General features: G+C 40.1%; 7 protein-coding genes across 14 annotated transcripts in view; 6 read left to right on the plus strand and 1 right to left on the minus strand.

Annotated features, from left to right (window-relative positions):
* The first annotated feature begins 971 nt into the window (after positions 1–971).
* Positions 972–42275, plus strand: rsf1b.1 (remodeling and spacing factor 1b, tandem duplicate 1). Its single transcript, XM_061962758.2, has 16 exons — positions 972–1145; positions 4554–4645; positions 6504–6596; positions 6677–6882; positions 14184–14281; positions 19956–21916; positions 22003–22284; positions 22392–22496; positions 25552–25631; positions 25704–25755; positions 25822–25937; positions 26013–26080; positions 31095–31308; positions 31945–32159; positions 34159–34338; positions 40412–42275. The coding sequence occupies exons 1-16, from the start codon at positions 992–994 to the stop codon at positions 40894–40896; spliced, it is 4401 nt and encodes a 1466-aa protein (XP_061818742.2). The 5' UTR covers positions 972–991; the 3' UTR covers positions 40897–42275.
* Positions 42276–46766: 4491 nt separating this feature from the next.
* On the plus strand, positions 46767–94665 carry rabep1 (rabaptin, RAB GTPase binding effector protein 1). The gene is made up of 18 exons (XM_061962757.2): positions 46767–46936; positions 55506–55634; positions 58215–58418; positions 58483–58643; positions 58731–58850; positions 60198–60333; positions 67780–67958; positions 69442–69552; positions 72643–73104; positions 74811–74915; positions 74990–75106; positions 76301–76399; positions 76695–76835; positions 79896–80085; positions 80512–80567; positions 83976–84074; positions 94147–94263; positions 94334–94665. The coding sequence occupies exons 1-18, from the start codon at positions 46891–46893 to the stop codon at positions 94433–94435; spliced, it is 2574 nt and encodes an 857-aa protein (XP_061818741.1). The 5' UTR covers positions 46767–46890; the 3' UTR covers positions 94436–94665.
* Positions 94666–101609: 6944 nt separating this feature from the next.
* mpzl1l (myelin protein zero-like 1 like) lies at positions 101610–136748 on the plus strand. Of its 2 annotated transcripts, none has more exons than XM_061962753.2 (6): positions 101610–101785; positions 112713–112894; positions 121872–122082; positions 124848–124977; positions 134271–134403; positions 134533–136748. In XM_061962753.2, exons 1-6 carry the CDS (start codon positions 101713–101715, stop codon positions 134626–134628), a joined length of 825 nt encoding a protein of 274 aa, XP_061818737.1. In that variant the 5' UTR covers positions 101610–101712; the 3' UTR covers positions 134629–136748. The 2 variants fall into 2 exon arrangements, with proteins under 2 accessions (XP_061818737.1, XP_061818738.1); XM_061962754.2 differs by having other exon boundaries at positions 134271–134376.
* A 10466-nt stretch (positions 136749–147214) lies between these two features.
* Positions 147215–170970, plus strand: lrrc32 (leucine rich repeat containing 32). 2 transcript variants are annotated; one of them, XM_061962736.2, is made up of 3 exons: positions 147215–149714; positions 157717–157810; positions 166610–170970. In XM_061962736.2, exons 2-3 carry the CDS (start codon positions 157721–157723, stop codon positions 168473–168475), a joined length of 1956 nt encoding a protein of 651 aa, XP_061818720.2. In that variant the 5' UTR covers positions 147215–149714; positions 157717–157720; the 3' UTR covers positions 168476–170970. The 2 variants fall into 2 exon arrangements, with proteins under 2 accessions (XP_061818720.2, XP_061818721.2); XM_061962737.2 differs by lacking the exon at positions 157717–157810.
* A 41080-nt stretch (positions 170971–212050) lies between these two features.
* On the minus strand, positions 212051–239257 carry emsy (EMSY transcriptional repressor, BRCA2 interacting). Of its 2 annotated transcripts, none has more exons than XM_061962742.2 (20): positions 239006–239257; positions 238483–238591; positions 238293–238392; positions 238146–238220; positions 237893–238068; positions 230283–230438; positions 229927–230186; positions 229636–229852; positions 229335–229547; positions 229119–229268; positions 228869–229042; positions 220913–221049; positions 216253–216423; positions 215969–216173; positions 215714–215881; positions 215436–215594; positions 215166–215359; positions 214618–215079; positions 214134–214532; positions 212051–213006 (listed from the first exon to the last, which is right to left on the minus strand). In XM_061962742.2, the coding sequence occupies exons 2-20, from the start codon at positions 238586–238588 to the stop codon at positions 212824–212826; spliced, it is 3705 nt and encodes a 1234-aa protein (XP_061818726.2). In that variant the 5' UTR covers positions 238589–238591; positions 239006–239257; the 3' UTR covers positions 212051–212823. The 2 variants fall into 2 exon arrangements, with proteins under 2 accessions (XP_061818726.2, XP_061818725.2); XM_061962741.2 differs by having other exon boundaries at positions 212052–213006; positions 214134–214535; positions 239006–239255.
* arhgef12b (Rho guanine nucleotide exchange factor (GEF) 12b) overlaps positions 212789–288358 on the plus strand; it is a 124815-nt gene continuing 49245 nt past the window's right edge. The window contains exons 1-3 of one of the 4 annotated variants that reach the window (XM_072913771.1): positions 212789–213017; positions 234526–234675; positions 237914–238147. Coding sequence is in view for 2 of the 4 variants with exons in the window: in XM_061962739.2 (XP_061818723.2) it covers positions 256028–256059 (32 nt within the window). In the remaining 2 variants the exon portion in view is untranslated. Of the gene's footprint in view, positions 213018–234525; positions 234676–237906; positions 238148–255361; positions 256060–288358 lie in introns of those variants that run through there. The other 3 variants (XM_072913772.1, XM_061962739.2, XM_061962740.2) reach the window with 3 other exon arrangements.
* Positions 233794–288358, plus strand: part of rcc1l (RCC1 like) — a 192218-nt gene continuing 137653 nt past the window's right edge. Inside the window, exon 1 of one of the 2 annotated variants that reach the window (XM_072913777.1) lies at positions 233794–233941. In XM_072913777.1, the coding sequence (XP_072769878.1) occupies positions 233826–233941 (116 nt within the window). In that variant the 5' untranslated portion in view covers positions 233794–233825. The remainder of the gene's footprint in view (positions 233942–288358) is intronic. The other variant, XM_072913776.1, reaches the window with a different exon arrangement.

Consider the following 288358-nt stretch of genomic DNA (forward strand, 5'->3'; position numbering starts at 1 on the left):
TTTAAACACCTTTAACTTATTAACAATATTAACTATATGTGTTAAACATGCTTGTATTATCTTTAAACACCTTTAACTTATTAACAATATTAACTATATGTGTTAAACATGCTTGTATTATCTTTAACCACCTTTAACTTATTAACAATATTAACTATATGTATCCCTTGTGGAAGGGGAGACACACAGATCCGGTGGCCATGGATGGGGTGCTGGCTGTCCGGGGTCGGGACCCGGGGTGGACCGCTCGCCTGTATATCGGTTGGGAACATCTCTGCGCTGCTGACCCGTCTCCGCTCGGGATGGTTTCCTGCTGACCCCACTGTGGACTGGACTCTTACTGTTATGCTGGATCCACTATGGACTGGACTCTCACAATATTATGTCAGACCCACTCGACATCCATTGCATTCGGTCTCCCTAGAGGGGGGGGGGGTTACCCACATATGCGGTCCTCTCCAAGGTTTCTCATAGTCATTCACATCGACGTCCCACTGGGGTGAGTTTTTCCTTGCCCGTATGTGGGCTTTGTACCGAGGATGTCGTTGTGGCTTGTGCAGCCCTTTGAGACACTTGTGATTTAGGGCTATATAAATAAAGATCGATTGATTGATTGATTGATATTTATTAAACATACTTGTATTATCATTAAACACCTTTATTTTTTTTAACAATATTAACTATATGTGTTAAACATGCTTGCATAATCATTAAACACCTTTACCTTGTTAACAAAAACATATATTTCATAAATAAGTAAATATAAATTATATTTATGAATGAGGTAGATCCCCACGACTTGATCAATTGAAAAGTAGCTCGCCTGCAGAAAAAGTGTGAGCACCCCTGTACTAAATAAAACAATAGTGAAGGTGGCAGCCACGCTAACTGTTTCACTTCCTGTGGCTCTACTGAGTTTTATTTTGGAAACACCGGAAGTCTGAACGAGCCACTAAACCCGCGCGCTTCACCAGTGGTGTTGGGAAAAAAAATGGCTGCTTCGGCGGCAACGGCGAGTTCTCCGCCAGGTTTGTGTCCGAATTACGCCGTTATCTGCTCCTTTCTGGAACGCTACGGAGCACTGCTGGACTTGCCGGAGCTCACTTTCCCGCAGTTGGAGCGGTACTTGCAGGACACATCCTCAGGTAGGGCCGGCAAAAGGGTTAAACGCCACCGGGCTGGAGGAGAGACTTAATGATAATGGTACCGAGCTAGCTGGCTAGCATGCTAGGCTAGCAAGTGCTGTGTTATTGTGTGCCTCACACACCTCCTCGCTCACTCGCTTTAACGCCCATTGTGCGCCGAGAAGTCCGAACACTATATAGGTGCAATGTGGTGATTGTTCATGCGTCAGCTTCGCCGATTCATAATTCCCTTGTCTCACTTTTAAGCTTTTGCTTCAATTTTTTTTTTCCTCCCTTGAAGCGAGCAGCCTTTTATCTGCCGCTGTAACAACACCAACAAAACATGCACGTATAATTGCTATTTCCCCGCCAGCAATCGTGATGCTAGTGCACGCAACGCATCCGTATGGTTTAAAGTGTGTCTTTGTGTGTTCAATTGCAAGAATAGGGCGTCAAAATGTGCACTTTATTCTCAGTTAAAACACTAATTAGCCAAGTGTTTCGCTTAGCTTTGCTTCCCTGAAGGCTCTTCCGGGTTTCAAAATAAAACACGTTTTTTTTTTTCAAGCCTACGTTTAAATATACATAATAAATATTAACATTCATACATTATGAGACAATCTACATTCACTCAATGAGTACTGGTTGAACTCTCTGCCCCTCCCTTTTTTTTAGCTGTGCTTTGATAGCTGTAATTGAAACACAATAAAGTACTTCCGGTTGTTTCGTTCATTGTGGGTCATGTAAGTACTTTGTTGTGCGCATGCGCGGTTGGAAGTCAAATCAAATCAACTTTATTTATAGAGCACATTTAAAATTTACCACAGGGGTAGCCAATGTGCTGTACAATGAGCAGGTTAAAAGATAAAACGAGTACCGAGCAAACACAACACAAACAGAACACGATAAAAATAAATAATTAAAATAGAATTAATAAAAACATAAAAACAGGATCACAGCAGGTGTATTATGGGGCGCCATTGCAGGATGGATATCACTCAGTGTTAAAAGCCATGGAATAAAAGTATGTTTTTAAGAGAGATTTAAAAACAGGAAGAGAGGAGGCTTGTCTAACACTCAGGGGTAGGTCGTTCCAGAGCTTGGGAGCAGCAACGGCGAAAGCTCTGTCACCTCTAAGCTTCAGCCTTGTGTCGGGGACCCCGTCAACAGCAGCTGATCGGCTGATCTTAAGGATCGGGTGGGGCAGTAAGGCTGAAGGAGGTCGGAGAGATAGGTTGGCGCGAGGTTGTTTAGACATTTAAAAACAAATAAAAGGAGTTTAAAATGTATTCGGTAACGCACAGGGAGCCAGTGAAGGGACGCTAAAATAGGGGTGATGTGCTCACGTCTGCGGGTCTGTGTTAGCAGACGAGCAGCAGAGTTCTGCACGAGCTGCAGGCAGTGTCAATAATTGGTTTAATTCAGTGGTTCTTAACCTTGTTGGAGGTACCGAACCCCACCAGTTTCATATGCGCATTCACCGAACCCTTCTTTAGTGAAAAATAAAATGTTTTGTTTTTTTTCAAATTCAAGAAAAAGTCATGTTTTTTTACTGGTGCACAAAATGAACTGTGCATGAACATCAATCACCTTGTTCAAAGAACAAAACCAACACAGTGCATGAACTCACAACAAATTACAGACATTACCATGAATTGATTAACGTGGACCCCGACTTAAACAAGTTGAAAAACTTATTCGGGTGTTACCATTTAGTGGTCAATGGGCGAGGGCGGACCTACGTCACTTCCGCCCTCCAATCCCCTAGCAACGCGGTCGCCATATTGAATTCGTTGAAAACAAACCAGCTCACAGCGAACACAGCATTGACAGAAAAGGCATTTAACGAGGTTTCACGGCATTTTAAACTGTTCTAAATGGCGTATGATTATGTAAATAGTATTTCCAGTGAGGCTAGGTTAAGATACGAGTGAAAATGTTCTGTAGTTGGATTAAACGACTGCCCTTACCGCCTTCCAGCAGATGCGTGGACTGATAATCCTACACAATGGCCGGACATGGAATTTGGAAATCTTTATGTCTACCTCACAAGCGCACCAGGTCGGTTGTTAGCTTCGGTTGTTATATAACAAATAAATCACATAAAAATTGTTAAATCACCCAAGGTATGTTGATAAATGATAATAAGGATGACACGGTGGCTACCAGTATCTGTATATTTATTATATCTGTAGAGAGCTCATTCAAATTCAGTTCAGTATTATGATTTATTATTTGCTGAATTACTGGAAATAGCCTTTATACCGTATGTTATTGTTGTGCAACAACAACAACTTCAGCTGTCGAACGTTATTCAGTAAAAATTCAACGGGTTCAACATTAGCATGGACGGTATAGCCAAGTTGTGGTTAAGAAGGTGGATTTTTGTTCCTTATATTTACCAGAAACGAAGTGATCCGAACACACGACCCGGGATTTTGGGGGACTCCAGTGAGAACCGTCCTCGTTTTCCCGGTGTAAAGCTGCGAGCCATTTGTCTCGTCTCTGTGGGCTTTTAGCACGCTTTGGCAGAACAAAATACGACCTTTGTTTTCCCTGTTTCCAGTTGTGGTTTGCACAACCAAAAACAACACGTTTTTTTGGCATTTTGGAGGCAGAATGACGGGTTTAATCAGCGCAGGTCGACAGCTTAAAGAGTAATGGCGACGGTTTGTTTTCAACGCCAGTCAGGTTGCTATGGCTCGAAGAACCCGTATGTAGCTCAGTTGCCCGGATGTCGGCCCTGCCCCATTGTACGGAATATGTACAGTACTGTGTAAACTGTACTGTTTCATATATGGGGACGGCGTGGCGCAGTTGGGAGAGTGGCTGTGCCAGCAACCTGAGGGTTACTGGTTCAAACCCCACCTTCTACCATCCTAGTCACGTCCGTTGTGTCCTTGAGCAAGACACTTCACCCTTGCTCCTGATGGGTCGTGGTTAGCGCCTTGCATGGCAGCTCCCGCCATCAGTGTGTGAGTCTGTGTGTGAATGGGTGAATGTGGAAATAGTGTAAAAAAAAAAGCGCTTTGAGTTCCTTAAAAAGGTAGAAAAGCGCTATACAAGTATAACCCATTTACCATTTACCATTATTCTCTTCCTTTGCAATCTGCTAGTAAAAGTTTCAATCGATCAATCAAACAACCTGCAAATCAGATGGAAAATTAGAGGGAACATTGTTTGGGGGTATCCATAATGCGCAGACAGGGAGAAGTTTTTATTTACATGATAAGTCGGATGTGTCTTTACCTCCGTGGTGGAGGCTCCGCCGAACCCCAGAGGCCGACTCACCGAACCCCTAGGGTTCGATCGAACCCAGGTGAAGAAACACTGGTTTAATTTCACTTGCTGCAAGTGTGTTTTGCTCAGGTTTTTCAAAAAAATGAAACATATATTTATATGAAAAACATGTTTTATTAATTTTTTTAGTTCCAAAGCTTCTGGTTGATCTTCACGTCAAGTTGCTGAGGAAGATCGGAAAGTCTGTGTCAGCGGACAGATGGGAGAAGTATTTAGTCAAGGTAAAACATGTTTTCTCTCATTAATTTAACTAAGACGGCAATAGTTTTGCATGTTGGCTTGTCCAAACGTGCTTATTTTTGGTACACAGTTGTCTATTTACACATCAGTTAAAATTAGGGCTGCAACAACTAATCGATTAAAATCGATTATAAAAATAGTTGGTGATTAATTAAGTCATCGATTCGTTGGATCTATGCTATGTGCAGAAGCTACTTTTTCATTTATTTAAAACATTTTTTTTTTAAACCTTTATAAACTGCAACATTTACAAACAGCTGAGAAACAATAATCAAAATAAGTATGGTGCCAGTATGCTGTTTTTTTTCCCAATAAAATACTAGAAAGGATAGAAATGTAGTTTGTCTCTTTTATCCGATTATTAATCAAAGTAATACTCGACAGATTAATCGATTATCGAACTAGTTGTTAGTTGCAGCCCGAGTTAAAATATACATTCTGCCTCTTTGAAGATTGGATTGGATAGACCTTATTTATCCCACAATGGAGACATTATTAGTGCCTCAGACTGGAAGTCTCTGCAGAGAGTGGTGAGGACGGCGGAAAAGACCATCAGGACTCCTCTTCCTCCTATCCAGGAGATCGCAAAAAGCCGCTGCCTGACCAGGGCTCAGAAAATCTGCAGAGACTCCTCCCACGCCCACTGCTGGACTCTAGAAAGAGGTTCCGCAGCCTCCGTAGCAGAACCTCCAGGTTCTGTAACAGCTTCTTCCCTCAGGCTGTAAGACTCTTGAACGCATTAAAATAATCCCCTCAATTCCCCCATAAACGTGAATGCATATGCAAAAGTGCAATATATTTATCTGTACAGTAATCTATTTATTTACATCTGCACCTTATTGCTTTTTATCCTGCACTACCATGAGCTAATGCAACAAAATTTCGTTCTTATCTGTAAAGTTCAAATTTGAATGACAATAAAAAGGAAGTCTAAGTCTATTACATGATTGCAGTGCAGATACAAGAAGTCCACAACAAAAAAACAGGAAAACAAGATGAAAGGAAACATCAAAGGACATAAAAAAAAGACATTAAAAGAGCACAGAGTTGAAACAACCAGCTGCCACTTCAGCGGCGCCATTTCTACATACAACTACAATAGTAACACACAACGAAAAACCAAAACATTTGCTATAAATTATGTTGCGCACTTACAATTGCACCATGCAGAGGCAAACAACAAAACAAAACCAAAACAGGATTTCAACACCTTTCACCGCGGTGGCCTATGAAGTGCTCCACGCCATTGTCTGCTGGGGTCAGAGGGGACAGCACGACCAGAAACAGGAACAGACCCAACAAAGCAACCAAGAGAGCCAACGCCATCCTAGGTCACCCACTAACTCTCGGCCAATGTCCAGAATCAGCACGGATGAGCGAGGATACGTCCAGGGAGACTTAAGTGTCCCATTCATGCTCATTCAGCCAAGGCTCCGTGAAGCTTGTTCGCCTTGACGCTCCGCAGCCCCGTCTCTTCCTCCGCATGTCCTACAGTCTCTACACACAGATCCGGTGTGGCAAAGAGCCAGCAGCTGGTCTTCGGTGAAAACTTGGCCATGGCTCCTTTTGAGGCAGATCCAAAAGTTCACAAAAAAGCAGCGTAGAAGTCATAAAAGTGACACCCCTTGTGCAGTTCTCAAGCGGCCTGAACGAAAAGGCAAAAAACACATGAAAACTAGAGGGAAACATCAAGAACACAAGTGCACAGAGCACCTGCAACCAGCAGCCACTACATCTTGGGGAGAAGAAAAAAAGATTATCCACTCTGATTATTATCTATTTGTTTAAAATTGTGCACATTGCGGATGTTGTAAATAAAAATGTGTTTGTTTCGTGCAGGTGTGCCAGGATTTCAACACAACATGGGCTTGGGAGCTGGAGGAAAAAGGATACAAGGACATGACGCCGAAGAGCAAGACGGCGATCCTTAAGGTGAACGCGCAATTCCCCCCCGTCTTCGGGGCACATCGCGGAACCAAGATTTTGATGGTTTTCATCCTCAACACATACAGTATCTGTGCGAGTGTCAGTTTGACGACAACCTCAAGTTCAAAAATGCCATCAACGAGGAGGACCCGGACAAAATGCGGCTGCAGCCCATCGGTCGCGACAAGGACGGCCAGATGTACTGGTTCCAGCTGGACCAGGACAACAACGTCCGCCTGTACGTGGAGGAGCAGGACGACCTGGACGGCTCGTCGTGGAAGTGCATCGTCAGGTAACGCAGGGGGAGCAGTGACCCTCTAGTTTGTTGACCTGTGTGAAGTTGGCCACCATTATCAATGCAAATATTCAAATAACACTCATTCGTTTGTGCCGTGAACATTTTCAATTGTGCCATTACGGTTTGTTAAAGGGGAACATTATCACAATTTCAGAAGGGTTAAAACCATTAAAAGTCAGTTCCCAGTGGCTTATTTTATTTTTCGAAGTTTTTTTCAAAATGTTACCCATCACGCAATATCCCTAAAAAAAGCTTCAAAGTGCCTGATTTTAACCATCGTTATATACACCCGCCCATTTTCCTGTGACGTCACAGTGATGCCAATACAAACAAACATGGCGAACAGCAAGATATAGCGACATTAGCACGGATTCAGACTCGGATTTCAGCGGCTTAAGCGATTCAACGGATTACGCATGTATTGAAACGGATGGTTGTAGTGTGGAGGCAGGTAGCGAAAACGAAATTGAAAAAGAAACTGAAGCTATTGAGCCATATCAGTTTGAACCGTATGCAAGCGAAACCGACGAAAACGACACGACAGCCAGCGACACGGGAGAAAGCGAGGACAAATTCGGCGATCGCCTTCTAACCAACGATTGGTATGTGTTTGTTTGGCATTAAAGGAAACTAACAACTATGAACTAGGTTTACAGCATATGAAATACATTTGGCAACAACATGCACTTTGAGAGTGCAGACAGCCCAGTTTTCATCAATTAATATATTCTGTAGACATACCCTCACCCGCTCTCTTTTCCTGAAAGCTGATCTGTCCAGTCCGGTTGGAAATGCATCTGCTGTGAGTGTCGCAGGATATCCACACATTCTTGCAATCTCTGTCGTAGCATAGCTTTCGTCGGTAAAGTGTGCGGAACAAACGTCCAATTTCTTGCCACTTTCGCATCTTTGGGCCATGGTGCAACTTGAATCCGTCCATGTTCATGTTGTTGCACCCTCCGACAACACACCGACGAGGCATGATGTCTCCAAGGTACGGAAAACAGTCGAAAAAACGGAAAATAACAGAGCTGATTTGACTCGGTGTTTGAGAAAATGGCAGATTGCTTCCCGATGTGACGTCACGTTGTGACATCATCGCTCCGAGAGCGAATAATAGAAAGGCGTTTAATTCGCCAAAATTCACCCATTTAGAGTTCGGAAATCGGTTAAAAAAATAGATGGTCTTTTTTCTGCAACATCAAGGTATATATTGACGCTTACATAGGTCTGGTGATAATGTTCCCCTTTAAGTTATTCTAAAATACATACGGTTGTGCTGGTTCCATCCATCCATCCATCCATCCATCTTCTTCCGCTTATCCGAGGTCGGGTCGCGGGGGCAGCAGCTTAAGCAGGGAAGCCCAGACTTCCCTCTCCCCAGCCACTTCGTCCAGCTCCTCCCGGGGGATCCCGAGGCGTTCCCAGGCCAGCCGGGAGAGATAGTCTTCCCAGCGTGTCCTGGGTCTTCCCCGTGGCCTCCTACCGGTCGGACGTGCCCGAAACACCTTCCTAGGGAGGCGTTCGGGTGGCATCCTGACCAGATGCCCGAACCACCTCATCTGGCTCCTCTCGATGTGGAGGAGCAGCGGCTTTACTTTGAGCTCCCCCCGAATGACAGAGCTTCTCACCCTATCTCTAAGGGAGAGCCCCGCCACTCGGCGGAGGAAACTCATTTCGGCCGCTTGTACCCGTGATCTTGTCCTTTCGGTCATGACCCAAAGCTCATGACCATAGGTGAGGATGGGAACGTAGATGGATCGGTAAATCGAGAGCTTTGCCTTCCGGCTCAGCTCCTTCTTCACCACAACGGATCGATACAGCGTCCGCATTACTGAAGACGCCGCACCGATCCGCCTGTCGATCTCACGATCCACTCTTCCCCTACTCGTGAACAAGACTCCGAGGTACTTGAACTCCTCCACTTGGGGCAAGATCTCCTCCCCAACCCGGAGATGGCACTCCACCCTTTTCCGGGAGAGAACCATGGACTCGGACTTGGAGGTGCTGATTCCCATCCCAGTCGCTTCACACTTGGCTGCGAACCGATCCAGTGAGAGCTGAAGATCTTGGCCGGAGGAAGCCATCAGGACCACATCATCTGCAAATAGCAGTGACCTAATCCTGCAGCCACCAAACCAGATCCCCTCAACGCCCTGACTGTGCCTAGAAATTCTGTCCATAAAGGTTATGAACAGAATCGGTGACAAAGGGCAGCCTTGGCGGAGTCCAACCCTCACTGGAAACGTGTCCGACTTACTGCCGGCAATGCGGACCAAGCTCTGTGCTGGTTTGTGCTGCAAAAAAAATAATTTGTTTTTATGTTATTATTCATAACCAGACCATAACATAAAAACTAAAATAGTTAGACAAAAAAGATTTTGCAGCACAAACAAATAGGACAAGTTTGGGTAGATTTTGACAAGATTAGGGGGAGGCTGGTTGTGAATGATGGCATGTTAATAACATAACTATAATAGTTAATAACACAAAAACTGTAATACACAAAAAAAAATTTCAGTACAAAGGTTTGGGACAAGTTCAGGAAGATTATGACGAGGTGAAGGGGCTGGTTATAAATATTAAAAGGTTGATAGCTATTTTAAGTTTGATACAAAAAAATGCAGCATAAACGAATGGTACAAGTTTAGGCGGACTGTGACAAGGTGGGGGGGTTATATATATATATATATACATATATATATATATATTAGGGTTGTCCCGATACCAATATTTTGGTACCGGTACCAAAATGTATTTCGATGCATTTCTAAAAATAAAAATAAAAAAGGGGGGTGGGGGGACCAAAAAAAAATTGCATTGTTGGCTTTATTTTGACAAAAAAAATTTAGGGTACATTAGACATATGTTTCTTATTGCAAACAAAGAACAATTTTGGCCTTAAATAAAATAGTGAACATACAAGACAACTTTTCTTTTAGTAGTAAGTAAGCAAACAAAGGCTCCTAATTAGTCTGCTGATGAATGCAGTAACATATTGTCATTTCTTATTCTATTATTTTGTCCAAATTATAAAGGACTAGCTGTAAACAATTATTATTAATCCACTTGTTTATTTACTGTTAATATCTGCTTATTTTCCGTTTCAACATGTTCTATCTACACTTCTGTTCAAATGTAATAACCACTTATTTGTCTGTTGTTTGGTACTTTACATTAGTTTTGGATGATATCACAAATTTAGGTATTGATCCGATACCAAGTAGTTGCAGGATAATACATTGGTCATATTCAAAGTCCTCATGTGTCCAGGGACGTATTTACTGAGTTTATAAACATAATATGAATTTTTAAAAAACAAAAAAGATTTTGTGACGATAAAAATTATTGATGTAATTATAGTAGTATCGACTAGATACGCTATTGTACTTGGTATCGTTACATTGGATGTCAGGTGTAGATCCACCCATGGCATTTGTTTACATTCAGACACGCTAGCTTTTGTTAGCGGTGACGCCGGTGAGCTGTTGTATCCTCCTACGGTGTGTAGTGAAGCATGTTTAGCTAGTCCTCCTCCTGCAGGGATGATACTTGTAAGAAACATACTTGGATTGGTGATTTAGGAGTACCGGTAGATAAAACACTGCTGACTATGGATGGATGTTCACTGCGAGTTAGCTAGCTAGCCATGTCTTAAAGCACCTCTTCCTGAGGGCGTTTCAGTGTTATGGCTTCACCTTTATCGTCAGTTTTTAGACCAAAATGCGTCCGTTCTCCCTTTTCTGTCTACACATCTTGTCTGCTTGTAAGTACTCCGTGATAGTGCGCTGCCGAACATGCTCCTCTGCTTGTAAACCCGTCATGACGTGACGGCGCGCCGTCATGCCCTTTAAAAAAGTAAATAAATAAATGAATTGGAAACCAGTACTTTTCAAACAGAGTATAGTACCGTTTTGGGATACTATACCATATAACCCTAAAATACTGTATATATATATCCATCCATCCATTTTCTACCGCTTATCCCTTTTGGGGTATATAAATATACTGTATATAAAATCTCATAATATATATATATATATATATATATATATTTTAGGAGTGTGGGAAAAAATCGATTCAAATTCGAATCGCGATTCTCACGTTGTGCGATTCAGAATCGATTCTAATTTTTAAAACATTTATATTTTTTTTTATTTTTATTTTTATTTTTATTTTTTAATTAATCAATCCAACAAAACAATACACAGCAATACCATAACAATGCAATCCAACTCCAAAACCAGACCCGACCCAGCAACACTCAGAACTGCAATAAACAGAGCAATTGAGAGGAGACACAAACAGGACACAGAACAATCCAAAAGTAGTGAAACAAAAATTAATATTATCAACAACAGTGTCAATTTTAGTTACAATTTCAACATAGCAGTGATTAAAAATCCCTCATTGACATGATCATTAGACATTTATAAAAATTTAAAAAAATTAACAATAGTGTCACAGTGGCTTACACTTGCATCACATCTCATAAGCTTGACAACACACTGTGTCCAATATTTTCACAAAGATAAAATAAGTCATATTTTTGGTTCATTTAATAGTTAAAACAAATTTACATTATTGCAATCATTTGATAAAACATTGTCCTTTACAATTATAAAAGCTTTTTACAAAAATCTACTACTCTGCTTGCATGTCAGCAGACTGGGGTAGATCCTGCTGAAATCCTATGTATTGAATGAATAGAGAATCGTTTTGAATCGGGGAAAAATCGTTTTTGAATCGAGAATCGTGTTGAATTGGAAATCGAATCGTGACCCCAAGAATCGATATTGAATCGAATCGTGGGACACCCAAAGATTCACAGCCCTAATATATATATATATATATATATATATATATATATATATATATATATATATATATCTCAGCAGTACATACTTTTATTATTTTGTCGTGTGGAATGTCAGAAAAGTTTGATCTAATAAAATTAGTCAAACCGAGAACAATGAACAATGGTAATTATGAGAAACCGAAACCTTTTGACATATGTATGCCTTTGAAGTGGGGGGTGAGTTTGGGTTTTGGCGATGCGTAGTGATTATAATGGTTCATTAAATTAAGGTCATGATGCAGCAAGTTGAATGATGCAGACACGTTTGTTACTGGATGCTTTCTAATAACCTTCTGCCTTGGAGACTCCGTATGCATAAGTAATATGCAACTATACTTATTTAACACTTGTTTATATTGACACATGTTTTAGACTGCAATATTGTTCAATTAAGGCAGTGGTTCTCAAACTTTTTTTGTCATCCCCCACTTTGGACAAGGGGGAGTTTTCAAGCCCCACCTGCCCCCATCGCCCCAACAGAGCGCTAATGCCAAGCTTTAACATTTTCAAATTTATTGAACATCAAGTTGTATACATTCAAACTCAATAACATAAAATAACATTAAGTTCAATAATAAATAAAATAACTGTGCAGCTGTGGTATAACTTGCATCAAGTTCAATAATAAATAAAAAAAAGTGTTATAACTTGCATCACGTTCAATAATAAATAAAAAAAAGTGTTATAACTTGCATCAAGTTCAATAATAAATCAAAAAAAGTGTTATAACTTGCATCACGTTCAATAATAAATCAAAAAAAGTGTTATAACTTGCATCAAGTTCAATAATAAATCAAATAAGTGTAATAACATGCATCAAGTTCAATAATAAATCAAAAAAAGTGTTATAACTTGCATCAAGTTCAATAATAAATCAAAAAGTGTTATAACTTGCATCAAGTTCAATAATAAATCAAAAAGTGTTATAACTTGCATCACGTTCAATAATAAATCAAAAAAAGTGTTATAACTTGCATCAAGTTCAATAATAAATAAAACAAAAGTGTTATAACTTGCATCAAGTTCAATAATAAAAAAAAAAGTGTTATAACTTGCATCAAGTTCAATAATAAATCAAATAAAAGTGTTATAACTTGCATCAAGTTCAATAATAAATCAAATAACTTGCATCAAGTTCAATAATAAATCAAAAAAAGTGTTATAACTTGCATCAAGTTCAATAATAAATAAAACAAAAGTGTTATAACTTGCATCAAGTTCAATAATAAATCAAAAAAAGTGTTATAACTTGCATCAAGTTCAATAATAAATCAAAAAAAGTGTTATAACTTGCATCAAGTTCAATAATAAATCAAAAAAAGTGTTATAACTTGCATCAAGTTCAATAATAAATCAAATAACTTGCATCAAGTTCAATAATAAATACAATAAAAGTGCCACTTTGCAATCTTTGCAAAAAAAAAAAGGAGGAGCTATGCATTTGGCAAGACAGGGCAAGTGACAGCACTTTCCCCCAGGAGAGCCACCTTGCTTCACTGTGAAACAGCACGGCTGTATGATCAGCTCCCATTTCCTCACACAGTGCAGAGAACAGTCGCGCTTTCAGTGGTCGTGTTTTGATCAAATTTACCGCGCTCACAACATCTGTTAAAACCTCGTTGAGTTCGGGGCTGAGCTGCCTTGACGCTAGTGCTTCCCGGTGAATGACACAGTGTGTGCCCGTCAGATTTTTGTTTCTCTGCAGGCGCTGGCTCTGGCTCGACGACCTTTGAGGTGCGAGTCACAAATGTATATATTTGTGTAATTGTGATCCACACATTAGCCTGCTACCCATCCGCGCGAAAGTTTGTTCCGCTTAGCCCCGCCCCCATTAGTTACTGTTGCTATGTCTGTCAAACTTTCGCTTGTACCGAGAAATATAAAGCCTACAGTAAAAATAAGTACCGGTAATTTCCATTTATTTATATAGCGGATTTCACAGACAGAATCACAAAGTGATTTACAGTGTGTATAGAAAATGAAAGCATAGTAAACAAAATAATCTAAGAATATAATAATTAAAAAAAAAAATTTTAAGTGAAATTTCCTCCCGTTCCTCGCGCCCCACCTGTCATGTCTCTATTCCCCACCAGTGGGGCGCGCCCCACACTTTGAGAAACGCTGAATTAAGGACACTTATTAGCTTGTTTGCTTCACTGTTGTCTCATCTGCTAGCTCCTGGTAGCCTTTAGCTTACCATGTTTACCCTAACCAAAATATAGATCAACCTTGTGTGCTCTTTAGAGGACATTTAGATGTTAACTGGCTATGCAGCTTTGCACGAAAAGACAGGCTGAAAGACTGCTCGCATCAGGGATTTTTAATGAGAACCAAGCTCATTCAATACTTGTTTTCCTGCTAATGTCGTACCGATACCAATATCGTATCGGGTCGCTCCTAAATATTTCTCACAGTTTGGGTTATTTTTCTCTTATAGAGATCGTAACGACTTAGCGCAGGTCCTGGCACTGCTAAAGACGCACATTGATCCCGAGCTCCTGAAGAATGATGCCAAAAGTGAAGAGGAGAAAGCAGGTATGTACTTTATTTAAATTGAAAAAGGTGCAATATAATGGACAGTATGGCTTCCGTAGACATTAATAGTGGCTACTGACCAATCAAAAAAAGTTTTGATGTGATTGCTATACTGCTCTGAGCCACTAGGGGCCCAGGTTGGATAATGTATTAATCAGTGTTTAAGTCCTCCATACATTCCTTTTTTTGCAATTTTTTTTCAGGACCATTCATGTCAAGTTTCGTCTGTCTTTTACTTAAAGCGCTATCCACAGCTCACGGGGCACATTGACCGTCAAAATGTTGAATTGAAATGTATTCTTTGTCCGCATTAAATGGCTGCAAAATACTAATACGGGGGTCAGTTAAGGATTAACTCGATTTGACAATACCTCGGGATGGGTACAGATTTTTTTGGCACCAACCGAATCCTGCCGGTCCTATCGGGCACCGATTCACGTAAAATTCAACAATGTCATGTTTCGGTACCTTGGTTGCTGTGTGACGTCCCGCCCTATTGCCGACACCAGCAGCAGTGAGGGCGGGCTCAGCCAAAGTACCTCTAGTTAATGTTGCAATATTCAATGCCAACAAAGAATTTACCCCGAAAAATGCTCCACTTTTGCGCTAGCCTGATGCTAGTATACGTTGGCTTTGCTGTTGAAATTGTACTGATTAGCATTAATGATTTTACATGGCGATTTCCATTCCTTCAAATTTGTTAATGAAAACTACAACTAAGATGCACAATACAATCAAATAGCTGGTGGGTATAAGTACAATACTTACAGTATTAAAACTTTTTGGGTGTAAAAAAAGGCTGAACTGACTAGCCAACACACCATACGGTGGTAGTGTATGGTGTTTTGGCTAGTTAGTGAAGTATTAAAACTTAATACTTCACTGACTAGCCAACACACCATAAACTACCGTATGGTGTGTTGACTAGTCAGTGAAGTATTAAAACTTTTTGGGTAGAGAAAGAGAATTCACAATATTCCTCAGTAAATTCACCAAGGCGTCAACATGGAGTTATAGAGACAGAACTGACTAGCCAACACACCATAAACTACCGTATGGTGTGTTGACTAGTCAGTGAAGTATTAAAACTTTTTGGGTAGAGAAAGAGAATTCACAATATTCCTCAGTAAATTCACCAGGGCGTCAACATGGAGTTATAGAGACAGAACTGACTAGCCAACACACCATAAACTACCGTATGGTGTGTTGACTAGTCAGTGAAGTATTGAAACTTTTTGGGTAGAGACAGAACTGACTAGCCAACACACCATAAACTACCGTATGGTGTGTTGACTTGTCAGTGAAGTATTAAAACTTTTTGGGTAGAGAAAGAGAATTCACAATATTCCTCAGTAAATTCACCAAGGCGTCAACATGGAGTTATAGAGACAGAACTGACTAGCCAACACACCATAAACTACCGTATGGTGTGTTGACTAGTCAGTGAAGTATTGAAACTTTTTGGGTAGAGACAGAACTGACTAGCCAACACACCATAAACTACCGTATGGTGTGTTGACTAGTCAGTGAAGTATTAAAACTTTTTGGGTAGAGACAGAACTGACTAGTCAACACACCATAAACTACCATATGGTTCTGTCAAAAAGTTTTAATACTTCACTGACTAGCCAACACACCATAAACTACCGTATGGTGTGTTGGCTAGCCTGATGCTAGTATACGTTGGCTTTGCTGTTGAAATTTTACTGATTAGCATTAATGATTTTACATGGCGATTTCCATTCCTTCAAATTTGTTAATGACAACTACAACTAAGATGCACAATACAATCAAATAGCTGGTGGGTATAAGTACAATACTTATACTTAAAACTTTTTGGGTAGAGACAGAACTGACTAGCCAACACACCATAAACTACCGTATGGTGTGTTGGCTAGTCAGTTCTGTCTCTACCCAAAAAGTTTTAATACTTCACTGACTAGTCAACACACCATACGGTAGTTTATGGTGTGTTGGCTAGTCAACACACCATACGGTAGTTTATGGTGTGTTGGCTAGTCAACACACCATACGGTAGTTTATGGTGTATTGGCTAGTCAGTGAAGTATTAAAACTTTTTGACAGAACTGACTAGTCAACACACCATAAACTACCGTATGGTGTGTTGGCTAGTCAGTTCTGTCCCTACCCAAAAAGTTTTAATACTTCACTGACTAGCCAACACACCATAAACTACCGTATGGTGTGTTGACTAGCCAACACACCATAAACTACCGTATGGTGTGTTGACTAGCCAACACACCATAAACTACCGTATGGTGTGTTGACTAGTCAGTGAAGTATTAAAACGTTTTGGGTAGAGACAGAACTGACTAGCCAACACACCATACGGTAGTTTATGGTGTGTTGACTAGTCAGTTATGTCTTGGTGAATTTACTGAGGAATATTGTGAATTCTCTTTCTCTACCCAAAAAGTTTTAGTGCTTCACTGACTAGCCAACACACCATACGGTAGTTTATGGTGTGTTGGCTAGTCAGTGAAGTATTAAAACTTTTTGGGTAGAGAAAGAGAATTCACAATATTCCTCAGTAAATTCACCAAGGCATCAACATGGAGTTATACAGGTAAAAGCCAGTAAATTAGAATATTTTGAAAAACTTGATTTATTTCAGTAATTGCATTCAAAAGGTGTAACTTGTACATTATATTTATTCATTGCACACAGACTGATGCATTCAAATGTTTATTTCATTTAATTTTGATGATTTGAAATGGCAACAAATGAAAATCCAAAATTCTGTGTGTCACAAAATTAGAATATTACTTAAGGCTAATACAAAAGAGGGATTTTTAGAAATGTTGGCCAACTGAAAAGTATGAAAATGAAAAATATGAGCATGTACAATACTCAATACTTGGTTGGAGCTCCTTTTGCCTCAATTACTGCGTTAATGCGGCGTGGCATGGAGTCGAAGAGTTTCTGGCACTGCTCAGGTGTTATGAGAGCCCAGGTTGCTCTGATAGTGGCCTTCAACTCTTCTGCGTTTTTGGGTCTGGCATTCTGCATCTTCCTTTTCACAATACCCCACAGATTTTCTATGGGGCTAAGGTCAGGGGAGTTGGCGGGCCAATTTAGAACAGAAATACCATTGTCCGTAAACCAGGCACGGGTAGATTCTGCGCTGTGTGCAGGCGCCAAGTCCTGTTGGAACTTGAAATCTCCATCTCCATAGAGCAGGTCAGCAGCAGGAAGCATGAAGTGCTCTAAAACTTGCTGGCAGACGGCTGCGTTGACCCTGGATCTCAGGAAACAGAGTGGACCGACACCAGCAGATGACATGGCACCCCAAACCATCACCCAACCATGCAAATTTTGCATTTCCTTTGGAAATCGAGGTCCCAGAGTCTGGAGGAAGACAGGAGAGGCACAGGATCCACGTTGCCTGAAGTCTAGTGTAAAGTTTCCACCATCAGTGATGGTTTGGGGTGCCATGTCATCTGCTGGTGTCGGTCCACTCTGTTTCCTGAGATCCAGGGTCAACGCAGCCGTCTACCAGCAAGTTTTAGAGCACTTCATGCTTCCTGCTGCTGACCTGCTCTATGGAGATGGAGATTTCAAGTTCCAACAGGACTTGGCGCCTGCACACAGCGCAAAATCTACCCGTGCCTGGTTTACGGACCATGGTATTTCTGTTCTAAATTGGCCCGCCAACTCCCCTGACCTTAGCCCCATAGAAAATCTGTGGGGTATTGTGAAAAGGAAGATGCAGAATGCCAGACCCAAAAACGCAGAAGAGTTGAAGGCCACTATCAGAGCAACCTGGGCTCTCATAACACCTGAGCAGTGCCAGAAACTCATCGACTCCATGCCACGCCGCATTAACGCAGTAATTGAGGCAAAAGGAGCTCCAACCAAGTATTGAGTATTGTACATGCTCATATTTTTCATTTTCATACTTTTCAGTTGGCCAACATTTCTAAAAATCCCTTTTTTGTATTAGCCTTAAGTAATATTCTAATTTTGTGACACACGGAATTTTGGATTTTCATTTGTTGCCACTTCAAATCATCAAAATTAAATGAAATAAACATCTGAATGCATCAGTCTGTGTGCAATGAATAAATATAATGTACAAGTTACACCTTTTGAATGCAATTACTGAAATAAATCAAGTTTTTCAAAATATTCTAATTTACTGGCTTTTACCTGTAGAGACAGAACTGACTAGCCAACACACCATATGGTAGTTTATGGTGTGTAAACTACCGTATGGTATGTTGGCTAGTCAGTTTTGTCTGTATAACTCCATGTTGACGCCTTGGTGAATTTACTGAGGAATATTGTGAATTTTAAACAATACAAATTTCATTTTAAGTAAATGGGAAATGGGTTGTACTTGTATAGCGCTTTTCTACCTTTTTTTTAAGGAACTCAAAGCACTTTGACACTATTTCCACATTCATCCAATCACACACACATTCACACAATGAAGGCGGGAGCTGCCATGCAAGGCGCTAACCAGGACCCATCAGGTGCAAGGGTGAAGTGTCTTGCTCAAGGACACAACGGACGTGACTAAGATGGTAGAAGGTGGGGATTGAACCAGTAACCCTCAGATTGCTGGCACGGCCACTCTCCCAACTCCGCCACGCCGTCCCAATCAATCAATCAAAGTTTACTTATATAGCCCTAAATCACGAGTGTCTCAAAGGCCTGCACAAGCCACAACGACATCCTCGGTCAGGTCAATAATGCTAACACAGACACTCGTGAACGCAGCATATTCGCTATTGCTGACGACGCTAGCGTCATTACATTACAATAGCACGTACAAATAAGCATGAAAACACTCCTACAGACATTACACATGGGATGGTTTAGTAAATATAAACAGTTTTAATTATACTGTAAAAATTACACACGTTGCTTGAAATGATGAATGCAGAATCCATACAAATAGAAACGCTATGGACGGCTAGAAGACTGAATATCACTGCGGTTTAAAAAAAAAAAAAAAACTACCGGTAAATGGAGGGACACTGCAGCCCCTATAGTGAGCGAACTCATCCAAAAGATTGCGCCATAGCACAAACAAAACACCTTCTCATTGTATTTGCTTGTTGTTGTTTTTTGGGGGGGTTGGGGGCTTTTTATTGGGGCCGCCAGTGAAGAAAAATCCATAAATTAGCCGCACCGTCTTACAAGCCGCAGGGTTCAAAGTGTTGGAATAAATAGTTGATTATAGTCTGGATATACACACTAACTGTAATTGAGATGCAACAACTAGACAGCAGTTACAAAAATCTGCTATTTTAATGTTGCAAGAACAAATGAGATTTTATTATCAAAAACAATTACGGTAATATTTATTAAGAACCGCAAATTGGTACCAAGTAGTACCGGTATCGATTCCCAGGTCTCGGGAATAGGTACCGTACTAGTAATAAATTATTTTTTACCCAGCCCTATTTATACCCCTATGGACCCTGCCTACAGTACACCAATTTGAAAAAAACTTTTAAAAAAAAGTCCTTTAATTTACGTATTTGATTCTGTTTTAATATTTTAATGTTTTTTTGTTGCCATGCACCAATAGTGTGTTCTTCATCAAGTTTCTGGTTGATTGTTTTTTTTAAGGCGTACCCAAAAATCTTCTAAAAAAAAGTTCACACACATCTCGGGACATTGTAACGTTTTATTTCTACGACAGGTGCAGTGAAAAAAGATGGGACCTCATCTGACGAGAGCAGCAAAGCGGCCTTACCTGCGCCACTAAAGACTGAGAGCAACGGTAAAGTTGAACAGCAAGATGATGTAAAATCGGAAGCCTGCGAAGTCAAATCGACGTTGAGCGACATCGCCGAGGTCGCAACGGAAAAGCCAGTCGATGAAAGCGTAGATGCTAAAGTGAAGAGCATCAAAGAAGAGCCTACGGATGACGTCAAGTCGGCAGCCGGGGACCCGACTCCCCTAAAGTCCGAGCCTGAGTGCGCGAAGTCCAACGTAAGCGAGGAAGCCAAGAGGAACAACGCGGACGAAATCCAGCAGATCAAGAATGAGCAGCAGGCCAAGATCCCTTTGAAGAAAAGAGGGATGAAGTTCAGCGAAGACTATGACAAAAGCTTTGTACATATTCTGCCCGTTCCCAAACCCGACGCCTCTTCCAAGCGAGGGAACGACCATGTCAACGGTGAAATTCAGCCGACGCCGGAGACGCGACTCCAGCCACCTTTGAGTGACGAATTGAGCGAAAAACAGGAACTTGCATCCACAAAAGATGTGGGGAAAGATACTGTGAAGGATCTTCGCTGTCCTGCGAAGGTCTCGCCGCTGCCGTCGGACCAGAAAGATTCAAACGTGCTGGTTGGAACTGAAAAGACTGCAGCAGCAGATGAGGGGGGGAAAAAGTTGTCCATTCAAGAAGAACTTGAAACTGAAGCCAAATCGTTCACAGAGAACAAGATGCACTCTTCAAAAAAACATAATTCAGATCATAAAGTCATCAACAAAGAGTTGGAAAAACCAGAACGCGGGAATATGACGGCTGCTAAAGAAGCGAAGGAACCCGAGATGGTGGAAATTAGAGCAGATGTCAAGCCAACGGAAACGAACGTAATGGGAAAAGACGCCAGGGAGAGTGACGCAGGGACACAGGATAACTCCATCAAGAAAATGTCTCCTGAAGGAGAAGAACCTGACGAGAAAGCACATCCGAAGTCTGCCGCCAAGAAAAAGGACGACACGACGAGCCGAGAAGTAGCACAGAGCTCCAGTGTCATCAAAAAGATAGACACATCGGAAAAATCATCATCTGAGGCGTCCGTTATTAAAAAGGCGGACGCGGTAGAATCGCGTCAATCGGCCAAGAAAGACATGGTCGCGAAAACTCCAGAACAGCCTCAAGTCAGTGAGGACAAAAAGGATTTGTCAGAAAAAGTAGAAAAAGCCTTAGGTCCTGACACGGACAAACCACAGCAGGATGACGAAGCCAAAAGGACAGAGGAGGCTTCTGATTGTCAAGAAAAAACGTCCAGCAATGCTGACAAAACCGCCGCAGAACCTGATGCAAATCAGGAAAAGGCGCTGAAGGATCAGCCTGAAAAATTGGAGGCAAAGCCGCTCGCATTGAAAGTCACCAAGGATGAAAGACAGAGGGACTCTAAAAGCGATCGAGAGAAAGACCCACCTGAGAAATTGAAATCCGGTGATCAACCGGCTGAAACCGAGCAGTCGGAGGACACAAACGAGAGCAAAGAAACCAGTGAGCCGACAGAGGAGGCTGCCAAAAGCGAAGAAGACGAGTCCAAGAAAGAGGTGACGGAAAACGGCGACGAAGCTCGGTCGAACGCGAAAGAGAAGGTTGTCCGTCGGAAAGGCAGAACTGTAGCCCACCGCCGTAAGGCCAAACTCCAACTGGAGGAGAGACGGGGCGACTCGGGGTCCGACACTAATGCGGGCGGGAGGTCGCTGAGACGATCACCCAGGATTTCCAGATCCACGCTTAAGGCGGAGGAGATCCAGGACACAAGGCCGGAGAAGTCTCAGGCCGAGACAGAGAAAGAGGATGAAGAAGAAGAAGAGGAGGAGGAGGAGGAGGAGGAGGAGGAGCAGGTCGTTGAAAAGAAGCCCAGAGAGAAAAAGGTGTCTCAGGAGGGTCAATCCAAACCAAAGGTGTGTTTACCTCACAAGATCTCACCTACATGTTTCACTCATTAAATTCCATCTGTCGTTTTTTTATTTTCCCCTTTCATCTTTAGGTGCGCAAACGACGGAAGACGCGCTGGTCCAACGTGCGCAGCCGACACAAAAGGAAAGGCTCGGGAGACGAGGATGACGAAGATGGCGACAGCGACGAGGAGTCCAGCGAGTATGTGGAAAGCGAAGAGGACGACAGCGACGAGGACTACAAGGTGGAGCGGAGCCGGCGGGGACGCCGACGCCGCTGCGAACGACGAAAGTCAGACTCCTCCTCGGACGACGACCTTCCGCCCAACGAAGACCCGTGCAAACACTGCGGTCTTCCCAATCACCCCGAGCTGGTGAGTAGATGTTTTATCACATGTCTTCGTGGGCAAAATAAAGTGCACTACTTGGTTGCAAACAACAGAGGCGCTGTTGATGTAAGTCTGTCATTTGTCTTTCCCAGATCTTACTGTGCGATTCGTGCGACAGCGGCTACCACACGGCCTGCCTGAGGCCGCCACTCATGATCATCCCCGACGGCGAATGGTTCTGCTCGCCCTGCCAGCATGTACGTGCCGATTGTTCCTCAACGTGTGTGTCTCCAGAGAGCCGCCATCTTGTGCTAAAGCAGGGGCGTCCAAAGTTTAATATTGAAAAGTCAAAGTATGCAGAGGCCATTTAAAAAATGAAAATAAAGAAGCTAAAATTAGATATTATATATTTATAAAGACAAAACTTGACGTCAGTTTTGTGTTAAAGGTGACGAGATGGACTATTATTAGTTATTACAGCGGTGTCCGGAGTGCGGCCTGCAGCTCGATTTTTGATGGCCTGCAACACTTTTTCACAACCGTAAAAATGTAAGGAAAAACAGGCACGTAAACAAATGAGAATGTAAATGTACAAACTCACATTCACGTCATCATCCTTTTGCTCTTTTCACCACTGCACTATTGTTTTATTATCCATCCATCCATTTTCTACCGCTTATTCCCTTCGGGGTCGCGGGGGGCGCTGGAGCCTATCTCAGCTACAATCGGGCGGAAGGCGGGGTACACCCTGGATAAGTCGCCACCTCATTGCAGGGCCAACACAGATAGACAGACAACATTCACACTCACATTCACACACTAGGGCCAATTTTAGTGTTGCCAATCAACCTATCCCCAGGTGCATGTCTTTGGAGGTGGGAGGAAGCCGGAGTACCCGGAGGGAACCCACGCAGTCACGGGGAGAACATGCAAACTCCACACAGAAAGATCCCGAGGCCGGGATTGAACTCACAACTACTCAGGACCTTCGTATTGTGAGGCAGACGCACTAACCCTTCTTCCACCGTGTTGTTTTATTAGCCTTGCACATATAGTTATTTAAGTTTATATTTTTAGTTCATGATTATTGTTTACATTGTATAAAGAGAGCACAGTCTACCAAGTCATATTCATTGTGTGTGAAACATACTTGGCCGATAAAGCTGATTCCTAGAAAAAAACTGATATTTTGATACTAATAACACAATTTCTCAATTTGAATACAAAGCTGACCCTAAGTTTTGATGTACAAAGTCTGTTTATGGCAATTCTTTTTTTTTTGACCCCAAAAAATTGGCCCCCGCATACTTTGACTTTTAATAGTTTGGACACCCCTGAGTAATTAGTATTATATTTTGCTCATTACATTTTGTCTTTTTTTCTTAAATTTTACTGTGTTTTTTTCCTGGCAAATATGTTGCGTGCCATCGTATTTTTCGGAGTATATGTCGCTCCGGAGCATAAGTCGCACCGGCCGAAAATGCCTAAGAAAGAAGGAAAAAACATATATAAATCGCACTGGAGTATAAGTCGCTTTTTTGGGGGAAATGTACCGTATTTTCCGCACTATAAGGCGCACCGGATTATTAGCCGCACCTTCAATGAATTACATATTTCATAACTTTGTCCACCAATAAGCCGCCCCGGACTATAAGCCGCGCCTACGCTGCGCTAAAGGGAATGTCAAAAAAACAGTCAGATAGTTCAGTCAAACTTTAATAATATATTGAAAACCAGCGTTCTAACAACTCTGTCCCAAAATGTACGCAAATGTGCAATCACAAACATAGTAAAATTCAAAATGGTGTAGAGCAATAGCAACATAATGTTGCTCGAACGTTAATGTCACAACACACAAAATAAACATAGCGCTCACCTTCTGAAGTTATTCTTCATTCGTAAATCCTTCGAATTCTTCGTCTTCGGTGTCCGAATTGAAAAGTTGCGCAAGCGTGGGATCCAAAATGGCCGGTTCCGTCTCGTCGAAGTCATCGGAGTCAGTGTCGCTGTTGTTGTCCAGTAGTTCTGTGAATCCTGCCTTCCGGAAAGCTCGGACCACAGTTGTGACCGAAATATCTGCCCGGGCATTTACGATCCACTGGCAAATGTTGGCGTATGTCGTCCGGCGCTGTCTGCCCGTCTTAGTGAAGGTGTGTTCGCCTTCGGAGCTGTGTGAAAAAAGCCACCCGGCCTCTTCGCGTAAACTTCCCTTAACCACTCGCTCATCTTTTCTTCATCCATCCATCCCTTCGAGTTAGCTTTTATGATGACGCCGGCTGGAAAGGTCTCTTTTGGCAAGGTCTTCCTTTTGAATATCACCATGGGTGGAAGTTAGCATGGCAAGCTAGAACCACAGTGAAGGATGACTTCTCATTCCCTGTGGTGCGAATATTCACCGTACGTGCTCCCGTTCCACAGTGCGGTTCACAGGAATATCAGTTGCTGTGAAATACGGTAGTAATCCGTGTGCGGATGGAGAGATTGCGTCTTTTTATGAACCGGATCCTTGTCGCTTAGTAGGAGCCATTTTGTGGTCTTTACAGATGTAAACAGGAAATGAAACGTACGGTGATATCCGCGCGTTTTTTCTTCTTCTTCCGGGGGCGGGTGGTTGCTTACAGTAGAAGAAGAAGCGCTTCCTGTTCTATGGGGGCGGGTGCTTTCCTTGGCGGTTGCTTGCGTAGAAGAAGAAGCGCTTCCTGTTCTACCGGGAAAAAAGATGGCGGCTGTTTACCGAAGTTGCGAGATCGAAACTTTATGAAAATGAATCGTAATAAAGCGCACCGGGTTATAAGGCGCACTGTCAGCTTTTGAGAAAATTTGTGGTTTTTAGGTGCGCCTTATAGTGCGGAAAATACGGTATTTGATAAAACCCAACACCAAGAATAGACATTTGAAAGGCAATTTAAAATAAATAAAGAATAGTGAACAGGCTGAATAAGTGTACGTTAAATGAGGCATAAATAACCAACTGAGAAGGTGCCTGGTATGTTAACGTAACATATTATGGTAAGAGTCATTCAAATAACTATAACATATAGAACATGCTATACGTTTACCAAACAATCTGTCACTCCTAATCGCTAAATCCCATGAAATTTTATACGTCTAGTCTCTTACGTGAATGAGCTAAATAATATTATTTGATATTTTACTGTAATGTGTTAATAATTCACACATAAGCCGCTCCTGAGTATAAGTCGCACCCCCGGCTAAACTATGAAAAAAACTGCGACTTATAGTCCGAAAAATACGGTATGTTGCGTGCCACACTTTGGACACCCCTTGAACACCGTGCTTTTCTCTCTGTAGAAAAAGCTCTGTGACCAACTAGAAGAGCAGCTGCTCAACCTTGACGCTGCCTTGAAGAAAAAAGAGCGGGCGGACCGAAGGTGAGGCTTTCTTTTGCGGGCTGCCATATTGGATTGTCACTGACGTCGTAGACGCCTTGTGTTTTTCCCCAGGAAAGAGCGTCTCATTTATGTCGGAATCAGTCTGGAAAACATCATCACACCTGTGAGTATGCATAGGCAGCGCGCAGTTTTTTTAAAACGCTTTTCTAATTTTATCTCTTGCCGTCAGGCGGAGAAGGAGGACGAGAAGCCAGAGATGATCGTCAAAGAGAAGAAGAGAGACTCGAAGCGAAGCAAGAGCTGGGGTCGAAGGTCAACCAGGGCCAAGAAATCCATCAGCTACAGGTAAGAGCGCTCACTCCCTCGCTGACCGGTAACCCATTAGCGCATGACTGCTAATCCCGCGTGCTCACTTGACAGATTCGACGAGTTTGACGAGGCCATCGAGGAGGCCATCGAAGAAGACATCAAAGAAGCAGAAGGAGGAGGTGAGCTCTCCCTCTGACAAAAATAAATCCAAGCAAAAGTTAACTTTCAAAGCAGAACGCAAAGCTGGTTGCCAAACATCTCTGCCATACACTATTTTTACTAAAATTACAAGATTTTAAATCAACCTAATCTATAAAAAATATGGGCGTGATTTCTAACTCTGAGCTGACTTTCATCTCACACGTTGAAAATATTACAAAATACCGTATTTTTCGGATTATAAATCGCAGTTTTTTTCATTGTTTGACCGGGGGTGCGATTTATACTCTGGAGCGATTTATGTGTGAAATTATTAACACATTACCGTAAAATGTCAAATAATATTATTCAGAAGCGACACCGAGGAAGAAGATTTCATGGGATTTAGCAATTAGCAGTGACAGATTGTTTGGTAAAACGTATAGCATGTTCTATATGTTCTAGTTATTTGAATGACTCTTACCATAATATGTTACGTTAACATACCAGGCACGTTCTCAGTTGGTTATTTATGCCTCATATAACGTGCACTTATTCAGCCTGTTGTTCACTATTCTGTATTTATCTTAAATTGCCTTTCAAATGTCTATTCTTGGTGTTGGAATTTATCAAATAAATTTCCCCAAAAAATGCGACTTATACTCTAGTGCGACTTAGATATGTTTTTTTCCTTCTTTATTATGCATTTTCGGCCGGTGCGATTTATAATCTGAAAAATACGGTAAGATTTTTATCATCTTAAGCACATAGCCAGAGCCTGCCCGTTTAAAAGTTAAAGTTCCAATGATTGTCACACACACTACGTGTGGTGAAATGTGTCCTCTGCATTTGACCCATCCTCATGTTCACCCCCTGGGAGGTGAGGGGAGCAGTAAGCAGCAGCGTGTGCCACGCTCGGGAATCATTTGGTGATTCAACCCCCAATTCCAACCCTTGATGCTGAGTGCCAAGCAGGGGGGCAATGGGTTTGAACTCACAACCTCCCAGTCTCAGGGTGGACACTTCTCATTCAGGCCAACATGGAGGTGCTAATGCATGCTTATTCCCTGTTGTTTAGACTATTCTAAAGCCCGGCTCTCCGGTCTTCCCAAAAAGAATATCAGAAGTCTACAATTATTATAAAACTTAGCTACACACGTGCTGACGAGAACCAGAGGGCGGGAGCACATTACACAAGTTTTAAAAAATTGCTGGATATGCTCCTCGTCAGCTTCAGGGTCGATTTTAAATTTCTATTAATTGTTTTTAAATGTCTTAATGGACCTGACCTGCTTTTACCGTATCAACTAGAGGTGAGAATCTTATGATTACGATTCAGGAGCTACAATATGATTAAAAATCGATTAGACATAGATTTCCTTTTTATTGTCATTTAAATTTGAACTTTACAGCACAGTTAAGAACGAAATTTCGTTACATAAGCTCATGATAGTGCAGGATAAAAAAGCAATAAGGTGCATGTATAAATAAATAAATATATATAAATAATATATAAATATATATACAAAATAAATAAAAATATATAAATAAATAAATAGATTACTGTACGGATAAATATATTGCACTTTTTCACATGCGTCCACGTTTATGGATGTATGTTGTCTTTTTTATTCCAGCGAGTTAATCCATTTTGGGGGGAGTTGAGGGGATAATTTAATTATGATGCGTTCAAGAGTCTTTGATTATTGATCCATCTTTAATTTATGTATATTAATCCAGTTTTACATTTATTTTCGTTTGACTAAATAAGCGTTTATCAACAGCAACTTCTAAAAACAGTGCATTTGTAATAGGAAACAGTTAAATTAGTTCCTACCACATTTATTACATTAATGGAAATGTGTGCATAACTGGAACATATGTGCCCTAAAATAAAGCAGCTGCTCTGATCTTTTGGTGAGGTGGCTCACTGCAGTCAGCCAAATTTGACAACTGTCTGCATTACTTTATTTACAATAAATATATTGATTATTGATGCTTATATAAGTTTTTAAAATCGTCCTTGTTCGAATTACGATGCATCTAAATACAGATTATTTCCTCCACCTCTAATATCAACCCTCGCGGATCCTGAGATCCTCTTGCACTGGCCTTTATCTTTACCAAATACCAGAACAAAGACCTATGGTGAGGCGGCATTTAGCCACCATTGCCCCCACCTATGGAACAACCTGCCAGAGAGCCTCAGGACTGCAGAGATCGTTGAAATAAATAAAAAAAAATGGCTAAAGACACACCTTTTTAATAAGACTTTTTGTTAATCATGTTAAACTCTTCTTAGGTTTTTAATTAGTTGTACTTTTATTGCGTTATGTTCTATTGTATTTATTGCTGTATTACTACTATTATTTTTTCAGTCTATGGTTTTTAATAAAGCGGCACTAAGTAACTTTTCAACCTTCATAAAATATTTTCATAACTTTGACTTACAACTTGTTGAATGACACCTGAGGAGGTCTTTGAAGAGGGTGACAGGAACCCTGCCACACAAAAAACTACAAATGTGCAGACTGCTTTACGGCATACTTCACTCCCCCTTTCCCCATTCGTTAAAAAAACAGAAGTCGACGACTACGCCTACGTGCAATTATTGCTATCATGGCTGAAGCTACAAAGCAACAAAAAAAACCGAGAATTTCTGTCTGAGGACACACAAAAAAAGATAAAGGGAGGCTACCCGGATAAAAAGACAGTCAAGGATCAAAATGTGCCCGGCTTTCACTCGCTGGCGTGAGCTCAAAGACGAGGAGGGATTTCAAACCAATGCTGCCTTGACTCTGTTCCTTCTGGACTAGTAATTTTCGATGCTCAAATCAAAATGAATGCTAATGTTAGCTATCGGAAATGTGTGTGGTAGCAATAAAAAGCCACCAGCCTGATAGTTCGCAGTTCCACACTGACACGACGAGCCACGCAACAAGCTCAAAGGTGCTGTATGAAGAAAAAATAATGCGATGACTGCAAAATATGTAGTTACTTATATGTATGTAGTGAACAGCCAGCACTTTTGTGGCAGACACAAAGTGCTGCACACAAATTAAAAAAGAAAGAAGAGACGAAAACATACACACACAGCACTATTGACAGTAACAAAACAAAACATGGCACTGAGGATTTGAGGAAAAACACCAACTTAGAGGTGTCCACACTGGAGAATAACTAAAATTAACGCCATCTAAAAAAAGTGTGAAATGTATGAGAAAACAAAATATAATGTAAATAATACATTAATAAGTTAATTAAAAAAATACAGTGGTAGTGATATAAATAAATAAAACTACAAAATAACAATAAATTCATCATACTTTCCTATTGCCACCATTAGCCCTTTCTACTGTAATATATTGTTATTATATCAACATACCGTATTTTCCGCACCATAAGCCGCCCTGGGTTATAAGCCGCGCCTTCAATGAACGGCATATTTCAAAACTTTGTCCACCTATAAGCCGCCCCGTGTTATAAGCCGCATCTAACTGCGCTAAAGGAATGTCAAAAAAACAGTCAGATAGGTCAGTCAAACTTTAATAATATATTAAAAACCAGCGTGATGTGGGCGCGCATGGAGTCGTATATCAACATGGACGGAGCTGCGTGAAAAAAGCCACCCGGCCTCTTCGCGTAAACTTACCTTAACCACTCGCTCATCTTTTCTTCATCCATCCATCCCTTCGAGTTAGCTTTTATGATGACGCCGGCTGGAAAGGTCTCTTTTGGCAAGGTCTTCCTTTTGAATATCACCATGGGTGGAAGTTTCTGGCCATTAGCATGGCAAGCTAGAACCACAGTGAAGGATGACTTCTCATTCCCTGTGGTGCGAATATTCACCGTACGTGCTCCCGTTGTATCCACAGTGCGGTTCACAGGAATATCAAAAGTCAGTGGAACCTCGTCCATGTTGATAATGTTCTCTGGCCGGATCTTTTTTTCAGCTATCTTGTTTTTACAATATGCACGGAAAGTAGCCAGCTTTTCTTGAAAGTCTTTAGGCAGTTGCTGTGAAATAGTAGTCCGTGTGCGGATGGAGAGATTGCGTCTTTTCATGAACCGGAAACCTGTCGCTTAGTAGGAGCCATTTTGTGGTCTTTACAGATGTAAACACACAAAGGAAATGAAACGTAATATCCGCGCGCTTCTTCTTCTTCTACGGGGGCGGGTGGTTGCTTACAGTAGAAGAAGAAGCGCTTCCTCTTCTATGGGGGCGGGTGCTTACCTTGGCGGTTGCTTGCGTAGAAGAAGAAGCACTTCCTCTTCTACGGGGAAAAAAGATGGCGGCTGTTTACCGTAGTTGCGAGACCGAAACTTTATGAAAATGAATCTTAATATTAATCCATATATAAAGCGCACCGGGTTATAAGCCACACTGTCAGCTTTTGAGTAAATTTGTGGTTTTTAGGTGCGGCTAATAGTGCGGAAAATACGGTACACATAAAATATATGCATGTACCGGTATATATGTGTATGTGTGTGTGTATATATGTGTATGTATGTATGTGTATATATGTATGTGTATATGTATATATATATGCATATGTATGGATATATGCATGTGTGTGGATATATATATATATATATATATATATATATATATATATATACCGGTGTGTGTATATATATATATATATATATATATATATATATATCTTTTTTTTAAAATCTTTTTTACTATTTATATTACTATATTACCGTATTTTTCGGACTATAAGTCGCAGTTTTTTTCATAGTTTGGCCGGGCTCCAGTGCGACTTATATATGTTTTTTTCCTTCTTTATTATGCATTTTTGACAGGTGTGATTTATACTCCGGTGCGACTTATACTTCGAAAAATACGGTATTGTGTATGCACCTAAGGGGATCTGCTCCAATTTCGTTGTTCTTTGAACCTGTTCACTGTAATAATGACAATAAAACTCTATTCCATTCTAAAAATGAAAGATCAAGTTGGTAAAAGCAATCATAGACCCATTCACATCCGACCTTTTGCAAATGAGGAAATGACCAAGTGTCCTTCTCTCGCTAACTAACGCTTGACAGGAGCCGGCCGTGGTAAAGACATGGCCAACATCACGGGGAACCGAGGCAAGGACATGGCCACCATCATCCAGTCGGAAGAGGCCAAGGAAAATGGCGAACCGCCGTGCCCCAGCGCCGGGCAGCGCAAGAAAAAGCGGAGGCGTCTCAACGACCTGGACAGCGACAGCACGGTGGACGAGGAGGAGAGCGAAGACGAGTTTTGCCTCAGCGAAAGGTAGCCGAGAGACTGTCAGGTTCAAACACTGATGACATCTGTTAAACAAGACAAGAAGCAAGGAATTAAACCGAGACAGAATTCAATTTAGCTCAATTGAGGAGAAACGCCTAGACATTGTACCCTTTACAGTGTCGTCCCACACTCTGACGAAAGATTGTACGCCTCCTCTTTTATTTGGACTTTCCCTGATTACATGGCAACAGCTGTTTCTAAGGGAGGGGGGTCGTAAACAGCCGCTGCCTCGTAAACAGCCGCTGCCTTGTTCACAAAACAGTTCAAAGAACAGGTCGGTTCAAAGAAAAGGTCGTAAAACAGTTCAAAGAAAAGGTCCCTGGAGCATGCGTCAGGTCCTGCTTCCTCTCCGCTTTGTAGCTCTCAGGTCAAGACAAAATCTTCCTGTGGATTACAATAGAAGAAAGAAACCCACATCCTCATGTCGCTCCCCATCCTACACGGTGGAGTTTTACAAGCCTTTTGCTTGGTAGGATCAAAGACAGCTTTTGTCCTCTCGCAGGGCGAGCTGAACTCAATGTAACAAAGTTTTGTGATAACTTAGATACATTTATTCTGACAGATACCTACCAGGGCGCCTGAAGACTCAGCTCTTAACACGTTTTTCTGGTGTGTCGGTAGCTCCGAGGAGGAGTTTGTGGTGACCGACAACGAGGCGGAAGCCGAGACGGACGCGGACTCCAACGCTAGCAGCAGCGGCAAACGTCGCGCGACTAACTCCCGCAGCAGGAACACGCTGAAGCGACGACGAAGCTCCCGAAAGCGGCGGCGACCCAAAGGATACTCTGACGACGAGGAAGTGGAAACAGACGAGGACGTCGACGAAGAGGAAATAGGTGTGTTGCTTTACGGCCCTTTTGAAAGTGTTCACTTTCCTAAAGGTGCCATATTGTAGTTTTTTTTAATGTAGTAAAATATAATATCTCAATCTAGTATTTTGGCAAGTCTCTGAGGTTCACAATAGCCTATTGGAACGGAAGTGTGTGGTCCAAAATCTAATGGAAAATTACAAATTTTAACTGGGCACACACATATTTGTGTGTGTAGGTTTGATGTTAATAAGCTTTGCTGGTCTTTGACAGAGTCTGTCTCTCCAAGAAGCACTATTGTGTACCTACTCCACTATGTAACTTAGGACTTGTCCCAACGTGTCATATATCACAGACAACTATGTAACATGAAGGAATGGGACAGGAGGACACAAACTTTAGCAACACTGGCATAGCTATGTGAGCTACATGCTAACACTACACACACCATAGACATCTTATAAGTAGACGCAGTATTGGCTGCTGTGACGCGAGAAATTCGGCCGCCATCTTGAAGTGGTGATGAGGAGCAGCCTAAACTGACAGTTGACAGGTAGAAAACAAAGATGGTGTTCAGCGTTTTCCTGCTCAAATAAGCGGACTGTTGAAAAAAGGAATCAGGAGTAAGATTTAACATTAACGTACTATTGGTTGTATATTGTGAAAAGAATATTACCACAGAGTTGAGAAGGAGCAAAGATCTTCAATAGTACTGAAATTGTAGCCGTGAGCAAACAAGAGTATGACCATAATATAATTGCTTGTCAATTAAATTAATTAAATTTAAAAATGTCATACTTGAATAACATAAAGTTGAAATAAATGATGAAGATAAAGATTGTAAAAGCCAACAGGGGTAAAAGTTAGGACCACAATCCAGATTGTGTAGGGGGGGGAGAAAATATATGTTAGCTAACTAGACAATCAGATGGACAGTGGCTATACAGTATTATACAAGTCTAAATTTAGTCTAGCTTTCCAACCCAATTTTTATGTAGGATATACGCATGTATACGCGTGACAATGAATTTCCCCAAGGGGACCAATAAATCTAATCTAATCTAATCTAATCTAATGTAACCTAATCGTATTGTTTCTTGAATTTAAAAATAGCTGACCGTTTTTTTCCCCCCTTCTCCGGGATTATATTCCCAGTTTTGATCTCGGACGTCTGGTCACTTATAGTATATAAGAATATTCTATTACTGTTAAGCAAACTATGAATAATAACACACGCCAAAGCATGTGTCCTTTATCATAGCTACACGTATGACAAAAAAACGTGTGAAAATCATTGGTATTCAGTGAGGTAAGAGTAATTAAATGAGCTGACAGTTCATTGCTCCTGCCAAATGAATTGCACTGAGTGGTGCGGATCACCACTCCAAGATGGCGGCCCCGCGTCACGTCAGCGCCAGTAGGCAGTAGCGCTTGATGCTGCGTCTACTTATATGATGTCTGTGACACACACAGCAACATCACGCTAGGTTAGCATAGAGCAGTGGTTCTCAAACTTTTTTCCCCAAGTACCACCTCAGAAAACACTTGGCTCTCCAAGTACCGCCATAATGACAAACATTAAAATACAGTAGTGTAGTAGGCCTAAGTATTCATTAATAATAAGGCAGAGGTATTATTTAACAAATATATTTAATATTTTTTGGCCACTGTAACATTACACACAGTTCGAACAGTAACACTGTGTTTGAATATAGGAAAATAAAACACTGTACTTTAATCACTTGATTATACAGTACATTACCACAGTTTGAGAATCACTGACAGTATATGCTGAAGAACGAAAACAAAATTATTAAACTTACATCTCTCATTTATGTAGCTAACAGAAGGATAGCTGGAAATCTTAATTTAAGATGTGTAGCGAAGCCTGAACTTAGTGGAGTTAGGTAGATTTTTCTTGTGTTCGGTGTTCGTAACAGGCTCTCAGGACACAGTGCTGTTACATAGTTTTTTGTTTTTTTTAAGGGTCGATTTTGCTTATCATCTTTTAACTTTGTGCCTTTAGCGACCGAAGGCTCCAGCGAGTATAGCGACAGCGATCTGGACATGAGTCGGCGGCGGTCGCGGCGGAGTCGACAGGCACAGGTGAATTACGCAGAAACGTCCGAGTCCGAAGGCTCTCAGGCCGAAACCAACCGGGACAAAACGAAACCGAGACGCCGCCTGGACAGCTCGGACAGCGAAGGTAAGAGTCATCCAGAAACCACACAACTATTCTGGACATGTCTTAAAGAGCAACTGCACTTTTTGGGGATTTTTGCCCATCATTCATAGTCTTTTTTCTAATTCGTAAAATATGGCAAGTACGAGGTGGCTGACAAAGCAACTACCGTATTTTTCGGACTATAAGTCGCAGTTTTTTTCATAGTTTGGCTGGGGGTGCGACTTGTACTCAGGAGCGACTTATGTGTGAAATTATTAACACATTACCGTAAAATATCAAATAATATTATTTAGCTCATTCATGTAAGAGACTAGACGTATAAGATTTCATCGGATTTAGTGATTAGAAGTGACAGATTGTTTAGTAAACGTATAGCATGTTCTATATGTTATACAAACCCTGTTTCCATATGAGTTGGGAAATTGTGTTAGATGTAAATATAAACGGAATACAATGATTTGCAAATCCTTTTCAACCCATATTTAATTGAATGCGCTACAAAGACAACATATTTGATGTTCAAACTTATAAACTATATATTTTTTTGCAAATAATAATTAACTTAGAATTTCATGGCTGCAACACGTGCCAAAGTAGTTGGGAAAGGGCATGTTCACCACTGTGTTACATGGCCTTTCCTTTTAACAACACTCAGTAAACGTTTGGGAACTGAGGAGACACATTTTTTAAGCTTCTCAGGTGGAATTCTTTGCCATTCTTGCTTGATGTACAGCTTAAGTTGTTCAACAGTCCGGGGGTCTCCGTTGTGGTATTTTAGGCTTCATAATGCGCCACACATTTTCAATGGGAGACAGGTCTGGACTACAGGCAGGCCAGTCTAGTACCCGCACTCTTTTACTATGAAGCCACGTTGATGTAACACGTGGCTTGGCATTGTCTTGCTGAAATAAGCAGGGGCGTCCATGGTAACGTTGCTTGGATGGCAACATATGTTGCTCCAAAACCTGTATGTACCTTTCAGCATTAATGGCGCCTTCACAGATGTGTAAGTTACCCATGTCTTGGGCACTAATACACCCCCATACCATCACAGATGCTGGCTTTTCAACTTTGCGCCTATAACAATCGGGATGGTTCTTTTCCTCTTTGGTCCGGAGGACACGACGTCCACAGTTTCCAAAAAACAATTTGAAATGGGGACTCGTCAGACTACAGAACACTTTTCCACTTTGTATCAGTCCATCTTAGATGAGCTCAGGCCCAGCGAAGCCGACGGCGTTTCTGGGTGTTGTTAATAAACGGTTTTCGCCTCGCATAGGAGAGTTTTAACTTGCACTTACAGATGTAGCGACCAACTGTTGTTACTGACAGTGGGTTTCTGAAGTGTTCCTGAGCCCATGTGGTGATATCCTTTACACACTGATGTCGCTTGTTGATGCAGTACAGCCTGAGGGATCAAAGATCACGGGCTTAGCTGCTTACGTGCAGTGATTTCTCCAGATTCTCTGAACCCTTTGATGATATTACGGACCGTAGATGGTGAAATCCCTAAATTCCTTGCAATAGCTGGTTGAGAAAGGTTTTTCTTAAACTGTTCAACAATTTGCTCACGCATTTGTTGACAAAGTGGTGACCCTCGCCCCATCCTTGTTTGTGAATGACTGAGCATTTCATGGAATCTACTTTTATACCCAATCACGGCACCCACCTGTTCCCAATTAGCCTGCTCACCTGTGGGATGTTCCAAATAAGTGTTTGATGAGCATTCCTCAACTTTATCAGTATTTATTGCCACCTTTCCCAACTTCTTTGTCACGTGTTGCAGACATCAAATTCTAAAATTAATGATTATTTGCAAAAAAAAAAAATGTTTATGAGTTTGAACATCAAATATGTTGTCTTTGTAGCATATTCTACTGAATATGGGTTGAAAATGATTTGCAAATCATTGCATTCCGTTTATATTTACATCTAACACAATTTCCCAACTCATATGGAAACGGGGTTTGTAGTTATTTGAATGACTCTTACCATAATATGTTACGTTAACATACCAGGCACGTTCTCAGTTGGTTATTTATGCCTCATATAACGTACACTTATTCAGCATGTTGTTCACTATTCTTTATTTATTTTGAATTGCCTTTCAAATGTCTATTCTTGGTGTTGGGTTTTATCAAATAAATTTCCCCAAAAAACGCGACTTATACTCCAGTGCGACTTATATACAGTTAGGTCCATAAATATTTGGACATTGACACAATTTTCAGTATTCCAGCTCTGTACAACACCACAATGGATTTGAAATGAAACAATCAAGATCTGCTTTAAGTGCAGACTTTGAGCTTTAATTTGAGGGTATTTACATCCAAATCAGGTGAACGGTGTAGGAATTACAACACATTTTATAAGTGCCTTCCACTTTTTAAGGGACCAAAAGTAATTGGACAATTGGCTACTTAGCTGTTCCATGGCCACAGTTGTGTTATTCCCTTGTTTTTTTTTCATTTATTTCATTTACAAAGAGCAGATAAAAGGCCTAGATGGCATTTCAAGTGTGGTATATTCATTTGGAATCTGGGGAGGTCATCTCTTAATATGATGTCCAAAGAGTGAAGCAAGCCATCATTAGGCTGAAAAATCAAAACAAAGCCATCAGATAGATAGCAAAAACATTAGGTGTGGCCAAATCAACTGTTTGGTACATTCTTAAAAAGAGAGAACACACTGCTGAGCTCAGCAACACCAAAAGACCTGGAAGACCACGGAAAACAAGTGTGGTGGATGACAGAAAAATCCTTTCCCTTGTCAAGAAAAAGCCCTTCACAACAGTTGGCCAGATGAAGACAAGTCTCCAGGAGGTAGGTGTATCTGTGTCCAAGTCAACAATTAAGAGACGACTTCTCCAGAGGAAATACAGATGGTTCATCACAAGGTGTAAACCATCGGTGAGCCTCAAAAACAGGAAGGCCAGATTAGAGTTTGCCAAGAAACATGTAAAAGAGCCTGTGCAGTTCTGAACAACATCTTATGGACAGATGAGACCAAGATCAACTTGTAGCAGAATGATGGAAAGAGAAGAGTATGGAGAAGGGAAGGAACTGCTCAAGATCCAAAGCATACCACCTCATCAGTGAAGCATGGTGGTGGTAGTGGCATGCATGGCTGCCAGTGGAACTGGATCTCTTATATTTATTGATGATCTGACAGTAGCAGCAGAATGAATTCTGAAGTGTTTGGGGCAATATTATCTGCTCATATTCAGCCAAATGCTTCAAAACTCATTGGACGGCGCTTCACAATGCAGATGGACAATGACCCCAAGCATACTGCGAAAGCAACCAAATAGTTTTTTAAGGCAAAGAAGTAGAATATCCTGCAATGGCCAAGTCAATCACCTGACCTGAATCCGATTGAGCATGAATTTCACTTGCTGAAGACAAAACTGAAGGGAAAATGCCCAAAGAACAAGCAGGAAGTGAAGACAGCTGCAGCAGAGACCCGGCAAAGCATCACCAGGGACCAAACCCAGCGTCTGCTGATGTCTATGGCTTCCACACTTCAGGCTGTCATTGACTGCAAAGGATTTGCAACAAAGTATTAAAAAAATGTCAATTTTATTTATGATGATATTAGTTTGTCCAATTACTTTTGGTCCCTTAAAAAGTGGAAGGCACTTATAAAATGTGTTGTAATTCCTACACCGTTCACCTGATTTGGATGTAAATACCCTCAAATTAAAGCTCAAAGTCTGCACTTAAAGAAGATCAATCAATCAATCAATCAATCTTTATTTATATAGCCCTAAATCACAAGTGTCTCAAAGGGCTGCACAAGCCACAACGACATCCTCGGTACAAAGCCCACATACGGACGGGCAAGGAAAAACTCACCCCAGTGGGACGTCGATGTGAATGACTATGAGAAACCTTGGAGAGGACCGCATATGTGGGTAACCCCCCCCCCTCTAGGGGAGACCGAAAGCAATGGATGTCGAGTGGGTCTGACATAATATTGTGAGAGTCCAGTCCATAGTGGATCCAACATAATAGTAAGAGTCCAGTCCATAGTGGGGCCAGCAGGACACCATCCCGAGCGGAGACGGGTCAGCAGCGTAGAGATGTTCCCAGCCGATGCACAGGCGAGCGGTCCACCCCGGGTCCCGACTCTGGACAGCCAGCACTTCATCCATGGCCACCGGACCTGTGCCCCCCCCCCCCTCAAGGAAAAGGGGAGCAGAGGAGAAAAGAAAAGAAACGGCAGATCAACTGGTCTAACAGGGGGGCTATTTAAAGGCTAGAGTATACAAATGAGTTTTAAGATGGGACTTAAATGCTTCTACTGAGGTAGCATCTCTAATTGTTACCGGGAGGGCATTCCATAGTACTGGAGCCCGAATAGAAAACGCTCTATAGCCCGCAGACCTTTTTTGGGCTCTGGGAATCACTAATAAGCCGGAGTTCTTTGAACGCAGATTTCTTGCCGGGACATATGGTACAATGCAATCGACAAGATAGGACGGAGCTAGACCGTGTAGTATTTTATACGTAAGTAGTAAAACCTTAAAGTCACTTCTTAAGTGCACAGGAAGCCAGTGCAGGTGAGCCAGTATAGGCGTAATATGATCAAACTTTCTTGTTCTTGTCAAAAGTCTAGCAGCCGCATTTTGTACCAACTGTAATTTTTTAATGCTAGACATAGGGAGACCCGAAAATAATACGTTACAGTAGTCGAGACGAGACGTAACGAACGCATGAATAATGATCTCAGCGTCGCTAGTGGATAAAATAGAACGAATTTTAGCGATATTACGGAGATGAAAGAAGGCCGTTTTAGTAACACTCTTAATGTGTGACTCAAAGGAGAGAGTTGGGTGGAAGATAATACCCAGATTCTTTACTGATTCGCCTTGTGTAATTGTTTAGTTGTCAAATGTTAAGGTGGTATTATTAAATAAATGTCGGTGTTTAGCAGGACCGATAATCAGCATTTCCGTTTTCTTGGCGTTGAGTTGCAAGAAGTTAGCGGACATCCATTGTTTAATTTCATTAAGACACGCCTCCAGCTGACTACAATCCGGCGTGTTGGTCAGCTTTAGGGGCATGTAGAGTTGGGTGTCATCAGCATAACAATGAAAGCTAACACCGTATTTGCGTATGATGTCGCCTAGCGGCAGCATGTAAATACTAAAGAGTGCAGGGCCAAGAACCGAACCCTGAGGAACTCCGCACGTTACCTTAACATAGTCCGAGGTCACATTATTATGGGAGACGCATTGCATCCTGTCAGTAAGATAAGAGTTAAACCACGACAAAGCTAAGTCTGACATACCAATACGTGTTTTGATACGCTCTAATAAAATATTATGATCGACGGTATCGAAAGCAGCGCTAAGATCAAGAAGCAGCAACATAGATGACGCATCAGAATCCATCGTTAGCAGTAGATCATTAGTCATTTTTGCGAGGGCTGTCTCCGTAGAGTGATTTGCCCTGAAACCGGATTGAAAAGGTTCACAGAGATTGTTAGACACTAAGTGTTCATTTAGCTGCTGTGCGACAATTTTTTCGAGGATTTTCGAAATAAAGGGAAGGTGGGACACCGGTCGGTAGTTTACCATGAGGTCAGGATCAAGGTTAGGTCTTTTGAGCAGAGGATGAATAACCGCTTTCTTGAATGCTAGGGGAACAGTGCCAGAGGAAAGTGATGATTGTTTCATTTCAAATCCATTGTGGTGTTGTACAGAGCTGGAATACTGAAAATTGTGTCAATGTCCAAATATTTATGGACCTAACTGTATGTTTTTTTCCTTCTTTATTATGCATTTTCGACCGGTGAGACTTATACTCCGGAGCGACTTATACTCAGAAAAATACGGTAATTGGAAAAATCTATTGCGCCCATAAATCCCACTAAAAATACGGTATATGTTTTCCGTTAGTCGTGTATCTACGTTATTGACAAGGAACTTTTTTATTTGAGTGTTTCTACTGCAGCTTGCTTGAGGCTTGAATTATTAGCACCGCCTGCTGGTTGGTGCTAAGAACTGACATCCGTGAAGAGTCCATAGCAGTCAGACATGTCCTTAGAACTGTTACATGATTTGAAAGATCTGTTTGGTTGTGTGTTCCAGCGAGCTTCTCCCAAGACTCTGAAGAGGGTTCCAAGGATCAGTTATTGAAGAAGAAAGACGACTCCTCGGAAGAAGAGTCCCGGCAGCGGCGCCGGCGCCTTGCCCTCAAGCGCAGGAGAGCCTCGGAGGAGGAGGACTCTGACAACACCTCGGACGACTCGTCCGAGGAGGACCGGCCCGTCCGTAAGCGGGTAAACCGCATCGATTCGGACGACGACGACGAAGAGGAGGAAGCTGAGAAACCAAAGGAGAAGAAAGCCGCCGAGGAGGGCGCTGGCGTCACGGCGAAGGGAACAAACACATCGGACTCCAACGCGGCCGAGCCGACGCCAACACCTCCGCCGCCCGCCAACGGACAGACCAAGAGCGTGGAGGGCGTGATCAGCCGGAACGGCCAGGAGGGGGCGGCACAGGAAGAGGACGAAGACGACCTCTTGGGCGTCACGGACCTGGTGGACTATGTCTGCAATAACGAAGACTTGTAAAAAAAAAAAAGATGGTGTAATATTTCTTTACATTTTTGTGCTATTGTATTTTTATATTCATTAACTTTATTGTTTTATAAATGTTTCTCTGCAACACTTCCTGTTTGGACATTAGAGAAACGTCTCTCTTCATGCAGAGATCCCAGACAATGGCATTAGGCCGCCTTAATACGCAGCAGCCAGCAATGCAGGATTATTGCTGTTAGAAATAAACCCCGTCCCTTTCACACAGGCAGCCTTTATGTCACGGCGCCGACACGCCTTTAAAAGGCTGAGCGCTGCTCCCCGAGTTCACACAGGAAGATGAAAAATGGCGGTTAGTGAGGTACCGTACTTCATTCCAGCCTGGGTGAGGCGTAATAAAAACACTTCCCATATGTTCTACGCCTAGTCTAGAAGTTAGTCCGTGCGTCCTCAAGGGGTGTAAGTAAATCTTTGGGCACCCAATGATCTGAATCCCTTCTCAATTGTGGCAATGTATTAATTGGTATAATTCTAATGAAACATTGTCAAAACAGGTTAGAAAAGCTCTGGTTGCAAAATAGGTTCAATCATTTTTTTAAATTTAGACTCTATTCAGAATCGGGATGTGAATTGATCTTGTTTTGTTATGCCATTTTTTTCATATTGTACACATTTTAACTGCCATTTGTGTTTCTACGTTTTGGGGGAAAGGGAGCAAAGACAAACCCTTATAACAGTATCTAGTCGGGACTTTTATACATACAGTATATATATAATGTATTTTTTTGTATATCTAAATGTTGATTGGTTGTGGTGTCGCTAAGCAACTGTAAAGAGTGTTATTTTCTTTGTACGTTTTTATGAACTTGTCTTCCCGTACACAATAGATACTTCTTTTTTTTTTTAAGTCGAGATTGTAAAAATGTGTGTGTAGTTATTTGTAATATATCTATAGAGGCATTTTTAATTCAAATACCACAAGGCAGTTCTTCCTATTGGATTGCATGTGTTTTTATCCTAAGGTATTATGAATTTTCCAACAAAAGACAACAAATGTTAGCATGTGACCTGTTTTTTATTGTTAGACAATAAAACAGGAAGGGGAGGGGCTTGGCATACAGTAAGACCACTGAAGCTTGTTTCTATTTACCATGTAAGGCTGGCCAAAAACATACAAAAAAAAACAACAATGTTCAGAGCTGCATGGTCTGGTGCCAGTGAACGATATATTAAGTTTTTCTCTCGTTACCTCATGAATTTAGGAGGAACAGCGCCCCTAAATCTTTCCTTCTCTTTTCCCATCCCCTGTGTACAGAGCTTAGTCGCCCGCTCATGACTCCGTTATTTGTTTACTGTTATTTCTTATGATCTTGTACATTTGTCATAATAAAAGTGCTTTTAAGCCTCAAACATAATTGAGGTTTTTATTTTACACTGGCTTCGTCTCTCCCACACCCAACAGTTACGTTGTGTAAATGGCAGAGGTGGGACCAAGTCATTGTTTTGCAAGTCACAAGTAAGTCTCAAGTCTTTGCCCTCAAGTCCGAGTCAAGTCCCGAGTCAAGACAGGCAAGCCCCGAGTCAAGTCCAAAGTCAAGACTGGAAAGTCTCAAGTCAAGTCCTAAGTCCTGCATTTTGAGTCCTTTCAAGTCCTTTTAACCACAGACTAATATATTAACACAGATTGTGTATGCTTTTCAAACGCTGTATTTATTTATTAAAACAAGTGCATTTTAAATTGCAGGAAAGAAAATTGTGCTGACATTGCACTTTATAATAGCACTATTAACCAGTCATTTTAAACATTAACTAATTCCTTTACAGAACAAACACATTGAAAAATAAAGTGCAAATGTACTTATTTGTACAAAAGTGTTAACATTGAAAAAACATGACATATACGTGAACATAACAAAAAAGTTGTACTTTTTATATGTCAGGGCCCTATGCTGCATTGCATTTGCAAAAGACCAAATTAGCCAAGAGTCTGTCAGTCATTTGTGCACGATGGGGGCGTAGTATGATGCCACCATGGCTGAAAACTCGCTCCACTGGAGCACTGGAGGCAGGCACTGCCAAGACTCTCATGGCCACTCGGAACAGTGAAGGAAGAGTCTTCATGTTCAATGCCCAGAACAAAAGGGGGGAGAGAGTTGTTTTGGGTTGGTGCACTACTTGTAAGTGTATCTTGTGTTTTTTATGTTGATTTAATTAAAAAAAGAGAAAAAAAAAATAAAAATTCTTGTGTGGCCCAATACCAATCGATCCACGGACCAGTACCGGGCCGCGTCCCGGTGGTTGGGGACCACTGAGGTAAACAACCAACAGTATGTCAGAAAGCTAGCTAAAACGGTACACATATTCATAATATAGTATACATTTTAACTGACCTTTATTTTACTATTTTTGTCTTTTTTTAGGTGGCTAAAATACGCGGTGCTGCTGACCGCCGTCTAACGTTACGTGTGATATATTGACTAACGTAACCCTGCTTAAAAAAAATCACTGAACAAAAAGTATGAATAAGGTAGTGAACTGCAACAGATTCCCATGTTTGCAATAACGTTATAACGTTAGCAGTGAGTTTACAGCCTCACTGATTTAACTACACAGCAAATAAAAGTCACGTTACTTAGCCAATAAACGTTATCTTACATTCAAAACTTACAATTCTTTGTGCAACTTCAAATGCCGGACGAAGTTGGAAGTTGTTGCCTCTCCATCAGTAATTTTCGAACCGCATGTGTTGCATACTGCAAACCGTTTTGTGTTGACCACCTCGTAATTTTTATACCCAAACAAAATTATTTTAGGTATCATTTTTTGTTCACTGGCGTGTGGTTTGGACATGTCTTCTTCGTTGGTTGTCCTGCAATTTGATTGGATGAATGCTGTGTGATGAAAACAAAGTAGATCTAATTTGATTGGCTGTTGTACTGAGAGCACACCAGCTGACACACGCAACGCTGATAGACAAGTACACAATGAAAAATACGGAGCGCTCCCGAATAACTTTTTCATCTTTGGGTTTTGGGGAAAGTAGCAAGTCATGTCAAGTCATGTCAATTCAAAAGGCTCAAGTCCAAGTGAAGTCACAAGTCATTGATGTTAAAGTCTAAGTCGAGTTGCAAGTCTTTTTACATTTTGTCAAGTCGAGTCTAAAGTCATCAAATTCATGACTCGAGTCTGACTCGAGTCCAAGTCATGTGACTCGAGTCCACACCTCTGGTAAATGGTAAATAAAAAAGAGAATACAATGATTTGCGAATCCTTTTCAACTTATATTCAATTGAATAGACTGCAGAGACAAGATATTTAATGTTTGAACTCAGAAACGTACCTTTTATTTTTGCAAATAACTTAGAATTTAAAGGCAGCAACGCATTGCAAAAAAGTTGGCACAGGGGCATTTTTACCACTGTGTTACATGGCCTTTCCTTTTAACAACACTCAGTAAACGTTTGGGAACTAAGGAGACCAATTTTTAAAGCTTTTCAGGTGGAATTATTCCCCATTCTTGCTTGATGTACAGCTTAAGTTGTTCAACAGTCCGGGGCTCTCCGTTGTGGTATTTTAGGCTTCATATTGCGCCACACATTTTCAATGGGAGACAGGTCTGGACTACAGGCAGGCCAGTCTAGTACTCGCACTCTTACTATGGAGCCACACTGTTGTAACACGTGGCTTGGCATTGTCTTGCTGAAATAAGCAGGGGCGTCTAACGTTGCTTGGATGGCAGCATATGTTGCTCCAAAACCTGTATGTACCTTTCAGCATTAATGGCGCCTTCACAGATGTGTAAGTTACCCATGCCTTGGGCACCAATGCACCCCCATACCATCACATATGCTGGCTTTTGAACTTGGCGCCTATAACAGTCCGGGTGGTTCTTTTCCTCTTTAGTCCGGAGGATACAGTTTCCAAAAACAATTTAAAAATGTGGACAGAACACTTTTCCACTTTGCATCAGTCCACCTTAGGTGGGTGTTTCTGGGTGTTGTTGATAAATGACTTTCGCTTTGCACAGTAGAGTTTTAACTGGCACTTACAGATGTAGCGACAAACTGTAGAATAGAATAGAATAGAAAGTACTTTATTGATCCCTGGGGGGAAATTCAGCAAGTTACTGACAGTGGTTTTCTCAAGTGTTCCTAAGCGCATGTGGTGATATCCTTTACACACCGATGTCGCTTTTTGATGCAGTACCGCCTGAGGGATCGAAGGTCACGGGCATTCAATGTTGGTTTTCAGTCTTGCCGCTTACGTGCAGTGATTTCTCTAGATTCTCTGAACCTTTTGATGATATTACGGACCGTAGATGGTGAAATCCCTAAATTCCTTGCAATAGCTCATTGAGAAATGTTGTTCTTAAACTGTCGGACAATTTGCTCACGCATTTGTTCACAAAGTGGTGACCCTCGCCCCATCCTTGTTTGTGAATGACTGAGCATTTCATGGAAGCTGCTTTTCATACCCAATCATGGCAACCACATGTTCTCAATTAGCCTGTTCACCTGTTGGATGTTCCATATAAGTGTTTGATGAGCATTCCTCAACTTTCTCAGTCGTTTTTGCCACTTGTGCCAGCTTTTTTGAAACATGCTGCAGGCATCGAATTCCAAATGAGCTAATATTTGCAAAAAAAATAGCAAAGTTTTCCAGTTCGAACGTCAAGTATCTTGTCTTTGCAGTCTATTCAATTGAATATACGTTGAACAGGATTTGCAAATCATTGTATTCTGTTTTTATTTATGATTTACACAACGTGCCAACTTCACTGGGTTTGTAATCATTATCCATCCAATTCGATATAAATTAATTAGTTGAAAAATAATTTATTTAGTTTTATAAAAAATATCAAAACATCCATTCTTTTTTATGAAACATTACAAAATTACGCTCAAGCAGGTCATCTAGTACGGAATAAAGCTTGTCTCGTACCGAAAATAGCCAAGCCAGCAAGAAGAGGTTACTGAACGAAGTAATGTTGCTATACAGTTGTATACATCTATAATTAGTACATTTTATTTTGTAATTTAATTCAATCGTACACTATGTTGTTAAAGGTCGATACATTTTAGTTTGGTACCGGAAATAGTCTTTATCGTATCGGAAATAGTCTATTTAACAAGGATGGACTCAGTGAACAAATCAAATCAAATCAAATCAACTTTATTTATAAACAAAGTTATAATATTGCTATAGTTTTACACATCAATAATTTATTAATTTAATGAGTTTTTTCATTCAATGGTGCACTATATTGTTAAATAATCGTCAATACATTTCATTTTACTTTATGGGCTTAACCCGAAGCACTGAAGCGCGTTAAAATTAAGTTGGCTGCATTGGAAATAGCGTGTTTATTACTTTGTTGTTGTTTTAATATGTTTGAAAACATTTACGAAAATAATTTGCATGCACTTATTTTGAAAATACATAACATATGATTGTTAAAATATCTTTACTATAATGTTATTATCCGACCGGAAATAGTCTCTCTCGTACCGGAAATAGTCTATTGAGCACATAAGAAGGAATTAGTGAACGATGTTATAATGTTGCGATACAGTTTTTATACGTTTCGCAAATATATATGTGTACTATCATTCAATCGTGCATTTATATTGTTAAACGTCGATACATTTACTTTAAGGTCTATTTGGAAGCGCTGAAGCTCGTTGGAATTAAGTCGAGCTGCTTGTTTTAATACCGGAAGTAGTCTGGGTCGTTCCAGAAATAGTACATTTAGCAAACAAGAATAATTTAGTGAACGAAGTAATGTTGCGATGTATTAGTATGCATCTCTAATAAATACATTAATCTTGTAATTTCACTCAATCGTACAATATATTGTTAAACAAACGTCGTGAAGTTCGATCTTACTTTGAAGGCTCATCCGGAAGTGGTGCTCTTTCCCCTCCCGTAGGTTTTACTGTAGTTGACATGTTAGCCTGTTTCTCTGTTGGACACTCCTAGCGTGGATCTCATTGCTCTGCTGGTTACTTCAAGTCCCCTCAGAAGGAAACCATGGCCGAACAGGCCGCGGGATCCCCGCCCTCGTCCCGGCATGACGGTAACACCAGCTCTTTTATGGGTTATGTCGGGAGAACAGTGGTGGTTAACCACCTCCGGAGACGGCATTTGGCGGCCTCTGCATCTTTTTGACAGCGTTAGCTTGTTAGCATCCCCGGAGCTACGTGTCACACACGGGCTGTCATCAGCTTATAAACTCACGTTGCGGGTGTTTAAATGTGCTTAAATTGTCTATGTGCCATTATCGAGATGAAATAATGTGTGTTATTTCGCTAGAATAGTCTAGAAACGTGTTATAACACAGTGGTTGCAGCTGCTATACCTGTCAAGCATGAGCAAGAAGCTGCAAATGAGCTCAATATCATGTTCCATACCTTTTAAGTGTGCAGGAGGTACTTGATGAGCCTTTATAGGTGATTGTTATGGGACCTGCACCTACCAGGAGCTAAGTCCACCCCAGCCAGGTGGCCCAAGCAACGGTGTTGGGGCCATGTTTGGGTCCTGCAGCAGCCTTTTCTTGACAGCTTGTAAACAATCCGTTTTCCACCCATTGTTTGGCTATTTGAGTTTGAGTTTATTTCGAACATGCAAGCATACAACATGATACATCACAATTTCCAGTTTCAAATTTTCAACATGTTTGAAAAGGAGTAGGAAGAAGCAGAGCTTATTTAATCCTACCCCTTTTCTTCTACATAACAGTTGCTAAAACTTTTCAATCAATCAATCAATCAATCTTTATTTATATAGCCCTAAATCACAAGTGTCTCAAAGGGCTGCACAAGCCACAACGACATCCTCGGTACAAAGCCCACATACGGGCAAGGAAAAACTCACCCCAGTGGGACGTCGATGTGAATGACTATGAGAAACCTTGGAGAGGACCGCATATGTGGGTAACCCCCCCCCCCTCTAGGGGAGACCGAAAGCAATGGATGTCGAGTGGGTCTGACATAATATTGTGAGAGTCCAGTCCATAGTGGATCCAACATAATAGTAAGAGTCCAGTCCATAGTGGGGCCAGCAGGACACCATCCCGAGCGGAGACGGGTCAGCAGCGCAGAGATGTTCCCAGCTGATGCACAGGCGAGCGGTCCACCCCGGGTCCCGACTCTGGACAGCCAGCACTTCATCCATGGCCACCGGACCTGTGCCCCCCCCCCCCTCAAGGAAAAGGGGAGCAGAGGAGAAAAGAAAAGAAACGGCAGATCAACTGGTCTAACAGGGGGGCTATTTAAAGGCTAGAGTATACAAATGAGTTTTAAGATGGGACTTAAATGTTTCTACTTTTGTTCACTTCCTGTTCTCAATTTATTCACAATATACTCCATAAGTAATCACAATAAAAAATAAACAAATAAATAATAATTGGTGAAGTAAGTCATATTACATATAATGAGATAAGTAAGATTATTTTGAGAATGAAAGAATGGATGGAGGAAATAAATCCAGAATGTTTATCATGGTTCTTCTTTTTGAGGAAACTAATTGTTGGAGCTTCGAAAGTGGAATTATTTCCCATTCTTGTTCTATGTAGAGCTTCAGTCGTTCAACAGTCCGGGGTCTCCGCTGTCGTATTTTACGCTTCATAATGCTCTACACATTTTCTTTTATGAGACAGGTCTGGACTGCAGGCGGGCCAGGAAAGTACCTGCACTCTTTTTTTCTACGAAGCCACGCTGTTGTAACACGTGTTGAATGTGGCTTGGCATTGTCTTGCTGAAATAAGCAGGGGCGTCCATGAAAAAGACGGCGCTTAGATGGCAGCTTCCAAAACCTGTTTGTACCTTTCAGCATTAATGGTGCCTTCACAGATGTATAAGTTACCCATGCCTTGGGCACTAATACACCGCCATACCATCACAGATGCTGGCTTTTGAACTTTGCGTCGATAACAGTCTGGATGGTTCGCTTCCCCTTTGGTCCGGATGACACGATGTCGAATATTTCCAAAAACAATTTGAAATGTGGACTCGTCAGACCACAGAACACTTTTCCACTTTGCATGAGTCCATCTTAGATGATCTCGGGCCCAGAGAAGCCGGCGGCGTTTCTGGATGTTGTTGATAAATGGCTTTCGCTTTGCATAGTAGAGCTTTAACTTTGCACTTACAGATGTAGCGACCAACTGTATTAAGTGACAGTGGTTTTCTGAAGTGTTCCTGAGCCCATGTGGTGATATCCTTTAGAGATTGATGTTGGTTTTTGATACAGTGCCATCTGAGGGATCGAAGGTCACGGTCTTCTTGAAGTGGATCATATTAGTACATTGTTTGATTGCTTTGCTTAGTCCATTCCATAATTTAATTCCACATACAGATATACTGAAGGTCTTAAGTGTTGTACGTGCATACAGATGTTTTAAATTACATTTTTCTCTGAGATTATATTTCTCCTCTTTTTTTTGAGAAGAACTGTTGTATATTCATGGGTAGCAGGTTATAGTTTGCTTTATGTATAATTTTAGCTGTTTGCAAATTGACTATGTCGTGGAATTTCAGTATTTTTGATTAAATAAATAAAGGATTTGTATGTTCTCTATATCCAACATTATGTATTATTCTAACTGATCTTTTTTGTAACACCGTTAATGAATGAAGTGTACTTTTGTAGTTATTTCCCCATATTTCTACACATGTTTGTGTAGAAATATGGTTGTTGATGTTGTATGATGTTTGCTGTTTGTGCAAATCTCAAAAACAAAATGTTACAATTGCCAAAGACACACAAAACCCCAACTTTTTTGATTGATTGAAACTTTTATTAGTAAATTGCACAGTACAGTGCATATTCCGTATAATTGACCACTAAATGGTAACACCCGAATAAGTTTTTCAACTTGTTTAAGTCGGTCGGGGTCCACGTTAATCAATTCATGGTAACGTCTGTCTATCTGTGTTGGCCCTGCGATGAGGTGGCGACTTGTCCAGGGTGTACCCCGCCTTCCGCCCGAATGCAGCTGAGATAGGCTCCAGCACCCCCCGCGACCCCGAAAGGGACAAGCGGTAGAAAATGGATGGATGGGATGTATGAGAGAAACGCTGCAAGTTTCCAGAACAAAGCAAAAGTTAGCCTGCCTGAGAGATATCCACCTCTAAAGACTCTGGAGGGTAATATTTGACGTTGTGATGCAACGACGGCCAAGTGTTTAATAAAGACATAAAGTCAAATGTAACTTCTCGTCTGGGCATCCTGCTCATGTCTTTAAAAGTGAACTGCACTTTTTTTTGGGAAATATGCCTATCATTCACAATTAGAGATCTCCGATAATGGCTTTTTTGCCGATATTCCGATATTGCCCAACTCTTAATTACAGATTCCGATATCAACCGATACCGATATATACAGTCGTGGAATTAACACATTATTATGCCTAATTTTGTTGTGATGCCCCGCTGGATGCATTAAACAATGTAACAAGGTTTTCCAAAATAAATCAACTCAAGTTATGGGAAAAAATGCCAACATGGCACTGCCATATTTATTATTGAAGTCACAAAGTGCATTCTTTTTTTTAACATGCCTCAAAACAGCAGCTTGGAATTTGGGACATGCTCTCCCCGAGAGAGCATGAGGAGGTTGAGGTGGGCGGGGTTGAGGTGGGGTAGGGGGTGGCTGGGGGTGTATATTGTAGCGTCCCGGAAGAGTTAGTGCTGCAAGGGGTTCTGGGTATTTGTTCTGTTGTGTTTATGTTGTGTTACCGTGCGGATGTTCTCCCGAAATGTGTTTGTCATTCTTGTTTGGTGTGGGTTCACAGTGTGGCACATATTTGTAACAGTGTTAAAGTTGTTTATACGGCCACCCTCAGTGTGACCTGTATGGTTGTTGATCAAGTATGCCTTGCACACACTTGTGTGTGTGAAAAGCCGTAGATATTATGTGACTGGCCCGGCACGCAAAGGCAGTGCCTTTAAGGTAGAGAGCAGATATTGTACAGTAAGTGATTGTTTTATTACGTTCATAGTTTGTATTTGTTGTTTAGGACTTAGCAATGCTGCTACATAATGCTTTGTGTTTCACTACAGCAAGCTCTACTGTATATTCAGGTTAAAAAATATAAATTTCTAGATCATCATTTTCCCCAAGAAATATTTGTGGTCTTCCACAAAGTTTGCTATAAAGTTAAAGTTAAAGTACCAATGATTGTCACACACACACACTAGGTGTGGCGAGATTATTCTCTGCATTTGACCCATCACCCTTGATCACCCCCTGGGAGGTGAGGGGAGCAGTGGGCAGCAGCGGTGGCCGCACCCGGGAATCATTTTTGGTGATTTAACCCCCAATTCCAACCCTTGATGCTGAGTGCCAAGCAGGGAGGTAATGGGTCCCATTTTTTTATAGTCTTTGGTATGACTCGGCCGGGATTTGAACTCACAACCTACCGATCTCAGGGCGGACACTCTAACCACTAGGCCACTGAGTAGGTATGATTAGTAGTGTTGTCCTTGTTGAAGGGAAAAGCGACCATAAGGCGTCTGTGAAATTATTAAGCCGCCGTATGCTTAAAATGAACCAAATAGGTAAATATGACATGTTATTAGTAATGTGCCTGTTACTACATTACACATTTACTTAAAGCAAAAACGACAATTTGGGTTTTTGGATGTTTTTTATCGCACTTTATTGGCGGAATAGATCGGAATAGATACCATTACCTCCATTACTAGCTGACTTTTGCTAGAGTTCATTTACGAGTTAGAATGCATGAAAAAAGAAAAACTTATGTGTTCTTGTCTTGCATAAGGATTGTGACTGAAAGCAAAAAAGTGCAGTTCCCCTTCAAAGATGTACATCTCTAAGGTCTGGGCCGTCTGGCTGACTTACTTCCTTCTTTTTAGATCAAAATAGAAACATTTGCACACAATTTAGGATAGCATGGTTTTCATTTTGACAATAAAACATCACTAAAATATATGAGTTTTTCTTTGGAAGGCAAGGTTAAAGAAATATTAGCAAAATATATATATACAGGAGGCTAAACCAACGATGATACATTTCAGTTGATAGCAACAATAAAATTGAATGAAAATTGAGTTATGTGATTTTTTTTTTTACCAAACATGATTAAAATGAATCACCTTGGTTTTGTATCAAAACGGTATAAAAACAAATCCTCCAAATTTCCCAAAAATGATAATCAAAAGGGAAGGCAAGTATTTTCATACCAAAGACTATAAAAATGCTGCTTGGCACTCAGCATCAAGGGTTGGAATTGGGGGTTAAATCACCAAAAAAGTATTCCCCAGCGCGGTCACTGCTGCTGCTCACTGCTCCCCTCACCTCTCAGGGGGTGGAACAAGGGGATGGGTCAAATGCAGAGGGTAATGTGTGTGTGACTATCAGTGGTACTTTAACTTTAACTTTTCTGCCCCCTACATAATCATAAAAAAATGAGTAGATATTTACTCTTGTAACAATCCCCCCACCCAAAAAAAATATATATTAATGTGAATAAAATATGGAAAAACATGCGTTTGATTGGAGATCAAGGAGTGGAACTAAAACAACTGAATACCTGTTTTGCTTCATAGAAACATACATGTTTTTATACAGCGCAAAGAAGAATATTCTTTCTTGAATTCTATTTTTAAAGTCAGATAACTTGATTAAAATAGTCCAACATTTAGATTTTTGTGAAAAACTAAAGAAAATAGAAATAAAGATTCTCACAAAATTTGTCGATGCATGGATTTGTATGAGACCGTGGTATTTTACTCTACATGGCCTATACCAGGGGTCGGCAACCCACAATGTTGAAAAAGCCATATTGGAAAACGAATACCAAAATAAAAATCGGTCTGGAGCCGCAAAAAATTAAAAGCCTTATTTAAGTGTTATAATGAAGACAACACATGATGTAAGCGTCCATATTAGCTATATTAGCCTACTTTTAAAATGACTATGTGTCGCAGGCTGTCGCAAATCTTCGTTGACAGAAATGTTGAAATATTTATTCTACACATTTTTACAACATTAGTAAACCACAGGCTTTTCAGAGTGTGAGATAACTCCTGGAGATTACTGGCTTCGAATGGCCAAAGGTATAGATGTGTGTGTCCAAGTTAAAGGAAACGGCAGGCTATCTTCTTCTAGTAAATTTCTTTGCAAGCTGGTTAATGTTTGCTGTGGTCTATAACGGCAACATATGTTGCTCCAAAACCTGTATGTACCTTTCAGCATAAATGGTGCCTTCACACCATTTATGGGCACTAATACACCCCCATACCATCACAGATGCTGGCTTTTGAACTTTGCGCCTATAACAATCCGGATGGTTCTTTTTCTCTTTGTCCTGGAGGACACAATGTCCACAATTTCCAAAAAGGTTCGTCAGACCACAGAATACTTTTCCACTTTGCATCAGGCCATCTTAGATGAGCTCGGGCCCAGCGAAGCCGGCGGCGTTTCTGGGTGTTGTTGATAAATGGCTTTCGCTTTGCATAGTAGTTTTAACATGCACTCACAGATGTAGTGACAAACTGTAGTTACTGACAGTGGTTTTCTGAAGTGTTCTTGAGCCCATGTGGTGATATCCTTTACACACTGATGTCAGTTTTTGATGCAGTACCGCCCGAGGGATCAACGGTCCGTAATATCATCGCTTACGTGCAGTGATTTCTCCAGATTCTCTGAACCTTTTGATGATATTACGGACCGTAGATGGTGAAATCCCTAAATTCCTTGCAATGGCTGGTTGAGAAATGTTGTTCTTAAACAATTTGCTCAGGCATTTGTTCACAAAGTGGTGACCCTCGCCCCATCCTTGTTTGTGAATGACTGGAAGCTGCTTTTATACCCAATCATGGTACCCACCTGTTCCCAATTAACCTGTTCGCCTGTGGGATTTTCCAAATTACGGTAGTGTTGGATGAGCATTCCTCAACTTTCTCAGTCTTTTTTGCCACTTGTGCCAGCTTTTTTCTAAACATGTTGCAGGCATCAAATTCCAAATGAGCTAATATTTGCAAAAAATAAAAAAAGTTTTCCATTTCGAACGTTAAATGTCTTGTCTTTGCAGTCTATTCAATTGGATATAGGTTGAAAAGGATTTGCAAATCATTGTATTCTCTTTTTACTTTACGATTAAAAACGTGCCCACTTCACTGGTTTTGGGTTTTGTATATGTGTATATATGTATACATATATGTATGTTTATGTAAAAATCTGCTGTACAATATGTGTGCGGGTGTCCTTTTTTCAGGAACACTTATACAAAAACTCACAATAGTAGAGATAGAGTGCTAAAAACGTTATGACAGACCACCTAAAAAACGGAGTAGAATTAAAAAAAAAATGTTAGTGAATGAGAGACCCACAATGTACATGAGAATAAAGAATGTAGGGTTTACAATATTAACTATGAACGATAAAACACAGAATATCAACATATGAACATCCTTGCCAGCCTGAGCTGCTGGAGTTGCTGTGGTGGAGATTACTGTAATAACTCTTATATCAGTCAGAATCGCATATTGTAACTGTTGAAATACTTTCTATATTTCAAGACTTACGGTAATTTGAAAACAGCACTGCACATCATAATTGTGGCTACAGTTTTGATGTTAAAAGTCTAGAAATCATGGATTTTTAGGCCATGCCGGATCGAAAATCTTAACAAGCCATATTTTGTCCAGGTGTGACCTTTGGTATTTACAGTCAAACCAAAGGCTAGTATCTCTACTTGCTTATATTTTCTGGTCAGCCCATTGATTAATTCAAGCCCTGCTGCCACCTAGCTGGAAGTTTGTGTATTGTTCAAACATTTATAAAGACGCTAATACTGTAAGGCCCCCTAATGCGAGACGAGACTATCTAGCTACTGGCCTTGCCTCCTTAGTACTTGGTAGATGGGTTTCACTTCTCACATTACTTATTCAGTTCATGCTGCAGCGTGCACTAAAGTCCTGTACAATTCTGACCTGACTGTGTAGGATGTAGAATAACTGCCATGTGCAAAAGTCCAATCTTTTAATGTGTTAATTAAGATGAAGTTGTGATGGAACAATTCAGGCCAGCATGGAATGCTCCACGATCAATGGACGAAGGGTTATGAAATACATATGCATCTCTGTGCTAAACGTCTGACCGTACACCGTCTAAGAAGCCTGCATTATTAATAACTAGTGATCCTGTTTGACAGTCTGGCCTGCTTTAGGATTCAGGATGCTTTATTATTGTCCATTCTTTAACATGTACAAGACATATAAGAGCTGAAATGACATTTTCGGCACAGCCCCACTAAGAGCAGACATACGTTACAGGGAGACAAGACGGGACCGCCAACGGATCAGCCACTTACGGCGCTCCTTAAAAAAGGTGTGAAAAAGGTGATATTGGGAAAGGGGTGAAGAGTAAAAAATATCAGTCAAAAGCTGAACCCTCGAGAGGGGGTCCAGACTGAGTCCAAGGGAAAAAACCTCATTTGCCATAGCACACATAAACATGTTACATATAATCACAACAACTTGCAACAGAGGGGGGGATTTGGGGCCCTGGAGGCCGGCCGGCTGCTATAAAGCACTACTCAGCCGTCCATAACCCCTTAGGGGAATTAAGCGGTGGTTAACGCTCCAATGTTTCTTTCTGCTTCCGTTCGTTGGTCCCAGACGAGCTCCAGCAGCGAGAGGAGGCCCTGGAGCGGCAGAGGGCCGAGTTCGGCAAACTCAAGCAGCAGCTCGAGGCCGAGTTCAACCAGAAGCGAGCCATATTTAAAGACCTCTACATGACCAAAGAAGGTGTGCACGCCGTCAAGACAAATATCTGAATTGTTGTTTGTAATGATGCATACTGTTGATACGAGAGGTATTAACAGCGGAAAGGCCCTTTTCCGTCCACTTTTTCATGCACTCCTGATAATTATTCAGGTTGAAAAAATAAATAGATATAAATATCAAATATGTATAATATATATATATATATATATATATATATATATATATATATATATATATATATATATATATATATATATATATATATATATTTATATATATATATATATATATATATATATATATATTTATATATATATATATATATATATATATATATATATATATATATATATATATATATATATATATATACAGTGTTTCCCACAGGGCAGGCATCTATTTGTGGTGGTGTGGTCGGGGGGCGGGGGGTGGCGGCGGCAGCGGCGATGACCAAGAAGAACGCGGAGTTGGAATATAATTACAACACTTTATGTACATATTTATATACAGATTTGAACAATTAGTTATTCACTGAAATATATTTATTAATTGTGGTTCTTACAAAAAATATATCTTATAAAATATAAAAGCTAAAATGTCTCTTAAAGCTCTGCCCCTTTAATTAGTGCATACTAAATAATTTAACTTTAGCCTACTACTACAACCATATTATTTACCAGCAACATAAAGTGAAACCGAGGCAGAGGTGTATGTTTTGTCGTGGTCCTCTCTATAAGGCACATAAGAATATAAATTAGGACCCTTTTCATGAGAAAAGTGCATTTCTGATCTGACCCTGCTTTATTTTTCAGTGTTTGCTGAGTCTCACCTGTTCCCTCCGCCCTAATTTTTCTACTTGCCCGACTTCTCAGATCTACTTGCCCCAATATTTTTACTTGTCCTGCCTAGGTTTTTTTCTGGCTGTGTAGTGCTCATGGCTTATATCTTACTAAAATCCTTCCCGTTGACTATTTACAACACTACACAGTATTTATTATTATTATTATTATTATCTATAATTACATTTAAATGGCATTGCATACATGTACAATTAAATGCTATTTCACATTATTTGACCAGTAGCAGTTACACCCATCTGAACAGGTCAGCCACCTGTTTAAAGCCCGATCACAGTTGAAATCTTGAAATGAAGGGCCTTTAATGGCCAAAACATTAACCTGGACAACATTTTAACAGCTGGTTGGCTCAGATTTTATTCTTTTCATTGCATTCACATGCTGCAGTGGACAGTGGACATTTTAGCTTGAGTATTAATGTAGTATCTGAAGCACCGTCTCCACGTGTGTTTATTGACAACAGGGTTATAACCTGGACACGTTAGCTCGTCGGTATGAAAACACGTGACTGTTACTACGTGCGTCTTCCCCGGACCCCGGGTCAAACAGCGGCGGTGTTAATGAAGCAGCGTCAGGCTGCTCACCGTCAGTGAAACGCTGTCACGGCCCAGACGCACACCAGTGCGCAATCATCTGGGAGCCGCGCTGAGCGCACCTCCACGCGCACTCGCGCCACTCAAACTGCTGCAGGCAGCTGCGTTCTATCTTGTTTTAACATCCTGTGGCACTCTTCTGGGATCACGGCGGACGAAACTGCTCATGCTCAGGGTGTTTGTGGAGGTTCGGGGTTTTGCACAAATGTGATGCACCATGTTAGATGTCCCGGTTTTGTGACTGTCGTAGACATAAACAGCGCCGCAGCTCTTGCAAATCACGTAGCCAGCATTACTATCATCCTGATTTACAACCTCATAAAAACGAGTCCACGCTGAACTTTTCTGGCCTTTTTTTCCCCTGGTCTTTAGTATTCCCTTTTTTAGTTTGTCGCGTACCACGTTTGCTGCCGGCGTTGCCATCTCTTTTTTTTTTCTTCTTCTGTTGTGGCATGCTGCAGGTGCCTGCTCGTTTTTTGTATGTGGTTAACAACATTTAACTATGTATATATATTTCCGAATTGGTTTAACTGCCACCCGCCTGAATCTATTTAAAATCTAAGTTTTTTTTATTTCAACCGCCCGACTCGACCCGCGGATAAAATCTAATTTTTTTTTTTTTTTCAACCCCCGACCCCCGGATAATCCGCGGACTCCGCGGTTGTGTCCGCAAACCGCGCATCTCTAGTACATATATATTTTTTTAACTTTAATAATTTTTTGGAGTGCATGTAAAAGTGGAAAGAAAAGTGTCGTTAATGAACACAAACAGAAACAGAACACATGTAAACGCGGCAAGGCTCAAACTGCTCAGTCAGCATTAATAGCGCTGATAAGTTGATCGTAAACAACAGTACAGGAAAGCTAAGTATCAACCTTTTAAAGTGCACGCAGGGGTTTGAAATTATGAATGGTATTTTGGTCGGCTGTTTGTCATCAGAACATTTGTCAACTTCTAGGAGCGGCCAAACATTTATTTATTGTACTTAAACAATGGTACGACGTGCATGTGAAAGTGGAAAGACAAACCCTGCATGAGCTTGGATAGTGGAGTTTTAAAGCGCATGCAGAGGAAGATAAAGCTATAGGACACTGTGGTGTTCGCCTTCCTCTCTCATCCGTCATCCTCTCCTTTTTTTTTCCGTCTCCAGTGGAGCTAAAGAGGCAAACGACGGCCCTGGAGGCCGCCCAGGCTGAGCTGAGCGCCATCCAGGCCGAGCTGTCTCAGGCCCAGGGCGAGATGGAGACCATCAAAGCGGTGGCCACCGTGTCGGAGAACACCAAGCAGGAGGCCATCGACCAGGTCCGCAGCCAGTGGCAGGAGGAGGTGGCCTCGCTGCAGGCCATCATGAAAGGTAGAAGAAAACAAAAACACAGTCACTATTTGTTTTTGTTTGTAATGCTCTTAACCTTATTCAGACACCGTCTGCGAGTACGAGGTCCAGTTCCACCAGCGTCTGGAGCAGGAGCGAGCCCAGTGGGGCCAGTACCGGGAGGCCATGGAGAGGGAGGTGGGCGACCTGAGACGCCGGCTCACTGAGGGCCAGGAGGAGCAGAATCTGGAGAACGATATGAAAAAAGTAGACTCTCTATTTGACTCATATTGGGATTGAACCATTTCAACGGTACAATTTAGATGTTTATGGGGCTATAAAATGTTCTTCAAGGCTCAGGAGGATGCAGAGAAGCTTCGCTCGGTGGTGATGCCCATGGAGCAGGAGATCGCCGCACTCAAAGCCAAGCTGACAACAGCCGAGGACAGAGTCAAGGAACTGGAGGCGTCTAAGGTTTGTCTACGTTGCACACACTGTAATTAACCAATTTGTGCTCAACTCTACTGTAATTACACAGCTCTGCTATAATTGTGTTTATTCCTGACACAATCCAGCGACTTTGCACTGGGATTTTTGGTCATCTACAGCAGGGGTGCTCACACTTTTTCTGCAGGCGAGCTACTTTTCAATTGATCAAGTCGTGGGGATCTACCTCATTCATGTATATAATTTATATTTACTTATTTATGAAATATATGTTTTTGTTAACAAGTTAAAGGTGTTTAATGATAATGCAAGCATGTTTAACACATATAGTTAATATTGTTAATACATTAAAGGTGTTTAATGATAATACAAGTATGTTTAATACATATTGTTAATATTGTTAACAAGTTAAAGGTGTTTAAAGATAATGCAAGCATGTTCAACACATATAGTTAATATTGTTAACAAGTTAAAGGTGGTTAAAAATAATACAAGCATGTTTAACACAAATAGTTAATATTGTTAACAACTTAAAGGTGGTTAAAGATAAAACAAGCATGTTTAACACATATAGTTAATATTGTTAACAACTTAAAGGTGGTTAAAGATAATACAAGCATGTTTAACACATGTAGTTAATATTGTTAACAACTTAAAGGTGGTTAAAGATAATACAAGCATGTTTAACACATATAGATTCCTTTCTTTCATGAAGACAATAATATAAGTTGGTGTATTACCTGATTCTGATGACTTGCATTGATTGGAATCAGACAGTGGTGATGAAAACGTCCGCATTTTCGAATGGAGGAGAAAAAAAGTCCTCCTTTCTGTCCAATACCACATGAAAGTGGTTGGTTTTTGGCATCTTATTTGTCCAGCTTCCGTACTCCTTTGTATACACTTTACAAGAAATACATTGTCGGCAAACTCCGTAGCTTGCTAGCTTGTGCACGCCAGCTTTCTGAGACTCTTATTTTGGTAGCGCAGGCAGGATGAAGCAGAGCTTTTATTGTGCAACTGTGCAGTCGGTCTTTGGAGTTTTGACTACAGGTACGGCGCCAGAGTCTGTTGAAATAAAGTGTTTCTCGCCTTCCAGTCGGTAATTTTAATGAGCTGGCAGAAGCCAGCGTCATCTCAGAAGACCCTCGGGTGCCGTGAATGTCAATCAAGTGACGAAATTGACGTCATAGTGAAGATTTATGATCGCTCATTTTTAGGACTATTTTTTTAATGCCTGGCTGGTGATCGACTGACACACCCTCCGAGATCGACCGGTAGATCGCGATCGACGTAATAAGCACCCCTGATCTACAGCCTTGTTTTGTTCTTCTTTTTTCGAATTTCCAATTATTAATGTTTTTGTTCTGGCAGGTCAAGGAGCTCAATCACGTTCTGGAGGCCGAGAAGTCTTGCCGCACGGACCTGGAGATGTACGTGGCGGTGCTCAACACGCAGAAGTCGGTACTGCAGGAGGATGCAGAGAAACTGCGCAAAGAGCTACATGAAGGTAGTGGATTACTGACCCTGAATACAAGACGGGAAGAAAGGTTTTCTTTGGGGAGTTTTTGTTTCTGTGCTACATGTTGGTTTATGCATATTTCTTAAGACACATGAATATAATACAAAAAAGAATAAGAAAAGCTAGGACACGCTTTGGAGAGTTTTAGTTTTGTCACAGCGGATGGAGTAATCTATAGATTAATTTGTTTGTTTAATCGAGTAATGGAATAAAGCACCCTTTCTAGACTCAATGCATATTTTAAGGAAAATTGTTGAATTACGTGTCACATTGAAATTGTGCTTTGACCACAGGAGCATCGTTCTGTATTACTTATACAAACCCCGTTTCCATATGAGTTGGGAAATTGTGTTAGATGTAAATATAAACGGAATACAATGATTTGCAAATCCTTTTCAACTTATATTCAATTGAATGCACTACAAAGACAAGATATTTGATGTTCAAACTCATAAACTTTTTTTTTGGCAAATAATAATTAACTTAGAATATAATGGCTGCAACACGTGCCAAAGTAGTTGGGAAAGGGCATGTTCACCACTGTGTTACATGGCCTTTCCTTTTAACAACACTCTGTAAACGTTTGGGAACTGAGAAGACACATTTTTTAAGCTTCTCAGGTCGAATTCTTTCCCATTCTTGCTTGATGTACAGCTTAAGTTGTTCAACAGTCCGGGGGTCTCCGTTGTGGTATTTCAGTCTTCATAATGCGCCACACATTTTCAATGGGAGACATGTCTGGACTACAGGCAGGCCAGTCTAGTACCCACACTCTTTTACTATGAAGCCACGTTGATGTAACACGTGGCTTGGCATTGTCTTGTTGAAATAAGCAGGGGCGTCCATGGTAACGTTGCTTGGATGGCAACATATGTTGCTCCAAAACCTGTATGTACCTTTCAGCATTAATGGTGCCTTCACAGATGTGTAAGTTACCCATGTCTTGGGCACTAATACACCCCCATACCATCACAGATGCTGGCTTTTCAACTTTGCGCCTATAACAATTCGGATGGTTATTTTCCTCTTTGGTCCAGAGGACACAACGTCCACAGTTTCCAAAAACAATTTGAAATGTGGACTCGTCAGACCACAGAACACTTTTCCACTTTGTATCAGTCCATTTTAGATGAGCTCAGGCCCAGCGAAGCCGACAGCGTTTCTGGGTGTTGTTGATAAACAGTTTTCGCCTTGCAGAGGAGAGTTTTAACTTGCACTTACAGATGTAGCGACCAACTGTAGTTACTGACAGTGGGTTTCTGAAGTGTTCCTGAGCCCATGTGGTGATATCCTTTACACACTGATGTCGCTTGTTGATGCAGTACAGCCTGAGGGATCGAAGGTCATGGGCTTAGCTGCTTACGTGCAGTGATTTCTCCAGATTCTCTGAACCCTTTGATGATATTACGGAGCGTAGATGGTGAAATCCCTAAATTCCTTGCAATAGCTGGTTGAGAAAGGTTTTTCTTAAACTGTTCAACAATTTGCTCACGCATTTGTTGACAAAGTGGTGACCCTTGCCCCATCCTTGTTTGTGAATCTACTTTTATACCCAATCATGGCACCCACCTGTGCCCAATTTGCCTGTTCACCTGTGGGATGTTCCAAATAAATGTTTGATGAGCTTTCCTCAACTTTATCAGTATTTATTGCCACCTTTCCCAACTTTTTTGTCACGTGTTGCTAGCATCAAATTCTAAAGTTAATGATTATTTGCAAAAAAAAAATGTTTATCAGTTTGAACATCAAATATGTTGTCTTTGTAGCATATTCAACTGAATATGGGTTGAAAATGATTTGCAAATCATTGTATTCCGTTTATATTTACATCTAACACAGTTTCCCAACTCATATGGAAACGGGGTTTGTATATAGGGACGTATATTGTTAGGATTTTATTGATACCGAATCCAATATCGATATTTTTTTTTATCAGTATTTATCGGTACTCTTATCGGTAATATATGTAATTGGTGTAAAAAAAGATGTGAAAAACTATTTTTTTATTACCATTTTTAATAGCACAAGTGGTTGTACACCACCAACATCATGTAACATCTATCAGCAAAGGAGTGTTTTTTCAACACCTGCTTTTTAAGTCCTAAACAAGTCAACTATGTTTGCAGTATAAATTGCAATACAGTCGTTATGTCATAATCTTGTAAAGACACAGATCCATCACTGTGTTTTTAATAATTACATTTACACTCGACTGGAAATAATATTTTTGCATGGCATTCATGTGCAGAGCACAGACCTCTTACATTATATATCATATAAAATATATATTATAAATCAATAAAAATCAATCATCATGTTAGGTTGGTGTGTATTTTGTAACAATATGAATAGTTTTTTGTATTTATGTTGCATGCAGACTTATTTAAGTGACAATATTGAGGGTTGACAGCTACCGATGTATTATGTCTGTGTAGACATGTCCACTATTACTATCTAAATAAAAAGACCCAGTAATTACTTCAATTTAAAAAAAATTTGAGTGGATTAATTCTGGCCTGTGGATTATTGGGTCGCTACGAATACGGTGACTGAAGCGCTGTATGTAGGCGGCCGGAAGTAAAGCATGTTCGCTTGAAACTGACTCTTGCTTTATGAGCGTGCGTGACTTTGAAGGACTTTTGAGGAAATATTTCTGCGTTACAAACTTTTGTGTGGTGTTGCTTCCTTATTTGTGTATATTCCAAGCTAATTATATCTACCTGTGTCTTTTTTATGCATGGCACAGGCACTTGAAGGGAATGTAACAGCGTGGATAAAAAAATACCGATAGCAACGAGGTGATATAAAACTAATACAGTAAAGAATCTTTGAAGTCTTAAAAGAACCAAATTAAACAAAATACTCTGTGATAAAGTGTATTAAGTGACACATACATGTTTTAAAAGTCATTAATTGGTGGAGGGGTGTTGGATTTTTGGACCAACAACTTGATACAAGAGGCTTTATTGGTCATCGAAGTAATGCTATTGGGAAATGCCAGTTCCGTTTAAAAATGCGAACATTTCACCACAATATCTGTCTTTCACTTTCACTCAAAACCTTTGACAGCTTCCTGTTCAATTTGTCTTCTTTTTTTTTTCTTCTTTTTTTTAAAGCTATCTCTCTTTATCATCACTCTGCTGTAACCGCCCCTTTCCCCAGACACTGAAACAGGCCACGTTGCAGCGCGAGCTTCTCCCCTCTCATGTTTGCCCTATGGGAGGAGTCTTTCACTCAAAAAACGAATCATCAAAGCAACAAAATACAAATTGATGCTTTTTTTCTAATCCAATTAATCGGTTCATTTACTCGATGAATCGTTGCATATGCTGGTTGATGTATGATACAACTGAAAATAACAGGAAGAAAAGCTCAGACTCTCTTTGGGAAGTTTTAGTTGTGGCACCACATGTTGGTTTATGTACAGTATGATTGTCAAATACCCCAAATGTAAGACAGGAGTGACAGGAAGAAAAGCTTAGACTCACTTTAAGAAGTTGTATTTTCTGTACCGCATGTTAAATTATGTGTAATTCTCAAGACCTTTGAAAATAAGACAGGAATGACGGGAAGAAAAGCTTAGATTCGCTTTGGGGAGTTTTAGTCTTGGTGCCGTATGTTAGTTTATGTACAGTATAATACTCTCATGTTGGTTTATGTACAATACTCAAGACCACTTAATATAAAACAGAAGTGACTAGAAGAAAAGCTTGGGTTTGCTTTAAGGAGTTTGTGTTTCTGCACCATATATTGATTTATTCTCAAGACCCCTGAACATAAGACAGGAGTGACAGGAAGAAAGGCTTCGAGTACCTTTCAGAAGATTTTGTTTCTGCACCAAATGTTTGTTTATGTAAAATGATCAAGAACCATAAATGTGAGACTGGAGTGACAGGGAGAAAACCTTGAACTCGCTTAGGTAAATTTTAGTTTTGGCACCACACATTGGTTTATGTATAATCAAGAACACCGATTATAAGACAGAAGTGACAGGAAAAAGCTTGGATTTGCTTTGGGAGGTTTTAGTTTTGGCATCACATGTTGGTTTATGTATAATTATCAAGAATCCCAAATGTAAGAAATGAGTGACAGGAAGAAAAGCTTGTACTCGCTTTGAGGAGTTTTTGTTTCTGCACTGCATGTTGTTTTATGTGTAATTCTCAACACCTTTGCATACAAGACAGGTGTGACAGGGAGAAAAGCTCTGACTCGCTTGGTTGAGTTTTTCTTTTAGCGACATATGTTAGTTTATGTATAATACCAGGACCACTGAATAAATAAAATAATTAAGTGACAGGAAGAAAAGCTCAGATTTGCTTTGATGAGTTTTAGTTTTGGCACCTCATGTTGGTTTATGTACAATTGTCAATACCCCTAAACAGGAGTGACAGGAAGAAAGGCTCAAACTTTCTTGGGGAGTTTTAGTTTTAGCACCTCCATGTTGGTTAATGTACAAAACTCAGGACCACTGAATATAAGAAAGAGGTGGCCGGAAGAAAAAGCTCGGATTTTTGCTTTGAGCTGTTTTTATTTTCTGCACAACGTGTTGGTTTATATATAATACTCAAGAGTCAAGACTACCGAATGTAAGACAGGAGTAACAGGAAGAAAAGCTCAAACTTGTTTTGGGGAGTTTTACTTTTGGCACCCTCATGTAGGTTTATGTATAATTGCCAATACCCCTAAATATTTGAGACAGGAGTGACAGGGAGATAAGCTTAGACTCCTTCTGGGGAGAAGTTGTTTTGCCGCCACCTGTCAGTGTATTTGTATAAATCTCAAAACATGTAATTTCACACTTTTTTCCTCTACAAAGAAATATCATCCTCTATCAACTAAGAGTGAAAAGTTTACCTTTATTTATTGTTTATTGTTAGCAAAAAGGAACAAGGACTCAAAAAGAATATGGAACTGTCATGATCCGTGGTCGGATCATGTTTTGTTTAGTTATGTTTGGTTGGTTTTGGACTCCTTTAGTTATTGCTTGTGCACCTGTGAGTTTGTTTCGTCACCATGGTTACTTATTATTTTCACCTGCCGCTTGTGTTCCCGACGCGCACCTGTTTTCCGTCACTGACACTATTTAAGCCTGCCTTTCTGTTCACTCGTCCTGTGCTCCTTGTTTGCGTAAGCTACATCACGTTGGTTTGTTTTCATGTTCCTGAGTCCTGTGCTAAGTTTAGCCTTAGCTTCCCGTGCGTTCGGCACGCTTTTCTTTTGCTTGTTTTCTGTTTATTGTGTAAATAAATCACCTCATACCTTCACGTTTTTGTCCGGAGTGTCCGTGTTGCACTGAAGGAACGATCCCGCACCAATATGCGACCCCCTCGTGACAGGAACAAAAAGTAACAACAAGTAGCAACAACAACAAAAAAAACTTTCAGCAGCGAGCAAGCACGAACAGCGAGCACCAGACTGACTGTTGTCAAGGTAGAAGGCACTCCTTCCAAACCAGACTTTCTAATCTGGATTGTTTTCCCTGGCTGCTAGCGACGTGACAAGGTCGTTTTTTTCGAGACTCTCCCAGAGGACAGTGCAATGAAGTGAAAAGTTAAAGTCCCAACGATAGTCACACACACACTAGGAGTGGTGAAGTTATCTTCTGCATTTGACCCATCCCCATGTTTACCCCCTGGGAGGTTGGAGGAGCAGTGAGCAGCAGCGGTGATGGCGCTCGGGAATCATTTTGGTGATTTAACCCCCAATTCCAACCCTTGATGCTGAGTGCCAAGCAGGGAGACAATGGGTCCCATTTTTATAGTCTTTGGTATGACTCAGCCGGGGTTTGAACTCACGACCTTCCAGTCTCAGGGCGGACACTCTAACCACAAGGCCACTGAGCAGGTCAAAAACGCAGCAAACTCCTTCCCTGTCTCTCATGGATACACACCTGTTGTTGTTGACTTTTGTTGGACTGACTGGCTGTGCTATCGCGTTTGCGAGCACCAAGGTTGCGGAACAGAGACACGCTGCAGGCTTACACACACATATGCATCCACAAAAAATACACTCACACAGGTACCCCACCCCATCCCACGCCTTTGACACTTCACCCCACGTGGTGTGATGGGACACGACACAGCGCCCCTAGTGGCTGGCAGCTTCGGGCCGGATGCCCGCCCCCTCACCCCTCGTTACAAGTCTTGGGTTGTATGTCGTAATATGTATATGTGCTTTGCCATGTGTTTTTATTTCTCACTCCAGACTGGGCCCCCCTTTCAATAGGAGCCCGGTTTGGAATCAACTTTTTTTTACTCATCCTCCCCCAGCATATACCTTTTTCCCCACCTTTTACAGTGTGACCTTAGTGGCGACCCTTCACCATTCCTGTTCTGTTCCCTGTACAATGTTTGTTTGTCTAATCTTGAATGGGTTTGTGGTGAAAATTACATTTCGTTGTACTCGTGCAAGGACAATAAAGACCATACCATACCATATCAATAGTGTACAGTGTTTTAGTAATAATAATAATAATAATAATAATAATTGGGATTTATATAGCACTTTTCTAAGTACCCAAAGTCGCTTTACATGTAGAACCCATCCATCATTCACACCTGGTGGTGGTAAGCTACTTTCATAGCCACAGCGGCCCTGGGGTAGACTGACGGAAGCGTGGCTGCAATTTGCGCCAACGGCCCCTCCGACCACCACCTATCATTCATCATTCAATTCACTGGTGTGAGTGGCACCGGGGGCAAAGGGTGAAATGTCCCGACCAAGGACACAACGGCAGCGATTTTTTTGGATGGTAAGAGGCGGGGAGCGAACCTGCAACCCTCAGGTTTCTGGCACGGTTGCTCTACCCACTACGCCATGCCGCCCCAGTTTTAGGACTGTACTTAATCGCTAATTAAGATTTCTTTAAGGCTTTAATGGTTTGCTGTTGCCGTCTTTTTCGATGTATCTGTGTGCATAATTTAGCGGCACTGGTGTACTTTGTATTCTTCTACTAAATAATAATAGTATTTTTTCCTTTGGAAAAACACAGGTCGTCTTATATTCGGACATGTATACATGTCTGCTAACAGGTGGCGGCGCCTGGCGACTTCTCTCAGCCGAAGCAAGTCCTATCTTTTCTTCCTGTCACTCACACATTCACACATATCGTTAACGGCCAAGACCTGACCAATAATTGTGTCTTTAGAAAATAGATTTATGGTCGTCCCGTATTGGGTTCATTATACAGTTGGAAGTGAAGTCCAGGTCAACTTGACTCTGAAAGCATGCATGCCCGGTGCACGCGTGATGTGTTCAAGGACGAGCGGAACGTTGACTATCCAGATTTTGATGGGGCAAAATTGCAGTTATTAGAAATTACATTAGATTTTTCCACTTGTTTGTCCGGATAGTTCCTGCAAGTAAGAGAATGTTTCTTCCGTCGAGTTTTTCCCTCAACTTTTGTCGTTTTTTTTCCTGCTTGTTTCTGTTAAGTGTGCCACAAACTGGAGCTGGAGCGTCAGCAGCACAACCAGCTCAAGCACACGTGGCAGAGAGCCAACGACCAGTTCCTGGAGTCCCAGCGCCTCCTCATGAGGGACATGCAGAGGATCGAGAGCGTGCTCTCGTCAGAGCAGCTCCGGCAGGTGGAGGAGATGAAGAAGAAAGACCAGGTGAAGCTTTCGGAGGCCTTTTTGTTTCCTATTTTCATCCCCAGCTGCATTTGTGGTTAAGATCGATGAATTGAGCGAGCAGACTCCAGACTGAGCTATTGACTGAAAGAGGAGCGTCCATTACAATCTCATTGCTACATAAAAAGAATGTGTCTCCTAACTGATGCGGTATAAGATTGTGCTTTTTTATTATTATAACACAATGGCCAGACGTTCACGTGTGATGTTCCTACCGTATTTTTCGGACTATAAGGCGCACTTAAAATTCTTTAATTTTCTCAAAACTCGACAGTGCGCCTTATAACCCGGTGCGCCTAATGTACGGAATAATTTTGGTTGTGCTTACTGACCTCGAAGCTATTTTATTTGGTACATGGTGGTGATAAGTGTGACAAGTAGATGGCAGTCACACATAGGAGATACGTGTAGACTGCAATATGACTCAAGTAAACAATACCAACATTTTATATGTTCCATTGAAAATATAGAACATTACACACAGCGCTCAAAAATCGATCAAAATGTTTTAGTACGACTTTGGTAAGCTATGAAACCGCACCACTTGATGGATTGTACTGGGCTTCAACATACAAGTATTATTATGGTGTGTGTATAAGGTAAGACATATTATCTGCCGTTTTGTTTCGCAATATTATGGAAAGGGACTTTTCTTACCTTCTGATCTGTATTTGGGATTTGCAAACAACCTGAAAATTTGCGCGTGTCCGCCTTTGTAGTCCGTGCCGACGGCGTAGTTGATAAGCTTCTTCTTTTTCTCTATCTTATTGTTATGGGACATTCATCCTCCGCTGTTGCCGTTTCTAATATAAAGTAGTGTAAAGTTCTTACTTATATCCGTCAGTAAACTCGCTATGAAAGCGCTAAAACATACCGGTATAGTGAGTTTCATTATTCACCCAAGTTATTAGAGCGTTCCGGTCGTACGGTTTTTCACGGGACACATTTCCGGCGTTGTTATTGCACTAGTTATTCACGGATGAGCAGATGCTGCTCCGTTATTGATTTAAGTAAAGTCTGAATGTCATTAGCTCCATCTTTTGACACTTCTTCCACTCCCGTCCTTGCACGCTACACCGCTACAACAAAGATGATGGAGAAAAGACGCTGCCGAAGGTGAGCCACGTAAATAAGAGCGCCCACAAAACGGCGCATCCTTTCCTGTCAGAAAGCGGTTTAAAGATGATCTGTAGAACATAATCTATGCAACATTTTGACCAAAGAACCACCATTACATGTTATGTAGACCACAAGGAAGTGTTTTCCATTTAGAAAAAATTTAATGAAATATGACCCTTTCAATGCGCCCTATAATCCGGTGTGCCTTTTCTTTTGTATGAAAATAAACCTGACTCGACCTGCTCTTCGGCAGTGTGCCTCGTAATCCGGTGCGCCCTATGGTCCGGAAAATACGGTAATCTATTGTCTGCCGAATGTACTTTTACATTTTATTTTTCTGTTCCAGGAGGAGGATGAGAAAGAAAGGCTGAGCCAAGTGAAGGATCTCCACGAGGAAGATGGCGGAGACAACACGGAGCCCCTGGAGGATTTATTCCTCGGTCTCAGCGTCGAGGAGGTAATCGGATACGGGCCCATTATCGTCTGATATCGCGCTACATTCCCTTTGAGTATTGTAACGGTATCTTCACTGTTGTCTTTGTGCGTGTTATAGTTCTTGCATTCATGACACTAGGAAATAGGATCTCTTTATAATGTCAATGCATTCCTAGGAATGAATGGAAATATAATTAATTTGTCTCAGGGTTAAACTGTTGCCATCATAAAGCCTTTAATAAGTATACTGGCACGAAAGTAACATTTTATTTAAATTACTGATCATATAAGTGTGAAAATAAGGGAAATATAATTATATTAATATTTTACATTTGTACTCAAAATTTAAAAATAAACTACCACCGTCAAACATAAAAAGAAAAAAACACTGTCGAAACTTAAATACATGGGTATATATTATATATCATTGTTGCTTAACCATAGGGCCGGGCCCCATTATGGGGCAGCGAGCAACCCCAAAAAGGCGGCCAAAAAATATTCTCAACTGTGGTTGCAGCTGTACTCAGTTGCAATACACTTTTCCACCACTTGTGGCAGTAATGACAAGGGATGTACAGAGTCGTGTAGAAGGAGTATGGCCAACTCGGTTTCAGGCGATCTCCTCAGTGATTGGTCAAAAGGCACTCACGTGACTACAGGGCGCCATGACTGCTACTTACTTTGCGCTGATGCAATGTGTTTGCGCCACTTCCTCGTTAGTTTTTCAAACAAGTAAAAATGTCCCTGTTGTGCAGCATGGGGCTGCTCCACCCGCAAGAATTGCGGAAAGCTTTTACATCGCTTTCCCCACAACCCAGAAAGAAGACAAGTATGCTAAGTGAAGGTTCGCCATCAACACACGAGAGCCACCAAATACAGCGTCTTGTACCAGGTAAACACGACACAACATCTGTGTTTTGTTCAGGAGAGAACACACAGAAGCTAATACAAATAACAGAAATATGAACAAATTAAAGAGATGATTTGACAAAAACAGACTATCCTTGAATCTCAGTAAAACTAAAATAATGCAATTCGGTAGCAGCAGAAGAGAAAGTCAAACATAATACAAATAGACGGACATTGAATGAGTAAAGGAACCCACATTTTGGGTTTAATAATAGATGAGAAAATGAACTGAAAATCTCATAAAAAATGTACAACATAAAGTAGCAAGAAATACGTCAATAACGAATAAAGCAAAATATGTTCAAAAATCACTCCATATTCTCTACTGCTCACCATTGTTACCATGTCTGAATTATTGTGCAGAAATATGGCTAAATAAGTCCAAAAGTACACCTATTCACTTGGTGTGTTACAAAAAAGAAAGATCAGTTAAAATAATAATAATGAGGTAACACTTTAGTATGGGGAAAATATTCACCATTAATTAGTTGCTTATTAAAGTAACAAAGACTTAATTTAGAGTTATTTGGACACTAGGGGAACATATAAGGGTTAGGGTTACTAATAAGCAATAATTCTGAGGTTATTGAGGGAAGACTCTTAGTTAATGGTTTACTGGTTGTATAATAAGGCCATGCAGAATAAGGCATGAAAAAGTACTTAATAATGACTAATTAAGAGCCAATATGTTACTATTTTGCATGCTAATAAGCAACTATTAATGGTGAATATGTGTTTCCCATACTAAAGTGTTACCACGAGGGGTACCACTGGCTTATACCGCGTCGAATGGGTGCTACAAATACTTTTTATAAGATATGTACTAATTGCTGATGCGGGTTAATTGATTTTTAAATGCGCCAGAAAATAACCCGTTTTGTACACTGTTGAGGTGATTCAATGATAAGTAGGGCGTAAATGTGTTTCTCCAGCAATGGTCATGTGGTGACATAAATTATGGTATTTTGAGAGGTAATCATTGAACTCGGACATCACTGAAGGCCTAGGTGGGAAACGCACAGCCCGCCACTGGTAATGAGTGATACATACAGTGATTACAAATACAAGTTTCTCTGTGATTGTTGGTGCAAAGCTAAAGAAGATTTTGGCAAAATTAAGGTAATAAGTAATTTTTTGGTCGTTTTGTGTATTTTTTACGTTTATTGCACCGTCGGGTGCGTGAAGAGTGCCTGCTGCTCACGAAGCACTGCAGGAATGTAGCAGCAGGATGGGTCAAATATGGCTAGTTATACTTACACTAAATAAAAGCATGTTTTATTGTAGGTTTATGATCCAGAGTATGTTTAGAACTATATGTAGACGCAGGGGCGCCGAAAAGGGGGGGTAAACGAGACGGATTCTAGGGGCCCATGATGGAGGGGGGCCCAGAGAGGCCCGTAATGATGATGAAATTATAATACAGAAAAAATAATGACACTGTGTTGGGGGCCCTGTAAAGATTATTTTCATGGGGCCCAAAATCCCTAGCGGCGCCCCTGGACGTATTATTTTGGTTTATTTTGTCAGAAAAAACGATGTCAAAACGACAGCAAATGCATGCATCACAGCCACACTCGTCCTTGGTAGCAGTCATGGCACCTGTTGTTTAGTTGGCCATACTCAACAGACAATATTAGTTTATTAGTTTAGTTTATTATTCTTATTCGGTCAATGGTCAACAAAATAAACAAACAGTTGTACATTCATAGATTGAAAAATAAAATGTTGCAGACCGAAAGGGTTTAGGCTGAAGTTGAACACTTATTGCACCTAACCCTATAAACAATGTCAAGTACAAGATGAACTTCCTTTGTACAACATATTATAAATACACATTATACACAACATAAACACAGTTAAATGATATACACAGTAAAGGCATGTGAAATATCCTTGTACACGTGTTAAACCTTTGCACCAATTATATACTATATACAAACAATTATACTTCCATTATTATTTATATCTCACATTTATATATATATGTAATATCAAACAAATGGAAGAAGGCTGGAGCGAAAGTCATAGGGAAGTTTCTTAAGCACAAAAATTATGACTAAAGTGGTGAAGCTGTATTTTCATTTTATTTCAGAAATAGGGTGTAAATGTTTGTTTTTTTACCCAGAAGCATAAGACCTACATATTTTCTGCTTCATTTAGGTTTATTTTCCGATTTCATTTCTTTGCTTTATGTCCCCCTCAGACGCCGACCAACCTCAGCGCCCACGGCTCCATGCACTCCCTGGACGCTGACTTGGTGACGGGGGGCCTGGCGGACCCTTACAAGGACAACTTGCGAAGAGTCCAGTCGACAGACAGCCTCGGCTCCTCGCTATCTGCCCAACAGGGCCTGGGCGGTCAGAACCACAAGGCCAAGTCAGCCAGCCACTTGGACGAGTCGGACTTTGGGCCCTTAGTGGGGGCCGACTGCGGGGTCGGGGACAGTAGTTTTGGCGAGACCTCATCCATCAGCTCCATAAAGCTCACAGCCAGCCACTTCCTGCTGACAAAAGACCAGGAGAAGGCCATTAAAGCCATGACGCCCGAGCAGGAGGAGACGGCGTCATTGCTGTCCAGCATCTCGCAAGCCCCCGACACTGCTTATCTACCTCCTTCAGGCTACCGGCTGGTCAGCGACAGCGAATGGAACCTGCTACAACAAGAGGTACACTTCGCGGTCACTTGTTGCTAGGCAAAATTCATGTTGCAGTGTTACAGTTTTTTTTACAAAAAAAAATTGTGTGTGCTTTTATTTAAAATAAATGAACATGATACATATTATAATAATATATTCCAAGTACAATACATGCATTATAATAGTTTAACACAATATTATACACTGATATAAATTGTCTGACAGTACCATACTGTAGTTACATACTGCTCTGTGGATACCAAAAAAGTATTTCTATGCCATAATTCCAGAAATGGTGCTTTTATTTAGTCAAATGCAGAGACTGCCTGACATTTATTAGAGGTAAGGCATTGATTTATTATGTATTATTTCTCCAAATGATATATCTTTAATGCCATAACCTTCCCCCTCCAATTTATAATAATTCAAATTATATATAAATGATTACATTTCAAGCTATATATATATTTTTTTATATATATATATATATATATATATATATATATATATTTATATATACGCGGAGTGTGTGTCAGTCAATCGCCAGCCAGCCTTTAAAAAAAATAGACCTAAAAATTATCGATCCATCAATCTTCACTATGACGTCACTTTCACTTTTACATTCCCGGCACCCGAGGATCTTGTGAGCTTAGTATTAAGAAAATAACGACCGGCAGGAAGGCGAGAAACACTTTTTATTTCAACAGACGCTCGCGCCATACCTGTTTGCCGTCAATGTATTTCGAGTAAAGTGTATAAAAACGAGTATGGAAGCTGGACAAATAAGATGCCAGAAACAAACCACTTTCATGTGGTATTGGACAGAATGGAGGACTTTTTTTTTCTCCTCCACAATGTGAATTCGAAAATGTGGAACTTATCAGCAGTCCTCTGAATCCTGTCTGATTCCAATCAATGCAAGTCATCAAAATCAGGTAATACACCAACTTATATTCTTGTCTTCATGAAAGAAGGGAATCTATGTGTGTTAAACATGCTTGTATTTTTATCAAACACCTTTAACATGTTAACAAAAAACGTTTGTTTCATAAATATATATACAGTAATATATATATATATAGATAGATAGATAGATAGATAGATAGATGGATATATATATACTACCTGGATGGATGGATGGATGGATATACTGTATATACTACCGGTATGTATGGATGGATATATATACTACCGGTATGTATATGAAGATGAGGTAGATCACCTTTCAGCACATACACAATGTTGACATCTAACATGAAATGCAATGCATCAATTATCCGGGAGAGTCTTGATACCAATTTCCTTGACCCAACCACACACAAAGAAATTGGGGAGCTCCATGCTTTTCCAAGTTGTCTAGCTCACACGATAGTTTGACATGACTGGGAACTTAACAGACGGATAATACTTGAGATCACTCGACAAATCTTATTTTGGTAACGTATATGGATAGATTCCATTGCATAGTTTGAATTTTTTTGCTTGTATCTGCGTTTAGTGGTAAGATCCAGGCCCCTTGCGTACTCAGTTTGCACACTGTTTACGGCACAATAGCCATGTTGGTTTGATTCCCCGCCACTTTGTTTACTTCTGTTCAAAAGTCACGTGACTGAATCCAACCTATTGGCCGATTTCACTCATGGATGATCGGTATTGGCAACGTAAACCCCTGATCGGAACATCCCTACTGCTGTGTACTGTCGTCAAATGTGGCCCTGTTTGTTCTTTGTGTCAAGGTGAAGAACGCCGGCAGGAAGTTGGGCCGTCGTTGCGACATGTGCTCCAACTACGAGAAGCAGCTGCAGGTTCTCCAGAAACAAGAGGCCGAGACGCGAGATCAGGTCTTGTTTATTGTTACTGCCTCTCCAAATGCTCGTGTTCATCCTCAGCTAATCATTTTAACGCCGGTTTGCAGGTGAAGAAACTGCAGGCGATGCTGCGTCAGGCCAACGATCAGCTGGAAAGGACGATGACCGAGAAACAGAACCTGGAAGACTCTGTCAAGACGGGAAACGAGGAAACTTCCGCTAAGGTTTGGATACAACAAATATTAAATACAGTGGAACCTCGATTTGCAAAATTAATTGGTTCTTGAACAGGGTTCGTCAATCAAAAAGGTAGTATAGTGAAACAAATTTTTTTGTAATAAACAATATAAATATTAATAATGGGTTCTAGTCTCGACAAAACTTTATATTTAAACATATACAAATAAGGGTTGTATACTTTGAACACAATATTAAGTGCAATACAGTACTGCATATTAAACAAACATACCAAAGGTGTGAAATATCACCATTTTCTTTATTAACCAGCCAAAACAACAACAACAAGCTGCTGTCCTCTGTATGCGCTGCTCTGCTAACACGCGCCCACACACTGAAGTCCCTTTGGTGCCCTCAGAAACAATCTGAAATCCCCAAAACCCGAACTTTAACAACCATATTGCTACAATAAGAAACATTTAAAAAAAGTAACCCCGCCTTCCGCCCGATTGTAGCTGAGATAGGCTCCAGCGCCCCCCGCGACCCCAAAGGGAATAAGCGGTAGAAAATGGATGGATGGAAAATCCACTTACATTAACATCGGCAAAAGAGGAGCTGACGAAAAAGCAGTAGACAGAGAGAGGGAGAGAAGAGAGAGATCAAGTGGCAGGGGACATGTGTGTGCCTTGAAAGAGGCGCCGCTGAACGAGAGGTAAGTCTTCTCCTTCGCTGTGAAATAAGTTTGCTTTGGCATTTTTTTCCAGAGAAGTCCGGTCTCATCGCAATTAAAACTTGCTGTGGTACGATTCTTCCAATAATTTTTTTTTTTTTACTCCACGATTCTCTCCTTCTTTCCATGCTGGTCTGTTGTCTTTTTGGGACTCATATTGAGCTATCAAAATTGACAAAACTTGCGAAAAACACACCGAAAAGGCACACACGCTGAAGCGCTGAGAAGTGACTAGTAGTGTACTGCACAGCAAGTGACAAGGAGGGCTCCACCTCCCCAAATATGCTGCGCCCTGCGTTTTTGCCTGCAGGCGGCACACATAATGAATGGATAAAGTTTTCATACATGGTTCACGCACGGAGGCATATTTGGCTCGATCTAAAAGTTCCTATATCGAAATGTTTGCACATAGAGAGGTTCATAAATCGAGGTTCCACTGTAAATCATGAAGCAATCAAAGTAGAGATTGGCAGTAAAGGAAAGGCAGTTCATTTGTTTGGCTGTGTGACAGGTGGCCGCCCTCATGCAAAGAGTCCAGGAGTCGGAGACGCTGCTCGGCACGCTACAAGAGGCCTTCAGTGACGCTAAGAGGAACACACAGGAACAGATGGTAAGCAACACATTCCCATATTTCTATACAGTAGATTTACTGTCAACATGTGGATATTGTTCACGTGTGATTCATGTCTCCTCTCAAATAAACCGCAACACCCAAGTACCCGGGAGCACTCAGGCATGCTTGACTGTAGGAAACAAGCCACAAATATCTCGCAACACACTTGTGTCCAGCGATGTAGACAACAATGGCTGTGTTGATAGTAAATTTATACTGCTATTGCCTTTCTAGTAGTTCAGCATCCTACCGAGAGGCATTTCTCATGTTTCACTCGCCGTGTTTATTTTAGGCTGTGCTGGTGCAGTCGAGAGAGCAAGTGGCAGACGAGCTGAGCCGACTACAGCGGGACAACGAGAGCCTGCAGGGAAAACACCGTCTCCACACAGAGCTGCAGCAACAAGAAAGCTTCACCATGCCCAGCACTGTGCAAGTATGCGTTTTTGCATTACATCTTTTGCTATAAACCTAGCGTAGCTCTACACAGGATGACACTTTTTTTTTTAACATTTTCACACACACACACACACACACAAGCACACGCGCACACACGTGCTCCTCCCACACTTCCTGCAGTATCACATGGTAGTTGGTGCACCTTGGATACGCCAGTGACTTTTTCAACCCGTTGGCGGTTGAACAAGCTGCACTTTTTAAACATTTCACAGCCGCACTGGTGCACTATCGAGCGCCTACGAGCGCATCGCGAGATGCCTTTTAGTGCCTCTGTCTTTCCTCAGTGGGCGTCCGCATCGGAGAAGTTGCGTAAGAGCATGATGTCACATATTGAACCCAAATGGACTGCAGCAGTAAACCAAGATCATTCTACTGACAGTAAACCAAAATCGCCTATTTGAGTAATCATTTTAAATACATATCAAATATTTTCAAATGTGTGGATTCGTATAGCAAGATGCCGTAATTAATTATGTATTAATTATACAGTGGGACCTCGTTTACATTGCGACAAATAGGCCTCTGTGTGCGGACCATGTCTCGGTGTATGACCGCTTCATTCATTCATTCACTTTTCATGCTGCTTGAAACCACCGGGGACTGCCATTTTGATGACATCACTTCCTGTCCACGCGGGCACGGCCATTTTGAAGAGGCATGGCCGCGTATGTCGCATCCTGTTTACATCCTGTAGACAAAGAGCTTTGATGGTGAGCGGCACTTCTGACAAGGTTATTTCAACAATTGTCGTACCTTGAGCAGGTCGGAGCTGTGTGAGCCTGTCTTAGAGATCACTTTGAGAGAGTTTGGACACACTTAAAACGTTTCTGATCACACTGTCTTGCTGTATAGCTTTGGGTTGCTAGACAACCACTGAGCCAGCGTTATAGCTAGTTAGCCTCAGTCTTGCAGCCCTTCAGTTCAAGGATTTTATCAACGAAGGGGGCTTTGATCCGCAGCAAGTCTTTAATTGTGATGAGACCGAAAAAGATGCCACAGCAGACCTTTTGTTACAGTGAAGGAAAGGCACTACCGGGACACAAGCCGATGAAGGATCGCTTCACACTGCTCGTTTGTGCTAACACTACTGATCATGGAAATGTATAAGAAACAAACAAACAAAAAAAAAAAAGCCACTGCTTGTTTGTCACCCCAAAACTTACGGAGTGTTCAAAAAATATATTGACATTTAAGCTTGCTTTAATATTGTTTGAATAAAAAAGAGATTGTTGAGCCATCACTCTCATGTTATGTTGGCTGTTAGATACACACACATATATATATATATATATATATATATATATATATATATATATATATATATATATATATATATATATATATATATATATATATTACACTCTGTTTCTCTATATGAACTTTTCGGTTGGCGAACCATTTTGAAGAACCAAATCAAACTGAGGTTGTTTTGTATTACGCCATGTTACGTATGCTAAGCTGTGCTGTGTTATGCTATGCTATGCTACAGTGCTTATGTAATGGAGGTCAGCCAGTGCACCTGTGCCAAGTGTACGTTGGTAAACCTCACTCCCTAAAACCTTAAGAGCTTGCGCAAACATCGATTGGACAGTTTAGGCTTTTAGCCCGGTGCCTATCTCTAGGTTTTAGCCCCAAGCGGAACGGAAGCATGGGACTAACTAAGAGGGTTTTCCAGGGCCCACATTTTCAGGTAGCTAAGGACCAAGGGCGGACTTCTGTTTGCTATGCTATGCTAAACTATGCTATGCTATGCTACAGTGCTTATTCAAAAAAAACAATTTAATTCTTCTTTTGCTGTTCTTCTTATTTTGTATTTAGTGTCAAAGCAAGCAAATTAAACCACCATCAATATACAGTATTTATACTGGCCCCAATCCCTGGTTGGCGTACCGGAAGGGCTCGTAACTGGCTTGTTCAAATGTTAAATGCAATACAAATAAAACTATTATTATTATAATTATTGTACCAGGCCGCAAATAAATTTGTTTGAAATCACCAGTACATCCATTTTATTTTTTGTATTCCGGGTATCTTATTTCAAAAGAATCACAAGGGTCACAGTAGGTTAGCAAAATAAGTTGCAGGGAAACAAGGACAAGAGTCCCATTGATTCTGCATTGAGGTGACTTTATTTTGCTGTGTACTAATTGGTGAAATACAGGTAAACGTTAATAGTTTTTCCCCCTTTTATTCATATGACATTACTCTGTCATCTGCACTGATATTATATGAACAGTAGAGGTGTCCCGATACAACTTTTTCACTTCTGATTCCGACATTGCAGCCTTCGGTATTGGCTGATACCGATATTAGTTGGAAACAATGTCAGCATGAATCATAGTACATTCGATTATTATTTTGGTGTGATGAATGTTACAAAAGGTTTTGTTTAAGATAAATTAGTCAAACAGAACAATGGTAGGTATGGAAAAACACTAACCTGTTTATTATTAACCATCTGCAATGGACTTAAGCTGTCTTTGAATTGAAGTAGAATGCAAATGAGTTTTTTGGCAACACCTATTGGATTAAGTTAAGACCATGATGCAGTAAATTGAATAATGCGGACACTTTTGTTGCTGGTTACTCTGATAAGCTTCTGCTTTGGAGACTTTGTATGTGTAAGTAGCATGCAACTACAATGATTTGATACTTGTTTATACTGACAAAGGTCGGAAACTACAACATTGTTTGATTAAGACACTTATTACGTATGTCTAGCTCGGGTGCTATTGTGCGCTTAACTGTTGTGTAGCTGCTAGCTTTTAGTAGCCTGTAGTTTACTTTTTGTAAATGACTTGACTAAAATAGAAGAAAAGACAAACCTTGTGTGCTTATTGGAGGACATTTAGATGTTAACTAGTTGTCCTACTTTGCACAAATCAACACGGTGCAGGACTGCTTGTATCGGTGCTTACGTCAGAGATTTTAGATGCAAGCCAATATAATCCGATACTTGTTTTTTTGCTGATAACAGACCGATATCAATATTGGATAGGGACACCCTTAATAAACATACATTGTGGTTTGTCCTCAGGACCTCCAGTCCAAGGTGTTGCAGCTGCGGGAGGACACGGTGGGGCTGCGGACATCCGCCGACCACATGGAGGAGAAGCTGAAGGCGGAAATTCTCTTCCTTAAGGAGCAGATCCAGGCAGAGCAGTGCCTCAAGGAGAACCTGGAGGATACGCTACAGCTGGAGATCGAGAGCTGTAAGGAGGAGATCGGTGAGTGATCAGTGATGAAACTCTGGGGGGGTGTAACAGGAAATGACGTCAGAGGAGAACATTCTGCATCAACTTGGGGTAGATTCCACCGGGAATATTTGTTGTGACGTCCTCCAGATGTGTTCACGCTCTTGTCTGTTTCTGTTGTTTGTTGTTTCTCCTTTGTTGTCATTCAGACATCTTGGAAGGTATGGCAACATGTGCTTCCCACCTGCTTGTGTGTGTGTACAGTGTTAGGTGTGCTCTAATACACACTAACGCTCACATCGATGCAAAACGTGCTTAACTGAACACCTCATCTGCACTTTGGTCTACCAAACGACTAATTCGAGCTTGTGCAGCTTTGTCACATTCTCAAACCAATGTGCTGAAGCCATGAGCCGTGTTTTTGATCCTATCACATCACAATGTATCTTTTTCCCACAGCGTCGTTCTCCAGTTTGAAGACGCAGTTGGAGCAGACAAAGGCAGAGAAGGAGCAGGTATGTCAAATGTGATATGTTATACTGTATGTTTATGATATATGTTATATTTTATATGGAGCTAAACCGTTTAGCATTTTATATGTAAATAATAAAACCTTAAAGTCACATCTTATAATATATATATATATATATATATATATACATATAACCCTTTAAGGCATTTGTGATTAAAGGCTATATAAATAAACTTTGATTGATTGATGTATATGTGTGTGTATATATATATACACCGTATTTTCCGCACTATTAGCCGCACCTAAAAACCACAAATTTACTCAAAAGCTGACAGTGCGGCTTATAACCCGGTGCGCTTTATATATGGATTAATATTAAGATTCATTTTCATAAAGTTTAGGTCTCGCAACTACGGTAAACAGCCGCCATCTTTTTTCCCCGTAGAAGAGGAAGCGCTTCTTCTACGGTAAGCAACCGCCAAGGTAAGCACCCGCCCCCATAGAAGAGGAAGCGCTTCTTCTTCTACTGTAAGCAACCACCCGCCCCCGTAGAAGAAGAAGAAGCGCGCGGGTATTACGTTTCATTTCCTTTGTGTGTTTACATCTGTAAAGACCACAAAATGGCTCCTACTAAGCGACAGGTTTCCGGTTCATGAAAAGACGCAATCTCTCCATCCGCACACGGACTACTATTTCACAGCAACTGCCTAAAGACTTTCAAGAAAAGCTGGCTACTTTCCGTGCATATTGTAAAAACAAGATAGCTGAAAAAAAGATCCGGCCAGAGAACATTATCAACATGGACGAGGTTCCACTGACTTTTGATATTCCTGTGAACCGCACTGTGGATACAACGGGAGCACGTACGGTGAATATTCGCACCACAGGGAATGAGAAGTCATCCTTCACTGTGGTTCTAGCTTGCCATGCTAATGGCCAGAAACTTCCACCCATGGTGATATTCAAAAGGAAGACCTTGCCAAAAGAGACCTTTCCAGCCGGCGTCATCATAAAAGCTAACTCGAAGGGATGGATGGATGAAGAAAAGATGAGCGAGTGGTTAAGGGAAGTTTACGCGAAGAGGCCGGGTGGCTTTTTTCACGCAGCTCCGTCCATGTTGATATACGACTCCATGCGCGCCCACATCACGCTGGTTTTTAATATATTATTAAAGTTTGACTGACCTATCTGACTGTTTTTTTGACATTCCTTTAGCGCAGTTAGATGCGGCTTATAACACGGGGCGGCTTATAGGTGGACAAAGTTTTGAAATATGCCGTTCATTGAAGGCGCGGCTTATAACCCAGGGCGGCTTATGGTGCGGAAAATACGGTGTATATATATACACAGTATATATACACACATTTATGTGTGTGTGTCTATATATATATATATATATATATATATATATAATAATATATATATATATATATATATATATATATATATATATATACACACACATATCTATGTGTATATATACAGTATAATATATACATATGTGTATCTAACGATCCAAAAATATTATTAATTTAAAATAGGGACAGCACATATGAATGAACATATATATAATAATTTCTGCCTGTAGTCCCCAGACGACAATAACATTTACACAAAACAGAGAAAAGTCAGGATCACTACCACAGACTCAGTAAACTTTTACTAATTACACAAAAAAGCTATTCCTGTCAAACATTGTTCACAAATCTGTCTCAATCCGTGTTAGTGAGCATTTCGTCTTTGCCATCCCACCTCACAGGTGTGGCATATCAAGTTGCTGATTAAACAGCACGATTATTGCACAGGTGTGCCTTAGGCTGCCCACAATAAAAGGCCACTCTGAAATGTCCAGTTTCATCACACAGCACAATGTCACAGATGTTGCAAGTTTTGAGGGAGCGTGCAGTTGGCATGCTGACTGCAGGAATGTCCACCAGAGCTGTTGCCCGTGAATTGAATGTTCATTTCTCTACCATAAGATGTCTCCAAAGGTGTTTCAGAGAATGTGGCAGTACATCCAACCGGCCTCACAACCGCAGACCACAAGTTACCACACCAGCCCAGGACCTCCACATCCAGCAGGTGCACTTCCCTGATCATCTGAGACCAGCCACCCGGACAGCTGCTGCAACAATTGGTTTGCATAACCAAAGAATTTCTGCAGCAACTGTGAGAAACCGTTTTTGGGAAGCTCATCTGCATGCTTATTGTCTTCATCGGGGTCTCGACCTGACTGCAGTTTGTCGTTGTAACCGACTTGAGTAGGCAAATGCTCACACTCAGACAGTGGAGTCCCTCTTCACGGATTAATCCCAGTTTTTACTGTTCAGGGCAGATAGCAGACCGCGCGGGTGGCGTTGTGTGGGAGAGCGGTTTGCTGATGTCAATATTGTGAATTGAGTGGCCCATGGTGGGGCAGGCGTATGTTATGGACAACAAACGCAAGTGCATTTTATTGATGGCATTTTGAATGCACAGAGATACCGTGACGAGATCCTGAGGCCCATTGTTGTGCCATTCATCCAAGACCATCACCTCAAGTTGCAGCATGACAATGCACGGCCCCATGTTGCAAGGATCTGTACACAATTCTTGGAAGCTGAAAACATCCCAGTTCTTGCATGGCCAGCATACTCACCGGACATGTCACCCATTGAGCATGTTTGGGATGCTGCGGATTGGCGTATACGACAGCGTGTTCCAGTTCCTGCCAATATCCAGCAACTTGGCACAGCCGTTGAAGAGGAATGGACCAACATTCCACAGGCCACAATCAACAACCTGATCCACTCTCTGCCAAGGATATGTGTTGCACTGTTTGAGGCAAATGGTGGTCACACCAGATACTGACTGCACCCCCAATAAAGCAAAACTGCACATTTCAGAGTGGCCTTTTATCGTGGGGAGCCTAAGACACACCTGTGCAATAATCATGCTATTTAATCAGCATATTGATATACCACACCTGTGAGGTGGGATGGATTATCTTGGCGAATAAGAAATGCTCACTAACACAGATTTGTGTGCAATATTTGAGAAAAATTAGTTGTTTGTGTATATAGTAAAAGTTTTACATCTTTGAGTTCAACTTGTGCAGTTCAACTCATGTTGTGTTTATATTTTTGTTCAATACATGTACATATGTAGATATTTGTACATGTATATATACTATATGTATGTATATAAATGTAATATTATATATATATTTTGTGGTTTCTTTATATTTTTAAATATAATTTATTTGTGGATAGTTATCAAATCAATTTACTTTTGTTAAAGTACTTTTTTTTTTTTTTAAATACCTTTCCTTTTAATAAATACCATGTGTTCTCTGCAGTAAATAAATGCACCCAGCCACTATTTGAGTTGCAAACCATTTTTTTTTTCCTTCCGTTTTTGAATAAATGTATTTCTTGGTGTACCTCGCAAACCGTGTTTTATTTGTGTGTAGTTGCGGAGCAGGTTAGCGGAAAAGACAGAGACACTGGAGAACATCCAGGCCTTGAGGATGAGTCTTGAGCAGCATCTTAAAGAGCTCAGTGCAGTCAAGGTCAGTTTCCGTCTTATACAGTAGGAGCTGATATGCGCAAAAGGCTAACTATATTTTGGCGGCAGACAATGGACCTATTGTCTATCCGGTGCAGAGCAATTGCTATTAAATACAAACAACATACATTTTGGATTAAAGATCTATGTTCTGTTATCTTTCATACATAAATCCATTTATTGAAATGTCATCGTAGCATATCATGCATTATTGGGACATCACAGTGCCGCTAGATGTTGGCAAACTTGGCTCGAAATCCCAATTGTCTATTAATATTGTTATCGTCAAAGCATACCATGCACTGTCGTGGCTGATCTACAAACACCGTTTCCATATAAGTTGGGAAATTGTGTTAGATGTAAATATAAACGGAATACAATAATTAGCAAATCCTTTTCAACCCATATTCAGTTGAATATGGTACAAAGACAACATATTTGATGTTCAAACTGATAAACTTTTTTTTTGTTACAAATAATCATTAACTTTAGAATTTGATGCCAGCAACACGTGACAAAGAAGTTGGGAAAGGTGGCAATAAATACTGATAAAGTTGAGGAATGCTCATCAAACACTTATTTGGAACATCCCACAGGTGAACAGGCTAATTGGGAACAGGTGGGTGCCATGATTGGGTATAAAAGTAGATTCCATGAAATGCTCAGTCATTCACCAACAACAATGGGGCGAGGGTCACCACTTTGTCAACAAATGTGTGAGCAAATTGTTGAACAGTTTAAGAAAAACCTTTCTCAACCAGCTATTGCAAGGAATTTAGGGATTTCACCATCTACGGTCCGTAATAGCATCAAAGGGTTCAGAGAATCTGGAGAAATCACGGCACGTAAGCAGCTAAGCCCGTGACCTTCGATCCCTCAGGCTGTACTGCATCAACAAGCGACATCAGTGTGTAAAGGATATCACCACATGGGCTCAGGAACACTTCAGAAACCCACTGTGAGTAACTGCAGTTGGTCGCTACATCTGTAAGTGCAAGTTAAAACTCTCTTATGCAAGGCGAAAACCGTTTATCAACAACACCCACAAAAGCCGTCTGCTTCGCTGGGCCTGAGCTCATCTAAGATGGACTGATGCAAAGTGGAAAAGTGTTCTGTGGTCTGACGAGTCCACATTTCAAATTGTTTTTGGAAACTGTGGACGTCGTGTCCTCCGGACCAAAGAGGAAAAGAACCATCCGGATTGTTAAAGGCGCAAAGTTGAAAAGCCCGCATCTGTGATGGTATGGGGGTGTATTAGTGCCCAAGACATGGGTAACTTACACATCTGTGAAGGGACCATTAATGCTGAAAGGTACATACAGGTTTTGGAGCAACATATTTTGCCATCCAAGCAACGTTACCATGGTTATTTCAGCAAGACAATGCCAAGCCACGTGTTACATCAACGTGGCTTCATAGTAAAAGAGTGCGGGTACTAGACTGGCCTGCCTGTAGTCCAGACCTGTCTCCCACTAAAAATGTGTGGCGCATTATGAAGCCTAAAATACCACAATGGAGACCCCCGGACTGTTGAACAACTTAAGCTGTACATCAAGCAAGAATGGGAAATAATTCCACCTGAGAAGCTTAAAAAAGGTGTCTCCTCAGTTCCCAAACGTTTACAGAGTGTTGTTAAAAGGAAAGGCCATGTAACACAGTGGTGAACATGCCCTTTCCCAACTACTTTGGCACGTGTTGCAGCCATGAAATTCTAAGTTAATTATTATTTGCAAAAAAAAAAATAAAGTTTGAGTTTGAACATCAAATATCTTGTCTTTGTAGTGCATTCAATTGAATATGGGTTGAAAAGGATTTGCAAATCATTGTATTCCGTTTATATTTACATCTAACACAATTTCCCAACTCATATGGAAATGGGGTTTGTAGCACCAAACTGCAAAGGAGTAGAACAAGTTTATTTTGCACATTGTTGCACATTTTGGAGATCATGTACCATTAGATGCTGAAAATGTATGTTATTTGTTATAAATTTGAAGGCATCGCAGCATATCCTGCACTGTTGTGACTGTTCAAGCGCTGCACTACAGAGGAGAGGAAAATGTTTATTTTGCACACTGTTGCAAAGTTTAGAGATGTTGTAACACACTCCTGGATTTTGGCAAAGTTTGGCAAAAAATTACCAAAAGTGCATTATTTTTTATAATTATCATCAAACCGTGAAGGACAACAACACATATCAGGCACAAATACTGCAAACCGCCATAAGAAGAAAACTCTTATTTTGAAGTTTGTCGCACATTTTGGCGTTGGCATCATTCTGCCTCTAGATCAGGGGTGTCAAAGTCAAGGACCGCGGCCCAGATCCGACACGCGAATGAATTATTTATGGCCATAAGAAGAAAACTCTTATTTTGAAATTTGTCGCACATTTTGGCGTTGGCATCATTCTGCCTCTAGATCAGGGGTGTCAAAGTCAAGGACCGCGGGCCAGATCCGGCTACACTGATATTTGATTAGTATTAGGACCGGCTCGCAGGCCACAGCCGCCTGCTGCTGTTTTGCACGCACCAATAGTCCATCAGTGTTGGCGCTAGGAATTTCCAAAATGGGGTGCCAGGGGCCCCATCAAGTCATAAAAATGGGGCCCCACTTTTTTGTAACCGTTGTGAAAACAAATGATACATTTATGCATTATGCTGTTGTATCTCACATTCTATATTGTGTTTTGGAAAAAAGTTGTCATAAATGTTACTTGATTCATTAAAATAATACAAAAAATACAAAAAAAACAAATTTTTATGCATATGTAAATATTTTTCTTCTTTCCTTCATGGATCTAAACTTTACCGCTGCCGGTATTTTTTTCTATATTTTTATTGGAATATTTTCAGAATGTGTTTGTTCTATTTTTGGCCAAAGTAAAACAAAGAAAACAATGTGAAGTTGTCTTTTTTTTTTGTTTTATTGCCATGATTTTAATAGTCCGGCCCTTCATGCGGCCCCTGAGCTTAAATGAGTTTGACACCCGTGCTCTAGATGTTGGGCTCAAAAATGTAGGATTTTTAAAGTTAAGTTAAAGTTCAAGTCCCAACGATAGTCACACACACACGAGGTGTGGTGAAATGTGTCCTCTGCATTTGACCCATCCCCATGTTCACCCCCTTGAAAGGTGAGGTGAGCAGTGAGCAGCAGCGTGCGCCGCGCTCGGTAATTATTTGGTGATTTAACACCTAATTCCAACCCTTTATGCTGAGTGCCAAGCAGGGAGGTAATGGGTCCCATTTTTATAGTCTTTGGTATGACTCGGCCGGAGTTTGAACTCACGACCTACCGATCTCAGGGCGGACACTCTAACCACAAGCCCACTGAGCTGGTCATTTTGTTCGAGAAATGTTATAGGCGTCGCCACATATTACTCACTCACTGTCTTGAGTGTTTTAGCACCATACTCAAAAGGAGAAGGAAAAAAAGCTTATTTTGCAGATTGTATCACACATTTTGGAGATCTCAAAAATCCCTCTAGATATTTTGGCAAATTTTGTCTAAAAAACGTCTATTTGATCAAATTTAGGACATCACGGTATATCCTGCACTGCCGTGACTGCTCTAGTGCCACAATTCAGAGGGGAGGAGAAAGTTTAATTTGCACATTTTTGAAATTTTAAAGATCATTTGATACCGCATTCAAACATTTACTCGATATCACCAAAATCCATTATTTATTTTGACTTAGTGAACTATTGAACATATGAACATACAGTATATCATACACAGTCTAAACTGACTGCAAACAGCAAACAAAAACAAAAATTTGCAAATTAAGTATTTTGGAGCTCATGTGATGTCAATATTGTTGTGCCTTTAGAATTTTTGCAAAATATTAAAGGCATCACCGCTTATCATGCACCGTCATGAGTGTTCCAACACCATACTGCAAAAGAGAAGAAGAAAAGCTTATTTTGGCGATTTTACAGCACATTTTAGACATCGTATGACATCAGAGTGCCTCTAGATTTTGGCTAGAAATCCCGAAACGCCTATTTTTGTTTGAAAACATTGAAGGAAATGTTGGAGATCATGTGACACTGCATTCATGGTCCCTCTTAAAAATGGACTAAATGCCAGCAAAATGCATTATTTTTTACTATTAGCGAACTACTGAACACATATCATACACAGTCTTTACTGTACTTACTGCAAAGATTGTTGCGTCTTTTTTGAGCCCATTTGACTTCACCATCATCGTGCGTTTAGATTTTGGGCTCAAAAATACTGAATTTTTGCGAAATATTTAAGGCATCATGCATCGTCATGCACCATACTGAAAAAGAGAAGAAGAAAAGCTTATTTTGCCGATTTTATAGCACATTTTGGACAGTGTATGACAGAGTGCCTCTAGATTTTGGCAAGTTTTGGCTAGAAATCCCGAAACGCCTATTTTTGTAGAAAAATGTTGGAGATCATGTGACAATGCATTCATGGTCCCTCTTAAAAATGGACTCAATGCCAGCAAAATGCATTATTTTTTACTATTAACGAACTACTGAACACATATGATACACAGTCTTTACTGTACTTACTACAAAGCTCATTTTGCAGATTGTTGCCTATTTTGGAGCCCATTTGACTTCACTATCATCGTGCTTTTAGATTTTGGGCTCAAAAGTATAGAATTTCTGCGAAATACTAAACGCATCGCCGCATATTATGCACCGTCGTGAGGGTTCCAGCACCATACTGCAAAAGAGAAGAATAAAAGCTTATTTTATAGCACCTTTTGGACATCGTATGACATCAGAGTGCCTCTAGATCAGGGGTCCCCAAACTTTTTGACTCGGGGGCCGCATTGGGTTAAAAAAATTTGGCTGGGGGCCAGGCTGTATATATATATATATATATATGTATGTATATGTATATATGTATGTATATGTATATATATATATATATATATATATATATATATATATATATATATATATATATATATATATGTATATATATATATATATATATATATATATGTGTGTGTGTATATATATATATATATATATATATATATATATATATATATATATATATATATATATATATATGTATATATATATGTATGTGTGGGAAAAAAATCACAAGACTATTTCATCTCTACAGGCCTGTTTCATGAGGGGGGGTACCCTCAATCGTCAGGAGATTTTAATGGGAGCATTCGCATACCATGGTTTATATAGGACACAGAGTGGGTGGGTACAGGCTGGCCTAGGGGCGTGGTGATTGGCTCATGTGTTACCTAGGAGGTGTTTCCGTCTATGGCGGCATGTTGTTACAATTTCGCTGCGCTTGTTGAGGGATGACAGGTCTGGACGGTAAATAATAAACAGTTTCTCTTTCAAGCATAGGTTGCATCTTTTATTACCACTATTGTAAGGTGTGCTGGATGCAAGAATTTGCCATGTTATTGAATATTCAACATTATTGTCTTTGAGGTCCCAAATGTGTTTGCTGAGTTCTGTGGTATTTCGCAGGTTTTTGTTCCTGAAAGAAGCCTTGTGATTGTTCCATCTGGTTTTGAATTCTCCCTCGGTTAATCCTACATATGTGTCGGATGTGTTAATGTCCTTGCGTATTACCTTAGATTGGTAGACAACTGATGTTTGTAAGCACCCCCCGTTGAGAGGGCAATCAGGTTTCTTTCGACAATTACATCCTTTGTTGGGGACCTCAAAGACAATAATGTTGAATATTCAATAACATGGCAAATTCTTGCATCCAGCACACCTTACAATAGTGGTAATAAAAGATGCAACCTATGCTTGAAAGAGAAACTGTTTATTATTTACCGTCCAGACCTGTCATCCCTCAACAAGCGCAGCGAAATTGTAACAACATGCCGCCATAGACGGAAACACCTCCTAGGTAACACATGAACCAATCACCACGCCCCTAGGCCAGCCTGTACCCACCCACTCTGTGCCCTATACAAACCATGGTATGCGAATGCTCCCATTAAAATCTCCTGACGATTGAGGGTACCCCCCCTCATGAAACAGGCCTGTAGAGATGAAATAGTCTTGTGATTTTTTTCCCACACATACATATATTGCGCTCTACTACGGTATCGAGCACTATTTTTTGGATAACCTTATTAAGACATATATATATATATATATATATATATATATATATATATATATATATATATATGTGTGTGTATATGTATGTATATATATATATATATATATATATATATATATATATATATATATATATATATATATATATATATACATTGTCTTTATAATCCATTTTGTCATTTAACATCAATTAACATTGATGTTCATCAACATTTAACATTGTCACGTTATCGATGGGAAAATTCATTTTTAGACATGATTTGCCCGAGCGGCTAGGAGACACCAAGAGTAACGAGCGGTAGAAAATGGATTAGAAAGGAAAGATTTAAAAAAAAAAAACAACAATAATAATGTTTTTACTTGGGACTTCCTGTGGGTCGGATTTTGGATGCTGGGAGGCCGGATCCGGCCCGCGGGCCGTAGTTTGGGGACCCCTGCTCTAGATCATACTTGCCAACCCTCCCGATGTTTCCGGGAGACGCCCGAATTTCAGTGCCTCTCCCGAAAATCTCCCGGGACAACCATTCTCCCGAATTTCTCCCGATTTTCCAGCCGGACTTAAGGCACGCCCCCTCCAGGTCCGTGCGGACCTGAGTGAGGACAGCCTGTCGTCACGTCTGCTTGGCCAACAAAAAAGTAACCACAGAACACTATACGGTTTACGTTGTATTGCGCACCCTGACGGCAAGTGTGGGAGTCGGTTCTGAAGTATGAAGTAAAGAGACGTAACTTCGTCACCTCGCCTGGTTATTGACTCCAACCCAGAATATTACACTGCCCATACCTATGCTCCTTCAAAGGCTGTGCTACTGGCTGCAAAGCATTGCACTTTCAAATACAACAATGAATAGAGGAGTGTTATGTGTGCAATTGCAAATGAGCCGTCTGCCCCCGGACAGAGCGACTCCAAAACCAACAAAGGCTGCAACTGCCGCAAGAAACCTGATTGCCCTCTCAACGGGGGGTGCTTACAAACATCAGTCGTTTACCAATCAAAGGTAACACGCAAGGACATTAACACATCCGACACATATGTAGGATTAACCGAGGGAGAGTTTAAAACCAGATGGAACAATCACAAGGCTTCTTTCAGGAACCAAAACCTGCGGAATACTACAGAACTCAGCAAACACATTTGGGACCTCAAAGACAATAATGTTGAATATTCAATAACATGGCAAATTCTTGCATCCAGCACACCTTACAATAGTGGTAATAAAAGATGCAACCTATGCTTGAAAGAGAAACTGTTTATTATATACCGTCCAGACCTGTCATCCCTCAACAAGCGCAGCGAAATTGTATCAGCATGCCGTCACAGACGGAAACACCTCCTAGTAACACATGAGCCAATCACCACGCCCCTACGCCAGCCTGTACCTACCCACTCTGTGCCCTATATAAACCATGGTATGTGAATGCTTCTATTAAAATCTCCTGATGATTGAGGGAACCCCTCATGAAACAGGCCTGTAGAGATGAAGTAGTCTTGTGATTTTTTTCCCACACATACATACAGGTAAAAGCCAGTAAATTAGAATATTTAGAAAAACTTGATTTATTTCAGTAATTGCATTCAAAAGGTGTAACTTGTACATTATATTTATTCATTGCACACAGACTGATGCATTCAAATGTTTATTTCATTTAATTTTGATGATTTGAAGTGGCAACAAATGAAAATCCAAAATTCCGTGTGTCACAAAATTAGAATATTACTTAAGGTTAATACAAAAAAGGGATTTTTAGAAATGTTGGCCAACTGAAAAGTATGAAAAGGAAAAATATGAGCATGTACAATACTCAATACTTGGTTGGAGCTCCTTTTGCCTCAATTACTGCGTTAATGCGGCGTGGCATGGAGTCGATGAGTTTCTGGCACTGCTCAGGTGTTATGAGAGCCCAGGTTGCTCTGATAGTGGCCTTCAACTCTTCTGCGTTTTTGGGTCTGGCATTCTGCATCTTCCTTTTCACAATACCCCACAGATTTTCTATGGGGCTAAGGTCAGGGGAGTTGGCGGGCCAATTTAGAACAGAAATACCATGGTCCGTAAACCAGGCACGGGTAGATTTTGCGCTGTGTGCAGGCGCCAAGTCCTGTTGGAACTTGAAATCTCCATCTCCATAGAGCAGGTCAGCAGCAGGAAGCATGAAGTGCTCTAAAACTTGCTGGTAGACGGCTGCGTTGACCCTGGATCTCAGGAAACAGAGTGGACCGACACCAGCAGATGACATGGCACCCCAAACCATCACTGATGGTGGAAACTTTACACTAGACTTCAGGCAACATGGATCCTGTGCCTCTCCTGTCTTCCTCCAGACTCTGGGACCTCGATTTCCAAAGGAAATGCAAAATTTGCATGGTTGGGTGATGGTTTGGGGTGCCATGTCATCTGCTGGTGTTGGTCCACTCTGTTTCCTGAGATCCAGGGTCAACGCAGCCGTCTACCAGCAAGTTTTAGAGCACTTCATGCTTCCTGCTGCTGACCTGCTCTATTGAGATGGAGATTTCAAGTTCCAACAGGACTTGGCGCCTGCACACAGCGCAAAATCTACCCGTGCCTGGTTTACGGACCATGGTATTTCTGTTCTAAATTGGCCCGCCAACTCCCCTGACCTTAGCCCCATAGAAAATCTGTGGGGTATTGTGAAAAGGAAGATGCAGAATGCCAGACCCAAAAACGCAGAAGAGTTGAAGGCCACTATCAGAGCAACCTGGGCTCTCATAACACCTGAGCCGTGCCAGAAACTCATCGACTCCATGCCACGCCGCATTAACGCAGTAATTGAGGCAAAAGGAGCTCCAACCAAGTATTGAGTATTGTACATGCTCATATTTTTCATTTTCATACTTTTCAGTTGGCCAACATTTCTAAAAATCCCTTTTTTGTATTAGCCTTAAGTAATATTCTAATTTTGTGACACACGGAATTTTGGATTTTCATTTGTTGCCACTTCAAATCATCAAAATTAAATGAAATAAACATTTGAATGCATCAGTCTGTGTGCAATGAATAAATATAATGTACAAGTTACACCTTTTGAATGCAATTACTGAAATAAATCAAGTTTTTCAAAATATTCTAATTTACTGGCTTTTACCTGTATATTGCGCTCTACCACGGTATCGAGCACTATTTTTTGGATAATCTTATTAAGACATATATATATATATATATATATATATATATATATATATATATATATATATATATATATAGATAGCTAGAATTCACTGAAAGTCAAGTATTTATTTTATTCACATATATATATATATATATATATATATATATATATATATATATATATATATATATATATATATATATATATATATATAGATAGCTAGAATTAACTGAAAGTCAAGTATTTATTTTATTCATATATATATATATATATATATATATATATATATATATATATATATATATATATATATATATATAAGAAATACTTAAATTTCAGTGAATTCTAGCTATAAATATATTCCTCCCCCTTAACCCCCCCGCCCCCAAATCTCACGAATTTGGAGGTCTCAAGGTTGGCAAGTATGCTATAGATTTTGGCAAATTTTGGCTAGAAATCCCGAAACACCTATTTTTGTATAAAAACATTGAAGGAAATGTTGGAGATCATGTGACACTGCATTCAGGGTCCCTCTTAAAAATGGACTCGGTGTCAGCAAAATACATTATTTTTTACTATTAGCGAACTACTGAACACATATCATACACAGTCTTTACTGTACTTACTGCAAAGCTCATTTTGCAGATTGTTGCGTATTTTGGAGCCCATTTGACTTCACCATCATTGTGCTTTTAGAATTTTGGGCTCAAAAATCCCGAAACGCCTGTTATTGTTTGAAAACATCGAACTGTTCCAGCACCACACTGCAAAGGAGATGAAATTACTTATTTTGCCCCTACAGTTTTTTTGCCTTAACTACCCAACTAGCTAGTTCACAGTGCGCGTTTGTGTGGCCTGTAGGGCGCGCTAGAGAGTCAGGTGTTGGAAGAGAAGGACAAAGCCCAGCGCTTGCAAACGGAGCTGGATGTCAGCGAGCAGGTCCAGAAGGACTTTGTGAAGCTTTCTCAGACCCTTCAGGTAAGGAGTCATGTTTTTAACACACACAAACGCCGCCGCCGTGCATTTAAACGCTTGTCCACGCTCCCAGGTCAAGCTGGAGCGAATACGGCAGGCCGACTCGTTGGATGGAATCCGATTAATCCTCAACGACACCAACTTGACTGATATCAACCAGCTTCCGGAGACATGATAGCAGATCCGTGCACATGGACTGCCTTCAGAATCACATTCCCGCCCCTCGCCACCTCTTTCTCCATCCCAACTAACATTATTGATCTGACACTTCCAAGCCCCGCCTCCTCCATCCTCCATAACCAGTGACGGCACGAGGAGCCCACGGCCTTTTTTTTTTTTTTTTTTTTTTGTACATTCAATCACAATGGAGACTATGAAGAACACTAATAAAACATGTAAAGACTACATGTGTGTGTATGAAAGTCTCCCTGTGGATGTTCCTACTGTAGATAGAACTATTAACTAACTTTTATTTGTCCAATGAGCTCAACCAAAAAAAAAAAAAAGTTTGTCGTCATCTAAAAGTATCTCTTTTCTGTCAGATTGGTTCATCATTGTTCAACTCACCTTTTTCTGGCTATTTGTATGTGACATTTTCCCACCTGTACACAACCTTATAACACAAGGCGAAGGAAATACTTTGGCAATGTCAAAAACCTGCACATAACTCACCGTGATGAATGCAAAAAGTTGTGCGAGCTGCTGTGTTGTGCTTTTCTGAAGCTCCTTTTTTCTTTTTAAATATGCAAAAATACAGTGAAGAAACACACATTTGCCATTTGTGGTTTTATTCCTTTACTTTGACTTGTTCATTTGTTTTGGAATTTTTTTTGCAATAAGATTACATGTTAAACCTAAAATTAATTTATAATAACTGGAATAATATTGAGTATTGTTAAAAAATACCTAATTCATAGTTTCAAATACTAACTTGGTCAATAAAATATCGACTGAAGTGTGCAACTGTGCTTTTTCATTTTCTACTAACAAAACCCTGCAATAACATCAACTATTGTGGAGAAGACATTTTTAATCATTAAATAGAAAATTGATTTGCCCAAAAAATGTTTTATGGTCATCATTAATTTAACCTCATACTATTGTGGTTAAATTTAATTTGTTTTTTTTGGTAATATTGTAATTTTTAAGACACTTAAAACAACAGATTTTCCCAATGTTCTCTGCATTGAACATGACACCACTACTTCTAATATTACTTTTTCATATGAAAAAAAAAATACAAATTAATGTACAAACCCCGTTTCCATATGAGTTGGGAAATTGTGTTAGATGTAAATATAAACGGAATACAGTGATTTGCAAGTCCTTTTCAACCCATATTCAGTTGAATATGCTACAAAGACAACATATTTGATGTACAAACTGATAAACATTTTTTTTTTTTGCAAATAATCATTAACTTTAGAATTTGATGCCAGCAACACGTGACAAAGAAGTTGGGAAAGGTGGCAATAAATACTGATAAAGTTGAGGAATGCTCATCAAACACTTATTTGGAACATCCCACAGGTGTGCAGGCTAATTGGGAACAGGTGGGTGCCATGATTGGTTATAAAAACAGCTTCCCAAAAAATGCTTAGTCTTTCACAAGAAAGGATGGGGCGAGGTACACCCCTTTGGCCACAACTGCGTGAGCAAATAGTCAAACAGTTTAAGAACAACGTTTCTCAAAGTGCAATTGCAAGAAATTTAGGGATTTCAACATCTACGGTCCATAATATCATCAAAAGGTTCAGAGAATCTGGAGAAATCACTCCACGTGAGCGGCATGGCCGGAAACCAACATTGAATGACCGTGACCTTTGATCCCTCAGACGGCACTGTATCAAAAACCGACATCAATCTCTAAAGGATATCACCACATTGGCTCAGGAACACTTCAGAAAACCACTGTCACTAAATACAGTTGGTCGCTACATCTGTAAGTGCAAGTTAAAGCTCTACTATGCAAAGAGAAAGCCATTTATCAACAACATCCAGAAACGCCGCCGGCTTTTCTGGGCCCGAGATCATCTAAGATGGACTCATGCGACGTGGAAAAGTGTTCTGTGGTCTGACGAGTCCACATTTCAAATTGTTTTTGTCATCCGGACCAAAGGGGAAGCGAACCATCCAGACTGTTATCGACGCAAAGTTGAAAAGCCAGCATCTGTGATGGTATGGGGGTGCATTAGTGCCCAAGGCATGGGTAACTTACACATCTGTGAAGGCACCATTAATGCTGAAAGGTACATACAGGTTTTAGAACAACATATGCTGCCATCTAAGCGGTGTCTTTTTCATGGACGCCCCTGCTTATTTCAGCAAGACAATGCCAAGCCACATTCAGCACGTGTTACAACAGCGTGGCTTCGTAAAAAAATAGTGCGGCTACTTTCCTGCCCCGCCTGCAGTCTAGACCTGTCTCATAAAAGAAAATGTGTAGAGCATTATGAAGCGTAAAATACGACAGTGGAGACCCAAGACTGTTGAACGACTGAAGCTCTACATAAAACAAGAATGGGAAATAATTCCACTTTTTTTTTTTTTTAATAAAGAAATACAATCATGTGTGCTTACGGACTGTATCCCTGCAGACTGTATTGATATACCTTGATATATACAGGTAAAAGCCAGTAAATTAGAATATTTTGAAAAACTTGATTTATTTCAGTAATTGCATTCAAAAGGTGTAACTTGTACATTATATTTATTCATTGCACACAGACTGATGCATTCAAATGTTTATTTCATTTAATTTTTTTTTTAATTTTAATTTTGATGATTTGAAGTGGCAAATTCCGTGTGTCACAAAATTAGAATATTACTTAAGGCTAATACAAAAAAGGGATTTTTAGAAATGTTGGCCAACTGAAAAGTATGAAAATGAAAAATATGAGCATGTACAATACTCAATACTTGGTTGGAGCTCCTTTTGCCTCAATTACTGCGTTAATGCGGCGTGGCATGGAGTCGATGAGTTTCTGGCACTGCTCAGGTGTTATGAGAGCCCAGGTTGCTCTGATAGTGGCCTTCAACTCTTCTGCGTTTTTGGGTCTGGCATTCTGCATCTTCCTTTTCACAATACCCCACAGATTTTCTATGGGGCTAAGGTCAGGGGAGTTGGCGGGCCAATTTAGAACAGAAATACCATGGTCCGTAAACCAGGCACGGGTAGATTTTGCGCTGTGTGCAGGCGCCAAGTCCTGTTGGAACTTGAAATCTCCATCTCCATAGAGCAGGTCAGCAGCAGGAAGCATGAAGTGCTCTAAAACTTGCTGGTAGACGGCTGCGTTGACCCTGGATCTCAGGAAACAGAGTGGACCTACACCAGCAGATGACATGGCACCCCAAACCATCACTGATGGTGGAAACTTTACACTAGACTTCAGGCAACGTGGATCCTGTGCCTCTCCTGTCTTCCTCCAGACTCTGGGACCTCGATTTCCAAAGGAAATGCAAAATTTGCATGGTTGGGTGATAGTTTGGGGTGCCATGTCATCTGCTGGTGTCGGTCCACTCTGTTTCCTGAGATCCAGGGTCAACGCAGCCGTCTACCAGCAAGTTTTAGAGCACTTCATGCTTCCTGCTGCTGACCTGCTCTATGGAGATGGAGATTTCAAGTTCCAACAGGACTTGGCGCCTGCACACAGCGCAAAATCTACCCGTGCCTGCTTTACGTACCATGGTATTTCTGTTCTAAATTGGCCCGCCAACTCCCCTGACCTTAGCCCCATAGAAAATCTGTGGGGTATTGTGAAAAGGAAGATGCAGAATGCCAGACCCAAAAACGCAGAAGAGTTGAAGGCCACTATCAGAGCAACCTGGGCTCTCATAACACCTGAGCAGTGCCAGAAACTCATCGACTCCATGCCACGCCGCATTAACGCAGTAATTGAGGCAAAAGGAGCTCCAACCAAGTATTGAGTATTGTACATGCTCATATTTTTCATTTTCATACTTTTCAGTTGGCCAACATTTCTAAAAATCCCTTTTTTGTATTAGCCTTAAGTAATATTCTAATTTTGTGACACACGGAATTTTGGATTTTCATTTGTTGCCACTTCAAATCATCAAAATTAAATGAAATAAACATTTGAATGCATCAGTCTGTGTGCAATGAATAAATATAATGTACAAGTTACACCTTTTGAATGCAATTACTGAAATAAATCAAGTTTTTCAAAATATTCTAATTTACTGGCTTTTACCTGTAGTGTATATATTGTGTTTTTATGTTGATTTAATAAAATAAAAAAAAATAAAAAAACTTTTTTTTTTTTTTTTTTCCCTTGTGCGGCCCGGTACCAATCGGTCCCGGGCCGCAGACCAGTGGTTGGGGACCACTGGTCTAGCCTACTGGTAATAAAGGCATGTACACGTTTTTCTAAGTCTTGAGGTGACATGAGCCCTCTAAGTCTAATTGTTACATTTTTGAGGTGATAGTAGGAAGCGTTCAAGGAAGACATGAAATACCAAAAACCTCCAAATAAGTCATGGTGTGACGTGACAGGTCGTGACAGTACACCTACTTTGAGACAAGAGCTATACTGATGGATCTGAGCCGAGGATGTCTTTGTGGCTTGTGCAGCCCTTTGAGACACTCGTGATTTAGGGCTATATAAGTAAACATTGATCATACTTGCCAACACTCCCGAATTTTCTGGGAGACTCCCGAAATTCAGCGCCTCTCCCGAAAACCTCCCGGGACAAATATTCTCCCGAAAATCTCCCGATTTTCAGCCGGAGCTGGAAGCCACGCCCCCTCCAGCTCCATGCGGACCTGAGTGAGGACAGCCTTTTTTCATGACGGGAGGACAACAGGGTGACAAGAACTAAATCATCCAGACTAGAGATCAATTGTGTTATTATGTTTATCTTACCTAAAAATAAATATATTTATTAATAAAAAATAAAAATAAAAATAAATACATGTTTACTATATTTTGCTAAAAACATCAAAATTAATTGTATTTTTATTTGTATTTTTTCCTGACTCCTTATTACATCCAGCCATAGAATTATACATTAAAATAAACATATTGGAAATAATTTATTCTAAATTATCATAATAATTCATTTAAAATGACCATATTTAAATATTAAAATAATTGCTTGTTTATCAACAACTTTAGCATTTTATTCATTACATTTTGAAGCTCTCAGAAGCCAAGTTATGTTATATTCCTTAATATTTATTTATGCAAGTTTGAAGTATCAATTATCTAAACACAGTTTTGTTTGCATATTTTCAGGATGTAGATATCTATATCTATATCTATCTATATATATATATATATATATATATATATGTCTTAATAAGGTTATCCAAAAAATAGTGCTCGATACCGTAGTAGAGCGCAATATATGTATGTGTGGGGAAAAAATCACAAGACTATTTCATCTCTACAGGCCTGTTTCATGAGGGGGGGTACCCTCAATCGTCAGGAGATTTTAATGGGAGCATTCGCATACCATGGTTTATATAGGGCACAGAGTGGGTGGGTACAGGCTGGCCTAGGGGCGTGGTGATTGGTTCATGTGTTACCTAGGAGGTGTTTCCGTCTATGGCGGCATGTTGTTACAATTTCGCTGCGCTTGTTGAGGGATGACAGGTCTGGACGGTAGATAATAAACAGTTTCTCTTTCAAGCATAGGTTGCATCTTTTATTACCACTATTGTAAGGTGTGCTGGATGCAAGAATTTGCCATGTTATTGAATATTCAACATTATTGTCTTTGAGGTCCCAAATGTGTTTGCTGAGTTCTGTGGTATTTCGCAGGTTTTTGTTCCTGAAAGAAGCCTTGTGGTTGTTCCATCTGGTTTTGAATTCACCCTCGGTTAATCCTACATATGTGTCGGATGTGTTAATGTCCTTGCGTATTACCTTAGATTGGTAGACAACTGATGTTTGTAAGCATCCCCCGTTGAGAGGGCAATCAGGTTTCTTTCGACAGTTACATGCTTTGTTGGTTTTGGAGTCGTTCTGACTGGGGGTCGACGGCTCATTTGCAATTGTTTTGTTGTGGTTTGAGATGATTTGTCGTATATTGTTCATGCAGCTGTAGCTCAATTTGATGTTGTTCTTGTTGAATACTTTTCTTAGGATGTTGTCTTTGGGAAAGTGTTTGTCAATCAGGTTGAGGAATTTGTGTCCAATGTTCGTTGAGACGTTTTTGCTGTATGGGGGGTTGTACCAGATGATGCCGTTTCGTTTTCTGTTCTTTTTTGGCTGGTTTCCTGGCGTGGGTTCATAGGTGAGGGTGAAATTGTATCCGCTTTCATCAAGGGCTTTTTGGTACGGGGGGGTTGCTTGGTCAAATTCAGCTTTGCTAGATGACAGCATCGATAGCCTTTTATTGATTCCGGTAGGTATTCTTTTCGTGGTGTCGAAAGAAACCTGATTGCCCTCTCAACGGGGGATGCTTACAAACATCAGTTGTCTACCAATCTAAGGTAATACGCAAGGACATTAACACATCCGACACATATGTAGGATTAACCGAGGGTGAATTCAAAACCAGATGGAACAACCACAAGGCTTCTTTCAGGAACAAAAACCTGCGAAATACCACAGAACTCAGCAAACACATTTGGGACCTCAAAGACAATAATGTTGAATATTCAATAACATGGCAAATTCTTGCATCCAGCACACCTTACAATAGTGGTAATAAAAGATGCAACCTATGCTTGAAAGAGAAACTGTTTATTATCTACCGTCCAGACCTGTCATCCCTCAACAAGCGCAGCGAAATTGTAACAACATGCCGCCATAGACGGAAACACCTCCTAGGTAACACATGAACCAATCACCACGCCCCTAGGCCAGCCTGTACCCACCCACTCTGTGCCCTATATAAACCATGGTATGCGAATGCTCCCATTAAAATCTCCTGACGATTGAGGGTACCCCCCCTCATGAAACAGGCCTGTAGAGATGAAATAGTCTTGTGATTTTTTCCCCACACATACATATATATATATATATATGTATGAAATACTTGACTTGGTGAATTCTAGCTGTCAATATACTCCTCCCCTCTTAACCACGCCCCCAACCACGCCCCCAACCCCCACCTCCCGAAATCGGAGGTCTCAAGGTTGCCAAGTATGACATTGATTGATTGATTGGTTCGTTATGGTTTAAATTCATACCCAACAATTGCGAGAACGACTTTTTATTGTCAATGTCTACTGAGTTTCATTTTTTTTTATGTTTTCTTCTGGTGGTGTGCCTCAGGATTTTTCCAATGAAAAAAAGAAAAGGTTGAAAAACTCTAAATACAGCGCAACAGATTGCTGCAATGCACCCTAGTGGCCGACAGGGGGCGGCAAAGTACACACCTCGTGTTTGGACCTCCCTCCCGCGAAGAAGACAATGCTCCGGACGACAAGGCTGGGGGAAAAAAAAAAGCCAAGAAGAAACTAGTCTCATTTCCAACAACACAATGGAGCTAAAATGGACAAATACTCTCCCCAGGAGCCTTATATTGACCGGATTTGTGTTTTGTGTCCTGTCAGGTGAGGACATTTAAGGGCTGTTAACACGGTGTATAATGTTGCATTTGTATGGTTGTGATTTTTTTCCTTTTAGGTGTGGATATTAGGACATATCACCTTCCCTGCTAACAACACCTCCACAATATATTATGTATTATTATTATTATTTTTTTTTTTATATAAACCAATATCAACACGACGCTGGAACTAGTCTTCGAAAAAGGGAGGACGCTGTTTGAAGATAGTACTTAACGTCCACCAAAACACAAACAAGCTTTGATGGACGCTAGCGAGCTGCCGCCCTGAGCCGTTCAAGCGTCGCACGAAAATTGGCATTTGTCGTTCCCCCAAAAAGCCCCGCAATGGATGAGTCGGACACACGCCGAACGGTACGCTACCGTTTTATCGAGCACGCCCAGTAAACATACTCGAACATTCGGCGACAAGAGGTGGACGAAAAATGACGAGTTTTTGCCCGTCTACGTGTCGTCCAATAGCAATTCTCCATATAAAAGGTGTATTGCATTAGCTTAGCATTGACATCCTCCCTCTTGTCACATCTGGTCATTGAACGTAACATGTACACAATGGTGTGTTGTGTAACCAATACATCTTGCACAAAGCACAGCGATAGTCATGTAGCATTTCCTGTACATGCACAATGCAATCTGGTTTATATTTTGGGGATTAACTCAAGGTGTGCAGCCCACGTACATGAGAGATGTTAGTAATATTACCAATAATATACAGACAGTTTGCATACGCAAGCTTTCGGGTCTGCAGGTTCTGCTTTGAATCTAGAGAGAGGTGACTAATTCTCTCTTTCATATTGCGAAACTGGCCAGCTAAACCAACACACAACTTCTGTTTTCCCAGCGGCTTACACTACAACAGTACTGTACAGCAGCGATCCCCAACCACCGGTCCGTGACGGATTTGCTTCCGGGCCTTGAGAAACATTAAATAATGTATAAACGACCGCATTTTCTCGGTCTTAAATTTCACTCGTCCCGCTAAATACACAAATACCGTATTTTTCGGACTATAAGTCGCAGTTTTTTTCATAGTTTGGCCGGGGGGTGCGACTTATACTCAGGAGCGACTTATGTGTGAAATTATTAGCACATTACCGTAAAATATCAAATTATTATTTAGCTCATTCACGTAAGAGACTAGAGCAGTGGTTCTTAACCTGGGTTCGATCGAACCCTAGGGGTTCGGTGGGTCGGGCTCAGGGGTTCGGCGGAGGTCAAAACACACCCGACTCATCGTGTAAATACAAACTTGTCCCTATCGGCGTATTACGGATACGGCAACAGCTGACTGGTTTGCAGGTGTGTAATTTGTTGTGAGTTTATGCACTGTGTTGGTTTTGTTGTTTGAACAAGGAGACTTTCATGCACGGTTCATTTTATGCACCAGTAAAAAAACATGGTATCACTTTAGTATGGGGAACATATTCACCATTAATTAGTTGTTTATTAACATGCAAATTAGTAACATATTGGCTCTTAACTAGTCATTATTAAGTACTTATTAATGCCTTATTCGGCATGACCTTATTATAACCCTGACCCTAACCCTAACCAAATACCGTATTTTCCGCACTATAAGGCGCACCGGATTATTAGCCGCACCTTCAATGAATTACATATTTCATAACTTTGTCCACCAATAAGCCGCCCCGGATTATAAGCCGCGCCTACGCTGCGCTAAAGGGAATGTCAAAAAACAGTCAGATAGTTCAGTCAAACTTTAATAATATATTGAAAACCAGCGTTCTAACAACTCTGTCCCAAAATGTACGCAAATGTGCAATCACAAACATAGTAAAATTCAAAATGGTGTAGAGCAATAGCAACATAATGTTGCTCGAACGTTAATGTCACAACACACAAAATAAACATAGCGCTCACCTTCTGAAGTTATTCTTCATTCGTAAATCCTTCGAATTCTTCGTCTTCGGTGTCCGAATTGAAAAGTTGCGCAAGCGTGGGATCCAAAATGGCCGGTTCCGTCTCGTCGAAGTCATCGGAGTCAGTGTCGCTGTTGTCCAGTAGTTCTGTGAATCCTGCCTTCCGGAAAGCTCGGACCACAGTTGTGACCGAAATATCTGCCCAGGCATTTACGATCCACTGGCAAATGTTGGCGTATGTCGTCCGGCGCTGTCTGCCCGTCTTAGTGAAGGTGTGTTCGCCTTCGGAGCTGTGTGAAAAAAGCCACCCGGCCTCTTCGCGTAAACTTCCCTTAACCACTCGCTCATCTTTTCTTCATCCATCCATCCCTTCGAGTTAGCTTTTATGATGACGCCGGCTGGAAAGGTCTCTTTTGGCAAGGTCTTCCTTTTGAATATCACCATGGGTGGAAGTTAGCATGGCAAGCTAGAACCACAGTGAAGGATGACTTCTCATTCCCTGTGGTGCGAATATTCACCGTACGTGCTCCCGTTCCACAGTGCGGTTCACAGGAATATCAGTTGCTGTGAAATACGGTAGTAATCCGTGTGCGGATGGAGAGATTGCGTCTTTTTATGAACCGGATCCTTTTCGCTTAGTAGGAGCCATTTTGTGGTCTTTACAGATGTAAACAGGAAATGAAACGTACGGTGATATCCGCGCGTTTTTTCTTCTTCTTCCGGGGGCGGGCGGTAGCTTACAGTAGAAGAAGAAGCGCTTCCTGTTCTATGGGGGCGGGTGCTTACCTTGGCGGTTGCTTGCGTAGAAGAAGAAGCGCTTCCTGTTCTACCGGGAAAAAAGATGGCGGCTGTTTACCGAAGTTGCGAGATCGAAACTTTATGAAAATGAATCGTAATAAAGCGCACCGGGTTATAAGGCGCACTGTTAGCTTTTGAGAAAATTTGTGGTTTTTAGGTGCGCCTTATAGTGCGGAAAATACGGTAACTCTAAATTAAGTCTTTATTACTTAGAATATGTTCCCCTAGTGTCCAAATAACTCTAAATTAAGTCTTTGTTACTTAGAATATGTTCCACATACTAAAGTGTTACCAAAAACATATGACTTTGTCTTGAATTTGAAAAAAAATTAACATTTAATTTTTTACTAAAGAAGGGTTCGGTGAATGCGCATACGAAACTGGTGGGGTTCGGTACCTCAAACAAGGTTAAGAACCACTGGACTAGACGTATAAGATTTCATGGGATTTAGCGATTAGGAGTGACAGATTGTTTGGTAAACGTATAGCATGTCCTATATGTTATAGTTATTTGAATGACTCTTATATGTTACGTTAACATACCAGGCACGTTCTCAGTTGGTTATTTATGCGTCATATAACGTACACTTATTCAGCCTGTTGTTCACTATTCTTTATTTATTTTAAATTGCCTTTCAAATGTCTATTCTTGGTGTTGGCTTTTATCAAAGTAATTTCCCCCAAAAATGCGACTTATATGTTTTTTTCCTTCTTTATTATGCATTTTCGGCCGGTGCGACTTATACTCCGAAGCGACTTATACTCCGAAAACTACGGTAGGCCTTTTCATAGATGTACAATAAAACTCCTGATAGGAAGTCGGCATTTGTTAAAAAAGTTAAAGTACCAATGATTGTCACGCACACACTAGGTGTGACAAAATTATTCTCTGCATTTGACCCATCACCCTTGATCACCCCCTGGGAGGTGAGGGGAGCAGTGGGCAGCAGCGGTGGCTGCGCCCTGGAATAATTTTTGGTGATTTAACCCCCAATTCCAACCTTTGATGCTGAGTGCCAAGCAGGGAGGTAATGGGTCCCATTTTTATAGTCTTTGGTATGACTCGGCCAGGGTTTGAACTCACAACCTACTGATCTCAGGGCGGACACTCTAACCACTAGGCCACTGGGTAGCTTATTAGAATTGTATCAGAATCAGAAATACTTTATTAATCCCTGAGGAGACATTACAATTTTCAGCACAATCCTATTCAAGATCAGACAAATATTACAGGGAGACAGAACAGGATCGCTGACGGGTCTGCCAACTTCCGGCGCCCCTTACAAAAAAGGTGAGATACAGGTAAACAATGGGGGGGTGAGAAAAAAAAAACGGTCTAAGCCTGGGCCCCTGGAGAGGGTGTCCAGACTGAGGCCAAGGGAAAAACAACTCATAGACATTAAAGACATTAAAAGAGCAGAGCTGATGGAACCAGTCACTTCTACATACAGCTAGGAAAAAAAAGTAAAAGAAACATATACACTGTGGTGGCCTCTGCGGTGTTCCATGCCATCGTCTGCTGGGGTGGCGGGAGCATGGCCAGAGACAGGAGCAGACCCAACAAAGCAACCAAGAGAGTCTAAGGAGACTGAGGTGTCCGATACCTGCTCATTCAGCCAAGACACTGCGAAGCCTGTCATCTTTTTACATGCAACAATTAATGCACATTAATGAACATATAAAATATAAACGTGCCAGATCATAGCCAAAGGCGAATTTCCATCTGCAGTCCCCGTCAGGTTAATGATACTGTAGTGTATACCAAATTTGATGATATAAGCATAGACATCTTATAAGTAGACGCAGCATCGAGCGCTACTGCCTACTGGCGCTGACGAGACGCGGGGCCGCCATCTTGGAGTGGTGATCCGCTCCACTCAGTGCAATTCATTTGGCAGGAGCAATGAACTGTCAGCGCATTTAATTCATCTTACCTCACTGAATACCACTGATTTTCACGCAGGTTTTTGTCATACGTGTAGCTATGATAAAGGACACATGTTTTGGCGTGTTTTATTATTCATAGTTTGCTTAACAGTAATAGAATATTCTTATATGCTACAAGTGACCAGACGTCCGAGATCAAAACTGTGAATATAATCCCAGAGAAGGGGGGAAAAAACAGTCAGCTATTTTTAAGTTCAAGAAACAATATGATTAGGTTATATATACATGCTTATATCCTACATAAACAATGTATGAATACATTAGATATCTATATATCTTAGGGACCTATAGACTGTATCTCTGTTGCTGCACAAAATTGGGTTGGAAAGCTAGACTGAATTCAGACTTGTGTAATACTGTATAGCCACTGTCCATCTGATTGTCCAGTTAGCTAACGTATATCCCCCCCCCTACACACTGTGGTCCTAACTTTTACCCCTGTTGGCGTGTACAATCTTTATCGTCATCATTTATTTCAACTTTATGTTATTCAAGTATGACATTTTAAAATTTAATTAATTTAATTGACAAGCAATTCTATTATGGCTACAATTTCAGTACTATTGAAGATCTTTGCTCGTTCTCAACTCTGGTAATATTTTTTTCACAAAATACAACCAATAGTACGTTAATGTTAAATCTTACTTGTGAAAAGTAATCCCCCGATTCCTATTTTCAACAGTCCGTTCATTTGAGCAGGAAACGCTGAACACCAGCCCGGCATCTTTGTTGATCTAGTCTGTCAACTGTCAGTTGAGGCTGCTCACCGGCTCCTCATCACCACTTCAAGATGGCGGCCGAATTTCTCGCGTCACAGCAGCCAATGCTGCTTCTACTTATAAGATGTCTATGGCTATAAGTATATACCATCAACCTTCCAGGGACCATCTCATCACAAATAAACAAGCCCAGGGCTCCCACTCATTCAGAGTTCAGTGCGCGTTGTATTTTTCATGCATTTATTTTTGCTGTATTTGTCTGCCACACGTAAAAGGCTGGTCCGTAAAAAAAAAATGCCTACATTAAACCGGTCCCTGGTACAAATAAGGTTGGGGACCCCTGTTGTACAGTACAGCAGCCATACTACTTGAGGTACTGCGGCTAGCTTGTGTTGCATACACACTAACTGGATTGTTTTTGATTTGTTAATCAAATATGAGGTGAATTCTCAACAGATATTGCAAATACAGGAGAGCTAAAGGTTGTTCCGGGGCAATTTCTATCGAGGTTCAGTTTTAGGTCATCACTACATTGCAATAAGTTGCAGTTTCCTGTTTGATGGTTATCAGCATATTTTCCTCTTTGCCTTCAATGTTAGTTGTAGTATAATGATGTCACAAATGAATCAAGATTATTTTTCTTGACTCACTGTCAGATGTTATTAAAGTCTAAATATATATATATATATAGTTAATATATTACATTCCTTTGTCCCCTTTCTTTTATAATTACATGTTTCATTTAATTTGTGTATTGTTACATTTGAAATGATGGACGGGATCCATCCATCCATCCATTTTCTACCGCTTATTCCCTTTGGGGTGGCGGGGGGCGCTGGAGCCAATCTCAGCTACAAATAATATTTACCTCAATTATCAGCTACAATCTGGCGGAAGGCGGGGTACAAGCTCAGCTACAAATATTATTACCCATTAATAATGTTATCATTACTGTTAGTCCTAATATTGTTTCAATTGTAGTCTAATTGTCATTGCCAATACTGTGATACTAACTACCTGATATATGTGTATGTATATATACAGGTAAAAGCCAGTAAATTAGAATATTTTGAAAAACTTGATTTCCATCCATCCATTTTCTACCGCTTATTCCCTTTGGGGTCGCGGGGGGTGCTGGAGCCTATCTCAGCTACAATCGGGCGGAAGGCGGGGTACACCCTGGACAACTCGCCATCTCATCGCAGGGCCAACACAGATAGACGGACAACATTCACACTCACATTCACACACTAGGGCCAATTTTAGTGTTGCCAATCAACTTATCCCCAGGTGCATGTCTTTGGAAGTGGGAGGAAGCCGGAGTACCCGGAGGGAACCCACGCAGTCACGGGGAGAACATGCAAACTCCACACAGAAAGATCCCGAGCCCGGGATTGAACCCAAGACTACTCAGGACCTTCGTATTGTGAGGCAGACGCACTAACCCCTCTGCCACCGTGAAGCCCATATTTCAGTAATTGCATTCAAAAGGTGTAACTTGTACATTATATTTATTCATTGCACACAGACTGATGCATTCAAATGTTTATTTCATTTAATTTTGATGATTTGAAGTGGCAACAAATGAAAATCCAAAATTCCGTGTCACAAAATTAGAATATTACTTAAGGCTAATACAAAAAAGGGATTTTTAGAAATGTTGGCCAACTGAAAAGTATGAAAATGAAAAATATGAGCATGTACAATACTCAATACTTGGTTGGAGCTCCTTTTGCCTCAATTACTGCGTTAATGCGGCGTGGCATGGAGTCGATGAGTTTCTGGCACTGCTCAGGTGTTATGAGAGCCCAGGTTGCTCTGATAGTGGCCTTCAACTCTTCTGTGTTTTTGGGTCTGGCATTCTGCATCTTCCTTTTCACAATACCCCACAGATTTTCTATGGGGCTAAGGTCAGGGGAGTTGGCGGGCCAATTTAGAACAGAAATTCCATGGTCCGTAAACCAGGCACGGGTAGATTTTGCGCTGTGTGCAGGCGCCAAGTCCTGTTGGAACTTGAAATCTCCATCTCCATAGAGCAGGTCAGCAGCAGGAAGCATGAAGTGCTCTAAAACTTGCTGGTAGACGGCTGCGTTGACCCTGGATCTCAGGAAACAGAGTGGACCGACACCAGCAGATGACATGGCACCCCAAACCATCACCCAACCATGCAAATTTTGCATTTCCTTTGGAAATCGAGGTCCCAGAGTCTGGAGGAAGACAGGAGAGGCACAGGATCCACGTTGCCTGAAGTCTAGTGTAAAGTTTCCACCATCAGTGATGGTTTGGGGTGCCATGTCATCTGCTGGTGTCGGTCCACTCTGTTTCCTGAGATCCAGGGTCAACGCAGCCGTCTACCAGCAAGTTTTAGAGCACTTCATGCTTTCTGCTGCTGACCTGCTCTATGGAGATGGAGATTTCAAGTTCCAACAGGACTTGGCGCCTGCACACAGCGCAAAATCTACCCGTGCCTGGTTTACGGACCATGGTATTTCTGTTCTAAATTGGCCCGCCAACTCCCCTGACCTTAGCCCCATAGAAAATCTGTGGGGTATTGTGAAAAGGAAGATGCAGAATGCCAGACCCAAAAACGCAGAAGAGTTGAAGGCCACTATCAGAGCAACCTGGGCTCTCGTAACACCTGAGCAGTGCCAGAAACTCATCGACTCCATGCCACGCCGCATTAACGCAGTAATTGAGGCAAAAGGAGCTCCAACCAAGTATTGAGTATTGTACATGCTCATATTTTTCATTTTCATACTTTTCAGTTGGCCAACATTTCTAAAAATCCCTTTTTTGTATTAGCTTTAAGTAATATTCTAATTTTGTGACACACGGAATTTTGGATTTTCATTTGTTGCCACTTCAAATCATCAAAATTAAATGAAATAAACATTTGAATGCATCAGTCTGTGTGCAATGAATAAATATAATGTACAAGTTACACCTTTTGAATGCAATTACTGAAAAAAATCAAGTTTTTCAAAATATTCTAATTTACTGGCTTTTACCTGTATATATGCATACATACAGTGCAGGCCAAAAGTTTGGACACGCCTTCTCATTTCAATACGTTTTTTTTTTAGTTTCATGACTATTTACCTTGTGGATTGTCACTGAAGACCTCAAAACTGTGACACCTGTGAAGTGAAAACCATTGCAGGTGACTACCTCTCAAAGCTCATCGAGAGAATGCCAAGAGTGTGCAAAGGCAGTAATCAGAGCAAAGGGTGGCTATTTTTGAAGAAACAAGAATATAAAACATGTTTTCAGTTATTTCACTTTTTTTGGATAAGTACATAACTCCACATGTAATTCATAGTTTTGATGCCTTCAGTGACAATCTACAACAGGGGTGCTCACACTTTTTCTGCAGACGAGCTACTTTTCAATTGATCAAGTCGTGGAGATCTACCTCATTCATATATATAATTTATATTTACTTATGAAATATATGTTTTTGTTAACAAGTTAAAGGTGTTTAATGATAATGCAAGCATGTTTAATACATATAGTTAATATTGTTAACAACTTAAAGGTGTTTAAAGATAATACAAGCATGTTTAACACATATAGTTAATATTGTTAACAAGTTAAAGGTGTTTAAAGATAATACAAGCATGTTTAACACATATAGATTCCTTTCTTTCATGAAGACAAGAATATAAGTTGGTGTATTACCTGATTCTGATGACTTGCATTGATTGGACAGTGGTGCTGATACGTCCGCATTTTCGAATGGAGGAGAAAAAAAGTCCTCCTTCTGTTCAATACCACATGAAAGTGGTTGGTTTTTGGCATCTTATTTGTCCAGCTTCCGTACTCCTTTGTATACACTTTACAAGAAATATATTGTCGGCAAACTCCGTAGCTTGCTAGCTTGTGCACGCCAGCTTTCTGAGAGTCTTATTTTGTTAGCGCAACTGTGCAACTGTGCAATCGGTCTTTGGAGTTTTGACGACAGGTACGGCGCCAGAGTCTGTTGAAATAAAGTGTTTCTCGCCTTCCAGTCGGTAATTTTACTGAGCTGGTAGCAGCCAGCGTCATCTCAGAAGACCCTCGGGTGCCGTGAATGTCAATCAAGTGACGAAAGTGACGTCATAGTGAAGATTTATGATCGCTCATTTTTAGGACTATTTTTTTAATGCCTGGCTGGTGATCGACTGACACACCCTCCGAGATCGACCGGTAGCTCGCGATTGACGTAATGAGCACCCCTGATCTACAATGTAAGTAGTCATGAAAATAAAGAAAACGCATTGAAACAAGAAAGTGTGTCCAAACTGGAATTATATTTTATGTATTGTTTCTGCTGATGTGGTTATGTTATTGATGTCTCTCTGTTTGGCCACCTTTTGTCCTCACAATTTCCTCCTCCGTCTTTATTTTTTTCTTCTTTCTATCACCTCCTGTTGCGGTCCGGCTGTGCCAAAAGATAAATATATTCTAACCTTTAATGAAGTTAAATATAAATAATGCAACTTGAGAAGTACAGTGTGTTTGGAAAGTATCCACAGCACTTCTCTTTTTTCACATTTTGTTATGTTACAGCCTTATTCCAAAATGTAATAAATTCATTTTTGTCCTCAAAATTCAACACACGATACCCCATAATGAAAATGTGAATTTTCTGCTAAATACTTTGCTCAATACTTTGTTGATGCACCTTAGGCAGCAATTTCAGCCTCAAGTATTTTTAATACGATGCCACAAGTTTGGCACACTTATTTTGGGCAGTTTCGACTTTCACACAATCCTATTTAACCTACTCAATGGTTAACTGGACATCTGTATGTGCTCGACGCCTCAATCATTGGTATGTTTTCATCTACAAAACCATTCTGGGTATCACTCCATCTTATCTGTCTTGTCTCTTAACAAATAAACAAGGAAGTCACAATCTTCGTTCAATGAATGTTATGCAATTTGTCGTCCCCAAAGTAAGAACTGAACTGGGTAAGAGTGGAAGATTTTACATGTAAACAAACTGTTGCGTCACAGTCCACACTATGGTGAGTTCAAAAACCGCCGAAATTAGTAGGACAAAAGGATGTTCACCAAATACTCTCATTAGTGAAGCATACACACAAACATATTAAACAGTGGGCTTTCTAACAATTGGGAAGGTTTGTGTCATGTTTGTTCTCAAACAAAAAACATGCTAAAACAATTTTTTTTCCCATTTTCAATCCTTTTTAAATATGCTCCAGGGAGCCACTAGGGCGGCACTAAAGAGCCGTGGGTTGCTGACCCCCGGGCTATTGTGTGTAGAATTTTGAGGACAAAAATGGATGTTTTCCGTTTTGGAATAAGGCTGTAACATAATAAAATGTGGAAAAAGTGAAGCGCTGTGAATACTTTCCGGATGCACTGTATCCCACACTTCTCTTTTCTAAAGTAAATGTGTCCAGTAGATATATGGGCATCTCCATCAACATTATTATTTACCTATGTGGCTGGACAGGACAGGTTAAAAAAAACTTTAGAATATTTCTTTTTTTTATATACAACGTATAAGCTGTTTCCTGTTGTTTTGGTTACCCTAACCATTTTACGTTCTTCCTCTTTTTAGTGTCAAAACCGTCACTGGCAGTCGAGGTCTTTGCCGACTCGGAAGTCGTAGTGGAGAACGGGACCGCCGGAGTTCTCCGCTGCACCTTTAAGTCCAGCGAAGTGGTCAGCGCCAAAATTACGGTGTCATGGAGCTTCCAGTCCAATCAGCCCGACACACAGTTTTCCAAAGAGCAGCATGGGGTGAGTTCACACTGTGTCCGGTTTTTTAACAGCAACTTCCTAGAAGCGGATTAATTGGTTGTAAACAACAGTTTAACACACATTGGTTTCACCCCCAACAGAGTAGCAGCCACATTTTAAAGTGCATGCAGCGCCATAGCTAAGGAGTCGGTACAAAAACACATCAAGACATTGCCTACAGCCACAGCTGTTAATTTATTTTTTTTAAAGTTATTTTTTACAGTTATTTGCTTTTGTCAACTACAGACTCAGCACCTATAGGAGGACTATAGGAACATGGAAAATAAAATACAGTGGTACCCAGTGTTAATATATAAAAATAGAAAACTAATGAAAACAAAAGCACGTTGACTAAAACAATAACATTAATTGACAAATTAGTCAATGAATAAAAACGAGGCGGAAAGATTGACAAATACGAAATCCAATCATATTTATTTTCATCTGTAGGTGGGTGTGAGAAAATAGCCAATCACAGTTGCATGTGGGACAGGGTGGAAAAGCCCAAAGGGTACCGTATTTTCCGCACCATTAGCCGCACCTAAAAACCACAAATTTACTCAAAAGCTGACAGTGCGGCTTTTAACCCGGTGCGCTTTATATATGGATAAATATTAAGATTCATTTTCATAAAGTTTCGTTCTCGCAACTTCGGTAAACAGCCGCCATCTTTTTTCCCGGTAGAGCAGGAAGCGCTTCTTCTTCTACGCAAGCAACCGCCAAGGTAAGCACCCGCCCCCATAGAACAGGAAGCGCTTCTTCTTGTACTGTAAGCAACCACCCGCCCCCGGAAGAAGAAGAAGCGCGCGGTGCATGCTGGGATATGTGACGTTTCATTTCCATTTGTGTGTTTATGTAAAGACCCCAAAATGGCTCCTATTAAGTGTGTTGTCTGTCTAATTATAAATAATGCAGACGAGGCGTGTTAACTGAGTTCTCAACGTTTACTCACAGCGTGCTCATAACCACATTCTAACTCCCAGCATACAACAACGCTTCTCAGGGCTACCGCGCATGCTCGTAACTATCGTTGCATGCCGGGTAGTGTAGTTGTCATATTTGCTAGCTCATAACATCACTTTAAGAGACACGCTTACGCGCTTAATTCAATACTCGCCGTCATTCCGGGTGGATTGACAAAAGACCTCCAGCCGCTAGATATTGGTGTCAACAGGGCATTCGAAGCTAGACTGCTAACTGCGTGGGAACAATGGATGACAGAAGGCGAACACACATTCACTAAGACGGAGGCAGCGCCAGACGACGCCAACATCTGCCAGTGGATCGTAAATGCCTGGGCAGATATTTCGGTCACAACTGTGGTCCGAGCTTTCCGGAAGGCAGGATTCACAGAACTGCTGGATAACAGTGACACTGACTCCGATGACTTCGACGAGACGGAACCGTCCATTTTGGATCTCACATTTGCCCAACTTTTCACTTCGGACACCGAAGACGAAGGATTTACGAATGAAGAATAACTTCAGAAAGTGAGCGCTATGTTTATTTTGTGTGTTGTGACATTAACGTTCGAGCAACATTATGTTGCTATTGCTCTGCACTATTTTGAATTTTACTATGTTTGTGATTGCACATTTGCGTACATTTTGGGACAGAGTTGTTAGAACGCTGGTTTTCAATATATTATTAAAGTTTGACAGACCTATCTGACTGTTTTTTTGACATTCCCTTTAGCGCAGCGTAGGCGCGGCTTATAGTCCGGGGCGGCTTATTGGTGGACAAAGTTATGAAATATGCCATTCATTGAAGGTGCGGCTAATAATCCGGTGCGCCTTATAGTGCGGAAAATACGGTATTTAATCAAAACTAGCGTCTTTAAAATTGACTTTTTTCACTTGGAAAACAGATGCAATAAAAGACGTCAATACAAAATATATTTTACAGTGGTAAGAAAGAGAAGAGAACACATATGGGCGCACTTCACAAAACCCTGTGGCTCCGTTTTCTCCGATAAAAATACAACCCAACTTGAAGCGCCATATGCAGGCTAACCATCGGGACGTCTACGCAACAGTAAGTAGGCCGAAGCTAATATTTTGAAATAATTCATATTGTACTGAATTATTGTTACTATTAAAGATGGTAGAGCAGGAACAAGGTCGCTTACATCATATCCACTTGTCCGAAAAATACTTACTTTTGTAGTACGCCATGATGCAGTGATCTTTACCCGCAAATATAATAAGCAAGATACCTGAACAGTGCACTTTATGATGTCCTCGCCACACTGTTCAGATATTAATTGCACAATTTGACAACCCAAAATAACATATTTGTCATTTTTTCAAGCTAACACACAAAGAAAGACAGCCATGTGAGACATATGGGACGGCGTGGCGAAGTTGGTAGAGTGGCCGTGCCAGCAATCGAAGGGTTGCTGATTACTGGGGTTCAATCCCCACCTTCTACCATCCTAGTCACGTCCGTTGTGTCCTTGGGCAAGACACTTCACCCCTTGCTCCTGATGGCTGCTGGTTAGCGCCTTGCATTACAGCTCCCGCCATCAGTGTGTGAATGTGTGTGTGAATGGGTAAATGTGGAAATACTGTCAAAGCGCTTTGAGTACCTTGAATAATAGAAAAGCGCTATACAAGTATAACCCATTTATCATTTATTTATATATATATATATATATATATATATATATATATATATTACTCACTGGTTGCTATTTACGCGGGACGGTGGCCAAGAAGACACCAATTATTATGCACTCAGTGTAGTCATACACAACATAGAATACAACTAGTTTATTTCTTCATATGGACATAAACATGCACTGTACACTGGCGCTTAAAGTGTTCTTCTTTTTTTTTTTTTAACAAACTATAGATCAGTGATATTTTTTAGTTGTAATAATTGTCTAAATAAATAGTAGACCTTCATGATAAAATGTACAAATTAAATTTTACTGATGGTAAAGAAAATCGTTACAATGTAATTTTACTTAATATTAAAAATATGATTTCTCTAGGTCAGGGGTCGGCAACCCGCGGCTCCGGAGCCGCATGCGGCTCTTTGATCACTCTGATGCGCTCAGCTGCATACTTGCTGACCCTCCCGATTTTTTCTGGAGACTTCCAAATTTCAGTGCCTCTCCCGAAAATCTCCCGGGGCAACAATATTGAGGGCGTGCCTTCAGCGTCCGATTTTACACTATCTGCGTGCCGGCCCAGTCACATGTTGCATGCAGGCTCTGCCATTCACACTTAAGTGACTGCAAGGCATACTTGGTCAACAGCCATTCAGGTCACGCTGAGGGTGGCCGTATAAAACAACTTTAACACTGTTACTAATATGCACCACACTGTGAACCCACACCAAACAAGAATGACAAACACATTTCTGGAGAATATCCGCACCGTAACACAACATAAAAACAACAGAACAAATACCCAGAATCCCATGCAGCACTAACTCTTCCGGGCTACATTATACACCCCCAACCCCGCCCACCTCAACCGACGCACGGAGGGGGGGGGGGGGTTTGGTGGTAGCGGGGGTGTATAATGTAGCCCGGAAGAGTTAGTGCTGCATGGGATTCTGGGTATTTGTTATGTTGTGTTACGGTGGGGATGTTGTCCAGAAATGTGTTTGTCATTCTTGTTTGGTGTGGGTTCACAGTGTGGTGCATATTAGTAACAGTGTTAAAGTTGTTTTATACGGCCACCCTCAGTGTAGCCTGTATGGCTGTTGACTAAGTATGCATTGCAGTCACTTATATGTGTCTGCAGAAGCCGCATACAACATGTAACTGGGCTGGCACGCTGTTTATACAGCATGTAGAGGGCGCTAAAGACAGTGCCATCACGGCAGGCCCTTATTATTGTCGTTTTGGTGAAAATCAGCAGACATTCGAGAGAATACTTGCCCTAAATTTCGGGAGTCTCCTGGAAAAGTTGGGAGGGTTGGCAAGTATAACGCTGTCAAGCGCCATTCATACAGAACTCGCGAAATAACGTCTCGCGGGCCGCGTGTTTGGTTTATACATAGCACAAATTAAAAAAAAACTGTATGCAGTGTTATTTCATTTTAAATTTAAAAAGAGTTTTGTGGCTCCCATTGTTTTCTTGAATTTGTGAAACGGGTCAAAATGGCTCTTTGAGTGGTAAAGGTTGACGACCCCTGCTCTAGGTTATGCACTCCAAATTGCTAACAATTCATGTATACAACTTTGTGTATGTAAATAATGTAACACTGAATTATAGCAGCTCTCAGTACATTCTTAATTTTAAGGTTTGAGCGGCAAATACATATTTATGTTCCGTTTCCATTATTTCCTGTTAAATAAATACTATTATTTTAATACAAGTGTACGCACTGCACATAATTTCATTTTTACTTCCGCTCAAGGCGAGTGAATACGTTGTACCCCGCCATGCACCTAGCTCTACCCAGCTCGTTTGCTTAAAAAAATGGCAGAGGATCTGCTCGACAATTTTCATAAAACACTCTCTTGAATGCACGTTCGAAAAGTAACTGAAATAAATTACGAGGCTTAAATTAGTCTCTTAGTCGGAATTGATTCTGAAATAATGTGATGCACCATATTCAGATTTATTGAAATGCGTCTGCATATGCTAAGTTATGCAGAGTTTATTTAATACGTTGTACAGTCATTTTAATAACCTTAATATAAGTGGTATCAAGACAACTTCAAAGATGCATTATGTTTTATAGTTTATATTTTAGTCGACAAAATTTACTGTAAATTTAGTCGACTAAAACTAAACCAATTTAGATTACTAAAATATGACTGAAACTAAAACACATTTGTGTCAAAAGACCATGACTAAAACTAAATTAAAAACTACTGACAAAATGAACACTGGTGGTACCTCAACTTAAGAGTGTTTTGAGATAAGAGCTGCCTCTCGGCTAATTCTTGTGCTTTAAGTTGCAAGCAAAAACTTGAGTTACAAGCAACCCCGCCATTAGTCGGCAGGGCCAATGTCACAGTACGATCCACCAAAAACATCCGGTCTTACTCGCTAGAGTAACAGAGGCCGGCCATTGTGGCCGGGTCATATATTATTCGCTAAACCTCGCTCCCTAAAAACTTCAAGAGCAGTTCTGGCTATTGAATTGGTAGACTGTGCTTTTAGCTCAGTAGTTGCATGCAGACGGCCCAGATTCGAGTCCTGGACCGTGACCCGGATGAAAGTGGTGTTTCACTCCCTGACAACTTCTGGAGCAGTGATGGCTTTTAGCTCGGTAGTCAGCGCGCTAGCCTCTCATGTCGTATAGCTACAGATCAACATAGCTAATTTACAACCATGGGAAGGAAGAAAGTGCTGAGAAGAAGCTACCGGTAATTATATTCATTGAATTAACTAAATAAATCATTAAAAACATGACCGAGTGTGTAGCCAATTAGAGCAGAGCACTGCTACATACTGAAGAAGAATGAGTCGAATGTTAAAATACAGTCGACATTTATCCATGAAAATATAGAGAAGATGCTGATGGTGTTTGACGGAGAAGAGGGAACCGTAGCAGTCCTCTCTCCAAAGTGTATTCTGTACATTATTGTTACATTACTTCATAAAAAATATTGTAGTTGCAGGGTTTCCCCTAGATTGCCAAGATACCTGTGGTGGGGGCGCGTTTAGGGGCCTGGTAAATATGACGTCATCACATTTTTTGCTATGATGCATATATTGATGCATGCTCTTTACTTCTGTTGCTCAATGTGCCTGACAAAAAGCGAAAACTGCAGAGTCACACTTGCTTCCGGCTACTGGGAGCCTTGCTCTCCCGAAAAGCCGCGAGCGTCATCTTAAATTCTGGCGATCGCTGTCCGCGGGTATATATCGAATATATGAAAATGTCCTCGTGAGAACCAGCGTCCTCTGCTGTGGACATTTGTGTACCGGTAAGTGTTATTCGCTGACAAAACGAAGAAAACAAAAACAAATGTCCACTGCAGAGGACTCCGGTTTTCTTGAGGACATATTTCATGATGAGTGACTGATAGTTGTTTTACCCATGTTGCACCAAGCAGCTGGGACAGAGATATGCCGCTTTGGTTGCTACTACCCCTTCCGATGTGTTGCAATAAGTTCCATTTATTGTTCCGTGGTCGCCGTTGTACCTCATCTTTGCGTTCAACGGTACTCTTTTGTGGCGAAGTGGCAAAAAATACTTAGAAATTTCGGAGGTTTGCAGATCAGGAACAGGATGTAGGCGTCGTCTATTTGTTGTGTCACTTGCTGTCAAACATAGCACCTGCTGCTAAAGTGACAACACAAGAGCCAAGACCTACCAATGTTTGCGCAGAGCTGTCATGCCAGCATGCTGGTGGATAATGCAGATGGCGTCACCCTCTCGTGTTTCTCCTCCAGACATAGCAGGTCCAACTTTACACAGACGTTTTTAAAGAGCTTGAAATATCATTCCATAACGAAACTGCTTGTTTTTTTCCTCCTGTAAAAAGATGACTTTGTTTGAACTAGCAGTTATACCCATGCGGTGGTCAAAACTACAATACAGTAGAACTATTTCCACTTTGAGGATGCTGTAAAAGACAGAGAACATTCAGGATGATGGCATAGTATTGCTGGAATTAATTTTTTTAATATGTACTATACCTGTTTTATATCCATCCATCCATCCATCTTCTTCCGCTTATCCGAGGTCGGGTCGCGGGGGCAGCAGCCTAAGCAGGGAAGCCCAGACTTCCCTCTCCCCAGCCACTTCGTCCAGCTCCTCCCGGGGGATCCCGAGGCGTTCCCAGGCCAGCCGGGAGACATAGTCTTCCCAACGTGTCCTGGGTCTTCCTCGTGGCCTCCTACCGGTCGGACATGCCCTAAACACCTCCTTAGGGAGGCGCTCGGGTGGCATCCTGGCCAGATGCCCGAACCACCTCATCTGGCTCCTCTCGATGTGGAGGAGCAGCGGCTTTACTTTAAGCTCCCCCCGGATGACAGAGCTTCTCACCCTATCTCTAAGGGAGAGCCCCGCCACCCGGCGGAGGAAACTCATTTCGGCCGCTTGTACCCGTGATCTTGTCCTTTCGGTCATAACCCAAAGCTCATGACCATAGGTGAGGATGGGAACGTAGATCGACCGGTAAATTGAGAGCTTTGCCTTCCGGCTCAGCTCCTTCTTCACCACAACGGATCGATACAGCGTCCGCATTACTGAAGACGCCGCACCGATCCGCCTGTCGATCTCACGATCCACTCTTCCCTCACTCGTGAACAAGACTCTGTTTTATATCAAATAGCTATTTAAAGGTAATTGTAAAATAAACAATTGTGAAAATGAATCAATAAAATAAAACTTAATACATACATATTTTTGTTGTGTTAAGACAGTTGGTTATGTAATGAGTTCTTCTGGGACTTTGCAGGCTTTTTTGTGATTGTTGCCTAAAATGCCTGAATTAAACTTGGGATTTTATGAATTTGTTATTAATGTTTTAACTGGTCCTTGTCATCTTAAACTCAAAAAGTACAGAATTTTAACAAAAATTTAACAACAAATACCGTATATACTCGTTTTATACCACAAAAAACTGGACACTAAGGATAGTGTCTATTTTTGGTATTTTTAATTATTTTTATACCACACAAAAATAGACAGTAAGGATAGTGTCTATTTTTGGGATAAAACGAGTAAAGCATCAATACGGTATTTGTTGTTAAATTTTTGTTGAAATTCTGTGCTTTTTGAGGTTAAGATGACAAGGACCACTTAAAACAATAACAAATTCATAAAATTGCGATGATAGATTTTGACTGAATGATAAAGGTCTGAGTAATAATTGTGGTTTCATGATTAATATGCATTGGGTAATTTCACAACTAGCAATTTATAAAATCACATAGACTTTGCTTACAGATTTTGATGTGTTACCGTATTTATTACTGTCGGAAATATAAGCAATCAAATAATAACATAATTATATCACAGAATAATAGTTTTAAACAAAAAGTACCATTAATACTAAATAAATAAATACATTATTATTAGACTAAGATCAACTTTATTGCTCGCCTAAAGAAAATGTTACTCATGTGTAATAAACTCAAATGTTATTGTCATCAACTGTAATCCATGCCTATTTATACATTTTTAATAATCTAGTTCAGTGGTTCTTAAACTGTTTGACCTCGGTGCCCAACTTTTCCACAACAGAGGGGCCCGCGGACCATTCCGATATTAACACTGAATTAGTCGTCTTACTCTTGGTTTTAATGTGTTTCAATAATTGTACCTAACCTACTTATAGTTTACAACCTTGTCAAGTAAGATGAAACCATGTGTTAATTACCAATATTTATTTATTAATTTTCAGGCTGAAAAATAAGTACTTATCAAATAAACTTGGACAAAGTCGCGAGGCCGCATATTTCGCAGTAATTGGTTGCATTTTGCGGGAATTTATAGGTTGCAACATCAAGAATTCCTGGAAAGACTGCAATGTCGTTATAATTACCGTATTTTTCGGACTATAAGTCGCAGTTTTTTTCATAGTTTGGCCGGGCTCCAGTGCGACTTATATATGTTTTTTTTTATTTTTTATTATGCATTTTCGGCAGTTGCGACTTATACTCCGGTGCGACTTATACTCCGAAAAATACGGTAGTGATGTGTTTAGCTCATTAGTTATTATTATCAGCTATTAGTTAAGTTGTTTATCCACATTGTTTTTGGTAGGGTTTAGGTCAGCTGCGGGAAAGGGTGGGGGGAATTTAGTTTTTATCTTGGTCTTTAAGACCTTGATAATTGGGCCTTTTTAATAAGAAGTCAGACCCTTTCCAATGTGGTACTATGCGCCTTGTCTATGGTTGTTGTCACACTGAGCTGAAGTCACAAATTATTTAATGACGTCTTATGTGTGTTTTTTAAGGAGAGAAAAAACAAAAACCTTACACCGTGTATTATTGTCCAGATAAATAGCATTCAATTTTAATATATGACGAACTTGTCCCTATTCATTGTTTGGCAGTTCTTCTACTTCTCCAACAACCAAGCGGACACAGACCCGAAAGTCTTCCAAGACCGAGTGCAATTCGTTGGCGACATCAACAAGAAGGACGCCTCGATACGAATCAACCCGACCCAGTTCAGCGACAACGGCACCTTCTTCTGCGCCGTAAAGAATCCGCCGGACATCTCGGGGACGCAGGCTCGTGTTGAGCTGCGGGTGGTCTCGAGAGGTAAAGGTTGGCTTTTTTTTCTTTTTCTTATGGAGATAAGACGTATCTTTTCCTTGGTTGTCAGACGGGTGCATTCTTGTTGGCGTGTGATGGCTTGCTGTGCTTTTTCTGCATCAACATTCTTAGCAGGACCCAGAATGCACTAGCTGCAAAATAACTTAAGACTAAATAATGAATATAAATTAGAGGGATGCACAATTGTTTTTTTTCAAACAGATACTGATAACTTATTTATCTTTTATTTATTAAAATGTAAATGTAACTGTACTTTGTACACACCTGTCATAGTCTTTAACAATGGCAAAAGGCTGCTCGTCCGGCTCTTCGCATTTGGCGATCACTCCAGCAGCACTGAGAGCCAAACTACCTCGAGTTAATGTTGCAGTTTTCAATGCAAACCAAGACATTGACTCAAAAAACGCTCCAACGTAAGTAAAGTAAGGCTCCACTTTTCAAAATATGCTCTAGCTTGAAGCTAATATACATTGGCTTTGCTATTGACATGCTACTGATTAGCATTAGCAATTTTATATGGCGATTTCAACGCCTCCAAATGATTGAAAACTGCAACTAAAACGCACGTTACAATCAAACAGCCGGTGCATAATAGGTATAATAATTACAGTATTAACACTTTTTAGGGCGCATCAAAAAACTAAACACACCATAAACTATACACAACTGCCATCTAACTTTAATTGCAAATGAGACTCAGAAATGTGATAATAAAACAAGATATAACAACTGAATATCAGTTACCATAATTAGCTCTTATTTAAATTTTGCAATAAAAGATTAGATTTATTAACACACACAAAAGTACAGAAAATGTTTACTGTTGAGTACCGGTATCGATTCCCAGGTACTAGTAATTGATACCGTATTGGTTCAAATGTGAACGGTACACATGCCCAATCATAGCGGCGCTGACTTTTTCATGTGGCTATAAAGTGAGGTTTGATGTGTCGAAAGCCAGGTGGGATGTCTTCTTCAGAGGGAGCGAAGAAGTCTTGTACGATCTACGCCATGTTTATTTACGCTGTTAGCTCAGGTGAAGTTGACCACCTCCCACGAGATAGGAACTCTTGATTTGTTCACCCTAACTCACATGGTCTAAAAAAAGCAAACGAACGCCAAAGGCTCTAGTTGGTGCAGTGTGTGGTGGGGGAGACATTAAGACGTGTGGCTGTAGGCAACTTCCTGATGTAGTTTTTTGATTTAACCAATATGAATATAACATGTATGCTCCATTATATAATGATAAACTGTGATAAAACTTTACCACGGTTAGTATTACAGTTTTAAATTAAATATATTGTAAAAACCGTGATTGATTACGATTGAACAAACTTACAGATCTGCTTATTTACTAGGGAAGCAAACTAGCGCTAGTTAGCTTAAATGCTAACATGAAGACAAGAGACACTAAAGTCTTCCTCCATTAAAAAAAAATGAAATTCCCCAAACTAAACTTGTAAAAAAAACATTACAGAGCAACTAAGATATTCCATTGCGCACATTAAACGTACAGGCTGTGTGCTCTCTTAGGCAGAGAGATTTTTGAAGCAATATGACAACAGGAAGGGAATTTGCATGATGTCCCATAAAGCGGACGTCATTACAAAAACACTACAACTTGTACAAATTAAAACAGTCGATAATAAACAGGCGCAGTCAAGGCGTTGAGGGGATCTGGTTTGGTGGCTGCAGGATTAGGTCTCTGCTTTTTGCAGATGATGTGGTCCTGATGGCTTCATCTGGCCAGGATCTTCAGCTCTCACTGGTTCGGTTCGCAGCCGAGTGTGAAGCGACTGGGATGAGAATCAGCACCTCCAAGTCCGAGTCCATGGTTCTCGCCCGGAAAAGGGTGGAGTGCCATCTCCGGGTTGGGGAGGAGATCTTGCCCCAAGTGGAGGAGTTCAAGTACCTCGGAGTCTTGTTCACGAGTGAGGGAAGAGTGGATCGTGAGATCGACAGGCGGATCGGTGCGGCGTCTTCAGTAATGCGGACGCTGTATCGATCCGTTGTGGTGAAGAAGGAGCTGAGCCGAAAGGCAAAGCTCTCAATTTACCGGTCGATCTACGTTCCCATCCTCACATAAGTCATGAGCTTTGGGTTATGACCGAAAGGACAAGATCACGGGTACAAGCGGCCGAAATGAGTTTCCTCCGCCGGGTGGCGGGGCTCTCCCTTAGAGATAGGGTGAGAAGCTCTACCATCCGGGGGGAGCTCAAAGTAAAGCCGCTGCTCCTCCACATCGAGAGGAGCCAGATGAGGTGGTTCGGGCATCTGGTCAGGATGCCACCCGAACGCCTCCCTAGGGAGGTGTTTAGGGCACGTCCGACAGGTAGGAGGCCGCGGGGAAGACCCAGGACACGTTGGGAAGACTATGTCTCCCGGCTGGCCTGGGAACGCCTCGGGGTCCCACAGGAAGAGCTGGACAAAGTGGCTGGGGAGAGGGAAGTCTGGGCTTCCCTGCTTAGGCTGCTGCCCCCGCGACCCGACCTCGGATAAGCGGAAGAAGATGGATGGATGGATGGATAATAAACATTCAAACACTCAAATAAAAATAATATGGCTCCTAAGTAGCCAGAACAAAATTATTATATAGCATATTTGTTATACCAAGAAAGCATATTGTGTAGCTATTTATTTATTCTACAATATATATATATATATATATATATATATATATATATATATATATATAGTTCATTTTATCGTCCATTAATACACCCTAAAATGTGTTTTTTTTTCCTGTCCAGGATCTCTTCCTCAGAGCAACACTCCCGTTATTGTCGGAGCGGTGTGCGGCGCTCTGTTCCTGCTGGTGCTCATCCTCATCAGCATATGCGTTGTTATGAAGGTGCTTCACAATCGCCACGATTACGAAGGGTAGGTCCTCCATCTTTTTTCTCGCTCCTTTAGTCACCTGAACAAATGTGCTTTGGACTAATATCAGATTTCATATCTTCTTTGAGTTTGTCTTTTCCAATTTGGTTTGGACGGACTTGATTATGTAATATTACAACTCGTCTAACACAAGAGTGTATGTAAGCAGGCTTCTTGTCTTGAACGTAACATCGGCCAGTATGCCTCCTAACACTGCATGACTGCTGGGTTCTGTTTTTCTTGAAAATTGGATGACTTCATTAACTTTGCACCATTGGCGTTGTTAGGCCTATTTTAGGGGGGCTCAAGCCCCCCTAAAATATTCTTAAGCCCCCCTAAATAATTAGGTGTTTTTTTGTTGTTTTTTTTACAAATAAATGCCGACATATTCATTATAAAGTGGCCCAAATATGAGTTTAAATAAATAATCATATAACCTGTTATTATTCACTCAGTTTCCCCTCACTTAGTAGCGTAAGGTAGAGAGCCCCTTTAGTGCGTCGGTATCCAATCCATTCCACTTGTTCATATAGAAAATGCCCACATCACTCAAATTCCAGTCTGCATTTTCTCTGCGACCTTGCTTGCGGTCCTGCAAGTGTATGAAGCACATTATCTTCCTTTACAATGAGTTAAGCTGCACAAAACCTTGTGTGTGCAATTGTAATTAATTAATTTTTAAAATTTTGTGTTTCTTGTAGAATCTATATAAAGTAATATACATTAGCCTATTGTTAAAATAATGAAAACAACATCATTAAATATATTTGTTTTATTGTATTGTTACATTAATAGCTGTTTTATTATTATAGGATGGCTTGTTAAAACATTTCATAGGATTTTCAGAGGGAGGAAAAACCAAGACACTTAATATAAAATGTAAAATGAATAAATACATATAAAGAAAAAGAAAAAAAATGGTTAAAAGCCATCGTCCCGTGGAGCATTTCATTTCGTCCCGTGCATTTTTAAAAAATAATAATAATGACAATGAATAATTTCTAAGTCTTTGTTAGCCGTTTGTGAACTTTTGTGCTCGTGCGTAACATTCGCTCGCATCCTGTGCATCTCCTGGGGGCTAAGCCCCCCTGTCCTTAGAAGCTAGTGACGCCCCTGCTTTGCACCAATCATTAATATGAAGATGAGGTTTCCTGTTCACTTTTTTTTAAATTACATTATCTCTCTGATCAGTTGACTTTAAATTACCAGTAGAATGGAAAAACAAGTTGGCTCTAAATTGAAGCTATTATCATATATACAGTCAAACCTGTCTATAGTGACCACTCAAGGGAAACAAAGAAAGTGACACCTTTAAACAGGTGGCCACTATACGCATTTTGGCCGCCACTTTGAATACCATGCATGTTGACCTTTAAACAATTACATATACATGTGTGCATGTATACCGAATTGTAGTAAACCGTTTTTAAAATACAGTTTTGCAAGCTGTCTAAGCTTGAACAGTGCTTTTGAATTTGAGCCTGCTCACTGTTGCTCACGTGAATAGGACGCTGTTTTCATTTCACGCCAGACTTTTGGGGATTAGTCAACTGCGCAAAGCTTAGGGGAGCTTCGATGAGACTCACCGAGTCCCGGCACGGCTGCATGGTCTGGCTGCCCGCGACCCCCCGGGTTGCCTCCATCTGCGGGTATAAATGTAATGTCACAGAAGAACAACTTCTAGATTCATGGCTAAATCCTCCTATTATCCAGATAAGAGACACGATTTATAATCCACAATAACTTTTGGTGATGCAACAGCAGGACATCGGCCGGCTCAATTCTTAAGCATAAGCTACAGTTAGCTCTCTGCTATTAATGTGTCGCTAAAATAGTTTGGCTGCATTAGCGCGTATAGTAGCGATATCGCTAATATTTGGTTATCGTTCAGGTCACAATATGTCAAAAATAGAGTATTGTTGACAGGTTTTGGAAATTTTTTTTAGAGAGTTTTGTTTGACTCCATTTTTATTTATTTTGACTTAGTATGCATTAAAAAAAACAAAAAAAAACGTGTTCATGTCTCACATAGGGATTGTGAATGAGAGACAGCACATCTCTTTCTAATTTTGGCATATTTCCAGTATGACTGATCTGCTGATATGGTCAGAGTGCAGAAGCGTTCCCATCGTGACGTCACCCCACCCCGAATCTACGGAAATTAAAAGTTAAAGTTCAAGTACCAATGATTGTCACACACACACGAGGTATGGCGGAATTTGTCCTCTGCATTTGACCCATCCCCTTGTTCACCCCCTGGGAGGTGAGGGGAACAGTGGGCAGCAGCGGTGCCGCGCCCGGGAATCATTTTTGGTGATTTAACCCCCAATTCCAACCTTTGATGCTGAGTGCCAAGCAGAGAGGTAATGGGTCTCATTTTTATAGTCCTTGGTATGACTCGGCCGGGGTTTCAACTCACAACCTACCGATCTCAGGGCAAACACTCTAACCACTTGGCCACTGAGTAATTGCCGAATACATTCGGAGCGGAATTTTAAAAATAGCCGCCTGGAATTGTGGCAGTTTGTGATGTTTAGACGGTGTTTTCACATACTTTGCGGATTAGAAATACAATTGGATACGGGTTAATGGATTCAATGAAACACAATTAGGCTTATAAAGGCATCTCGTTTTTTTATTCTTCTGGTACTTTAAAACCCTGTTTCTACCACGTAGAACTGTTCAGTTGGATTTGATCACATTCGCAGGTCAAAGGGTCCTAAAGTGTCCAAACCCAACACCCCACCTTGAGAATTGTCCAACTGTGCGACAGGATTTAACAATCCGAACTGTGCCGCACTGAACCAAATTGTACTGCTTGATGGAAACGAAGCTTAAAAAACGTTTTGGTTTTTGGTTGTGGAACACTTCGCAAATCATCATTCTCATTTTGCTGTTAATTAATGTTTCAAGGATCTGAATAAATCTCAGTTCAGACTTAGAGTTCTTAGAAAAAAAAGGATGGCAGTACAGTCCGTGTACTGCAGGTTAAAGATAGAAAAAAAATGGAAAGGGTCGGCTCGAGAGCCTCCTACCCGCCCAAACAGAACAGGTGGTGGGGTTTCTGGCTGGAATCTTCCAAGAACACTCCTTGGACTAGTTGCTTCTTTCCTTAGCTCGCCATCAAAACAAGAGAAGCCTGGCCTGTGTAAGAGCCAGGAACATTCTTATAAATCCATGTGTACACAATATCTTCTTTCCTCAATATTGTACAATATAAATCAATAACATCAAAATCACAATATGCAATAAAATGCCAAAATAACTATTAACATGCTTATTACCAAAACACATTTAAAAGTACATTCAATACACAAATAGTTATCAAAGGTTTAAATCATAAACCTTGTATACGGACGATTGAGAATATGCTACAAAGACTGTTGCAATGAAAACAATCGAAGAGAGATAAATGCTAACGGTGCTATGTTCATAAATATAGACTCACCAACAGCTTAAAGAGAGAAAAAAAAACTCCGGCGCTGGTAAAGTTACAAATTAGGCATTTTAGTTTATACTTAGTTAGCACAATATTCCAGGTAAAAACGAGGATAAAAACCTACCTCGAGCATACAATCGGTCTGTCTGCTGGCCACTTCCTGCTACCGGCTTATAAGCCCAGCCAATTGGACCGCGGCGGTCACGTGACCAGGAAGCACGCACAGCGCTCAAAGAGTAACTAGTAAGCAAGAGCATACCAGTCAAATTCAAAAAGGTATGAATTTGGCACCTGCGTTACACTAGGATGCCCCAAAAATATATTCTGATCTTGAGTGGGGTTCTTTGGGGTTGCTGTTTGCACTGGTGCCTGTCACTTCTGTCCCGTTTTTGTTTTGTACCTCCATAACATCCTTGTCATTCCTCTTACGCCACGCTAACCGCTGCGCTATCAGGCTAGCTCACTAACATGTAGCATCTTTTGTCTTGATATGTTGCTTTCGCTTTAAACTAATAGAAGCCTTATAGTTGCTTCTTTTGTCGTCGTTCCTGCAGGTAAGTGTCGGATCACTGTTAGAATTGCTTTTCTCCACTGCACAGTACTTACTTGCCTCCACTCGCTTTTAGAGTACCTGGTGGCGACCAGGCCCCTTATTGGTCAAATGTATTTACTTTTACTATTGTCCATATATTTACATATGAGCAGTAGAATAGAATATAGAATAGTGTCATTGTACATTGTACAAAGAAATTGTAAGCAAAAACTAATTCAGTGCAAATTCATAATAACACATAAAAACATCCATCCATCCATCCATCTTCTTCCGCTTATCCGAGGTCGGGTCGCGGGGGCAGCAGCCTAAGCAGGGAAGCCCAGACTTCCCTCTCCCCAGCCACTTCGTCCAGCTCTTCCTGTGGGACCCCGAGGCGTTCCCAGGCCAGCCGGGAGACATAGTCTTCCCAACGTGTCCTGGGTCTTCCCCGCGGCCTCCTACCGGTCGGACGTGCCCTCAACACCTCCCTAGGGAGGCGTTCGGGTGGCATCCTGACCAGATGCCCGAACCACCTCATCTGGCTCCATTGATGTGGAGGAGCAGCGGCTTTACTTTGAGCTCCCCCCGGATGGCAGAGCTTCTCACCCTATCTCTAAGGGAGAACCCCGCCACCCGGCGGAGGAAACTCATTTCGGCCGCTTGTACCCGTGATCTTGTCCTTTCGGTCATAACCCAAAGCTCATGACCATAGGTGAGGATGGGAACGTAGATCGACCGGTAAATTGAGAGCTTTGCCTTCCGGCTCAGCTCCTTCTTCACCACAACGGATCGATACAGCGTCCGCATTACTGAAGACGCCGCACCGATCCGCCTGTCGATCTCACGATCCACTCTTCCCTCACTCGTGAACAAGACTCCGAGGTACTTGAACTCCTCCACTTGGGGCAAGATCTCCTCCCCAACCCGCAGATGGCACTCCACCCTTTTCCGGGCGAGAACCATGGACTCGGACTTGGAGGTGCTGATTCTCATCCCAGTCGCTTCACACTCAGCTGCGAAACGATCCAGTGAGAGCTGAAGATCCTGGCCAGATGAAGCCATCAGGACCACATCATCTGCAAAAAGCAGAGACCTAATCCTGCAGCCACCAAACCAGATCCCCTCAACGCCTTGACTGCGCCTAGAAATTCTGTCCATAAAAGTTATGAACAGAATCGGTGACAAAGGGCAGCCTTGGCGGAGTCCAACCCTCACCGGAAACGTGTCCGACTTACTGCCGGCAATGCGGACCAAGCTCTGACACTGATCATACAGAGAGCGGACTGCCACAATCAGACAGTCCGATACCCCATACTCTCTGAGCACTCCCCACAGGACTTCGCGAGGGACACAGTCGAATGCCTTCTCCAAGTCCACAAAACACATGTAGACTGGTTGGGCAAACTCCCATGCACCCTCAAGGACCCTGCCGAGAGTATAGAGCTGGTCCACAGTTCCACGACCAGGACAAAAACCACACTGTTCCTCCTGAATCCGAACATAGATAAATAGATAAAATTACCAAGCACACAGCTCACATGCACAGTCATTCTTGTCTTGTGTTCAGTGACACCATTGCTCTGGGGATGTAACAATAAGAAACACAAAACATGCAAAAATTGTGTGTTTTCTAACAGTGTGTCTATTAATTTCAGTTATTTAAAAAAATAATTTGGTCTTAAGATTTGTTTGTGTATTAGTACTTTTTGATCACATTCAACAATACCGCAAGAATAATGATTATTGTGATTGCGATAACCGTGATTTAAAATGTTCATATTGTTCTATCCCTATAGAGCAGTTTTCTTTGGAATCTTCCACATGAAATGAATTTGTGTGTTGTAAAGCACATATGCAATGTTTGGCATAGAAAAAACCTCACCAACAGTATTGCTCTCATGCATATCATACTCTCATATCATATCAATATACAGTACAGGCCAAACCTTTGGACACACCTTCTCATTTAATGTGTTGTCTTTATTTTCATGACTATTTACATTGTAGATTGTCACTGAAGGCATCAAAACTGTGAATGAACACATGTGGAGTTATGTACGGTACTTAACAAAAAAAGGTGAAATAACTGAAAACATTGTTTTATATTCTAGTTTCTTCAAAATAGCCACCCTTTGCTCTGAGTACTGCTTTGCACACATTCTCTCGAACAGCTTGGATGATTCCTTAAAATGTTCCAGGTCCATTCACACATTTAAAAAAACACTTTAAGACCAATGTCTTGGAAAAATATATCACTCTTGGATCAACACAGTAGTTAATACTATGATCAATGTTAATTAAAATACTAAATGTGGGATATAAATAATAATGGAAGTATAATTGTTTGTATATAGTATATAAATTGGTACAAAGGTTTAACGTATAAGGATATTTCACATGCCTTTACGGTGTATATAATTGAACAGTGTTCATATTGTGTATAATGTGTATTTATAATATGTTGTACAAAAGACATTTCATAATTTTCGGAAGTTCATCTTGTACTTGACATTGTTTATAGGGTTAGGCGCTATAAGTGTTCAACTTCAGCCTAAACCCTTTCGGTCTGCAACATTTTCATTTTCAATCTATGAATATACAACTGTTTGTTTATTTTGTTGACCATTGACCGAAGAATAATAAACTAAAAAACTAAAAAGCTTCAAGAGGTAGTCACCTGAAATGGTCTTCACTTCACAGATGTCATAGTTTTGATGCCTTCAGTGACAATATACAATGTAAATAGTCATGAAAATAAAGAAAAAAAACATTAAAATGAGAAGGTGTGTCCAAACTTTTGGCCTGTACTGTACATAGCAAAAGTGCTTTTTGGGTTTCTGCCACAATTTATTTTGATCGTGGCGGAAATAAAAATCCCCACACAATAAAAATGTTTTTGTTTTTTTTACGTTAAAATAAGTTTAAGTAATATATACACATTCTGAAAATATTACAATAAAATATAGGAAAAAAATACCGGCAGCGGTAAAGTTTAGATCCATAAAGGAAAGAAGAAAGTGAATTAATATTTATAACTGAATACATTTACAAACCGGTATGCATAAAATGTTTTCCTTTTGTATTATTTTTTTTAAATAAATGAAGTAACGTTTATGACAACCTTTTTAATGAGGATAATGCATACATTTATCATTTGTTTTCAAAACAGTTACAAAAAAGTGGGACCCCAAAAATGTACTGTGGGACCCCATTTTTATGACCCCATTGTGAAAATTCCTAGAGCCAACACTGATATTGTATAAAAACATTACCACGTCCAGTTCACTCTTGATACATCTCAACTTTGCCGTGAAAAAAGGGTGTACACCAGGTTTTTGTGTATACGCATGGTAAATACAGTTGATGAGGTCATTTTTCAAATGTCTCTGATGCACATCAATCAGTCTGAGGAGTAAAAGTTGGCTCTTTTTTTTTTGGCCTGTTACCCAGCATCCCTTATGTGTGTAGCTAAAGTGTCCACAGCCTGTAGTAATGTGCGTTAGAGATGCACGGTTTGCGGACACAACCGCGGAGTCCGCGGATTAACCGCGGATCGGGCGGATGAAATTTAAAAAAAAAAAGATTTTATCCGCTCGCGGGTCGGGTCGGGCGGATTAATTATATATATATATATTTTTTTTTTTTTTTTTTTGCGGGTGGCAGTTAAACCAATTGGGAAATATATATACATAGTTAAATGTTGTTACCCACATACGAAAAACGAGCAGGCACCTGCTGCATATGCCACAACAGAAGAAAAAAAAAGAAAAGAGATGGACACTTTTACGGAGCGGAGAAGGGACGCCTCGCCGGGGTCCGGGACCGAGGCCCCTTCCCCCGAGAGGGCCCCACCGGGAGCCGTAGCTGAGGCGATCCGCGAGAAGGGCCCGACGCACGTCCAGGGTCACTACCGCGCCCACCGCACCGACACCCCGCCTCGTCCGCTTTCGCCGCGGCCGGCGTCACGCGCAGCAGGTAAGCAGCTTACCTGCCCGCCACCCCCGTGGCCGGGGGCTCGTAACATGGGTCACTCCGCGCGCTCCGCCCGCGCAGCTTACCTGCTTGCCACCCCTGTTGCCGGGGGCGCGTAACAGGGGTCACTCCGCGCGCAGTGCGCTCATGAAAGGGGTGGGGCTCACCCTGGTTGATATAGAGAGCAGGACGGTGGCCATGGAATTTCATTTAAGGTTTGTGATAAACCATCAAACTCATTCGTTAAAAGGACTCTATAGTAATATAAAGCAAATTTTTCTGGACATTATCATGCAAGAAAAGTTTATTTTTGGGATCGCGATCACCGCGTAATGATTTTTAAAGGTTGCATTACATTATTAACTGTCCCATGTGATCAGCCAGTGCGATTGGAAGTCCATGTTCAATTATTGCCTCCGTAAATAAAACTTCGGCATTTATCACATCCAAAGAATCTGTTTGGGCGATGAAAAACGTTGAAAGTTTTCCACTTGTATCGCTAGCAACGGCATTAGACTTGTGTTTTTTTGTCCCAACGTGGTCTTTTACATCGCTAATTCCTCCGTGTCCGATCGAAAAATCTTGTCTGCACAAGGTGCAATTCGCGTAGTTTTCACCCTTTTTTTTTTTTTTAATTAATATTAGATATATAACAACGGGCGGATGGCGGGCGGGTGCAGTTCTGATCAAACGTTACATCGGGTGGATGGCGGATGGTTGACGACTTTCTGACGCGGTTGCGGATGAAATAAATTGCCTATCCGCGCATCTCTAATGTGCGTACAACGGCCACGAAGTTGCCGTGAAGCAGCACTCATTTCCACGTCAACGTCAGTTTTGTTACATCTCAATTTTGCTGTGAAAAAGGCCCCAGGTCTCTTGAAATACACATTCTCCTCATTCTCGTTTCCCATCGATCAACGCGGTACGGTTTTTGTAAACGGACAACCACCGAAGCGAGTAGAGACCCAGTCGGTACTGTGCAGTGGAAGAGCATCATTAGTCCACTCCTTTTGAGGTTTTATTTGCAGGAGGCAGACTAAGTGATCTGGGGGGGCCAAAGTTTGCTCACCCCTGGTAAAGAAAATAAAATGCAACAAAACTACCCAAATGTCTTTTGCTGCATATTCGTCATCCTCATCACGCTTCAGCTCTCCAATCACTTGCTCATCTCTCACTGTTTTATTTTTGTGTCTCGTTTTTTTTCTCTTTGTCCAAACCCCCAACCCCCCCCCCCCCTCGCTCCCTCTATCATTTGTCCTTTCTCGTCTCCCCATTTCGACCATGCAACAACAACGGTCGCTCAACACCATGGCAAACCGTAACCCCCCTGCTCCCCCCTGCACAAACTAGCTGTATAACCTTGGAAAGCACGCGCTCTCCGCCTCCGCCGCCCAAAAAGAAGGCGGAGCCAAAGCTGCAGGGCCCCAGGAGTACCAGCCCCTCGGGTCAAGTCCAGGTAGGAGCCGAGGGACCAACGCATACCGTACGTCCCACTCCGCCCTTTCACGAATTACTCTCATGGTTGTCATCAGGAACCAAAATAAAAAAGTGGATTTACTTCAGGATGCTTTGGTTTTGAAGATGGCGTGACAACTCCTTGTCTTCATCACAGGGCCCGGTGATATACGTCCAGTTGGATCACTCGGGCAGCAGAAACTCCTTCCACAAAATGGAGCCGGTGGTCTACGCTGACATTCGCAAAAACTGAAACAGACCGGGACAGCGGCGCCAAAACCCCAAAAAGAGAATAAACCCCCACAGTAAAGTATCAGACCTCTTCTATCAGCTGCTCTCGGGAAGGGTGAGCCTTTTTATCATACAGGGATGGTTTTAGTTGAATGATTTGTGTTTGTTTTTGGTCCTCTGGAAGCATGACGCCGATGTTCTTTATGTGCTTTGATGCAAAGACTCAACACTACATATCCATGTTCTCCATCCGTCTGTTAAAACAGCATTGAAATATGGAAATAGCCTGAGAAAAAAAAAGAGTTGAACCATTTCCAGCGGGCACAGAATTTTCTAGAACCTTTCGACATTTCCTCTTGCTCTAACCCGTGACTTTTAGTGCAAATAGTAGAAAAAAAAAAGACAAATTGTAGATCAAATAGGGATGGGTATGCAACAAATGTGTATCATTATTTTTGTTGCATTACACAAGGCATACAATATTGAAAACCATTTGCATGACAGTGAAAGGAAATTCTCCCCTCTTTTGTTTTTTAAATTAATTTCAAAAGATCTTTGAAAAAAAAATTCTGGTATTTAATGTTAAAGATGCATTACATCTCAATTGCTAATGCAAAGAAAGAGGGAAATGTCGCCCTCTGGTGGTCTATAAATTGATCTCAATGAGAGGAATGTGGCTCTATTTGCTGGTTTTAAAAATCCATCCATCCATCCTTTCTTTTTCTACCGCTTGTCCCTTACGGGGTCGCGGGGGGTGCTAAAAGAAAAAGATAAAACATGTTTCCAGGGCTTTTTAATTCATTTTCACAAGGCAAAACAGGGGTTCTCAAACGTTATACACCAAGTACACTCTCAAAAAAAATGTTTAACTTCAAATATGTGACTTATATACTTGCAAATAATTGGATTGAATGACGTAAGTCAAACGTTCAAAATTTCAGCAAGTCTAATTCACTTTCAGGGGATAAGTATATACATTTGTACGATTATTTCATACGTATAAGTCTAATATAATTTTAAAAAAACTAATTTGAGTACCTCAGTTTGAGAGTTGATGCAAATAAGAGCAAATGGCGCTCTTTGCTGGGTTTTTTCAGCCATTACACTAGGCAAAAAGTATGTTTAACTACTGTACTGCAAGTAAATAAAGTGTTTTTTCAAATTAATGATGTACTCTGTAAAGATAAATGTCGCCCTCTGTTGATTTTTAAAGGTAGTGTTAGGGCAGACGACTTTATTGCTTCCATTGTGGGGTTTGGCGCCCTCTACTGGTCATAGCCATGCAGTGAAACCGACTGTGACTTGCTTGTTGGTACAAAAAGAAAACTCAAACCCACATGATTAGATTAAATTAATCATGCCCATCCCTTAATTTATCTGCAAAAAAAAAAAAACGTAACTACGCAGAAAATATATTTATTTATGCCGGCGGCCGAAAAGAAAACTGTGGTGCTGCATTCAGGTACAGTTGGAAATCAAAGTAACAAATGAGTGATGTTTTGATGTCGTTTAAAAAAAAAAAAAAAAAATCCTCCACACAATAACCACCTTGTACGCATGCAGCCGTCAGGAAGCTAACGTTGTTACTGTGAACGCACGTTGTGTAACCTTCCGGCATGTTGCTGTTGTGTCTCTTTAATTCAACGTTTTCCCCTCAGCGGAGCAGTTTTTGTCCTTGCGTAGATCAAACATGTAAGTAATTATCTGTAAAATAATATTTTTGTTCTGAATGTTTTTGTGTATGTTTCACTGAGGGGAAAATCCGAAGCGAGCGTTCACTTTGAGGGGGAATAGCAAAATACTGAAACACTGTTTGCATGCAATCTACTAACTCGGTCATCCAAAAAAAAAAAAAAAAACGGGCCAAATATCTCATTCATTTTTTTTTTACGTTCCAGCTTTAAAATGCTTTTTTTTTCTTTTTTTTTTCTGTTGAAGCATTTCAAGCCAAATTCCTTTTGTTAATGTGAAATGTGTGTGTGTGTGTGTTTAAAACTGTCTTTATGTCGTCATTCCCCGCTGCAGTAAACGTCCACGCTGACAGTATTTGTACAGGAAACACTCGTAATGTAAAGTAGTGCTCTTTACTGTAACTCGCTCATTCCAACCTTTTTTGTGTCTTTTTTTGTGTCTTTTTTTTTTTCCACAACTGCGCGTACAGTCTTAATTATTATTTGCCAAGCGCTTGCAGAAAGTGACGCGCTTATACTCTTCGATACAACGTTGACATAGTGCAGTAAGGAAATGAGCCACCAGATGTCAGCAGAGAGCGTATAGTCTGGGTCTTCTTATTAATACAAACACATAAGTTAGAGTTTTTACTATATCTCAAAATTTAAACTTCTTATTTCATAATTATTACTTATTTATTGCACATTATAACAATATCTCAAAATGTTGACTTTTTATCCCAACTACGACTCATCTCAAATTTAGGACTCTTAGCTCAACATTTTGGACATTTTGTCTCAAAATTTACTTATCTCAAACTAGGTCCAAAATCAATGGAGTTAACAGCTGTGGCTGTAGGCAACCTTCCAATTAACGCCACACGATAACAGTAGCTGCATTATAATAAGCACTCCAAAATAAAATACATTGTTATTAAGAGTGAAGCTTGGTTAAAAAATGCCACCGCTATCGAAAAAATGTGCAGATGCTACAAATGAAATGGACAAGTCGACTTCCTGTCCCTCTCTGGATTTTTTTTTTGACTACATGGACGTGAAAAAACGCCAGCTCGTACAGGCCGGAATTTGATATTGGAGCATAGCTCGTTAGCTGAATAAGATGGAATGTGAACACCAGGGTCTTGTTAGTGCAGCAAGCTAGTAATTGTTCGCTGCGACATAGTTCCCGATCTTTCAATTGTTCATTGCGACATAGTTCCCGATCTTTCAATTGTTCATTGCGACATAGTTCTCGAACTTTCAATTGTTCACTGAGACATAGTTCCCGATCTTTCAATTGTTCATTGCGACTTGGTTCCCGATCTTTCAATTGTTCATTGCGACATAGTTCCCGAACTTTCAATTGTTCACTGAGACATAGTTCCCGATCTTTCAATTGTTCATTGCGACTTGGTTCCCGATCTTTCAATTGTTCATTGCGACATAGTTCCCGAACTTTCAATTGTTCACTGCGACATAGTTCCCGATCTTTCTTAAAACAAAGTGAACACTTTGTGGCGATGGAATGTGAACATCAGGGTCTTGTTAGCGCAGCATGCTAGTAATTGTTCGCTGCGACATAGTTCCCGATCTTTCAATTGTTAATTGCGACATACTTCCCGATCTTTCAATTGTTCATTGCGACATAGTTCTCGAACTTTCAATTGTTCACTGAGACATAGTTCCCGATCTTTCAATTGTTCATTGCGACTTGGTTCCCGATCTTTCAATTGTTCATTGCGACATAGTTCCCGAACTTTCAATTGTTCACTGAGACATAGTTCCCGATCTTTCAATTGTTCATTGCGACTTGGTTCCCGATCTTTCAATTGTTCATTGCGACATAGTTCCCGAACTTTCAATTGTTCACTGCGACATAGTTCCCGATCTTTCTTAAAACAAAGTGAACACTTTGTGGCGATGGAATGTGAACATCAGGGTCTTGTTAGCGCAGCATGCTAGTAATTGTTCGCTGCGACATAGTTCCCGATCTTTCAATTGTTAATTGCGACATACTTCCCGATCTTTCAATTGTTCATTGCGACATAGTTCCCGATCTTTCAATTGTTCATAGCGACATAGTTCCCGATCTTTCAATTGTCCATTGCGACATAGTTCCCGATCTTTCTTAAAACAAAGTGAACACTTTGTGGCGATGGAATGTGAACATCAGGGTCTTGTTAGCGCAGCATGCTAGTAATTGTTCGCTGCGACATAGTTCCCGATCTTTCAATTGTTAATTGCGACATACTTCCCGATCTTTCAATTGTTCATTGCGACATAGTTCCCGATCTTTCAATTGTTCATTGCGACATAGTTCCCGATCTTTCAATTGTCCATTGCGACATAGTTCCCGATCTTTCTTAAAACAAAGTGAACACTTTGTGGCGATGGAATGTGAACATCAGGGTCTTGTTAGCGCAGGATGCTAGTAATTGTTCGCTGCGACATAGTTCCCGATCTTTCAATTGTTCATTGCGACATAGTTCCCGATCTTTCTTAAAACAAAGTGAACACTTTGTGGCGATGTAACATGAACACCAGGGTCTTATTAGCTCAGCATGCTAGTAATTGTTCACTGCGACATAGTTCCCGATCTTTTATAAAACAAAGTGAACACTTTGGGGCGATGGAAGGTGAACACCAGGGTCTTGTTAGCTCAGCATGCTAGTAATTGTTCCTTACGACATAGTTCCCGATCTTTCTTAAAACAAAAGTGAAGACTTTGGGGCAATGGAACGTGAACACCAGGGTCTTGTTAGCTCAGCATGCTAGTAATTGTTCACTGCGACATAGTTCCCGATCTTTCAATTGTTCATTGCGACATAGTTCCCGATCTTTCAATTGTTCTCGATCTTTCTTAAAACAAAGTCAACACTTTGTGGCGATTGAATGTGAACACCAGGGTCTTGTTAGTGCAGCGAGCTAGTAATTGTTCGCTGCGACATAGTTCCTGATCTTTCAATTGTTCACTGCGACATAGTTCCTGATCTTTCAATTGTTCATTGCGACATAGTTCCCGATCTTTCAATTGTCCATTGCGACATAGTTCCCGATCTTTCTTAAAACAAAGTGAACACTTTGTGGCGATGGAATGTGAACATCAGGGTCTTGTTAGCGCAGGATGCTAGTAATTGTTCGCTGCGACATAGTTCCCGATCTTTCAATTGTTCATTGCGACATAGTTCCCGATCTTTCTTAAAACAAAGTGAACACTTTGTGGCGATGTAACATGAACACCAGGGTCTTATTAGCTCAGCATGCTAGTAATTGTTCACTGCGACATAGTTCCCGATCTTTTATAAAACAAAGTGAACACTTTGGGGCGATGGAAGGTGAACACCAGGGTCTTGTTAGCTCAGCATGCTAGTAATTGTTCCTTACGACATAGTTCCCGATCTTTCTTAAAACAAAAGTGAAGACTTTGGGGCAATGGAACGTGAACACCAGGGTCTTGTTAGCTCAGCATGCTAGTAATTGTTCACTGCGACATAGTTCCCGATCTTTCAATTGTTCATTGCGACATAGTTCCCGATCTTTCAATTGTTCTCGATCTTTCTTAAAACAAAGTCAACACTTTGTGGCGATTGAATGTGAACACCAGGGTCTTGTTAGTGCAGCGAGCTAGTAATTGTTCGCTGCGACATAGTTCCTGATCTTTCAATTGTTCACTGCGACATAGTTCCTGATCTTTCAATTGTTCATTGCGACATAGTTCCCGAACTTTCAATTGTTCATTGCGACATAGTTCCTGATCTTTCATAAAACAAAAGTGAACACTTTGTTTCGATGGAACGTGAAATCTAGGGTCTTGTTAGCGCAGCATGCTAGTAATTGTTCACTGCGACATAGTTCCCGATATTTCTTAAAACAAAGTGAACACTTTGTGGCGATGGAACGTGAACACCAGGGTCTTGTTAGCTCAGCATGCTAGTAATTGTTCACTGCAACATAGTTCCCGATCTTTTATAAAACAAAGTGAACACTTCGTGGCGATGGAACGTGAACATCAGGGTCTTGTTAGCGCAGCATGCTAGTAATTGTTCGCTGCGACATAGTTCCCGATCTTTCAATTGTTCACTGCGACATAGTTCCCGATCTTTCTTAAAACAAAGTGAACACTTTGTGGCGATGTAACATGAACACCAGGGTCTTATTAGCTCAGCATGCTAGTAATTGTTCACTGCGACATAGTTCCCGATCTTTCATAAAACAAAGTGAACACTTTGGGGCGATGGAAGGTGAACACCAGGGTCTTGTTAGCTCAGCATGCTAGTAATTGTTCACTGCGACATAGTTCCCGATCTTTCAATTGTTCATTGCGACATAGTTCCCGATCTTTCAATTGTTCACTGCGACATAGTTCTCGATCTTTCTTAAAACAAAGTGAACACTTTGTGGCGATGGAATGTGAACATCAGGGTCTTGTTAGCGCAGCATGCTAGTAATTGTTCGCTGCGACATAGTTCCCGATCTTTCAATTGTTCATTGCGACATAGTTCCCGATCTTTCTTAAAACAAAGTGAACACTTTGTGGCGATGGAACATGAACACCAGGGTCTTGGTAGATCAGCATGCTAGTAATTGTTCACTGCGACATAGTTCCCGATCTTTCATAAAACAAAGTGAACACTTTGGGGCGATGGAAGGTGAACACCAGGGTCTTGTTAGCTCAGCATGCTAGTAATTGTTCACTGCAACATAGTTCCCGATCTTTTATAAAACAAAGTGAACACTTTGTGGCGATGGAATGTGAACATCAGGGTCTTGTTAGCACAGCATGCTAGTAATTGTTCGCTGCGACATAGTTCCCGATCTTTCAATTGTTCACTGCGACATAGTTCTCGATCTTTCTTAAAACAAAGTGAACACTTTGTGGCGATGGAATGTGAACATCAGGGTCTTGTTAGCGCAGCATGCTAGTAATTGTTCGCTGCGACATAGTTCCCGATCTTTCAATTGTTCACTGCGACATAGTTCCCGATCTTTCTTAAAACAAAGTGAACACTTTGTGGCGATGTAACATGAACACCAGGGTCTTATTAGCTCAGCATGCTAGTAATTGTTCACTGCGACATAGTTCCCGATCTTTCATAAAACAAAGTGAACACTTTGGGGCGATGGAAGGTGAACACCAGGGTCTTGTTAGCTCAGCATGCTAGTAATTGTTCACTGCGACATAGTCCCCGATCTTTCAATTGTTCATTGCGACATAGTTCCCGATCTTTCAATTGTTCACTGCGACATAGTTCTCGATCTTTCTTAAAACAAAGTGAACACTTTGTGGCGATGGAATGTGAACATCAGGGTCTTGTTAGCGCAGCATGCTAGTAATTGTTCGCTGCGACATAGTTCCCGATCTTTCAATTGTTCATTGCGACATAGTTCCCGATCTTTCTTAAAACAAAGTGAACACTTTGTGGCGATGTAACATGAACACCAGGGTCTTATTAGCTCAGCATGCTAGTAATTGTTCACTGCGACATAGTTCCCGATCTTTCATAAAACAAAGTGAACACTTTGGGGCGATGGAAGGTGAACACCAGGGTCTTGTTAGCTCAGCATGCTAGTAATTGTTCACTGCGACATAGTTCCCGATCTTTCAATTGTTCATTGCGACATAGTTCCCGATCTTTCAATTGTTCACTGCGACATAGTTCTCGATCTTTCTTAAAACAAAGTGAACACTTTGTGGCGATGGAATGTGAACACCAGGGTCTTATTAGTGCAGCGAGCTAGTAATTGTTCGCTGCGACATAGTTCCCGATCTTTCATAAAACAAAGTGAACACTTTGGGGCGATGGAAGGTGAACACCAGGGTCTTGTTAGCTCAGCATGCTAGTAATTGTTCCTTACGACATAGTTCCCGATCTTTCTTAAAACAAAAGTGAAGACTTTGGGGCAATGGAACGTGAACACCAGGGTCTTGTTAGCTCAGCATGCTAGTAATTGTTCACTGCGACATAGTTCCCGATCTTTCAATTGTTCACTGCGACATGGTTCCCGATCTTTCTTAAAACAAAGTGAACACTTTGTGGCGATGGAACATGAACACCAGGGTCTTGGTAGATCAGCATGCTAGTAATTGTTCACTGCGACATAGTTCCCGATCTTTCATAAAACAAAGTGAAGACTTTGGGGCGATGGAAGGTGAACACCAGGGTCTTGTTAGCTCAGCATGCTAGTAATTGTTCACTGCGACATAGTTCCCGATCTTTCAATTGTTCATTGCGACATAGTTCCCGATCTTTCTTAAAACAAAGTGAACACTTTGTGGCGATGTAACATGAACACCAGGGTCTTATTAGCTCAGCATGCTAGTAATTGTTCACTGCGACATAGTTCCCGATCTTTCATAAAACAAAGTGAACACTTTGGGGCGATGGAAGGTGAACACCAGGGTCTTGTTAGCTCAGCATGCTAGTAATTGTTCCTTACGACATAGTTCCCGATCTTTCTTAAAACAAAAGTGAAGACTTTGGGGCAATGGAACGTGAACACCAGGGTCTTGTTAGCTCAGCATGCTAGTAATTGTTCACTGCCACATAGTTCCCGATCTTTCAATTGTTCACTGCGACATAGTTCCCGATCTTTCTTAAAACAAAGTGAACACTTCGTGGCTAACGGTACATTTCATGACCTTTTTAAACATAAGTCGGTCATTAACGTCATCCATGCCTTCCGAAGGCGAAACATTGACAATTTGAGGCAGGAAAAAAGCGGGAAACTATTAGCATAGCATGTTAGCCCACATTTGTTCCAACATAATTTCCGATCTTTCTTAAAAATAGCGTGAACAATTTCTTGGCCTCATTTAAAATTCCGGAACTAAACGTTTACAAATAAGATGGTTAGCGTCCGCCATGTTTTATTGAAATACCGATTCCGATACTTCCTCAGAAGGCGAAAAATAGGAAGGTGCGTGTTAGCATAGCATGTTAGCACTCGTTTGTTCCATCTTCCTGTCCGATCTTTCTTCAATAAAATAAAAACTGGGTGGTTACATTAAAATGTTGGTCGGTTAGTGTCGTCCATGTTGTATCGAAGCAGTAGCGCTACACTCTGTACTCACTCTTGTCTTCCAACTGTGTTTTTTGCATTTTTTTGTTGTTGTTGTTAGTAAGCAGGGATTTTCGCCGTCACCAAAAAAAATCACAAACAATAGCGAATTATTTTTTTGTGTGTGTGTGTCTGTTGTTATTTTTATTTCCAAACCGCTAAGTCGCCGCGCTTTTGCTTGTGCCAGGTGGTGGTGTGTAGTCGTGCTGTTGTCCCAGGTGTAGTGACGTAAACTCCAAATGACGGGGGAAATGACAAAGTCGTAAAAACCGCGCTAACTCTCTTCTCGCTGAACAGTTCTTCTATATGGCGTGTTGTTGTTTGGTTTGCGATGTTGTAGAAAAGAAAAAAAAAAGAAAGAAAATACCTGCACTACGTCTCGACTGTGGAAGACAAAAACGCCCTGTGATTTTTGTTTTGTTTTTGTTTAAAAAAAAAAAAAAAAAAGTCATCTCGGAATGATCTTGGCCTCTGTTTTCAAAAAAACTGGAATGTTGTACATTTAGTGCCTTTTACATTTCATCAGCTAACTTAAACATCCTGCTTAAAGATAGAAAAGATAAGAATCATTTATTTTCCCTTTATTGTATTGTATTTTTTTATTCACATAATATGCGTTCTGTATCCACTTGTTCAAATTTTATATAAAACTATTTCTGGCCATATTTTGTCTGCTTTTTTTTGTCTCTTCACAACAGTTGGGTTTTTTTTAGACGTCAAACGAAAGTGAAAGCAGCTCCATGGATTCCTTTAAAGTGTCATTTTTTTCCCGGCCGCCAGAGGGCAGCTAAACAAGTATGACATTACGTTTCTACATTTCAATAATGTTGATGAAATGTTTTTTTTTAAAAAAAGGTCAATATATTTCTAAAAAATTTTTTTTATAATTTTGACTTTATTCGATTACTTCAACTTTATCACCATAATTATAAATGTTTATCTCATTTATGATTGACCTCAACATTATGGGTCCATCTCAAATAGTCAATTTTTTTTGTCTCAATTATTATTTATGTTATGACTATATCTCAACATCTTGTTTACTTTTTATCTCATAGTCATATTTTGGTAGTCATATTTTTGAGATAAGTCAATTATATCAACATTTTGACTCGTTATATTCTAGTTGACTTAAAATCTTAAAATTTTGACTCAAAATGTCTGATCTCAAAATGACAACTAAATCTCAATTATGACTATCTTATTTCAAAATTATGACTAAAAGTATATCAAGATTTTGTCTTTTTTTTATCTCATAATTTACTTTTTTCAAAATGTTGGCAATCTCAAAATGTCAACTTTTTAACTCATATTTATGTCTTATCTCAAAATGTTAACTTTTTATCTCATAATTAACTTATATAAAAATGTTGACTATCTTGAAATTTGTACATTTTATTTTATAATTATGATTTATCTAAAACTTAAACACACACACACACACATATATATATATATATATATATATATATATATATGTGTATATGTGTGTGTGTGTTTAAGTTTTAGATATATATATATATATGTATACACATACACACACATACATGTGTGTGTGTGTGTGTGTGTGTGTGTATATATAGTATATATATATATATATGAATATGTATATATATATACAGTATATATATACATATACATACAATATATATATATATACAGTATATATAAATTTATATACAGTGGGGCAAAAAAGTATTTAGTCAGCCACCGATTGTACAAGTTCTCCCACTTAAAATGATGACAGAGGTCTGTAATTTTCGTCATATGTACACTTCAACTGTGAGAGACAGAATGTGGAAAAAAAATCCAGGAATTCACATTGTAGGAATTTTAAAGAATTTATTTGTAAATCATGGTGGAAAATAAGTATTTGGTCACTTCAAACAAGGAAGATCTCTGGCTCTCACAGATCTGTAATTTCTTCTTTAAGAAGCTCTTCTGTCCTCCACTTGTTACCTGTATTAATGGCACCTGTTTGAACTTGTTATCTGTATAAAAGACACCTGTCCACAGCCTCAAACAGTCAGACTCCAAACTCCACTATGGCCAAGACCAAAGAGCTGTCAAAGGACACTAGGAAAATAATTGTAGACCTGCACTAGACTGTGAAGAGTGAATCTACAATAGGCAAGCAGCTTGGTGTGAAAAAAATCAACTGTGGGAGCAATTATCAGAAAATGGAAGACATACAAGACCACTGATAATCTCCCTCGATCTGGGGCTCCACGCAAGATCTCATCCCGTGGGGTCAAAATGATCATGAGAACGGTGAGCAAAAATCCCAGAACCACACGGGGGGACCTGGTGAATGACCTGCAGAGAGCTGGGACCAAAGTAACAAAGGTTACCATCAGTAACACACTACGCCGACGGGGAATCAAATCCTGCAGTGCCAGACGTGTCCCCCTGCTTAAGCCAGTGCATGTCCAGGCCCCTCTGAAGTTTGCCAGAGAGCACATGGATGATACAGCAGAGGATTGGGAGAATGTCATGTGGTCAGATGAAACCAAAATAGAACTTTTTGGTATAAACTCAACTCGTCGTGTTTGGAGGAAGAAGAATACTGAGTTGCATCCCAAGAACACCATACCTACTGTGAAGCATGGGGGTGGAAACATCATGCTTTGGGGCTGTTTTTCTGCTAAGGGGACAGGCCGACTGATCCGTGTTAAGGAAAGAATGAATGGGGCCATGTATCGTGAGATTTTGAGCCAAAACCTCCTTCCATCAGTGAGAGCTTTGAAGATGAAACGTGGCTGGGTCTTCCAGCATGACAATGATCCCAAACACACCGCCCGGGCAACGAAGGAGTGGCTCCGTAAGAAGCATTTGAAAGTCCTGGAGTGGCCTAGCCAGTCTCCAGACCTCAACCCCATAGAAAATCTGTGGAGGGAGTTGAAAGTCCGTGTTGCTCGGCGACAGCCCCAAAACATCACTGCTCTCGAGAAGATCTGCATGGAGGAATGGGCCAAAATACCAGCTACTGTGTGTGCAAACCTGGTAAAGACCTATAGTAATCGTTTGACCTCTGTTATTGCCAACAAAGGTTATATTACAAAGTATTGAGTTGAATTTTTGTTATTGACCAAATACTTATTTTCCACCATAATTTACAAATAAATTCTTTAAAAATCCTACAATGTGAATTCCTGGATTTTTTTTTTCAAATTCTGTCTCTCACAGTTGAAGTGTACCTATGATGAAATGAATGAATGACCTCTGTCATCATTTTAAGTGGGAGAACTTGCACAATTGGTGGCTGACTAAATACTTTTTTGCCCCACTGTATATATGTATATATATATATTTATATATATATATATATATATAATTAGACTTTTTTTTTTATTATTATAGTGGACTTATCTCAAAATGTTGACAATATCTCAAAATTGTCATCTTTTTCTTTCAAAATTATGACCATCTCAAAATGTTAACTTTTTTTTCTCCTCATAATTGACTTATCTCAAATATTTAAATTATTATGACTATCTCAAAATGTTTACTTTATCTCGATTTATCTTAAAATATGACTACTAACATTTTCACTTATTTTGTAGTTGACTTATCTTAAAACTTTGACTCTCAAAATTGTACTTTTCATGCCATAATTATGACTATCCAGTACATCATTTTGTCTTTTTTTTTTTAAATCTCATAATTGACTTATCTTAAATGTTGAAATTATTATGAGTATCTCAAAATGTTTACCTTACCTCATAATTAAGATTTATCTCAAAATATGACTTAACATTTTCACTTATTTTATAGTTCACTTAACTTGAAATTTTGACGCTAAAATTTTTTTACGCCATAATTATGACTTATCTCAAAATCATGACTTATCATAATGTTTACTTTTTCTTTCATGATTAACTTATTTTAGAATTTCGACACCTTATGTCATAATTATGAAGTATCTCAAAAATATGACTCAAAATGTATACTTTTTAATCTAATAATTGACTTATCTCAAAATGATGATATCAAAATGTAGCATTTTTTTTATGTCATATTTATGATTTACCTTGGGAATATATTTTTCTTTCCGTGGCGTAAAGGGGAATCCAAAGATTTTGACTCGCTAAAGAGAAAGTAGCTGATCTTTGACTAGCGTTTTTTGTAAGTATGTCCTTAAAAACAGCAGGGTGGTCCTGTCATAAAACTTGTGTTTGTGGCAGTAGGTCCTTTTAAAAAAACAGCAAAGCGTTCCTGTCACTTTGGGATCTTTGACTAGCGTTTTTTGTAATTATGTCTTTAAAAACAGCAGGGTGGTCCTGTCATATAGAGGATTCTTCACTCAGTAGGTACTTAACAGAAAAGTATTCCTGTCAGATGGAGGATCTTTAACTAGTGCTTTTTGACAGTAGATCCTTAAAAACAGCAGTGTGGTCCTGTCACATTTGGAGGGGGATCTTTAACTGGAGTTTTTGACAGTAAATACCTAAAACAGCAGAGTCCTCCTGTCACGCCAGGTATATTTGACTAGTGTTTTTGATAGTAGGTCCTTAAAGCAGCAGGGTGGTCCTGTCATAAAACTTGTGTTTGTGGGAGTAGGTCCTTAAAAAAAACAGCAAAGTGTTCCTGTCACTTTGGGATCTTTGACTAGCGTTTTTTGTAAGTATGTCCTTAAAAACAGCAGGGTGGTCCTGTCACATTGGGAGGGGATCTTCGACTGGAGTCCTCCTGTCACGCTGGGGATATTTGACTAGTGTTTTTGATAGTAGGTTCTTAAAAACAGCAGGGTGGTCCTGTCACTTTGGGATCTTTGACTAGCGTTTTTTGTAAGTATGTCCTTAAAAACAGCAAGGTGGTCCTGTCATAAAACTTGTGTTTGTGGCAGTAGGTCCTTTTAAAAAAACAGCAAAGCGTTCCTGTCACTTTGGGATCTTTGACTAGCGTTTTTTGTAATTATGTCTTTAAAAACAGCAGGGTGGTCCTGTCACTTTGGGATCTTTGACTAGCGTTTTTTGTAATTATGTCCTTAAAAACAGCTGGGTGGTCCTGTCATATAGAGGATTCTTCACTCAGTAGGTACTTAACAGAAAAGTATTCCTGGCAGATGGAGGATCTTTAACTCGCGTTTTTTGACAGTAGATGCTTAAACACAGCAGTGTGGTCCTGTCACATTGGGAGAGGATCTTTAACTGGAATTTTTGACAGTAAATACCTAAAAACAGAAGAGTCCTCCTGTCACACTGGGGATATTCGACTATTGTTTTTGATAGTATGTCCTTAAAAACAGCATGGTGATCCTGTCATAAAACTTGTGTTTGTGGCAGTAGGTCCTTAAAAAAAACAGCAAAGCGTTCCTGTCACTTTGGGATCTTTGACTAGCGTTTGTTGTAATTATGATTAACTTATTTTAGAATTTCGACACCTTATGTCATAATTATGAAGTATCTCAAAAATATGACTCAAAATGTATACTTTTTAATCTAATAATTGACTTATCTCAAAATGATGATATCAAAATGTAGCGTTTTTTTTTATGTCATATTTATGATTTACCTTGGGAATATATTTTTCTTTCCGTGGCGTAAAGGGGAATCCAAAGATTTTGACTCGCTAAAGAGAAAGTAGCTGCTCAATGCAATGTCTTGGTCTGACCAGCAGAGGACGCTGTTTAATGTTATAGACAAGCGGTTGGGAATCCCGGGAAATTTGTAGCAAAGAGATACATGTTTTTGTCACCTGAACAGCAAACCTCAACAATAAAGGTGTCGATTGTGAAACTGAAAGTGTGCAGAGTTGCTGAGCAGGTAAGACCTATCTGGTTTATATTTTCATTTAAATGTGTTTTCTCGCTTTTTAGCAACCATTGATTGGAAAACCTTTTGACATGCACTTCCAATATTTAGTCATTGTTGTTCATTGACTGTTTGTTTCCCTTGTTTTGCTGTTTTTGCAGTCAAGACAAACATGATGACTTGACAAATAAAAAGTAAGTTTTTCTAAAAAAAAAAAAAAGGCAGATGTGACCTGTGATTCTAAAATGCCCCAAATTCCTATTGGACTTTTGTATTGTAGCAAGAAAAAGTGTGCATGGTAGTGATGAGAGGAGGGTCGGTCTTCTTGAAATGAGGGCCCCTTTTTAAGGAGGAGGAGGGAGCAGGGGGTGGTCTTGGATGGAGGGGAGGGGACCGGAGGGGTTGGCGAGGCCTGGCCCCTTTTTTCAGGATGTTCTCACAGGATGTTGATGGCTGGAAGCATCAGTCCGAGTCAGCTGAGAGAGAGACCGCAGTCTTTTGGTTCCTAGTAGTCGCTGTCATAACTATTTTTGTTTGTGTGTGTGTGTGTGTGTGTGCGCAGCTGAGGATGTGAAATCAACGTGGTCAGGAACCGCCGGGAGGACGACAACTCTGCTGGGAGTCAGGTAATTAGGGCCCGCCATGGCCCATTGCAAAAGGACTCCCACAGGGAGTCCTTATGCAATGGGACATAAGGACCTATTGTTATTGTAAGGTTTTATTATTATTCTTTCTTTATTCTTCCGCCGCCTCTTCGAGCACTAATTTGACCCACTTAACATGCTTCAAAACTCACCATATTTGACCCACCCATCAGGACCTGCGAAAATTGTCTTTTAATAAAAAAAAAAACCCCGCAAAAATCAAAATTGCGCTCTAGCGCCCCCTAGGAAAAAAAACAAAACAGAATGCCTGTAACTCCCACTAGGAAGGTCGGAGAGACATGAAACAAAAACCTCTATGTAGGTCTGACTTAGACCTAGTTCTCATAATTGTATATCCTCGGGCTAAAATCAACAGGAAGTTGGCAATTCCCCCTTCAAGACAAAAAAGTACTAAAAACAGTCACTTTTGCCTCTTTGAGCTGTAATTTCACCCTCTTAACATGCTTCAAAACTCACCAAACTGAACACACACATCAGGACTGGCTAAAACTGTAATCTAATGAAAAAACCTAACCCCAAATCTAAAAATTGTGCTCTACAGCAATTTTTTTATAAAACGAACAAAAAACTGCTACTCGGATTAAATAAAATACAAAACTGCCTGTAACTCCCACTGGGAAGGTCGGAGAGACATGAAACAAAAAACTCTCCGTAGGTCTCACTTAGACCTACATTTCATAAATTGACAACCCCCAGCAAAAATCAACAGGAAGTTTGCTATTCCCCCTTCAAAATAAAATTTTTGGAAAAACCGGTCACCTTCCTTCAAAATCTATCTCCTCTGAGCGCGTTTGTCGTTTCGCCTTCAAACTAACACAGGTGAGAGATAAAACCCTTGTGATTAAAAGTATAGATGGGATTTTTAATACCTGCTCCGGTTTTGATTTTATGACCCTTCAAAGACCCGCTGCACTGATGCTCCTGCGGTGCTGTTTTTCTAAGATGGCTGCTCAAAAGCAGGAATAACCAACGTGCCCACACAATGCAGACAAGGTAGGTACACTAGACAAAAGTCTTGGGGCACTTCAGACTAAAAGTAGACAAAAGTATTGGGACACTTAGGACTAGCACCTGCCAAATACGCGGGCCCGAACAACGCTGCTTGCAGCTTTAATTGTTTTTGTTGTCCTTAGGAAGGAAGGCGCTGTTGTTTGGGATGTGTCATCACAGCAGATGACTTAAAAATAGCAGCGTTCTTTTGTCATGGCGTTTTTTGATAGTATGTCCTTAAAAACAGCAGGGTGGTCTTGTCATAAAACTTGTGTTTGTGGCAGTAGGTCCTTAAAAAAAACAAAACAGCAAAGCGTTCCTGTCACTTTTGGGATCTTTGACTAGCGTTTTTTTCTTAGTATGTCCTCAAAAACAGCAGGGTGGTCCTGTTGTATAGAGCAGTGGTTCTCAACCTTTTTTCAGTGATGTACCCCCTAATCAGAGCAAGGCATTTTTGGTTGGAAAAAAAGGGATAAAGAAGTAAAATACAGCACTATGTCACCAGGTTCTGATTTATTCAATTGTATAACAGTGCAAAATATTGCTCATTTGTAGTGGTCTTTCTTGAAAAGATAGGTTTTTATTTATATTTATAAAGGATTTTTGAATTGTTGCTATTTTTAGAATATTTAAAAAAAAAATCTCACGTATCCCTTGGCATACCTTCAAGTACCCCCATTTGAGAACCACTGATATAGAGGATTCTTCACTCAGTAGGTACTTAACAGAAAGGTATTCCTGTCAGATGGATGATCTTTAACTAGCGTTTTTTTGACAGTAGATCCTTAAAAACAGCAGCGTGGTCTTGTCACATTGGGAGGGGATCTTCTACTGGAGTTTTTGACAGTAAATACCTAAAAACAGCAGAGTCCTCCTGTCACACTGGGGATATTTGACTAGTGTTTTTAATAGTAGGTCCTTAAAAACAGCAGGGTGGTCCTGTCACTTTGGGATCTTTGACTAGCGTTTTTTGTAAGTATGTCCTTAAAAACAGCAGGGTGGTCCTGTCATAAAACTTGTGTTTGTGGCAGTAGGTCCTTTTAAAAAACAGCAAAGCGTTCCTGTCACTTTGGGATCTTTGACTAGCGTTTTTTGTAATTATGTCTTTAAAAACAGCAGGGTGGTCCTGTCACTTTGGGATCTTTGACTAGCGTTTTTTGTAAGTATGTCCTTAAAAACAGCAGGGTGGTCCTGTCATAAAACTTGTGTTTGTGGCAGTAGGTCCTTTTAAAAAACAGCAAAGCATTCCTGTCACTTTGGGATCTTTGACTAGCGTTTTTTGTAATTATGTCTTTAAAAACAGCAGGGTGGTCCTGTCATATAGAGGATTCTTCACTCAGTAGGTACTTAACAGAAAAGTATTCCTGTCAGATGGAGGATCTTTAACTAGCGTTTTTTGACAGTAGATCCTTAAAAACAGCAGCGTGGTCTTGTCACATTGGGAGGGGATCTTCTACTGGAGTTTTTGACAGTAAATACCTAAAAACAGCAGAGTCCTCCTGTCACACTGGGGATATTTGACTAGTGTTTTTGATAGTAGGTTCTTAAAAACAGCAGGGTGGTCCTGTCACTTTGGGATCTTTGACTAGCGTTTTTTGTAAGTATGTCCTTAAAAACAGCAGGGTGGTCCTGTCATAAAACTTGTGTTTGTGGCAGTAGGTCCTTTTAAAAAAACAGCAAAGCATTCCTGTCACTTTGGGATCTTTGACTAGCGTTTTTTGTAATTATGTCTTTAAAAACAGCAGGGTGGTCCTGTCATATAGAGGATTCTTCACTCAGTAGGTACTTAACAGAAAAATATTCCTGGCAGATGGAGGATCTTTAACTCGCGTTTTTTGTAATTATGTCTTTAAAAACAGCAGGGTGGTCCTGTCACTTTGGGATCTTTGACTAGCGTTTTTTGTAATTATGTCCTTAAAAACAGCTGGGTGGTCCTGTCATATAGAGGATTCTTCACTCAGTAGGTACTTAACAGAAAAGTATTCCTGGCAGATGGAGGATCTCTAACTCGCGTTTTTTGTAATTATGTCTTTAAAAACAGCAGGGTGGTCCTGTCACTTTGGGATCTTTGACTAGCGTTTTTTGTAATTATGTCCTTAAAAACAGCTGGGTGGTCCTGTCATATAGAGGATTCTTCACTCAGTAGGTACTTAACAGAAAAGTATTCCTGTCAGATGGATGATCTTTAACTAGCGTTTTTTGACAGTAGATCCTTAAAAACAGCAGCGTGGTCTTGTCACATTGGGAGGGGATCTTCTACTGGAGTTTTTGACAGTAAATACCCAAAAACAGCAGAGTCCTCCTGTCACACTGGGGATATTTGACTAGTGTTTTTAATAGTAGGTCCTTAAAAACAGCAGGGTGGTCCTGTCACTTTGGGATCTTTGACTAGCGTTTTTTGTAAGTATGTCCTTAAAAACAGCAGGGTGGTCCTGTCATAAAACTTGTGTTTGTGGCAGTAGGTCCTTTTAAAAAACAGCAAAGCGTTCCTGTCACTTTGGGATCTTTGACTAGCGTTTTTTGTAATTATGTCTTTAAAAACAGCAGGGTGGTCCTGTCACTTTGGGATCTTTGACTAGCGTTTTTTGTAATTATGTCCTTAAAAACAGCTGGGTGGTCCTGTCATATAGAGGATTCTTCACTCAGTAGGTACTTAACAGAAACGTATTCCTGGCAGATGGAGGATCTTTAACTCGCGTTTTTTGACAGTAGATGCTTAAAAACAGCAGTGTGGTCCTGTCACATTGGGAGAGGATCTTTAACTGGAATTTTTGACAGTAAATACCTAGTCCTCCTGTCACACTGGGGATATTCGACTATTGTTTTTGATAGTATGTCCTTAAAAACAGCATGGTGATCCTGTCATAAAACTTGTGTTTGTGGCAGTAGGTCCTTAAAAAAAACAGCAAAGCGTTCCTGTCACTTTGGGATCTTTGACTAGCGTTTGTTGTAATTATGTCTTTAAAAACAGCAGAGTGGTCCTGTCATATAGAGGATTCTTCACCCAGTAGGTACTTAACAGAAAAGTATTCCTGTCAGATGGAGGGTCTTTAACTAGTGTTTTTTTGACAGTAGATCCTTAAAAACAGCACGGTGGTCCTGTCACATTGGGAGGGGATCTTCTACTGGAGTTGTTGACAGTAAATACCTAAAAACAGCAGAGTCCTCCTGTCACACTGTTGTCTAGTGTTTTTGATAGTAGGTCCTTAAAAACAGCAAAGCATTCCTGTCACATTGGGGATCTTTGACTAAGGTTTTGACAGTAGGTCTGCAAAAACAGCAGAGTGGTCCTGTCATATAGCGGATTGTTAACGTGTTTTTTGTGGCAGTAGGTACTTAACAGCAAAGTATGCCTGTCACAAAGAAGACCTTTGACTAGCATTTGTGACAGTAAATCCTTAAAAACAGCAGAGTCATGGGGGATCTTTGACTAGTGTTTTTTACAGTAGGTTCCAAAAGTGTCACATCTGATCCCCTGATCGTTGACTAGCGTTTTTGGCAGTAGATCCTTAAAAACAGCCAGGTAGTCCGGTCACATAAGGGGATCTTTGACTAGCGTTTTGACAGTAGGTCCTAAAAAAACAGCTGAGTCCTCCTGTCACATACGGGGTTTTTGACCAGCGTTTTTGGCAGTATGTCCTTAAAAACAGCCAGGTGGTCCTGTCACATAGGGGATCTTTGACCAGCGTTTTTGACGCTAGGTCCTAAAAAACAGCAGAGTCCCCATGTCACATAGGGGATCTTTGACTAGTGTTTTTTTTTTTTTTTACAGTAGATCCCAAAAGTGTCACATAGGGGATCTTTGACCAGCGTTTTTGACAGAAGGTCCTAAAAACAGCAGCGTCCCCATGTCACATAGGGGATCTTTGACTAGCGTTTTGGCAGTAGGTCCTAAAAAACAGCAGTCCTCCTGTTACATAGAGGATCTTTGACTAGCGTTTTTGACAGTAGGCCCTTAAAACAGCAGAATCCTGTCAAATAGGGGATCTTTGACCAGCGTTTTTGACAGTAGGTCCTAAAAAACAGCAGTCCTCCTGTTACATAGAGGATCTTTGACTAGCTGAGTCTTTCTGTCACATACAGAGTCTTTGACCGGCGTTTTTTGCAGTAGGTCCTTAAAAACAGCCAGGTGATCCTGTTACATAGGGGATCTTTGACTAGCGTTTTTGATAGTAGGTCCTAAAACAGCTGAGTCCATCTGTCACATATGGGGTCTTTGACCAGCATTTTTGGCAGTAGATCCTTAAAAACAGCCAGGTCCTTTCACATAGGGGATCTTTGATCAGCGTTTTTAACAGTAGGTTCAAAAAACAGCAGTCCTCCTGTTACATAGAGGATCTATGACTAGCGTTTTTGACAGTAGGTTCTAAAAAAACAGCAGTCCTCCTGTTACATAGAGGATCTTTGACTAGCGTTTTTGACAGTCGGCCCTAAAAACAGCAGTCCTCCTGTTACATAGAGGATCTTTGACTAGCGTTTTTGACAGTAGGTTTTAAAAAACAGCAATCCTCCTGTTACATAGAGGATCTTTGACTAGCGTTTTTGACAGTCAACACTAAGAACAGCAGTCCTCCTGTTACATAGAGGATCTTTGACTAGCGTTTTTGACAGTAGGTTCTAAAAACAGCAGTCCTCCTGTTACATAGAGGATCTTTAACTAGCGTTTTTGACAGTAGGTTCTTAAAAACAGCAGTCCTCCTGTTACATAGAGGATCTTTGACTAGCGTTTTTGACAGTAAGTCCTGTAACAGCTGAGTCCTTCTGTCACATACAGTGTCTTTGACTAGCGTTTTTGACTGTCGGCCCTAAAAACAGCAGTCCTCCTGTTACATAGAGGATCTTTGACTAGCGTTTTTGACAGTAAGTGCTAAAAAACCGCAGTCCTGTTACATAGAGGATCTTTGACTAGCGTTTTTGACAGTAAGTCCTGTAACAGCTGAGTTTTTCTGTCACATACGGGGTCTTTGACCAGCGTTTTTGGCAGTAAGTCCTGTAACAGCTGAGTCCTTAGGTCACATACAGTGTCTTTGACTAGCGTTTTTGACTGTCGGCCCTAAAAACCGCAGTCCTCCTGTTACATAGAGGATCTTTGACTAGCGTTTTTGACTGTCGGCCCTTAAAACCGCAGTCCTCTTGTTACATAGAGGATCTTTGACTAGCGTTTTTGACAGTAGGTTCTAAAAAACCGCAGTCCTCCTGTTACATAGAGGATCTTTGATTAGCATTTTTGACAGTAAGTCCTAAAACAGCTGAGTCCTTCTGTCACATACGGGGTCTTTGACCAGCGTTTTTGGCAGTAGATCCTTAAAAACAGCCAGGTGGTCCTGTCACATAGGGGATCTTTGACCAGCGTTTTTAACAGTAGGTTCTAAAAAACAGGAGTCCTCCTGTTACAAAGAGGATCCTTGACTAGCGCTTGTGACAGTAGGTCCTTAAAAACAGCAGAATCCTGTCAAATAGGGAATCTTTGACTAGCGTTTTTGACAGTAGGTCCTAAAAAACAGCAGTCCTCCTGTTACATCGAGGATCTTTGGCCAGCGTATTTGACAGTGGGTCCTATAAAACAGCCAGGTGATCCTGTTACATAGAGGATCTTTGACTAGCTGAGTCCTTCTGTCACATACAGAGTCTTTGACTAGCGTTTCTGACTGTCGGCCCTAAACACAGCAGTCCTCCTGTTACATAGAGGATCTTTGACTAGCGTTTTTGACAGTAGGTTCTAAAAAACCGCAGTCCTCCTGTTACATAGAGGATCTTTGACCAGCGTATTTGACAGTGGGTCCTATAAAACAGCCAGGTGATCATGTCACAAAGAGGATCTTTGACTAGCGTTTTTAACAGTAGGTCCTAAAAAACAGGAGTCCTCCTGTTACATCGAGGATCCTTGACTAGCGCTTGTGACAGTAGGCCCTTAAAAACAGCAGAATCCTGTCAAATAGGGAATCTTTGACTAGCGTTTTTGACAGTAGGTCCTAAAAAACAGCAGTCCTCCTGTTACATCGAGAATCTTTGGCCAGCGTATTTGACAGTGGGTCCTATAAAACAGCCAGGTGATCCTGTTACATAGAGGATCTTTGACTAGCTGAGTCCTTCTGTCACATACAGAGTCTTTGACTAGCGTTTCTGACTGTCGGCCCTAAACCCAGCAGTCCTCCTGTTACATAGAGGATCTTTGACTAGCGTATTTGACAGTGGGTCCTAAAAAACAGGAGTCCTCCTGTTACATAGAGGATCCTTGACTAGCGCTTGTGACAGTAGGTCCTTCAAAACAGCAGAATCCTGTCAAATAGGGAATCTTTGACTAGCGTTTTTGACAGTAGGTCCTAAAAAACAGCAGTCCTCCTGTTACATCGAGGATCTTTGACCAGCGTATTTGACAGTGGGTCCTATAAAACAGCCAGGTGATCCTGTCACATAGAAGATCTTTGACTAGCGTTTTTGACAGTAGGTTCTAAAAAACAGCAGTCCTCTTTGTTACATAGAGGATCTTTGACTAATGTTTTTGACAGTCGGCCCTAAAAACAGCAGTCTTCCTGTTACATAGAGGATCTTTGACTAGCGTTTTTTGACAGGAGGTCCTTAAAAAGAGCAGAATCCTGTCACATAGGGGATGTTTGACTAGTGGGTTGTAAAAAGACCGTTTGGAGATCATCCTGTCATTTAGAGGATCTTTGGCTTATATTGTCAAAGATGACCATGGCAGGTTGCCACTAAAATAATGAACAAAGACTCGCACACAAGAGATCCTCACAACATCAACAAGTAAACAAATGACAATGGTTTCATTTGTAAAGTCATCCCCTTTCTGCAGAACCAGTTTATAAAAGAGAAAAAGCCCCTTGTATGATGCGAGCCAGGGCATAAATAGCTCAGTCAAAAGTCAACCAGAAGCTCCACTTCCCTTTGGCTTCCTTTTTCGCGAGGCCTGTCATCCTGCTCTTGTGTCTATTCATGATTGATCCTTGTGCCGCAGCACCATGGCCACCTTCCCGCTGCTCCTCCCGCTCATCATGGCGTGCATGGCGTCCGCCGCTCGCCCGCCCCGCCACCGCCCTCCATGCCGCACGGTAAGTCCTGTTCACACATCTTCTCTTGCACATTCCTGTATTATTATTATTCTTTTAGGAAATATAAACACATAGCAAGGTTTATTTTAACGACCGCGAAGACGAAGTACCTAACAATCCGAGCGCTGCGAAAACCCAAACACTGTTGAAATACTTTGTGACCCCTCTTAAATTACCGACAGTAGTTGTTGTAATTGGGTGACGATCTGGGAACTCACTCGGCTTCCTGCGTTTCCAAGGAAATACTCACTAATGACCAGAAAGCGACTCACTGGTGGCTCATAAAGTGCGCAATAAGTCATGTTGAGTAAGAACGAACATGACAACACCCTAATAAAACGTTTTTTTTTCTCTCCTTTTTTGCTGTTTTTTGAAGCACAATAAAGTGATCCCTGGGCCAAAAAAAGCATGTGTGAAGAGATGTAATGTGCATATCAGGCCAGCAGGTGGCGATGAATACAGTGGTGCACATGTACAAATAGTCACTAATGTCCCTCTTTCAGATTATTTACATAGCATGAATTATTTAACGTGGACCCCGACTTAAACAAGTTGAAAAACTTATTGGGGTGTTACCATTTAGTGGTCAGTTGTACGGAATATGTACAGTACTGTGCAATCTACTAATAAAAGTTTCAATCAATCAATCAAAACCACCTGGCTGTTTTTAAGGATCTACTACCAAAAATGCTGGTCAAAGACCCCGTATGTGACAGAAGGACTCAGCTGGGGTTTTTTTAGGACCTACTGTCAAAAACGCTAGTCAAAGATTCCCTATGTGACAAGATTCTGCTGTTTTAAGGACCTACTGTCAAAAAACGCCGGTCAAAGACTCTGTATGTGACAGAAGGACTCAGCTAGTCAAAGATCCTGTATGTAACAGGAGGACTGTTGTTCTTTAGGACCTACTGTCAAAAGCGCTGGTCAAAGATCCCCTATTTGACAGGATTCTGCTGTTTTTAAGGGCCTACTGCAAAAAACGCCGGTCAAAGACTCTGTATGTGACAGAAGGACTCAGCTAGTCAAAGATCCTCTATGTAACAGGAGGACTGTTGTTCTTTAGGACCTACTGTCAAAAACGATGGTCAAAGATCCGCTATTTGACAGGATTCTGCTGTTTTTTAAGGGCCTACTGTTAAAAACGCTGGTCAAAGATCCTCTATGTAACAGGAGGACTGCTGTTTTTTTAGGACCTAATGCCGAAAACGCTAGTCAAAAGATCCCCTATGTGACACTTTTGGGACCTACTGTAAAAAACACTAGTGAAAGATCCCTTACATGGGGACTCTGCTGTTTTTTAGGACCTACTGTCAAAAACGCTGGTCAAAGATCCCCTATGTGACACTTTTGGGATCTACTGTAAAAAAAATCCCGTATGTGACCTGGGGACTGCTGTTTTTTAGGACCTACTGTCAAAAACGCTGGTCAAAGATCCCCTATGGGACAGGACCACCTGGCTGTTTTTAAGGACCTACTGCCAAAAACACTGGCCAAAGACCCCGTATGTGACAGAAGGACTCAGCTGTCTTTTTAGGACCCACTGTCAAAAACGCTAGTCAAAGATCCCCTCAGTGACAGGACCACCTGGCTGTTTTTAAGGACCTACTGCCAAAAACGCTGGTCAAAGACCCCGTATGTGACAGAAGGACTCAACTGTCTTTTTAGAACCTACTGTCAAAAACGCTAGTCAAAGATCCCCTCAATGACAGGACCACCTGGCTGTTTTTAAGGACCTACTGCCAAAAACGTTAGTCAAAAATCCCCTATGTGACACTTTTGGGATCTACTGTAAAAAACACTAGTCAAAGATCCCCTATGTGACATGGGGACTGCTGTTTTTTAGGACCTACTGTCAAAAACGCTGGTCAAAGATCCCCTGTGTGACACTTTTGGGATCTACTGTAAAAAAAAACACTAGTCAAAAGATCCCCTATGTGACAGGACCACCTGGCTGTTTTTAAGGACCTACTGCCAAAAACGCTGGTCAAAGACCTTGTATGTGACAGAAGGACTCAGCTGTCTTTTTAGGACCTACTTTCAAAAACGCTAGTCAAAGATCCCCTTATGTGACAGGACTACCTGGCTGTTTTTAGAGATCTACTGCCAAAAACGCTGGTCAAAGTTCCCCTAAGTGACACTTTTGGGATCTACTGTAAAAAAAACACTAGTCAAAAAATCCCCTATGTGACATGGGGACTCTGCTATTTTTTAGGACCTACTGTCAAAAACGCTGGTCAAAGATCCCCTATGTGACACTTTTGGGATCTACTGTAAAAAAAAAAAACACTAGTCAAAAGATCCCCAAAGATCCCCTATGTGACAGGACCACCTGGCTGTTTTTAAGGACCTACTGCCAAAAACGCTTGTCAAAGACCTTGTATGTGACAGAAGGACTCAGCTGTTTTTTTAGGACCTACTTTCAAAAACGCTAGTCAAAGATCCCCTTATGTGACAGGACTACCTGGCTGTTTTTAGAGATCTACTGCCAAAAACGCTGGTCAAAGTTCCCCTAAGTGACACTTTTGGGATCTACTGTAAAAAAAACACTAGTCAAAAAATCCCCTATGTGACATGGGGACTCTGCTATTTTTTAGGACCTACTGTCAAAAACGATGGTCAAAGATCCCCTATTTGACAGGATTCTGCTGTTTTTAAGGGCCTACTGCAAAAAACGCCGGTCAAAGACTCTGTATGTGACAGAAGGACTCAGCTAGTCAAAGATCCTCTATGTAACAGGAGGACTGTTGTTCTTTAGGACCTACTGTCAAAAACGATGGTCAAAGATCCGCTATTTGACAGGATTCTGCTGTTTTTTAAGGGCCTACTGTTAAAAACGCCGGTCAAAGACTCTGTATGTGACAGAAGGACTCAGCTAGTCAAAGATCCTCTATGTAACAGGAGGACTGTTGTTCTTTAGGACCTACTGTCAAAAACGATGGTCAAAGATCCGCTATTTGACAGGATTCTGCTGTTTTTTAAGGGCCTACTGTTAAAAACGCTGGTCAAAGATCCTCTATGTATCAGGAGGACTGCTGTTTTTTTAGGACCTAATGCCGAAAACGCTAGTCAAAAGATCCCCTATGTGACACTTTTGGGACCTAATGTAAAAAACACTAGTGAAAGATCCCTTACATGGGGACTCTGCTGTTTTTTAGGACCTACTGTCAAAAACGCTGGTCAAAGATCCCCTATGTGACACTTTTGGGATCTACTGTAAAAAAATCCCGTATGTGACCTGGGGACTGCTGTTTTTTAGGACCTACTGTCAAAAACGCTGGTCAAAGATCCCCTATGGGACAGGACCACCTGGCTGTTTTTAAGGACCTACTGCCAAAAACACTGGCCAAAGACCCCGTATGTGACAGAAGGACTCCGCTGTCTTTTTAGGACCCACTGTCAAAAACGCTAGTCAAAGATCCCCTCAGTGACAGGACCACCTGGCTGTTTTTAAGGACCTACTGCCAAAAACGCTGGTCAAAGACCCCGTATGTGACAGAAGGACTCAACTGTCTTTTTAGAACCTACTGTCAAAAACGCTAGTCAAAGATCCCCTCAATGACAGGACCACCTGGCTGTTTTTAAGGACCTACTGCCAAAAACGTTAGTCAAAAATCCCCTATGTGACACTTTTGGGATCTACTGTAAAAAACACTAGTCAAAGATCCCCTATGTGACATGGGGACTGCTGTTTTTTAGGACCTACTGTCAAAAACGCTGGTCAAAGATCCCCTGTGTGACACTTTTGGGATCTACTGTAAAAAAAACACTAGTCAAAAGATCCCCTATGTGACAGGACCACCTGGCTGTTTTTAAGGACCTACTGCCAAAAACGCTTGTCAAAGACCTTGTATGTGACAGAAGGACTCAGCTGTCTTTTTAGGACCTACTTTCAAAAACGCTAGTCAAAGATCCCCTAATGTGACAGGACTACCTGGCTGTTTTTAGTGATCTACTGCCAAAAACGCTGGTCAAAGTTTCCCTAAGTGACACTTTTGGGATCTACTGTAAAAAAAACACTAGTCAGAAAAATCCCCTATGTGACTTGGGGACTCTGCTGTTTTTTAGGACCTACTGTCAAAAACGCTGGTCAAAGATCCCCTATGGGACAGGACCACCTGGCTGTTTTTAAGGACCTACTGCCAAAAACACTGGTCACAGACCCCGTATGTGACAGAAGAACTCAGCTGTCTTTTTATGACCCCCTGTCAAAAACGCTAGTCAAAGATCCCCTCAATGACAGGACCACCTGGCTGTTTTTAAGGACCTACTACCAAAAACGTTAGTCAAAAATCCCCTATGTGACACTTTTGGGATCTACTGTAAAAAACACTAGTCAAAGATCCCCTATGTGACATGGGGACTGCTGTTTTTTAGGACCTACTGTCAAAAACGCTGGTCAAAGATCCCCTATGTGACACTTTTGGGATCTACTGTAAAAAAAAAAAACACTAGTCAAAAGATTCCCTATGTGACAGGACCACCTGGCTGTTTTTAAGGACCTACTGCCAAAAACGCTGGTCAAAGACCTTGTATGTGACAGAAGGACTCAGCTGTCTTTTTAGGACCTACTTTCAAAAACGCTAGTCAAAGATCCCCTAATGTGACAGGACTACCTGGCTGTTTTTAGTGATCTACTGCCAAAAACGCTGGTCAAAGTTTCCCTAAGTGACACTTTTGGGATCTACTGTAAAAAAAACACTAGTCAAAAAATCCCCTATGTGACATGGGGACTCTGCTATTTTTTAGGACCTACTGTCAAAAACGCTGGTCAAAGATCCCCTATGTGACAGGACCACCTGGCTGTTTTTAAGGACCTACTGCCAAAAACGCTGGTCAAAGACCTCGTTTGTGACAGAAGGACTCAGCTGTCTTTTTAGGACCTACTGTCAAAAACGCTAGTCAAAGATCCCCTCAATGACAGGACCACCTGGCTGTTTTTAAGGACCTACTGCCAAAAACGTTAGTCAAAAATCCCCTATGTGACACTTTTGGGATCTACTGTAAAAAACACTAGTCAAAGATCCCCTATGTGACATGGGGACTGCTGTTTTTTAGGACCTACTGTCAAAAACGCTGGTCAAAGATCCCCTGTGTGACACTTTTGGGATCTACTGTAAAAAAAAACACTAGTCAAAAGATCCCCTATGTGACAGGACCACCTGGCTGTTTTTAAGGACCTACTGCCAAAAACGCTGGTCAAAGACCTTGTATGTGACAGAAGGACTCAGCTGTTTTTTTAGGACCTACTGTCAAAAACGCTAGTCAAAGATCCCCTAATGTGACAGGACTACCTGGCTGTTTTTAGTGATCTACTGCCAAAAACGCTGGTCAAAGTTTCCCTAATTGACACTTTTGGGATCTACTGTAAAAAAAACACTTGTCAAAAAATCCCCTATGTGACATGGGGACTCTGCTATTTTTTAGGACCTACTGTCAAAAACGCTGGTCAAAGATCCCCTATGTGACAGGACCACCTGGCTGTTCTTAAGGACCTACTGCCAAAAATGCTGGTCAAAGACCTCGTATGTGACAGAAGGACTCAGCTGTCTTTTTAGGACCTACTGTCAAAAACACTAGTCAAAGATCCCCTCAGTGACAGGACCACCTGGCTGTTTTTAAGGACCTACTGCCAATAACGCTGGTCAAAGACCTTTTATGTGACAGAAGGACTCAGCTGTCTTTTTAGCAAAAACGCTAGTCAAAGATCCCCTTATGTGACAGGACTACCTGGCTGTTTTTAGAGATCTACTGCCAAAAACGCTGGTCAACGATCCCCTATGTGACACTTTTGGGATCTACTGTAAAAAACACTAGTCAAAGATCCCCTATGTGACATGGGGACTGCTGTTTTTTAGGACCTACTGTCAAAAACGCTGGTCAAAGATCCCCTATGTGACACTTTTGGGATCTACTGTAAAAAAACACTAGTCAAAAGATCCCCTATGTGACAGGACCACCTGGCTGTTTTTAAGGACCTACTGCCAAAAATGCTTGTCAAAGACCTTGTATGTGACAGAAGGACTCAGCTGTTTTTTTAGGACCTAATTTCAAAAACGCTAGTCAAAGATCCCCTATGTGACAGGACTACCTGGCTGTTTTTAGAGAATTTCTGCCAAAAACGCTGGTCAACGATCCCCTATGTGACACTTTTGGGACCTACTGTAAAAAACACTAGTCAAAGATCCCCAAAGTGACATGGGGACTCTGCTGTTTTTTAAGACCAACTGTCAAAAACGCTGGTCAAAGATCCCCTATTTGACACTTTTGGGATCTACTGTAAAAAAAACACTAGTCAGAAAAATCCCCTATGTGACTTGGGGACTCTGCTGTTTTTTAGGACCTACTGTCAAAAACGCTGGTCAAAGATCCCCTATGGGACAGGACCACCTGGCTGTTTTTAAGGACCTACTGCCAAAAACGCTGGTCAAAGACCCCGTATGTGACAGAAGGACTCAACTGTCTTTTTAGGACCTACTGTCAAAAACGCTAGTCAAAGATCCCCTCAATGACAGGACCACCTGGCTGTTTTTAAGGACCTACTGCCAAAAACGTTAGTCAAAAATCCCCTATGTGACACTTTTGGGATCTACTGTAAAAAACACTAGTCAAAGATCCCCTATGTGACATGGGGACTGCTGTTTTTTTAGGACCTACTGTCAAAAACGCTGGTCAAAGATCCCCTATGTGACACTTTTGGGATCTACTGTAAAAAAAACACTAGTCAAAAGATCCCCTATGTGACAGGGCCACCTGTCTGTTTTTAAGGACCTAATGCCAAAAACGCTTGTCAAAGACCTTGTATGTGACAGAAGGACTCAGCTGTTTTTTTAGGACCTAATTTCAAAAACGCTAGTCAAAGATCCCCTTATGTGACAGGACTACCTGGCTGTTTTTAGAGATCTACTGCCAAAAACGCTGGTCAACGATCCCCTATGTGACACTTTTGGGGCCTACTGTAAAAAACACTAGTCAAAGATCCCCTATGTGACATGGGGACTCTGCTGTTTTTTAGGACCTACTGTCAAAAACACTGGTCAAAGATCCCCTATGTGACATTTTTGGGATCTACTGTAAAAAAACACTAGTCAGAAAAATCCTCTATGTGACCTGGGGACTCTGCTGTTTTTTAGGACCTACTGTCAAAAACGCTGGTCAAAGATCCCCTATGGGACAGGACCACCTGGCTGTTTTTAAGGACCTACTGCCAAAAACACTGGTCAAAGACCCCGTATGTGACAGAAGGACTCAACTGTCTTTTTAGAACCTACTGTCAAAAACGCTAGTCAAAGATCCCCTCAATGACAGGACCACCTGGCTGTTTTTAAGGACCTACTGCCAAAAACGTTAGTCAAAAATCCCCTATGTGACACTTTTGGGATCTACTGTAAAAAACACTAGTCAAAGATCCCCTATGTGACATGGGGACTGCTGTTTTTTAGGACCTACTGTCAAAAACGCTGGTCAAAGATCCCCTGTGTGACACTTTTGGGATCTACTGTAAAAAAAACACTAGTCAAAAGATCCCCTATGTGACAGGACCACCTGGCTGTTTTTAAGGACCTACTGCCAAAAACGCTGGTCAAAGACCTTGTATGTGACAGAAGGACTCAGCTGTCTTTTTAGGACCTACTTTCAAAAACGCTAGTCAAAGATCCCCTAATGTGACAGGACTACCTGGCTGTTTTTAGTGATCTACTGCCAAAAACGCTGGTCAAAGTTTCCCTAAGTGACACTTTTGGGATCTACTGTAAAAAAAACACTCGTCAAAAAATCCCCTATGTGACATGGGGACTCTGCTATTTTTTAGGACCTACTGTCAAAAACGCTGGTCAAAGATCTCCTATGTGACAGGACCACCTGGCTGTTTTTAAGGACCTACTGCCAAAAATGCTGGTCAAAGACCTCGTATGTGACAGAAGGACTCAGCTGTCTTTTTAGGACCTACTGTCAAAAACGCTAGTCAAAGATCCCCTCAGTGACAGGACCACCTGGCTGTTTTTAAGGACCTACTGCCAAAAACGCTGGTCAAAGACCTTTTATGTGACAGAAGGACTCAGCTGTCTTTTTAGCAAAAACGCTAGTCAAAGATCCCCTTATGTGACAGGACTACCTGGCTGTTTTTAGAGATCTACTGCCAAAAACGCTGGTCAACGATCCCCTATGTGACACTTTTGGGACCTACTGTAAAAAACAGTACTCAAAGATCCCCTATGTGACATGGGGACTCTGCTGTTTTGAAGGACCTACTGTCAAAAATGCTCGTCAAAGGTCCCCAATGTGACAGGAATGCTTCGCTGTTTTTACTGCTACGGTATTGTTAGGGGTCTTTAAGAAATGCTCATGTAAACAAAGGATCAATACAAGGGAGTTGTTTTTGTTAAAACCTGTAGAAGTTAGTTCTTGTATTTCCGAGGTTTGATTAAAATTCATAGACGCTAAATGTTACCCTCTGCAGGTATTGTGTAAGCGGTGAGCACTTTTCATCAAACCACAAATATGCCAAGAAAAGCTTTCACGGCCTTAGTGAGAAATCAGAGATGGAGACAGTTTTATGGGCTGTTTTTGGACTAGGAGACATTAAGGGGGGGGCTCTCTAGCCATGTGGTTTTAATTCTAAACTCAATAAGTATAATAAATATTTCAATGTGCCAGGGGGGAGAACATGGCAGAGAAAAGGGGTGTCTCCACACTAAAAGGTATTCCATCTTGGCTGTTGTGTTTCTAAATTGGAGAATTGAGATTTTTATTGGACCAATGTAATAAACGCTCTGACATACCATACGGTCTTTTTGTTGGCAGGTCCAGATGAGTGTGGCTGTCTGCAGTGATCTTAGCCTTACCAGCGCCCCCATCAACCTCCCCCCGGGCGTTCAAACGCTGGACCTCTCGCACAACCAGGTGCAGAACCTCACCCTGGAAACCCTGGCGTATCGAACGGACCTCCGTCACCTCAACCTCAACTCAAACAAGATCCTCTTCATCCAGCCCGGACTCTTTGAAAACATGACTGATCTTAAAGTCCTGGATCTGGCCGGTAATCACCTGAATGTCTTCGCGCTCTCCAAAAACAACATTGGGACTCTCGCAGCCGTGGAGACTCTTGATCTGTCGAGCAACGGGTTGTACACCGGGATGTCCGATTTCTTAATCGCGGACTCTCCGTCACTGCTGGAGCTGTCCTTGAACAGTAACAGCATCACCAAAATAGCACAAAACACTTTCAGGGGAGCTTTGTCCTTGAGGAAAGTCAGCCTCCACAACAACGTCATCTTAGAGATCGAAGACGGCGCCTTCGACTCTCTGGATCATCTCACTGAGCTCGACTTGTCCAAAAACTCCATCACGTGTATCACGGACTTTAACCTGAGTCGGTTAAAAGTGTTAAACCTCAACCAGAACAGTGTTGAGATTTTCCAGAGCACGAGATCGACCGACGTGTACGACCTAGTATTTCTGGATTTGAGTGAGAACAAGCTGGCTCGCTTTCCGCTCCTCCCAGCGAACAACACCATCCGACATCTAGACCTTTCACGCAACCAGCTGCAGAGCGTCAACATGACCGACATGCTAGAAACGAAGACCCTTGTGGTTTTGAATCACCTGAGATACTTAGACTTGAGTTACAACCAACTCAAGGACACACCGCAGTCCTTTTTCCACACGATGACATCCCTGGAGGTGCTGAACATGAGCAACAACTGCATAGACTCGTTTTCGATCTGCGATAAAAACCTTCTACCCGCAGTGACAATCATCAACCTCAACTATAATTCTTTACAGAGACTTTCATTCGGCGAAGCTACTCTACAATCCTTGCGACAGCTTTTACTACAAGGAAACGACCTTAGCACCCTTGAACAGGAAACATTCCAAAAACTTCCAAGTCTAAACCTCCTTCAGCTCCAGGAAAACAACCTGAAAGTCTGTCCCTCGGATACAAAACCATCTCCGTCGGACCCCAACCACATCCATCCTCCAGACTGTGTCTCTTTCTCTTGCCTTCCCAATCTAAAGTCACTTTACCTTTCTCAAAACAACCTAAATAGTTTACCTTTGAGGGCATTTGCTGGCACCTGTCTGAGCCTGCTGGACTTGTCCCTCAATCCCAATTTGGAAATGCATCCTGAGTCTCTGTCCGGTCTTGAGCACACCCTAATCCACCTGTTCCTAAGGGAAAACAACATTTCCAAGCTGAACACGGACATTTCCTCCCTGACGAGCCTCAAACTCGTAGACCTGTCCACCAACCAGTTGACCAGTCTCCCCACTCTGACCAGTGAGTCGTCCATAGAAACTCTTAATCTGCAGAACAACAGCTTAGTCACTCTAGAGCACAGCACCATGGTCGCTCTGGAACGCTCGCTGAAAACGCTCTACGTGGGTTCCAACCCTCTCAACTGCTGCAGCAACCTCGGCTTCCTGTACTTGGTCCAGCACTCAGCCGTGGTGGTGCCCGACATCGAGACCGTCACCTGCCTTCTCCAGGAGGACTCGGAACCGGTCAATATAAAAAAAGTAAGCCGAGAGATGTGTCATCGACCAAAGAAAGCGAACTACATCATTGGTATCGTCGTGATCGTGATGTTCACGGCGATCACGTTGGGACTGCTGGTGAAATACTGCAAGTCGAGGAAACGGAAGCGCATCAGAAGGTTTAGCGCATGAACAACATGTAGGGAGGACTTATTACTTTTTCGAAGGGACGTGACACCTCGATTTGGGTTTTAAAATCTGTGATTTGTACGGAGTTACAAAGATTGTCCATCCATCCATCCATCTTCTTCCGCTTATCCGAGGTCGGGTCGCGGGGGCAGCAGCCTAAGCAGGGAAGCCCAGACTTCCCTCTCCCCAGCCACTTCGTCCAGCTCCTCCCGGGGGATCCCGAGGCGTTCCCAGGCCAGCCGGGAGACATAGTCTTCCCAACGTGTCCTGGGTCTTCCTCGTGGCCTCCTACCGGTCGGACATGCCCTAAACACCTCCTTAGGGAGGCGCTCGGGTGGCATCCTGACCAGATGCCCGAACCACCTCATCTGGCTCCTCTCGATGCGGAGGAGCAGCGGCTTTACTTTGAGCTCCCCCCGGATGACAGAGCTTCTCACCCTATCTCTAAGGGAGAGCCCCGCCACCCGGCGGAGGAAACTCATTTCGGCCGCTTGTACCCGTGATCTTGTCCTTTCGGTCATAACCCAAAGCTCATGACCATAGGTGAGGATGGGAACGTAGATCGACCGGTAAATTGAGAGCTTTGCCTTCCGGCTCAGCTCCTTCTTCACCACAACGGATCGATACAGCGTCCGCATTACTGAAGACGCCGCACCGATCCGCCTGTCGATCTCACGATCCACTCTTCCCTCACTCGTGAACAAAGCAAAGATTGTGCAAGAAAAAAAACTAGCAGACATTGAAACAATTTAGTGGGTATTTACCTTTTGGTAAATACCCACTAAATTGGACTACTAAATTGGCATACTCAGTGGCCTAGTGGTTAGAGTGTCCGCCCTGAGATCGGTAGGTCGGGAGTTCAAACCCCGGCCGAGTCATACCAAAGACTATAAAAGTGGGACCCATTACCTCCCTGCTTGGCACTCAGCATCAAGGGTTGGATTTGGGGGTTAAATCACCAAAAATGATTCCCGGGCGCGGCACCGCTGCTGCTCACTGCTCCCCTCAGGGGGTGAACAAGGGGATGGGTCAAATGCAGAGGACAAATTTCACCACACCTAGTGTGCGTGTGACAATCATTGGTACTTTAACTTTAACTTGGAAGTGACTGCAGTTTTCGACTAGTAACGTCTAGTCATGGTGTCCTGTTTGGTTAAAGGGGAACATTATCACCAGACCTATGTAAGCATCAATATATACCTTGATGTTGCAGAAAAAAGACCATATTTTTTTTTAACCGATTTCCGAACTCTAAATGGGTGAATTTTGGCGAATTAAACGCCTTTCTATTATTCGCTCTCGGAGCGATGACATCACAACGTGACGTCACATCGGGAAGCAATACGCCATTTTCTCAAACACCGAGTCAAATCAGCTCTGTTATTTTCCGTTTTTTCGACTGTTTTTCGTACCTTGGAGACATCATGCCTCGTCGGTGTGTTGTCGGAGGGTGTAACAACACGAACAGGGACGGATTCAAGTTGCACCAGTGGCCCAAAGATGCGAAAGTGGCAAGAAATTGGACGTTTGTTCCGCACACTTTACCGACGAAAGCTATGCTACGACAGAGATGGCAAGAATGTGTGGATATCCTGCGACACTCAAAGCAGATGCATTTCCAACGATAAAGTCAAAGAAATCTGCCGCCAGACCCCCATTGAATCTGCCGGAGTGTGTGAGCAATTCAGGGACAAAGGACCTCGGTAGCACGGCAAGCAATGGCGGCAGTTTGTTCCCGCAAACGAGCGAGCTAAACCCTCTGGATGTCTTGGCTCACACCGTCCCTTATGCCACCGAAGATGATCAAGAGAAGAATATCAACCCTAGCTTCCCTGGCCTGCTGACATCAACTCCAAAACTGGACAGATCAGCCTTCAGGAAAAGAGCGCGGATGAGGGTATGTCTACAGAATATATTAATATATTAATTAATATATTTTTTAACCGATTTCCGAACTCTAAATGGGTGAATTTTGGCGAATTAAACGCCTTTCTATTATTCGCTCTCGGATAGCAATCCGCCATTTTCTCACTTTCGTCGGTGTGTTGTCGGAGGGTGTAACAACACGAACAGGGACGGATTCAAGTTGCACCAGTGGCCCAAAGATGCGAAAGTGGCAAGAAATTGGACAAAATTTGTTCAAAATACGAGGGTGTGGGGAAAGCCGACGAAATGGTCAGTCGTATGTTCCGCACACTTTACCGACGAAAGCTATGCTACGACAGAGATGGCAAGAATGTGTGGATATCCTGCGACACTCAAAGCAGATGCTGACATCAACTCCAAAACTGGACAGATCAGCTTTCAGGAAAAGAGAGCGGATGAGGGTATGTCTACAGAATATATTAATTGATGAAAACTTTATTCATTACTCGCGGTTTTGCGTAAATTATTATACATAAACTGTGTTTACCAATAATTTAGCTTAAAAACATTAATTTTTTTCAATCATTCGAGTACATTCGGGTAGTCTTGTGTAATGCAGTATTTTGTGTCTATTTAGGTATGGTTAACCTGAGTACTGAAATCGTGGAAAAATATATGTTCTTAGCGCGCCTGAAATGGGCTGTCTGCACTCTCAAAGTGCATGTTATTGCCAAATGTATTTCATATGCTGTAAACCTAGTTCATAGTTGTTAGTTTCCTTTAATGCCAAACAAACACATACCAATCGTTGGTTAGAAGGCGATCGCCGAATTCGTCCTCGCTTTCTCCCGTGTCGCTGGCTGTCGTGTCGTTTTCGTCGGTTTCGCTTGCATACGGTTCAAACCGATATGGCTCAATAGCTTCAGTTTCTTCTTCAATTTCGTTTTCGCTACCTGCCTCCACACTACAACCATCCGTTTCAATACATTCGTAATCTGTTGAATCGCTTAAGCCGCTGAAATCCGAGTCTGAATCCGAGCTAATGTCGCTATACCTCGCTGTTCTATGCGCCATGTTTGTTTGTATTGGCATCACTGTGTGACGTCACAGGAAAATGGACGGGTGTATATAACGATGGTTAAAATCAGGCACTTTGAAGCTTTTTTTTAGGGATAATGCGTAATTGGTAAAATTTTGAAAAAAACTTCGAAAAATTAAATAAGCCACTGGGAACTAATTTTTAATGGTTTTAACCCTTCTGAAATTGTGATAATGTTCCCCTTTAAGTGAAAAATGGACTTCACTGCTCCTCGTTCCTGTGACAGAACATAAAATGTTGGCTTGTTATTTAGGGAGACATGCCTCCTAGCCTTACCCTTATTATTAGCTTAGCTTTACATAGCACATCACAAAAAGTGGAAATGAAGGAACAGTAGGTGGATGAAAGTTAAATCTGATAAAATTAAAAAAAAAAAAAAACTCTCATGAAGTTGTTTAATTTTAGCTAGTAGAACAAGGCTAGTTGGTCTTTAAGCTGTTTTTTTTTTCTTCTAGCCCCACTTTAGCATAAATCTGATAACGCTAATAATAAGCAACAAAATTCCTAAACGCCCAATTTTCTAAAAAAAAACAAGCAAAGCACTACAAAAAGCAACGTAAGATTGTAATTACCGTTGTGAGATGAAGTATAAAAGTGTGGCCGATGAAGAAGTCACATGACATGACCGTACACTTTATGTGATTTGCACTTTAGGCTTTCTCCGGTGTGTGTGTGTATGTGTGATGGTATCTGTTGTGAACACTAAGGAATAATACTGAAAGTAATAGGATTATAAATGGTCTGAGTAATCCTATAATTTATTTATTTTTCTATTTTATAAGCCAAGCTGTATATTTTAACTGTGTTTTACATAGCATGTATAAATATATAATTGATATAAATATATGGTGCATATATAGTGAAATTAAAGTGCTGTATTGTGGTGACACACTGACAAGATGTGATTAAATGTAAACCTGTGCACACTGTAATCAGAGTCTGTCCCTCATTAATCATCCCGACAGTTGAAGTCATTTAGTATTCATCATGCTTACATTTTTAAAGCCATTCTTACAGGTCTACATACTTATATCCCGAACTATGTCAACTCGTAACTAAATGTTGTGTTTACACTTTACACAGCTTGCAGTTCAATGTGATTATGTTCATAAATGTGTTAAAAGAAAGCTACACATAGCTTTGTTTGGGGTTCTACTGTATGCCTTATAAAGGCATCCAACATGCCTGCCCATACACATTATAATTCATTGTAATATTATTTTGTGGCATTTCCTTTAAAATCTAAGATATAAAAAAATAGGAATACCTTTAATGGGACAGTGAAATATATATTTTTATGTCTAAAGCAATCGGTATACTTTTTAGTACTTTTAATTTGAAATAAAACCTTTTTTCAATTGTAATTTTTTTTTCCTTTTTTTTAATTAAATTTAAAAAAATTTTTTTTACCATCAAGGCATTCCTTTAGATAGAACTTAGTGGAAAAAAGTCTTAAATATTTTGTAGAATTTAAAAAAAAATTGTCATAGTTTTTAATTTTCTTTTCACATTTTTATTCATAATGTACTTATTATTAGTAGTAGTAGTAGTACAACTGGCATATACAATATGCCAGTTATTTAAACATAACTCCTAAACCAAACATGCAAAATGTGTAATAATGCCTGAAATAATGTATCTTTGTGAGTATTACTAGAAACATATGCTGTTGTACGGTTTGCAAACACAAAAAAAAAGTTTTTTACTCAATATGACAGTAATGTTCTTAGAATCCTGAGATAATGCAAAAAAAAAAAACAATAAAAATGTATTCAAACACAACACAAAAATTATTTTTTTACTCAATATGACAGATACAGGTAAAAGCCAGTAAATTAGAATATTTTGAAAAACTTGATTTATTTCAGTAATTGCATTCAAAAGGTGTAACTTGTACATTATATTTATTCATTGCACACAGACTGATGCATTCAAATGTTTATTTCATTTAATTTTGATGATTTGAAGTGGCAACAAATGAAAATCCAAAATTCCGTGTGTCACAAAATTAGAATATTACTTAAGGCTAATACAAAAAAGGGATTTTTAGAAATGTTGGCCAACTGAAAAGTATGAAAATGAAAAATATGAGCATGTACAATACTCAATACTTGGTTGGAGCTCCTTTTGCCTCAATTACTGCGTTAATGCGGCGTGGCATGGAGTCGATGAGTTTCTGGCACTGCTCAGGTGTTATGAGAGCCCAGGTTGCTCTGATAGTGGCCTTCAACTCTTCTGCGTTTTTGGGTCTGGCATTCTGCATCTTCCTTTTCACAATACCCCACAGATTTTCTATGGGGCTAAGGTCAGGGGAGTTGGTGGGCCAATTTAGAACAGAAATACCATGGTCCGTAAACCAGGCACGGGTAGATTTTGCGCTGTGTGCAGGCGCCAAGTCCTGTTGGAACTTGAAATCTCCATCTCCATAGAGCAGGTCAGCAGCAGGAAGCATGAAGTGCTCTAAAACTTGCTGGTAAACGGCTGCGTTGACCCTGGATCTCAGGAAACAGAGTGGACCGACACCAGCAGATGACATGGCACCCCAAACCATCACCCAACCATGCAAATTTTGCATTTCCTTTGGAAATCGAGGTCCCAGAGTCTGGAGGAAGACCGGAGAGGCACAGGATCCACGTTGCCTGAAGTCTAGTGTAAAGTTTCCACCATCAGTGATGGTTTGGGGTGCCATGTCATCTGCTGGTGTCGGTCCACTCTGTTTCCTGAGATCCAGGGTCAACGCAGCCGTCTACCAGCAAGTTTTAGAGCACTTCATGCTTCCTGCTGCTGACCTGCTCTATGGAGATGGAGATTTCAAGTTCCAACAGGACTTGGCGCCTGCACACAGCGCAAAATCTACCCGTGCCTGGTTTACGGACCATGGTATTTCTGTTCTAAATTGGCCCGCCAACTCCCCTGACCTTAGCCCCATAGAAAATCTGTGGGGTATTGTGAAAAGGAAGATGCAGAATGCCAGACCCAAAAACGCAGAAGAGTTGAAGGCCACTATCAGAGCAACCTGGGCTCTCATAACACCTGAGCAGTTCCAGAAACTCATCGACTCCATGCCACGCCGCATTAACGCAGTAATTGAGGCAAAAGGAGCTCCAACCAAGTATTGAGTATTGTACATGCTCATATTTTTCATTTTCATACTTTTCAGTTGGCCAACATTTCTAAAAAATCCCTTTTTTGTATTAGCCTTAAGTAATATTCTAATTTTGTGACACACGGAATTTTGGATTTTCATTTGTTGCCACTTCAAATCATCAAAATTAAATGAAATAAACATTTGAATGCATCAGTCTGTGTGCAATGAATAAATATAATGTACAAGTTACACCTTTTGAATGCAATTACTGAAATAAATCAAGTTTTTCAAAATATTTTAATTTACTGGCTTTTACCTGTATATTATTTTTTAAACATTATTTCTTTATAATAGTCTATTGTGTTTTAATATTAGCTATTATTTTCTGTTAATATTTTTCCATAGTTATTCTTATAATGTTAAACATTATTTTTTTATGATTTTTATTATCTTTTTATATATATATTGGTATGACAGCTGTATATTTTGTTTCTATGATTTTAATCCTTAAGGAGTCCTTTTTTCTTTTTTTTTTTTTCTTTCGATGTTTACTTCTACCGAGGAAGTTGTTCTTCTTGCACAGCACACATACATATGAAATAAATAAAAATAAAAATATATTATTTATCTCACAGAGGAGAAAATAATTATGTGTACTACTAATATACAGTATATTTTATTAATGTTTAACGCCCATACACGTTATAATTCATTGTAATATTATTTTGTGGCATTTCCTTTAAAATTTAAGATAGAAAAAAAAATAGGAATACTTTTTAATGGGACAGCAAAATGTATATTTTCATGTCTAAAGTAATCGGTTATTAGCTGCATGCACTTTGATACTACAAGTCCCACAATGCACTGCGAAAGATGGCGTCGTGTCAAGTAGCCAACCCACCTGCTGCTCCTCATGAGTGCGTAAGTACAGCTCATATTGCTGATTTGAAACCATTTTAAGTGGTAGTTTTATGACACAATTTAATGGTGTATGTCGACGATTTTAAACACATGTGTCTGTGTGTGTTTGTTCTCTAAATGGTATCGCTAGTTAGCTAGCTGTTACTAGCTCTCATGGATAATGCTGTAGAGTGCCTAGCTATGGCGGCCTTCGAGGGTCAAAACATTAAGTTGTTCGTAATAGTACAGTTCTCATTTTAACAGACTGTTAATATGTTATTTTATCAAATTCAAATTGTTTTTTTGTTTTTTTTAATTATCTAAGTCAGGGGTGCTCACACTTTTTCTGCAGGCGAGCTACTTTTCAATTGATTAAGTCGTGGGGATCTACCTCATTCATATATATAATTTATATTTACTTATTTATGAAATATATGTTTTTGTTAACAAGTTAAAGGTGTTTAATGATAATGCAAGCATGTTTAACACATATAGTTAATATTGTTAATACATTAAAGGTGTTTAATGATAATACAAGTATGTTTAATACATACCGTATTTTCCGCACTATAAGGCGCACCTAAAAACCACAAATTTTCTCAAAAGCTGACAGTGCGCCTTATAACCCGGTGCGCTTTATATATGGATAAATATTAAGATTCATTTTCATAAAGTTTAGGTCTCGCAACTACGGTAAACAGCCGCCATCTTTTTTCCCCGTAGAAGAAGCGCGCGGTGCATGCTGGGATATGTGACGTTTCATTTCCATTTGTGTGTTTATGTAAAGACCCCAAAATGGCTCCTATTAAGTGTGTTGTCTGTCTAATTATAAATAATGCAGACGAGGCGTGTTAACTGAGTTCTCAACGTTTACTCACAGCGTGCTCATAACCACATTCTAACTGCCAGCATACAACAACGCTTCTCAGGGCTACCGCGCATGCTCGTAACTATCGTTGCATGCTGGGTAGTGTAGTTTTTATATTTGCTAGCTCATAACAGCACATTGAGAGACACGCTTACGCGCTTAATTCAATACTCGCCGTCATTCCGGGTGGATTGACAAAAGACCTCCAGCCGCTAGATATTGGTGTCAACAGGGCATTCGAAGCTAGACTGCTAACTGCGTGGGAACAGTGGATGACGAAGAAGCGCGCGGTGCATGCTGGGATATGTGACGTTTCATTTCCATTTGTGTGTTTATGTAAAGACCCCAAAATGGCTCCTATTAAGTGTGTTGTCTGTCTAATTATAAATAATGCAGACGAGGCGTGTTAACTGAGTTCTCAACGTTTACTCACAGCGTGCTCATAACCACATTCTAACTGCCAGCATACAACAACGCTTCTCAGGGCTACCGCGCATGCTCGTAACTATCGTTGCATGCTGGGTAGTGTAGTTGTTATATTTGCTAGCTCATAACAGCACATTGAGAGACACGCTTACGCGCTTAATTCAATACTCGCCGTCATTCCGGGTGGATTGACAAAAGACCTCCAGCCGCTAGATATTGGTGTCAACAGGGCATTCGAAGCTAGACTGCTAACTGCGTGGGAACAATGGATGACAGAAGGCGAACACACCTTCACTAAGACGAGGAGGCAGCGCCAGACGACGCCAACATCTGCCAGTGGATCGTAAATTTGCCCAACTTTTCACTTCGGACACCGAAGACGAAGGATTTACGAATGAAGAATAACTTCAGAAAGTGAGCGCTATGTTTATTTTGTGTGTTGTGACATTAACGTTCGAGCAACATTATGTTGCTATTGCTCTGCACTATTTTGAATTTTACTATGTTTGTGATTGCACATTTGCGTACATTTTGGGAGTGAACAGAGTTGTTAGAACGCTGGTTTTTAATATATTATTAAAGTTTGACTGACCTATCTGACTGTTTTTTTGACATTCCCTTTAGCGCAGCGTAGGCGCGGCTTATAGTCCGGGGCGGCTTATTGGTGGACAAAGTTATGAAATATGCCATTCATTGAAGGTGCGGCTAATAATCCGGTGCGCCTTATAGTGCGGAAAATACGGTATAGTTAATATTGTTAACAAGTTAAAGGTGGTTAAAAATAATACAAGCATGTTTAACACAAATAGTTAATATTGTTAACAACTTAAAGGTGGTTAAAGATAAAACAAGCATGTTTAACACATATAGTTAATATTGTTAACAACTTAAAGGTGGTTAAAGATAATACAAGCATGTTTAACACAAATAGTTAATATTGTTAACAACTTAAAGGTGGTTAAAGATAAAACAAGCATGTTTAACACATATAGTTAATATTGTTAACAACTTAAAGGTGGTTAAAGATAAAACAAGCATGTTTAACACATATAGTTAATATTGTTAACAACTTAAAGGTGGTTAAAGATAATACAAGCATGTTTAACACAAAAAGTTAATATTGTTAACAACTTAAAGGTGGTTAAAGATAAAACAAGCATGTTTAACACATAGTTAATATTGTTAACAACTTAAAGGTGGTTAAAGATAAAACAAGCATGTTTAACACATAGTTAATATTGTTAACAACTTAAAGGTGGTTAAAGATAATACAAGCATGTTTAACACATATAGTTAATATTGTTAACAACTTAAAGGTGGTTAAAGATAATACAAGCATGTTTAACACATATAGTTAATATTGTTAACAAGTTAAAGGTGTTTAAAGATAATGCAAGCATGTTTAACACATATAGTTAATATTGTTAACAACTTAAAGGTGGTTAAAGATAATACAAGCATGTTTAACACATATAGTTAATATTGTTAACAACTTAAAGGTGGTTAAAGATAATACAAGCATGTTTAACACAAAAAGTTAATATTGTTAACAACTTAAAGGTGGTTAAAGATAAAACAAGCATGTTTAACACATATAGTTAATATTGTTAACAACTTAAAGGTGGTTAAAGATAATACAAGCATGTTTAAATAAATAAATGATAAATGGGTTGTACTTGTATAGCGCTTTTCTACCTTCAAGGTACTCAAAGCGCTTTGACACTACTTCCACATTTACCCATTCACACACACATTCACACACTGATGGAGGGAGCTGCCATGCAAGGCGCTAACCAGCACCCATCAGGAGCAAGGGTGAAGTGTCTTGCTCAGGACACAACGGACATGACGAGGTTGGTACTAGGTGGGGATTGAACCAGGGACCCTCGGGTCGCGCACGGCCACTCTTCCACTGCGCCACGCCGTCCCTATGTTTAACACATATAGTTAATATTGTTAACAACTTAAAGGTGGTTAAAGATAATACAAGCATGTTTAACACAAATAGTTAATATTGTTAACAACTTAAAGGTGGTTAAAGATAAAACAAGCATGTTTAACACATAGTTAATATTGTTAACAACTTAAAGGTGGTTAAAGATAAAACAAGCATGTTTAACACATATAGTTAATATTGTTAACAACTTAAAGGTGGTTAAAGATAATACAAGCATGTTTAACACATATAGTTAATATTGTTAACAACTTAAAGGTGGTTAAAGATAATACAAGCATGTTTAACACAAAAAGTTAATATTGTTAACAACTTAAAGGTGGTTAAAGATAAAACAAGCATGTTTAACACATATAGTTAATATTGTTAACAACTTAAAGGTGGTTAAAGATAATACAAGCATGTTTAACACATATAGTTAATATTGTTAACAAGTTAAAGGTGTTTAAAGATAATACAAGCATGTTTAACACATATAGTTAATATTGTTAACAAGTTAAAGGTGTTTAAAGATAATGCAAGCATGTTTAACACATATAGTTAGTATTGTTAACAACTTAAAGGTGGTTAAAGATAAAACAAGCATGTTTAACACATATAGTTAATATTGTTAACAACTTAAAGGTGGTTAAAAATAATACAAGCATGTTTAACACAAATAGTTAATATTGTTAACAACTTAAAGGTGGTTAAAGATAATACAAGCATGTTTAACACATATAGTTAATATTGTTAACAAGTTAAAGGTGGTTAAAAATAAAACAAGCATGTTTAACACATATAGTTAATATTGTTAACAACTTAAAGGTGGTTAAAGATAATACAAGCATGTTTAACACAAAAAGTTAATGTTGTTAACAACTTAAAGGTGGTTAAAGATAAAACAAGCATGTTTAACACATATAGTTAATATAGTTAACAACTTAAAGGTGGTTAAAGATAATACAAGCATGTTTAACACATATAGTTAATATTGTTAACAACTTAAAGGTGGTTAAAGATAAAACAAGCATGTTTAACACATATAGTTAATATTGTTAACAACTTAAAGGTGGTTAAAGATAATACAAGCATGTTTAACACATATAGTTAATATTGTTAACAAGTTAAAGGTGGTTAAAAATAATACAAGCATGTTTAACACAAATAGTTAATGTTAACAACTTAAAGGTGGTTAAAGATAAAACAAGCATGTTTAACACATATAGTTAATATTGTTAACAACTTAAAGGTGGTTAAAGATAATACAAGCATGTTTAACACATATAGTTAATATTGTTAACAACTTAAAGGTGGTTAATGATAATACAAGCATGTTTAACACATATAGTTAATATTGTTAACAAGTTAAAGGTGGTTAAAGATAATACAAGCATGTTTAACACAAAAAGTTAATGTTAACAACTTAAAGGTGGTTAAAGATAAAACAAGCATGTTTAACACATATAGTTAATATAGTTAACAACTTAAAGGTGGTTAAAGATAATACAAGCATGTTTAACACATATAGTTAATATTGTTAACAACTTAAAGGTGGTTAAAGATAAAACAAGCATGTTTAACACATAGTTAATATTGTTAACAACTTAAAGGTGGTTAAAGATAATACAAGCATGTTTAACACATATAGTTAATATTGTTAACAAGTTAAAGGTGTTTAAAGATAATGCAAGCATGTTTAACACATATAGTTAATATTGTTAACAACTTAAAGGTGGTTAAAGATAATACAAGCATGTTTAACACAAAAAGTTAATATTGTTAACAACTTAAAGGTGGTTAAAGATAAAACAAGCATGTTTAACACATATAGTTAATATTGTTAACAAGTTAAAGGTGTTTAAAGATAATGCAAGCATGTTTAACACATATAGTTAATATTGTTAACAAGTTAAAGGTGGTTAAAAATAATACAAGCATGTTTAACACAAATAGTTAATATTGTTAACAACTTAAAGGTGGTTAAAGATAAAACAAGCATGTTTAACACATATAGTTAATATTGTTAACAACTTAAAGGTGGTTAAAGATAATACAAGCATGTTTAACACATATAGTTAATATTGTTAACAACTTAAAGGTGGTTAAAGATAATACAAGCATGTTTAACACAAAAAGTTAATATTGTTAACAACTTAAAGGTGGTTAAAGATAAAACAAGCATGTTTAACACATATAGTTAATATTGTTAACAACTTAAAGGTGGTTAAAGATAATACAAGCATGTTTAACACATATAGTTAATATTGTTAACAAGTTAAAGGTGGTTAAAGATAATACAAGCATGTTTAACACATATAGATTCCTTTCTTTCATGAAGACAAGAATATAAGTTGGTGTATTACCTGATTGTGATGACTTGCATTGATAGGAATCAGACAGTGGTGATCATAACGTCCGTATTTTCGAATGGAGGAGAAAAAAAGTCCTCCTTTCTGTCCAAAACCACATGAAAGTGGTTGGTTTTTGGCATCTTATTTGTCCAGCTTCCGTACTCCTTTGTATACACTTTACAAGAAATACATTGTCGGCAAACTCCGTAGCTTGCTAGCTTGTGCACGCCAGCTTTCTGACACTCTTATTTTGGTAGCGCAGGCAGGATGAAGCAGAGCTTTTATTGTGCAACTGTGCAGTCGGTCTTTGGCGTTTTGACGACAGGTACGGCGCCAGAGTCTGTTGAAATAAAGTGTTTCTCGCCTTCCAGTCGGTCATTTTAATGAGCTGGCAGCAGCCAGCGTCATCTCAGAAGACCCTCGGGTGCCGTGAATGTCAATCAAGTGACAAAAGTGACGTCATAGTGAAGATTTATGATCGCTCATTTTTAGGACTATTTTTTTAATGCCTGGCTGGTGATCGACTGACACACCCTCCGAGATCGACCGGTAGATCGCGATCGACGTAATGAGCACCCCTGATCTAAGTAATCCTAGTCAGAGATGTGTAAGGTTTGTTTTCAGCCTTTTCAGCCTCAACATGTTTGTCTTTCTTCTATTAATGAAACATTGTAAACTGGTAACCCAAGAAATGAGCAAATTATTAGTACTGTAATTCCTAATTCCTTGTATCCACATCCTTAATATGTTGAATTGTGACAATGTAAACACTAAATGTGAGCTGTATACAAACCAGGCCTGGACAATTATTTTGACACGGGGGGGGGGGGGGCAAATTTATAGAAAAAAATGTGTCTGGGGGCCGGTATATCTATTTTTAGGAACACTAATACAAAACCTCACAATAATGTCTGATTGAATGCTAAAAACGTTATGACAGACCGCCTTAAAAAATTTAATGGAATTTTACACTTTTCTATGAACGATAAAACACTGAATATTGACAGCATATGAACGTCACACCCCCTCTCGATTGACATATTTTACAATCAAGCGAAACGCAACAAAAATGCAACAAACACAGCGAAATATGAACGCAAAAGGTAAAAAGAATCCCACCTACAATCTGATATATTTGATATATCACTAAGCTTTAGAACTTTGTTGTAAAAATCTCCTTCCGCGTCTGTACCTGACACCCACATGTCAGGCTCTGGAAACGCTCCCCACCCACACTGCTTGGTGCCTCGTCTGAGCTGCTGTGACGTAGATTACCATAGTAACTAATTAAATTACCATAGTAACTAGTACATAGAGCAAAAGTGCAGATTCCAACCATTGAAATACTTTGTATAGTTCAAGACTTACGGTCATTAGAAAACATCACTGCACATCATAATGGCAGCTACACTTTACATCTTAAAGATCTAAAAAAATTATTTGGGAATGTCCGGCGGGCTAGATTGAAAAGCTTAACGGGCCGCCTTAATTTGCCCAGATCTGATATAAACCATAAACTAAACCAGGGATGTTAAACATACGGCCCACGGGCCTGACCCGGCCTATTAGATGAGTTTGCTAAATGTAATATTGTATATTTCTTTCATTTTTAAATGAAAGAAACTGCTGTTCTAAATGTGTCCACTGGATGTCGCAATAATAATTCTGTAAGGCAAGCAACTAGTTTATACCGGCGCGAGCAAGTATACCAAACAAGAGGTACACGGTATAGCCGACCCAGTATAAAACAAACAGGAGTGACAAACAATTGGAAACCCCACTTAAAATGCAGCATTAGACACTGCACATTAGGGTTGTACGGTATACCCATACTGGTATAGTATCGCGGTACTAATGAATCAAAAACGGTACTATACTCTGCCTGAAAAATACCGGTTCCCGGGCATGATGGCGCATCGTCATGACATTGCTGATTTTACGAGCAGAGGAGCATGTTCGGCAGCGCACAATCACAGAGTACTTACAAGCAGACACAGTGTGTAGACAGAAAAGGGAGAACGGACATATTTTGGTCTAAAAACTAACGATAAAGGTGAAGTTATAACACTGAAACGCCCTCAAGAAGAGGTGCTTTAAGACATGGCTGGCTAGCTAACAGCGAACGTCCATTCGCAGTCTGCAGTGTTTTAGCTACTTCTAAATCACTATTCCTCGCCTCCATGGCGACAAATTAAGTACGTTTCTTACAAGTATCATCCCTGCAGGACGAGGAATAGCTAAACATGCTTCACTACACACCGTAGGAGGATACGATAGCTAACCGCTAACAGCAGGCTAGCACCCTGAATGTAAACAAATGCCATGTAAATGCCTTGTACTGTAATGATACCAAGTACAATGGCGTTTCTAGTCAATACTACTATGATAACATCAATATTTTTTCCTTTTTAAAAAAAAAATTATATTATGTTTATAAACTCAGAAAATATGTCCCTGGACACATGAAGACATTGAATATGACCAATGTATGATCCTGTAACTACTTGGTATCGGATCGATAGCTAAATTTGTGGTATCATCCAAAACTAACGTAAAGTATTATACAACAGAAGAATAAGTGATTATTACATTTCAACAGAAGTGTAGATAAAACATGTCAAAAGATAAAGTAAGAAGATATTAACAGTAAATGAACAAGTGGATTAATAATCAATTTTTACAGTTTGTCCCTCATAAGTTTGACAAAATAGAATGATAAATGACACAATATGTTACTGCATATGTCAGCAGACAAATTAGGAGCCTTTGTTTGTTTACTTACTACTAAAAGACAAGTTGTCTAGTATGTTCACTACTTTATTTAAGGACAAAATAGTTATTTGATTGCAATAAGAAACATATGTTTAATTTACCGTAATATTTTTTGTTAAAATAAAGCCAATAATGGCATTTTTTTGTGGTCCTCCTTATTTAGAAAAGTACCAAAAAGTATTGAAATACATTTTGGTACCGGTACTAAAATATTGGTACCAGGACAACACTACTGCACATTGATACATCCATCCATCCATCCATTTTCTACCGCTTGTCCCTTTCGGGGTCGCGGGGGGGGTTCTGGAGTTCTGTGAAAATGATTGTCTTCTGTGCAAATTTCAAGAAAGTGAACAGTGGAAATGACAAAATATGTAGTTGATACATAGAAGAGTATATTTAGTTTTTTGTTAAATCCTAGATGGGCTGTGGGGCGGCATAGCTCGGTTGGTAGAGTGGCCGTGCCAGCAACTTGAGGGTTCCAGGTTCGATTCCCGCTTCCCGCCATCCTAGTCCCTGCCGTTGTGTCCTTGGGCAGACACTTTACCCACTTGCTCCCAGTGCCACCCACACTGGTTTAAATGCAACTTAGATATTGGGTATATAAATAAATATAATAAATATATAAGGGAATAAGCGGTAGAAAATGGATGGATGGATATATATATATATATATATATATATATATATATATATATATATATATATATATATATAAATATAATATTGCTGAATTTCCCCCAGGGATCAATAAAGTACTTCCTATTCTTATTTTTTATTTTTATTAGCCTTTATTTAACCAGGTAAAATCCCATTGAGATCAAAGATCTCTTTTCCAAGGGAGACCTGGCCAAGAGGGCAGCAGCAAGGTTATATTAAAAACAGTAAACAAATACATAAAACATCACATTTACAACATTAAAACTTGCTGACATGACACATGTGCATACAGACAAGGTAGACTGCAGTTCTTTCACAGAAGCTTTAAACTCATTCAACGTAACTAGGGTTTGAAGTTTAATGTTCGATTGTAGGTTATTCCAAGCCTTCGGTGCTGAAAACCTAAATGCTTTCTTGCCCAGTTCAGTTCTTACTTTGGGGACGACAAATTGCAGAACATTCATTGAACGAAGATTGTGACTTCCTTGTTTCTTTGTTAAAAGACAAGACAGATAAGATGGAGTGATACCCAGAATGGTTTTGTAGATGAAAACATACCAATGATTGAGGCGTCGAGCACATAAAGATGTCCAGTTAACCATTGAGTATAACACACAATGGTGAGTAAGGGGAGCGCAGTTGGTAATGAATCTCAGTGCCCCGTGGTACACACTATCCAGCTTGTGGAGACAACCAGCAGTAGCATTCATGTACAACACATCTCCATAGTCAATAACAGGTAAAAAGGTTGTTTCCACCAATTTCTGTTTCACAGTAAAAGAAAAGCAAAACTTGTTTCTATAATAAAATCCCAGTAAAAGTTTCAGTTTTTTTTTTACAACATACTGAATGTGCTCCTTAAAACTCAAGTGGTCATCAATTAAAAATCCTAAATATTTAAAAGCAGATACTAACATAATTTGTTGCCCATTTCTTGTTAAAATGTTCTCACACAGTGATGATCTTACAGTTTTTGATGTGGTAAAGAGCATACACTTTGTTTTCTCTGCATTTAAAACCAGTTGAAGATAGCAAAGTTGTTCTTGTACTCTGTCAAATGCATGTTGTAGATATTTAAAAGCCTCAGCAAGAGTGGGTGCTGTGCAGTATATGACAGTATCATCAGCATAGAAATGGAAAGTTGAGTTCGGAATATTCTGTCCAAGATTATTTATGTAAATAGTGAATAATAAGGGGCCCAACACAGAACCTTGAGGGACACCCTTTTTCACTTGCAGTACGTCCGAGGAGGAACCTTCTATCTGAACAGCCTGAGTTCTACTTGTGAGGTAATTTGCAAACCATCCAACTGCTTGCTGAGAAAAACCAATAGCTGAAAGATATTCTATTCTATTCTAAAGCGCTTTGAGTCACTAGAGAAAAGCGCTATATAAAATATAATTCACTTCACTTCACATCTGTGACTCAAAGTTGAATAGCTTTGTAGATACACTGAGATAAAGTCCAAGTTCATTGTGTTATTTGTGGTGTTTTTAAAACTGCACCAATCTTTTTGAAGTGTTTCAACAAGAACATTATTTGTAATATGTACATTTTTAGAATGTGATTGTTCTATTATGGGCCGAAGTAAAACAAAGAAAACTACCTGAAGTTGTATTTTTAAGTTATTATGCCATGATTTTACCCGTCGGGCCCACGTGGGAATAGATTTTCCTCCATGCGGCCCCTGAGCCAAAATTAGTTTGACACCCCTGAACTAAACCATAACCCTAATTCAAGGCTGAGAAAGTGACTACTAAATAAAAAAATATCTCAAACGACATTGTTTTATTGTATTTGATGGATGTACTGCAGACCCCCCCCCCAAAAAAAATAGTGTGTAAATAAAGTAAAAATAGGATAAGCATGTGTTTCTAAACTAAAAGTGGCCTATTTAAAACAACCGTCACAGGAAACCTGAGATGTCATCGACTGGCCTGTTAACATTCCTGCATCTGATAAATGCAATCAAACGTCTAGACTTTGTTTATGTTCACTACAAGCGGCTTCGCCCTATACTGACACACAGTTGTGTGTAACTTTTTTGGTTTCGGTTTAACATTTGGAGCTATAATTAGGAATTGTTGAATAAACTTTGTCTGTTTATTGCTGCTATTGCAAATGAACTTTATTGAACCCGTGTGAAGGAATACGTTTGCCATTCTGTTGGACTGCATCTGTGGTTCTTGAATGGGGTCACTGCATTTCAGGGGGGACTTGAGATAACAAAAACAAAATACAAATTGCCTAAATACAAACGGAAGGGAAAATAATTATTTGATTTGCTATTAAAGATATGGAGATTTTTTTTAGCTAGTGGAAAATATGACCGTAGGCTTACTGAGAAAGGCCATACTTTTTAGTACTTTTAATTTTAAATAAATCCTTTTCTTAATTTAAATTAAACAATTGTTTTTACCATGAAGGCTTTCCTTAAGATATAACTTAATGGAAAAAAGCCGTAAATATTTTGTAGAATTTTTTTAAAAATTTGTCTTGGTTTTTAATTTTCTTTTCACATTTGTATTCATAATATATTTATTATTAGTAGTATAACTGTCATACTCAATATGACAGTTATTTAAACGTAACTCCTAAACCAGTGGTTCTCAAATGGGGGTACGCGTACCACTGGGGGTACTTGAAGGTATGCCAAGGGGTACGTGAGATTTTTTTTAAATGTCTGTCAAAAAGAACTGTGAAAAGAAATTAAACAATGCAATATTAAGTGTTGACAGCTAGATTTTTTGTGGACAAGTTCCATAAATATTTATGTTAAAGATTTATTTTTTGAGATATAAGTTAATGAATCCAGATGGATCTCTAATGCAATCCCCAAAGAGGGCACTTTAAGTTGATGATTACTTACATGTGTAGAAATCTTTATTTATAATTGAATCACTTGTTTATTTTTCAACAAGTTTTTAGTTATTTGTATATCTTTTTTTTCCAAATAGTTCAAGAAAGACCACAACAAATGAGCAATATTTTGCACTGTTATACAATTTAATAAATCAGAAACTGATTGACATAGTGCTGTATTTTACTTCTTTATCTCTTTTTTTCAACCAAAAATGCTTTGCTCTGATTAGGGGGTACTTGAATTAAAAACAAATTCACAGGGGGTACATCACTGAAAAAAGGTTGAGAACCACTGTCCTAAACCAAACATGCAAAATGTGTAATAATGCCTGAAATAATGTATCTTTGTGAGTATTACAAGAAACATATACTTTTGTAAGTTTTGCAAACACAAACATTAGTTTTTTACTAGGGCTGCGAATCTTTGGGTGTCCCACGATTCGATTCAATATCGATTCTTGGGGTCACGATTTGATTTGAAATAGATTTTTTTCGATTCAACGCGATTCTCGACTCAAAAACGATATTTTCCCAATTCAAAACAATTCTCTATTCATTCAATACATAGGATTTCAGCAGGATCTACCCCAGTCTGCTGACATGCACGCAGAGTAGTAGATTTTTGTAAAAAGCTTTCATAATTGTAAAGGACAATGTTTTATCAACTGATTGCAATCATGTAAATTTGTTTTAACTATTAAATGAACCAAAAATATGACTTATTTTATCTTTGTGGAAATATTGGACACCGTGTGTTGTCAAGCTTATGAGATGCGATGCAAGTGTAAGCCACTGTGACACTATTGTTCTTTTTTTTTATTTATTTATTTTTATAAATGTCTAATGATAATGTCAATGAGGGATTTTTAATCACTGCTATGTTGAAATTGAACTAATATTGATACTGATAATATTCACTACTTTTGGATTGTTCTGTGTCGTGTTTGTGTCTCCTCTCAATTGCTCTGTTTATTGCTGTTCTGAGTGTTGCTGGGTCGGGTTTGGTTTTGGAATTGGATTGCATTGTTATGGTATTGCTTTGTATTATTTTGTTGGATTGATTAATAAAAAATTAAAAAAAATCGATTTTTGAAAAATGGGAATCGATACTGTATCGTACAACGTGAGAATCGCGATTTGAATTCGAATCGATTTTTCCCCACACCCCTATTTTTTACTCAATATGACAGTAATGTTCTTAGAATCCTGAGATAATGCAAAAAAAGCAATACAAATTTATTCAAGTATAACTCAAAAATATGTTTTTTACTCAATACAACAGATATATTATTTTCAAATATTATTTCTTTATAATAGCTATTGTGTTTTAATAATAGCTATTATTTTCTGTTAATATTTTTTCCATAGTTATCCTTATAATGTTGAACATTATTTTCTATCATTGTTATTATCTTTTTATATATATATTGGTATGACAGCTGTATATTTTTATTTTATGATTTTAATCCTTAAGAAGTCTTTTTTTTTTAAATGTTTTGTTTAGATGTTTACTTCTACCAAGGAAGTTGTTCTTCTTGTCACGACTTGGACTATAGCGTGGTTTGTTCTCCCGAGGTGCAAAAGAATTGGACCATATGTGGCGTGAAGGGGAATACATGATTTATTTAAACACTATAACTACAAAAAAAAGTACAAACGAAAAGTGCGCACAATGGCGGAAAACAAACTATGAAACCAAACACTTGCACAAAGGCAAAAACTATGAACAACAAAAAAACACTAACTGTGGCAATAATAAACAAAACTTACTTGGCATGGACAAAAAGGAGCAGCGTGAACGATGGACATGAAAAAAGAGTCAGAAATGTGCAGAGCATAAATGTGGGGATGTCACCAGAAAGACAAACTGAAAAACAATGAACTTAAATACTACAGACATGATTAACGAAAACAGGTGCGTGACTCAAAACGTGAAACAGGTGCGTGACGTGACAGGTGAAAACTAATGGGTTGCTATGGTGACAAACAAGAGTGCACAATGAGTCCAAACGTGGAACAGGTGAAACTAATGGGTAATCATGGAAACAAGACAAGGGAGTGAAAAGCCAGAAACTAAAAAGTCAAATAACTAAACAAAACATGACTAAGACAAAACATGATTACACAGACATGACACTTCTTGCACAGCACACATAAATATGAAATAAAAAAAAATGTATAAATACATTATTTATCTCACAGAGGAGAAAATAAGGAGAAAATAATTATGTATACTACTAATATATATTTTTTAATGTTATAGTCGCGTCGTGATGCAAAAAAATGGATTAAATATTAATGTTGAGGAATGCCTTCCACGTATTTCCAGCAAGGTGACTCACATTGCACATGTCGATGTTGTCCTCTATGTTTAGTAAAATTCCACTGCTTGGCGTCTTGTTTACGAGATGATCTGAGGCCCTCCATGGGGGGCGTTAATTAGAAGCAGACCTTTTCTCAGTCACTTTCCTCTTCTTTATTGTTCACCCGCTAATGACTCATCAATCCACTCTAGTTCAGATGAGATCAAAACGACTTTATGAGTAACTTAGTCACGGCAACAAATCCTCACGGAATTCTTTCTCCAACAGTGTACAGATGTTAGATAGCACATATCTGTGTATTTAGATAGCTAGATAGATAGCGACATTGGTATGTACTTGTGTATTTATGCAAGCAAGTCACCTCTGACCTCTCCCGTGCTTCTAGCCCGCTGACAAAGATAGCCATGGGTACGTGGGAGCTGGCGGGAACATGGAGTCGAGGGATGAACGCCGGGATCTTGTAGCTTTGGCGAAGAAGGAGCGAGGTACGAATAAACACACGGCTCCATCCCCACTGTTAAACCCACAAACATGATCAATCATAGCATGATAGCGTGGAATGTTGTGCAGAACATCTGAGAAACTCATGCACAGAAGAAGTGTTTGGACAGTGCTGCATTAAGAGTTCCAGCTTGTAGCCCTGTTCCCTTGACACCATGGCCAGCCGTGACCCCGGCTCGCCAAAGGCCAGCATTTGTTCACCAAGTAGACGTGTGACTATATCACTTCCTGTCCCTCTATTGTTCACCTACATCAGAGTTGGGCAAGTATTTTGACTCGGGGGGGGGCCACATTGAGAGAAAAAAATGTGTCTGGGGGGCCAATGTGTACAGTATGTGTGTGTAAATTATATGTACACTGTAAAAATCTGCTGTACAGTATGTGTGTTTGGGTGCCTTTTTTTCCAGAACACTAATACCAAAACTCCCAAAGTCCGATAGAGTTCTAAAAAGACAGACCACCTCAAAAAAAGCGCAATGGAATTTTATAGTTTTTTACTGAATGGGACACCCAAAATGTACATTAAAATAAAGAAAGTGGGATTGACAATATTAAAGGGGAAATTATCCCAATTTCAGAAGGGTTAAAACCATTAAAAATCAGTTCCCCGTGGCTTATTTTATTTTTCGAAGTTTTTTTCAAAATTTTACCCATCACGCAATACCCCTAAAAAAAGCTTCAAAGTGCCTGATTTTAACCATCGTTATATACACCCGTCCATTTTCCTGTGACGTCACACAGTGATGCCGATACAAACAAACATGGCGGAAAGAACAGCAAGGTGTAGCGACATTAGCTCGGATTCAAACTCGGATTTCAGCGGTTTAAGCAATTCAACAGATTACGCATGTATTGAAACGGATGGTTGTCGTGTGGAGGCAGGTAGCGAAAACGAAATTGAAGAAGAAACTGAAGCTATTGAGCCATATCGGTTTGAACCGTATGCAAGCGAAACCAACGAAAACGACACGACAGCCAGCGACACGGGAGAAAGCGAGGACAAATTCGGCGATCGCCTTCTAACCAACGATTGGTATGTGTTTGTTTGGCATTAAAGGAAACTAACTATGAACTATGTTTACAGCATATGAAATACATTTGGCAACAACATGCACTTTGAGAGTGCAGACAGCCCAGTTTTCATCAATTAATATATTCTGTAGACATACCCTCATCCGCTCTCTTTTCCTGGGGGTCTGGCGGCAGATTTCTTTGACTTTATCGTTGGAAATGCATCTGCTTTGAGTGTCGCAGGATATCCACACATTCTTGCCATCTCTGTCCTAGCATAGCTTTCGTCGGTAAAGTGTGCGGAACAAACGTCCAATTTCTTGCCACTTTCGCATCTTTGGGCCACTGGTGCAACTTGAATCCGTCCATGTTCATGTTGTTACACCCTCCGACAACACACCGACGAGGCATGATGTCTCCAAGGTACGGAAAACAGTCGAAAAAAACGGAAAATAACAGAGCTGATTTGACTCGGTGTTTGTAATGTGTTTGAGAAAATGGCGGATTGCTTCCCGATGTGACGTCACGTTGTGACGTCATCGCTCCGAGAGCGAATAATAGAAAGGCGTTTAATTCGCCAAAATTCACCCATTTAGAGTTCGAAAATCGGTTAAAAAAATATATGGTCTTTTTTTCTGCAACATCAAGGTATATATTGACGCTTACATAGGTCTGGTGATAATGTTCCCCTTTAACATGCCTCAAAATAGCATCTTGGAATTTGGGACATGCTCTCCCTGTGATAATCCTAATACCCACTACAACTATGGGAAATAATATGAAAAACAATGAAGGCACACAACTTCAGTCCAGAGTATACTAGAGCATACTTGCCAACCTTGAGACCTCTGAATTCGGAAGATGGGGGGCGGGGTTTGGTGGTAGTGGGGGTGTATATTGTAGCGTCCCGGAAGAGTTAGTGCTGCAAGGGGCTCTGGGTATTTGTTCTGTTGTGTTACGGTGCGGATGTTCTCCCGAAATGTGTTTGTCATTCTTGTTTAGTGTGGGTTCACAGTGTGGCGCATATTTGTAACAGTGTTAAAGTTGTTTATACGGCCACCCTCAGTGTGACCTGTATGGCTATTGTTCAAGTATGACTTTCATTCACTTGTGTGCGTGTGTACAAGCCACATATATTATGTGACTGGGCACGCTGTTTGAATGGAGGAAAAGCGGACGTGACGACAGGTTGTAGAGGACGCTAAAAGGTAGTGCCTTTAAGGCACGCCTCCAATAATGTTGTCCGGGTGGTAATGGTTGCCCCGTGAGATTTTCGGGAGGGGCACTGAAATTTGGGAGTCTCCCGGGAAAATCGGGAGGTTTAACTATAAACAATAAAACACTGATTATTAACAACATATGAACGTCGCTCCTCTTTTATTTCTCAAACCAGCTCCTCGATACTTGTGTATCTTTTACAATCAAGCAAAACACAACAAAAATGTAAAAAACAGCAAAATATGAATGCAAAGTGTAATAAACACCTACAATATGATATATTATCATGTAAAAATGTGCTTCCGCATCTGTTTCTGACACACATTTTCGGGCTGGCTGCTCTGAAAACAAACCCCGCCCACTGTGGTTTGTTCATCGTCTGAGCTGCTGTGACTTAGATTACCGTAATAACTTGTATAACACCGAAAAGCGCAGATTTCACCCATTGAAATACAAACCCCGTTTCCATATGAGTTGGGAAATTGTGTTAGATGTAAATATAAACGGAATACAATGATTTGCAAATCCTTTTCAACCCATATTCAATTGAATGCACTACAAAGACAACATATTTGATGTTCAAACTCTTAAACTTTTTTTTTTTTTTTTTGCAAATAGTAATTAACTTAGAATTTCATTGCTGCAACACGTGCCAAAGTAGTTGGTAAAGGACATGTTCACCACTGTGTTACATGGCCTTTTCTTTTAACAACACTCAATAAATGATTGGGAACTGAGGAAACTAATTTTTGAAGCTTTGAAAGTGGAATTCTTTCCCATTCTTGTTTTATGTAGAGCTTCAGTCGTTCAACAGTCCGGGGTCTCCGCTGTCGTATTTTACGCTTCATAATGCGCCACGCATTTTCGATGGGAGACAGGTCTGGACTGCAGGCGAGCCAGGAAAGTACCCGCACTCTTTTTTTACGAAGCCACGCTGTTGTAACACGTGCTGAATGTGGCTTGGCATTGTCTTGCTGAAATAAGCAGGGGCGTCCATGAAAAAGACGGCACTTAGATGGCAGCATATGTTGTTCCAAAACCTGTATGTACCTTTCAGCATTAATGGTGCCTTCACAGATGTGTAAGTTACCCATGCCTTGGGCACTAATGCACCCCCATACCATCACAGATGCTGGCTTTTGAACTTTGCGTCGATAACAGTCTGGATGGTTCGCTTCCCCTTTGGTCCGGATGACACGATGTCGAATGTTTCCAAAAACAAATTGAAATGTGGACTCGTCAGACCACAGAACACTTTTCCACTTTGCATGAGTCCATCTTAGATGATCTCGGGCCCAGTAAAGCCGGCGGCGTTCTTGGATGTTGTTGATAAATGGCTTTCGCTTTGCATAGTAGAGCTTTAACTTGCACTTACAGATGTAGCGACCAACTGTATTTAGTGACAGTGGTTTTCTGCAGTGTTCCCGAGCCCATGTGGTGATATCCTTTAGAGATTGATGTCGGTTTTTGATACAGTGCCGTCTGAGGGATCGAAGGTCACGGTCATTCAATGTTGGTTTCCGGCCATGCCGCTTATGTGGAGTGATTTCTCCAGATTCTCTGAACCTTTTGATGATATTATGGACCGTAGATGTTGAAATCCCTAAATTTCTTGCAATTGCACTTTGAGAAACGTTGTTCTTAAACTGTTTGACTATTTGCTCACGCAGTTGTAGACGATTTGGTGTACCTCGCCCCATCCTTTCTTGTGAAAGACTGAGCATTTTTTGGGAAGCTGTTGTTTTACCCAATCATGGCACCCACCTGTTCCCAATCAGCCTGCACACCTGTGGGATTTTCCAAATAAGTGTGTGGTGAGCATTCCTCAACTTTATCAGTATTTATTGCCACCTTTCCCAACTTCTTTGTCACGTGTTGCTGGCATCAAATTCTAAAGTTAATAATAATTGTCAAAATAAAAAAATGTTTATCAGTTTGAACATCAAATATGTTGTCTTTGTAGCATATTCAACTGAATATGGGTTGAAAAGGATTTGCAAATCATTGTATTCCGTTTATATTTACATCCAACACAATTTCCCAACTCATATGGAAACGGGGTTTGTAAAAACAGCACTGCACATCATAATGGCGGCGACAGTTTTGATGTTAAAGGTCTAAAAAAAATTATGTAGAACGTCCGGCGAGCTGGATTGAAAATCATAACGGGCCGCATGTGGCCCGCGGGTCGTATTTTGCCCAGGTCATACAAAATTTACAAACATATGTGCCGGGGCTGGCTGATTGGCATCAGCGGTGGCTGATGCCACCGAAATAGAACCCGAAACTAGCCATTACTTGCATATTTTTTGTAGGGAAGGGTACCTTTCACATTTGAACCGACCCGGTACCAACTCCTGGTACCTGTGAATCGATGCCAGTACTCAACTGTGCCAATTTTCGGTACTTTTGTGTGCGTTAATGTGGTTATTAATGTTCATTTTAAAAATAATATCCCCCAAAAATCCACACTCAACTGTGGGCTGATAATAATAACTGTGCTGTCCAGCTGTTGTTTTCTTACACTTCTGAGTCTCACTTTCAAGTGTGGGTTCATTTTAGTTTGTCCTAGTTGTGTGTTGGAAGTAGTCTTTGCCATTAGGTTACCAACCTTGTCTTTTGTTGAGCCCTACAAAGTGTTTATACTGTAAATATAGGCTTTTCCCCCAGATTGCCAACATACCTGTGGCGGTGAGGGCGTGGTCAATTAAACGTCATCATATAATTTGCATAATCTACAAAACCAATGAAGTTGGCACGTTGTGTAAATCGTAAGTAAAAACATAATACAATGATTTGCAAATCCTTTTCAACCTATATTCAGTTGAATAGACTGCAAAGACAAGATACTTAACGTTCGAACTGGTAAAGTTTGTTATTTTCTGCAACTATTAGCTCATTTGGAATTTGATGCCTGCAACATGTTTCAAAAAAGATGGCACAAGTGGCAAAAAAGACTAAGAAAGTTGAGGAATGCTCATTAAACACTTATTCGTAACATCCCACAGGTGAACAGGCTAATTAGGAACAGGTGGGTGCCATGATTGGGCATAAAAGCAGATTCCATGAAATGCTCAGTCATTCACAAACAAGGATGAGGCGAGGGTCACCACTTTGTGAACAAATGCGTGAGCAAATTGTCGAACAGTTTACGAACAACATTTTCCAACCAGCTATTGCAAGGAATTTAGGGATTTCACTAGGGCTGCAACATCTAATCGATTAAATCGATTAAAATCGATTATAAAAAAAAGTTGGCGATTAATTTAGTCATCGATTCGTTGGATCTATGCTATGCGCAGAGGCTATTTTTTTTAATAAACGTTTATTTATAAACTGCAACATTTACAAACAGCTGAGAAACAATAATCAAAATAAGTATGGTGCCAGTATGCTGTTTTTTTTTCAATAAAATACTGGAAAGGATAGAAATGTAGTTCGTCTCTTTTATCCAATTATTAATCGATTAATCGAAGTAATAATCGACAATCAAATTATTTGTTAGTTGCAGCCCTAGATTTCACCATCTACGGTCCGTAATATCATCAAAAGGTTCAGAGAATCTGGAGAAATCCCTGCACGTAAGCGGAAAGGCCCGTGACCTTCGATCCCTCAGGTGATACTGCAGCAAAAAGCGACATCAGTGTGTAAAGGATATCACCACATGGGCTCAGGAACACTTCAGAAAACCACCGTCAGTGACTTACAGTTGGTTGCTACATCTGTAAGTGCAAGTTAAAACTCTACTACGCAAAGCGAAAGCCATTTATCAACATTATTAGCATCATATTACTTTAATTTGTCTTCACAGAAAAAAAACGTCATTTGTAAGGTGCGGCGGCATTTATTTTGCCCTGGCGGGCCGCCATGACTACGTACATGTAGGGGAAACCCTGAAGTATTGCACTTATTACACCAGCTGTTTGATTGTAACGTGTATCTTAGTTGTAGTTTTCATTACCAAATTTGAATGTGTTGAAATCCCCATGGAAAATCACTAATGCTAATCAGTAGCATCTACTGTATATGGCATATCCTATTTAGCGTCAAGCTAGCGCATTTTGAAAACCTTACTTTGAAAGGCGTGTTTGCTTTGTTGGCATGTAAATTGACACATTACCTCGAAGCAGTCCGCTATGAATACACCTGTTTGCCCACCACGTACTTAGACCGGTGCCCAGTCTGCAACAAGACGTGGCGTCATGTGCAACCCAGGCGTCAAAAATGTATACTATTATGTGAATTGGTGCTCGGCATTACAGACGGATTTCGGTCAGTACCTAAAAGTACCAAATTTGGTACAGTTCTTAGTTACTTTAGCCAGAGACATAAATAGAATGTGCAATTTATAAAGATTTGTTCCGAAGGTTACTTCGCACTGAACAGGAAGTTACTGTGTGCGTGTTTTAAAGCTGTTTAAGTAAACATTAGCAGTTATGTTGTTGTTTTCTTCGTGATAAAGATAACCTTAACAATACGTGAGATGCCTTCGGGTCTCACGTTTTTTGTCGACAAAAGCTGTGAGTATAGTCGTGGTCAAAAGTTTACATACACTTGAGAAGAACATAATGTCATGGCTGTCTTGAGTTTTCAATCATTTCTGCAACTCTTATTTTTTTGTGATAGAGTGATTGGAGCACATACTTGTTGGTCACAAAAAACATTCATGAAGTTTGGTTCTTTTATGAATTTATTAGGGGTCTACTGAAAATGTGAGCAAATCTGCTGGGTCAAAAGTATACATACAGCAATGTTAATATTTGGTTACATGTCCCTTGGCAAGTTTTACTGCAATAAAGGACTTTCGGTAGCCATCCACAAGCTTATGGTTGAATTTTTGACCACTCCTCTTGACAAAATTGGTGCAGTTCAGCTAAATGTGTTGGTTTTCTGACATGGACTTGTTTCTTCAGCATTGTCCACATGTTTAGGTCAGGACTTTGTGAAGGCCATTCTAAAACCTTAATTCTAGCCTGATTTAGCCATTCCTTTACCACTTTTGACGTGTGTTCGGGGTCATTGTCCTGTTGGAACACCCAACTGCGCCCAAGACCCAACCTCGGGGCTGATGATTTTAGGTTGTCCTGAAGAATTTGGAGGTAATCCTCCTTTTTCATTGACCCATTTACTCTCTGTAAAGCACCATTTTGGCAACAAAACAGGCCCAGAGCATAATACTACCACCACCATGCTTGACGGTAGGAATGGTGTTCCTGGGATTAAAGGCCTCACCTTTTCTCCTCCAAACATATTGCTGGGTATTGTGGCCAAACAGCTCAATTTTTGTTTCATCTGACCACAGAACTTTCCTCCAGATGGTCTTATCTTTGTCCATGTGATGTCCATGTCTTGGAAACTCAAGACAACCATGACATTATGTCCTTCACAACTGTATGTACATTTTCTATGTGTATAACATATGTAAATAAATTAGTCATAAGGAAAACTACGTGGACTAAGACTTGATGGGTTGGTCCTCATAGGTTGTCGATAGCTGGTTGTACTGTATTTAGCGTGTGTATTTCATGGCGTTTTACACAAAATGGCAGGTAAATAATCTGCATATTGATAAAGTTATCCAGCCAGCATTTATTTACCAGCAAGAAACCAAGCAAGCTAGTTTATTTATATGTTGGTATAAAAGAATGGACTTCAAAAAGGATTGAGAACTCAATGTTGTCACGAAGATCCGCTCCCTGAGGAAATGAACGACATGTGAGGAAAGGCCGGACTCACCCCAGATGAAAAAGAGCCAAGAAAAAGTCAAGCTAAAGGAATGCAGCATGCTATCTGACATATTACTGTACATGAACCATTCACAGTGGTCTCCGGATAATGTACAACTAGCAGACCCGACAACAAGCGGACATTTTGGCTGGTCCACACCAGGAAATATGCCAGGATGTGTCACACAAACATTAGCGTGTGTGTGCGTGCGTGTAAGAACGCAGCTGGACGTGCTTACTTTTTAGGATGTTTCATCTCTGATCCAACCCTTTCTCACTTCTCGGGAACTTACACTAACACCAGGGCATTAAAAAAAGGGAGTGGGTTGTAATATTTTGCAATAAAATACAATTTATTTGTTTTGTATTTCACCCCATGGGGCAAACTTATTGTACAAAATAATTGTATATGTTATACATTTGATTGTTATATATTTCTTAGTATATTTTCCTAATTACTTGTATAGCTTATTGGTTCTATTAATATTATTATTGTTAATTCAATTCCAAAGAAGTTGAGACAGAAAAGCCGCAATGTGTTTCTTAAAGGGGAACTTAACATTTTTTTTGCAAGACAAACACACATACGTTTTTTAATGCATTCTAACTCGTAAATAAACACTAGCAAAAGTCAGCTAACAATTGAGCCAATGGGAGTAGCACTATTACGCCTATAATATGCTTTCGAAAACCTCCATCAACATTTGATATACATGATGTAAGTATTTATGCAATGTAGTAACATGCACATTCATAATAACATGTAAAATTAATTATATATATACATTTGTATATATATATATATATATATATCTTTTTTTTTTTCAATTCAACACGATTCTCGATTCAAAAATGATTTTTTCCCGATTCAAAAGGATTATCTATTCATTCAATACATAGGATTTCTGCAGGATCTACCCCAGTCTGCTGACATGCAAGCAGAGTAGTAGATTTTTGTAAAAATCTTTTATAATTGTAAAGGACAATGTTTTATCAACTGATTGCAATAATGTAAATTTGTTTTAACTATTAAATGAACCAAAAATATGACTTACTTTATCTTTGTGAAAATATTGGACACAGTGTGTTGTCAAGCTTATGAGATGCGATGCAACTGTAAGCCACTGTGACACTATTGTTCTTTTTTTTTTTTTTTTTTATAAATGTCTAATGAAAATGTCAATGAAGGATTTTTAATCACTGCTATGTTGAAATTGTAACTAATATTGATACTGTTGTTGATAATATTCATTTTTGTTTCACTACTTTTGGTTTGTTCTGTGTCGTGTTTGTGTCTACTCTCAATTGCTCTGTTTATCGCAGTTCTGAGTGTTGCTGGGTCGGGTTTGGTTTTGGAATTGGATTGCATTGTTATGGTATTGCTGTGTATTGTTTTGTTGGATTGATTAATTAAAAAAATAAATACTTTTAAAAATAAAAAAATGTTAAATAAATAAATAAAAAATTAAAACATCGATTTTAAAAAAATGAGAATCGATTCTGAATCGCACAACGTGAGTATCGCAAATCGAATTCGAATCGATTTTTTCCCACACCCCTACTAATCATGCAGATTGCATGAGAGCCAATGACCTTGTAATTTTGAGCCTGAATATAAGGAGGATGATCTACAAGTTTTGAAATCTGTGTGCTCAACAGATTCAGCTGTAGTATCATGTAGCACTAATTAACTAAGTGCAAAACAAGAAATCTCTTACTGTACAGTGTCTGCTCTCACTGGTATCTTCCTGTTGAGATAAAAAAATAATCATAATCCACCTGGAGACGAAAAAAAAGAAGATGGCCACAAACTTGTTTTTTTAGTGTCTTTCTTGCAATCATTGGGTCTAAGTGGGATGTCAAAATTTACCGACTTCTCGGTTTATGACTACGACCTCCTACTATACAGATGAGAGGCATGATTTACAGTATAACCTGGAGTTAACTTTCACCAGTTCAGAGGCGATGCAGCAGCAGCAGCAACTCAATATGTAGCTGCACAAGCTCGTTAGTGCTCTGATCACGGCACAGCTAAAAATTGTTAGTCTAGCTTATGATTGCAATATTGCTAATACTTGGTCATATAGGTCACGAGATGTAAATGGAGTATTGTTGGCGTTTTTTGGGATGTGTTTTAGAGGACTTTATGGGCAGGATAGTGTACTTTATGTGTTAAAATGCATAAAAAAAAGAAAAACGTATGTTCTTGTCTTACATAAGGATTGTGAATGATAAGCAAAAGTCTAAAAAAAGTACAATTCCCCTTTAACAACAATTAAACACAGTAAGATTGTACATACATATATATATATATATATATATATGTATATATATATATATGTATATATATATATATATATATATATGTATATATATATATATATATATATATATATATATATATATATATATATATATATATACACACATACAGTACAGGCCAAAAGTTTGGACGCACCTTCTCCTCATTCAATGTGTTTTCTTTATTTTCATGACTATTTACATTGTAGATTGTCACTGAAGGCATCAAAACATGTGGAGTTATGTACTTAACAAAAAAAGGTGAAATAACTGAAAACATGTTTTCTATTCTAGTTTCTTCAAAATAGCCATCCTTTGCTCTGATTACTTTTTTGCACACTCTTGGCATTCTCTCGATGAGCTTCAAGCACACCTGTGAAGTCAAAACCATTTTAGGTGACTACCTCTTGAAGCTCATCGAGAGAATGCCAAGAGTCTGCAAAAAAGTAATCAGAGCAAAGGGTGGCTATTTGGAAGAAACTAGAATATAAAACATGTTTTCAGTTATTTCACCTTTTTTTGTTAAGTACATAACTCCACATGTGTTCATTCATAGTTGTGATGCCTGCAGTGACAATCTACAATGTAAATAGGCATGAAAATAAAGAAAACGCATTGAATGAGAAGGTGTGTCCAAACTTTTTTGCTATTTATTCAATAATATTGACCTCTCCTGCTACAAACGTCTTCATTGATTGAATTGGATTACTGTTAAAAGGGTGAATAGTAATGAGGTATGAATGAATACAAAAAGCGTGTAGTTGAATAATAGCGAGTAGGGGTGTTACCGAGTCAGCGGAGGGAATGGGCATCGTCCATCTAAGCGATCTGGGCTGGGTGGGGGGATCGCTAAGTCAGCACCAAGTTAAACAGAGCCACATGTTTCCAGCTGGACGCCAACCAATCGCAATCTTCAAGCCGGATGCGGATCACTTTCAAAGATGTGGAGGATAAAAGCGAGAGGAGTTGTGTGTGGCAACATAAATTTTGGCAGCCCCTTCCCACCTTAAGGGGAAGCTGTAAAGTCTGATCAGTGCCATCGTAATCCTACAATTCAGAATTGGGCTAAAAATATCTGGGGGGAATAAGTGATTTGTACAAAACTTGTTAGGACACCGCCCAATATCTGTATTCAGCAAGCACCAAATTATTACCAATGCTTTTTATTTTGCTTTCCAATCGACGGGACGTTGTAGCTCTTTGCTTCCTTTTACACTTTCACACATACGTCGCTTTATGCCTTTGTCGTTACAAATGGGCAAAATGGCCGAACTTGGGACTTTTCTTAGCTTGCTTGCCAGGAGGGCCGTCCTGAAGAATCCTTGCCCCCACTCTGAACTCAACTTGAATACGAGATGCTCAGTGTTTCGTGAAGTTGGAAGAGATAAGACACTGCCTTCGGGGATCTGATGCAAAGTTTGCCAAAATGAGTCAGTCATTTTAGGAACGTGTTGGTTCTCTGAGACTAACAGAACGCTTTATTCTCATCAAACATGAGAGCATGATGAAAATACTACTCTGTTAGGTGGAGTTAAAATACAATACAAACAGTAAATATCATGTTAAAAATAAATACCGGTAAGAGCAGCAAAGTGATACAGTAAAAAACAGGACAGACACAATATACTAACAGCCTAAACTGTTTTTTTTAAACATTTGTTTATTGAGTTGGTCCTGATGGCTTCATCTGGCCAGGATCTTCAGCTCTCACTGGATCGGTTCGCAGCCGAGTGTGAAGCGACTGGGATGAGAATCAGCACCTCCAAGTCCGAGTCCATGGTTCTCGCCCGGAAAAGGGTGGAGTGCCATCTCCGGGTTGGGGAGGAGATCTTTCCCCAAGTGGAGGAGTTCAAGTACCTCGGAGTCTTGTTCACGAGTGAGGGAAGAGTGGATCGTGAGATCGACAGGCGGATCGGTGCGGCGTCTTCAGTAATGCGGACGCTGTATCGATCCGTTGTGGTGAAGAAGGAGCTGAGCCGGAAGGCAAAGCTCTCAATTTACCGGTCGATCTACGTTCCCATCCTCACCTATGGTCATGAGCTTTGGGTTATGACCGAAAGGACAAGATCACGGGTACAAGCGGCCGAAATGAGTTTCCTCCGCCGGGTGGCGGGGCTCTCCCTTAGAGATAGGGTGAGAAGCTCTGTCATCCGGGGGGAGCTCAAAGTAAAGCCGCTGCTCCTCCACATTGAGAGGAGCCAGATGAGGTGGTTCGGGCATCTGGTCAGGATGCCACCCGAGCGCCTCCCTAAGGAGGTGTTTAGGGCATGTCCGACCGGTAGGAGGCCACGAGGAAGACCCAGGACACGTTGGGAAGACTATGTCTCCCGGCTGGCCTGGGAACGCCTCGGGATCCCCCGGGAGGAGCTGGACGAAGTGGCTGGGGAGAGGGAAGTCTGGGCTTCCCTGCTTAGGCTGCTTCCCCCGCGACCCGACCTCGGATAAGCGGAAGAAGATGGATGGATGTTTATTGACATTTTTGACAGACAGTTAACACAATACCAATCAAATGTTCTTTTTTTCCCCCTTTATCCCAAATTCCCCCAAAAAACAGTCTAATAAGTACAGGCAAATATTGATATAAAGCCACAGACAACAAATAGCCTTATTTAAACCTGCTGCCATCACACGCGTAAAGGGGAACATTATCACAATTTCAGAATGGTTAAAACCATTAAAAATCAGTTCCCAGTGGCTTATTATATTTTTCGAAGTTTTTCTTAATCAAAATTTTACCCATCATGCAATATCCCTAAAAAAAGCTTCAAAGTGCCTGATTTTAACCATCGTTATAAACACCCGTCCATTTTCCTGTGACGTCACATAGTGATGCCAACACAAACAAACATGGCGGAAAGAACAGCAAGCTATAGCGACATTAGCTCGGATTCAGACTCGGATTTCAGCGGCTTAAGCGATTCAACAGATTACGAATGTATTGAAACGGATGGTTGTTGTGTGGAGGCAGGTAGCGAAAATTAAATTGAAGAAGAAACTGAAGCTATTGAGCCATATCGGTTTGAACCGTATGCAAGCGAAACCGACGAAAACGACACGACAGCCAGCGACACGGGAGAAAGCGAGGACGAATTCGGCGATCGCCTTCCAACCAACGATTGGTATGTGTTTGTTTGGCATTAAAGGAAACTAACAACTATGAACTAGGTTTACAGCATATCAAATACATTTGGCAACAACATTCACTTTGAGAGTGCAGACAGCCCAATTTTCATCAATTAATATATTCTGTAGACATACCCTCATCCACGCTCTTTTCCTGAAGGCTGATCTGTCCAGTTTTGGAGTTGATGTCAGCAGGCCAGGGAAGCTAGGGTTGATATTCTTCTCTTGATCATCTTCGGTGGCATAAGGGACGGTGTGAGCCAAGACATCCAGAGGGTTTAGCTCGCTCGTTTGCGGGAACAAACTGCCGCCATTGCTTGCCGTGATACCGAGGTCCTTTGTCCCTGAATTGCTCACACACTCCGGCAGATTCAATGGGGGTCTGGCGGCAGATTTCTTTGACTTTATCGTTGGAAATGCATCTGCTTTGAGTGTCGCAGGATATCCACACATTCTTGCCATCTCTGTCGTAGCATAGCTTTCGTCGGTAAAGTGTGCGGAACAAACGTCCAATTTCTTGCCACTTTCGCATCTTTGGGCCACTGGTGCAACTTGAATCCGTCCCTGTTCGTGTTGTTACACCCTCCGACAACACACCGACGAGGCATGATGTCTCCAAGGTACGAAAAACAGTCGAAAAAACGGAAAATAACAGAGCTGATTTGACTCGGTGTTTGGGAAAATGGCGTATTGCTTCCCGATGTGACGTCACGTTGTGATGTCATCGCTCCGAGAGCGAATAATAGAAAGGCGTTTAATTCGCCAAAATTCACCCATTTAGAGTTCGGAAATCGGTTAAAAAATATATGGTCTTTTTTCTGCAACATCAAGGTATATATTGACGCTTACATAGGTCTGGTGATAATGTTCCCCTTTAAAATAAGGCTATCACATGAATAACATTAACGTGGACCCCGACTTAAACAAGTTGAAAAACTTATTCGGGTGTGACCATTTAGTGGTCAATTGTACGGAATATGTACTGTACTGTGCAATCTACTACTAAAAGTTTCAATCAATCAATTAAAAAACATGGTGATTTTGTTTGTTTTATTTATGTATTATGCCATATCACTTTAATCACAATGATTTTATTGGTTTATTAGGTATTATATTTTATTGTTCTACAGCAGGGGTGTCAAACTAATTTTAGATGGGGGGACACATGGAGAAAAACCTACTCCCAAGTGGGCCGGGCTGGTAAAATCACGGCACGATAACTTAAAAATAAAGACAACTTCAGTTTGTTTTCTTTGTTTAAATATAGAACGAGGACATTCTGAAAATGTACAAATCATAATGTTGTTGGGGTTGGTTTTTTTTTACACTTACATGTTGCAGTTAATAATATTCTATTTTTATTTGTCGTTATTTATACTTTCTGAATAAATGACCTGATAGTGTTCATCAGTCAACTCATTGGTGTTAATTTTCAATCTATCAAGATAAAAAAAATAATATCAAAATCAAATTACAGGATGTTATTCATGTAGTTTGCTCATTTTCCTCGACTGGTGCACTAACATCATGTGGTTTATTTTTTGGACATACAGGTAAAAGCCAGTAAATTAGAATATTTTGAAAAACTTGATTTATTTCAGTAATTGCATTCAAAAGGTGTAACTTGTACATTATATTTATTCATTGCACACAGACTGATGCATTCAAATGTTTATTTCATTTAATTTTGATGATTTGAAGTGGCAACAAATGAAAATCCAAAATTCCGTGTGTCACAAAATTAGAATATTACTTAAGGCTAATACAAAAAAGGGATTTTTAGAAATGTTGGCCAACTGAAAAGTATGAAAATGAAAAATATGAGCATGTACAATACTCAATACTTGGTTGGAGCTCCTTTTGCCTCAATTACTGCGTTAATGCGGCGTGGCATGGAGTCGATGAGTTTCTGGCACTGCTCAGGTGTTATGAGAGCCCAGGTTGCTCTGATAGTGGCCTTCAACTCTTCTGCGTTTTTGGGTCTGGCATTCTGCATCTTCCTTTTCACAATACCCCACAGATTTTCTATGGGGCTAAGGTCAGGGGAGTTGGCGGGCCAATTTAGAACAGAAATACCATGGTCCGTAAACCAGGCACGGGTAGATTTTGCGCTGTGTGCAGGCGCCAAGTCCTGTTGGAACTTGAAATCTCCATCTCCGTAGAGCAGGTCAGCAGCAGGAAGCATGAAGTGCTCTAAAACTTGCTGGTAGACGGCTGCGTTGACCCTGGATCTCAGGAAACAGAGTGGACCGACACCAGCAGATGACATGGCACCCCAAACCATCACTGATGGTGGAAACTTTACACTAGACTTCAGGCAACGTGGATCCTGTGCCTCTCCTGTCTTCCTCCAGACTCTGGGACCTCGATTTCCAAAGGAAATGCAAAATTTGCATGGTTGGGTGATGGTTTGGGGTGCCATGTCATCTGCTGGTGTCGGTCCACTCTGTTTCCTGAGATCCAGGGTCAACGCAGCCGTCTACCAGCAAGTTTTAGAGCACTTCATGCTTCCTGCTGCTGACCTGCTCTACGGAGATGGAGATTTCAAGTTCCAACAGGACTTGGCGCCTGCACACAGCGCAAAATCTACCCGTGCCTGGTTTACGGACCATGGTATTTCTGTTCTAAATTGGCCCGCCAACTCCCCTGACCTTAGCCCCATAGAAAATCTGTGGGGTATTGTGAAAAGGAAGATGCAGAATGCCAGACCCAAAAACGCAGAAGAGTTGAAGGCCACTATCAGAGCAACCTGGGCTCTCATAACACCTGAGCAGTGCCAGAAACTCATCGACTCCATGCCACGCCGCATTAACGCAGTAATTGAGGCAAAAGGAGCTCCAACCAAGTATTGAGTATTGTACATGCTCATATTTTTCATTTTCATACTTTTCAGTTGGCCAACATTTCTAAAAATCCCTTTTTTGTATTAGCCTTAAGTAATATTCTAATTTTGTGACACACGGAATTTTGGATTTTCATTTGTTGCCACTTCAAATCATCAAAATTAAATGAAATAAACATTTGAATGCATCAGTCTGTGTGCAATGAATAAATATAATGTACAAGTTACACCTTTTGAATGCAATTACTGAAATAAATCAAGTTTTTCAAAATATTCTAATTTTCTGGCTTTTACCTGTATAGCATAATCTACAAAGATACAAAGAATTGCTATTGCGACATCTAGTGGACACATTTAGAACGGTAGTTTCTTTCATTTAAAAATGTACGCTCATTTTTATACTTCGCAAACTCATCCCGCGGGCCGGATCAAACCTGTTCAGGCCCGCGAGCCGTACGTTTGACACCCCTGTTGTACAGTGTGCCTGTATACTGGTGATCGTTTGTGTATTTTTAAAAATGTTTTTATGTTTTATATGATTAGTGTTTGCTTGCTTCATTCTGTCTTGACGCTGAATTACAAATGTCTGCACAACTGTTTTACCTCCGGGTACCATTAAAGAAACCTTGACCTTGACCTTAAACTTGAATGGCGCAAAAACTGTTTGACCTGGAAGCTGCTCCTGCTGTATAGGCGCACCCCCGTGATCAACCCAACATTTTCAGTAAATTGTAATGGATACAGTTATGACATACTTGCCAACCCTCCCGAATTTTCCGGGAGACTCCCGAAATTCAGCGCCTCTCCCGAAAACCTCCCGGGACAAATATTCTCCCGAAAATCTCCCGATTTTCAGCTGGAGCTGGAAGCCACGCCCCCTCCAGCTCCATGCGGACCTGAGTGAGGACAGCCTTTTTTCATGACGGGAGGACAACAGGTTGACAAGAACTAAATCATCCAGACTAGAGATACATTTTATTATTATGTTTATCTTACCTAAAAATAAATATATTTATTAATAAAAAATAAAAATAAATACATGTTTACTATATTTTGCTAAAAACATCAAAATTGATTGTATTTTTATTTGTATTTTTTCCTGACTCCTTATTACATCCAGCCATAGAATTATACCTTAAAATAAACATATTGGAAATAATTTATTCTAAATTATCATAATAATTCATTTAAAATGACCATATTTAAATATTAAAATAATTGCTTGTTTATCAACAACTTTAGCATTTTATTCATTACATTTTGAAACTCTCAGAAGCCAAGTTATGTTATATTCCTTAATATTTATTTATGCAAGTTTGAAGTATCACCACCCCCCACCTCCCGAAATCGGAGGTCTCAAGGTTGGCAAGTATGGGTTATGATGTTGGTTTATTTAAATTTGCTAAACATTACGACCAGGGGCGCCGAAAAGGGGGGGGGTAAAGGAGACGGATTCTAGGGGCCCGTGATGGAGGGGGGCCCAGAGAGGCCCCTAATGATGATGAAATTATAATACAGAAAAAATAATGACACTGTTGGGAGCCCTGTAAAGATTATTTTCATGGGGCCCAAAATCCCTAGCGGCGCCCCTGATTACGACATCCAATTCATTGGTATTGGTGCACACTTATTTTATCATCACTTAAGTAGTTTCCCCTTTTCCTTCTCATTGTTTTAAATCTTGAAAAAAAGCTTTCAGATATGTTGCTCCTTGGTCTTGGAATGACTTGCAAAAGGATATGAGGTTGCCTGATTTCTTTGAGGGAATTTGAGGCCATTTTAAAGCATCGAGAAAGTGTTTCTATTGGGCATTGTACTCGTTTTTAATTGAGGTGTGTGACCACTGCTGTTTTTGTTGTTGTCTTCATGTATTTATTTAACTTTGTTTTGCTGCTTCTTGGCAAGGTCACTCCTGGAAAAGAGATTTTAACCTAAGTAAAGTAACACGGACTGTTCTAAAATTTGTCTGACTGCAGCGAGCCACCTCACCGAGAGATCCGACAAGCTTTTTTATAATAGGGCACTTAGGTTCCAGTTTTGCACACATTTCTATGAATGTAATAGGACTTAATTGAACTGTATTTCATTACAAATGCACTGTTTTTAAAAGTTGCAAATGATAAACCCTTACTTAGCGAAACAAAAACAAATGTAAAACTGCATCAATATACAGTACATAAAATAAAGATGCATCAATGATCGATTTTTTTATCGAATCGTAATCAAATCGTGACGTGGCCAAAGATTCCCACCTCAATCTAGTACAGAGACATTCTTGATGAAAACCAAAGCTTCCCATCCAATCTGATGGAGCTTGAGAGTTGCTAAAAAAAAAGGAATGTAACTGAATGTGGCACACCGCCACTGCAATATCATTGCTGCCACACCTTGAAAATAAGTATTTTTTATCCATCCATCCATCCATCTTCTTCCGCTTATCCGAGGTCGGGTCGCGGGGGCAGCAGCCTAAGCAGGGAAGCCCAGACTTCCCTCTCCCCAGCCACTTCGTCCAGCTCCTCCCGGGGGATCCCGAGGCGTTCCTAGGCCAGCCGTGTCCTGGGTCTTCCCCGTGGCCTCCTACCGGTCGGACGTGCCCGAAACACCTCCCGAGGGAGGCGTTCGGGTGGCATCCTGACCAGATGCCCGAACCACCTCATCTGGCTCCTCTCGATGTGGAGGAGCAGCGGCTTTATTTTGAGCTCCCCCCGGATGACAGAGCTTCTCACCCTATCTCTAAGGGAGAGCCCCGCCACCCGGCGGAGGAAACTCATTTCGGCCGCTTGTACCCGTGATCTTGTCCTTTCGGTCATGACCCAAAGCTCATGACCATAGGTGAGGATGGGAACGTAGATCGACCGGTAAATCGAGAGCTTTGCCTTCTGGCTCAGCTCCTTCTTCACCACAACCAACCAGTATTTTTTTATGTGAAAACAAATTCAAGCAATAGAATATATTGTAGCCTACAGAAGAAGTCACACAAAGTCTGACGCTATTTTTAATTTTTATTGCCAATCTTATGCTAAAAAACAGCACAATTCCAACAGGTTTTACCTCCCGTGCAAAACTTTTTCGTCTCTATGCTTCCCCAGACACACAACCTTTTCCTCATTCTGCGCCAATCCGCTTTCAGGCACGGATGGTGTGTTTGAGATCATGGGAAAAATAAACATCAGATAAAAAAACACACAAACATAAAACATTACCATCCAGCAGATCATTACAGTATGAATTGATATATATATATATATATATATATAAACTATTATGTGTTTGTTTAGAGGACTGGTGATGCACCGAAAACTTGGTCATCGAAAAAAAGACTGAAAACAGCGCTGCCGAAACCGGATGTAATCAACATGCACGCGATGAGGGACGCAACTTTAATATATCCCAGATATACCCGCAGACAACAATCTACAGAATGTGCAAATACAAACCCCAAACCAGTGAATTTGGCACGTTGTGTAAATGGTAAATAAAAACAGAATACAATGATTTGCAAATCCTTTTCAACTTATATTCAATTGAATAGACTGCAAAGACAAGATACTTAACGTTCGAACTGGAAAACTTTACTTTTTGCAAATATTAGCTCATTTGGAATTTGATGCCTGCAGCATGTTTCAAAAAAGCTGGCACAAGTGGCAAAAAAGACTGAGAAAGTTGAGGAATGCTCATCAAACACTTATTTGGAACATCCCACAGGTGAACGGACTAATTGGGAACAGGTGGGTGCCATGATTGGGTATAAAAGCAGCTTCCATGAAATGCTCAGTCATTCACAAACAAGGATGGGGCGAGGGTCACCACTTTGTGGACAAATGCGTGAGCACATTGTCGAACAGTTAAAAAACAACATTTCTCAACGAGCTATTGCAAGGAATTTAGGGATTTCACCATCTAAGGTCTGTATAATCATCAAAAGGTTCAGAGAATCTGGAGAAATCACTGCACGTAAGCGATGATATTACGGACCTTGGATCCCTCGGGCGGTAATGCATCAAAAAGCGACATCAGTGTGTAAAAGATATCACCACATGGGCTCAGGAACACTTCAGAAAACCACTGTCAGTAACTACAGTTTGTTGCTACATCTGTAAGTGCAAGTTAAAACTTTACTATGCAAAGCGAAAGCCATTCATCAACAACACCCAGAAACGCTGCCGGCTTCGCTGGGCCCAAGCTCATCTAAAATGGACTGATGCAAAGTGGAAACGTGTTCTGTGGTCTGACGAGTCCACATTTCAAATTGTTTTGGAAACTGTGGACGTCGTGTCCTCAGGAACAAAAAGGAAAAGAACCATCCGGATTGTTTTAGGTGCAAAGTGTAAAAGCCAGCATCTGTGATGGTATGGGGGTGTATTAGTGCCCAAGGCATGGGTAATTTACACATCTGTGAAGGCACCATTAATGCTGAAAGGTACATACAGGTTTTGGAGCAACCTATGTTGCCAACCAAGCAACGTTATCATGGACGCCCCTGCTTATTCCAGCAAGACAATGCCAAGCCACGTGGTACAACAGCGTGGCTTCATAGTAAAAGAGTGCGGGTACTAGACTGGCCTGCCTGTAGTCCAGACCTGTCTCCCATTGAAAATGTGTGGCGCAATATGAAGCCTAAAATACCACAACGGAAACCCCGGACTGTTGAACAACCTAAGCTGTACATCAAGCAAGAATGGGAAAGAATTCCACCTGAAAAGCTTCAAAAATTGGTCTCCTCAGTTCCCAAACGTTTACTGAGTGTTGTTAAAAGGAAAGGCCATGTAACACAGTGGTAAAAATGCCCCCGTGCCAACTTTTTTGCAATGTGTTGCTGCCATTAAATTCTAAGTTAATGATTAATTGCCAAAAAAAAATTAGTTTCTCAGTTTGAACATTAAATATCTTGTATTTGCAGTCCATTCAATTAAATATAAGTTGAAAAGGATTTGCAAATCATTGTATTCTGTTTTTATTTACGAATTACACAACGTGCCTACTTCACTGGTTTTGGGTTTTGTACAATAAGCAGCAACAATTCAAAATATGGCAGAACGATGTATGTTAAAACTAATTGACAATAACAGATTTGTTTTTAAATGTATGCATACTTTTTTTTTTTATAGCCTTTTTAGAAATAAAATCATATTGCAATTTATGCGATGATGTCATGGTGACTACGCCACCACCGCCACAGGTATCTTGGGGAATCCCTGGAATGGGCGAAACTCTCCAGAGATAGGTGTGCCAACTGCCAAGTTTATGGCATTGTATTCAAAAAGACTTGAGGCTGTAATTGCTTCCAAAGGTGCATCAACAAAGTATTGAGCAAAGCCTATGAATACTTATGTACATATAATGTATTTATTTTCAATAAATTAGCAAAAAAAATACAATTAAAAAACCTTTTCACATTGTCATAATGGGGTATTGTGTGTAGAGTTTTGAGGCCAAAAATGAATTTATTCCATTTTGTAACAAGATAAAATGTGAAAAAGTGAAGGGCTGTCAATATTTTTTGGAGTCACTGTATACTGGCACATATGTTGCAAATTGTATTACTTAAATAAATCATGTTTTTTTTTTAATGGGAAAAACCAACATGTGATTTTTTTTTTACAGAAAAAACATTTAAAAGGGAAAAACAGATCTTATTTTGCGGTGGGTTTGTGTTTTCTGGAAACATATTCAAAGTTTTATTTTGTCATGAAAAAAGTAAATGTGGTTTTATGTAAAAAAAAAAAATTTTTTTTTTTTTTGTAAAATAAAACAAAACAAAAATAGTTTTTATGCAAACAAAAATAAATACATTTCAGAAATAAAGTGGGTGGGTATTTTTTTTTTACCAAATTTGCTGACTCCTTTTTTTTCCGACTGAAAATTAAAATTTTCTTCACGTAAAAAAAAAAAGAAGAAGAAAAAAACAGATATACAGCACGTTTTCCCTCCTTTTTAAACAGGAAAACAAAAAAAATTAGGGACGTGAACGTTTTCTACTCAGGACGATTTATTTTGGAGATTAAATGAATCCTCTCAAGTTGTGTACTTTGAAAAGGTATAAAAGGAAAGGCATAGTTCAAACACTATGCAGTATTTTTAAGATGATCTCCATGATATATATATTACAAAAAACAAAACATACATTGAGTCCTTCCTGTGAAACATCACATAATTTAGAATGCACGTTAAGATGAACCGTATGTGTCTTCCGGGACTATGTTAAGCTAAATGCTCCCCGTAGAAACGCAATGTCCTGCAGGTTCTATGAAAAGTGGATTCATAGGATAATTATAAAGCTGCGGCGCCGTCTAAAAAGTTCATCAAGTCACTTGGTAAAAAAGTTCAAGTCTTTAGTGAGGAACTTTGAAGGTGAAATGGCCACAGAAAGTGCAGTCCTCTCAAATAGGATGTTGTCGAATGTGGCACGAGGCTCCGCTTGGAGTCATTGTCTAATATCTTACACGTCAACAGAACGTCTTTCGAGTGTCTACGAGACTAGGGCTGGTCGGGGGGGCTGGCGGCGACCGCCTCGTCGTTGCTGCTGTCCACTTCCTGTTCCATGGGGCTGTCCTCCTCCAGCTGCTGGCTGGTGTAGTTGGTAATCTCCAGGAAGCCGCTGGGCTCCACCACCACGTTGGACTGGCTCGAGTCCGGCAGGATGGAGTACTGAGGGATCACCTGCATGCCAAGTAAACATCATGCACACACTTTTAGGACACAAAGTAGTAGTTCCATTTAAGGTCCAGTTTTTATACTCTGAATCCAAACTGAAAATTAAGCCTCCTTGCATTCTGTAAAAATACATGAATGTAGACGACCACAATGCAACCTGCCAGGCGCAGTTTTGACTTAACCATGCATTCCAATGAAAAACGCTCAATGATAGTGCAGGGGCGCTTCCTAGTGGGGAAGTTGGTGCATTACAGTTTTATCAAACCCTTGACAGAAAGGTCCTAAAAATGTTTCATTTTCTGTAAATACATTTTAAGAGAGGAGAGAGGGAGATTAATATACCATTTTTTTCCAGATTTTCTTTTAGCTTTTTATCTAAGAAAAAAAAAAAAAAACTAGCAATTTTGGTTGTTTTTTAATATAAATTGTTTAAAAAATATGTATCTCCAAATGTTCAATTGTTTACAAAAACATAATTTTAGCATTTTGGATAACAAGGAGAAAAAAAACAAATATATTTTTTATATCTATTTAATTGAAAAAAAAAAAGTGTTTTTGTTGTTGGTGCCATTTTCTGGATTTGAATACAAAAAAGGATGTGTCTCCAAAATCTGTTAAAAAGCAATAATTATGCCTAAAACATTTTTTTCATTTGCAAAATATATGGGCCCCTAACGATGTGATCGGGTTCCAATTCTTGGGGTAACGATTAGATTCAGAACCGATTCTCAATTCAATTCTCGTAATCAATTACTTGGTATAATAAATAAAAACTTTTTCAAAATAGGTTTATGGTTAGAAAAGCTCCTTCCGTTTGCATGGAGAGGGCTTAAAACTTATAAGAAAAAAAATATTCTTGGAAACCAAACACAATTATTTATTTTAAATCGGTTTTTGAAAATTATGAATTGATTTAGAATCGGGATGAATAAGAATCACAATTCAAATGTGAATTGTTTTTTTTGTGCAACCCGTATATCAATGCTTTTGTGCCGTTTTCCTTTTTCCGCTGCATGTTTTGAAAATGTTTGTTTTCTTTTATACGAAAGGTATAACTAAAAAACTAAAAAAAAAAAAAAAAAAAGGAAATTTTTTTAGAATGTTTCCACATCCGAGTTTGGTAAAAGCCGTACCTCAATAACCTCCATGTCGCTTTTACTGGGCTGCACGCGGCTGAACTGCTGCGCCTTGGAGTGGGCGTGATGATGCGCCGCGGTCGTCGTCGCCGCCGCCGAGCTGGTTATGAACTGACCCGAATCCAGTGTACCGGAGACGGCCTGGACCTCCAGTGTTTTCCCCAGGGGGGCGCAGTCGCTGGAGGAGTCCACCACCATGGGCTCGATGCTGGGGTCGATCTCGGCCTCCATCATGGAGATCTTCAGGATGTCCGACACAGAGGGCTTGTCCAACGACGGCCCCGAGCTGGACTCCGGGATGAGCTTGGCGGCTGCCTCGCCGCTGAAGACGGGTGATGTGTGATGGGAGCTGCCGAAGGTGATCTTAGTGACGGTGGCGCTCTGGGTGATGATTGGCTGCTGTGGTGAAAGACAGGGAGTTTACGCCACCTTAAAACGTTGGAATAGCGCACAGGTAGGTCAAAATTGAGGTCCGTCTCACCTGGCTGGAGGCGGTCTTATCTGCGCTGACAGGGTGGTGCGCCTGCAGCGGAGGCGGGTGGGACATGGACGTGTGCAGAGGCCTGTGGTGGGATGTGGGCGCTTGCTGGAGCTTGGGCAGCTGCGGCGTCACCGGCGGCGTGATGGACCCCTGAGGTTTGGGCTGACTCTGCTCTCTGAGTTTGGGGAGTTTCTTCGTTAAATTGGGCGTGGCGAGAAAGGCTGCGGGGGAGGACGAGGAAGGCTGGCTGATCTGAGGTTTGCTCTGCAGTTGTGGCGGGGCTGACGGCTGCTCGGGGTCCAGCCTGCTCGCGACTGATGACTGAGCCGCGGCAGCGGGGTGCTTGGTAGCGTCCATGGCTGGCTGGCTGCTGGAGCGGTAAAACAAGCCCGTCTGAGGGTCCAAAGTGTCGCCTTCCAGCTCACTCACCTCCAACACAGAGTCTGTTTTACCATCAGATGGCTAAAACAAAAAGAGAAAAAAAGAGAATGGCACTGATTGAACATGACAACGTGTACTTTAGAGAGAATGTCACTGCTTCTCCTCACCCTGAGGCTGATGTGCGTAACTGTAGCTGCAGGAGGAGCGGCAGCTGGTTTGGTTACCAAGGTGATCTGGCTTTTGTAAGGCTTTCCCTGCTGCGGTGGCGGTGGCGGCGGCGGCGGCTGTTGCTGCTGCTGCTGCTGGGCTGAGGACATGACCACTTTGTCCTCCGATGCCACGCCCACCCGGCAGACTTTACCTGGTCGAGCAATCAATCGTCAATCGTCCAACCCGTCAATATATGCGAGAACGATGCCGAAACACGAGGCGGGCACCTGCTGCAACGACATCAGCGCTGGCTTCGGCCGCCGAGCTGGTCGGCTTGGAGGATTCCGGAGTGGCCTTCTTCTCCTGGGCCAGCTGAATGGGCACAGCCATCTGGCTCAAGTCGATGGTGTGCTGCCGGGGTTTAGACTCTTGGCCCTTCTCCTTCACTGTGGATACATCAGCAACAATGTTCCACTTAAATGATTGGCTGTACACAACCACCAGGTACCCCACAGGGCATCCTTCACTGATGATTGAAGTGAACTGTTGTATGACCAAGCCCCACCTGAGGTCTGCTGCAGCTCCAGCAGCGCTTTAATGGTGGACGTGGCGGACTGGGATTCGCCGACAGACACCTCCTGGTAGATGATAGTCGGGGTGGACTCCACCGCCACTTCCTGCTCAGTCCAATTGTGCTCTCTGGAGGACACCAAGTGGAGCACAGGCTGCGAATCTTGTGGAACAATGAAAAGGAGAAGACAGAACGAAAATCAAGTTTTCCCTTCCCACACACAACGGACCTCCAGAAATGTCCTCTTACCGCCGCTGTGGGACGTCTCGCCGACCGAGCTGCCGCTGCTGCTTTCCGTGAAGCCGCCGCTGTCGTCTTTGGCGGACGTGTCCTGACTCAAAACCTGACTCACGTCAGCCGCGCGCGTCACCTGCTGCAGTGCCTCTGTGACGAGCTGCCGTGTTTGTTCGCTCACCACAGCAGCCTGGAAGACTGGCTTGGGCTTGATGAGCACCTGATAGCAACACAAGTCACATAATATAAAATCAAGCTGACTATTATTCTTATTTTGTGGTTAATTTCAAATCTCTTACCTGGGTCTTGCCTTGCTGGCCATAGACGATCTTGGTGGGGATGATCTTGGTGGCGGTGGACGAGCCTGCGCTCATGCCTTTGGGCTGAGTGACGATCATCTTGGTGATGGGCCTGGAAGTGGTGATGATGGCCGGTTTGCTCCCCTGCACAGCCTGCAGGCTCTTCTCGCCCTGCCAACACATTCGGTGAGAGACTTCAGCATTGTGTAAGACAGTGGTCACCAACCTTTTCGAGCCCAAAATACCTGGTGTCAGCCAAAACAACAAAGCAAGACCTACCCCTGCGTCAACTATGTTTGTGTGTGTGTACCGTATTTTTCGGACTATAAGTCGCAGTTTTTTTTCATAGTGCGATTTATATATGTTTTTTTCCTTCTTTATTATGCATTTTCGGCAGGTGCGACTTAGGTATACTCCGGTGCGACTTATACTCCGAAAAATACGGTATATACAGGTAAAAGCCAGTAAATTAGAATATTTTGAAAAACTTGATTTATTTCAGTAATTGCATTCAAAAGGTGTAACTTGTACATTATATTTATTCATTGCACACAGACTGATGCATTCAAATGTTTATTTCATTTAATTTTGATGATTTGAAGTGGCAACAAATGAAAATCCAAAATTCCGTTTGTCACAAAATTAGAATATTACTTAAGGCTAATACAAAAAAGGGATTTTTAGAAATGTTGGCCAACTGAAAAGTATGAAAATGAAAAATATGAGCATGTACAATACTCAATACTTGGTTGGAGCTCCTTTTGCCTCAATTACTGCGTTAATGCGGCGTGGCATGGAGTCGATGAGTTTCTGGCACTGCTCAGGTGTTATGAGAGCCCAGGTTGCTCTGATAGTGGCCTTCAACTCTTCTGCGTTTTTGGGTCTGGCATTCTGCATCTTCCTTTTCACAATACCCCACAGATTTTCTATGGGGCTAAGGTCAGGGGAGTTGGCGGGCCAATTTAGAACAGAAATACCATGGTCCGTAAACCAGGCACGGGTAGATTTTACGCTGTGTGCAGGCGCCAAGTCCTGTTGGAACTTGAAATCTCCATCTCCATAGAGCAGGTCAGCAGCAGGAAGCATGAAGTGCTCTAAAACTTGCTGGTAGACGGCTGCGTTGACCCTGGATCTCAGGAAACAGAGTGGACCGACACCAGCAGATGACATGGCACCCCAAACCATCACCCAACCATGCAAATTTTGCATTTCCTTTGGAAATCGGGTCCCAGAGTCTGGAGGAAGACAGGAGAGGCACAGGATCCACGTTGCCTGAAGTCTAGTGTAAAGTTTCCACCATCAGTGATGGTTTGGGGTGCCATGTCATCTGCTGGTGTCGGTCCACTCTGTTTCCTGAGATCCAGGGTCAACGCAGCAGTCTACCAGCAAGTTTTAGAGCACTTCATGCTTCCTGCTGCTGACCTGCTCTATGGAGATGGAGATTTCAAGTTCCAACAGGACTTGGCGCCTGCACACAGCGCAAAATCTACCCGTGCCTGGTTTACGGACCATGGTATTTCTGTTCTAAATTGGCCCGCCAACTCCCCTGACCTTAGCCCCATAGAAAATCTGTGGGGTATTGTGAAAAGGAAGATGCAGAATGCCAGACCCAAAAACGCAGAAGAGTTGAAGGCCACTATCAGAGCAACCTGGGCTCTCATAACACCTGAGCAGTGCCAGAAACTCATCGACTCCATGCCACGCCGCATTAACGCAGTAATTGAGGCAAAAGGAGCTCCAACCAAGTATTGAGTATTGTACATGCTCATATTTTTCATTTTCATACTTTTCAGTTGGCCAACATTTCTAAAAATCCCTTTTTTGTATTAGCCTTAAGTAATATTCTAATTTTGTGACACACGGAATTTTGGATTTTCATTTGTTGCCACTTCAAATCATCAAAATTAAATGAAATAAACATTTGAATGCATCAGTCTGTGTGCAATGAATAAATATAATGTACAAGTTACACCTTTTGAATGCAATTACTGAAATAAATCAAGTTTTTCAAAATATTCTAATTTACTGGCTTTTACCTGTATATATATGTGTGTATGTATGTGTGTATATATATATATATATAAAATATATATATATATAATATATAAAAACACCGTATTTTTCGGAGTATAAGTCACACCGGCCGACAATGCATAATAAAGAAGGAAAAAAACATAAGTCGCACTGGAGTATAAGTCGCATTTTTTGGGGAAATTTATTTGATAAAACCCAACACCAAGAATAGACATTTGAAAGGCAATTTAAAATAAATAAAGAACAGTGAACAACAGGCTGAATAAGTGTACGTTATATGACGCATATATATATATATATATATATATATATAGATAGATAGATAGATATATAATGTGTGTGTGTGTGTATGTATGTATATAATATACATAAATACACACATACATACATAACACAATTTATACACACACATATATATATATATATTTGTGTGTATTTATATATATTTACGTACAAAGATTTGTCTTTAAAAATAAAATAAAAAAATATGTATATATATATATATATATATATATATATATTTGTGTGTATTTATATATATTTACGTACAAAGATTTGTCTTTAAAAATAAAATAAAAAAATTTATGTATATATATATATATATATATTTATTTGTATATTTATATATATATATATATATATATTTTTTTTTAAAGACAAAGCTTTGTGTCAGTATTGGCTGATTTCAACATTTGTCTTTTTCCTCATTGTTTCTTGCTGTTTTCCCAATTTTTGCTGGTGTTTTTGTTTTTTTGTAAAAGGTACCTAGAGCTAATGACAAACGAGTCACGGGCCACAGGTGGCCCCTGTTTCACAATTTGGACATGCATGCTGTAGAAGCTAATTGTTTATGGACACTACACTTTTATTACTGTAGTATATTTATTCAATCTATGGTCACATATGGGACGCGAGTCACATTGTTTTCTTACCTCAGTGCGGGAAATGGTAAAAATCAACTGTTCACCTGGCGGATTTTTCCTGTGTGTTAAAGAGGGGATAGACGGGGAAGTCCTTAAGCTGCCGCCTTGTTTTATCATATATTACTGCCTTTGCATAAGTCAATGTTTAGTTTAGTTTTCTCAATAAATTAACACAAAATCCGTACTTTGGAGCAATGTTCATGGACTCTAGTATTTGGCTTGTTTGTTCCCGTCGCAGGCGAGCGATGATGGCCGTGGACTCGTGGTTGACAGAAGAGTTGTTGGATGTTGGATGCTAGAAAATGTTCCATGGATTGCAACAATCAGTCTTAAAGCATTGTTGCAGCAACATGATTTTTGAGCATGTCATGCAATGCGTGTTTGCGAGACGAGCGGGTGTGGTGGGCGGCGTCGAGAGGTGCGCGTTGAGAGGCTGAAGAGAGAGAGACGCTTGCGTGCGTGTTCGGTGTTAAAATGCTGGACAACAATATATCTTTAAATACTATCATTATATCGCGATAAGGCTTGATGATGCCGACACATTCTAGCTGCGTCTTGCAAATTTGACAGCGACAAGCGAACGGAAGGCATCAACGCAATGTCGCGTTCTTACTAGCGACTGATGTCCCTCCACGGTATAGCTTCTGAATCACTAATCCTAGCCTCCAGCAAACTGTTTCTTACAAGTAGCATTATCACTGGAGTACTAGAGGACAAGGAATATATAAACATTCTACACTGCACCCCGTAGGAGGATACAAAAAAGCATAGCTTACTGCTAAGCTAGAGCTCTTGAATGCAAATAAGGGTGGGCGGATCGATACAAATATCAACAGTAACGATACCAAATAGTTTCAGTATATTGCCAATACAGTAAAACCTCGATTTACAAACCCATATTTTGTATTTATTTTTTGCGAACTTTTCGATTTACGAGTTATAAGACCAAGCCAAATATGCTTATGTGTCTCCGTGTACATACGTTCCATTCATTTCACTAAAATATGGACTTTTGTCGAGGCTGGAACCTATTATTCATATTAACATTGTTTCTTATGGAGACATTTGCTTCACTATGCAAACTTTACAATTTACAAACCCTGTTCAAGAACCAATTACGTTGAAAATCGAGGTTCCACTGTACTCCAGTGATTGGATCAATATTTTGTTATTGTCACACAATCGTTTCAGGTTATTTTGTACTATTGACTTCATTATACATTGTGTATGTCATAAAAGGGAACAAGGAAGTATTTGAAATACTCATTGATATTGTCAGAGTACAGTTGTGATCAAAAATGTAATCATTAAATGATCCTGAATATATTAAATATGAATATTGGTATGGCCCTGTAACTACTTTGTTACAAATGTGTAGTAAACACCAGAAAAATAAGTGCTTTTTACATTTTAACAGAAATGTAGAAAGAACATGTTACAACAGAAATTAACTACCGTATATATTAGCATGTAAATTAATATTAGTTTTGACAAAATAATACAACTGTAAATGACGTCAGCAGCTAAATTAGGAGGCTTTGTAACCCCTTTTAAAATGGTTCAATTATCTTTCATACTAAAAAATGTGTAAATCGTTATTGCAAAAGGCTCCAATATATATCACAACATAGATTTCAGGCCGTGTCGCCCATTCCTAATCAACGCCAATGAGATGCCATTAGAGCGTCAGGCGTTTGACTAACCGCAGCGTTCAACAGCGTGGTGACCACGTTCTTGCCGGGCAGCCCCTGGATGGTCGCTCCCTTGCCTGTGGTTTTCTGAACCACAATGACGTTCGGTTTGGACGTCATGGGGATGGTGGTGATCTTTGTTGTGGTGCCTGGTCGGGGAGGAAAACATCATCAAACATCTGAATGAATGAGGGAACTACTCTGATGCAGCAGGTCTGTGGGATCTCGGCGTGAAAGAATGTGGAATGTGATGATGCTGCTTCATGCTGAAGCAATGCATGCTTACGTGGCATCAATTTGTTCAGGCCCAACTAGTTTACTGGCAAGAGATTGCATTTGTGCAGGAAAAACTCAAAGAAATTGTACATCTTGGTAATGATATCACAATACAGCTGCGTAATATCCCTGCCCGTCTGACAAAAAGTGAATGGAGATGTTCTCATTAGGGATGTATATCGTTAAGATTTTATCAATACAATACCCTTATTGGTACCGGTACTCTATGTAATTAGTGTAAATAAAGATTTTAAAAATGCATTTGTTTGGCACAACAGATTAACATCATGTTACATCTCACAGCAGGGAAGTCTTATCAAGACCTGCTTTTTAATTCTTAAATAAGTCAACTGCCGTATTTTCCGCACTATAAGGCGCACCCAAAAACCTCCAATTTTCTCAAAAGCTGACAGTGCGCCTTATAATCTGGTGCGCCTTATATATGGACTAGAGATGCGCGGTTTGCGGACACAACCGCGGAGTCCGCGGATTATCCGCGGGTCGGGCGGTTGAACTAAAAAAAAATTAGATTTTAAATAGATTCAGGCGGGTGGCAGTTAAACCAATTCGGAAATATATATACATAGTTAAATGTTGTTACCCACATACGAAAAACGAGCAGGCACCTGCAGCATATGCCACAACAGAAGAAGAAAAAAAAAGAGATGGCAACGCCGGCAGCAAACGTGGTACGCGACAAACTAAAAAAGGGAATACTAAAGACCAGGGGAAAAAAAGGCCAGAAAAGTTCAGCGTGGACTCGTTTTTATGAGGTTGTAAATCAGGATGATAATAATGCTGGCTACGTGATTTGCAAGAGCTGCGACGCTGTTTATGTCTACGACAGTCACAAAACCGGGACATCTAACATGGTGCATCACATTTGTGCAAAACCCCGAACCTCCACAAACACCCTGAGCATGAGCAGTTTCGTCCGCCGTGATCCCAGAAGAGTGCCACAGGATGTTAAAACAAGATAGAACGCAGCTGCCTGCAGCAGTTTGAGTGGCGCGAGCGCGCTTGGAGGTGCGCTCAGCGCGGCTCCCAGATGATTGCGCACTGGTGTGCGTCTGGGCCGTGACAGCGTGGCACGCATTGAATGTCTCTGCTGCATTGGATCAGTCTCCTTTCTTTAACAGGCAAAAGCTTTATAACCTCACTAATGCCTTGCATCGTCTATATTAGATATATAACAACGGGCGGGTGCGGTTTTGATTAAATGTTAGTTCGGGTGGATGCGGATGGTTGACGACTTTTGTGATGCGGTTGCGGATGAAATAATTGCCTATCCGCGCATCTCTAATATGGACCAATATTAAGCCACAACAGGTCTCGCAACTATGGGATGCATAACGTAACCCCAGCTTCTACTGTAGCATCTATTCTATACGCCTTATAATGTGGTGAGCCTTATGTATGAACAACGTTTTAAAATAGGCCATTCATTGGAGGTGCGCCTTATAGTGCGGAAAATACGGTATGTTTACAGTACAATGCAGTTCTGTCATCATTTTGTAAAGACCACACAGATCCATTACAATTACACTCAGATGGAAATAATCTTTATATAGGCAGAGCACAGACCTTGTACATTGAACTTTATTTGATATCATGTCATATAAATCAATACAACCAATTAGCATATTAAGTGGGTGTGCAGTTTAGCAAGGTGTGTTTTGATGCCACGCAAACATAATGGAGTGACGTTAGACGGTGACTAGAAACCTGTCAGCGGATGCTGTCTTGCTTTGAGCAACTTTATAAATGATCACATTACTTCAGGACTATTTAACTAAACGATGAAGAGGGCCGCAGTTTCAAGAGCCGGATATCAAAATGTGGATGTTTTGTCAGAAAGTGCCTAAACAGGTTATATTTTTTGAGACTGTTTACATAATTGCAAAGTAAACAAATCGTCAATAAATTAAATTGTTCTGCCCTCACTACTCGTTTTCAGCGTGTGCAGCTAGTTAAAAGCATGAACAAACAGAAGCTCCAGGTTTTGTTGAGGATTAATGTTCCTTATTTTCAATTATTTTCCTTCCTTAGTTTTATTTCTTTACACTTCTTCCTTCATTTAGGTTTGCAAGACTGAAAATATAAACAAAAGTATGACATCCATTATGTATTTTACATAAACAAAGTCCATTGTGTATTTTAAATAAATAAAATAGAAGGTTTAGTGTCAATATATTCACACAATAAACTAAAAAAGTTACATGTATAGAAATTACACAACATTCCCACACCAAACATTGCACTTATCGCAGTAAAACCTAAGGTGTAGCGTTGTCGCCCTTTTCTGGTCAAATTTAGAGCTACGTGTAATAAACTAGGTTTGATGGGCAGATAAAAAAACATCACGACCCCGAATACAAAAGACATCACGAGGTCTGCAATTTCAATTAAAAACAAACAAAATATCTTTATGCACAATATCTACAAATGTTTGACAAAGTTTCATGATGAAGCTTACACGCTGGGATTTCTACCATTGTTGCTGCCTGTCTGGATCAATGTGTCCGTCGTTTAAAGGGTCCGCCAGAAAACAAATGACTTGAGCACTTGCTCGGGGTGGAACATTCATACCGGTACTTTGTTGTCCAGTCGATGTTAAAAGTCAGAGTTTTGCAATTTATTTCAATTTTTTTTTTCAGGGTTATATGAGTCATCTTCTTCTACTCACCCCATAATTGTGACACATATGCCTCGCTGTTGCCCCCTGCAAGGTGGCGGAAGTACTGCATACATGATCAACCCTAGTTTTAATGGTTTTATCAAGCCTATTTGGGCGATGTTCACCGGGCCAAATGAAAAGCTATGGCGGGCCGTCGGTTGAATAATCCTATATTACTTCAAATGTTCCCTTTTTTGGGCGGATTAATTTTGGCCTGTGGATTACTGGATCGCTTAACACTGGACCTTGAGGCTCTTTTTAGCACGATATATTGTGTTACAAACGTTTGTGTGGTGTTGCTTCCTTATTTGTAATTATCCCAAGCTGATTATCACATCATATAGGGCTGGGCGATATGGCAAAAAATAAATTAAATAAATCATCCGATGTCCATTAATATCACAATTTTTACATTGTTTTTAACCTGCATCTGTACTAAAAAACAAATAAAGTAGAGATTAGTTCAATGTTTTAACATTCTAAGTGAATAAAAAGTAGGAAATTAAATAACAAAAAGCAGAATAACAATGTACCGATACATTTGAGTTTACATGTTTCCAAGTAAAAGAAGAATGCCTCAATGGTCCAACTACAGTATTTGAAGCTGTCACGTTATCATCAATTTACCAATGAAGATGTTTGATCGCGTCCACAACTGGCTGCAGTAGTAACAAGTGTTTTTCACACAGCTTTATAGTGACAAGTAGTCATATTTGCAAAATAAACATATTACCTGACACGTAGAAGTCATTTGGGAAATGTTCGGCTCTGTATTTTAGAGTTAGTTTGGTAGTTTGAGGCGGTCATGTGTGCCGGAGACAGGCACAGAAAAAGGCCCCAGAAGGGTGAACCTTGGAGGGCTGAGTGTTGCCCTTTTGTTCTCAATGACAGCATTTCAGTCACATTACGACAATTTCCGCGACTTTTCGCATTAAGATTCTGTTTTTAGCAAACATTGGTTCTGTCTGCTATTCCAAAGACATGTAAATCTATGGTTCCGTTTACTTACGCAAACCCGGAACTTAGGCGGTAAACGTTGACTCCGATTGGCTGTTCCGTCGAGTGCCTTAATGCTTTGCAGCGGCACCTAAATGAATTTGACAGTGCACGCGTGTCATAATTCCGACGATCAGATGGATAAAAAAATGAACCGATAGCAGTATCATTAGTCGAGAATTTTCCCGGCCCGCTTGGACTGACCCAATTAGGAACCGGTACTTGAAAATACCGGTACTACTCGGTACACATCCCTAATTCTCATATGCCAAACATATTTCTTAACAAGATAGGAAGAAGCTAGTTTGTTTTATTGAAGACTCAGATATTAAAGCTCTTGTCCATAGGGCTTGGCGATAAAACTATAACACTAAAAAATGCGTTTTAATTGCGCTTTTTTTATTTTCATGACTATTTACATTGTAGATTGTCACTGAAGGCATCATAACTATGAATGAACACATGGAGTTATGTACCGTATTTTTCGGACTATAAGTCGCAGTTTTTTTCATAGTTTGGCTGGGGGTGCGACTTATACTCAGGAGCGACTTATGTGTGAAATTATTAACACATTACCGTAAAATATCAAACAATATTATTTAGCTCATTCACGTAAGAGACTAGACCAGGGGTCACCAACGCGGTGGCCGCGGGCACCAGGTAGCCCGTAAGGACCAGATGAGTAGCCCGCTGGCCTGTTCTAAAAATAGCTCAAATAGCAGCACTTACCAGTGAGCTGCCTCTATTTTTTAAATTTTATTTATTTACTAGCAAGCTGGTCTCGCTTTGCTCGACATTTTTAATTCTAAGAGAGACAAAACTCAAATAGAATTTGAAAATCCAAGAAAATATTTTAAAGACTTGGTCTTCACTAACTGACAAAGAAACAGATAACAGATTTGGTGTCCAGTTCAAAGTGTGACATGATTTATTTAAAAATATGAGAGTTGACTTTTGTATTTAACATGAGTTATTATTTGTACAAACATGGTGCAAAATAATTCATGATTTGTTGAAAAATGTTAGTGGCTAGCTAGTTAAAATGGGATATTGTGATTTCATAAGACTGTCTTAGAAGTGATCATTTGAAAATGTTCAATTTGAAAAATGTGCACTTAGAGAAAATATACAAATAAAGTGTTGTATATTGATATTTATCTGTTTCTATATATATTTATTGTGAGAAATCATTAAGATGATCAGTGTTTCCACAAAGATAAATATCATTAATTATTAATAATAACAGAGTTAAAGGTAAATTGAGCAAATTGGCTATTTCTGGCAATTTATTTAAGTGTGTATCAAACTGGTAGCCCCTGCGATGAGGTGGCGACTTGTCCGGGTGTACCCCGCCTTCCGCCCGATTGTAGCGGAGATAGGCTCCAGCGCCCCCCCCCGCGACCCCAAAGAAAATGGATGGATGGAAACTGGTAGCCCTTCGCATTAATCAGTACCCAAGAAGTAGCTCTTGGTTTCAAAAATGTTGGTGACCCTTGGACTAGACGTATACGATTTCATGGGATTTAGCGATTAGGAGTGACAGATTGTTTGGTAAACGTATAGCATGTTCTATATGTTATAGTTATTTAAATGACTCTTACCATAATATGTTACGTTAACATACCAGGCACGTTCTCAGTTGGTTATTTATGCCTCATATAACGTACACTTATTCAGCCTGTTGTTCACTATTCTTTATATATTTTAAATTGCCTTTCAAATGTCTATTCTTGGTGTTGGGTTTTATCAAAAGAAGTTCCCCAAAAAATGCGACTTATACTCCAGTGCGACTTATATATGTTTTTTCCCTTCTTTATTATGCATTTTCGACCGGTGCGACTTACAGGTAAAAGCCAGTAAATTAGAATATTTTGAAAAACTTGATTTATTTCAGTAATTGCATTCAAAAGGTGTAACTTGTACATTATATTTATTCATTGCACACAGACTGATGCATTCAAATGTTTATTTCATTTAATTTTGATGATTTGAAGTGGCAACAAATGAAAATCCAAAATTCCGTGTGTCACAAAATTAGAATATTACTTAAGGCTAATACAAAAAAGGGATTTTTAGAAATGTTGGCCAACTGAAAAGTATGAAAATGAAAAATATGAGCATGTACAATACTCAGGCACGGGTAGATTTTGCGCTGTGTGCAGGCGCCAAGTCCTGTTGGAACTTGAAATCTCCATCTCCATAGAGCAGGTCAGCAGCAGGAAGCATGAAGTGCTCTAAAACTTGCTGGTAGACGGCTGCGTTGACCCTGGATCTCAGGAAACAGAGTGGACCGACACCAGCAGATGACATGGCACCCCAAACCATCACCCAACCATGCAAATTTTGCATTTCCTTTGGAAATCGAGGTCCCAGAGTCTGGAGGAAGACAGGAGAGGCACAGGATCCACGTTGCCTGAAGTCTAGTGTAAAGTTTCCACCATCAGTGATGGTTTGGGGTGCCATGTCATCTGCTGGTGTCGGCGGTCCACTCTGTTTCCTGAGATCCAGGGTCAACGCAGCAGTCTACCAGCAAGTTTTAGAGCACTTCATGCTTCCTGCTGCTGACCTGCTCTACGGAGATGGAGATTTCAAGTTCCAACAGGACTTGGCGCCTGCACACAGCGCAAAATCTACCCGTGCCTGGTTTACGGACCATGGTATTTCTGTTCTAAATTGGCCCGCCAACTCCCCTGACCTTAGCTCCATAGAAAATCTGTGGGGTATTGTGAAAAGGAAGATGCAGAATGCCAGACCCAAAAACGCAGAAGAGTTGAAGGCCACTATCAGAGCAACCTGGGCTCTCATAACACCTGAGCAGTGCCAGAAACTCATCGACTCCATGCCACGCCGCATTAATGCAGTAATTGAGGCAAAAGGAGCTCCAACCAAGTATTGAGTATTGTACATGCTCATATTTTTCATTTTCATACTTTTCAGTTGGCCAACATTTCTAAATATCCCTTTTTTGTATTAGCCTTAAGTAATATTCTAATTTTGTGACACACGGAATTTTGGATTTTCATTTGTTGCCACTTCAAATCATCAAAATTAAATGAAATAAACATTTGAATGCATCAGTCTGTGTGCAATGAATAAATATAATGTACAAGTTACACCTTTTGAATGCAATTACTGAAATAAATCAAGTTTTTCAAAATATTCTAATTTACTGGTTTTTACCTGTATACTACGGAGCGACTTATAGTCCGAAAAATACGGTACCGGTACTCAACAAAAAAGGTGAAATAACTGAAAACATGTTTTATATTTTAGTTTCTTCAAAATAGCCACCTTAGATCTGATTACTGCTTTGCACACTCTTGGCATTCTCTTGATGAGCTTCAAGCACACCTGTGAAGTGAAAACCATTTCAGGTGACTACCTCTTGAAGCTCATCGAGAGAATGCCAAGAGTGTGCGAATAAGTAATCAGAGCAAAGGGTGGCTCTTTTGAAGAAACTAGAATATAAAACATGTTTTTTAGTTATTTCACCTTGTTTTGTTAAGTACATAACTCCACATGTGTTTATTCATAGTGTTGATGCCTTCAGTGACAATCTACAGTCATGAAAATAAAGAAAACGCATTGAAATGAGAAGGTGTGTCCAAACTTTTGGCCTGTACTGTATATATATTTATATATTTTTATTTTGTCAGAAGAAACCACAAGTTGCAAAGCAAGGTTGGTTGCATGAACAAAAGGCACTCGCTGTCTTGTAACCAAGCAACGCAAAAAGTGATCACTGATCAGTGGGAGTGACACTGTTAAAAAAATATCAACAATTATGGATATTCCATCCATCCATCCATTTTCTACCGCTTATTCCCTTTGGGGTCGCGGGGGCGCTGGAGCCTATCTCAGCTACAATCGGGCGGAAGGCGGGGTACACCCTGGACAAGTCGCTACCTCATCGCAGGGCCCAATTATGGATATTGACCGATATAAAACACTTCTATTGTGATACAGTTTTCAGCCATATCGCCCAGCCCTACTTTGCTGTTCCGAAGTCGCTGGCCTACCCGACATGAGGTTGCTGCTGAGGATCTTCCCCCCCAGCGTGGCTAAAGACTTGGGGACCACCGTGATGATGCTCCCGCTTGTGGTCTTGACGTAGGTGGCGCCACCGGCCGAGGTCGAGATTCTGGCACCGATGTTGGGGGTCACAGTGGGCCTCGTGTAGGTGGTCTGGGTAGCTGCGCATCAAAAACAGCGCAAGTGTTTCTCCTTTTGTTCCCAGTTGTAAAGTTTAGGGTTAGCTTAGTGACCAACCTGTGGGCTGAGTGACCAGTTTGGTGGTCATGATGGCGCCATTGCTACTGACAACCATGATGGGTGAGGAGCTGCTGCCGGACAGAGCCACCGACGACGGCTTGGGCAGAATTTTGCTGGGCTGAACCTGCTGTGTGATGATCTTCACTCCTGTGCACGCAGAAAGTGTTACTACTGGAAGGAGCAATTAAAATGACCGCGTCTCGTCGGACCTACCAGACTCTTGCTTGATCTGAATGGTTGGCTTCGCTGAGGTGGTGGCGCTGCTCTGGGCCTGGCTCACGCTGGAAGCGCCCATGGGCAAGGTCTGCAGCTGTTTGGGCGATTGCTGCTTGGAGAACTGGGTCAGGATCTGAGTTGGAGAGCCCACCAGCGTTTTAGGGGAGGGGAGTCTGGCTGAGGCAACCTTCACTCCTGCTGAGGCCGCACCTTTGGTAGAAAGTACAATAAATTACAAGCTATGCCGCCCCCAAGTGGTGGTAAATGTTAAAGAAAGAAGGCGAACTAGATGACTTACATGAGGCGATGGTCGACATGACCACTGAGGGCGTAGAGGACACCACCGTAGTGACCGCGACAGGGGTGGAGCTGGTCGGGAAGACCACCGTCTGTTTCTGTGTGGGCGTGGTCAGAATGGCGGTGGAGACCAGCTTGGACATGCCGGCGTTGTTGTGCGACTTGGACAGGATGTTGGGCACAAAGTTAGAGCTGGGGGACGTTGTCACAATGATCACCTGCTCAAAAGGGAGAGAAAGTTTGACCATCGCTTGATATCATGAAGAGTAAATGACAGGGCACCCAACGCTACCTTCTGCGTGGTGTTGCTGGTGGTCTGGATGGTGGGCTTGGTGAAGGTAATCTTGACGGGCGACAGGTGGGGCGGCAGCGAGTTGGCGATGCTCTGCATGATGTTGCTCATCTTTGGAGATGCGCTCACCGGCGTCAACAGGTTCTTGGTGATGGGCGGCGACATCTTGGAGACCTCCTTCAGCATCACTGGCGACGAACTCGACGAGTTGGTGCGCCTTCGCTTGCGCGGCTTCTCGTCTTCGTCGGAGCAGCTCACGCCTGGAAAAGAAAGGGACAAAAAAAAAAAATCAGTTTGCAAGTGGAGCGACCAAACTGCTATGGGGGGGTATCCTGGCAAAGTGCGGTTCCGCTCACTTTTCACGTAGACGGTGCTGCCACTGGGCAGCACCACCACACTGGATGAAGGGCTGGGCGGCCGTGGGGTTTTTGACACTACTCCCATGGTGCCGCTGGTCGCTGTGGAGCTGGTGGAGGTGCACGTTGTGCTCGTATAGGAGTAACACACAACCACTGTGTGGATAAGGAGGAAAAGCAAAGGCATGTCATTTACGTTAATTTTCATTTACTTTAATTTACATGCAACATATTTCTGGGGCATTAAAGTTGGACACATATCTATGAATGTAAAAAGCAATGTTGAAAATATTAAATTTTTTTTTAAATAGATATTTTTTTAATCCACTTTTATTTGTGAAAAGTACAGTGCGTCCAGAAAGTATTCACAGCACGTCACTTTTTTCCACACTGTTACAATCAAATTCTAAAATTCATTCATTTTGTCCTCAAAATTCTACACAGAATACCCATAACAATATGAAAGGTTTTTTAATAAATTAAAAAAAAGAAATCATATGTACATAAGTATTTACAGCCTTTGCTCAATACTTTGTTGATGCACTTTTGGCAGCAATTACAGCCTCAAGTCTTTTTGAATACGATGCCACAAGCTTGGCACAACTATCTTTGCACAGTTTTGCCTACCGGTATTTGGTTCTTAAAAACAGCAAAACACTCCTACTAATAAAAGTCTCAATCAATCAATGTCATAGACAACCATTTTACAAGTTGGTTCTTAAAAACAGCAGAATACTCTTGTCATACAGAGGATTGTTTAGTAGCATTTTAGGTAGGTTCTTAAAAACAACAGAACACGCCAGTTATATAGAGGATTGTTGACAAGCATTTCTAAAGTTGGTTCTTAAAAACAGCAAAACACTGCTGCCATATACAGGATTGTTGACAATCATTTCTAAAGTTGGTTCTTAAAAACAGCAGAACACTCCTGTTATACACAGGATTGTTGAAAAGCATTTCTAGAGTTGGTTCTTAAAAATAGCAGAATACTCCTGTCATATAGAGGGTTGTTTACTAGCATTTTTAGGTAGGTTCTTAAAAACAGCAGAATACTCCTGTCATATACAGGATTGTTGAAAAGCATTTATAGAATTGGTTCTTAAAAACAGCAGAATATTCCTGTCATCAATAGGGTTGTTTACTAGCATTTTTAGGTAGGTTCTTAAAAACAGCAGAACACTCCAGTTATATAGAGGATTGTTGACAAGCATTTCTAAAGTTGGTTCTTAAAAACAGCAAAACACTTGTGTCATATACAGGATTGTTGACAAGCATTTCTAAAGTTGGTTCTTGAAAACAGCAGAACACTTCTGTCATATACAGAATTGTTGACAAGCATTTCTAAAGTTGGTTCTTAAAAACAGCAAAACGCTCCTGTCATATACAGGATTGTTGACAAGCATTTCTAAAGTTGGTTCTTAAAAACAGCAGAACACTCCTGTCATATACAGGATTGTAGAAAAGCATTTCTAGAGTTGGTTCTTAAAAACAGCAGAATACTCCTGTCATATGAGGGTTGTTTACTAGCATTTTTATGTAGGTTCTTAAAAACAGCAGAACACTCCAGTTATAGAGAGGATTGTTGACAAGCATTTCTAAAGTTGGTTCTTAAAAACAGCAAAACACTCCTGCCATATACAAGTTTGTTGACTATCATTTTTAAAGTTGGTTCTTAAAAACAGCAGAACACTCCTGTTATACACAGGATTGTTGACAAGCATTTCTAGAGTTGGTTCTTAAAAACAGCAGAATACTCCTGTCATATAGAGGGTTGTTTACTAGCATTTTTATGTAGGTTCTTAAAAACAGCAGAACACTGTAGTTATATAGAGGATTGTTGACAAGCATTTCTAAAGTTGGTTCTTAAAAACAGCAAAACACTCCTGCCATATACAGGATTGTTGACTATCATTTCTAAAGTTGGTTCTTAAAAACAGCAGATTGGATGGGAAGTGTTGGTTTTCATCCAGGATGTCTCTCTACATTGCGGCATTCATATTTCCCTGTATCCTGACTAAAAACCATCCCCACAGCATGATGCTGCCACCACCATGCTTCACTGTAGGGATGGTGTTGGCTTGGTGATGAGCGGTGCCTGGTTTCCTCCAAACATGACGCCTGGCATTCATGCCAAAGAGTTCAATCTTTGTCTCATTAGACTGGATAATTTAGTTTCTCATGGTCTGGGAGTCTTTTAGGTGAATTTCGGCAAACCTTTTACTAAGAAATGGTTTCCGTCTGGCCACTCTAACATACAGGCCTGATTGGTGGTTTGCTGAAGAGATGGTTGTCCTTCTGGAAGGTTCCCCTCTCTCCACAGAGAATGCTGTAGCTATGACAGTGTGACCCTCCGGTTCTTGGTCACCTCCCTGACTAGACTTAGATGAATGCAGCAATGTACAGAGACATCCTGGATGAAAACCAACGCTTCCCATCCAACCTGATGGAGCTTGAGAGGTGCTGCAAAGAGGAATGGTAGAAACTGCCTGTGCCAAGTTTGTGGTATTGTATTCAAAAAGACTTGAGGCTGTAATTGATGCCAATGGTGCATCAACAAAGTATTCAGCAAAGGCTGTGAATACCGTATTTTCCGCACTATAAGGCGCACCTAAAAACCACAAATTTTCTCAAAAGCTGACAGTGCGCCTTATAACCCGGTGCACTTTATATATGGATTAATATTACGATTCATTTTCATAAAGTTTCGATCTCGCAACTTCGGTAAACAGCCGCCATCTTTTTTCCCGGTAGAACAGGAAGCGCTTCTTCTTCTACGCAAGCAACCGCCAAGGTAAGCACCCGCCCCCATAGAACAGGAAGCGCTTCTTCTTCTACTGTAAGCTACCACCCGCCCCCGGAAGAAAAAGAAGCGCGCGGATATTTCGTTTCATTTCCTTTGTGTGTTTACATCTGTAAAGACCAGACTACAAAATGCACGTACGGTGAATATTCGCACCACAGGGAATGAGAAGTCGTCCTTCACTGTGGTTCTAGCTTGCCATGCTAATGGCCAGAAACTTCCTCCCATGGTGATATTCAAAAGGAAGACCTTGCCAAAAGAGACCTTTCCAGCCGGCGTCATCATAAAAGCTAACTCGAAGGGATGGATGGATGAAGAAAAGATGAGCGAGTGGTTAAGGGAAGTTTACGCGAAGAGGCCGGGTGGCTTTTTTCACACAGCTCCGTCCATGTTGATATACGACTCTATGCGCGCCCACATCACAGATGGTGTCAAAAAACAAGTGAAGCACACAAATACAACACTCGCCGTCATTCCGGGTGGATTAACCAAAGAACTCCAACCGCTGGATATTGGTGTCAACAGGGCATTCAAATCACGACTGCGAACGGCGTGGGAACAATGGATGACCGAAGGCGAACACACCTTCACTAAAACAGGCAGACAGCGCCGGACGACATACGCCAACATTTGCCAGTGGATCGTAAATGCCTGGGCAGATATTTCGGTCACAACTGTGGTCCGAGCTTTCCGGAAGGCAGGATTCACAGAACTACTGGACAACAACAGCGACACTGACTCCGATGACTTCGACGAGACGGAACCGGCCATTTTGGATCCCACGCTTGCGCAACTTTTCAATTCGGACACCGAAGACGAAGAATTCGAAGGATTTACGAATGAAGAATAACTTCAGAAGGTGAGCGCTATGTTTATTTTGTGTGTTGTGACATTAACGTTCGAGCAACATTATGTTGCTATTGCTCTACACCATTTTGAATTTTACTATGTTTGTGATTGCACATTTGCGTACATTTTGGGACAGAGTTGTTAGAACGCTGGTTTTCAATATATTATTAAAGTTTGACTGAACTATCTGACTGTTTTTTTTGACATTCCCTTTAGCGCAGCGTAGGCGCGGCTAATAATCCGGTGCGCCTTATAGTGCGGAAAATACGGTATGTATGTACGTGTGAATTCTTAGATTTTTAGTTCTAATAAATTTGCAAAATTAACAAAAAAAAATTTTTTTACATTGTAATTGTGGGGTATTGTCTGTAGAATTTTGAGGACAAACTTCAATTTTGGAATAAGGCTGTAACATAAAATGTGGAAAAAGTGAAGCGCTGTGAATACTTTCCAAATGCACTGTACATAAACAAATTAATCTTTATGTAACGTGCAATATCAAATACTTACTGATGTTACTCAATTTTGCGACACTATTTAAACTAATTTATCGGATGCATTATACAATGTTTACATTTTTTTTTTTTTTTTTAGTTCAAAGACTTCTAAGACGGCGATGTCACATAGAATCGAACACCAACGCTCTGAAGTGTGAGTTGCCAACTTGTCTATTCAGTGTCCAGACAGCACCGAGCAGAAAAGCACAGGAATGAATAGCATATCAGAACTACTATGCAGGAACAGGTATGCTACAGTTTTTAGTCTTATTGGTTGTTTTTAAATCGGGGTGTCCTGATACCACTTTTTCACTTCCAATACGACACCCACATTGGAGCTTTGCGATAGCTTCAAAAATCATACATACTTTGATCATTTTGTCATGTGTAATGTTAGAAAATGTTTAATCAAGTAAAATGTGTCAAACAGGAGAAAGATGGATATGAAAAACACTAACCTATTTATTATTAACCGCATGGAACCCCGAACTAAGATGTCTTCAGGGAAACTGCACTTTTTTTTTTTTGCCTATCCTTCACAATACATACGTAACACAAGAACAAATGTTTTTTCATTTTATATGCATTCTATATAATATGGCACGTACTAGGTGGCTAACAATGCAGCTAATTTAAATACACGATTCCATAAAGACCTCTAAAAAAACATCCAAAAACTGCCAACAATATTCCATTTACCGTACATCTTGTGAACTAAATATTAACCAAGTATTAGCGATATTGTTATTATAATCGCTAATGCAGACTGAACTATTTTTAGTTGTCAATATGCTGCTATATTGACATATTGAACCGGTGAGCTACTGCATCACCTCTTAGTTGGTGAAAGTTAATTCTAGATCATAAATCATGCCTCTCACTTGGATAGTAGAAGGTTGTGGGTTTTTTTTACCTCTGTGTGGATTAAGATTATTCGTTATCTAAATGGGAAGATATGAACATCATCAATCGTCCTCCCAGTGAGAGTAGAATTGTACAGTAAGTGCTTGTTTTGTTATGTTTGTAGCACACAGCTCCTAAAGCTGATCCTCCGTATATTCAGGCTCAAAAATATAGGTTTCTGTATCACCATTATCCCATAGTAGTCGTCGTTGTCTCTCATGAAGTCTGCCGTGAGCAGTAGTGTTGCTGATGTTGAACGGAAAAGGAAATGTTGTGATACATCTCTGAAATTAAAACGCCAACCTATGCTTAAAATTATATTATATGTTAGTATTCCTGTATATTAACTAACAGCATGTATATAACACATTGATGGAGGTTTTTTAGAGGGCTTTATGGTAACAATAGAGCGATTCCCATTGGCTCCTTTGTTAGCTGTTGCTAGTGTTTATTTACAAGTTAGAATGCATTAAAAAAAATTGTTATTGTCTCACATAATGATCTGTAAATTCCAAAAAAGTGCAATTTCTCTTTAAGTTAAAGTGGACTGGTAATTGTTTTTGGCGACACCTAGTGGGCATAATAATGTATTAAATTAAGCTCATGATGAAGTAAGATGAAGGATGCAGACATGTTTGGTACTGTATACTTTCCAATAGCTTTTGCCTTGAAGACTATGTATGTGTAAGTAATATGCAACTATAATTATTTGATACTTATATTGGAAAACTGTTGTCTTTTAGACTGCGTTTTTGTTAAATTAAAGACACTTGTTAAGTATGTTTACTTTGCCTGTAGTGCGCTTAGCTGTTGTGTAGCTGCTAGCTCCTTGTGTCCGACAGTGTTTACCTTTTGTAAATGACTTGACTAAAATACAAGAAAATACCAAACTTATGTGCTTATTGGAGGACAATTCAATGTCAACTGGCTGCACGAGTAACTGCTTGTATCTGAGATTTTAGATGCAAGCAAATATAAACGGATATTTTTTTGTTTGCTGATATCAGACCAGGATCAATATCGGATCTGGACACCCTTAGTTTTGAATACTTGCAGAGTGAAAATCAATTAGAGGTAGGGGAAATCGATTTATAGATGCATCGCGTGGAGCATTATAAACACGGAAGATTATAGAATTGATTAGTAAATGTCAATAATATATTTATTTTAAATAAAGTAACACAGATTGTTCTAAAATTTGGCTGACTGCAAATAACCACCTCACCGAGAGATCTGACCAGCTCTTTTACTATAGGGCACATATGGTCCAGTTTTGCACACATTTTCATTAATTTAATAGATGTGGGAATTAATTTGACTCTTTCTTATTACAAATGAATTGTTTTTTTAATGTTGCAAGTAGAGATGTCCGGTAATATCGGACTGCCGATATTATCGGCCGATAAATGCTTTAAAATTTAAAATCGTTAATTATCGGTACCGGTTTCAAAAAGTAAAATGTATGACTTTTTAAAACGCCGCTGTACGGAGTGGTACACGGACGTAGGGAGAATTACAGAGCGCCAATAAACCTTAAGGGCACTACCTTTGCGTGCCGGCCCAATCACATAACATCTATGGCTTTTCACACACACACACACAAGTGAATGCACTTCATACTTGGTGAACAGCCATACAGGTCACACTGAGGGTGGCCGTATAAACAACTTTAACACTGTTACAATTATGCGCCACACTGTGAACCCACACCAAACAAGAATGACAAACACATTTCGGGAGAACATCCGCACCGTAACAACATAAACACAACAGAACAAATACCCAGAACCCCTTGCAGCACTAACTCTTCCGGGACACTACAATATACACCCCCCGCTACCCTCAACCCCACCCACCTCAACCTCCTTATGCTCTCAGGGAGAGCATGTCCCAAATTTCAAGCTGCTGTTTTGAGGCATGTTAAAAAAAAATAATGCACTTTGTGACTTCAATAATAAATATGGCAGTGCCATGTTGGCATTTTTTTCCATAACTTGAGTTGAATTATTTTGGAAAACCTTGTTACATTGTTTAATGCATCCAGAGGGGCATCACAACAAAATTAGGCATAATAATGTGTTAATTCCACGACTGTATATATCGGTATCGGTAATCAAGAGTTGGACAATATCGGAATATCAGCAAAAAAAGCCATAATCGGACATCTCTAGTTGCAAGTGGTACACGCTTATTTAGCGAAACAAAAGTAAATATAAAACTGCATCAATAATTGATTTTTAATCGAATCATAGCTACTGAATCGTAATCGAATCGTTAGGTGACTAAAGATTCCCACCTCTATTAACAATATTTGATAAGTTCATTGTTGTCATTGACATTTTTTGTTAAATTATTTAAATGATAAAATGACTTATTTTCCACGGCATGAAATGTTTCGGCTTAGTTTGTACACCAAATGCCCTTTCTGATGCAAATCGAACCCACATCCTTTGCCAAGAAAGGCAGACGCGTGTAACGTTATACCACAATAGATTTTTTTCCAGACATTGAAAAAAATTGCTAATATATTTGAAGCGCACACAAGCGGGGTTCTGACTAACCTTCTTTGTTCCCCGTTTCAGCTGGCAAAAGAAGCGAGGCGTTCAGATTGGCTGTGGCGCTGGCGACTGCGTTGGCGGTCACCGTGAAAGCTGTCTGAGGGACCAGCCTCGGCATCAGCGGAACGAGCCGGCGTCCCTCGATGGACCACTCCGATGAGCTGTTAGGACCCGCCATGCTGGAACACATCGGGAGTCGCAACCTTTAGTGTTTCGGCAAATCGCTCGTCACGCCGGATGGCGGTGAAACACTCACTGGTAAGCAATGGTGCAGAGACGCTCATCGTTGACAGCCCTGCGGACTTCTGCGCGGTGCCGCTCTGTTGAGATGCTACGAAGAAGAGAACGCAAAGTTCGTATCCAAAAGCGTTTTTTCCCCCCGTCACATGCTAGAAGTAATTACCCGAGGATCTTAGTCAGTTCTCCCAGCAGATCCTTCTTGTCTTTCGTCAAGTCGCCTTGGGCTCGCAAGGCACTGATGACACCGGCGTAAGCTTCCAGCTCTGTAAAGCAGAAAAATATGGTTCAAAATCTGCTGCAATGATGCACGTAGAAAGAAGAGGGTTTAGGAAGTGGTGCTAACTAAACTTTACCCAGTTTCCGGAGTATCCTTTTGCACTCATCCCTGCCCAGGTCGAGGATAGTGGGCCATACCACCGGCATGGTACCAGTCAGCACCGGTTTCTCCAGCTGAATCATGAGCTATAACAACAATAATATGCAATAGTGTATACATTTTGCAGATATAGCTCTTCTGTAATTGGGGCTCGTAACAGGTCATCACTTAATGTAGGAACTGCGTGCATGCATGCAAACTACGATGGCAACGATCTTTAACACCACTAAACATGTTAACGTGCATGTTAAAGTATGCAAACATAGTCGAGAAGCGGTGTAGATTGTGACAATGCAACGGGGGAACAGCTCTTGACGATGGATGTGATTGATGCATTCTATCATTCTGGATATTTGTAACACAAACGGGCAACGAAAACGTCCGAATCGCTTTCCATGCACAGACAGTGTTAGTGAAACAACATGTGCAAAGCCAGCTTTGGGAAAAAAGACTGCAGAGAATGACGTTAGCTTAGCCCGTTAGCCTGCCAATTTTCTTACCTTCCGTTAGCAGGGCCAACTCAAGGCCTCGGTAACGTTAAAAAGCCACAAATCCAAAAGTCCATGGCAGGGTATCATATTGTATCCACGCTAATACATAATATTGTTAACGGATAGAGAAAAAAATGCTTAAAAAACCAGGCTTAACGTCCCGATCTTGCTAATGTTGTGGCAATGTTTACGTTGTCTGCTAGCTGAGTTTAGCCTGAATGGATGGAGCGGCTTCTTCGTCGGGAATGTCGGTCCGTGGTGCGTTTTATGGCTAGTTTGGTAAGTGCCGCCACCTGTGGATAATGAACAATACTGCAGATAAAAATCAAATCGTGTCCCATTCAAACACACTTGGTTGATGATTGTAATTACCAGACATAATTGTGATTTACAGTCAACACTGTGTTTAGTGTTTGTGTCACCGTTCGATATTTTAAGATGTTTCCCATGGTGCAGTGGAGCACTGTGGTGTCTCTGGGAATATCCCGGATTACGAGGGGTATTTGAACGCAACATTTTATTCTACGGGGTAGGTTTGGGTCAGTCGACACCGAGTAAATACAGGTCCGTTTTTGCCGATACCGATACTTCACTTTTTTCGCGATTATGACTTTTGCATGTACGGTAATTTGTCGAATTATTATAACTAGCGGAAAACACAGAATGAAGATTTTAGGTAACAAAATATAAAACACACGTATATATGTATATATGTGTGTATATATATGTATATATATATATATATATGTGTGTGTGTATATATATATATATATATATATATATATATATATATATATATATATATATATATATATATATATATATATATATATATATATATATATATATATATATATATATATATATATATATATATGTGTGTAATATATATATATATATATATATATATATATATATATATATGTGTGTAATATATATATATATATATATATATATATATATATATATATATATATATATATATATATATATAGCGCTTTGAGTACCTTGAAGGTAGAAAAGCGCTATACAAGTGCAACCCATTTATCATTATTTATTTATATGTGTGTGTGTGTGTGTGTGTGTGTGTATATATGTATATATATATGTATGTATACATATATATACATATATGTATGTGTGGGGAAAAAAATCACAAGACTATTTCATCTCTCTACTACGGTATCGAGCACTATTTTTTGGATAACCTTATTAAGACATATATATACATATATATATATATACACACACATGTATATATATATATGTATACATATATATACATATATATACACATATATATATGTATATATATATATATATGTATATATATATATATATATATATATATATATATATATATATATATATATATATATATATATATATATATATATGTATATATGTATATATATATGCGCATCCATCCATCCATCCTCTACCGCTTGTCCTTTTTCGGGGTCGCGGTGGGTGCTCGAGCCTATATGTATATATATAGACACACATATATATATATATATATATATATATATATATATATATATATATATATATATATATATCAATTAATCCCTGTTATTATGTAAAATTATGTAAAACAACATCGATGAAAAAACAAAAAATTGCTAATGGGAAAATGCTTAAAAGCTCTTCCTTTGTCTAGTTTCTGTGTTTGTTCAAATTATAATAATGAGAAGATATAGATATTACCAACAATGTAACATTATGAACAACCCAAAAACAAGATACAGTATGTGTGATGACAGACATAGAAAAGAGCTGAAAAACACTGATCTCATCACGCTCGTTTTAATCCTAATGCAATGCCGCTGCAGATATTGATACGATTGATATTGGAATCGATTTGTGCATAGTGAGCGAAGTAAACCCAGAGCCTGTATCTCTGGTCTACTTTTTACTTGGTCATTTTTCAAGATCATCAAACGATTTTATGTTTTTTGTCTTTAACTTGTTGATTGTGATTATATTTGGAGTACAATTTGGAGTATATTTGTGTAAAAAATACGTTTCGCAGCACATTATTGTGTTAACAATTTAAGAATAGATGACTATAAACAAAATAAGAGAACACAAGCCCATATAGCAATCCACACCTTTCAGGTAACCATCTGCGAATAAGGCGTACTTGCCAACCTTGAGACCTCCGATTTTGGGAGGTGGGGGGTGAGGCGGTGCGTTGTTGGGGGCGTGGTTAAAAGGGGAGGAGTATATTGACAGCTAGAATTCACCAAGTCAAGTATTTCATACATATATATATATATATATATATATATATATATATATATATATATATATATATATATATATATATATATATATATATATATATATATATATATATATATATATATCTACATCCTGAAAATATGCAAACACAACTGTGTTTAGATAATTGATACTTCAAACTTGCATAAATAAATATTAAGGAATATAACATAACTTGGCTTCTGAGAGTTTCAAAATGTAATGAATAAAATGCTAAAGTTGTTGATAAACAAGCAATTATTTTAATAATTAAATATGGTCATTTTAAATAAATTATTATGATAATTTAAAATCAATTATTTCAAATATGTTTATTTTAATGTATAATTCTATGGCTGGATGTAATAAGGAGTCACGAAAAAACACAAATAAAAATACAATTAATTTTGATGTTTTTAGCAAAATATAGTAAAAATGTAATTAGTTTTTTTTTTTTTAATTAATATATTTATTTTTAGGTAAGATAAACATAATAATACAATTTATCTCTAGTCTGGATGATTTAGTTCTTGTCACCCTGTTGTCCTCCCGTCATGAAAAAAGGCTGTCCTCACTCAGGTCCGCATGGAGCTGGAGGGGGCGTGGCTTCCAGCTCCGGCTGAAAATCGGTAGATTTTCGGGAGAATATTTGTCCCGGGAGGTTTTCGGGAGAGGCGCTGAATTTCGGGAGTCTCCCGGAAAATTCGGGAGGGTTGGCAAGTATGGGTTAAGGTAAATGGGGCAAGTGCATTTAAAATAAATTGAGTGATTAATATGCAACTATGAGTGTTTGGAAAATTACATTTAAAAAAAGGAATTATTATAGTTACTCATTACTTTGTCAAAAAAAGTAATTCATTACTTAAGGAATTACTCTTTCACAAATGTGAATAATTACTAGGTGAAATAATTATTACGTTACTTAAAAAAAAAAAATCTAATATGAGGCATGATATTTGAGATGTTTCATGAGACCAGAGTGTGTGTATGTGCCTTTAAAAGGCGGTGCCTGTTGCTAAGTGACGTGTGCCGTCAGCGCCCAGACAGAGTAGCTTTAGCTTAGCAGCTCTGTTGAATCTTTTCACTGGATTGTATTTGCGCTAGTTAATAAAGAGACGGAATGGTCTTCCATGTCAACAAATGAGGTATAGTAGGATTGCAAGCTCTTCACTTCAATCACTGATATCCATCCATCCATCCATCCATTTTCTACCGCTTGTCCCTTTCGGGGACGCGGGGGCTGCTGGAGCCTATCGATATAATGTTCATTATTCCCTCGTTGTAGTAGTGTTTATGTGTCTGTGTACTTATATGTGTGTTGTTTGCTGTGTGATGTTGCCACCTTCTAATTGATATCAATTGATTCATTTTAATGTGATCCTGGCTGTTTCATCAGGAAAAAGTTACTTCCTGCATAGAACTTGCTGTGTTTGTGACGCTGTCTTCTTGACGTAAAACCACATCATAAGTCGCGTGCCTTGTTACACCAAACGTCTCGCTAACGGTGTCGCAACGTACGTAAAAGTGACTAATTAGATTACTTGTTACTAATAAAAGTAACGGTGTTAGTAATGCCGTTATTCGGAACACTGTCAACTATACATGATCAATGCAAAAAAAAAATTCCCAATTAATCTATGGCTGTGTAACGATTCATCGATATATTAAATTATATTCCTTAGATTCAATTACATGGATCTGTGCTCAGCAAGTTGGCCTTTCGGAAGATATGTATCAATCCAACATCGTTTTCCAAGGCAATAGATTTGATCTATACTAGAAAATAAAAACATTGGATTTAAGAAAAGCACACTTTATATAAAGTTTAACACTTTTAATGATAAAGACGTTAAACGTTACTCAAGTCCGTCGGTGGCGTCATCGCCATTAGTCATCAAAACAAAGAAAGGCGGGTAACTACGGTGGCTGGGAAAGGCCACAACACAATAATATAAAGCCAGAACACAACTTTTCAGTCACAAAAGACGTGACAGACACAACGGAAGTGAGAACGGAGCAACTTTCGTCGACGGACCAAGTGGCTCAGTCGGAAGGTTGAAAATAGTGTAATGATCTTGGTATATAAGTATTGTTGAAAAAGTTAAAAAAAATATTTATGACTGAAAAACTTACTTTTCCAAGTTTAGTGATTTAGTTCGTCGGCAAAACTTGCCAGCTGTTGTAGCTTTTTGTTATTGTGTTGTGGCATTTGTATTTGTTGTGGCTTTTGCAATCGTTCTGTAACGGAAAGTTATGTGGTGGCGTTTGCGTTAATTGTGACTTTTCTCGGCCACCATAGCCGTTTATTTATTATTTTTATTTTTTAACAATATACTTTTTGGTTTTTCTTATTTTCAACAAGAACAATACACATAGACAATACAAAAATACAAGCATTTACTTACAAACAAAAAAACAAAAGAATACAAAGTACAGCTCATGGCAACAGAAATCAAGTTAAGGCCACATGAAACAGTTCTCGTAACAGACCGGTCAAAAGTCAGTTGTCAGAAACCCAGGTTTAAGAGACTCCTTGTACAATAATCCATGAATAGTCTGGCTCAAAATAGCTCAAGTAGGGCTGCCAGATTTTGAAGGGCTGGTCCACTTTGTGATGTATGGTATTTGTAAGATATTCCAGAGGAATCAACTCTATCCATCCCTTCCATCCATTTTCTACCGCTTATTCCCTTCGGGGTCGCGGGGGGCGCTGGAGCCTATCTCAGCTACAATCGGGCGGAAGGCGGGGTACACCCTGGACAAGTCGCCACCTCATCGCAGGGCGGAATCAACTCTAGTAAAACTTTACACCAACCATTAACAGAGGGGCTCTTGACATTAATCCACTATAACAATATTTTTTGTTCCTCGCAGCAAAAGTAAGAATATTGTGTAACCTTTTGCCAGGTTTAGTAACACCCCTGCTTGGGAGACCTAAAATCAAACACATTGGATCCATTTCCAACTCCATATCAAATATATTTTCCATTTGAATGAATGAAATAATGAATGAATGGAATAAGTTTATTTCGGTCATATAATCAACCATCAACCATTAACCATTTTGTGTGACCAGTTTAAGAGTACAGACTATACATATACAGTATAACAATCATAAACATTTACACACAAAAGGAAAAGAAAAGAAAAGAAAAAGAGCATGACCGAAAAAGGAATAGGCTGAAGCCAAAGCTTATATTTGCCTGTCCTATATCTTCACTGAAAATAAGATTACCTGGAACATCAATGTAAAAAAAAAAAAAAATCAAAATCAATGGGATGAAAGTAATTGTTACTATATTTTGTAATTTTCAATTATCTCACCTTTCAATGTTTTCTTAAACCTTAACAAAGAAGTACATGTCTTCAACTCATCACTGAGCTTGTTCCACCATTTAACTCCTAAAACTGAAATACATTTGTATTTAATATTTGTTCTTGCTTTACCTATTTCAAAAATCAATACCCCCCGTAAATTATGGTTTTCTCCTCTTAATTGAAATAACCTAAGAATACAAGCTGGAAAGCTGTTGTTCTGTACTCGAAACATAATTTCCATTGTTTTTAAAAACACAATATCTGAACATTTTTAACACATAAGAACTTGTAAATAATGGATTGGTATGTTCATAGTAGCACGCTTTGTGTATTATTCTAATGACCCTTTTTTGAAGTTTAATTATTGGGTCTATGTTTGTTCTATAAACATTTCCCCAAACTTCAACACAATATGTTAAATATGGAAAAATAAAAGAATAATATAACATATGCAGACATTTCTTATTCAGCATGTGTTTTACTTTATAAAGAATGGCAATGGATTTGGATATTTTTCCCTTTATATATTCAATATGCGGTTTCCAACATAATTTATGATCAACTATTATTCCCAAGAATTTAGTTTCATATACTCTATCAATTTCAACTTGATTTAATTTTAATTTTACTTCACGTTTTGTCCTTGCACCACTAAACACCATCAATTTAGTTTTCTTATCATTTGATGATAACTTATTGATATCAAACCATTTTTTTTAGCTGAATCAACTCAACCTCTATTATCCTCAACACTTCCTTCAAGTCTTCTCTTGAACAATATACATTTGTATCATCTGCAAACATAATACATTTCAATTTATTAGATACTGAACAAATATCATTTAAATATAGTATAAATAACTTAGGTCCCAATACCGAGCCTTGTGGAACCCCACAAGTTACTCTTCTTGGCTGTGACTTAGTCTTATTGATTTCCACATATTGAGATCTATTACTTAAATAACTACTTAACCACTCTTGTGAAACACCTAGTTTTCCAATTTTTGCAGAAGTAACGAATGATCATTTCACTTAATATGGCAGACCAGTATTTCCGTAATTTATGCCGTAGCAGTTTGTTAAAATTAGACTAGTAGCGGATAGCAAACCATTGCTATTTTAATCTTAAAAGATTTGGTTGCACTTAACTTCTCCGGCAAATCTACTGTTCATTCAACCTGAATATATGTTGGTTGCACTTTATTTTTGATTATATGTTGAAAAACACTGTTAAAATGTTGGTTACTGTAGTTTTATTGAAAATGTCTTGAATGTTGAAAATGTAAACACAAACGGTTTCCTCTTGTTAATTTAACCTAAAGCCTTTATTTATTCAAATAAGATGCGAATGCATTGACCATTAATTGTTTACTTGCTTGTTTGTAACCATAATTGATTTATACTTAATTCCTTCACAAGAAATAACAGGAATATAGGAAACTTCCCCGGCAGTGTCCAGTATCCACTATTTAATTTACGGTCACACTGCTTGGTTGTTTTTTTTTTGCTAAGAATCGATTTCATCTCACTGAATCGTTTCGGATTGTATCGTTCTTAAAAAAATAACATCGTCTCTGAATCATATCAGCAACCTCAAATTATGATTCGCATCAAACACCCCTAGATTAGTCACATTTTTGACAGTGATATTGTGAATATACAGTATTAGGGCTGTGAAACGGTTATTTTAAAAATATGGTCTTAAACACAGGGTTGCTTTGGATTACTTTCGATTGTTCACAATTAAATAGTCTTCTTTAATTATGGGCCTGCTGCAATGCCAACGCCCATTCACAGCAGCAGTGAGTGGGCGCTTGCAATGCAAGCAGCCCATATTATTACTGCTCATACTTCTAACTCTATTATTATTATAGTTCCGCACGTTTCTCTTACGCTTATTACGAGACAAACCGGCCAACGAACCCCCACATATGTTATACCGTCGGAAAGGTCTCGTTCGCGCCGATGGGGGTACTTTAAGTTGGGAACATTTCGTGTTACCATGACGACACTATTCCGAAAACTAATCGCTATGGGTCCATTGATTAGGTACGCAACCGTTAAAGAGTCATTTGAGCTAACTTTATGATCTAGTTTTACAACCGTTTACACCAGAGTCATATAACTTGGTATGTGACATTTGTTAACTGTTAGCATGCAAACGATAGCACGCTGGCAATCTAACTTCAGCATGCTAAGTTTTTCATCTAATTTTACACTTTTTTTCCCTCTATTTTCGCAGCCATACACCTTTGAGTTATATAACTTGGTATATGAAACATGTTAACTGTTATCATGCTAACGTTTGCACACATGCTTAAAGTTTTAGGCTAGCTCTGTTACTCATTTTGTACAGTTACACCTAAAACTCTCAGATTAGCATGCAAACGATAGCATGCTGGCAATCTAAGCATGCTAAATTTTTCATCTAATTTTACACTTTTTTTCTCTTATTTTCGCAGCCATACACTTTTGTGTCATATATAACTTGGCATATGAAACATGCTAACTGTTATCATGCTAACATTTGCACACATGCTTAACGTTTTAGGCTAGCTCTGTAGCTCATTTTGTGAGTTACACCTAAAACTCTCAGATTAGCATGCAAACGATAGCATGCTGGCAATCTAATTTAAACATGCTAAATTTTTCATCTAATTTTACACAATTTTTTCTCTATTTTCGCAGCCATACACCTTTGAGTCATATATAAGTTGGTAAATGAAACATGCTAACTGTTGTCATGCTAACGTTTGCACACACGCTTAACGTTTTAGGCTAGCTCTGTAGCTCATTTTGTACAGTTACACCTAAAACTCTCTGATTAGCATGCAAATGATAGCATGCTGGCAATCTAATTTAAGCATGCTAAGTTTTTCATCTAATTTTACACTTTTTTTTCCTCTATTTTCGCAGCCATACACCTTTGAGTTATATAACTTGGTATATGAAACATGTTAACTGTTATCATGCTAACGTTTGCACACATGCTTAAAGTTTTAGGCTAGCTCTGTTACTCATTTCGTACAGTTACACCTAAAACTCTCAGATTAGCATGCAAACGATAGCAGGCTGGCAATCCAAGCATGCTAAATTTTTCATCTAATTTTACACTTTTTTTCTCTTATTTTCGCAGCCATACACTTTTGTGTCATATATAACTTGGCATATGAAACATGCTAACTGTTATCATGCTAACATTTGCACACATGCTTAACGTTTTAGGCTAGCTCTGTAGCTCATTTTGTGAGTTACACCTAAAACTCTCAGATTAGCATGCAAACGATAGCATGCTGGCAATCTAATTTAAACATGCTAAATTTTTCATCTAATTTTACACAATTTTTTCTCTATTTTCGCAGCCATACACCTTTGAGTCATATATAAGTTGGTAAATGAAACATGCTAACTGTTGTCATGCTAACGTTTGCACACACGCTTAACGTTTTAGGCTAGCTCTGTAGCTCATTTTGTACAGTTACACCTAAAACTCTCAGATTAGCATGCACATGATAGCATGCTGGCAATCTAATTTAAGCATGCTAAGTTTTTCATCTAATTTTACACTTTTTTTCCCTCTATTTTCGCAGCCATACACCTTTGAGTTATATAACTTGGTATATGAAACATGTTAACTGTTATCATGCTAACGTTTGCACACATGCTTAAAGTTTTAGGCTAGCTCTGTTACTCATTTTGTACAGTTGCACCTAAAACTCTCAGATTAGCATGCAAACGATAGCATGCTGGCAATCTAAGCATGCTAAATTTTTCATCTAATTTTACACTTTTTTTCTCTTATTTTCGCAGCCATACACTTTTGTGTCATATATAACTTGGCATATGAAACATGCTAACTGTTATCATGCTAACATTTGCACACATGCTTAACGTTTTAGGCTAGCTCTGTAGCTCATTTTGTGAGTTACACCTAAAACTCTCAGATTAGCATGCAAACGATAGCATGCTGGCAATCTAATTTAAACATGCTAAATTTTTCATCTAATTTTACACAATTTTTTCTCTATTTTCGCAGCCATACACCTTTGAGTCATATATAAATTGGTAAATGAAACATGCTAACTGTTGTCATGCTAACGTTTGCACACACGCTTAACGTTTTAGGCTAGCTCTGTAGCTCATTTTGTACAGTTACACCTAAAACTCTCAGATTAGCATGCAAATGATAGCATGCTGGCAATCTAATTTAAGCATGCTAAGTTTTTCATCTAATTTTACACTTTTTTTCCCTCTATTTTCGCAGCCATACACCTTTGAGTTATATAACTTGGTATATGAAACATGTTAACTGTTATCATGCTAACATTTGCACACATGCTTAACGTTTTAGGCTAGCTCTGTAGCTCATTTTGTACAGTTACACCTAAAACTCTCAGATTAGCATGCAAACGATAGCATGCTGGCAATCTAAGCATGCTAAATTTTTCATCTAATTTTACACTTTTTTTCTCTTATTTTCGCAGCCATACACTTTTGTGTCATATATAACTTGGCATATGAAACATGCTAACTGTTATCATGCTAACATTTGCACACATGCTTAACGTTTTAGGCTAGCTCTGTAGCTCATTTTGTGAGTTACACCTAAAACTCTCAGATTAGCATGCAAACGATAGCATGCTGGCAATCTAATTTAAACATGCTAAATTTTTCATCTAATTTTACACAATTTTTTCTCTATTTTCGCAGCCATACACCTTTGAGTCATATATAAATTGGTAAATGAAACATGCTAACTGTTGTCATGCTAACGTTTGCACACACGCTTAACGTTTTAGGCTAGCTCTGTAGCTCATTTTGTACAGTTACACCTAAAACTCTCAGATTAGCATGCAAATGATAGCATGCTGGCAATCTAATTTAAGCATGCTAAGTTTTTCATCTAATTTTACACTTTTTTTCCCTCTATTTTCACAGCCATACACCTTTGAGTTATATAACTTGGTATATGAAACATGTTAACTGTTATCATGCCAACGTTTGCACACATGCTTAAAGTTTTAGGCTAGCTCTGTTACTCATTTTGTACAGTTACACCTAAAACTCTCAGATTAGCATGCAAACGATAGCATGCTGGCAATCTAAGCATGCTAAATTTTTCATCTAATTTTACACTTTTTTTCTCTTATTTTCGCAGCCATACACTTTTGTGTCATCTATAACTTGGCATATGAAACATGCTAACTGTTATCATGCTAACATTTGCACACATGCTTAACGTTTTAGGCTAGCTCTGTAGCTCATTTTGTGAGTTACACCTAAAACTCTCAGATTAGCATGCAAACGATAGCATGCTGGCAATCTAATTTAAACATGCTAAATTTTTCATCTAATTTTACACAATTTTTTCTCTATTTTCGCAGCCATACACCTTTGAGTCATATATAAGTTGGTAAATGAAACATGCTAACTGTTGTCATGCTAACGTTTGCACACACGCTTAACGTTTTAGGCTAGCTCTGTAGCTCATTTTGTACAGTTACACCTAAAACTCTCTGATTAGCATGCAAACGATAGCATGCTGGCAATCTAATTTAAACATGCTAAATTTTTCATCTAATTTTACACAATTTTTTCTCTATTTTCGCAGCCATACACCTTTGAGTCATATATAAGTTGGTAAATGAAACATGCTAACTGTTGTCATGCTAACGTTTGCACACAGGCTTAACGTTTTAGGCTAGCTCTGTAGCTCATTTTGTACAGTTACACCTAAAACTCTCAGATTAGCATGCAAACGATAGCATGCTGGCAATCTAATTTAAGCATGCTAAGTTTTTCATCTAATTTTACACTTTTTTTCCCTCTATTTTCGCAGCCATACACCTTTGAGTTATATAACTTGGTATATGAAACATGTTAACTGTTATCATGCTAACGTTTGCACACATGCTTAAAGTTTTAGGCTAGCTCTGTTACTCATTTTGTACAGTTACACCTAAAACTCTCAGATTAGCATGCAAACGATAGCATGCTGGCAATCTAAGCATGCTAAATTTTTCATCTAATTTTACACTTTTTTTCTCTCATTTTCGCAGCCATACACTTTTGTGTCATATATAACTTGGCATATGAAACATGCTAACTGTTATCATGCTAACATTTGCACACATGCTTAACGTTTTAGGCTAGCTCTGTAGCTCATTTTGTGAGTTACACCTAAAACTCTCAGATTAGCATGCAAACGATAGCATGCTGGCAATCTAATTTAAACATGCTAAATTTTTCATCTAATTTTACACAATTTTTTCTCTATTTTCGCAGCCATACACCTTTGAGTCATATATAAGTTGGTAAATGAAACATGCTAACTGTTGTCATGCTAACGTTTGCACACACGCTTAACGTTTTAGGCTAGCTCTGTAGCTCATTTTGTACAGTTACACCTAAAACTCTCTGATTAGCATGCAAACGATAGCATGCTGGCAATCTAACTTCAGCATGCTAAGTTTTTCATCTAATTTTACACTTTTTTTCCCTCTATTTTCGCAGCCATACACCTTTGAGTTATATAACTTGGTATATGAAACATGTTAACTGTTATCATGCTAACGTTTGCACACATGCTTAAAGTTTTAGGCTAGCTCTGTTACTCATTTTGTACAGTTACACCTAAAACTCTCAGATTAGCATGCAAACGATAGCATGCTGGCAATCTAAGCATGCTAAATTTTTCATCTAATTTTACACTTTTTTTCTCTTATTTTCGCAGCCATACACTTTTGTGTCATATATAACTTGGCATATGAAACATGCTAACTGTTATCATGCTAACATTTGCACACATGCTTAACGTTTTAGGCTAGCTCTGTAGCTCATTTTGTGAGTTACACCTAAAACTCTCAGATTAGCATGCAAACGATAGCATGCTGGCAATCTAATTTAAACATGCTAAATTTTTCATCTAATTTTACACAATTTTTTCTCTATTTTCGCAGCCATACACCTTTGAGTCATATATAAGTTGGTAAATGAAACATGCTAACTGTTGTCATGCTAACGTTTGCACACACGCTTAACGTTTTAGGCTAGCTCTGTAGCTCATTTTGTACAGTTACACCTAAAACTCTCAGATTAGCATGCAAATGATAGCATGCTGGCAATCTAATTTAAGCATGCTAAGTTTTTCATCTAATTTTACACTTTTTTTCCCTCTATTTTCGCAGCCATACACCTTTGAGTTATATAACTTGGTATATGAAACATGTTAACTGTTATCATGCTAACGTTTGCACACATGCTTAAAGTTTTAGGCTAGCTCTGTTACTCATTTTGTACAGTTACACCTAAAACTCTCAGATTAGCATGCAAACGATAGCATGCTGGCAATCTAAGCATGCTAAATTTTTCATCTAATTTTACACTTTTTTTCTCTTATTTTCGCAGCCATACACTTTTGTGTCATATATAACTTGGCATATGAAACATGCTAACTGTTATCATGCTAACATTTGCACACATGCTTAACGTTTTAGGCTAGCTCTGTAGCTCATTTTGTGAGTTACACCTAAAACTCTCAGATTAGCATGCAAACGATAGCATGCTGGCAATCTAATTTAAGCATGCTAAATTTTTCATCTAATTTTACACAATTTTTTATCTATTTTCGCAGCCATACACCTTTGAGTCATATATAAGTTGGTAAATGAAACATGCTAACTGTTGTCATGCTAACGTTTGCACACACGCTTAACGTTTTAGGCTAGCTCTGTAGCTCATTTTGTACAGTTACACCTAAAACTCTCAGATTAGCATGCAAACGATAGCATGCTGGCAATCTAATTTAAGCATGCTAAGTTTTTCATCTAATATTACACTTTTTTTTCTCTCTTTTTGCACCCATAATTATATATAACTCGGTATATGAAACATGCTAACTGTTATCATGCTAACGTTTGCACACGTGCTTAACATTTTAGGCTAGCTCTGTAACTCTGCACCATCTTCAAAGTACGGCGGCTTCCAGAGGTCCAGGGCACAGATAGCAGGCCCATCAAAATTTCCGCAGGAATTTTCTAGTTTATATCAATCACGTTTAATTTTGCAAGACCAATGCCTTCTATATTGGCGTGTGTGGTTCTGCAGCCTGTCGTTACCTCGATCAACTGGCCATTTGGACACCCGAGACGCTAACAAACTCCCTGAAATGCGTTGTAAATAATGTAAATAATTCAATGTATACACCGTATTTTTCGGACTATAAGTCGCAGTTTTTTTCATAGTTTGGCCGGGGGCGCGACTTATACTCAGGAGCGACTTATGTGTGAAATTATTAACACATTACCGTAAAATGTCAAATAATATTATTTAGCTCATTCACGTAAGAGACTAGACGTATAAGATTTCGTCGGATTTAGCGATTAGGAGTGACAGATTGTTTGGTAAACGTATAGCATGTTCCAGAGGTGTGGACTCGAGTCACATGACTTGGACTCGAGTCAGACTCGAGTCATGAATTTGATGACTTTAGACTCGACTTGACAAAATGTAAAAAGACTTGCAACTCGACTTAGACTTTAACATCAATGACTTGTGACTTCACTTGGACTTGAGCCTTTTGAATTGACATGACTTTACATGACTTGCTACTTTCCCCAAAACCCAAAGATGAAAAAGTTATTCGGGAGCGCTCCGTATTTTTCATTGTGTACTTGTCTATCAGCGTTGCGTGTGTCAGCTGGTGTGCTCTCAGTACAACAGCCAATCAAATTAGATCTACTTTGTTTTCATCACACAGCATTCATCCAATCAAATTGCAGGACAACCAACGAAGAAGACATGTCCAAACCACACGCCAGTGAACAAAAAATGATACCTAAAATAATTTTGTTTGGGTATAAAAATTACGAGGTGGTCAACACAAAACGGTTTGCAGTATGCAACACATGCGGTTCGAAAATTACTGATGGAGAGGCAACAACTTCCAACTTCGTCCGGCATTTGAAGTTGCACAAAGAACGGTAAGTTTTGAATGTAAGATAACGTTTATTGGCTAAGTAACGTGACTTTTATTTGCTGTGTAGTTAAATCAGTGAGGCTGTAAACTCACTGCTAACGTTATAACGTTATTGCAAACATGGGAATCTGTTGCAGTTCACTACCATATTCATACTTTTTGTTCAGTGATTTTTTTTAAGCAGGGTTACGTTAGTCAATATATCACACGTAACGTTAGACGGCGGTCAGCAGCACCGCGTATTTTAGCCACCTAAAAAAAGACAAAAATAGTAACATAAAGGTCAGTTAAAATGTATACTATATTATGAATATGTGTACCGTTTTAGCTAGCTTTCTGACATACTGTTGGTTGTTTACCTCAGTGGTCCCCAACCACCGGGCCACGGCCCGGTACTGGTCCGTGGATCGATTGGTATCGGGCCGCACAAGAAATTTTTTTTTATTTTTTTTTTATTAAATCAACATAAAAAACACAAGATACACTTACAAGTAGTGCACCAACCCAAAAAACCTCTCTCCCCCCTTTTGTTCTGGGCATTGAACATGAAGACTCTTCCTTCACTGTTCCAAGTGGCCATGAGAGTCTTGGCAGTGCCTGCCTCCAGTGCTCCAGTGGAGCGAGTTTTCAGCCATGGTGGCATCATACTACGCCCCCATCGTGCACAAATGACTGACAGACTCTTGGCTAATTTGGTCTTTTGCAAATGCAATGCAGCATAGGACCCTGACATATAAAAAGTACAACTTTTTTGTTATGTTCACGTATATGTCATGTTTTTTCAATGTTAACACTTTTGTACAAATAAGTACATTTGCACTTTATTTTTCAATGTGTTTGTTCTGTAAAGGAATGAGTTAATGTTTAAAATGACTGGTTAATAGTGCTATTATAAAGTGCAATGTCAGCACAATTTTCTTTCCTGCAATTTAAAATGCACTTGTTTTAATAAATAAATACAGCGTTTGAAAAGCATACACAATCTGTGTTAATATATTAGTCTGTGGTTAAAAGGACTTGAAAAGACTCGAAACTCAAAATGCAGGACTTAGGACTTGACTTGAGACTTTCCAGTCTTGACTTTGGACTTGACTCGGGGCTTGCCTGTCTTGACTCGGCACTTGACTCGGACTTGAGGGCAAAGACTTGAGACTTACTTGTGACTTGCAAAACAATGACTTGGTCCCACCTCTGGCATGTTCTATATGTTATAGTTATTTGAATGACTCTTACCATAATATGTTACGTTAACATACCAGGCACCTTCTCAGTTGGTTATTTATGCCTCATATAACGTGCACTTATTCAACCTGTTGTTCACTATTCTTTATTTATTTTAAATTGCCTTTCAAATGTCTATTCTTGGTGTTGGATTTTATCAAATACATTTCCCCCAAAAAATGCGACTTATATATGTTTTTTTCCTTCTTTATTATGCATTTTCAGCCGGTGCGACTTATACTCCGGAGCGACTTATACCCCGAAAAATACGGTACTCTGATGATTATCTTGTGTGATGACTGTATTATGATGATAGTATATATTTGTATCATGAATCAATGTAAGTGGACCCCGACTTAAACAAGTTGAAGAACTTATTCGGGTGTTACCATTTAGTGGTCAATTGTACGGAATATGTACTGCACTGTGCAATCTACTAATAAAAGTTTCTGTTTCTGGTTAATTGCATTAGATTACAATGATGATGGAATAATTTAATTAATTGCGGTAATTTTGACAGCCCCAAAATATATATAATACATTCAAACAGCACAAAATAACACAGATACTTGTCCAATTAAACTTGAAGGAGAGTTGGGAAAAAAATCGATATCATCGCTTATACCGAGTTGATACTGCCACTGCCCTTGGTATCGACAGTGTCGATATTTGTCTCGATCCTCCCAGCCCTGTCCGTAGCGAGGGGAAGAAGGCAGAAGAGGCAAAGCATTTCCTTTCCTATTGGCATGAAAGATAAGTTGGAAGATTGAAAACAAATGGATGACAAAGCAAAGAGGAAGAAAGTGATGATGCCGATGACCAAACACGAGGCAGGGACCCGAGGACAACTTTTTTTGATTGGACATTGTTTTTGATATCACGGTGTCATGACGGAACTTTTTTCCCACGGAGGATAAAAGAGATACACCCGTCTCGGAGTTGTGAGGAAAAAGTACAAATCCGAGTTTTTTCTCCCCCCACGTCACGGGTTCAAACATAGGCTGGAAAAATGGAATAAGTTCTGAGGGGAAAAAGTGCAATTCCACAAAGGAGCGGCAGTTTTTTTGTTTTTTTTTTAAACAGGAAACACTCCCAAAAAAAGAATAACGGAATTTAAACGTGTTTTGGGTGGACTCACCTACCCACAAGACTTGGGGTTGGAACAACACTCCATAAAAGAGTAGAAAAAACGGCCCAATGAAAATGTTAACCGGGTGAATTAAGAAGTTGGACAAATCGCCAGAAGCCCAATGAGTGGGACGCAGTCAACACTCACTGATAGGTAAGTCCCCCATTTACTATTATTATGTCATAATTATGGTGATAATGACAGTTGTGAGGGCAAATGACTTTGTGTAGTGGACCCCTGCTGGGTATGCAGAATAAACAAGAGTGCTGGGATGGACTGGAGGAAAGGGTCAAAACCCTTTCAAATCCTGACTTTTGCTCAGTTTGGCAGACAACTTGAAATTTGCATGTGTCTCAAACAAGTTTGTCACATCTACTTCGATATGTGCCTTTTATCCCCCCCAAAAAATCAATATATATATATATATATATATATATATATATATATATATATATATATATATATATATATATATATATATATATATATATATATATATATTATGACTATTTTACATTGTAGATTGTCACTGAAGGCATCACAACTATGAATGCACACATGTGGGGTTATGAACTTAACAAAAACAAGGTGAAATAACTGAAAACATGTTTTATATTCTAGTTGTTGTTTTTTAAAATAACCACCCTTTGCTCTGATTAATGCTTTGCACACTCTTGGCATTCTCTCGATGAGCTTCAAGAGGTACAGCTGAAATGGTTTTCACGTTACATGTGTCATAGTTTTGATGCCTTCAGTGACAATCTACAATGTCATGAAATAAAGAAAAGGCGTTGAAATGAGAAGGTGTGTCTAAACCTTTGGCCTGTACTGTATGTATATATATATATATATATATATATGTATATATGTATGTATATATATATGTATATGTATGTATGTATATGTGTATATATATATATATATATATATATATATATATATATATATATATATATATATGTATGTATATACAGGTAAAAGCCAGTAAATTAGAATATTTTGAAAAACTTGATTTATTTCAGTAATTGCATTCAAAAGGTGTAACTTGTACATTATATTTATTCATTGCACACAGACTGATGCATTCAAATGTTTATTTCATTTAATTTTGATGATTTGAAGTGGCAACAAATGAAAATCCAAAATTCCGTGTGTCACAAAATTAGAATATTACTTAAGGCTAATACAAAAAAGGGATTTTTAGAAATGTTGGCCAACTGAAAAGTATGAAAATGAAAAATATGAGCATGTACAATACTCAATACTTGGTTGGAGCTCCTTTTGCCTCAATTACTGCGTTAATGCGGCGTGGCATGGAGTCGATGAGTTTCTGGCACTGCTCAGGTGTTATGAGAGCCCAGGTTGCTCTGATAGTGGCCTTCAACTCTTCTGCGTTTTTGGGTCTGGCATTCTGCATCTTCCTTTTCACAATACCCCACAGATTTTCTATGGGGCTAAGGTCAGGGGAGTTGGCGGGCCAATTTAGAACAGAAATACCATGGTCCGTAAACCAGGCACGGGTAGATTTTGCGCTGTGTGCAGGCGCCAAGTCCTGTTGGAACTTGAAATCTCCATCTCCATAGAGCAGGTCAGCAGCAGGAAGCATGAAGTGCTCTAAAACTTGCTGGTAGACGGCTGCGTTGACCCTGGATCTCAGGAAACAGAGTGGACCGACACCAACAGATGACATGGCACCCCAAACCATCACCCAACCATGCAAATTTTGCATTTCCTTTGGAAATCGAGGTCCCAGAGTCTGGAGGAAGACAGGAGAGGCACAGGATCCACATTGCCTGAAGTCTAGTGTAAAGTTTCCACCATCAGTGATGGTTTGGGGTGCCATGTCATCTGCTGGTGTCGGTCCACTCTGTTTCCTGAGATCCAGGGTCAACGCAGCCGTCTACCAGCAAGTTTTAGAGCACTTCATGCTTCCTGCTGCTGACCTGCTCTATGGAGATGGAGATTTCAAGTTCCAACAGGACTTGGCGCCTGCACACAGCGCAAAATCTACCCGTGCCTGGTTTAAGGACCATGGTATTTCTGTTCTAAATTGGCCCGCCAACTCCCCTGACCTTAGCCCCATAGAAAATATGTGGGGTATTGTGAAAAGGAAGATGCAGAATGCCAGACCCAAAAACGCAGAAGAGTTGAAGGCCACTATCAGAGCAACCTGGGCTCTCATAACACCTGAGCAGTGCCAGAAACTCATCGACTCCATGCCACGCCGCATTAACGCAGTAATTGAGGCAAAAGGAGCTCCAACCAAGTATTGAGTATTGTACATGCTCATATTTTTCATTTTCATACTTTTCAGTTGGCCAACATTTCTAAAAATCCCTTTTTTGTATTAGCCTTAAGTAATATTCTAATTTTGTGACACACGGAATTTTGGATTTTCATTTGTTGCCACTTCAAATCATCAAAATTAAATGAAATAAACATTTGAATGCATCAGTCTGTGTGCAATGAATAAATATAATGTACAAGTTACACCTTTTGAATGCAATTACTGAAATAAATCAAGTTTTTCAAAATATTCTAATTTACTGGCTTTTACCTGTATATATGTACGTATATATATATATATGTATGTATATATATATATGTACGTATATATATATATATGTATGTATATATATATATATGTACGTATATATATATATGTATGTATGTATATGTATGTGTATATATATATATGTACGTATATACATCTATATATGTATGTATGTATATATATGTATATATGTATGTATATGTGTGTATGTATATATATGTATGTGTGTATATATGTATATACTGTATGTATATATATATACAGTATATATATATAATATATATGTGTATATATATGTGTATATATATGTATATATATATATAAATATGTATATATATGTGTGTATGTATATATATGTATGTGTGTATATATATGTATGTATGTATATATGTATATATATACAATATATATACATATATGTGTATGTATGTATATATATACAATATATATACATATATATATGTATATGTGTATATATATATATATATATATATACAATATATATACACGTGTATATACATATATAAATATATATGCATATATGTATATAATTGATCATTTATGTATATAATTTAAAAGCTATGTGTTTTTTCAAATGTATTTTTATTGTTTCATATAATTTAAAAACATTTTTTTTTTAAAAACATGTAAAAAGGCTTGAGAAAACATATATTTTCCAACAGAAAAGCTTTGGGATTATTGATATCAACATTTCAACCTTTTTTTTAAATTATTATACATTTTTGCTCAATTTTTCCTCAATCTTGCAGTCTTGTTTGTTCACGGTTAATTCTACAATGTGCGTGAACCAATAAAAATGCCTCCGTGCCCCTCTTTGGACATGGTGCTCTAAACTATAGTTTAGGACATACGCTGAAATATTTATACTAAATATCAACGTCTCAACTAATTAACAACTTACTTACTGACACCATTGGAGAGATCCATCCATCCATTTTAAAGTTAAAGTTAAACTACCAATGATTGTTTCTACCGCTTGTCCCCTTTTTTTGTGAAAAAATGTGTAATTAGCACAAGGGGTGCCGGGATAAAAAATCTATTTATGTCCGGATCGCTATTGTTTTTTTTTATTTCAGATTGGAAATCAATTTATCATTTAAAAACATTTATTAAAAAAATACATATATAATTTTTTAGGAATACATTTTTTTAAATGTTTTTTTTTGGCATCGACACGCTTACTCTGTGCATGTATACTGCACGTCATACGCTAGCAGCTAAGACGGTTGTTCTCAAATAGAGGGGGTGGGCACATGTGACCCCCAGGAACATACTTTTATCAGTATCATGCAGTGTCATGCTTTAAACCCCTCTTTGAAAAGTTGTGCACTGCAATATGTAATCTTTGTAGCTTTGGGGGAAACTGTGCTTTATTTTTTGGAATACTGCCTACATAATCCTTATGTAAGACAAGAACCCGTATGTTTTTCTTTTTTGTAATGCATTGTAAATATTAAATAAATGCGATCAAAAGTTTGCTTGCAATGTAGCCTATGGGAGCCACTATATTCCGCCTATAACACCCTTAAAAAATATCCAAACACCTCCATCCATTAAGGTTCTATATACATGATGTAAGTATATATGTAATGTAGTAACAGGTACATTAATAAGCATTTGATATTTATGTATTTTGATCATTTTAAGCATATGGCGGCGCATTAATTTACAAAAACGCATCACAACGTTAGTTTTTCTTTTTTCTATTTCCATCACTGATTATTACTCACTGCAGATTTCATGAGAGCCAACAAACATAATAAAATATCACTTACTGTACAATGTCTGCTGTCATTAGGTTGCAGAGTGATAAAATGTTGTTATCAGGCTCCCTCTGATCACGGCGCCGCTAAAAATAGTTAGTCTACGTTAGTGCTTATAATAACAATATCACTAATATTTGGTTAATATTTAAGTCACGAAATGTGAATGGAGTGTTTTTGGATGGTTTTTAGAGGGATTTATGAGTAGAATAGAAGGCCCCCCATTGACTCTATTATAACCGGATTTTTATTTCCATTGGTTTACGAATTAGAATGCATCCAAAAAATAATACATCCGTCATCAGGTCTTTCATAATGATTCTGAACGATATGCAAAATTCCAAAAATAGTGCACATCCCCTTTAATCCTGACTTCATTTTGATAAAAAATCAGCATAAATTGTTTTATTCATTTTTGTTTTGTAGATTATAGTGTTTTATGTATTGTGCCTTTGAGTTGATGTTGCTGATCAATTTGAATGTATTATTATTAATTGAGTTTATTTATGGTTCAAGTCGGTCAAAAATGTTTACAGTTTGAATAAGGATACATTTTCTTTTTAATTTCAGGCAAATTGATGCACTTTAAATCTTTTTTCTTTAATGTTAAAGAGGTGTTTCATAAATCAAATCAAATCAAATCAACTTTATTTATAAAGCACATTTAAAATTTACCACAGGGGTAGCCAAAGTGCTGTACAATGAGCAGGTTAAAAGATAAAACGAGTACCGAGCAAACACAACACAACACAAACAGAACACGATAAAAAATAAATAATTAAAATAGAATTAATAAAAACATAAAAACATAAAAACAGGATCACAGCAGGTGTATTATGGGGCGCCATTGCAGGATGGATATCACTCAGTGTTAAAAGCCATGGAATAAAAGTATGTTTTTAAGAGAGATTTAAAAACAGGAAGAGAGGAGGCTTGTCTAACACTCAGGGGTAGGTCGTTCCAGAGCTTGGGAGCAGCAACGGCGAAAGCTCTGTCACCTCTAAGCTTCAGCCTTGTGTCAGGGACCGTCAACAGCAGCTGATCGGCTGATCTTAAGGATCGGGTGGGGCAGTAAGGCTGAAGGAGGTCGGAGAGATAGGTTGGCGCGAGGTTGTTTAGACATTTAAAAACAAATAAAAGGAGTTTAAAATGTATTCGGTAACGCACAGGGAGCCAGTGAAGGGACGCTAAAATAGGGGTGATGTGCTCACGTCTGCGGGTCTGTGTTAGCAGACGAGCAGCAGAGTTCTGCACGAGCTGCAGGCGGGCGAGGGAGGCCTGGCTAATGCCAACGTACAGGGCATTACAATAATCAAGACGAGTCGAGATAAAAGCGTGGATTAATTTCTCAAGATCATGTCTTGATAGAAGCGGTTTCACTTTCGCTATTTGGCGTAATTGATAAAAGCTTTTTTGAACGACGCTGCTGATTTGTTTTTCGAATTTAAAATCTGAGTCAAACTTTACCCCCAGGTTTGTGACAGAGTCGCTGAGATACGGGGTCAGAGTCCCGAGGTCAACGTTGGGGGAGGGAGAGCGACTTGGACCGAACAACATAACTTCTGTTTTGTCTTCATTTAGGCTCAGGAAGTTAGCTGAAAGCCAGACTTTGATGTCGTGCAGGCAGTCAATAAGACTTTGAACCGTGTTATTTTGTGCCATGGGAAAATAAATCTGGCAATCATCGGCATAAAAATGAAATGCAATACTGTACTTCCTAAAAATAGAACCAAGGGGGAGAAGGTAAAGCGCAAATAAAATTGGGGCAAGGATTGAGCCCTGGGGGACCCCATGTGGTAAAGGAGCTGTGAGAATTCATAGACAAATTATACTTTTTATAGTTGCGGTATAGAGGAGGGATGGCAGGGGGGATTTTTTCTTCTTTCTAGGCGGGCGTAACAGAGTATAATTGAGAGGAGAGCTTTTCTTACCCGTCACCTGTTTATCATCACTTATGTACCAAACGATATATCGTGATAATCTGTTTGAATCGACAAATGATTCTGAATCACATCGTTACCCCATGAATCCGACTTGAATCGAATCGTGAGGTGTTGTAAGATTCCTGTCCCTAGTTATCACTATAATTACTGTATTTTTCGGACTATAAGTTGCAGTTTTTTTCATAGTTTGGCACCGGGGTTGCGACTTATACTCAGGAGCGACTTATGTGTGAAATTATTAACACATTACCGTAAAATATCAAATAATATTATTCAGCTCATTCACGTAAGAGACTAGACGTATAAGATTTCATGGGATTTAGCGATTAGGAGTGACAGATTGTTTGGTAAACGTATAGCATGTTCTATATGTTATAGTTATTTGAATGACTCTTACCATAATATGTTACGTTAACATACCAGGCACCTTCTCAGTTGGTTATTTATGCCTCATATAACGTACACTTATTCAGCCTGTTGTTCACTATTCTTTATTTATTTTAAATTGCCTTTCAAATATCTATTCTTGGTGTTGGGTTTTATCAAATACATTTCCCCAAAAAATGTGACTTATACTCCAGTGCGACTTATATATGTTTTTTTCCTTCTTTATTATGCATTTTCGGCCGGTGCGACTTATACTACGGAGCGACTTATACTCCGAAAAATACGGTAATCACTGTAGTGATTTAATGAAGTGGACAATGTGATTGTGAACGCTGCAGCCTTGCAGTATGCTCAAAACTAGGCATTTGTAATAATAAGTATAACGTCACTAATATAGTCTTTTGAGTAGTCAAATTTGTTGGCACACACAGGAAACGACTCTGGCCAGACCCAAACGAGTCCCATTTAAAGCTTAATGTTGTGGCTTCCACTCCCACATCAACCAGTGGAGTGTTGCTCACAGCCAGTTTCTTCTCCCTGTGGGGAAAATTCAAAGTCACGCATGACCGCCGTAGAGCATCAAACAAGTCATTTGATTCCCTGACCTTCTGCAGCGATGGGGTTTAACAGACTCCAATTCATGATTTGGATATTCTCCACATAAGCTGATGTCAAGAAAGAGAATATTGTGGAAAAGAGAACAGAATCATCTGGTCCCCCAAAGGCATGAGGCAGATATATTTCGTCTTAAGTGGAATTAGGCTTGGAGCGGCGGTAGGATGCATTTGGGGATTTTATATGTCGTTTTTGCAGTCGTATAGACTCAATTCCCCCATTGGAAGTAATGAAAATGCAATTTATCAGTTCCGATGTCAAACTTTAGTTCCTACAGGCAATATTTTAAGAAACATTTGCAATGCTTTTTCGGGTGAGCTGGAGCCTATATGTGGTGAAGTTTAGTTGAATTAATTAGGATCCACATTAGCTTTAGCAAAGCCTTGGCTATTCTTTCTGCTGTCTGCAGCAATGTGACACTGATACTGTTTACAACTGATGATAAAGCATGAAACAGGATATAAACACAAGTTCAGCATTCAGCACCTAAATCATAATCTCCAGATTAATAACATTTTTAATCATGCTGACCTGTCAAGCAAGTGTAACAAGAAGTTAACCACAGCATGCACTCAATGACGCTTTTAGCCTTAATGTACTGAGCAATTTTTTGTACCCTAAAATCTAAAGCCGTATTAACATTGTTAGTGGTAATGGAAAAATGGTACCGCTGTTGATGTTACGGTAAAATTCTAGCGAGTAAACTGCCAGTTTTCTACTGTAAAATCTACGGTTGTTTTTACAGTGCTTTACTGTTAATGAAAAAACAGTACCAATGTTAGTTTTAGGGTAAAATTCTAGTGACTGAGCTGTTGGTTTATTACCGTAAAATTTAAAGTTGTTTTTTCTGTTAATAAAAAACGGTACCACTGTTGGTTTTATGGTAAAATTCTATTGACTGAGCTGCCATTTTTTTTAAACCGTAAAATCTGTGGTCGGTTTTACAGTGCATTACTTACTGTAAATTGAAAAAAAAAAAGGGTGACACTAATAGTTTTTTGGTAAAATTGTAGCGACTGAGCTGCTGGTTTATTACCGTAAAATTTAAAGTAGTTTTTTCTGTTAATGAAAAAAACAGTACCACTGTTGGTTTTATGGTAAATTTCTATTGACTAAGCTGCCATTTTTTTTTACCGTAAAATCTACGGTCGGTTTTACAATGCATTACTTACTGTAAATTGAAAAACGCTGTTATTTTTTTAGTAAAATTCTAGCGACTGAGCTGCCAGTTTTTACTATTAAATATACGATTGTTTTTACAGTTCATTACTGTTAGTGGAAAAACGGTAGCGCTGTTAGTTTTACGGTAAAATTCTAGCGACCAAGCTGCCAGTTTTTTACCGTAAAATCTACAGTCGTTTTTACTGTTAATGAAAAAATGTTACCAACTGTTAGTTTTATGGTAAAATTCTATTGACTGAAATGCCAGTTTTTACCCTAGAATATACGGTCATTTTTACAGTACTTACTGTTACTGGAGAAACGGTAACACTGTTAGTTTTACGGTAAAATTCTGTTGACTGAAATGCCAGTTTTTACCGTAGAATATACGGTTATTTTTACAGTTCATTACTGTTAGTGGAAAAACGGTAACACTGTTAGTTTTACGGTAAAATTTTAGCGACCAAGCTGCCAGTTTTTTACCGTAAAATCTACAGTCGTTTTTACTGTTAATGAAAAAACGTTACCAACTGTTAGTTTTATAGTAAAATTTTATTGACTGAAATGCCAGTTTTTACCCTAGAATATACGGTCATTTTTACAGTACATTACTGTTAGTGGAAAAACGGTAACACTGTTAGTTTTACGGTAAAATTCTGTTGACTGAAATGCCAGTTTTTACCGTAGAATATACGGTTATTTTTACAGTTAATTCTGTTAGTAGAAAAACGGTAACACTGTTAGTTTTACGGTAAAATTTTAGCGACCAAGCTGCCAGTTTTTTACCGTAAAATCTACAGTCGTTTTTACTGTTAATGAAAAAACGTTACCAACTGTTAGTTTTATAGTAAGATTCTATTGACTGAAATGCCAGTTTTTACCCTAGAATATACGGTCATTTTTACAGTACATTACTGTTAGTGGAAAAACGGTAACACTGTTAGTTTTACGGTAAAATTCTGTTGACTGAAATGCCAGTTTTTACCGTAGAATATACGGTTATTTTTACAGTTAATTCTGTTAGTAGAAAAACGGTAACACTGTTTAGTTTTATGGTAAAATTATAGCGACCAAGCTGCCAGTTTTTTACCGTAAAATCTACAGTCGTTTTTACTGTTAATGAAAAAACGTTACCAACTGTTAGTTTTATAGTAAGATTCTATTGACTGAAATGCCAGTTTTTACCCTAGAATATACGGTCATTTTTACAGTACATTACTGTTAGTGGAAAAACGGTAACACTGTTAGTTTTACGGTAAAATTCTGTTGACTGAAATGCCAGTTTTTACCGTAGAATATACGGTTATTTTTACAGTTCATTACTGTTAGTGGAAAAACGGTAGCGCTGTTAGTTTTACGGTAGAATTTAGCAACCAAGCTGCCCGTTTTTTACCGTAAAATCTACAGTCGTTTTTACTGTTAATGAAAAAACGTTACCAACTGTTAGTTTTATGGTACAATTCTATTGACTGAAATGCCAGTTTTTACCCTAGAATATACGGTCATTTTTACAGTTCATTACTGTTAGTGGAAAAACGGTAGCGCTGTTAGTTTTACGGTAAAATTTAGCGACCAAGCTGCCAGTTTTTTACCGTAAAATCCAGTGGCGTTTTTATTGTTTATGAACAAACGTTACCAACTTAGTTTTATGGTAAAATTCTAATGACTGAAATGCCAGTTTTACCCTAGAATATACGGTCATTTTTACAGTTCATTACTGTTAATGGAAAAACGGTAACACTGTTAGTTTTACGGTAAAATTCTGTTGACCGAAATGCCAGTTTTTACCGTAGAATATACGGTTATTTTTACAGTTCATTACTGTTAGTGGAAAAACGGTAACGATGTTAGTTTTACGGTAAAATTTTAGCGACCAAGCTGCCAGTTTTTTACCGTAAAATCTACAGTCGTTTTTACTGTTAATGAAAAAACATTACCAACTGTTAGTTTTATAGTAAAATTCTATTGACTGAAATGCCAGTTTTTACCCTAGAATATACAGTCATTTTTACAGTACATTACTGTTAGTGGAAAAACGCTAACACTGTTAGTTTTACGGTAAAATTCTGTTGACTGAAATGCCAGTTTTTACCGTAGAATATACGGTCATTTTTACAGTTCATTACTGTTAGTGGAAAAACGGTAGCGCTGTTAGTTTTACGGTAAAATTTAGCGACCAAGCTGCCAGTTTTTTACCGTAAAATCCAGTGGCGTTTTTATTGTTTATGAACAAACGTTACCAACTGTTAGTTTTATTGTAAAATTCTATTGACTGAAATGCCAGTTTTACCCTAGAATATACGGTCATTTTTACAGTTCATTACTGTTAATGGAAAAACGGTAACACTGTTAGTTTTACGGTAAAATTCTGTTGACTGAAATGCCAGTTTTTACCGTAGAATATACGGTTATTTTTACAGTTCATTACTGTTAGTGGAAAAACGGTAACGCTGTTAGTTTTACGGTAAAATTTTAGCGACCAAGCTGCCAGTTTTTTTACCGTAAAATCTACAGTCGTTTTTACTGTTAATGAAAAAACATTACCAACTGTTAGTTTTATAGTGAAATTCTATTGACTGAAATGCCAGTTTTTACCCTAGAATATACAGTCATTTTTACAGTACATTACTGTTAGTGGAAAAACGCTAACACTGTTAGTTTTACGGTAAAATTCTGTTGACTGAAATGCCAGTTTTTACCGTAGAATATACGGTCATTTTTACAGTTCATTACTGTTAGTGGAAAAACGGTAGCGCTGTTAGTTTTACGGTAAAATTTAGCGACCAAGCTGCCAGTTTTTTACCGTAAAATCCAGTGGCGTTTTTATTGTTTATGAACAAACGTTACCAACTGTTAGTTTTATGGTAAAATTCTATTGACTGAAATGCCAGTTTTACCCTAGAATATACGGTCATTTTTACAGTTCATTACTGTTAGTGGAAAAACGGTAACACTGTTAGTTTTACGGTAAAATTCTGTTGACTGAAATGCCAGTTTTTACCGTAGAATATACGGTTATTTTTACAGTTCATTACTGTTAGTGGAAAAACGGTAACGCTGTTAGTTTTACGGTAAAATTTTAGCGACCAAGCTGCCAGTTTTTTACCGTAAAATCTACAGTAGTTTTTATTGGTATTGAAAAAACTTTACCAACTGTTAGTTTTATTGTAAAATTCTATTGACTGAAATGCCAGTTTTTACCGTAAAATCTACGGTCGTTTTTACAGTGCCTTTCTGTTAATGGCAAAACGGTACCGCTGTTAGTTTCACTGTAAAATTCTAGCGACTGAGCTGACAGTTTTTACCGTAAAATCTACAGTCGTTTTTACTGTTAATGAAAAAACTTTACCAACTGTTAATTTTATGGTAAAATTCTAATGACTGAAATGCCAGTTTTTAACGTATAATTTACGGTTATTTTTACAATTCATTACTGTTTGTGGAAAAACAGTACCATTTTTTCTTTAAATACAATTTATTATTTTTTAAATGTAATAATCCCAGCAGGCACAATACATTGATACAACAATAATTATACATACCGTATTTTTCGGACTATAAGTCGCAGTTTTTTTCATAGTTTGGCCGGGGGTGTGACTTATACTCAGGAGCGACTTATGTGTGAAATTATTAACACATTACCGTAAAATATCAAATAATATTATTTAGCTCATTCACATAAGAGACGAGACGTATAAGATTTAATCGGATTTAGCGATTAGGAGTGACAGATGTTCTATATGTTATAGTTATTTAAATGACTCTTACCATAATATGTTACGTTAACTTACCAGGCACGTTCTCAGTTGGTTATTTATGCGTCATATAACGTACACTTATTCGGTCTGTTGTTCACTATTCTTTATTTATTTTAAATTGCCTTTCAAATTTCTATTCTTGGTGTTGGGTTTTATCAAATACATTTCCCCCAAAAATGCGACTTACTCCAGTGCGACTTATACATGTCTTTTTCCTTCTTTATTATGCATTTTCGGCAGGTGCGACTTATACTCCGGAGCGACTTACACTCCGAAAAATACGATACTCTGATGATTATCTTGTGTGATGACTGTATTATGATGATAGTATATATTTGTATCATGAATCAATTTAAGTGGACCCCGACTTAAACAAGTTGAAGAACGGTACATGTCCTTTCAAACTGACTTTGAAACAACGTTGCAAAATAGTTGTATTTGTAAACTGAGTTGGATCCACATTGTTGGTTGGGAAATGACCAAATTTCAAAAGTCAAAGCCATGTCACAACCTGACATTGAATAAACGTCATCAAAAAGCATGTTGTTTCAACGTTGTGTTTGTGTTGTAGACTTAGACTTCCTTTTTATTGTCATTCAAATTTGAACTTTACAGCACAGATAAGAACGAAATTTCTTTACATAAGCTCATGGTAGTGCAGGATAAAAAAGCAATAAGGTGCATATATAAATAAATAAATATATATAAATAATATGTAAAATAAATAAATATATATATATATAAATATATATAAATAAATAAATAGATTACTGTACAGATAAATATATTGCACTTTTTCACATGCGTCCACGTTTATGGATGTATGTTATCCATCCATCCATCCATCTTCTTCCGCTTATCCGAGGTCGGGTCGCGGGGGCAGCAGCCTAAGCAGGGAAGCCCAGACTTCCCTCTCCCCAGCCACTTCGTCCAGCTCCTCCCGGGGGATCCCGAGGCGTTCCCAGGCCAGCCGGGAGACATAGTCTTCCCAATGTGTCCTGGGTCTTCCTCGTGGCCTCCTACCGGTCGGACATGCCCTAAACACCTCCTTAGGGAGGCGCTCGGGTGGCATCCTGACCAGATGCCCGAACCACCTCATCTGGCTCCTCTCGATGCGGAGGAGCAGCGGCTTTACTTTGAGCTCCCCCCGGATGACAGAGCTTCTCACCCTATCTCTAAGGGAGAGCCCCGCCACCCGGCGGAGGAAACTCATTTCGGCCGCTTGTACCCGTGATCTTGTCCTTTCGGTCATAACCCAAAGCTCATGACCATAGGTGAGGATGGGAACGTAGATCGACCGGTAAATTGAGAGCTTTGCCTTCCGGCTCAGCTCCTTCTTCACCACAACGGATCGATACAGCGTCCGCATTACTGAAGACGCCGCACCGATCCGCCTGTCGATCTCACGATCCACTCTTCCCTCACTCGTGAACAAGACTCCGAGGTACTTGAACTCCTCCACTTGGGGCAAGATCTCCTCCCCAACCCGGAGATGGCACTCCACCCTTTTCCGGGCGAGAACCATGGACTCGGACTTGGAGGTGCTGATTCTCATCCCAGTCGCTTCACACTCAACTGCGAACCGATCCAGTGAGAGCTGAAGATCCTGGCCAGATGAAGCCATCAGGACCAAATCATCTGCAAAAAGCAGAGACCTAATCCTGCAGCCACCAAACCGGATCCCCTCAACGCCTTGACTGCGCCTAGAAATTCTGTCCATAAAAGTTATGAACAGAATCGGTGACAAAGGGCAGCCTTGGCGGAGTCCAACCCTCACCGGAAACGTGTCCGACTTACTGCCGGCAATGCGAACCAAGCTCTGACACTGATCATACAGGGAGCGGACCGCCACAATCAGACAGTCCGAAACCCCATACTCTCTGAGCACTCCCCACAGGACTTCCCGAGGGACACGGTCGAATGCCTTCTCCAAGTCCACAAAGTATGAAATGTATGTTATATTGTCTTTTATATTGAGTTAATCCATTTTGGGGGGAGTTGAGGGGATAATTTAATTATGATGCGTTCAAGAGTCTTACGGCTTGAGGAAAGAAGCTGTTACAGAACCTGGAGGTTCTGCTTCGGAGGCTGCGGAACCTCTTTGTAGAATATTGGTTGGGAAATGATCAAAATTCAATGGTCAAATCAACGTCAGAACCCAGCATTGATTAAACGTCATCAAAAATCATGTTGTTTCAACGTTATGTTTGTGTTGCTCAACGCCAGGACCTACTTCAACAAGTTCTCAACGTGGTTTTAATGTCTTGTGCCTGCTGGGATATATCGCTGTATCGGTAATTACTTTTAGTTAGAATATCGCAAGAGCCAACAAAAAACAAGTTGAGGGATGAAAATGGTGGCGATTCGTCAATTTTTGCATGTTTTACCTGAAAGAATATAATTCCAAATTCAGCAGAACCTGTCCGAAAATCCACTGAAGTATGATGTACTGCTGGAATAGACCTTCCCTGCCTTGCCTTCTGCACATGTTTTCATTCCATCATTTCTCAGCGTCATGCAGAACCTTTCCCTCATTGTCTTCTATTTTGCTCCAGCAGGAAGAGCAGGAAAGGTTGTGTTGCCCGGCAACAGCGGTGCCAACTAGGCCCTGTTTCAGGGGTTTTCTCCGAGGAAAGAATCCTCTCTCTTTAACATCTGTGATATTTTACTGTCTGGTGTGAGAACCTCCCAGCGTGTTCTTCTTTTTCTTCTGGCTTTTAAAAAAAGTATAAACTTTTGCTCCAAGTCTCATCTGCTTTAGCGTAGGCGTCGACTGCACCCCCCCCCAGGCTTGTTATCGTTACAAAAACATTGCACTCCTCGGAGTTAATGGAGGAGACGTGGAAACATGGCAGCCACCCTTAAAATAGAATGCTTAAAAAAGGAAAATAAACCAAAGCAGTCAGTTAGCCATTGTTGTTTTTAGTCTGTGGGGGTAACCTTGTGGTTGTTGTCGGGGAAGACTGACTATTATTGGCATTTCTGCTGCACTCTGCTGTGTGGATCGCAAATTCACCAGTTAAATAAAAAGCAGTGTACCTAATTAAGTGACCAGTGTGTGCATTGTGCTTGTAAACAAACATTAGTATTAACAATTTGAGAAATAAAAATGCAGCAATGGTCCTTTTCCAGTCAGGCCTACTGTGGACCCCACTGCTGCTCCTGGTGGCCTTTATCCAACAGTTTTGCTGATCTGTGTGGTTAGTCCACCTCTGCACTCGGCCCCGACGGGAAGGGCTGACATCACTTTTAAACAATGTCTGTCGGCCGCTGGCCCTTCCTGGACGAGACGGGCGACACAGTAGCGCAAGATGGCGGCCCTCCCCCGGGCCTCCTTTCCACTTTGCACTGAGAATAAATAGTACACTAAATCTTTTGCCAATGCTAAACTAGCCTAGTTTTGCTTTTTGTGTATTTTTGTGTGTGTTGCATCACCACCGAATTGGAAAAGTACCGTATTTTCCGCACTATAAGGCGCACCGGATTATTAGCCGCACCTTCTATGAATTACATATTTCATAATTTTGTCCACCAATAAGCCGCCCCGGACTATAAGCCGCGCCTACGCTGCGCTAAAGTGAATGTCAAAAAAACGCTGCGCTAAAGTGAATGTCAAAAAAACAGTCAGATAGTTCAGTCAAACTTTAATAATATATTGAAAACCAGCGTTCTAACAACTCTGTCCCAAAATGTACGCAAATGTGCAATCACAAACATAGTAAAATTCAAAATGGTGTAGAGCAATAAATAGCAACATAATGTTGCTCGAACGTTAATGTCACAACACACAAAATAAACATAGCGCTCACCTTCTGAAGTTATTCTTCATTCGTAAATCCTTCGAATTCTTCGTCTTCGGTGTCCGAATTGAAAAGTTGCGCAAGCGTGGGATCCAAAAATGGCCGGCTCCGCCTCGTCGAAGTCATCGGATTCAGTGTCGCTGTTGTTGTGCAGCAGTTCTGTGAATCCTGCCTTCCGGAAAGCTCGGACCACAGTTGTGACCGAAACTATCTGCCCAGGCATTTACGATCCACTGGCAGATGTTGGCGTATGTCGACCGGCGCTATCTGCCCGTCTTAGTGAAGGTGTGTTCGCCTTCGGAGCTGTGTGAAAAAAGCCACCCGGCCTCTTCGCGTAAACTTCCCTTAACCACTCGCTCATCTTTTCTTCATCCATCCATCCCTTCGAGTTAGCTTTTATGATGACGCCGGCTGGAAAGGTCTCTTTTGGCAAGGTCTTCCTTTTGAATATCACCATGGGTGGAAGTTAGCATGGCAAGCTAGAACCACAGTGAAGGATGACTTCTCATTCCCTGTGGTGCGAATATTCACCGTACGTGCTCCCGTTCCACAGGAATATCAGTTGCTGTGAAATACGGTAGTAATCCGTGTGCGGATGGAGAGATTGCGTCTTTTTATGAACCGGATCCTTGTCCTTTGTAGGAGCCATTTTGTGGTCTTTACAGATGTAAACAGGAAATAAACGTACGGTGATATCCGCGCGTTTTTTCTTCTTCTTCCGGGGGCGGGTGGTTGCTTAAAGCGCTTCCTGTTCTATGGGGGCGGGTGCTTTCCTTGGCGGTTGCTTGCGTAGAAGAAGAAGCGCTTCCTGTTCTACCGGGAAAAAAGATGGCGGCTGTTTACCGAAGTTGCGAGATCGAAACTTTATGAAAATTAATCGTAATAAAGCGCACCGGGTTATAAGGCGCACTGTTAGCTTTTGAGAAAATTTGTGGTTTTTAGGTGCGCCTTATAGTGCGGAAAATACGGTAATGACAAAGGGTCCTGATAGCCATAGAACAAGAAATGAACCAAACCCGGTTGTGGCTGCGAAATACAATACACAATAGGAATGCATTGCAGCAGTACCTATAAAGCGTCACTAGGTGTCAGTATTGGCTCTTCGGCGTTCACACAAAATCTAGCATTCATGGTTAGTGTAACGACTGGGTCGCATCGTGATGCGGATGTGGTTCTCCCTAGGATGCAGACGGCTTCGGACACAGCTTGCAGGTAGGAAAATGATTTATTGAAAATATAAATCGTACGGGGATCAAACAAAAGACGTGCAAATAGCAAAAGGCAAAAACAAAAGGACTAGCGTGGGAGCTAGCAGGAAAAAATAGCATAGCATGAAATCTAAGTTGTCGTTATCAGTTGTATGGGAACAAACTACGAAGCCAGACCGAGTGAGGCCAGAGCAAAGACTAAATAGCCCTCTGATTAGCGCCCGGGCAACAGGTGCGCGTCCCGAACACTAACCAGAGGCAGGTGCGTACAATCTGCCGTCATGGCAACAGAAACAAACTAAACTCAAGGTGCTGAAAACACGTGACACAAACATAAACAAACTCTGATCCGGGCAGCGGATCGTAACAGTTAGAATAGCATGCTTACAGTTAGCATTAGTGAAATACCAAAATATATATTACACGGTGGGGTATACCTACAAAATTAGCTAGAAAAAAGATGGCATGCTAATAGGTATCATTCGTCAAGTAACAAAATATTTGACGCTGAGGTGTATGCCTGCAAAATGAGCAAAAAAGCCAGCATGTTATTAATACAAGGCGTTTGCGCCGTGGGCTGTTAAAAAGTTAGCTACGGGCCGCAAAAGGCCTCGGGCTGCACTTTGGACGCCCCTGATGTAACGCATCAGTATGTGTCAGTATCGCTGCAGTACCTATAAAGCGTTACCAGGTGTCAGTATCACAGCAGTACCTATAAAGCATCACTAGGTGTCAGTATCGCAGCAGTACTTAATAAAGCGTCAGTATGTGTCAGTATCGCTGCAGTACCTATAAAGTGTTTGTAGGTGTCAGTATCGCAGCTGTACCTATAAAGCATCACCAGGTGTCAGTATCGCAGCTGTACCTATAAAGCATTAGTAGGTGTCAGTATCACAGCAGTACCTATAAAACCTTACTCGGTGTCAGCATTGCTGTAGAACCTATAAAGCAGGGGTCCCCAAACTTTTTGACTCGGGGGCCGCATTGGGTTAAAAAAATTTGGCTGGGGGCTGGGCTGTATATATATATATATATATATATATATATATGTATGTATACATACAGGTAAAAGCCAGTAAATTAGAATATTTTGAAAAACTTGATTTATTTCAGTAATTGCATTCAAAAGGTGTAACTTGTACATTATATTTATTCATTGCACACAGACTGATGCATTCAAATGTTTATTTCATTTAATTTTGATGATTTGAAGTGGCAACAAATGAAAATCCAAAATTCCGTGTGTCACAAAATTAGAATATTACTTAAGGCTAATACAAAAAAGGGATTTTTAGAAATGTTGGCCAACTGAAAAGTATGAAAATGAAAAATATGAGCATGTACAATACTCAATACTTGGTTGGAGCTCCTTTTGCCTCAATTACTGCGTTAATGCGGCGTGGCATGGAGTCGATGAGTTTCTGGCACTGCTCAGGTGTTATGAGAGCCCAGGTTGCTCTGATAGTGGCCTTCAACTCTTCTGCGTTTTTGGGTCTGGCATTCTGCATCTTCCTTTTCACAATACCCCACAGATTTTCTATGGGGCTAAGGTCAGGGGAGTTGGCGGGCCAATTTAGAACAGAAATACCATAGTCCGTAAACCAGGCACGGGTAGATTGTGCGCTGTGTGCAGGCGCCAAGTCCTGTTGGAACTTGAAATCTCCATCTCCATAGAGCAGGTCAGCAGCAGGAAGCATGAAGTGCTCTAAAACTTGCTGGTAGACGGCTGCGTTGACCCTGGATCTCAGGAAACAGAGTGGACCGACACCAGCAGATGACATGGCACCCCAAACCATCACCCAACCATGCAAATTTTGCATTTCCTTTGGAAATCGAGGTCCCAGAGTCTGGAGGAAGACAGGAGAGGCACAGGATCCACGTTGCCTGAAGTCTAGTGTAAAGTTTCCACCATCAGTGATGTATAGTTTTTCAAAATATTCTAATTTACTGGCTTTTACCTGTATATACATTGTCTTTATATTCCAGCGAGTTAATCCGTTTTGTCATTTAACATCAATTAACATTGATGTTCAGTCACGTTATTGATGGGAAAATTCATTTTTAGACAATATGATTTGCCTGAGCGGCTAGGAGACACTTGAGAGTAACAAGCGGTAGAAAATGGATTAGAAAGGAAAGATAAAAAATAATAATAATAATTTAAAAAAATTAAATTAAAAAAAATTAACTTGGGATTTCCCGTTGGCCGGATTTTGGATGCTGGGGGGCCGGATCCGGCCCGCGGGCCGTAGTTTGGGGACCCCTGCTATAACGCATCCCTCTGTGTCAGTATCGCAGCAGTACCTATAAAGCGTCACTAGGTGTCAGTATCGCAACAGTACTTACTAAAGCGTCAGTATGTGTCAGTATCGCTGCAGTACCTATACAGCATTTGTAGGTGTCCGTACCGCTGCAGTACTTATAAAGCGTTTGTAGGTGTCAGTATCGCAGCTGTACCTATAAAGCATCACTAGGTGTCAGTATTGCAGCAGTTCCCTATAAAGTATCACTAGGTGTCGGTATCGCAGCAGTACCTATAAAACGTGTCCGAAAAACATCAGCAGTACCTATAAAGCCTCAGTAGTTGTCAGTATCGCAGCAGTACCTATAACACATCACTAGGTGTCAGTATCGCAGCAGTAACTAAAAAACATCACTAGGTGTCAGTATCACATCAGCAGTACTTATAAAGCCTCGGTAGTTGTCAGTATCGCAGCAGTACTTATAAAGTGTCACTAGGTGTCAGTATCACAGCAGTAACTATAAAACATCACTAGGTGTCAGTATTACATCAGCAGTACCTATAAAGCCTCGGTAGTTGTCAGTATCGCAGCAGTACTTATAAAGTGTCACTAGGTGTCAATATCACAGCAGTACCTATAAAGTGTCACTAGGTGTCAGTATCGCAGCAGTAACTATAAAACATCACTAGGTGTCAGTATCACATCAACAGTACCTATAAAGCCTCGGTAGTTGTCAGTAACGTAGCAGTACTTATAAAGTGTCACTAGGAGTCAGTATCATAACAAAAGTACCTATGAAGCCTCTGTAGTTGTCAGTATCGCAGCAGTACTTATGAAGTGTCACTAGGTGTCAGTATTACAGCAGTACCTATAAAGCATTACTATGTGTCAGCATCGCTGTAGGACCTATAAAGCGTCACTAGGTGTCAGTATCACAGCAGTCCTCTATAAACCATCACTAGGTGTCAGTAAAACATCAGCAGTACCTATGAAGCCTCGGTAGTTGTCAGTATCGCAGCAGTACTTATGAAGTGTCACTAGGTGTCAGTATCACAGCAGTAGCTATAAAGCATCACTAGGTGTCAGTATCGCAACAGTACTTCCTAAAGCGTCAGTATGTGTCAGTACCGCTGCAGTACCTATAAAGCGTTTGTAGGTGTCAGTATCGCAGCTGTACCTATAAAGGATCACTAGGTGTCAGTATTGCAGCAGTCCCCTGTAAAGCATCACTAGGTGTCAGTATTGCAGCAGTCCCCTATAAAGCATCACTAGGTGTCGGTATCGCAGCAGTACCTATAAAACGTCACTAGGTGTCCGTAAAACATCAGCAGTACCTATAAAGCCTCGGTAGTTGTCAGTATCGCAGCAGTACTTTTAAAGTGTCACTATGTGACAGTATCGCAGCAGTACCTATAACACATCACTAGGTGTCAGTATCGCAGCAGTAACTAAAAAACATCACTAGGTGTCAGTATCACATCAGCAGTATCACATCAGCAGTATCACATCAGCAGTACCTATAAAGCCTCGGTAGTTGTCAGATTCACAGCAGTACTTATAAAGTGTCACTAGGTGTCAGTATCACAGCAGTACCTATAAAGTGTCACTAGGTGTCAGTATCGCAGCAGTAACTATAAAACATCACTAGGTGTCAGTATTACATCAGCAGTACTTATAAAGTGTCACTAGGTGTCAGTATCACAGCAGTACCTATAAAGTGTCACTAGGTGTCAGTATCGCAGCAGTAACTATAAAACATCACTAGGTGTCAGTATTACATCAGCAGTACCTATAAAGCCTCGGTAGTTGTCAGTAACGTAGCAGTACTTATAAAGTGTCACTAGGTGTCAGTATCATAACAACAGTACCTATAAAGCCTTGGTAGTTGTCAGTATCGCAGCAGTACTTATGAAGTGTCAGTATCACAGCAGTACTTATAAAGTTTCAATAGGTGACAGTATTGCAGCAGTATCTATAGAGCGTCACTAGGAGTCAGTATTACAACAGTACCTATAAAGCATTACTAGGTGTCAGCATCGCTGTAGGACCTATAAAGTGTCACTAGGTGTCAGTATCACAGCAGTACCTATAAAACCTTACTAGGTGTCAGCATCGCTGTAGAACCTATAAAGTATCCCTCTGTGTCAGTATCGCAGCAGTACCTATAAAGCGTAACTAGGTGTCAGTGTTGCAGCAGTCCCCTATAAAGCATCACTAGGTGTCAGTATCGCAACAGTACTTACTAAAGCGTCAGTATGTGTCAGTATCGCTGCAGTACCTATACAGCGTTTGTAGGTGTCCGTACCCCTGCAGTACCTATAAAGCGTTTGTAGGTGTCAGTATCGCAGCTGTACCTATAAAGGATCACTAGGTGTCAGTATTGCAGCAGTCCCCTATAAAGCATCACTAGGTGTCGGTATCGCAGCAGTACCTATAAAACGTCACCAGGTGTCAGTATCGCAGCAGTAACTATAAAACATCACTAGGTGTCAGTATTACATCAGCAGTACCTATAAAGCCTCGGTAGTTGTCAGTATCGCAGCAGTACTTATAAAGTGTCACTAGGTGTCAGTATCACAGCAGTACCTATAAAGTGTCACTAGGTGTCAGTATCGCAGCAGTAACTATAAAACATCACTAGGTGTCAGTATCACATCAACAGTACCTATAAAGCCTCGGTAGTTGTCAGTAACGTAGCAGTACGGGTACTTATAAAGTGTCACTAGGTGTCAGTATCATAACAACAGTACCTATGAAGCCTCTGTAGTTGTCAGTATCACAGCAGTACTTATGAAGTGTCACTAGGTGTCAGTATTACAGCAGTACTTATAAAGTTTCAATAGGTGACAGTATTGCAGCAGTATCTATAGAGCGTCACTAGGTGTCAGTATCACAGCAGTCCTCTATAAACCATCACTAGGTGTCAGTAAAACATCAGCAGTACCTATGAAGCCTCGGTAGTTGTCAGTATCGCAGCAGTACTTATGAAGTGTCACTAGGTGTCAGTATCACAGCAGTGCCTATAAAGCATCACTAGGTGTCAGTATCGCAACAGTACTTACTAAAGCGTCAGTATGTGTCAGTATCGCTGCAGTACCTATACAGCGTTTGTAGGTGTCCGTACCCCTGCAGTACCTATAAAGCGTTTGTAGGTGTCAGTATCGCAGCTGTACCTATAAAGCATCACGAGGTGTCAGTATTGCAGCAGTCCCTTATAAAGCATCACTAGGTGTCGGTATCGCAGCAGTCCCCTATAAAGCATCACTAGGTGTCGGTATCGCAGCAGTACCTATAAAACGTCACCAGGTGTCCGTAAAACATCAGCAGTACCTATAAAGCCTCGGTACTTGTCAGTATCGCAGCAGTACTTTTAAAGTGTCACTATGTGACAGTATCGCAGCAGTACCTATAACACATCACTAGGTGTCAGTATCGCAGCAGTAACTAAAAAACATCACTAGGTGTCAGTATCACATCAGCAGTATCACATCAGCAGTACCTATAAAGCCTCGGTAGTTGCCAGATTCACAGCAGTACTTATAAAGTGTCACTAGGTGTCAGTATCACAGCAGTACCTATAAAGTGTCACTAGGTGTTAGTATCGCAGCAGTAACTATAAAACATCACTAGGTGTCAGTATAACATCAGCAGTACCTATAAAGCCTCGGTATTTGTCAGTATCGCAGCAGTACTTATGAAGTGTCACTAGGTGTCAGTATCACAGCAGTAATGATAAAGTTTCAATAGGTGACAGTATTGCAGCAGTATCTATAGAGCGTCACTAGGTGTCAGTATCACAGCAGTATCTATAAAGCATTACGAGGTGTCAGCATCGCTGCAGTACCTATAAAGCATTACTAGGTGTCAGCATCACTGCAGTACCTATAAAGCGTCACTAGGTGTCAGTATCACAGCAGTCCTCTATAAACCATCACAGGTGTCAGTAAAACATCAGCAGTACCTATAAAGCCTCTGTAGTTGTCAGTATCGCAGCAGTACTTATAAAGTGTCACTAGGTGTAAGTATCACATCAACAGTACCTATAAAGCCTCGGTAGTTGTCAGTAACGTAGCAGTACTTATAAAGTGTCACTAGGTGTCAGTATCATAACAACAGTACCTATAAAGCCTCGGTAGTTGTCAGTATCGCAGCAGTACTTATGAAGTGTCACTAGGTGTCAGTATCACAGCAGTACTTATAAAGTTTCAATAGGTGACAGTATTGCAGCAGTATCTATAGAGCGTCACTAGGTGTCAGTATCACAGTAGTAGCTATAAAGCATTACTAGGTGTTAGCATCGCTGCAGTACCTATAAAGCGTCACTAGGTGTCAGTAAAACATCAGCAGTACCTATAAAGCCTCGTCAGTAAAACATCAGCAGTACCTATAAAGCCTCGGTAGTTGTCAGTATCGCAGCAGTACTTATGAAGTGTCACTAGGTGTCAGTATCACAGCAGTACTTATAAAGTTTCAATAGGTGACAGTATTGCAGCAGTATCTATAGAGCGTCACTAGGTGTCAGTATCACAGTAGTAGCTATAAAGCATTACTAGGTGTTAGCATCGCTGCAGTACCTATAAAGCGTCACTAGGTGTCAGTAAAACATCAGCAGTACCTATAAAGCCTCGGTAGTTGTCAGTATCGCTGCAGTACTTATAAAGTGTCACTAGGTGTCAGTATCACAGCAGTACTTATAAAGTTTCAATAGGTGACAGTATTGCAGCAGTATCTATAGAGCGTCACTAGGTGTCAGTATCACAGCAGTACCTATAAAGCATTACTAGGTGTCAGCATCGCTGCAGTACCTATAAAGCGTCACTAGGTGTCAGTAAAACATCAGCAGTACCTATAAAGCCTCGGTAGTTGTCAGTATCGCTGCAGTACTTATTAAGTGTCACTAGGTGTCAGTATCACAGCAGTACTTATAAAATAGGTGACAGTATTGCAGCAGTATCTATAGAGCGTCACTAGGTGTCAGTATCACAGCAGTACCTATAAAGCATTACTAGGTGTCAGTAAAACATCAGCAGTACCTATAAAGCCTCGGTAGTTGTCAGTATCGCAGCAGTACTTATAAAGTGTCACTAGGGGTCAGTATCACAGCAGTACTTATAACGTTTCAATAGGTGACAGTATTGCAGCAGTATCTATAGAGCGTCACTAGGTGTCAGTATCACAGCAGTACCTATAAAGCATTACTAGGTGTCAGTAAAACATCAGCAGTACCTATAAAGCCTCGGTAGTTGTCAGTATCGCAGCAGTACTTATAAGGTGTCACTAAGGGTCAGTATCACAGCAGTACTTATAACGTTTCAATAGGTGACAGTATTGCAGCAGTATCTATAGAGCGTCACTAGGTGTCAGTATCACAGCAGTACCTATAAAGCATTACTAGGTGTCAGCATTGCTGCAGTACCTATAAAGCGTCACTAGGTGTCAGTAAAACATCAGCAGTACCTATAAAGCCTCGGTAGTTGTCAGTATCGCAGCAGTACTTATAACGTTTCAATAGGTGACAGTATTGCAGCAGTATCTATAGAGCGTCACTAGGTGTCAGTATCACAGCAGTACCTATAAAGCATTACTAGGTGTCAGCATTGCTGCAGTACCTATAAAGCGTCACTAGGTGTCAGTAAAACATCAGCAGTACCTATAAAGCCTCGGTAGTTGTCAGTATCGCAGCAGTACTTATAATTTGTCCCTAGGTGTCAGTATCACATGTCAGTATCAGAGCAGCACCTATAAAGTGTCACTAGGTGTCAGTATCACCCTCTCGACCCCAAAAGGGCCAAGCGGTAGAAATAGATTGATGGACGGATTGTGTACGATATAGGACAGGCGTTGTCGCAATTTAAAAAAAATGTTTTTACCGGTAGCCATTATTAAAATGAAAGGATGCTGGTGCCACTTTGAAATTATTTAAATTTCTTTGCATTTGTATAATATGCAAGTTAAAAGCAGTCCTCTGTAGGTCGAGCTGAGCGATATTTCCGTAAATATTATTGTTAGTGTGATATCTTGTTGTTTTTCCACTTTTCAATACTTCTCCCAAAATGATTCATGTTTGATTTTATGTATTGCTGGAGGGAAATACAAATTGAGTTGCGAGTCTGCAAAAGGCCCCCGGGGGGGGGGCCACACTTTAAACGGCTCTGTCTTACTCGGGAGGTTCCACTCCATTGTAGTTTTTCCACAGTCTTAACAAAGAACAATGTAGACATAACCTCCTTAATGGCTCGCCAGCTAAACTAATCTGCACAAAGATAGCCTCCCTGAACCTCCCTCTGCCAGTGTCTTCGCTCCGGGACACTTGTGCGCCTCCTCCACGTCTTTCCCAGCCTCCTCTCCCACATTCAGGAGTCTCAAGTGGGGCCAAAAAAGCCTCCTCCTGTCTCTGTTTCCGGGAATGTGCCCCCCTCCCCAACCCCCTTTACCCAATGTAGTAAGTAGGCTGTGACGTGGCAGCCATTGTTGAAAGCCCAGGGCCCCCATTGTCGCGGCGAGGGACAGCAGTCCAAACAACTCCCCCTCCTCCTGCTTGAATAAGTAGGAGTTGTCGTCTAGAGGGGGGGGACAAGGAAAGGGAACTTTTGCTATTTATACACAAAGTGCAACCATTAGGTCTTTGTCCGGTGGGGATTATAGACAATCAGCTCATAGACAATAGCAGGAAGCAGAACTTTACTGTCACACTCAGAATGGCAGCAAGACCTCCGCCAGGGCATGAAAACATACTTTTGGTTGTCTGGAACCAACTCATTGGGTTTCATTAGTTCTTATGCTGCGGTTTTCGTAAGATTCAGTTTTTGGATTGTACCGTATTTTCCGCACTATAAGGCGCACCGGATTATTAGCCGCACCTTCTATGAATTACATATTTCATAATTTTGTCCACCAATAAGCCGCCCCGGACTAAAAGCCGCGCCTACGCTGCGCTAAAGTGAATGTCAAAAAAACGCTGCGCTAAAGTGAATGTCAAAAAAACAGTCAGATAGTTCAGTCAAACTTTAATAATATATTGAAAACCAGCGTTCTAACAACTCTGTCCCAAAATGTACGCAAATGTGCAATCACAAACATAGTAAAATTCAAAATGGTGTAGAACAATAGCAACATAATGTTGCTCGAACGTTAATGTCACAACACACAAAATAAACATAGCGCTCACCTTCTGAAGTTATTCTTCATTCGTAAATCCTTCGAATTCTTCGTCTTCGGTGTCCGAATTGAAAAGTTGGGCGAATACGGGATCCAAAATGGCCGGTTCCGTCTCGTCGAAGTCACCGGAGTCAGTGTCACTGTTGTCCAGCAGTTCTGTGAATCCTGCCTTCCGGAAAGGTCGGACCACAGTTGTGACCGAAACTATCTGCCCAGGCATTTACGATCCACTGGCAGATGTTGGCGTATGTCGACCGGCGCTATCTGCCCGTCTTAGTGAAGGTGTGTTCGCCTTCGGAGCTGTGTGAAAAAAGCCACCCGGCCTCTTCGCGTAAACTTCCCTTAACCACTCGCTCATCTTTTCTTCATCCATCCATCCCTTCGAGTTAGCTTTTATGATGACGCCGGCTGGAAAGGTCTCTTTTGGATGGGTGGAAGTTAGCATGGCAAGCTAGAACCACAGTGAAGGATGACTTCTCATTCCCTGTGGAGCGAATATTCACCGTACGTGCTCCCGTTCCACAGTGCGGTTCAGTTGCTGTGAAATACGGTAGTAATCCGTGTGCGGATGGAGAGATTGCGTCTTTTTATGAACCGGATCGTTTTGTAGGAGCCATTTTGTGGTCTTTACAGATGTAAACAGGAAATGAAACGTACGGTGATATCCGCGCGTTTTTTCTTCTTCTTCCGGGGGCGGGTGAAGCGCTTCCTGTTCTATGGGGGCGGGTGAAGCGCTTCCTGTTCTATGGGGGCGAGTGAAGCGCTTCCTGTTCTATGGGGGCGAGTGCTTTCCTTGGCGGTTGCTTGCGTAGAAGAAGAAGCGCTTCCTGTTCTACCGGGAAAAAAGATGGCGGCTGTTTACCGAAGTTGCGAGACCGAAACTTTATGAAAATGAATCGTAATAAAGCGCACCGGGTTATTAGGCGCACTGTCAGCTTTTGAGAAAAATTGTGGTTTTTAGGTGCGCCTTATAGTGCGGAAAATACGGTAACAGAAACGAAAGTTCCACTGTTTTATTTGACTATGATAGACACACCATAGTCAGTTCAAAAGCTAAATTAGAATATCTCTTTGCTGAGGTTGTCTATGAAAAGGAGGCCAGCCAGGTGTACGTTGGTACACCTCACTCTTTAGGACAGGGGTGTCAAACTCAAAATACAGAGTGGGCCAAAATTTAAAACTGAACAAAGCCGCGGGCCAAGGTTGAACAATGTAACCTTTTAATAGGGACCCAAACAAGTTTTGCATTGAATATTGAACAAGCAAGGCTTATATAACTTTATAGTGACATGCAAAATCTAGTTTCAAATAATAATAATAATCATTAAAAAATATAAATGGCATATCAAATCAAATTTAAATACAAATTGAATGCCTCGTGTCTATTTGCAGCCTTCTGAGGTAAATATCAAAATAAACTTTTTCCACAGGCTAATAGTACATTTGAAAATAAAATAACAATAAGGAAAGAATCAAACACTCAAGCCTTGAAGTAGCAAGGTAAAGTGCATGAATAAAACGTTAATTATTGCTCAGTTTGCTACACTGAATTGCTTTAACACAGAATATGGAACAAGCAACGCTTACAGGTAAAAGCCAGTAAATTAGAATATTTTGAAAAACTTGATTTATTTCAGTAATTGCATTCAAAAGGTGTAACTTGTACATTATATTTATTCATTGCACACAGACTGATGCATTCAAATGTTTATTTCATTTAATTTTGATGAGCCAGATGAGGTGGTTCGGGCATCTGGTCAGGATGCCACCCGAACGCCTCCCTCGGGAGGTGTTTCGGGCACGTCCGACCGGTAGGAGGCCACGGGGAAGACCCAGGACACGTTGGGAAGACTATGTCTCCCGGCTGGCCTGGGAACGCCTCGGGATCCACCGGGAGGAGCTGGACGAAGTGGCTGGGGAGAGGGAAGTCTGGGCTTCCCTGCTTAGGCTGCTGCCCCCGCGACCCGACCTCGGATAAGCGGAAGAGGATGGATGGATGGATGGATTTGAAGTGGCAACAAATGAAAATCCAAAATTCCGTGTGTCACAAAATTAGAATATTACTTAAGGCTAATACAAAAAAGGGATTTTTAGAAATGTTGGCCAACTGAAAAGTATGAAAATGAAAAATATGAGCATGTACAATACTCAATACTTGGTTGGAGCTCCTTTTGCCTCAATTACTGCGTTAATACGGCGTGGCATGGAGTCGATGAGTTTCTGGCACTGCTCAGGTGTAATGAGAGCCCAGGTTGCTCTGATAGTGGCATTCAACTCTTCTGCGTTTTTGGGTCTGGCATTCTGCATCTTCCTTTTCACAATACCCCACAGATTTTCTATGGGGCTAAGGTCAGGGGAGTTGGCGGGCCAATTTAGAACAGAAATATCATGGTCCGTAAACCAGGCACGGGTAGATTTTGCGCTGTGTGCAGGCGCCAAGTCCTGTTGGAACTTGAAATCTCCATCTCCATAGAGCAGGTCAGCAGCAGGAAGCATGAAGTGCTCTAAAACTTGCTGGTAGACGGCTGCGTTGACCCTGGATCTCAGGAAACAGAGTGGACCGACACCAGCAGATGACATGGCACCCCAAACCATCACCCAACCATGCAAATTTTGCATTTCCTTTGGAAATCGAGGTCCCAGAGTCTAGAGGAAGACAGGAGAGGCACAGGATCCACGTTGCCTGAAGTCTAGTGTAAAGTTTCCACCATCAGTGATGGTTTGGGGTGCCATGTCATCTGCTGGTGTCGGTCCACTCTGTTTCCTGAGATCCAGGGTCAACGCAGCCGTCTACCAGCAAGTTTTAGAGCACTTCATGCTTCCTGCTGCTGACCTGCTCTATGGAGATGGAGATTTCAAGTTCCAACAGGACTTGGCGCCTGCACACAGCGCAAAATCTACCCGTGCCTGGTTTACGGACCATGGTATTTCTGTTCTAAATTGGCCCGCCAACTCCCCTGACCTTAGCCCCATAGAAAATCTGTGGGGTATTGTGAAAAGGAAGATGCAGAATGCCAGACCCAAAAACGCAGAAGAGTTGAAGGCCACTATCAGAGCAACCTGGGCTCTCATAACACCTGAGCAGTGCCAGAAACTCATCGACTCCATGCCACGCCGCATTAACGCAGTAATTGAGGCAAAAGGAGCTCCAACCAAGTATTGAGTATTGTACATGCTCATATTTTTCATTTTCATACTTTTCAGTTGGCCAACATTTCTAAAAATCCCTTTTTTGTATTAGCCTTAAGTAATATTCTAATTTTGTGACACACGGAATTTTGGATTTTCATTTGTTGCCACTTCAAATCATCAAAATTAAATGAAATAAACATTTGAATGCATCAGTCTGTGTGCAATGAATAAATATAATGTACAAGTTACACCTTTTGAATGCAATTACTGAAATAAATCAAGTTTTTCAAAATATTCTAATTTACTGGCTTTTACCTGTATATAACTTAATAGTGCAAAATCAACTTGCAAAAAACATCAATGGTCTATTAAATACAATTTAAATAAAAAATGGAATGCCTCTTTTCTATTTGCAGCCTTCTGAGGTAAATATCAACATTAACTTTTTCCACAGGATAATAAATTTGAAAATAAAATAACAATATATAAATCAGCCATTCAGGCCTTTTTACTGCTCAGTTTGTGACACGCTGAACTAATCTGATGTGCCCAAGCCAGATACCTGCCATCTTTTCTGGGATGCTAATTCAAAAATGTCGGGGCTCAGGTGGGCGGGGTTTGGTGGTAGCGGAAGGGTGTATATTGTAGCGTCCCGGAAGAGTTAGTGCTGCAAGGGGTTCTGTTGTGTTTATGTTGTGTTACGGTGCGGATGTTCTCCCGAAATGTGTTTGTCATTCTTGTTTGGTGTGGGTTCACAGTGTGGCGCATATTTGTAACAGTGTTAAAGTTGTTTATGAGGCCACACTCAGTGTGACCTGTATGGCTGTTGATCAAGTATGCCTTGCATTCACTTCTGTGTGTGTAGAAGCCGCATATATCATGTGACAGGGGTCGGCACGCTGTTTGTATGGAGGAAAAGCAGACGTGACGACAGGTTGTAGAGGACGCTAAAGGCAGTGCCTTTAAGGCACGCCCCCAATATTGTTGTCCGGGTGGAAATCGGGAGAAATTCGGGAGAATGGTTGCCCCGGGAGACTTTCGAGAGGGGCACTGAAAATCTGTAGGGTTGGCAAGTATGAGTATTAGCGGTGAATGCGGTGTTAAAGCGGCACCGCCGCTGTATAATACCGGCGGGCCAGCTCTAATGTTAATTTGATATTGCCTCAAGGGCCAAATGAAATTACACGGAGGGCCAAGTTTGGCCCGCGGGCCAGAGTTTGACACCCATGCTTTAGGACCTTAAGAGCTTGCATTGGACATCCATTTGGCTGCTGGGGCTTTTAGTTCGATGCCATTGTGGTCGTCTGGCATTCAAAGGACCCAGATTTGAACGGAAACAGGAACTGGACCAGGGGCCTTCTGTATTAAGGGGCGTACGCACAAAAACCTGGCGTAAGCCCATTTCACGGCAAAGTTGAGATGTAACAAGAGAGAACTGAACTGTGCCAACGTTTGATTTAAACAATGTAAAAGATTGAGGCAAGGACAAACAATCTAAGTTTCTGCCAATGGATTATCAATCAATCAATCAAAGTTTATGTATATAGCCCTTAATCACAAATGCCTCAAAGGGTTGCACAAACCACCACGATATCCTCGGCTCAGATCCAAAGGCAAGAAAAAACTCAACCCAATAGGTTGATTACCGCAGTGTTTTTCAACCACTGTGCCGTGAGATATTGTCTGGTGTGCCGTGGGAGATGATGTCATTTCACCTAACTGTGTAAAAATATTTTTTGCAAACCAGTAATTATAATCCGCAAATAATGTGCCGTTGTTGAGTGCCTGTGCTGTGTAGAGCGCGGGCATAGTAACCGTGTAATACCCTTCCATATCAGTAGGTGGCAGCAGGTAGCTAATTGCTTTGTGGATGTCGGGAACATGGTTTGTTGTGATCACAATATGCAGACAACAGCGGGAGGCAGTGTGCAGGTAAAAAGGTATCTAATGCTTAAACCAAAAATAAACAAAAGGTGAGTGCCCCTAAGAAAAGGCATTGAAGCTAAGGGATGGCTATGCAAAACAAAACTAAAACTGAACTGGCTGCAAAGTAAACAAAAACAGAATGCTGGACGACAGCAAAGACTTACAGCGTGTGGAGCAGCAGACGGGGTCCACAAAGTGCATCCGTACATGACATGACAATCAACAACAAAATTGGAAACACTACACACGGGAAAACACCAAAAAACTCAAAATAAGTCACGGCGTGATGTGACAGGTTGTGACAGTACACCTACTTTGAGACGAGCTATAGTGCAGCATGGTTGCTTATGGTTTGAATTTATATCGAACAATTGCGAGAATTACTTTTTACTGTCAATATCGGCTGCTAAGATTAATTTTTTTGTGTTTTCTGCTGGTGGTGTGCCTCGGGATTTTTCCAATGAAAAAAATGTGCCTTGGCTCAAAAAAGGTTGAAAAACACTGGATTACTGTATTTTCCGGGCCATAAGGCGCACCGTATTAAAAGGCGCACTGCCGATGAATGGTCTATTTTTGATCTTTTTTCCATATATAAGGCGCACCGGATTATAGGGCGCACTAAAGGAGTCATATTAGTATTTTTTTTTCTAAACGTAAAACACTTCCTTGTGGTCTACATAACATGTAATGGTGGTTCTTTGGTCAAAATGTTGCATAGATTATGTTTTACAGATCATCTTCAAGCCGCTTTCTGACAGTCGCTTCCAGATGCACCGTTTTGGA

This window comes from Nerophis lumbriciformis, linkage group LG09 (assembly GCF_033978685.3).
Source record: "Nerophis lumbriciformis linkage group LG09, RoL_Nlum_v2.1, whole genome shotgun sequence".
Taxonomy (NCBI): Eukaryota; Metazoa; Chordata; class Actinopteri; order Syngnathiformes; family Syngnathidae; genus Nerophis; species Nerophis lumbriciformis.

Bases quoted from the DNA above. Each gene is read 5' to 3' on its own strand.
- lrrc32 (XM_061962736.2), top strand. From the start codon at position 157,721: ATGGCCACCTTCCCGCTGCTCCTCCCGCTCATCATGGCGTGCATGGCG. The intron at 157,811-166,609 runs GTAAGTCCTGTT...TTTTGTTGGCAG, and splicing joins ACCGCCCTCCATGCCGCACG to GTCCAGATGAGTGTGGCTGT.
- rabep1 (XM_061962757.2), top strand. From the start codon at position 46,891: ATGGCCGAACAGGCCGCGGGATCCCCGCCCTCGTCCCGGCATGACG. The intron at 58,419-58,482 runs GTAGAAGAAAAC...AACCTTATTCAG, and splicing joins GCTGCAGGCCATCATGAAAG to ACACCGTCTGCGAGTACGAG. The intron at 80,568-83,975 runs GTATGTCAAATG...ATTTGTGTGTAG, and splicing joins CAAAGGCAGAGAAGGAGCAG to TTGCGGAGCAGGTTAGCGGA.
- mpzl1l (XM_061962753.2), top strand. From the start codon at position 101,713: ATGGAGCTAAAATGGACAAATACTCTCCCCAGGAGCCTTATATTGACC. The intron at 101,786-112,712 runs GTGAGGACATTT...TCCTCTTTTTAG, and splicing joins TGTGTTTTGTGTCCTGTCAG to TGTCAAAACCGTCACTGGCA. The intron at 124,978-134,270 runs GTAGGTCCTCCA...TGCACAAACTAG, and splicing joins AATCGCCACGATTACGAAGG to CTGTATAACCTTGGAAAGCA.
- rsf1b.1 (XM_061962758.2), top strand. From the start codon at position 992: ATGGCTGCTTCGGCGGCAACGGCGAGTTCTCCGCCAGGTTTGTGTCCG. The intron at 25,632-25,703 runs GTGAGGCTTTCT...GTTTTTCCCCAG, and splicing joins AAAGAGCGGGCGGACCGAAG to GAAAGAGCGTCTCATTTATG. The intron at 34,339-40,411 runs GTAAGAGTCATC...TGTGTGTTCCAG, and splicing joins GGACAGCTCGGACAGCGAAG to CGAGCTTCTCCCAAGACTCT.
- emsy (XM_061962741.2), bottom strand. From the start codon at position 238,588: ATGATTCAGCTGGAGAAACCGGTGCTGACTGGTACCATGCCGGTGGTA. The intron at 221,050-228,868 runs GTAGGCCAGCGA...CTCCCCGACCAG, and splicing joins CAGCAGCAACCTCATGTCGG to GCACCACAACAAAGATCACC. The intron at 215,360-215,435 runs GTGCCCGCCTCG...TTGCTCGACCAG, and splicing joins CGCTGATGTCGTTGCAGCAG to GTAAAGTCTGCCGGGTGGGC.